We start from the raw sequence: 243,793 nt of genomic DNA, 5'->3' as shown, positions 1-243,793 counted from the left end.
GAACAGCTGTGCAAAAAATTGAGCTCTTCTCTTTAAGTTCTCCGAAGAGTAAAGAATATAAGTACAGTACTCAGAAAGCAGCAAAGATGGTGTACCACTACCTATTTCAAACTCACTTGAGATATAGTATCATACATATCTTGGGATGGTACTACTAAAGAAAACCTTCAATGTGTACTTATCTTTCAGAAACGTACTGTGAGAATTTTGGCTCTATATGGTCCACAAGATACATGCAGGAATGCCTTTACTGTGTTAAACATACTCACAGAAATATCCCTCTCTGCCGCTTAGGTTATCATGTATGCAGTATGACAGAATCTTCTCTGGAATGGACAGTTACGTACACGGACACAAGACACAAAATTCCAATGATTCAGTCTACCAGCACACAGACTGAGCCTGTTCAAGAAGAATTCCACATATGCTGGAGCGAGGCTCTAAAACTCTTCCACAACATGTAAAGGGAGGTGGTCCAAGACTGCTCAAAAGAAGACTTCAAGATTGGTTTTTAAAACATTGTTTTATAGTGTATAAGAGACTATGACAAGAAATCGCTAAAAACATGCAGCCTGTACTAATTATGTCCAAACTGTTTTGTAACTTTTTATTTATAATGCATTCTAATTTGTTTTAACTTTCCATGACAAAATTTCTGTTTTTTAAGACCATAAAATAAAGATGATTTTATTCTATTCCACTCAGATTTATCTTCATTAACAAATTTCTCGTAGATAAAAAAAAGTAAAATATTAAGGTTTTGTAGAAATTTACAAATTTTATTTTAGCTACATTAATAACTTAAAAATAATTATTTCAATAATTGAACATGATACAAAACATAAAAACTACCACAGTGCATGTCCATATGCCAATATAATTAAAACGTTTAGTAATGATTTGATGATAAAGATGATTCTTGATGGCTGGTGATTTTATGGCATAATTGTCAAAGAAGAAGAAAAGTGTATTTTGTTGCTTTAACTGACAATTTGATTTTTCGAACTGCACCTGAATCATGTTGATAAATTGACGTTTTGTACTATAACAAAGGCAAGAGTGAGCATCTTCACTATTTATAAATGCAATTGTTTGCAACGTGAAATGGTGTTCACTTATTAGGAATTCAATTTGTACTAGATGTAGCGTTACATTTTAAACTCTAAACCTCTTTTTAACATACAGTCTATTCATTACCAGGATTATTGACGACTGGAATTAACTTCACTCTGGTTTGATAATTAGGTTTACGGTTTCTTTAAAAATTGGATTATTTTCTGAGCAAAAATTACACATTTTTAATGGCAATTGCTATTCCAGTTTAGATCAAATAAATTTCAGATCATGTGAGTGATCCAATTCAAATCCAGATAACATTTTCTTTCATGAACTTCTTTTTCAACTTATGAACTGCATCTTAATACTCCATAGAATATTATCAACAACAATGAACCCATTTGTTTTGTTTTTATATTATTAAAAAAGGGTGCTTCATACAAATGAAATAAAATATTAAAACAACCAATTCACAAAAGTTACCAATAATTGATTACAAAAACTCAGAAATCTCTAGAAACAGATCTCTCTTTTTTAAAGACATCTGTATTAGTCAGTCATAAAACAAGTAATTAGCCTATTTTATTCTATTTCATAAAAACAACACTGGACTGGGCTGCTACATTTCATAACTCATATAAATTGAAATTTTGTCCTTTTTATGTTGTGATTTCATAACACTAAGTACTTAAGACTGTTTATCTAAACAAAGATAGTGATTATCAATATAAAAATAGCCTATACTAATTCGGGGCTATTGTTTTATTTGCTACCTTGCTTATTGAGTTGTTCCTAAACTCAGATGCAAAAATATTAACCCTTTGCGCTTGGATGGCCACCATCATTCCTTTGCTAGCTCGGTAATATTTATAATTTGTTTTGTTCCCTGAGCCTGGATTTCCAGCACAGCTGGAATGACAGTTAGCCATTACATTTTTCTTTATACCCTATTTTTTCAGATGCAGCAAAGGAATCAGAATGGCCAGCCAACCTGAGAGGACATTTCTTAAAAAAACTTTTTGAAAGCAATGGGTTGAATGTTAACACAAACAATACTTTCCAAAAGCTTACATACACTACTTATTTATTTACCAACATTTTAAAAGTAATATGAATCCTGCCTGATATTGAAATACATTTTCCTTTAGGTATACTACATAAAACTGCTTATATTGTTTTCAGTGCTAAAACAAACATTTAAGGTTACAATTAATTTCTGTGCTGGTGTTGCTAAACTTTGCCTTGATAAACAATACTCGAATTTTGAAACAATCGATATAATACAATTAACGTAAGATTTAACTTAAAGGAAACAATCCCTTTAAAAGGGATTTCTAATTCCATAAAGTGACTTATAAGACACTCTTTAACTTTATATCCATCGTTGAAATCCAAATAACAACAACTTCTCTTGGATCCTCGCTTCTTCATACTGCAGGTTTGCTAAATTCGGCTCAAAATGTTGCAATTTCTCGTGTATTCAGGATGTGACTTTGCGCTTTCCTGTTAACAGTAAAATTAAGAACAAATTATAAAGGATCGTTCAAGTTCAAGTTCAATAATACTAAATTAATAATTTGACAAAACAAATTCTTTCTATCTTTTCCATATAATCTAAAGAAATTTACCCAATCATATATTAGAGGCTGGGGGGAGTAGTGTCGCCGCATACGGTAGGAGGGTGGGGGAGTTTTATATAGGCGCAGGAGTAGATGCAGCGGAGGCATTCTTGTATTCGCATTACAATTAGTCATTTTACATTGTCTTGTGTGTTTGTATGTATGTGTATATATGCGTATACAATGTCTATAAAAATGCTTATTCCGGTTCTTTCAGACCTCAATTGTAAATTTGGAATACACCATGGCCACCTTATAGGCTTTTGGTGTCACAAACATTTTAAATTCTGATTTGAATTCTGTCTTATTAAATATTAATGCTACTACAGTCACTTGCATTCTCCATAGGTTTGGAACTCTAAAATTGTAAATAAGAAATGTATAAGAATCATCAATTGACTTATATAAATAATTAATTATTTAATCCGAGCAAAAAAAGTCAATTTAAATCAAAATCGTTAAATAGTTAGTTTATAATTTGATTTAGTTACTATGGATTAAATCAACCACAATTGTATAAAAGCTGACTACTGTAAACAATTAGAAAGTGAAACAATGCATTAGTCCATTCACATAGACTGACGTTATCTAATAGCCAAATAAAGTTGTAATAGATTTAAGTTGTTATTTGTGTAATAGTACTGTACAGTTATTTATGGATAATTAAGATACCAACGGACTGATAAAGGTACTCGTCCGAACTCACAGATCTTATAGTCTTTGTGGGGACTTTTCCACTGTATTGATATATTTTGTCAACTTATTGTAACTTATAGATATGTGAATAAGTTTAACTCAAAATTCAATTCAAACCTTAGCAATAGATTATATAGGACAAGCTAGCTGACCTGCTTCTATCGTAAAGTGTGCCACATGGCCACAGCCTTGCGCGGGCTCTGGGTCATATCCGTCCAGTGATCCTGACCTGCACCTTCCTCGTGGGGCCCCACTACGCAGCAACCCAACAACGGAGTGCTGCCCATCAGGTCACTGCCTCCTGCCCCGTCCATCACGCAGACCTGCAACATTGTCAACGAGAGTTATGAATGAACAGAGTTCACTCTTCTGGCATCAAGAATCAAGAAGTTTTATTGTCTTTAAACACAAACAGTGTAATTGACAGTAATAGGTTTATAATTATTTTGTTCATATGTACTAACAATTATAATTATATATTGTTTAACATACAATATAATCACAGATTAACAATAAAATGAGATTAAAAAATAACATTTTGTATTGTTTCCTTAGGACAAGAAGCTTATAAATTGCACTTAGCACCCTAAGACTTATTAGTTTTATATTTTATTAAGTTTTATTATTTTTTTTGTTTTTATTAAGGTTTTAGTCTTTTATCATTTTTTTTTGTAAAGTTATTAAATTTCTCTTTCTTATATTTTCTTAGCACTGCTTACTGCTTCCGGAGTGACAAGATATTCAGGATGGGAAAGGTTATGGAGTAGGGGCCGCCTCCTATCGAGATCTATAAGGAAGAATTAGGGCACTAGATTTCAAAGTCATGTCTTCCTGGAAGAAGGGGAGGCCAGCTCTGAACCAGCCTCTCCAGTCAAAGTAGGCAGGGGGTGGCATACCCTTGTTGAAGGCTAGCAAGAACCTCTGATACTTAGGGAACAAACCCCACCAACTCCAACAGTCATCTTCCCACAGTAAGACTAGACCTATCGAAATGCCCTTGAACCCAAAATCTTGACAGTTGCGGTTAGTGATTTGCCACTCCTGGACACCTATAAGGTTGCCCAGCTTTAAGTGACACATCGGTTTTTGCTGTACTCAGTGTGAGTTCAACTGGAAGGTATAAACCAGCCAGAAGTGATCCCTACTGGGGGGGGGGGGAAAATAATGGCCTAATTAAAATATATTTTAAACTCTGTTATACAGATAACACATTAAAAAAAGACAAGAAAGTGGTTTTAGATTAAAATTCTAATACTAAAATAAAATTCACAATAACAACAAAGACATATAATAGCTATTAAACTGAGACAAACACATAATTAAAATTCAGACGTTAAAAACTTATTGTACTTATATCACAGGCAAAAGATATGTCAATGGAGTAAAAAATATTATCCTTCAACCATCTATCTATTTCTTTTTTGAATTGTTTCAAGATCACATCCTATGCATTCTTAGGTAGTTTATTGAACAATTTAATCTTCATACATATACGATTGATTACTTCTGGTTTTTTCTAATCTTACTCATTAGTAAGATTCTATGTTAAGAAGATGATTTTTCCTAGTAAAATAATCATGCGTTTGTTTTCTTGTAAGAAGGGTATTTAAAGATTCCTTAACACCGATCAAGCAGCAATAAATATACAGGTTTGGAAGAGTCATTATTTAAATTCTTTGAAATTTATAAACTTTACTCTATCAGAAACATTCTTGATTCCTCTTAAAGCCTTTTTTGTCATGTGAAAGCATTTTGTGCACTAGAACAGTTGCCCCATAGAGTTATTCCATATCTCATACAAGATCAAGAGCAATGTAGTAACTCTTAACATTTTTCTTTTATACTTTGCCATTTACCAAGCCAAGAACGTAGCCAGGAAAACAACTTTGGGGGAGGGATCCAGACAACTGATATTTCCTGTAGTGGACAGAGAGTTATGCTCCATTTTGTTCCTTAAAAAGTTCTTTGTTTCTTCGTTGAGAATGATCTTTCAGCAGCACATGTCAGTAATACTGAATTATTTAAATAATAATAATCGTTTACTAAAAAAGTAATTGAAATATTAAAAATTTGGAGGACCCCTTCGACCCCCCTGCTGGCTACGACCTTGTACCTAGAAATGACAATCTAAATGTTACCATCTCTAACCACTCATTTTGTTTTTTGTTGAAGTTATTGTGAATGTGAACGAGCTCGGATAAATTTTGCTTTGAATCACAAGGGAAGCTGATTCTACTCATTCTGTTGTGGCAATGATATTTGGAATGTAATCTTGAGTAAAAGACGTTCTCTGTGTAACCCATAATCTCTTCCACAACTCACAAGCATTGGCTATGAGATGGGGAAGTAACTAAAGATGCTCATGAGAGTGTATGAAAGTGTACGTAAACTGGCAGTGAAAGAGAGTAAACATTTCATAAGACTTTGCCATATAACTGATACCCCTCTACAAAACATAAAGCTGGAAAGAAATTCTCCTAATCCAACCCTTTGAACTATTATTTCCTTTGAAATATTTGATGGTAGGTCCTTTTATTGGGGACAATTCTGAACATTTTGTAATTAGAGATTAAACCAAGTTAACATGTAAGTGTGACAGAAAATTACTTATTTTGTTCATGCTTGCACATGAAGACCTCTTCCTTTGTAACAAAGTGTTTCATCACATCATGTTTATGTGTAATGGACTAATTTTCTACCTTGTGATCTTCAGGGTAGAGTTAATTTTTAGAATGGTAGACTTTGACCAAAACACCAAACACAAGTTTATCCGATATTACACATTGTGTCTGTTGGAGAGTTTTTTAGTTCACAGAAGACCTTCGAAAAGGAAGTACTGTATTTATACATGACCTTCACTCTTTGTCTAGCGCCATCCACCTGATCATCTGTTTTGTGTGTCCTACAGAGCCATTACCAAATATATCCCTCTAAACAGATGATAAGATAGACAGATGATAGGATAGACCTTATCTGTGAAACCTTAGATAAGGAAATGCTCTAATAACTATTAGTTCATATAATTTATCAGTTTTATTATTTTGTACCAAGAATTTGAATTTACATCAAATTCAGAGTATAGTAAATTGTTATTTTTAGATTTGTATTATTCAACATGCTAATTCTAACTAAAATTCCCTGTTAAATATTTTTGTCTTTACCTCTTATAGCATATTTATAATAAAAAGTTAACTTTGAACTTAAAAAATATACATTTTACAGATGTCTTGGCGTTATAGGGAAATCAATGGATTTATTAGCGGCGTGCGAAGGGTTAATAACTAGTTGTTCTCTGGCACATAAGCAAAGAACTCTCAGACCAAAATAATTTGCTTCTTGTTCCACTCTGAAGGATTATTGTTGGACTTTAATACAACTAGGGATGTTGATGATGCTTGCCAAACTGAAGCACAAGCGTAACATTCAAGAATGTATCAACTAGCTCTGGACCAATCCAGCTGGTAAAGGTATTATTGTAAAATTATGTTTTGATAGGTCGGTATATTTGTATTGACTGTAAAGGAACAAAGAATAATGATTACCTCAATAGCTGAATTTGCTAGATTTGCGGATGAAATGTTGAATGTCAAAGCTTCATTCCAAACAGGGTTTGTGCTTGCCTTTCTTGTAGCAGTCTTCTTCTTCTTCACCCTTTTTCCACTGCTCAGTAGATAAACCTTGACAAATGGATCTGAAAATATATTTGCAACTTAAAATTTCCAACTGGGAATAAATTTAAAATCAAATAAATTTTATTATTTTATTATTTTTTTCTTTTACAGGTATATAATGTCTTTAGTGTGTTACAAGTAACAGGTTACTTTGTGCGCAAGTAATTAATATGTAATGTTACAAAATCATTCTTTACTACAGTGGTTGCACATTTCATGAATTTATTGATTGAGAGAAACAAATTGTATTTTCAGAATTTTTTTTAAAGATTGAACAAATCTTGTCTTATTTTGTCACAAGTAACAGGTTGCTCACACCGTACTGCAGTAATAATTATGGCAATAGAGATAATAAGTTATTATTCAGCTGTGGAACGAATAACCAGTTCCTCATTCAGTTACACGCTCTGTTCTTATTTCAAGAGAACGCATTTTTAAAGACATATATCATATAGGACATATAAAAAAAGCATATGTTAAAGACATAAATTCAACCAAACTATACTGGTGTGGAGAATGAGTAATTAATTCGTTTCATGCCGACTGATTCTACTGACCTTACTGACTTCCCATATGATTGGCAATAAGGTTATATCAGTTTCTTGAATATGTTTGTTCCCTTAAGACAAGAAGCTGATAAATTGCACTTAGTCCTATAAGAACCTTAGCGTTGCTTCCGGAATGACAGGAGGATATTCAGGATGGGTAAGGTTACAGAGTAGGGGCTGCCTCCTATCGAGATCCATGAGGAAGAATTAGGGCACTAAATCTCAAACTCATGTCTCCCCAGAAGAAGGGGAGGCCAGCTCTGAACCAGCCTCTCCAATCAAAACAGGCAGGGGGTGGCACAACCTTGTTGAGGCTAGCAAAAACCTCTGAGGTTAGAGAACGAACTCCAACAGTCATCTCCCGCAGTAGACTAGACCTATCGAATTACACTTGCAACCCAGAATCTAAAATTTGCGGTTAGTGATGTGCAATTCAATTCAATTCTTTATTCACACATTTGATTTGTACAATTTTACAAAAAATATACAAATATTGTGTTTTGTCAAGTAATATAATGGAGTAATGTATAATCAATGAAAAACAAGCAAGAACGAGATAGGTACCTTAACTCTCTAATTAAAAATTGAAAGGAAGTCAAAAATTAAACTCGAGGAACTCCTTAAGAGAATAAAACACTGAACTCTTTAGGAGGTTTCTCAGCGATCTCTTAAACCCAGAAAGGGAGGTTTCTGCTCTTATTTGTTTCGGTAACTTATTGAACAGCCGAATACCAAAGTAAAACGGACTCTTCTCAAACTTGGCCGTTCTGTGCTGTGGAAAGCATAGTTTAGTTTTATTTTTCGTATTGAAATCATATAAGTCTATTGTTTTAGGAATTTCATCAAGATTTTTATAAGTAAGAATGAGAACTTCGTATATATATATATATTGTAAATAAAAGTCGTTTGACAGGTATTTGGTCTTCCGATCATATGTTAGTTTGCTTATTTAAACGCATATGTGACAGATACGGCCAAATACAAAATAATTGAATCGGAAAAAGTAAGCGCTCTGTGGTGTAATGGTAGCACATTCACCCGGCAAGTGAGAGATCCGGGTTCGACTCCCGGCGGAGCAAGTAATTTTTGCGATTCAATGTTTATTGAAATTAAATAAGGCAATTGCCATTTATACAATTTAATGTAAATAAAAGTCGTTTGACAGGTATTTGGTCTTCCGATCATATGTTAGTTTGCTTATTTAAACGCATATGTGACAGATACGGCCAAATACAAAATAATTGAATCGGAAAAAAGTAAGCGCTCTGTGGTGTAATGGTAGCACATTCACCCGGCAAGTGAGAGATCCGGGTTCGACTCCCGGCGGAGCAAGTAATTTTTGCGATTCAATGTTTATTGAAATTAAATAAGGCAATTGCCATTTATACAATTTAATGTAAATAAAAGTCGTTTGACAGGTATTTGGTCTTCCGATCATATGTTAGTTTGCTTATTTAAACGCATATGTGACAGATACGGCCAAATACAAAATAATTGAATCGGAAAAAGTAAGCGCTCTGTGGTGTAATGGTAGCACATTCACCCGGCAAGTGAGAGATCCGGGTTCGACTCCCGGCGGAGCAAGTAATTTTTGCGATTCAATGTTTATTGAAATTAAATAAGGCAATTGCCATTTATACAATTTAATATAAATAAAAGTCGTTTGACAGGTATTTGGTCTTCCGATCATATGTTAGTTTGCTTATTTAAACGCATATGTGACAGATACGGCCAAATACAAAATAATTGAATCGGAAAAAAGTAAGCGCTCTGTGGTGTAATGGTAGCACATTCACCCGGCAAGTGAGAGATCCGGGTTCGACTCCCGGCGGAGCAAGTAATTTTTGCGATTCAATGTTTATTGAAATTAAATAAGGCAATTGCAATTTATACAATTTAATGTATATATATATATATGTAATGAATGCGCTGTAAAGATATTGAAATTTTTTAAATATTCTTTGCAAGAGTCGGATTTGTCGGATGTGCCGCACCTGGACATCCCTAAGGTTGCCCAGATTTAAGTGACACATTGGTTCTTGCTGTGCCCAGTGGTAGGTTCAACTGGAAGGTATAAACCAGCCAGAAGTGTTCCCTGCTGGGTGGTGTAACAGATTACTTGTATTGGAGACACATAATATCTCTACACAAGTAACTGTTCACTCATCACTCGTTCAGTTGAGAATTGTTTCTGATTTTATTGTTTTGATTGCAAAATAATCAATGACATTATCACAATTACCTGAGACTCAGTTAGTACTTATTAGTAGTACGAAGACCAACATATTTGAATTGTATGTACTTCAATTTCAAATATTCAAATTATGGTTTTATTGCAAGAGAACTTGAATTATGAGTTTTTAAGGATTCAAGGTTGATTTACAAGTATCTCAAAGAGGAGTATGTTTAGACTGAAACTCGTGTTTAGTGTTGAAGCGCTATCGCATGTTCTGAGTTTTGTTAAAACTTTTTAAAATTTTGGAGTAATTTCATTACACACACTTGAAACACTGAATTGAGTTCATAACAAAAATGTAGGGACTATTAGCTTTTTATACACCCTTAATAGAGTCAGCATTAAAACTATGTTGATTATGCAGAAAATTCACCATTGTTGAACATGATACCTTCATGTCCCTTATCATAATGAATATGAGTGTGTAAATTGCTGAAGACCTTTTATAGTCAGTGTTTACCTTTATCTATTTTCAGAAAAAAATTCCTTTAAATGGATTAATAATGGATTTGAGTCCAAAAAGGTCTCAAAGTTATAGCAGTTATAAACTTTTGATGCTGAGAGGGTAATCATTAAAAAAAATATGTCCAGTTGATAGACAGGGATATAACCAGGGGTGGTGCAGTTTTGGCCATCAGGGCTGATACATATTGAGTGGCAAAAGCCACAGTTAAGGTCTGTTGTGGGAGAAAAAGCAGCCAACTCTTTATTCTTTCTGAATCGGTTTGATTTAATGTGGCTAGGTGACTGTAAAGGGCCCCATACACCTGCGAGTCTGGCTCGCGAGCCTGGCTCACCGAGCCTAGCTCGCGAGCCGGACCCGCTGATTATTCACCATACACCTACGTATCTTGCTCGCCCAGTTGCAAACATGAGTTTTTTCGAAGAATGTTGCAGCTGCGGTTATAGTGTTAGATGAGCTAGGTGTATTTAAGAAGAAACGGAAGAAAAGGGTAATGTGGTCACTAAAGAATTGGTTACTAAATAGAAAGAGAATTAGCCACATGAATTTATTGAATTTTGTTAGGAATGATAGTCGCCAAGACTATCAGAACTATTTAAGGATGTCAGCTGAAAGTTGTGACATGTTATTGGACAAGATTAAACCGCTTATAACAAAAAAGACACTATACTGCGAAACGCTATATCACCAGAGGAACGCCTCACTGCTACTCTCCGTTTTCTGGCTACCGGACGGTCTACATAATAAATGCTATCGGCAAATTTCGATACTCTTCAATAAATGTTGTTAAAAAATCAGGGCTCATAAATAACTTGGAGTCAGCCATGTTAACTCAAAACAAACAAAACACCTTACCCTTGGCGGAACGAGTGGTGCGTAACGTTTGGCCTACAGTAGTGAAAACGGAATGAACAGATTTTTCGGTAGTGGGGGCACGAGTCCGATCCGTAATGCGCCATACACTGGTGAACTGATACTCGAGCCGAGCCGAGCCGAGCCGCACGGCAAGCAGTGGCGGATCCGGCTCGGCTCGCCTGAATTTGACTCGGCTCGGCTCTTTATTGTCCATACACTGACGGATTTGGTCCATTTCTAGGCGAGTCGAGCCAGGCTCGCGAGCCAGACTCGCAGGTGTATGGGGCCCTTAAGTGGGCTTGACTGGATATGGGGATAACCAGTAGTAAAATAATAGTTAAATGCAATAACACAGAGTTTTGTAAGAACTGTTTCAATATATGGTTGAGTTCTACTTAAAAAAGTAGCAGTTATTACAGAACCATCAAGATACAAACTTAGGTGGTACCACGAGTAAGCAAAAAAATATTGTTTTAATGTACCTTTCTTTGTTCACGGTAATCCTAAAGAATGCGTAAAGAATGCAAAGTATCAATCAAGAAGATTTACGTACTAAAGAAGATGAGCTCGAGGAATATGCAACCTGCATTTCCTGCAATGATTATTATTTAAAATCTGAAGATAAAGAACATTGAACATATTGCATGGGAGGATGAAAGTGAGAACACGAAAAATTTGGCTTTAAGAAGGAGGACTTAATTAATTTTGGTAGAAGCTCTGCATATAAGGAATGTCCTGGATAATAATTTGGTTTGGAAGACTTGGAATAGTGGATCCCATGCATTTTTCTTCTAGTTTATAAAGTATCACATCAGTTAGAGGACATCAACTTAATGGGAATAAACAATGGGATTTCCAAGATTTTCTACATCAATAATATGTTTTTATTTCTTTTTGTTTTCAAGCTATGTTTCAGTTTTCCTTTACCATTCCTGTCTACTCGTATGTTGTTGGTAATGAACAAAATAAGAATATTTGTAACTTTAAACCAAAACTTTATAACATTTGGAAGTAAGCCTTGCACATTAACCTCAAAAGCTTTGGATGTTATGTTCTTTCTTAGAGAAGGAACAATATCTATTTACACATTGTATATGGTCATGTATGAGTTTCTGTTTTATTTTTCAACAACAAAAAAGAAAGAATGGATAAGATGATGAACACGCAAATAAAGCAATGGAAAAAATCAACAAGGATGTATTACTAGTATTGAAGAATTCTAAGGGGTATGAGTGGAAAGTTGCCCTCAATTAGTGAATGTAACATTATCATTTAAGTCAACTATAATTTCACAGAAAATTATTGCAAACAGATTGTATGAGGAAGCAGTTTCATTTGAACGTTGCATTGTTTAGAGTATTACAAAATGATGACTAAAACGGATTATAGGAAGTTGTTTTCAGTGCCCTTGGTGAGTAAGACAAGAGAGTCAGAGATAAAGGCCTAATTAATTAGCTTGTATAAATTGTATGCACAGTAGCTTTTCATTCTCACCTTCTTCATATTGAAGTACTTCAAAATGTTTTGAATGTACATGTTATTTTTCAATGCATGTCAAAACTAATAATGCTAGAGGTTATGACTCCCCCCAAAAAAATTGCTGTCCCCAAAGACAGGCAACAAACACTGGTTGTTAATACAAAATGAAATTAAGTACAAGTAATTCCAATAGTCCAAGCCAACTGCAGTTAAGAACATTGGAGTACTCGTGGAGTAAAATTCGTAATTTTAATTGTTTCTTAAGTGATAGAAGTAGACATTTTTAAAGAAAAATGTCTTTATTGCTTATGGATATTTTATGATTATACATAATTTTATTGACACTCTATAAACCATTTCTGGCAAAATGTCCTATGCTCATGGTATATCACAATTAAAGAAAAATGGCATTGGGGTGAAAAACGTTAAATTCGGGTTTATCAATATCCAAACGTGTTTGAGTAGATCGCACAGACGTACAGTTTATAAGCACACCCCTGTTTACAACGTTCAGAGGGAATGCTTATGCTCTCTAACATGCATGAATTACCAATGGTTTCCTTGTTCTTAGGTCGGAAGAGATTCCTCGCTTTGAGCAAGACTACTGTGAGTCTCTCGGCAGACGGAAGGTAGCTTAGTGACAACAGCACCTCCTGGAGTTCCTCTGGAGGCTGCAACAATCACAGTTGCTCACTATTAATTTTGCAATTACTTAGCTAAATATTATATTATGCTTGCTCCGCCCTTGGGGGGAACAGTAGTAGTGCAGTAAGAGTATTGAAATGGCAAAAAAATGCATTACTGTTATGAAAAATGTTTAAAAAAGAGAGACCTGTATTCCAATTTTTAGAGAACTAAAAATAATGACTATTCCTAATATGTACATATTCTACTGTCTTATACTGTTAAGTGTAAAGGAAAAATTTGAAAAATGTATAAATAGACAGGATATTCATGATTATCCTACTAGAACAAACCATTGAACTCTTACCAATTAAATTATCCAAAACAAAATGCAGTCATTTTTTTATGAAACTTAAATAGTTTAATAATAGTTTTGAAGTCCTGGTTAAAAGTTAATATGTTCTATCGTGTTGATGAATTCCTAAATTGTGATACCACAACATTAATTTTTTTAATTTTGTCTCTCAATGTATTTTTGTATTCAGCTTTGCTATTGTTGAGTTTTAAAATGTTATCCATGTTAAATGTGTTAATAGTTATTTATTATTGTTAATTTATATACATCTATTGGTTGTTTGGTTATTGTTGTTATTAATTATATAGATCTGTATATTTACTGGTAGGCTGGATTGAGTAGGTAGAATCTTTGTTTCTTTTATTTTTAGTTTAGAATATTTCAGTAACTTGACGAAGTCTATTGCACTGTTGAATGTGTTTAAAGACCAATAAAGATCTTGAATCTTGAATCCACCAGTTATATAATGAACGAGAACTATCAGTTCAGAAAATATTACAATAATTTAAGAAAAGATAAACTGTATCCTTTTAGCAGATGTAAATATTGATCTAATAAAAATGTACTTACTTGGATAGGTAATTTATCAATTTACTGGATTTCGGGTTTATATAGTGTATTGACAAGCCTACTTGTACAATGGAAAACAGCAATATTCTTTTTGTGAGATACAGAAACCTTTGGGCAGTGAGGTTGACTATGCTTCACACTACTGATAGTGAGCACTACAGGATCTCACTGATAACAGCAGATACCTGGACACCACTTACTTGTTTGTCTATGATGTGTCAAGTGGGATAAATCTTGTTCGGTTGGGAATTAAAGCTGAGGAAACTCCCTCATTGCGCTTAGTCCTAAAAGGACATTTGCGTTAGCTTCCAGATAGGATTTTCAGGACAGGCAAGGTTGATGGTAGGGACTGTCTCCTGCCGAGATCCTTTCAAAAGGGATAGAAGGCTTAATACTAGGATCTTGCTCTAAGGAGACATACTTTAGAAGGAGAGGCTGGTTCTGTTCCAGTCTTTTCCAGCCAAAGCAGACAAGAGAAGGTACTTCCAAATGTTCAAGCTAATAACAGTCTTAATAATGATGGAGCTCCACACACTCCTAAGTCACCTCCACGGTAAACTAGACCTATTAATCCACCCTTTTACCCAATATTTCCTCATTTGCTATTAGTGATGTGGTGCTCCTGGATACCCATGGGGTTGCCCAGATGTAAGTGACATTTCGGTATTTCCTAGAGAACTTCTGTCAGATATAAACCAGTCAGAAGTGGACTAACCTGTAGGATAAACCTTACTACAAAAATTAAGAAGCAGCCGTTTCATTTTGATTTTGTAATCAATGAAGTACTAAGGCAGAATTTGACCAGGTTAAAAATACTACAAAGAAATTATTACAGATCAAAACTGTAAAAGTTATCAAAAGACTCAAAGGGTGTTTAATAATTTAATAATGAATTACTTGAAATATCCTCAAATAAACAATAATTTCCTACTGAAAACTTATTGCCACATGTTATTTCTATAACATCAGTTACATACTACGTAGAGATCACGATTTCAATAACTTCTTTGCTGATGTTGAACGGAACATGGCAAAGAAATCAATGCTATATGAATCTAGTATTGATAATGCAAATTACAGATAAGTCATAAGCTTTATAATACATCCAGTGATGGAAAGGGATCAAAGACAGTTTTACATTGGTATCTTGGCTTGTGTACTTCATTTCAGCATTCACTAAACTTATGTATAACGTGTGTATTTTAATAAATTTACACTGTACTGACAAAAATCACTTCAATCCTACTTTGATTAAAATATTATCAGTCCGTTTTATAAGGTTTGGATAGAATAGTAAAGGAGCCGACAGTTAAATGTCTTAATATAATGAGTGAATAAGTACAAAACAGAGATTAAATAAACCAAAAGACTTAATGTACCTGAATAAAAATATACGATTTGGTTCAGAATAATGTATATCTGTGTTATTATATACCCAAATATAGTTTTTATTTCTTCGTACAGCATCCTTCTCTGTGTGGGGATCTATAATTAATACTATACTGAAGTGCGCTATAGTTGATTATGGCATACTCCAGGGCAGCATAATAGGTTCGGTTTTATTAATAATTTCTATAAATTACCATTATCAGCCAATTGTGTTTTCAAAGGATACCTTAGTGCTTGTAATAGGGGATATTGATAGACATTTAAAATCTACTAATATTGAACAAAACTGTATTATTCTTCTTATGAAAAATCTCAATATCTCAGAATATGAAATTCATGCTAATATTACTCAGCAGCATTACTGACTACCTTTTTCACAACTTAATCATCATTAATGTGGCAATATTTTAACAATAGTGATTATTCTTTACATTTATTAAGAATATAACATAATTCAAACATTTGGGTATAGTTTTTACCATTGTATACAGCGAAAGGCAAATGTAGATTATTTTTTTTATGAAGAAAATCATATTATTATGTTAACAATACCACAATATTCACTAAATTGATTGTATTTTAAAAAAATGTTGAGGCCCATGTTCTGTAAGAGACTTTTGAACCAAATTATAAGAGCATAAAATGATCATGCAACGCAATGACGTAGCCAGAGAGGGGGTCCAAGGGAGCCTTAGCCGGACCTCCCCAAATTTTAAAATTTTTCAACTACTTTTTTAGTAAACAATTATTATTATTTAAATAATTTAGTGTTACTGACGTGTACTACTGAAAGATCATTATCAGCAAAGAAACAGGCCAAGAACTTTTTAAGGAACAAAATCCTTGCTCTTTGTCCACTACAAGAAAATATCAGTTGTCTCTGTCTCGACCCCCCCCCCCCAAATCTTTTCCTGGCTACGTTTTTGACATAATAGTATTTAATGATTCAGCTGAATTACCTTCTTGTGTTTAGTGATGTCACCCCAAACTTCCACGCTCGAGGTTACATCCAGGTCGAGCATGTTAACCCTCACCTCTCCCACAACATCGTTCCTTGAAAATCGATCATAGTCAAACACCTACAAACAAATATTCAGTTAAACATATGGTATCGTCAAAAGTATAGGGTTATCTTAATTTTTTTTAATGTTTAAACGTATATAAATGAAATGCTGCACATTAACTAAGGACATGAAAAGCTATTTTTCATTTTATCAGTACCTCTTCATGTTTTGAAAGTTGTTGAAAAATATTTATTTTACAGCCTCTTATTTGTTTTAAAACTTGCAGGTGAGTATAGTGATCACAGTTTAATACCTAATCAAATATAACTAATATGATTATGTGGGTATTATTTTTAAACAACTAAAAGAATATGTAACATACATACATCATTCAAGAACTGTATACTTAATATTTAATCACATTTTAAATCTAAACAATTGTTTCAGCCAATTTGTTGAACATCAGCTGAAAGTGCCAACAGGTGTTAAGTGGCAGTTAAATTTGATTTATAAAACACTAGCGGGCCCGGCGCGCTTTGCTGCGCATTTCAATAATTTTTTGCAAAAGTTGCCCGCGGCTTCGCACGCAATTTCCCGTTGAAAACAGTACACTATATTCACTTATTCTTTTTCTATCACATTCTAAACATTGCTGAGATAATTGATAGTCGTTCCATCGTGAGCCTCTTGGGCGTATTATGAAGGTATGTACCATATTCCTGCCTCTATCTAGCTGTTACCCACGGCTTCGCACGCAAATCTTAAGAACCGAAGTCCTTATATTACTTAGTAAATTTTTTTTTTTACTATAATAAATTTTAGATTAAATTAGTTATATCTCCGATGCCACGATTGAGCTTGCTTTGTTGTCTCGATCGAGAGAATATGTACACACGGAGTTTTGAGAACCATACTTCTTTAAAAAAAAACAACTAAGGTTGATTTTATAACATTCTTTATATTTGTAGCCAACGTAAGATAGTAATTATGATATCTGCATTGCTCTTCTGATCAAGAAAATGGTTTATATTAAATAAATATTGCAGTTGTGAATTTTTACGTACATGTGTTTTATTATGATAGTGGTCTATGTTTAACAGTGATTGCAGAAAGTTCAAACAGAAATTTATCTTCAAGCTTACTCTATGCTTTTAAAACTATAAGTGTAATATAGTGTTTGGCTGATTAAAAATTTGAAAAGACGTTAACATATGTTTGCTGCAATGCATTATCTTATGGGTATTTCTGTCAACCAGGAGGCGAGTTGAATCAATATTCATAGCATAGAAACCTTCTTCGTGGACAAATACATATACATACAAATTTTCGTAATGATCGGTCCAATAGTTTACGATTCCATAAAGGACAAACATACAAACATTCATTTTTATATATATAGATAAATACTGCCATTTTTCCTATCTTAAAATATTCCGGGTAAGTTTTTTAATCTTGCTCTTCATTTAAACCTTCCTCATATTTCAACAAATATTTTACCAAAAGAATTAGCCGAATTTGTCCAGCCGTTCTCAAGATTGGAGTTTAGCAACACATCTTGCGATTCATTTTTATTTATAAGAAGATGTACAGAGATTCACTTTTATTAGTTACGTATAAATCCTGGAAAATTTCAAATTTGGTCCCATATTAACCAATACATACCCAGCCTCTTGAGCAGCTCAAGTTGTTGGATAAAGCGAGTATTATTGTACTAGAATTGAAGTCTACTGATACTGTGGAAAGTGTACTAGTACAGTATACATAAAGTGAATAAGCATAATATGAATTTCTTATTAAAGTAGCTACAAAATGTACTAAAAAACTGCAAGAAAAGTCACTTTGTCCACAACAATATTTTAATTGGTTTTGTTCTTTTATTCTCCTTCTAATCAGAGAGTGTAGGTTGATAAAAGAATTTTCTACTGACAACAACAAAATTATAGGTTGTTGATTCAGAGAAAAACAAAATATTTATAGCCTGACAGCTGTTTCAATAGCGGTTTTTATTGTAACTGGTTGCGAATTAAATTGACAAAATTAAATTAAATTTGTTAGTGTTTATACAAAAGCAATATATATTTTACTTTCAGACGGTGGAAACCGGTTATTCGGTTTATTGATTGTTTGTGTTCTGAATCAGTTAGGAATGCAATGGACGAGGAATCCAATAAAGATTTTAAAGTAAACTGATAAGAAGTTTATTTATGAGTGACTACGTAGACAATAATTTTATCCAAAGAAAATTAATGTAGGTGTAGACGTCATTAAAATGTTGACGATCTATTATTTTGAATAGAAAAGAGACAGCAATCTTTGCTTTTCACCATTCTTAAAGTTTGTTTATGCTCTTCAAAATGAGGGGTCATTTGAGAGGTGTTTACATTTTAAATTTTTGACTTGCTTCCAAAATCCCGCATTTTTGGGGGACACAAAAATTTTCAAAATAATCAAATGAAACTTCCTTTCAACATTGCACCACTACCTAAAGGATATCTCCTTATATAAAGTCTAGACAATAGAGGGGAGGGGGAGTCCTGACTTTTTATCCACCCTGTATAATAGTCATACAAATTGAGTTTTATAATATCCAACATTATGTGTTACTTTATAGAACAAAATTACTGATATTTTAAATAAAGTTATTTCTGATATTTTGTAGCTAAATACCAACTTTTTATCACTTTATTATTACATCCTGAAATTTAAAAAAATAATATATGGTAATATTTGTTTGAAATTCTTCATCTAGAAAAATGAAAAGATGTAAAATCTAATTTCTACTTCCCACTTTTAAAATTCCAAGATTTTTGAGTTTGTACTGAGTGGTAAAACCATTACAATTGGTTCAATAACTTCCCCTAATGTCTGTGTTTCCTGATTTTAAACTGACTATATTATTACACAATAAAACATGTTCTAATGGATGAAAAATGTCCAATTTAATATTAGTGCTAAGAATCAAATTGCCAATCTCTTGAAAATCCAAAAGAATGTAACAAAATGTACCTGAAGAATTAAAGTTTTGTCTTTCAAATCTTCATGAGAGACAGGAAACTTGAAATGTTGGTCAAAGAACGGGTTTGGATCATTTCTGTGGATGGCAGTTTGACGTTTTCGGGAATCAACTTCTGGCGACATCGTGAGACGCACATAAGGGTCATTGAACCCTCCTTGGCCACTGCCTGCAAGATCATGGGCTGAAACAGATAAAATATTTGTCAACAAATTAACCTGACCTTCAAAGTCAAAATTAAACAAGCTCTCTAGGTTTTACTTACTTACTTTTCTCATCATCAGACAGGGGGACAGGTTATGTGTAACCTTCTGTTGTTAATCATTAGAGAAAATGTAGTTACTGTACTTAGATACCGATATTAAAAAATATCAGAATAAAAGCTATGAACACAAACCATACTACTACAATATTACAATGTTACTAATAGATCTTCTTGAGTGTGTACTTTTAATTGAAGGTTGCTGTTATATTGTGGTTTGATTGAAGTGATGGAATTTCTTCACATACTTATTCTTATACATGATGCTGTTCAACATGAAATCACCTGTGGTGGGAGAACAAGTTTTTATTTATAATTAGAACAAGTAATTTATTTTAGTTTGTTACTAAAGTTTTGGCTGGTTATAGAAGGTGATATATTTGGAAGCTGTGCATAATAATACCCAAGGAAAATTACCTAGAAAAATAAGTATATGTTTAGTTCATAAATCAAATTCAATAACAATATCGAGGTGAACTGGTACCCAAACTATTAAGTCCACAAAATTCACTTTCTTACAAAAATTGCTTTCCTACCACAGGTGTTTTCATGTTTTCATGTTGTACAGCATCATGTATAAAAAATATGTCTGCATAACAATTCAATAAAGTCAATAAATATCATAGCCGCAGAGAACTTTCAAACGCTTCAAAATTTTTACATTATTCTCTTCATATATAAAACAATGCTTACTTTATCTCGGAGGTAATTTATATAAAGTAAACCTTAGGAAAAAATGCTCACAATTATGAATCAAGTTGTAACAATATCAACCTACCTCAAGCTAAGACCGACAAAAGCCCAATGATGATGGCTATTAGACTATGTAATAAGTTCCCATTAGACATAAGGATGCTAAGTGATAAGGAATTTAAAGCTAAACTATATTATTTTCTTTGTAAAAGAACATTGTATTTGGTGGAATAGTACATCCCAACAGTGTGGATGAAGAAAAATTCATTGTTTTACAAAAGTAAGGAACATTGTATTAACGTGGCAGAATAAAATTCTTATTCTTAATTCACCTATTTAAATTTAAACTATTTTGCTTGCTTTAGCATGACTGGTTAACATGGCTTAAAAAATATATTTACTTTATTTAACAATTCACAATAAAGTGCAAGGAATATTGAAGATATTATATATTTATGAAGTAATCAGTGAAAGAACATTTATATTGATTTGATCATGCCAAAATTAATTTGTTCTATTTACCTTCAATGAGATGAACATGAAGATCCGATCGGTCAAAGTCATACTTCAGTCGAAGGTGAAGTCTTCCAAGAGAGGGCCCTCCTCTCTGTCCCTGCAGGAAGAGAGGACCCTCTCGTTTCTGATAGAGGTCAGGTTGTAGGGTGCCCAGGGGCGAGGCTGGAGGCTGTTCCTGTACTTGATTCCTCGGAGGTAGCAATAGAGGAGATAGACATCGAGCTCTGGGTGACTGGGGTATAGGGGATGAACAGACAGAGACGAGTGAAGACTGCGAAGGAGATGGAGTGCGAATCTCTCCCCCAGGAGAACCAGGGGCTCGAGAGTCAAATGAAGGAGATCTGTGAGGGGAAGGAGATCGTGGAGGAGGTTCACGTTCAGTGGTAGTAGCAACTCTTGCCAGAACGCCTCTGCCGTCTGGAGCAAATGTTCGGATCTGAGGAGAAGACCCTCGGTGGCTCTGGAACAAATGATTGACATAATTTACTATGATAACATCTTATGAGGAGAAGACCCTTGGTGGCTCTGGAAAAAATTATTGACATTATTTAGTATGATAACACTTCTTCTGAGGAGAAGACCCTTGGTGGCTCTGAAACAAATGATTGATACAATTTACTATGATAACACTTCTTTTGAGGAGAAGACCCTTGGTGGCTCTGAAACAAATGATTGACACAATTTACTATGATAACATCTTATGAGGAGAAGACCCTTGGTGGCTCTGGAAAAAATGATTGACATTATTTAGTATGATAACACTTCTTCTGAGGAGAAGACCCTTGGTGGCTCTGAAACAAATGATTGACACAATTTACTATGATAACATCTTATGAGGAGAAGACCCTTGGTGGCTCTGGAAAAAATGATTGACATTATTTAGTATGATAACACTTCTTCTGAGGAGAAGACCCTTGGTGGCTCTGAAACAAATGATTGACACAATTTACTATGATAACATCTTATGAGGAGAAGACCCTTGGTGGCTCTGGAAAAAATTATTGACATTATTTAGTATGATAACACTTCTTCTGAGGAGAAGACCCTTGGTGGCTCTGAAACAAATGATTGACACAATTTACTATGATAACACTTCTTTTGAGGAGAAGACCCTTGGTGGCTCTGAAACAAATGATTGACACAATTTACTATGATAACATCTTATGAGGAGAAGACCCTTGGTGGCTCTGGAAAAAATGATTGACATTATTTAGTATGATAACACTTCTTCTGAGGAGAAGACCCTTGGTGGCTCTGAAACAAATGATTGACACAATTTACTATGATAACACTTCTTTTGAGGAGAAGACCCTTGGTGGCTCTGAAACAAATGATTGACACAATTTACTATGATAACACTACTTCTGAGGAGAAGACTCTTGGTGGCTATGGAATGAATGCTGGACACCATTTACTATGATACCACTTCTTCTGAGGAGTAGACCATTGGTGGCTCTAAAATAAATTATTCACACATTTTACTATGATAACACTTCTTCTGAGGACAAGACCCTCGGTGGCTCTGGAACAAATGATTGACATAATTTACTATGATAACACTTCTGAAGAGAAGATCATCCATCGGTGGCTCTGGAACAAATGATGACACGATTTACTATGATAACGCTTCAGTGAACACAACATATTTATTATTGACCACAATTATTTTGCAAGGTTACCAACAAAATAAAACTTAAAAAACCTGTCATGTTTGTTTGTTAAAATGTCAGGAACAAAACAAAATAATGGAGATTAAATTGCTGAATTAACTATCCAACAAAATATATGAACATCTAATGAATGGCCATTTATCATCATTGAACAAATTTATGGGAAAGTACTAACTTGAAGTCATGATATTGTTAACATAGAATTGAAAGTTTATTAATTTATAACATAACTAACTGTTTTTTTTTTTTTTTTTTTTTTTTTTTTTTTGTTGTTGTTAGTATTGTATAAAATTGTCCTAATCACTTCTAAACCTACAGTAAGTAGTGCTCATAATCCTTGATGCTTTATAACATTAAATGTTAATTCAAGTTGTCTGCCATAACGGTCCATTAATATTGCTCAACTACTGTTTAACATTCAATCTCTCATAAACAATGTTTTACATACAGAGTGTTAAAGTCTTTAAACAATCCAGGATGTAATTTTACACATAAAAAAGAGCAAAAGCTATTATTAAACATATGTGCTAAGCCTTGCTGTTTGTTTGTGTTCTACCTGTATATGTATTTTTACATAAAAATGTATAACTTGAGACCCCCTTACAGTATGGTTATGAAACTTATGTATTTAGCTCCATTTCACCTTTTTTTATTGCAGCGTCTGATATCGTCTTAGACTTGACTCATGGAATCTGGAGTCATGTTTGTCTGGAGAGGTTCAAAGAAAATCAGTGATGAAGAAGCTCACAACAAATCTTTACATCGTTCCAATATCAGAGACACCCATAAATAGGTGAAGTGGCACTAACATTGTCTCATCAAGTGCACAATTAAGTGCACTACGATGTTTCTGACATGATCTCTAAGCACGATGGAGCAATCAAGTTTTTTACATACATAACGTAGCTAAGTTAAAAAGGGTTTATTTAATTTTAATGTTCAATTTAGCTTTGAGATTTTGGTGAAATGAAGTTTTAGGGTTCATTCAACACTAAAATTGAATTAACCCTTCCTACCTTAGCTACGTTAGTGGTTTTATTAATCATTAATATGCATTTACAAGGATAAAGTAGTCTATTAAAAAATATCTACTTATTTTAAATTACTGGAACAAAGATTTTTTATTTTAAAATACTTAATGCTACATTCCAATTCACATACTAAATACTTAATTATGAAAGTTATAAATAGTACAAAGGAGTGAATTAGTTCCACCTATTAGCTTTTATTATTTTCACCCACTGGAGATCAGCCATCCAAGTCAACACTCAAAGGCTGAAAATGTTCACACAGAAGATATCATCATTGGTCCTATAAGAGGTAACCTTATTTTTATTTTCTGTTATTTTCTTTATATAGGCCTAGCGAATATAATAAACCACTAATCGATAGAGGTGTGGGTTTTTTTTGTATAAATATCCACTTTTTGTTGGACATGTTATCCATTCTATTAGGTTGAAATTTATGTAAACAAATAATCATGAATACAGTGTCCAATGAAGTGGATCCTGTGATCGAATAGAATTAAAAATGAAGAGCGTATAATAAAATATCTTTTACTAAAATTGACAATTTTTGTTTATGTTACTACACTTTTGAAGATCTAGTGACTTTTTGTCCTATCTCTTATAGTTAAGCGACAAAACGTTCGCGTAGTTGAAATTCTGTGATCTTCAATTTAAAACTATGATCTCATAAGGTGTGCAATTGAGTGCTTTACGATGTTTTAGACACGATCCCAAAGCACGGTGGAGCAACTGAGTTTTCTACACATAACGTAGCTATGGCAGGAAGGATTTATTCAGTGTGAATGTTGATTATATATAGCTCCAGTTCCCGTAGGTCTCTTCATTTAGATTGCTCTTAATTTTTTAGTCTAGGTGTCTCTGATGTCAAAACTAGAGTTCGTTTTGAGCTTCTTCGTCGCCGACGTTTCTTGGATCTCTTCCGACGAAATGACTCCAGATTCCAGGAGTCAAGTCTGTGATAATGGCAGATTTCTGACACCTCACCAAGATGAAGGTGACATTCTGGATGGATGGAAATTACCTGCTTTGATATGCTGCTATCCAGGCTACTCTGAGAGGACACAGATGGAGTGCGAGACAGATGACCTTGGACCCCAGGATAGCTACGGGACTGATGGGTGAGAACTGCACCAGCAGACACTTCCAGAGGAGAGTGAAGAAGTTCAGTGTTGACCGAATGTGCTGCTACTGTTGTCACAGGTTGTACAACGTGCTGCTCCTTCGGCACGTTGAATACCTGCAACCAGATTGCAGATTATACAGATTGAAAATCAAGTCTCTCCTTCATATAAGAAAAAACAAAGAATTATGATGTGGTGTCAAAAACTTCTATGGTTGGTTTATAATAATGCTTAAGGTATTTTTACAAAAAGTATTTTTTTCAAATTCGTCGTGGGGACGTAAAGTGACTGCTTAGAATTAAGTTACGACGTTGATTTTAGGTGTCATTAAAACTGTAAACGTGTATATAATTATTGAAAAAAATCACTTTCGGACGGAAAATACACTTGAAAACTCTACTGATTAGAACTTCAACTAATTTGAACTTCAATGATTGAGGTAACGTGGGGTTTTCGATTGAGTTAGGACGACGAATTTTTGTTATCATTAAAATGTACACCGTACCTATATAATTATCGAGAAAAAAAAATCACTTCCGGTCGGTAAATACCGAAGAAAAGCTCTCTACAGATTCAAGTTTTGACAATTTTGGATTTCATTGTTGAGTGGTTGAGGTAAAAGTGGTACTTAGGATTATGTTAGGACGGTGATTTTAGGTATTTAATTCAACGCCGACTAATACATATATAATTATTCGAGAAAAAAACAAGGGGGCAATGTACCCAAAACATATGATTTTTAATTTCTGCCACTAATTAATCTTTTTGGTTCATTAAAGTGTCTCCCTAGGACAGGGTTTAAAGAAAAATATTATTAACTTAAACCCTCCCACCCATCTTCATGGGAAAGGGAGGGGGGTTTTTCAAGAAAATTAGAATTCTTGTTTTACACCATAGCTGCTTTTTGTATTGCACCTATTCCAAATTTTTAGATATTTTTTAAAGCTAATAAATAGCCTTACAAAGTGTAGTATGGAATTTTGTGTAGTTATCAAAATAGGTAAGTGACATTTTATTTTAAATTTTTTCAAAAAATTATAATTTTCTATAAAATGGAAAAAAATTAATTAGGAGTATAATTTAAAATATACTTGATCCCATACTACACTTTGTGCACTATATATTGAAGATCATATGTACAAAATATGAGGTCTCTAGGTCAATAAATAAAGACGTTTCGTTTGTTAAAACGTGTTGGAAAAAACACGGAAAAAAACAAACTTACGGGGAAAAAGGCAAAAAAACTTCATATGTTTTATTATATATGAAAAGTAAGATTATGTACATAATCATTGTTTTTGTGTTTTAGTGTAAACATATTTTACACTTAAAAGAGTCCAGCCCCATAGGTAACACTTCTTTTTTTAATTTCTTTTCTTCCTTTTTCATCTTTTTCAATTTAACTTGCTGACGGTATTTTTTTATACTTCAAGTTTTTCTTACTAATTTTTTTCTAGAATATTGATTTTTAGTTGATTGCTTCATGACTACTAAATCAAAACTAATAGTCTAAATCACTAAAATTGTTCAACAAAACACAACAAACACATGTCATTCACAATGTGAGGTTAGAGTACAGTAACTGGAACTAACAGCTGATCACTGACAACAGCTGATTTGCTTGAGTGATTACCACACATAAAAAAGCTGGGATCTTAGTAAGTTCTGAAGCTATGTCATTCTAATATACTGAATACAGCAATAAAATACATTAGTAATGAATAGTTATATGATATATTATGAATAGATATATGATATAAAGCTTGTCATTTATAATGGTCGCATGGAGGAGAAAAAATCAGCTCTACTCGCTAATAGATTTTATTTAAAAAAAAAACACACTTTTGGCAATGATAATGCAATAACCAATAATTGATTATTGTTTCCAAAACATTTTAGAAACTAAAAAAAAAATTAAAATTTTTTTTTAGAAAAATCAATTTTTTGGGTGCGTTGCCCCCTTAAATCACTTTTAAATTAGCGACTTTTTTCCTATGCAGTCCCACAGGGATCTATACTTGGACCAGTCTTGTTCCTTGTGTACATCAGCAGGCGGAACTCATCGCTTCCTGAGAGGGAAAAATGGTCCAGTATGTTGACGATACAAACGCTCTGCATTAAAGCTCCAACAAAACATGAATTAGAAATCATTTCCTTTTTAGAACTGAATTCATGTATTCAGTTTTTTTCTAAATTAAATCTCGAGGACCAACAACTTCAAATCAAATGCACTAAATTTCTGTTTGCGGCAAAGAGAGATTGAGGATCGCGCTGCTGTGATGGCGGACGATGTCTTCATAGAGGAAACTGAATTCACCAAGTTCCTCGGAATGTACCTTAATCGAAGTCTGGATTGAGACAATCACATTGAAAAGTACCTGCTCAAAGGTTTCTTCAGGCATTTATGCTCTACGGAACCTTTCCAATTTTTGCTCCCGGGATGTACTAAAAATGGCCTACTTCGGCCTTGTACACCCCCATCTAATGTACGAGTTGAGGCTATGGGGGGGCAGTTGTTCTAAATACAATTTGAGCGAGTATTTAGAAGTCAAAAGAAAGCTGTCCGCATCATTTCAAAATTGAAAATCCCGAAATTCATGCAGAGATGCCTTTTTAGGGAGCTTTGGATTTCTAACTTTGCCCTGTCTCTACATCCTCGATGTCGCCTGTACTGCCGATTTAAAGTGCGAGTTCGTCCGGGGCAGGGGACGTCTATCAATATGGCACAAGAGGCAGGGACAACCTTCGGTTACATCCGCACAGAACAGCCGCATTCAAAACGTTTGCCATCCGAGGTTGGTGTTAAGCTGATCAACAAGCTCCCTGAGGAAATCAAAAATTTGAATGAACCAACAAAATTTAAAGCTCGATTGAGACACTTTTTGGCGTTCGAGGGTGTTTTATTCAGTGGAAGAGTTTATGATGAGCCGCTGGGATGAAAATTTAAAGTAATTCGGTCATCCTCTATTTCTGGTGGTAAAATTTAGAAGATTTTAAAAACGTATGGCTGTAAGTATGTATCAGTCTTAGGAATGAGTGTGGACTGTGTATGAACGGGTATGAATGGGGGAAATTTAAAATAGATATACATATTTCGAAATAATTTAATTTGACGATTGTACGCAATTTTTTATTATTGTTGACACAATAAAAAGTATTATTATTATTCACCTCCGGTCGGAATATACCGAAGAAAAAGCTCTACTGATTCAGATTTTGGACGATTTTGGATTTCACTGGTTTGAGTCGTTGAGATAAAAAGTGGGGTACTTAGAATTATGTTAGAAACATTGATTTTAGGTATCAATTGATATCTTTATAATTATCAAAGAAAAATTGAAAAATCGCTTCCGGTCAGATAATACACCGGAAAAACTCTACTGATAAGAAGTTCCGACTACTTTGGATTTTCACTGACTGAGGTATTTTTTTATTTTCCTTAGTATAATTCCGATCGGAAGTGATTATTGTTGTTTTTTTCTCGATAATTATATATTTATTAGTCGGCGTTGAATTAATTATTCTCTAAATTCAATGTCCTAACATAATTACATTATAAGTTACTACTTTTACCTCAACCCACTCATCCAGGTGAAATCCAAAATCGTCAAAACGAATCAGTAGAGAGCTTTTCTTCGGTATTTACCGACCGGAAGTGTTTTTTTTCTCGATAATTATTATAGGTAGTCGAGTACAGTTTAATGATAACAAAAAAAATCGTCGTCCTAACTCAATAAATAATACCACGTTTACCTCAATAACCAAAGTCCGAAGTAGTTGAAGTTCTAATCATCAGAGTTTTTCAGGTGTATTTTATTTCCGACCAAGAAAGTGATTTTTCCGATAATTATATACTTCGTCTACAGTGTTAATGATACAAAAAATCGTCATTATAACTCATTCATAAATACCCCAATCAGTGAAATCCCAAAGTGGCCGAACTTCTAATCAGTAGAGTTTTTCCAGTGCATTTCCGACCGTTGCGTTAGTTTGATCTGTACCCGAGCAACGCTCGAAAATCGCCCTTCTTTTCTAAAGGGTTTTCGGCCGTCAGTGGCCCAATGTCCCCGAAGGGGGTATTTCAATTTTCTCCACAGAATATAGTTGAGTCAATTACGCTTGAGTGAAGCTCTGTTGTGTTCTTTTTCTTTCTTATCACTTTGGTGCCTTCTACCCGGCCAGAATCGAACTTCGTAAAGTTTCTGTAGCTATACAAGAAAATTTGTGGTACTAGAGTTGCTGTGAGAGTTTAATTTGCCTATAACATATTCCACTTTCTATAAGGCGTAGTTACTAAAGCTCCATGTTTTTGGTATTTACCTTTTACCAGTGAATTCATTGGCAAATAACACACAAAACGTCCCCGGATCCCCCGGTTTCGGACCCCCCCCCGAACGAAATTTCTGGCTACGCTACTGGCTTATTCAATTGAAGTTTCATATTGAAACCGAGTACTATTAAATACAGACCAATCCTTACGCATGAAATTTCAACGGCGCGTGGTCTGCATTTCTGCATTATGAATTCTTATCGCCTGCGATTGTTCTGGCGTTTCTATCGCTCTTCTAGCTGCCTGCAGCGCAGTTTGTCTTTCTGAACCAACTTGTGCCTGAACAGGCGTTTCGGCTGCTCTCAAAACACTTCGTCGCTGTGCTTGCTGCTATTTTCTCAGCTCTCCTTGAACCGCAGAGGCAGATTCTTGATTCCGTGCAATTTTTGCTGTACGGGCCCGCGACAAATTTTTGGATAGACAAAATTTTTGCTTCCGAGGCATTTTTAAAGAAGAACGGAGTAAAAATTGGAATCAGTGAGTTAGATCTAAAATATTGAAATGGCATCCAACCACAAAAATCACACTTAACTTAAAAAGTTCAAATAGTTTTACACTGCATATAATATAATGACAGAAGAAAACGACATCATTACTGGAATGCTAGATGGCGTTGAAGTAGCTCAATTTTGAGTTTTTTTTTACAATTTTTATTATTTTTCGTAAAAAGTATCCTATGGTAATACCTCCAAGAATATGTGTACAAAGTTTCATGATAATCGGTTAAGTAGTTTTCACGTGAAAGCGCAACAAACAAACTTACATTCGCATTTATAATATTAAGTAGGGATAACAATTTGTTTAATGTAGGTAATGAATAACTTTTCATAGATATTATGACCTGGCGTGTTCGCAGTGGGGAAATTATACCAGTCTACTGAGTTAGGCTTTGATGACGCTCAGCTGAATCTCATGAACAAACACGCTCCATGATAGATCTCATTCTTGTTTATGTAGACATGAAGTTTCAAGTAACATTTAAAGTCTACAAATAACATTCACAGGATATCTTGCGGATAGTGGCTACATGACGTGTTACTATATATCACACTTTAAAATGCCATATGACTCAATTGCTGCTACCAGCATGTTAGCTGTTATATAATAATCTCACTGGTAGCTAAAAGAATCAACTGTCATTTCCATTGCGTTATTAAACGTAACAGCTGCTTTAAAATATTAAAGAATAATTATTGTAAAAACATTGAGTTGGTAGTTTTCGACAATGTTTAGGTCAAGTAAATTTCTTGTTAGTATTGTTATGTTTGTGATTCTCTGCATGGAATAGTGTAAAAGATTAAATGAGCAATAATCATGTTACAATGTAGTATCATGAGGAATATTGTTCCAAACTCATGGAGGAAATGTTTCCAGTCAAGAACGTAACCAGGAAAAAATTGCTGGGGTCCAGACAACTGATATTTCCCCGTAGTGGACAGAGAGTAACGCCCCATTTTGTTCCTTAAAAAGTTCTTGATATGTTTCTTTGTTGACAACGGTCTTTCAACAGTACATGTCATTAATACTGAATTACTTAAATAATAATAAACATTTACTAAAAAGAGTAATTTAAACAATTGAAAATTGGTGGGGTCCGTATCCCTTGGAACCCCTCGCTGGCTACGTCCTTGTCTCCAGTGACTCTCAACACTGAGCTCTCATATATCCGTTATTAATGAAAATGTCAAAACAGTGTTAAGAAAATTAAAGTTTAAAAATTTCTTTTTCTATCAAGAATAATCATAAAGTATAGGTGTTCAATAAAAAAAGTTGATCACCATATTGAAAAATTGCGGCAGTTTTTTAAAGATTAGAATACGTATTTTTAAATGTAGTGCCAAAAGCAAGGAAAGGTCACCCCCTTCTAAAGTTTACTGTCGGACTTTTAAGTTTACAATGGCGGTCCATTTAAAAAAGCTACCCTGTATATAAAGTTACTTTATGCAAAGTCTACACACAGAAGAAAGCATAATTAAGAATAAGATACGTTTTTTTTTAATTAATCAATACACGTTATTTCAAAAGTAATTAGGTCAGCTTTATAACAATTTAAAGAAACGCCAAGGACATAGTCAACAAGTGGGTCCAAGGAGCCCGGATCCCCCAAATTTTCAGGAATTGGGGTGTACTCGGGCATCTATATTCTAGATACAGTATAGGATACTTTGGTTATGGTGATCAAATGTGATTCCATATTGAATGTGGTTTGTAATAAACGACAGACTTTGGAATTGGAGGGCAGTCAGGCCTCTGTACGCAAGATAGGCTAAAGGATACTTTGGTTCTGATGATGAAATATGACTATATATTGGATCTGGTTTGTAGTAGAGAAAAGAGATTTCGGAATTGAGGACAACTTTTAAATTATGTTTTAACGTGTAAAATGGACGTTGATGAACTTAAAACATAACTTGTTTTCAATACAGAATTATATCGGGGAAAATTATTGAGATTAAAAATGTACAATTCGAACAAAATTAATAAAGAACACTGAGGATCTGAGCGACTCAGTTGTCTACTACAGGCAAAGTAATCATCTTAAAAGGTATGATTCGCAGAGAATTCGTACTTGTACTAATTTATGGTTTTTATAATCTTCATCAATTTTCTAACCATTCAGAAAATATTAGTTACATTTATTTCAAACTAGCTGACCCAGCGAACTTTGTTCCGCCTTAAAGGCAATATCACATGATCACATTTTGTACTTTTTAAATTAGGATTATTGTAAATAAAAAAAATATAATTATTCAATGATTCTTTATTTGCCATTTATTGTAGCTCACCTTGTGATAAACCATTTTTTGTTTTTTTTTATTAGGCGCGAAAAAAAATAACGCGGAAGGTCTTCCGACCTGGTGAACATGCCACATATAATGGACCATGGGAAAAACATGGATGTTCGAGATTAAGACCACAAACTTTTAACGATTGGCCTTGTGACTTATTTACAGTCATGGCGAATGCCAAGACGGATCAGAAATTGAAGTCGTTTAAATTGAAATTGGCATGTCGGTTGGGATCATCGGGATACTCGGAATGACAACTTCCTCACCTTTGAATTTTCCTTTGAGTATTGTGGCGTAAATAAAATTGTTCATCAATTTACTTACCACCAAATGTGTTCCGTTGCACAGTTTTGGCTGGTTTAAGTTTTTAAGCATGATTACAACAACCAAACTTTAGTTGTAAATTGTGCTGTGGTAAGCCAGGTACATCCAAGGAGTTTAAAAAATTCAATTGGATAGTTGGTGGCATCACCTTCATTTGCTACACAGTCAATAGATTTGATAGAATGCAGTGTACCAATGATCTCATTCTGAATTATGTAGTTTTAAGTCATCTACATCTTTATTCTTAGCTACCAAAAATGCTCGCTCACTCAACCATTCATTATTTTTGAGGTTAGTAATGATGTTTGGGAATACTTTGTTAATGAGTTCGTCTTTCGATGAGACAAAGTTATAGAAATTCGGAGGAAATGAAATCAATCCGCTCGATTCGTCGAAAGGTACTCGACGATTACCGATAGTCAGCAATTGCTCAGAGAAATCTTCAGCAGATGTATCGTTCAACAATGCAACTCTCATGTTTGTTGTCAGCTGAAGTTTCTTAACATAGATTCGATGATTTGAGGCAAGCGTTTATCTCGTCGGCAGCAGTCGATCTGGGAATTACTGGCAATGTTTGGCGGAAATCGCCAGGCAGTAAAATCATTGAGCCTCCAAAACATCTCGAGTCATTACGTAGATCTTGCAATGTTTCGGTAGAGTGCTTCCAATGCACGTTTATGCGCGCGATTGTGCATTCGTCCCAGATGATGATCTTCGACTCTGATAAAACTTTAGCCATAGCGGAGTGCCATATTGCATGTTGGTTTTTCAATATATTCCAGATTTAACGGCAATTTTAATGCAGAATGTGTCGTACGACATCCTTTTAGTAATGTGGCTGCTATTCCAGAAGAAGCAACTGCAACCGCAGTGTTGGATTCTTGCACGAACAGTGGCTAAAATTACTGACATGAGGAATGTCTTACCAGTTCCACCAGGGGCATCCAGGAAATAGAAACCACCATTTCCATTCAGTTGCCTTCATTAATGTATCATAAACTTCCATTTGTTGGGGATTCATCAGGGGTACATTCGTTTTGAACTTCTAAATCTAATTCCTGGTGATCATATTTACGTTTCCGTTCCAATTCTCGATTAAATGCGTCATTCATTTCACAATTGGCACTGGGCATTCCTAACCTGACTAATAAACTACAGCATATGAGATAGCACATGTCTTCAATCAAAAGCAAGGCCCTATTATGTATCTCCTAATTCATTTCAAGATTGGGATTTCTTGAATTGACACGAATTGATGTAAAATATCTTCTGCCATATTATCCTTGTATTTGTGCCATAGGTTAGATGGGTTCGATGGAAAGCATGTCGAAATTGATGATAGCAAATAATGTAATCTGACTTGGAGATGCAGAGATAATTGCTTTCAATTGTAAAAAAAATTAAAATTTGAATTGTATTATCTGGATAGTAAAGTCTATGTTTAACAGTGATTGCAGAAACAGTTGAAACAAAATTTGCTGTTTCTCTTAGCTTACTCTATGCTTTCAAACTATAAGTGTAAAGAAATGTAAAATAGTAATTAAATGATATAAACATATGTTTCTTTTGTCGCATTATACATGTTTACAAAGAACAGCTGATTAAATTTGAAAAGGCTCTTTCACTTAATAACATATGTTTGCTGCAATGCATTTCTTACGGGTATTTCTGTAACTTTTAGAGACCAGTGGGGCGGAATCCTGAATCGGGAACGGGATAAAAAGTATCCTATGTTCTTATCCCAGTTCTTAGCTACCTCCCTACCAATTTTCAGCCAAATCGGATCAGGCGTTCTTGACTTATAAAATAGTGTAACTAACACGACTTTCTTTTATATATATAGATTGAGATTATAATTGTAATGATTATAACAAATTTAGAATAACTTATGCGGCTGTTTGAAAATATACAAAGTGGATTGGTTCTGAACCTAGTACAGATACAAACGCAAAGGAATACATGTTCGGTACTAGAGACAAGAATTTTGTAATGGCCTTTTCAAACAAATACATTGACAAAGTTCAAGTAACTACTAACTTACTTGGAGTACTTTTTGATTATCCTTTCTATCGAAGAGGAAAGTTAACTTTGTTCAAGACATTAAAAGTCTTAGTTCGTGCGACCATAAGTTTAGAAACCTAATTGTTTATGCACCAAGATTACAAAACTCCAAAACTACATCTAAAACACAAGATTAATTTATTATTCATATTTTGCTGGTCATTTGCATGCCAATAACTTGACACACCAAGTGGGACTAACGGGTTTCACTGAGGCTGCTTGCAAAAATTCCAAATGTATAGCTTATTTCATTCTTGATATTCCTGGGGACAGATAGACATACAGAAAAGAATGTTTACATCCCCCTGTAAATAAAAAAGAAATTGTTTCAGCACTCTAAGTGAAAGGATTCAATGACGCACAGCTGAATAAAATTACATTGCTGGATACAGTATGCACAATCATAAAATTCATTATTCTTTAAGTATAAATAAGGTCTCATACAAAATTTAAATGTCAACAAATAACATCTTTCTCGAGAGGTCTTACCAAGTGGTACTTTCAAATTTTTGTTTATTAATTGAGGGTTAATAGTGTTCAGATGGTAACAGTTTCGACTAGCCACTATGATGCGTTATCAATGAAAACAAACAGTTAAGTTAGGTTAAACGATTGGAAATCACCTGGTTTCTGGTGCAAGTAGGCTAATCAAATTACCACGGTTTATTCGGATGTGATAGTCACCTTTAGTAATGTCAGCTTCCCAGATTAAACACATTTAGGGATAAACTCCATGTCTCCTCTTGCGTTAGATTTTATTATAAAAAATAATTAATTGCCCGTTAAAATTTCTCAATGCCACATTTATGTACTTCTAAGCTGTTACCATACCAGTATTTCACTTACACGAGTGCTAAACATATGACTCGTCAATATACACGATAGGTCTACTTTGTGTGAATTTCCTTATTTGCTCAATAAATTATTCGATTCCCTTTGATTCAATGTCGTTCTGTTAAACGCTATAATATATTTGGATACATATATATTACAACAGGTTTCCATTTAAAGTCCAACGTATTATTTTATTATTGTTGGAAGACTTGAGAGGCTGCCTTCAAAGTTTAATCTTCTGAGATATAATTTTTCAAAATATATGGGTTAGGAAGTAATTGTTTAGTTTTATTACAATTACAAATTTTAATACTCCTGATAATTCAATAATTGAAATCATTAATATCTGGAATATTTAAACTGTTTTTATAAGTGGTGAAAAATAAGTCGTTTCGTTTCTTTTCAAAACCTGCTACCTCCCCCAATAGAAAATCCAAATGCTGCTGATACTCGTCACATATATTTCTTGATGAATTGAAGTTTTGGATTAATACACTTCACTTCGTATAAACTCACTCTCTCGCCAAATTATCTCACGAGTTTTACTGTAAATCTTTCTCAGAAATGTATCACCTTCGTCACAAACGTTTCCATGTTAGCGCAGAACACTTAAATAACACCACTGTGTAAAATTGCTTCACGAAAATACGCTTAAATGTATTAAATTTGTCAGTTCAAACTATTAGAAGTAAACTTTTACGTACAGCAACGAGATTGCGTCTGATACAATAAAAAATCGTATAATTATGATTAAATTTCCATACAACATACATTTTTACTTTGTTTTACATTCATTAAGGGCTACTTATTACTATTCAGATTTAAACATTTATAACCTCCTCGCAGCCAGCCAACCAGTGGTTTCTGGGATGGCCTCATGAGGCCTTGCAAAAACTTACCACCGATTATTATACAAGATTAGATTCTCGAATCCAAACCTTTCTTAAAGATTCGAGATTCAGGATCATCACATCACTAATGCCAAATAAACAATAAAAAAATGTTTCCCCCGCTGAAAAAACACATATTAACTTTATCTTCAGCACTAGGGAAAGGTTTAAAATAATAATAAATAATAACTATAAATATCAACGCAAAATGATTACTATGAGTTCACTATAATTAATATCCAAGGGACCTCAAAACTAACTTATCACTGGTTTATCATTTCATCGCATATTGTGTCAGATCGAAACCACTCCCCTACCACAATGAAGGGCGACACCACACATCAGACCATCGACCAACTCTAGAAGCCCAGTGCGCAAATATGTGATAACAGTGGAACATTAATTATTGTACTTAGGATGTCAGGTGTCACTTAAATTCAATTTTACATTAGTACCAAACAATAACAAGTTATGTTCTCGTTGGAATAGGAAATAGTTACCGAAATAACCTGGATGCAACCCTAGATATAACCGTAGACAAGAACATACTACAACTTTACTATTAGGAGTACGTTTTTACCTATGCTATAACTTATTTAATTCTGGTAACTTACGATCGGAAACCATGACATTGAAATTAAATAATTCAGTGGAGTTCAAAAATCAAAAGTGTACAACGCGGCTGCATACAAATTTTAAAGCTTGAGAGATAAAAAAAAAACAAAAGCGTTGATAACAGAGGAACACTGTCTGAATTCTGAATGACTCGTAAGTATCATTCTGTCCTGTTCTCTGTTCTGTTGTTTGAGTAGGCAAGAACTGCTGTTTCACAGACTTTCATTTTCGTATTAAAGTGCATATTCCAGTAATTAATTGCGTCAATTAAGTTGTTTCTCAATGGCCAGTAGTAATAAGAAAAACGAAACGACTGTAATAAAATTAAGTGGACTTAGCGCTTTTGGAATAAATCCTGAAACAGGTGGTAAAAAAGAACTAAAATCTAAAGATAAACTTAGTTTTGGTCAAGAAGTTTCAGTCAATAATCATGTAAAAGAAAATGAAACACATCCCAAACCTAAACGTCAAAGAGAAGTCATCATAGGAACAAGCACCCTTCAAAGTAGCCTCAAAGTTGTGACTCCCAGAACATATTTATTTGTGTCTAGACTTGATCCACAAACAACAGCAGATAGTCTTTTCAGTTTTCTAAAAAGTAAATTAAGTACAGATGTTTCAGTTGTACAATTAATTAGTAAACATCCTCACAATTATTCTTCTTTTAAGGTAGGAGTACCAAATTCTTCATTGCAAGATGCCCTTATTTCTGATAATTGGCCCCAAGGAGTGCTTGTTAAAAAGTTTTATTACTTAAGACCACAGCCATTTTTGAATATAAAATAAATTGCCAGTAGTTCATGGATGAAAATTGTGAGTTCATTCTATAAATTGAAATTAACATCTGTTATACCACATATTATAATCTAACTTACATGTATGAAGTGAGCAATAGATTGTAAAGCAGTATTTTTTTAAGATTAAATAGTAAAAATGGTGTGATGACAAAATGTTATCAGTGCCACTGTTAAGTTAGTAGGCCTAGTATTATATTCACTGTAGTGTAATCTTATAGTATGTATTTGTCTGTAGATTTACTTTTGTATTTCAATGTCCCAAGACGCTCTATAAATAAATAATGCAATTAGTATTATTGTTAACATTTTGTTGTAATAATATGATTTGGCAGGTGTTGTTGCACTATGTCTCAGGAGTTTGTAGCAACTCTGCTCTTTGTTTGCAGACAAGTTAATTTAACATCCTTTGGGTAGGGTACGATAAGCGGACCTGGTTTTTTATATCGTAATTGGCAAACGATATTACTCAATCATAACCATCGATATAATCAATCAATACTAATTAATTATTTTGAACAATTAACTTAAATGAGCTATATTAACAGCTGCAAACACTTTCAAATAATACATGTAAGGTAATATTTTAATTTTACATAAGTAACATTTGATTATTAAGAATGGCAGTCAATTTTAGAAAACTACACAACACTGCTTTGAAAGATGATAAGACATGTTTTCCGTGGTTTCAATATGTAGGACTCGTACCGAAAAACCCATTATGTGAAATTTTTGGAAAAGAAACAAATGTAACTGTGAAAGAAGCAAATGTGGTCGTCTTCAGTTTTCCTAATTTCGGTTATAATAATTTGTTTGATCACTGTTAATATTAAATTCACATTTTAGCTAATTTAAAACATGTGTTTGTTATTGGGGACTATAGTACTTTTATATCGATTGATAGTCTAGGATTTGAGATGCAAATATTAGGTATCTCTGATTACATTCTTCAATATAAAAAATGGGTTCGCTTATCATACCCTACCGGGCCCATCCTTTTAATGGATAGATTATTCCTCACAAAATAGTATTAGCCTACTTGTCAAATAATCATTTTGGTAATTGTAGACAACTGAAATGTCACCTTTATCTTGCCATTTGCGATATGTTGGTACTTAGACTGAATTGTAAATTAATAATAATAGTAAATATTAACAATATTCTGGCATTATCCAGAGGCCACTATTTTTAGAACAGTTTTTTCTTCCAGGAACCTAAATAAATACAATATTAGAATGACTATGTGACTTATTGTGAAAATTAATTGTTCTGATTGTTTCATGTTTTCTGCCTCCCAAAAGGATACAATGTCGGAGAGAAGTAAGTGACTATCCTTATCTTCTTCATAAGGATTACAATTACACAATACATAAGTAAGTTTAGATTGGGTTATCATAAATATGTTACCAGTAGTATCAAAGTTTAAGATAACTTTACCAAGCCTGAAATTCGTGATCTGAGCTTGAATTTGGGTACTATCTCGAGGGATGTTTTTCTTTTTTCACCAGAAGTGCAGGACATTGGTGCCCTCACTGATGGCCAGGGGCATTTCCGATCGGTACTATCATGTCTTCAATTCCAACCTCAGATCATGTCCCAGATCGTTGTACTTTACTGATGTCAGACCATGTTGCAAGTCATTCGGTGCCATACTGTACGTCTGGTAAAAAGAAATACATCCCTTGAGATAGTATCTAAATTTAAGGTCAAATCACATGAGCGCTTGTAAATGTTCATTTTAACATTTTATATTTATAATACGTACGTATGTATAGCCTAATAACAAACAGTAAGGGACAGAGTAGCTCTTCGCCGACATCACTTCCTCTCGATGCAGAAAACGAGCTAATCTTCATAATGACATGTAATTTTCACAGTAAGTAAAATAAAGTCTGTTCTTTCTAATTATGTAGTTTTTTAAGGACTCCTAGTAGGAAAAAACTGCAACAAAATAGTGGCCTCTGGATAATACTAAAGTAAATTAACTTTATGCGATACTTAACCCCTTTTCCTGGAAGAAAAATTTGCCTCAACTCTTCAAAATGTATTTTTCTAAAACTTAACTATATCAACCTCGAGCAACCAATTCTTCAAATGTAACATATTATTATTATAAATTTTGTAATTTTTCATGAAAAACTGTTATTGTTCTTAGTTTATGATGCATCAAAAACTATGTATAAAATACAATTTTATTTGTCGTAGTACTTTATTTTAAGCATAGGGTAGCGAAGGAAACACGATTTTTCCGGACATTTGCCATCGTTCAGTGATTTTTTGTTTCACTGAATGATGGCAAATGTCCGGTAAAATCCTGTTTCCTTCACATTACTTCCATCGTCAAAAATAAACTTCAAACATAGCCTAGCCTCTAAAAACACAATTTCAATATATACATTTTATCACAAATTCAAGGATGATTTTCAAAAATATATAGTTTATGACTTTAAAATATACATTTAGGCTACACTTTTTATGTAAACTTACCGTATATGACGTATGGTATGAAAATGTACAAACACACTATTTGTAATTTCCAAGAGAATAAAAAAAAAAACCATTACCTATATTTGTTTGAATGTATAATGTATTCTAGGCCTAAAACTAATGATATTTTGGAAATTAAATAAAATAAAACTAAAAAACTTGTAACATTCCTGTATTAAAAATATGCGTACAATATATAAAAATAAAAAAAAAGTTCTATACTGGGTTGCTGTTGGATCACTTATTACAACTTATTTATAAAACTAAGTGTTATTGGCTGAGCAGTAGTGAAGCCTATCAATCATGGGACTGACAAATTTTGTCTTTCCGTGCAATGTCTCGAAAACGAACTGACCTATACTCTTGAAATTTTGCATGAAGCTTTATTTATATATATATATATATATATATATATATATATATATATATATATATATACACAAGAATGGGGTTTATAATGGTGCATGTTCAACCATGGAATTGGGCTGCGTCATTAAAGCCCATCATTCAGAAGGCTTACAAACTGGGGGGGGGGAGATTTCTTAAGAAAGTAATAAGAATTCTTAAAGGCCTAGGACCCAAGGAAAGCTGTCGTGAAGGTTTCAAGGATCTTCACATCTTGACAGTTGTGGCCCTTTACATCCAGGAAGTGATTATGTTTGCCGACATGAATGAACTCCCTCGGGGAACAGATGTACACTAGTACAACACTTGACATGCTGACTACTACAACCTGCCAGCACACCATTTATCACTGTACGGGAGGAAGCCATCGTACATGGGACGCAAGCTCTACAACCTGCTGCCAACCGAGATAAAGGCTCAGAGGGGGAAGAAACTGAAGATGGCACTGAATAGATGGTTGTTGACCAGGCCATTCTACACGCTGGAAGAATATCTACAAGACACATGACCATCTTAGACATCAAGACTGCTCAATTCAACTTATTTATTTTGTAAATTTTAAACTTTAACATTGTATTATTGATGCCAATACATTTCTCTAAGAAATTGTAAATAAAGAGATTTTGACTTTGACTTTCTTTTCTGCATATGATGTCTGTCTGAAACATCTTGAGAATGACTTGAGCTATGGACTTGAAATTTTGCACAACACGTCAATGTAGCATTTTATGCAACATATGGTGTGGCGTAGTCGTACTTGTTAAGCTGATGAATATTGATTGATAACTAACTGAAGGATACTCCAAAAAAATATGCACTTAAACCCTAATAAAGTAAACAAATATTGTAGTGTAACTAACAAAGTCAGTTACATCTGTACGGTCAGGCAAGCTGTCTTCTGTTTCCTTAAACACTGACAAAAAACTAAAAATATAAAACCTAACAAAATCAGGTAACAATAATGTTTCATTCTTCCACTTCGCAAACATGAGTTTTATTACAATCGGATAATTCCCACTTCAAATAAAACAATTTATATTAAATCAATACATATTAAAGATACGTAAGCTTGCACGGATATCTGGGACTGCCACTTGAGCAAAAACCTACCATGCTGTTTAATCCTGCCACCTCTAGATTTAAAACTGCTGCACTTATTTTTTAAAATCTTACAAAACCAATGCATGCAACAGGCTTTATTAATATATACATGTTTTTACAGCAATATTTTGTTCTGGTTCCGTTATTTCTTCAGTTTTGCTTTTATTAACTTAAGAATATCGACATTTTATAGCATTAGGTAAAAAAAGTAACAATTGTAAAGAAAAATAAGGGAAAAGTTAGGCACCAACTTTTGGAAAAATAAGTACAAAAATCAATTATTAATGAATGTAAATAAGTTGTACTTATGGGCTTTTGAGATCTTTTTCTTACAATCTGTTTTGTAACGTTATCTGCACAAGCAATAAATATTCTATGGGTTCTGTGGACAATGCTGTATCACAGACTTATGGAGTGTGTGTTGGGCCAATAGGTACATGATGCTATAAAAACTAGGCAATAAAGAATAAATCATCAAATTGTATTAAGTAGTGTACAGAGAAGAGAAAACCCTAAGAAAACATACCTTTTCTACTTTGGCAATCTCCCACTGAATTAGAATTCTTGGAGTTAACATGTTAATGAAATCTTCAGACTCAAAATCACACTATCACATTATCTTGATGACAAAATACAGAATTAAGTCTGTTACTTTGAATAAGTAATGTAATAAAACATAAAGATTTGCTAAAAAAAATCTAAACAAGATTTGTACATTTAAATAACTTACACAATATCAAAAATTCATTGTTTAAATCTTGTTATTGCAATGTAAGGTAAGGTTTAAAAGAATAATAGTACTCTAAACATTTTCAATAATTTTATGTTACAAAACGTACAACATTACGTTTTGAGTATTGAAATCTGCCATTTTCGTTAGGTGTGAAGACGTTTCATGCGTAAAAAATACGTGAAAAAGGTTTAATAAATATCTCTGCTAAATCCATTGGCCAGCTTGGTTTGCCATTTATATATTTCAGAGAATTTATGCCATTTCAAGAATAAATTAATAATATTTCAGTTATCACAAAATCTACCTACTTCTTCCAACTGAGCCGGAAATATCTTTATTTAATTTTTACAAAATTATTCTATAAGTGAACAAATGTTGTGAACCTTGTGCTTTGCACGTCAGTAACCAAAGCTTACTTTATTTTCATTAATTTCCTGAATTATGTTCTTACGTTTTCATTGTGATGGAGTATACAATTTTAATGTTTTGAGGGATGGAAGAGAAATAATGAACACCTGGTACTGTTTATATTATTTGTTGGGAAAAATGAGATGAAACGAAAATTGAAGCAGGACTCAAAAGGATGGATAAGGCTTATAGCATCAACTCTGACCTTTACGATAACCCCTTCAGTGTGTGTGGTGCTGCTCTCCGTTACTCCCTCACCGAGAACATTTACTATCCATAAGCATCATTTTAGTTATCAAAATTATGCAAATATAGCACATTAAATATGAGCTACATTATTGTTTAAATTATGTTGTTGTCTGCTTTTTTAGTAGATACTGGAAATTATTTATTGTTATTTTTAGTGAACTCTTGTTATCGAGTTATACTTAAACAAAAATATCCTGTGTAATTCTCTGAGTCATGTATTGCCAAAATGATCGAATTCCTTTTCTTTCACCAAGTTTTGCGTAGCAGCTTGTTTTATCCTCTGACTGGTTAGTTGACTTTGGAGATAAAATGGAGATGAATCCAACATCCAAGCAACATAATTGATAGTTCAGGAGTGGTAGATATCTTTCCAGTGTTGAAAATGACTTTTTGATCACTCTTTATCCTTTTGAGTGCCACCCTATTATTTAAATTACATCCCAAAAATAGCCTGACTTTTTTTCAAATACATCCAAAAAATACCATAGTACTAGGATTTGCAAGAAGTGCAGTAAAATTTTATGTTTTTAAAGATGTTTGAAAAATATTGTAAAGCCTGGTTCTGCATCTGCGTTTAAAATTATAAAAATTCAAAATATAGGTTTTTAGCATATAATAAGGTATAAGTATTAACTAAATAAAATAAAATTAAAAACAATCATTTTTATGTTTGACGATGAAAAACACAAGCTCGTATTTGTACGTTATATAAAAATATTGAATATGTAGCCAAGGACGTAAAAAATGGTAAAAATAAACACAAACTGCACAAACTCACCAGTAGCCAACAGTAGTTGGCTGCCTAATTTTTAACATGGGTAAACACAAATGACTAAAGTTTAAAATGATAATAAAGTAAATAACACTGCAAAAACAATTTATTAAGTGGTAAAAAAAATCCTATTTCTACTTTCTCAGTATCATATAGCCAAGAATAATCTGACCCAGACCCAAATGACACCCATTGGTATCTTTCTTATTCTTCAAGGCCAGTATATAATGAAATGAAAAATGTCTTTCTTAGAGGTGAAGTTGGGATTAAAAAGTTCTCTGTTCTACTAAGCCTCCCTTATCTTACCTAAATGTATATTTTATATTCCTTTTTTTTAGAGGTTTTATGAAAAAAAACCGTTTATAACTAAGTTTTTGGTTTTTTTTTAAGTTTAACTTTTCCAATTAAAATGAAGTCTGTTTATTTTTAAACACTCCCATGACTCATTGCATTTCTTCCGTAGTTTTATAACAAAATCCAATTATTATTACTGCAATATTTTAACATTGATTCAATTGTTTGTACTGAGTGTGTAACTGAAGCAATCAGTAAATTGGTTATTTTTTTTTCTTAGTAAACAGGCTTAATTCATTGGTTTATTTGAATACTTTTTATTTGTTTTTTTTGTTTGGCATTTCTAGTACAAATCAGTAATAAACAAATTTATTGAGATCATTGCGCCCATAGATGATTAAATCCAGTACCAAGTAACTGTGTAGGACATGTACTGGCTTTGACATTTTTACTTCTAACACAGGGGCGACTTTGGGTAATTCTATAATTAGGTCACATCTGCAACATTAAAACAGCTCAACACAAGAACATTCATTGAAACCTGAGTGACAATGACATATCTCGTAGCGTCTATCACAGGATATATCAGGTTTATGTCATCCTTTCTTCAGGGTCAATGACATATCTCGTAGCTTGCATCACAGGTCATATCAGGTTTATGTCATCCTTCTTCAGGGTCAATGACATATCTCGAAGCCTCTATCACAGGATATATCAGGTTTATGTCATCCTTCTTTAGGGTCAATGACATATCTCGTAGCTTGCATCACAGGTCATATCAGGTTTATGTCATCCTTCTTCAGGGTCAATGACATATCTCGAAGCCTCTATCACAGGATATATCAGGTTTATGTCATCCTTCTTCAGGGTCAATAACATATCTCGTAGCTTGCATCACAGGTCATATCAGGTTTATGTCATCCTTCTTCAGGGTCAATGACATATCTCGAAGCCTCTATCACAGGATATATCAGGTTTATGTCATCCTTCTTTAGGGTCAATGACATATCTCGAAGCCTCTATCACAGGATATATGAGGTTTATGTCATACTTCTTCAGGGTCAATGACATATCTCGTAGCTTGCATCACAGGTCATATCAGGTTTATGTCATCCTTCTTCAGGGTCAATGACATATCTCGAAGCCTCTATCACAGGATATATCAGGTTTATGTCATCCTTCTTTAGGGTCAATGACATATCTCGAAGCCTCTATCACAGGATATATCAGGTTTATGTCATCCTTCTTTAGGGTCAATGACATATCTCGAAGCCTCTATCACAGGATATATCAAGTTTATGTCATCCTTCTTTAGGGTCAATGACATACCTCGAAGCCTCTATCACAGGATATATCAGGTTTATGTCATCCTTCTTCAGGGTCAATGACATATCTCGATGCCTCTATCACAGGATATATCAGGTTTATGTCATCCTTCTTCAGGGACAAACAACTGATTGTATACCGCTGTCCAACCTGCGTCAGATAAAGCTGCAGCCACAGTCTCGTAGATTGTACCATGACTTCAGTGGCCACTCTATATCAGTAGTCTTTGACAAATTGACTTGGTATTAGATATCTAAATATCACCTTTCTACTGGGTTTATTCATGTTTTGTGTGTGTTTTCACTTAGGACAAGAAAATGGAACCGTTCATTTCACTTAATCTATTGATCTTTGCACTGTTTCCGGATTGACAGAGTATTCATGATGAGTGAGGTGGCTTAGAGACCGCCTCCTGTATCCCATGCAGCATCTGGTTTCTGACACTGTCTCGGATAACTCCTGGATTCTGGAGTAATGTTAGTTTGAAGAGATCCAAAGAAAGTCGATGACAAATAAGCTCAAAACGAAACATTTACACTGTTTCGACATCAGAGATCCCTATAAATAGACAAAATGGTAGTCTCATCAGGTACACAATGGAGTGTACTACGATGTGATAGACGCAATCCCTACGCACGGTGGAGTAACCAAGTTTTCTACACATAACGTAGCTATTGTAGGGAAGGTTGATTCAATTTTGAGTTATGCTCCAGTTCACCTTCCTTTTATTGCAATGCCTGCTATTAAAATAATGTAAATGTTTCGTTTTGAGCTGCTTCGTTGTCGACTTTCTTTGGATCTCTTCAGACGAACATGACTCCAGATTCCAGGAGTCAAGTATGAGACCACTGAGACGGTGTCAGCTACCAGATGCAACAGAAGGAAGGTGAACAGGAGCTAAACTCAAAATTCAATTGAATCAACCCTTCCTACCATAGCAACATTATGGGCAGTATCTGTCATTTCACCTTGAAAGAAGGGGAGGTTAGCTGTTCCAGTGTCTTCCAGTCAAAGTGGGCAGGAGAAACTGTGGGAAGGCAATACTCCCTCATGCCTAAGCGTTACAAACTTAGAACATTAATAGAGCCCCATCTACTGCAACGGTCATCCTCCATAAAAATTAGATATCTCAACCAGCCCTTTTTACCATAATCATCTGCGGTTAGTCAAATGCCACTCTTGGACATCCATTGGGTTGTACAGATGTAAGTGGAATATTGGTTTTTGCTTTGCAAGAATAGTTTGTACTTGAGTTTCCTAAAAAAGAAACTGAAGTGAACCCTCCTTGGGAAGTTAGTCCTTGTTAGGAAGCAATTGATTGAAGGGTGTCGATGAGTTAAGTGAAACAAGGTATTTGTCTCACAGCTTGAAAACAAAAAGAAATAAAAACATATTTGGTGTAGAAAATGTTTGTTTCAATCAACTTTAAAACAATGTACAATACCATATCACGTATGTTGAAATGTTTTGACTTCATAAACATTTGTTTTCATTTAAAAAAATATTTTTATGAAGAAAATTTGTTGTTCAAAGTAATCCGTGAGATGTGATTAGAAAAATAAATCTAGTCTAATTAGTTCTCTGTGATAATTGTTAGTTTTGTATTGAACTTTAAGAAAATACAATATGTTTTGTAATATTTTACACTTTTTGTTTACCATTTTGTTTATCAACAATTTTATTGATTATTTAAAATCCTTTCTTTATCAATATTTATAAAACTTGAATAACTTTTAAAATGATCTCAACTCATTTGAGTTTCATTGATTGCTTGTCAGTTGGTTTTCACATCACATACACCCTTTTTCCTTCTCCATCATCTTGGATTGATCCGTTTTTGAGGTCACTCTAATCTGAACTTCCATGTCTTGAGGCAACAGTGACTGCAGAATAAATTAAATAAGAGATGGCTCAAATCAACAATTATAAGCAGGATATGTTTGAAAAGGTTCAAATTAAACTGACAATATCCAATTGGTGTATAAAGGAAATGTAAAGGTCAGAGTTGACAGTATCTCTTCATTTCTCTCTCCTGGTTCACTGAATAATTTTCTTTCTGTTTGTTTACTTTTACGTACACTCGGAAATAATTTTATAAATTTAACTAAAAGCTTAATTAACATTTAATTATCATATTGAAAGTATTATTACAATATAAAAAGGTTTTATAGTAAAATATCTTTCTGTTTATAAGAAATTTTAATGAGGATTTCTGTATACACATATATGTTTATATTTAACAATTTATATTTTAAGATCTATATTTAAGAACTGTAGATGTGGAAAATACATGACAAATTTCTTCATTGAAATGAACTACAGTAAAAAAGAGTCTTTATATTGAGAATGTTTGAAATATAAAAGGCATTTTTATTTCTTCCATAATTTAATTGTTTATTAAAAGCGCTATCGCCACTTAAGGCATCATCAGTTCTGGTGATGCCTTAACCAGCGAAAGTGATTTTAACAATAAATTAAATTGTGGAAGAAATAAAAATGTCATATTAAAACCTGGTGACTTCCAGTATACAACACAGAAAATGTTTGAAATACCATATTACACTCTAGTACTCTTAAAGAGCATTCTATCACATACAGGAAGACATCATATTGAATATAACCATTTTCAATTTATAAATAACCAATGAACCAAATCTAGGTGATAAAGGACACAACATAACTGAAGGTTAAGGTAAGTAATCAATTATATTATATTATTAAAACCATCCAGAGGCTTTCATTATGAAAGAATTTTATAATTGTTGGCTTACAATCAGATGTCAAGTGAGTAATCAAAGAAGCTGGTTTAACAGTAGCAATAGTCGGTTTTTAGTGGATCAACTATAAAACGTAATAAAATATTGATACATTTTATTATTTAGTAAATCAAGATCAAACAGTTTTAATATTATTAAATTTTAATTCACATAGAACAATACTAGATTGAGTAAATTTAACCAAAATAAAAATATGAAAATAAAACAAGAAATTTAATAATATAGCTTGTTAATAAAATGAATCTGTAGATAGAAAACTACATTTCTTATCATCCCCATTAAATGTGACAAGATTGTTCCATTACTTTCTATGAACTTTTGGATCTCTGTTTCTAAAAAGTCATGTTCCTTTCAGTTATAATCAATGCATACTGCTTCAGAATTGCACTGATCTATGGTTTGTTTAAATATATAGTTTCCTTGGCTAGACAATGGAAATTCCTAAAAGTAGCCAGGTAAAAAACCACAAATTGGCATGTTAAGTAAGCATTATTATACTTCTACCAGTATTTTCAAATATCAAAACATTTATACCATTAAAGACTAGTTGTAGAATGCATTGATTTAAGTATGAAACTTGTGAAGCCAATTTTGATGTAGTTAATAGCTTGTCTTGCTGCACATAATTGAATTTTCTGTAATACCAAGTAAACAAATAATCTCTTATTAACTTTTCATTTCTTATATTAGTAAAGTGTATTTCAAACAGAAGTTGGAAAATACATTTCAAAGGCTAGTCGTAGAATGCATTGAATTAAATATGAAAATTGTGAAGCGAATTTTGATATAATTAATAGCTTGTCTTGCTGCACATAATTTAATTTTCTGTAATACCAAGTAAACAAATAATCTCTTATTAACTTTTCATTTCTTATATTAGTAAAGTGTATTTCAAACAGAAGTTGGAAAATACATTTCAAAGGCTAGTCGTAGAATGCATTGAATTAAATGTGAATTGTGAAGCCAATTTTGATATAATTAATAGCTTGTCATCCTGCACATAATTTAATTTTCTGTAATATCAAAGTAAACAAGAAATCTCTTATTAACTTTTCATTTCTTATATTAGTAAAACTGTATTTCAAATGGAAGTTGGAATATTAAATTTACTTGAAACAACTTTTGCAAAGGGATAATAACATAAGGAATATACCACACCATACATGTGTTACTGATGTTTAAGCAAAATATTCTGTCAGACAAAAGATATTGTGTCAGCCTTCTGACTGATAGACTTCAGTGACATTCAGCCAAATCCTCCCATGAATGGACATGCACCATCATAGAACTTATTCAAGCCTGTGTATTAATTTATTCTATGTTTCATTCAAAATTAAAAGTCTACATTTGAGATATATTGGAGCTAATAGGTTCCCATTTCACATGATTCTGTACAGATTCTGTAAAAGTAATTTTGTTTAGCAATTTTCTCATTGCCATCATGGTTGCCCATCAGATCATGTAAATATGTTCGCTAACACTCAGCCAAATCCCATGGAGTGACATGCACCATCATCAACCTTAATATTGTCTATATAGAAATGAAGCTTTAAACAAAATGCTATGGTCAGTTTATCCTAGAGATGTCATGCAGATAGTGGCATACAGAAATAACAATTTCTAGCCCTTCGAATGATAAGACCCTGGTAATGCTCAGCCTGTAAGAAAGGAAGGATTGATGGATCAGGATTTGGTACCCACTACACCAACAAATTTTAATTCACACAACTGACGTACATGGGTGAACGAAATTATTAAACACCCCAAAACTACTATAGCTCTGTTGATCATCTTGTCCCAATTAGGAAAATTTAACTTGTGGTTATTTCTTGCAGAGTTGGGACATAAGACCCAAACTTATTATAAACTCTCTGCTCTGAAATTTCAAAATTCTAATCCAAGTGACTATGGCTCAGAGAGAATAAAGTGATGCACAATAAAAATAAGATGTTATTGATCTTAATATTTTACTTTTGAGACTGGGCCATCTCATTGACTAGTTGTCTCGGTACTTCCCCACTTCTACAGTTCACTTATAAGACTGATGAGTACTATGAGTACCAGCTGTTTGAATTTAGACTTTTAGAATGGTTTGAGACTATCAGGTGTATTGGAATAAATTACCTTGTTTCAAAAGAGATTTACAGTAATATCTTTCAAGCTCTGGAGCCGTGCAAGGTCATTCAGAAGTGAAAGCATGGGAGTTTGTCTTTAGACCTTCAGTTAGAGCAGTCTATGTCTATAACTAGTACCAAAATGTACATGGTTCATATTCCATGTTAAGTTGACTCTTTTAATTCCCATTTTTCATTTTTCTAGCAAATAATGACTCTTGTTAAAAACGGGTGTTATTAGCTTTTTTAACAATTGCCAATCAAATACCTGTGATAAAAATGAGAAAAGGGAAATTAGTATAAAAAGCTCAAATGTTATTAAGAATTCAAGGATGCTTTAGTTACTCAAGGATCCTTTGTTAAAGGCCACTTCTACACAACTTTGAAATTCACACCGAAGAAACGCTATTTTCTAGAGGTGTCATCTAGGGGAATAAACACGTCTTCTCCTAAAATTTATTAGTAGTTAAACCATCTTGGTTTCTTAACTTCAAGCTGTGGTAAGAGTGAAAAGACCACACTTAGCTGGCTTATAGGCAAGCCCTTCGCCACCGCATCCTGCTCCACCAGTTTTGACTGACAAGGACGTAGCCCAAGGAGTCCAGACCCCCCGTATTTAAAATGTTTTAAATTACTTTTTAAGTAAACCATTATTATTGTTTAAATAATTAAGTATTACTGACTTGTGTTGCTGAAAGATCGTTCTCAACAAAAAAAACAGATGAAGAACTTTTGAAAGAATAAAATGGGGCCTTACTCTCTGTGCACTACGGGAAATTTCAGTTGTGTGGACCTCCCAACATTTTTTCATGGCTACATTCTTGTTGACTGAGGTACTGTACTTCGAACTCCGGAAACAAGAGATCATCAGAAAACTGATTTTACTGTTCTCAGTATCTAAGCCCTTTTTATTGGGGTAAAGCCATCAAAACAATATTTACAGCGACATAACTTGCATTACCACACAAACTTCAATTAAAACTAATTAAATGCCATATGTCACAATTATAAATTTTGTGTTCCACTTTTATTTATGTGTTTTATAAAGGGCTTACCACAAATTGTCTCTGGCAATGATCAGAACAAAATCTGTAGTTATTGCAGATTACACAAACTTAAAATACAAGGAAGTTTAGCAATAAAATATAATCATTATTTTGGACAAATTTAAATAACATTTTTGCAGTTGTCAATTTCTAATTATCGTTCTTTTTAACTTTAATTTATTATTTTTAACTTTGTTTTATGCCGAATAATAAAGTATATACAACATATAAGTAAATAATAAAGTAAATAACAATGCAGGTCTATTCACAGTTGTGATTAACATTCCTACAGTTAAAGAAATATCCTAAACAAAATTCTTAAGGATAACTTCCTCAGTTGAAGCTAGGATTCACATGTTCATTGAAGCAAGACCAATTTCTAGCTACAAAAAGCTAATTGTTTAAAAGCTTAGCAATTTCTGAGTAGGGGGAAGCTTATTTCAGCTCTTTTGCAATATACTAAGCTTACTTCAGGTCTTTTGCAATATACTAAGCTCTCTTCAGGTCTTTTGCAATATACTAAGCTTACTTTAGGTATTTTGCAATGCGCTGGAGTATGTACTGGAGCAAAATTGAACTTCTAAAAATAATTTCGTTTTGATATAAATATTAATTGTTAAAAAAAAAAAAGTTCTGACAGATTTTAGTTTTGTATAAAAGAAGAGCTTTATTTAATGTAAAATCTTAGTAAATGGAGGGATTGTGTCAAAGAAGTATTTTAAAAATACTATATTGATTGTACCATTACAATACATGAAGGTATTATAGTGGTTGAATACAATATGTGTATATTTATGAAGATTTTATTTTACAATATTGTAAATAAAATTTAAACTTAATTGTACTGACTGTCTCTAAAGTAATGCCAACTGTTAAACAATTAGTTTAGGTACTAATGGTTAAGGGGCAGCTCAAAAATGGACTTATATCTGTTACTTTGGTGTCGTTGTCAAACTTCAAAATAAAAATTGTCAACAAGTTGTAACAAATTTTGAAATTGCAAACGTAGGAAAACAAATGTGCACCAACCAGGTTTATGCCATGAAGAACTAGGAAAATTATGTAAAAAGCAATAAATGCACATCTGACAAATAAGCTATGTTTACCTCAGGTGATGAAAATAGATTATCAGTATATAGATAGATGATTTTACAAATACTGAGATCCTTTTATTGAAATTTACCCCTATTCCAATGCTTTAGCTTCCCAATAAAATCTTTCTTTCTCTCTAAAAAAACTTAATTCTACAAACTGGTCATAACCAAGGATGTAGCCAGCAAGGGTATCCAAGGGGACCGGACCCCTCCAAAATTTAAATTACTTTTTTAGCAAACAATTATTATTATTTAAATAATTCAGTATTACTGACATGTACTGCTGAAAGACAGCTCTCAACGCAGAAATGGGTCAAGAACTTTTTAAGGAACAAAATGGGGCCTTACTCTCTGTCCACTACTGGAAAATATCAGTTGTCTGGATCCTGGATCCCCAAAATGTTTTCCTGGCTACGTTCTTGGTCATAACAATACATTTTGAAAACTTCTAAACATGAAAGTTAAATAATAAGTTGGTAAAAGAAATATGTATTGTTTCTTATTAACCTTTTCTATATGATACAGTTTCAACGTTTACATCTTCGAAACCAATGTAACCTCTTTTCATTTTATCTTGTAAAACAAGATAACAGTGTTAAACAGTAAAATTAACTTTCAGTAGAATAAATAAATACAATTTTACATTAATTGATTAATTACAGTAGAATATGTTCTTATATATAATTCTATATATTCTTAAAATAATTTTTATTTCCAATATTGACGTAAATGTTAAGCCTAATTTTTTCCAGGGCCCATAAAAGGTGTTTGCAACCTCACAATGAGGTGTCCACTCATTATACTTTAGAGATCCTCTTCTCTCCACCAGCCTTTGTCTCTCTAATTACCTATCTAATGAGGGAAGCTGGTTCACAAATGAGAGCTTAACTTTCTGAGTCGGCATGATTCAGTTTTACAACCATTGTTTAAGTGAATTTGTCAACCAACTAATAGTCAATTAGTAACAAATAATAAGCAGTTATTTACTTAAAGGAAAACTACTTGAAAAAATGTATTTTTAACAAGACATTGGAAACTTGCTTTTTTTAATTTAGAACTTGTAAAACCTTTTACCTTTTTTTAGGTTTTAGGCTATAATTTTACTGACCTAATTTTAATTCTGAGTGCTTTCTGAAAATTTACAAATATTTGGTTCAACGCTTATTGGTCAATATAAGTTAGGTACCACAAAAGTTCTTGAAATAAACACTGATGGTTTTTCAAGAAACTCTAGTAATGAATATAAATATCTTTATTAACAAATGGAAGATGGACACAACAATAAAATTATAATTGGGGATGTACATATGGGAAAAGTTTGAAAATAGACAAAAACAGTCATATGCTATTAATATCTTATACAGCCACAGAATCATGAATCTTTTACTCCCTCCAACTTGAGTCACATCTACAATTCTATTTGCTCAAACCTAAATAAGAACAATTTAAGTAAACTGTATTTCATGTTGAAATCTCTGACCACACTGTTCAGGTCTTAGAAGTTCATCATTCACTCTAAGAAGCTATCCAAACCAAAACATCACTTCATGCAGAACGTTCAACCTAAAGAACTTGAACCTACTTAAGGCTCAGTTGGTAAAGGAATAGTCCTTCCAGCTCAGAAGTAGTTAGATTTTGTTCATCAATTTGTTCTCATTGAATTTACATCTTCTAAATATCCAGAGAACTGACGATGATACAAAAAATGTGTTGGAACAAAAAGATTAGGAAATGTTATAAACATTCCTGAATACGTTTTATTTTTTCTCTAGGTTGTTCTCCAGGTGCATTTTTGTAAAAGTTTGAACGCCCACCATATTGTAACAAAATAGCATACCAAGCTGTCCAATGAACTTAGTTTATATATTTATAACATCAGTTTTTGTACCAAGTTTGAACTTGTTTTAGTATTTCTTTTGCCATTTCCTAGTGATCGAAAGAATCTTTTTAAATGTACATATAATCAATATCTTGGAAAAAGTTGTTAATTACAAAATATTTAGTACATTTTATAAGAATTCCAGAACACTTTTTATTCTTTCTCTAGGCTCATAAACAGCTGAGTTGTGAATTTTGCAAAAGTTTGAGTGGTCAATATCAAAACGAAATGGCTTACCTAGTTTGCCAACAAACTTACCTGACGTATTAATAAAATAAATTACTACCACGTTTCTACTCGATTGGGCTTTTTTAGGGGACAGTTATCATTTCCAAAAGCTGTGTTACACATATATAGATTTTGAACATTTGTGCTCTGTGGGTCATGTTTCATAAAGTTGCGTAGATACTTTCATTAAGTTCTGCCATGAGAACAATTGCAATTGGCTGATTGTATATCCAAAATCTTATTAAAATGGACAGAAGTGTGGACTGACTACTCACCAGAAATAGCACGCAAACACTTCTTAACAACTATCATTATGACTACGAATGAAAAGTACTGCCCTTTGAAACATTTTTGTCTATGAAGAGAACTACCTAATCTACTGCAGGTAAGAGTCTAAACACCTAAATTAGATATTTCTACAAGACCGTCATAGATATGAATTGACAGGACGGAAAAAGAAACCTAAAACACTTGTACAAAAGCTCTAGTCGACATAAAAAACCGGCCCTTCATCCAATGACACTTTCCCTCGGATATAAAACAAGGTAAGGGTGGAGGCCACACAGAAGGGGTGACTAATGACCTATATCCACTAACAGAGCTGTTAAAATAAAAATAAAGAGAGCACAATTCCAGATTCCTAGATATTTTTCTCCTTTTGCAGTCCATATTGGGGTGTCACTTGTTTGTAAATCATTACAAATTTTTAAAGTTAATTGAAAAGGAAGAGAGATACCGGACTAGTTAGTCCATTGCTAAAATTCTATAAAATGCAGATAATCCTACAGTAATTTCATTAGATAGACTTCCATAAATACAACAATCAATTATAAATTAAAAGAAATTTAAAACAATGTAGTAAATAATCCCATTAAGATCTTAAGTTTCCCTCTTTTGTAACAGAAAATCTTACTAGAAGCTGCTAAAAGGGAAGAACAATTGAATATCGTTATCCCAAATTCTTAATAAAATTATTAGTTTTCTTGTATTTTGAAATAAAAATTTATTTTTTTTAGTTTATGTTTAATATAAAAAAACCATTGTGAAATACACAAATAATTGGAAGTATTGTGAAACTATTAAAATGTGCATGTATATATCTTCAAATCTTAGTTTTTCAACATGTTGAAACTCTCTTCTTTTTAACCTCCACTTTAAGCTTTTTACCAAGAATTTGATATCCGTTGAGGTTTTGTATTGCTATATTTGCACTGAGGACGTTATCATATGATACAAAACCGAAACCTTTAGACTGTTTCATGACTTTGTCAATAAACACTTTTGCTGAGATGACTTTTCCGTATGGATTGAACAGCTGGGCCAATTTCTCATCGGTGAACTCAGGAGGTAAATGATAAATGAACAAATTGGCTCCATCTGGACCCTCTATATGTCTTCTTCCTATATTATCCAGGTTGGTACCAGGGTATCGGAATGCGTTCTCTATACTTCCTTGAGTAAATAACCCCAGACCAGCTGCTTTATTTATTAAATTGTTCCATGCTATAACTTCATTTATAGTCATGGAACCCAAATTCTGATTTAAAATCTGATTATTTAAAGAATTGTTCGTTAAACGCTGCAGTATCATTAACTGACTGAGGTCTGATGGCTGAGCAGTGGGGAAATTCAAATTGTTCAATACTGGAATCTGAGGGTATGTGTTGGTTGCTGCAGGGTTTTGAAATTGTTGGAGAATATTTTTTTGGACAACCAAAGGTGCTAATGAATCGGAGGGTAACTGTTGAAGGATAGTTGTGATCTGGCTGTGATCGCTTATCTCTTTTTGTAAAATCTGGAACCGTCTTATTTCTTTTTCTTTTTGAGTGTCTGCAAACTTGACTACGATCGGGGAAGAACACCCTTCGAAGATGTGGCAGTGGTGCATTGACTTGACAGCGTTCTGGGCACTCTGGCGAGACAGGTACGTAATGAAAGCACAACCCTTGCTCTGTCCGTTCGCGTCTCTCAAAACCGTACACTCCTCGATTGTTCCATAAGGTGAGAAAAGATTCCGCACCTCACTTTCAGTATACTTTTTCGACAACATGCCTACGAATAGTTTCCTATCATTTCTGTTATCAGTGTCCGCTGGTTTCATTTGGATTGGGTGGTGCATACCAGGCATGACTTTAATGTTGTGGAGAGCGTTCTGAGCGTTTAAGGCGGCACTCCGTGTAAAAAATGTTACAAAGCAGCAGCCTTTACTCTTCCCAGTGGTTTTATCTTTTAAAACTCGTATGTCATACACCTTGCCGTATTTCTCAAACATTTGAAGCAAGTCGTACTCTGTAAAATTTTGTGGAATTTGCCCAACGAACATTTTTATACTATCGACATCTGGTTTACAACTGGCTGAAGGAATCTTCGGTAAATCAAGACCAAAAATATCAATTGTACTCGTCTCATTTTCATATTTGAAAGGGCTTTCATTTTTTGGTACTTCAAAGTCCAACTGGTTTTCTATGAAAGAAACAGACTGATTGAACATATCTGGATTAGTGTTGTTATCTTCCATATTTACAAAATGATAATAGTAGACCTTACTTTGAAAAATAATTGCACAATCAAAGATTGTAATCAAAGTTTTAGTACCTACTCAGTACAATTTTAAGGCATCTTAAAATATTCATGTTATAGGTTAGATTGGGTAATTTACTAGTAAAGTAATCTTACTGGAGTTTTTGAAAATTTACTCGGAAAACAATGGAATGTAGGAATTTTGAGACGGTGTGTGGCATGTAGAAATGTAAAAAACAAAGACAAAACCCAAACAAACACAAACACTTCACAAAATTTTAAATCACATTCTAATATAAATAAACATCAGCTGTAAATTTATTTTTGACTTATTTATGATGTAGCATAGAGTAAGATTCTGGGTTATTACAAATTTAATTGACATGCATTTGGTCATCCTTTACTAATAGTGTTTTAAACATGAATAGTTAAAATTTATTAATTTTAAAAGATGTTCTACAAATTGTAAACAATTGTTGTTTTGTATTATCCTTTTGCTACTATTTTTGAAAGAGTTTTCTTACTGGGATCCTAAAAAAAAAAAATTATTTTCCAAGGGTCCAGACTCCCACACATTTGTATTTTTTCAATTAATTTTTTAGTAAACAATTATTATTTAAATAATTCAGTATTACTGACATGTACTGCTGAAAGATTATTCTCAACAAAGAATTGGGTCAAGAACTTTTAAAAGAATAAAATGGGTTCTTACTATTTGTCCACTTCTGAAAAACTATCAGTTGTCTGGACCCTCCCCCCACAAATATTTTTCTGGCTATTGTCTTGGTCGTACAATACATTTTGAAAATTTATAAACATGAAAGATTATCTAAATAGTAAGTTTAGGAAGGAATTTTACTCTGTTGAGGAGTTATGGTGGGATAAAAAGCACTTTTACATTATTTTAATTCTCCTTTCAAGAAATCCGAAACGTGCAAACATACAAATGTGTCGTAAAGTCTACACAATACATGTGGCATCCATAAATTAAGATGTTATTTTATATTTCTAATGTATATTATGAACATACGTTTGAAATACAAGTTTGCCATTTGTTTACTGCAATGAAGAATAATTATTATTCAATTTGAGGTCGTAAATAGCTTTTTCCAGAACAGAAAGAGAATAAACATCATTGACATAATGAAACATACAGTGAGTGACATATTCATCATAACAGAGGTCTGAATGAAACTTATAAACGTAAATTTCTATCGTTTGGACTTAAGGAGTACAAATACTTTTCGCATCTACAAGCGTTCAATGACTTAATTCTTGAGATTGAAGGTTATCGTGTTAGGCGAAATAAACCATTCCTGGAATTGCGTTCTCGGTGCATTAAAATGAATTGCTTTTGACTTAAGGGACAGGAGACTGGGGAAAATTCACATTGAGGAACAATGCGTTTTTAGGGATTTTAATGCAATTTTAAATCCTAAAATGACATATTTCGAAATCTAGGAAGCAAGTTAGTGGAGCACACTGACGTGTTTCGTTTTACAATAGTTTTAGGTCTAAAATAAAATATTCCAAAACCAAAGGACTTTTAAACCTACAGGATAAATGTTTACTTGTGGATCAAATATTCATATTCATAATAAAAATATCCAGTAATCAGAGGGTAACTGAACACACTCTGGACTGGTATGAATGGCTGTGGTGCTTGTGAAAGCCCATTCAGCGCTGAGTAATTATTGTGATGTCAATAGCACGCGGTTATACAATAATAGGGCGAGTGTTCCTACGTTTGAGCTTTTCACGTGTTTTATCGGTGTGATGTCCTTTGTATACAATGCCACTGTTCGTAATACAACATGGTAAGTGTATGAAGCATGAGGCTAGTATACAGATTTTATTTATTTCTGAAGTGAGAATAGAATTTATGAATGGCAATTTATACAATATTGATACTTTTAAAAACTCATTTATATTATACTAGCAGTTGTCCGCGGCTTCGTACAGAATTTCGTAGGCTTTTTGCGTGTAGGAGCACTTTTACTTCCGACACCAATGGTATGCCTTGTTGCTACGATCAACAAAATCGTCAAAAGAGTATATTTATAGTAATTGTAATTTATTCGGGACTCGAACCCGAACCTATCACTTGCCGGGCGAATGTGCTACCATTACACCACAGAGCCCTTACTTTTTTTAATCTTATTAAGCCTCAGCGTCAGCTATGCCGTCTTCGAAGTGCACTGGTTTTTTATTAAAGTAGAAAATACATTGGACCTCCCCGGGATTTGAACCCGTGATCTCTCGGTTAGAGATCCGAGACTATAACCATTAGTCTACAGAGGAGGACTCCCTTACTTTTTACGATTCAATTATTTTGTATTTGGCCGTATCTGTATGTCACACATATGCGTTTAAACAATCAAACTAACATATGATCGAAAGACCAAATACTACCTGTCAAACGACTTATTTACATTCATTAAATTTGTATAAATTGCAATAGCCAAATTGAATTTCAATAAACATTGAATCACAAAAAGTACTTGCTCCGCCGGGACTCGAACACGGATACCTCACTTGCCGAGCGAATGTGCTACCATTACACCACAGTCCTTACTTTTTACGATTCAATTAAATATATAAAAATGAATGTGGGTAGAAATATCGTAATATGTTTAGAGTGTAAACTGATACAGAGTAGATAAAAATGGAGAAAAGGGTTTGGGTACGTTCTTGAAGAAACACCTGCCGACAGGTGTAACACAGACTCTTTGTAACAAAAAAGATGAAACTGTTCCTCGTGACATTGTACCATACGACATCACAGAGGAAAAGAAGCCATGTTATGCCATTTAAGTGCACTAAAATTCAGAATATTGAAAAGGCAGCTCAAGAAAAACGGTAGAGTTGAGCTTAGAAAAATGGGCTTCGAAATATTGCCGCCAAGCAAACCCAGCACACAAATGAACACTCAAGAATCCGACTGAATCAACCTCAGTGATGTCGACCTCATCCAGAGCAACATCACACTTAGAAACTGTGATCGAAATTGAAGAATGGAGGTTTTGTCAGCTTTGAGGAATAAGACGTTACTAATGAACCAAGAATCGATTCAGTTTATTATGGAGTAATTGAAAGTCTAATACTATTGAAGAATCTGCCTGAACAATGATTTTAGTATATCAGCGTGTATTGTGTAACGCAAGCTTCAGGGACACAAGAACTGTAGTAGTTTACATGCAATGCAAAGAGAAGTGGCACCAAAATAGAACCTTCAGGAACACCCATCAAGTCTTCAACGAAATCTGACTTTGCCGTTACAAAAGAATTAGTACTTGAACACTCTGGTATCGATTTGAAAGATAACACTTAAACAGGACTTGTAGGGGACAGCCCCTAATGCCATAGAGTTCTAGCTTATATATAAGTGTCAGATGGTTTACTTTGGCGAATGTTTTACTAAGGTCACAAAAACACCATACACGTGACTTTGATTGTAAAATGAGAAAAAATATTTAGAAAATTGAGCAACGGTATCGGTGGTGGACTTCGTGAATTGAACAAATCTAAATTGAGTGTTTTGTTGGTATATTACACACAATTTTTTCAATATTTAATTTCTGAACACAAAATAAAACAGATGAAAGAAATAAAAAAAGAATAATAATACTTTTTTGTCTTTTATTGTAGAAAACAAATATAAATTTTGAGTTTTGATGCACGTATAAAACTTTTTTTGCTGATATAAACTAAAAAATAGTTTTGGGATTTTATTGGTTGGGGTTGCACTGAATGTTTCGTTTGCTAACAATAGAACTGATTTTCGTCATCACTGCTGGAACTGTCGGCAGCAATCCATGTTACACTTATCATAACTCCCTGTTACACCAAGGTACACTAAATGCCATTATTTCAACGTTTCCCTGACGGAGATCGTAATTGAACAGAAAGTCAAGACAAACGAATTCGTCCGTCCATCCGTTGGATGGACGTTTGCAGTGTGATGTAATACTAGTGATGGGAGATTCGAATACAGAATCGAATAGTATTCGAATACAGCCCGGGTATTCACATATTCGAATAGCCTACCTCAAAATGAATTCGAATACTTTTGAAAGTACAATTTCTCTGGAAGAATCGAATTAAAAATTACAGTATTCATTGGTTTGGACTAATGGTATTCAAATAAAGTATTCAAGAGCTGTATTCGTATTCATATACATGTATTCATTGGAGGATTTAGGTGAATTATATGAAAAGAATAATGAGGGGGAGATTCATAATTTGGAATAAGTAATTAAAACTGTTCAAACTTGACAAAATGTATAATTGTACAAATATTCCATTAATAAATACATTTGTAAACAATAAAGACAAAAATTAATGTTTATTTCATGTTGTTGTGTAAAAATAAAATAATATGATTGACGTTTTTGGCTTCAATCTATTTCCAGATCATTGTGACAAAACCTGCAGTAGAAAATAATGTTTCAGGCGGGACTGAAGTAGCAAGTAAACACATACATTTTTCTGGAGTACATAAATCATGGGTATGAAATGTTTGCAAGAGGCATAAAAATGTAAAGGATTTTCCCACCGTTTTGGCACGGCAATTCCAAATACCCAAGAAACAATGGATTACGGGAAGGAAGTACGTAAGACAAGTCTAGACTTATCTGTTAGAGAAAGCATTCGAATATTCAAGGGTGCATTTGAATACACTGTATTCGATTATTTTAAGTATTCGATTCTCCCATCACTAAGGTAGTACCCCGTGGACGTCCAAGACATAAAATCCATCCATTGGATGGATGGACAATCGACATGAGGTGGCCTTAAGCTTTAGAGACGGCTTCTTAGCCCAAACTTCGCCCGGTAAAATAAGACATTCTTCGACTTTTACTATGTAAACATTTATAATACATCAAAATACTGCACTGAAATGCTCTATGGTACTGATTTAGAACTACTATAACCATAGGTAATTGTGTATTCTTTACATGTTGTCAACACAAAATATTTAATTCGCTGGAAGCAAACAATGGATAAAAATCACATTCATAATTTCCATTTGAATATTAAAATCGTATCCAACTGAAAAATTGTAGTCTAAAACAAATTAATTTACTTAAAATATATTTATTTAAACTTGATTTGAGCGATGTAAATGGATCCTTAAGAACTCAATTAGAAAGCTCAATTAGAAAGTAAAGGCTCCTTCGCGACTACTAGGAATTTTGTAATTTAATCTTGGAAGTTGTACAGTATGCTCTCAAGAGAATCTCACGTTAACAAAGGTATTAGGTTACGAAGCAGCTCTCCAACTTTTGGTTACACCCAATTAAGTATTGCAAACCGGATAAGACAAGCTACTTGTTTACATTTTTTTCTACATTATGTCTGGACATCAAGGGGAGATGTGCGCCCTATACCAGCTCATGTTAATTTTCAAATATTTATGTTAATTTTTCTGCAGAACTATGATACCTAACGAATTGAAATTTTTAGCACTTCTAAAACATACTATTATACACAAGCCCTGCCACTTTTAAAGATTTCCAATCAATATTTTTGGCTTTAGAAATTTTTTAAGGATACTCAACATTTTTTTCAATTATTTGTTTTTAAAAAAATGTTTATTTTTTTTTATTTTGACCTAGACTTATGAAAGTGGCAGGGCTTGTATGAATAGGTACGTTATATATATGATATAAATTTCATGAAGATTGGACAACTAGTTCCTGAGAAAAAGGAACATTTATGTCAAAGAAGTAAATTTTCGGTAATTCACAAAACACTTCTATGTATACAAAAATATGATTGAAAAGTACCTTTTAAAACATTCCTGCTTCATAGTCTTGTTCCTTGGCCTTATCATCATCAATTAGTTTCTTCCTCACCATTCTTGCCCGTTTCCTAGCTTGCTTTGTCTCTTCTTCACCAGCTTTTTCGGCTTTCCTCACTCGGTCATCATCAATCTGACGTAGGGTATAAACACAGTTTTGGCATGGCTTTATACCTAGATCATTAAGCACTTTTATTCTGCCTTGACTTCCTTCATTAAAAGTAATAATACTGTCAAAAACACCAATTCTTAGTGTTTGCAGGTCTACAAAATTTAATTTAGGTATACGCGTCCACAACACAGAATTAAAACTTTCGTTTACATTCTGTGTTTGACCATGGAGACATTTTTTAAGCAGGTCTGGTGAAAATAATATTAAAATATTATTAAAATAATATTAAGTAATATTAAAAAGTGCAAGTTATGTATATTAAAATGCTCAAAACAATATCCTATCGTTCAGAACGTCTTCGATACGTCTGACCACGGATCCGTGCGCCCGACTAGCATGTTTATAATTTTTTTTTAGCATATAAATATAACCCAAATATATATGTATTATATATCAATGAACTCAGAAAAATCTATGCTTTAAGATAAAAATATAAAAAATATTGATTTTTTTTACAATATAGGCGTACATCTCCCCTTTTAACAGTATAATTGATTTAAATCAAGGACGGGTTTTTGGATTGTGGTATGAGTAATATACTATATAACTTATTATTAAGATGTCATGGATGCTATGTATCAGTCTTCTATTCTTCTTACATCCTCTTGTTCGATGATCACGGTTTTGAACTTGTAGTTGGTTCATGTTCATATAAGGGTAAAACAAGAACAGAATATTGATATATTATTATATGTAAATTTGAGTTGTATATTAATATTCAGTTATCATGTTTGGTATTACTGTTGGAACAAAATTGAGATGGGCAATATATCTGACAATTCCAAAATTATTACAAAATGCTATTTGCTGTTCACATTTTAGTTACATTTACATACAAACAGGTCAATTAATAATACTACTATTATAAACATGTTAGTTTTAGTGAGTGGGTGTTTGTTTTTGTATCAAGTAATCATGTAAAAACCATGGAACCGGTTGTACTGAGATTTTGTATAAACGTCATTGTTTTGAAATTACTATACCACTATGTTATTTAAATGTATGGAGCTGTTGAAAATGGCATAAAAGGCCGAAAAAGTTTTTTTCCGTTTAATACCCCGTAAGTAGTAACACATGTTAATTGTTGTTGTCGACGATTTGTCCACGAACGAACATGATGGTTCTAGTTGATAAATTACTTAATATTCAGATAAAAAATTAAGTATACAATGTTCGATCAGTATTTTATGAATAACATTATTAAAAGTGTTATCTGACTCTTGCCATTGTCTATTGAACAGTCTATAATAATATAATACCAATTTTAAAATCTGATGCAGCTTGAAACGTTGTGGATGCTTGCTGTTTAGAGAAAGCGAAACAAGTGTAATAAATATAAAATATGTATATAAATATGTTATACATGAAGCTATTAAAGATGTTATTTTCAGTAAACTCTGACAAGAAATACGAATTTTAAATTTTATTCATAACTAAAAGTTTCCCGCGGCTTCGCACGTTTTTCGTAAGCTTTGCCCGTGTATGTGTACATATATTTTTTAAGCCGATGTAGAGTTTGCCTTGTTGCCACGATAAAGAAAATTTGTGTATCTTTATAGCCATTGTATACTTACACGTATTTTATAATAAAGTGGTCTAACACTCAAGCTTTAAGTTGCACCAGAAATGTATCTTGAAGACAAATAATATAGATAATAACTTAGCGCCTTCAAATAGTGTTTGGTTATTTAGTATACGTAACTGTCTTGTAATTGTAGTTGATCGTATGCAGGCGCTTTGAAAACTATTATATTTAGCTGAGCCGCCTGGTGGCGAGTTACATCAATGGGTATAGCATATAAACTTTCACCGTGGAAAAATACATATACATACAAATCTTCACAATGATCGGTGAAATAGTTTACGATTCTATAAAGAGCATACAGACAAACATTCATTATTATTCACACGCACACGCACACGCACGCACGCACGCACGCACGCACGCACGCACACACACACACACACACACACACACACATTCACTTCGGGTGTATAATGCAAAATTGCTCAGTTATAACAATTATTGGACTTCTTAGTATAAATTTCCTTTAGTATTTCGGCTTTGCCATTTTCAAAAAGGTATAATAAAAGGTATAAAACAAAAATAACACAGCAAACAAAATTTACAAAAGTAAATAAATAAACAAATAAATAAATAAACATTTGCACAAATGTTTATTTATTTACTTGAGTAAATTTTGTTTGCTGTGTTATTTTTGTTTTATACCTTTTTGAAATCGGCAAACCGAAATATTAAAGGAAATTTATACTAAGAAGTCCAATAATTGTTTTAAACAAAGTATATTTAAACAATTATACTAACACAAGTATATTAAAACAAGTATATAACAAGTATATTTATGACCGTAAAACTAGTGGATTATGACTCTTAACAAAGGAGTTACATTTAATAAGAAAGTTATGGCTATTTAAACGAGATTCATTGATGCTCATTTCCCTAATTGAAGATATTTATTTAAATTAACATTGAAAGTAAAATTAATTAATTCAGCCATAATTTACCCTAGTCAAACACTGGAAGTTAAACTTGACAAATTTCCAGAAACTGTTCTTCTTCGATCTTGTATCTGCTACTAACTACAAGTATACCAACTACGTATTCTTACAACACAAATATCCCCAAAAACGATGTATTTACGATGGAGGTAAAAATACAATAGTTTCTAATTTTGTATCTTTATACTTCGTTAAGCACAAGGCTATAATAAGATACGGCTTCCCTGAAGGTAAAACATATGCGAGCTCCTTCATTACTGTAACGAAGTCTTCAGCTGCTGTAATGGCTTATTTGTGTTGTCCTTTGAGATTAGATGAAATCTTGTGCCGTGTTTGTTATTATTGAAAATTAGAATCTGTTAGTAATTTGTGTATTTCTTTTTATAAAATATTAATACTGTTTGCCCAACATATATTACAGTAAGTTTTATTACATCTTTTGGTTCATTAAACAGATTTTTTAAGGAGTAACCTAATTTATTATTGAAATTTCACATTATTAAAAAAATGAATAGTGTAGTGAATTGAAATCTGATGTGTAATATAATTGTGAAATAAAAGTACAAAATAAACACACAATTTTACTAAGAAGAGAATATATTAGTTTAGATAGAAGTTTGTTAATATATGAACGACTATTTTTCATTGTTTCAAATAAATTTGAAAGAAATAAAACTGTACAGGAGTCTGTAAAAGAAGAATATTCTAAAATAATTTCATGTAGAATTTAAACTAATAAAATATTACTGTCTTAGAAACCCTATACTCCATGGCTCTTATAGCTGGATTTCAATGGATTCAATGCTCCAAATATTTCCAGGAATTAAGTCAACAATATCTAGTTCATAAATCATCAAAACTTTTCTCCTAAACTTTTTAAAATTTAATTTTTACATTTTCCTAGTTTCATAATATTAATTTTATTCGGTTATAACCTTGATTGTCCTGGTACCAAAGATCAAAAGGGACACCTACGAATTTCCTGATTATTTAGCTATTGAGATATAGGAGCTACACCTCGTGTCGCCTAACAGACTTCGTTAAAGTTGGGTTGCATGCAAAATTTTGATTCTACCGCTTATATCATTCTTGAGATGTCATGCAGACAGACATACGTGTAGAAGAAAAAGACATTTTTACATTCCCCTCAACAGACTAAAGGAAGTTGTGTCAGCCTACTGATTGACATGCTTCAATGACGCTCAGCCAAATTCCACAGTTGGACATGCACCATCAAAGACCTCACACTTGTCTATGTAGAAAAGAAGTTTCATGCACAATGTTACCGTACGTCTAGAGATGAAATCTTCATCAAGATATCTTGCCACAGTTGGACGTGCACCATCAAAGACCTCACACTTGTCTATGTAGAAAAGAAGTTTCATGCACAATGTTACCGTACGTCTAGAGATGAAATCTTCATCAAGATATCTTGCCACAGTTGGACGTGCACCATCAAAGACCTCACACTTGTCTATGTAGAAAAGAAGTTTCATGCACAATGTTACCGTACGTCTAGAGATGAAATCTTCATCAAGATATCTTGCCACAGTTGGACATGCACCATCAAAGACCTCACACTTGTCTATGTAGAAAAGAAGTTTCATGCACAATGTTACCGTACGTCTAGAGATGAAATCTTCATCAAGATATCTTGCCACAGTTGGACATGCACCATCAAAGACCTCACACTTGTCTATGTAGAAAAGAAGTTTCATGCACAATGTTACCGTACGTCTAGAGATGAAATCTTCATCAAGATATCTTGCCACAGTTGGACATGCACCATCAAAGACCTCACACTTGTCTATGTAGAAAAGAAGTTTCATGCACAATGTTACCGTACGTCTAGAGATGAAATCTTCATCAAGATATCTTGCCACAGTTGGACATGCACCATCAAAGACCTCACACTTGTCTATGTAGAAAAGAAGTTTCATGCACAATGTTACCGTACGTCTAGAGATGAAATCTTCATCAAGATATCTTGCCACAGTTGGACGTGCACCATCAAAGACCTCACACTTGTCTATGTAGAAAAGAAGTTTCATGCACAATGTTACCGTACGTCTAGAGATGAAATCTTCATCAAGATATCTTGCCACAGTTGGACGTGCACCATCAAAGACCTCACACTTGTCTATGTAGAAAAGAAGTTTCATGCACAATGTTACCGTACGTCTAGAGATGAAATCTTCATCAAGATATCTTGCCACATGACATATTCACATTTTTATTCGTTAGTTTGGGATTCATAGCAGTGTTTAAATTGTCTGCACTATTTTTCCAAAGTATTACGAGTATTTTTATATGTGTTTGGGTACTTAGGCTAAATGTGTTAATACATCACATGTTAAACTCCCATATTCTTATATTCAGATTGCTTAAAAATTTATTTATTCTGTGATCGTCTCATTATCATCGTGATTACTTATAAGATTAATGTTAAAATTGATTCATTAAAGCTCAGCCAAAATTCTTTTGAGTAACTCGCTCCATTATAGGAACATGATATTCCTTATGTACAGATGAAAGCTTCATGCAAAATTAAAGTCTATAGACTATTTGATTTTGAGATACAATGCGAACAGAGATACATAAATACTTTTATACAGCTCCGTAAGATAGGCTTTACTAACGCTTAGTCAAATATATAATACTAGTTATCGCATTAAAATCTGTGGTTTAAATTGCATTTGATTGCTTCCTACATAGATTTCCAATTAAATACTCTTTTCTTTTAGAAATTTCTGTAAATAGCTTTACAGTATATGTTTAGCAATGTATATCATGCAAATCATTCTCTCAGACCATCACCTTCTCATGATCCTTTTCCACAATCCTGATTTTACAAAATCTTTTATAGAAGATAGGAATTAATAAAAATGTAACAACAAAAGATGAATAAAGTAATCTGCTCATTAATGTTTTTGCAAAAGAAATCAATGATAATTAGGTGATATTTATATACCAGGTTTCCAAAAAGTTTCACCCCCTATTAACTCTTGAACAGGAATAATCGTTATAAAACTAAAAATTATGGGTTTAGAGCACATGTGAAGACTTCGATCCCAACCCTAAATAGGGGATTGGGGGGGGGGGGGGGTAAGTTAATATTTGTAAATGTAAACTTCCATCGAGTGACATCTCATTTTAAAGGACCTTATAAAAGAATAATACTGCCAACCAAAGTTTCCATGTCAAGCCAGTAAAAGTGTTATATTTAACTAAATTAGTATTTCTGTGTTATTTAACTACTAATATAGATATTTTGTCATCAAAACGAGTTTTAGCGTGTTTTTTTAACTAAAACTTTGATAAGCCGCCATTTTATACTGGATTGAGACAGAGAATGGTTTGCAAAATCTTTCTTCCCTTAGAAGTGCCTTTAAAGTGTTTTCATTTGAAAATATAGGGTTGGAATTAAAATTTGTATAAAGCCAAAAATTGTTTTTGTTCTATAACAATCTCCCCACCCATGGATACTGGCAGAAAAAATTTCCGTTCAAAAGTTAATACGGGTTATAGGTGGGACTTTTGGGACACCTGATATGTGTCACGACAAATCTAAGAAAACTCACGGAAAGTCTAGTCAAGTTAGGGCCGAAAATTTGTTTTAATGTCTTCATTACTGGTGTTTGAGAGAGAAAACATGTGATTTGGTGCTTGGATAACACTAACTTCTGTTCTCGCCAATCTAGCTGCCGCACAGAGCATTGATAATGAGTATCTCCGCTGTATAAACTGATGGTATAAATAAGGCTTTGTCTTCCGTTACAATGTTTGCATACTAAAGTGAATTGCCTGTAATGTCTATACCCCCTAATTGTATTACTTAACATCAAGGACGTAGTCAGCGACGGGGTCAAAGTGGTCTGGACCCCCAAAACTTTCTTTAATTTTTTAGTAAACGATTATTATTACTTAAATAATTCAGTTTTATTGATATGTACTTGCTGAAAGATTGTTCTCAAAAAAGACACGGGTTAAGGACTTTTTAAGGAACAAAATGAGGCATTACTCTCTGTCCACTACGGGAAAATATCAGTGGTCTGGACCCCCCTCCCAAATTGTTTCCTGGCTACGATCTTGCTTAACATGATAATCTCACATATTATAAGAGTATCTACTACAACAGCTTCCGACGAATAATTAGTTGATGGCAAGTCCTTGTGGAAGGGTATTAATGATTGGCAGACCAGAAATCTTAACTCATATAACATTTTAGATACATTAAATATTAAAATATTAAACATATAATCTTATCTTACTATCCCAAAACTGATACATGTTCGTATGTGACATATATTATGTAACAGAAGACATAGAGAAGTACAGACGTTATAATTTTATATATTATTCATTATTTACCATTAAAAATATTTCTTTGTTTCCTTTAAGACTCATAATAACAGTAAAACAAAATTAGACTCACAAAAAATAAATTTGAAAGATAAATTACGTAATTCTATAGCACTCCTTAATGTAAAAACTGTATTGATCCAAGTAAGGTATTTCAATGCAATAAAACTTTGCGATGAGATGGAATTAATTAAATTTAAAACAGCTTTGCTTAATTATGATATATCACTTATTAATGAGACCTCTACCACGAATTAAATTAATAATATTCTTTTAGAGGTATATTCCTTTTAAAAATCGTATGAATTGCAAAATCACATTTGCAAACTAAAAGTTAAAAAGCTTACTAACCTTTTTACTTTTGCTATATTTCATCATCAAAACGAAACTTCTAAACATTTCTTGACACATTTTCAACAATCGAGCACTCTACTTGAGCAAAATGAAATCAGGGAGTAAACGCGAACATTAAGAGAGAAACGTTTAAATACAAAGTTTCGAGGAACTACAGAAAAGCGCTGTTTAGAACTGCCTGCGGGTGTGTGACAGCTACATCCATGTTCGCAAAGTGTTGTGTGAACGTATGTGTGTTTGTGTTTGTGAAACACAAATCGCTCTTTGAATGAGAGATAAACTATTTATTAACTTAATATTTGCACAAAATATCCCCCTTTTACTGTTGCGCACACAATTAAGCTGTTTCTAATCAATTTAGTTGCTTTGTAACCATTTATTCTCACGTAATTAAAAAACTATCGCCATAAAATTACGGTGAGTTCGATATTAGTCACTGTTGCAAAAGTTTTCTGAATATACAAGTTTTTGGCCTTTTTTTGGAATTTTGAGAGACGAAATATTAAATCCAAACTGTTAAGGTTTTAGAAAAAACAGGTACGTATGTAATATAGAGGTAATATACACAGGCACATCTTTTAATTACATCGTATAGCGAATCTCTAAAATACACAGATTTCAAAATAACGCTTTTATTACAAACAGTATTAAAATAATACTTATCTTTATTCATGGTTAATTTTATTAGTTATAGCATTACTAATAATTATATTATATAGAACACTTCACCCAAAAAGTGTTTTTGTAGCTGGAAACATCTTTTTTAAATGTTATATAATTTGTTTTTGATATCTTTGTAAAAGTTACTAAAACAATAGTTTTATCAGTGCATATGTTTGAGGTTAGGACGCTCCGTTCACCAAGCAGCAGTTGTTACAGTACACATTTTACATGGAATAGAGTAGTTATTTTATTTTTTATGTTGGCTAAACTGTTATTGAACCGTAATGTTGTCTGATTATTGTTTGCTCGATGCTTAGTAGTAAGATAAAAATAAGATAAACCTTCTGAAGAAGACTTGAGGATACTTAAGAGCACACTAAAATGTTGAGTGATTATTGTTTGTTTTGATGCTGAGTAATAAGATAAGACAAAAGAGAAATAAGATAAGAAAATTATACGAGCAACAGGAAAAGGCTGGAGGAGTATGGGGCAGGAATGTATTAATTTGGTAAGTAAAAACTATTTATTTCATGCTTTTCACTTTCCTGAAAAAGATAACCTAATATACCATGAAATCTTTTTCATCAGGTTCAATAACAGATATCATTATGCAATTTATGTGCTCTTTTACGACACTAGCCTACAACTACCGAAGCGTCTAAACAAGTACAGGGTTTAAAAAATAGAGACATATATATTGTCAAATTCCAAAATATCAAAACATTATTTTCGAAACTGTACAAACAACACATTTTTTTAAACAAAAATGAAGAATCACAGTTTTCACTTATGTGTACGCACTATTAAGAGGGGAAAAACAGTAAAATTATTTTGTAGATAACCAGAGAAAAAGTAGCATACGTTAATATCACGGAGATAAATACGTGTTCCCCTTAAGAACATATGAAAAATAATTTGTATGCTAATTCATGTATGCATTCTTGTAAGTCAGCTTTGAATAACAGATCTACGTTTTGCTGTCATGTTTGTATTTCGTGTAAAACCATATTACTATAGTCATAATTTCATTAATTTTCATAATTTAAATTAATTTGTGAAAACACAAAGATCATTTGTGTGCCAATGTATGCATTCTTGTGAGACTATTTTGAATAACGGATCTACTAGATCCAAATAAAGTAGTAAAAGAAGTTAAAAGTTTTGCTTTCATGTTTATTTAAAATATTTATCTATACAGCTCCTATAGATCGTTCCGTGCTCTTATAAATAATGAGAGCTATATTCTGTTTGCCAACTTTTTTAGGACTTCTGAAATATACCAGCTTCCTAATAACATTTTAAAACACTGTTATTTTTATAATAAGTCGTATTATATTAATTTTCTACTGTTATATATATATAACTTGTCCCGGCGGAGCAAGTACTTTTTGCGATTCAATGTTTATTGAAATTAAATAAGGCTATTGCCATTTATACAAATTTAATGTATATATATATATATATATATATATATATATATATATATAAATTTAGTATTAATTTCACGCGAATGAACATATAAATGAAATATATATTTACATATATATATTTACAAAAACAACATTTACTATTGGCCTCTGGCCAATTGTCGGTGGGTGCAGACCTATTTGTGACTTTTTCCTGTAGTTCAGTTTTAATAGTGTTTTGTTATTATTAAGAGCATGTTTTAGAGTGAGTGCACTGGATTTGACACACAACAAGGTTGTTGTGATTCCTAACTTATGCGTGTCACAACGCTCCGGTATGATTTTTTTAGTGTAACCTAGATTGCAGATATGTGTTAGGTAGCTATTCACCTAAGGAAGAGATCAGATTGCAGATCTCGAAACGTAGTGTTACTACTGATATGTTGTATTGTATCACTGAACGATGGCAAATGTCTGGAAAAATTCCTATTGCCTTAACAATCCTTCAATTGTAAAAAAAGACTTCAAACCAAGATCGGTATATTGTTTAATGAAAATAAACAGTGTATGCACAATTTGACAATCTGTAACTACTGGTAAAGACATTGTTGAAAATTAATTAAATTATAGATTAATTTAAAACTGCTCACCACTTTTCTAACATCATTTTCCTATCTTGACCCACTTAAAACACAATTAGTACACACAAATAATAGTTATATCACAGTCAAGCAATTAGCTGCAGAGACAAATTCACCACTTTAGGGGTCTTTATAATGGTTAGATAACGCCGATTTAACATTTATTTAAGTTTATGACGGTTGGTTGTAAGTGTGTCAAGCTAAAAAAAATATTTCCGAGAAAAATCATACATTTTATTTTGTTAACCCTTTTGATGCCATTATATTTTGACCTCCACCAAAACTAGCGCAGCTGACGATCGATTTCTCTTTTAGGGAAAAAGGCGAAACACAATGAAAATCGGCTCTTGGATTGTGTATTTTCAACCGATTCTTTGTATTGTAATGTTTACAAAACTATTTGCAATATTTATGTGTTAATTTAATATTGACCCACTTCAGTTAAATTATATAAAATATACGCAAGTATAAATAAAATATAACTTTACATAAAAATAAAATAACCAATTCAATCAAATATACTTAAACTCGTATTAGCATAACAAACAATAGAGTTTGAATTAATTTGTAATTACATTAATGCAGAAGGAAATTATTAATATTAAGGATAATTTAAATTGAAACGCCAAACTCTTCAGACGTCTCTCAAACTGGATTAAGAGAATTAGTAATGTAAACTTCCCATGTAATTGCCTCTACCACTCCCTGAAAATTACCTACATAATTACAGTCCCGCCGCATATGGCGTAGAGAATTACATCTTAATCTCTCATAAATTAACTATTTACCTCCGCCATGCTTCAAACTCGCCATGGTTCAATGTAGCAGATAAAATTGTGTGAGACTTAAAACAATTTCGAAGTAAAGCTTGTCGCCAAAGCCCAAGAGACTAGGTGTGACAGTACAGTAAGTGACGGGACACGGTTTCGTGAGGAAGAAACATTTCTAGAACATCCCTTACTCTTTTCCAAGAAAGCTCCTTCACAGTTTTTATAAGTAACACATTTATAATATTGATCTGGAAGAAACCTGGACATGAATAGAAATATGAACTGTGAGAAGTAAACTTCTCACTGTACAACAGTCTAAGCCTTAAAAAAATGCAATTTTCTACTTTAAACTACCAAATGCTGCAAGAGATAATTCTTAACCTTTGAAAACGTTAAAGATTATTCAAGCGCTTAAACGCTTAAACGTTTTGAGTGCATGATGTATCTGTAAAATCAGGACTAGATAATACTGAACAGTTTAAAATAAGATCTTTTGTTTAAACACTCATGTACTCGTTGAAAAAGTATTCCTTGAGAACGAAAACTCTCCTAGTTTGGGGAAAATGTTATTTTTACTGGAATAGGGAATGTAGAAAAAGTACACGATATTTGATGACAATTAAATTCAATTGAGATTTAAATATTAGCTATACCATCAGATAGTGAGTAATCTCGATGGAAAATGAAAATCACATGGAAAATTAGTAAAAGTGTTACTGATATTTTTGTAGCACTGAACGATGGAAAATTTCAGGAAAATACCCGTTCCTTCTTAATCCAACCATAGTAAAAAATAAACCAAATTTTTGATATGATTCTCCTTAAAAGAAACAGGTTTGGGTGTACTGTTCTTTGGGGATACATAGAAACTTCACCAGAGGATGCTTTCCATAGATTTAAAAATTACCCTTCTCTATCCCAAAATGGCGGGTAATCAACTTAAAACTTTTGATCGACCTAACACATCATGCAATACTTCATATTAAAGGTCTTTATGAGACAGCCATCGACTAAAAAAAGTAAATTTGTGAAACTTTATCAAAATGGATACAGGTTGGTAACAAAGGAAAATTCTGACTTCAACTGGATGATGTATATGGTGAAGTCAGCTAGACACCTCTGATTTTGATCACTATCCAACTGGTGTGAAGGTGTTTATCAAATCCCCAAAATGGTAAAAATATATTTTACAGTAACCCCATGGTGTACCCCAAAAGGTGAACCCTTTTGGATGGTTATTACCTTCCAATTGAATATACAGTACACCGAGTGCAGTAAAAACCGATGTGTGCAACTTACATCTGGAAACTCTATGGGTATCCAGAAGTAGCACATCACTAACAGCAAAATATATTGGTATGTAATTTTGCGGAGGATAATAGTTGGAGTGAGTGGAGCTTCCTTAGTGTTAAGGGCTGTTGCTAGCATGGACATGAAGAAGTCCTGTCCCTTACCCGAGTTAAAAAGAGAGGCTGGAACAGAGATGGCCTCCTTTTCTTCCAAGGTGATAACTGAAATAAAGCCCTCATAGGATCTCGCCAAGAGGCGACCTCCAACCTTATCCATCCTGAATATCCTGTCATTCTTGAAGTAACTGCAACGGTCCTTTTAGGGCTAAGAGCAACGAGTGATTTCTCAATGTCTTGTCCTAAATGAACAAAAACAATAAATAAAAATGCACAGTTTGACATTTTGCTTTAAAGGTCTTAATACAATAAAGAAAATTGTGAAAATTAGGTCTCATAATTGACTCCACCAGATATAGTGCCAAATTGAAGTAAGAATTTCCCTTTTCTTCTAGTGGTCATCCTATTTCCAGTTTTGGAGTTAGGTACCCTTACTCCCATTTTAGGGAGAGAAGGGATAGTTTTCCTTAGGCGATGTTCCATATGCCCAAAGGAGATTTTAAAATTCTACACCATCCAAAATTAAATTGGCGAATGAATCACAAAGTCTCTACATTTTTGGATCAAAACACATTTTTAGAATATATTAATAGTATATAACACTAAACAAAAATGTGTAACTTACCGGATCAGGTTCGCTGTCAGTGGATCCAGAACTGTCCTTCGCCCTTTCCTTTGTAAGTTTCGCCCAACACTCCAGTCTCTTGTGGGCAACCCATACCCCAGCGGGCCCTAGTCCACCTTTGGAGCCCATGCTTTCCACACACTGACTCACTGACACTTGTGTTCACATTTGTCCCTCACACTCCGATCGCTGCTTTGTGTTTATGTTGTCACTGGTCACTGTTTATTAATACGATAGTGAACTAAGAAGAGCTGTAAAGATAATTTTAAAAATATTGAATATTTTTAACTGAATGGAATGATATGGGGATTTAGCCTAAACATTCTTTTTTCTCTTTCCTTTGTTGTTTAGTAGCTTCATTTTTCTCTATTTTGTTGGAGTGAGAGATGTATTCAACACCGTCTTTTTACCTGTTGTTTTGTTATGTGTATTGTTGTTGTTATCCGATGTATATTTATTACTTCCTGATTTTTTATTATCTTTTGTTCTTAGAATACTTTTGCTGGTCTTTAATTAATTTATTACACTTATTGACCAATTTTTTCCATCAAGACATTTTGACTAAATTATAGCGGAACCACCCCCACAGGTTTGTTATTTTAGACTTTTATTGTTGTTAACTACTAAATGAACTTTACCTTCTCTTCTGGTTATTATGGATTATTTTGTTAGAAATGGATTTAATTTATTATTGATATGATTGCATCGGTTTTGTAAGTTTATTAATTTAAGTTTATTTACATCACAATACATTTTTAGTTAGTTTAATGGAAAACCAGTTGAAATAAATAAATATATGTAAATTTTTAGCGAATAATATTAGACAGCGTACTGTTTAATACATATATTTGTATTAAACTGTTGGCTTTAGGATAGTATTTTATACTCCAATAAAGTGTAAAACTAAGCGTAACAAGCTTTGCTGAGTTTGCTTGCAAAATTTAAAAGTCTATATCTTATTTCATTTCTCGAAATATCCTGCAGATAGACAGACCCCCGGCAGACAAAATAGAAATCGTTTCAGCCTACCCAGTGAAAGGCTCGAATGACGCTCAGGCAAATTCTATGGTCGGACATGTTCCATCATCAAATTTTCTTGTCTATATAGAAATGAAATTTCATGCAAAATTTAAAGTCTGCAGGTGAAATATTTCTCGACACACCTAGACACATGATACATTCACATTTTTATTCATTCAGAAAGGGTTCATTACAGTGGCAAAAGAGTAAATATTCCGGTAAGCTAGGGAGGGTACTGCAACGCAAGAGTGTTCTGAAATGGAATCTTGTCACCGATTTTAAACATTGGCCTTCCATTATATTATTTTTCTATTTACTTTGAATAAAAATGTCATATGATATATATATATATATATATATATATATATATATATATATATATATATATATATATATATATATACTATACAGGGTGTCAATTAAGTCTGGAACCGGCCTCTCAACTCTCAAATGATTACAGATAATGAAATACCACTTGCGTTTATCAATAGTATACTAAAAAATGTACATGTTTAAGTGATTTCCTGGTTTTCATCACATCAGGGGGACGTCCCACTGAGGAAGTCATGAAAATCTTAAATGCAAGCATAGGTCGAGTAGTACATCAAATTAAAGGGCTATGTGAGTGGAACACAACGCCACAAACCAGACCTCAAAAGGTTGACCCTAGCCAAAATGGCGGCAGTATATATATATATATATATATATATATATATATATATGTGTGTGTGTGTGTGTGTGCGTGTGTGCGTGTGCGTGTGTGTGTGTGTGTGTGTGTGTGTGTGTGTGTGTGTGTGTATGAGTTTGTTTTCGAGTTACGTGCGGACAGACAGACAGGCAAAAGGAAACGTGTCCAGTTTCTCGAGTAATAGGCTTCGCTAACGCTCAGCCAATAAGATTTCACATTTATGGGAGGAAACATGACCAATGATGGATACTGTTCTTTTTTTAATCAACACGATATTTACTTGAATGTTGATAGTGATACTGAATAAGTTATACCACACATTGATAGCTAAATGGCTGTTACATTGTAACACACATACGTTATTAACCAGACCTGTACTGGATTAATGTGAGAATGAAATTCCAACGAAGGAGTTTCCAATTTCGTTCATTATTATTACACCGCAAAGGCTTAAATTGAGTATTATCGATTAAATTTTGTTTCCAACAGCAGTGAAGCCAAATTATAGGAGATATTCACAAAATCTGGAATTCATCGATTAAATAACGCATCATAAATTAAACGAAAAGTACTACTTAGTAACTATTATATTTGATTGAAAGTTAATATCGTCTATAGAAAAAATTAGAATAATCAATATATTAATGCACATTTAAAACCCAATGCAATTTGAAATATACGAGTAATTATATTCTATTGATATCACAAATAAGACTTTTCTAAGCATTTATTTTCCAATATGCTTAAGAAAGCCCATCCAGATTACTAGAATTTAATAAAAGTAGTAATATCTTACAATGACATTGCGTGGGAAATCCATAATAGATTGTCCTTGCATATTTCATTGAACAGATATCCAGAACACCTTCCTTGAATGTGTTCTATCGCAGTCAAATAAAGGTTGTAGTTAAGTAGAGTGTCTCGTAGTAGAATATTCAAATAAACATTGTGGTTGCCAAATAATAATTGTCTTGTCTACTGGGACTGTCGTAGTCGAATAAAGGTTGTCGTAGTCAGAAATTGTTGTAATCGAATAAAGGCTGTCTTAACCAAGTAGAAATTGTTGTAAGCAAATAAAGGTTGTAGTTAAGTAGAGTGTCTCGTAGTAGAATATTCAAATAAACATTGTGGTAGTCAAATAATAATTGTCTTGTCTACTGGGACTGTCGCAGTCAAATAAAGGTTGTAGTTAAGTAGAGTGTCTCGTAGTAGAATATTCAAATAAACATTGTGGTTGCCAAATAATAATTGTCTTGTCTACTGGGACTGTCGTAGTCGAATAAAGGTTGTCGTAGTCAGAAATTGTTGTAATCGAATAAAGGCTGTTTTAATCAAGTAGAAATTGTTGTAAGCAAATAAAGGTTGCCGTAGTCACACATTGTTGTAGTTGAATACTACTATGCTAGTTGAATAATGATACTAATATAAACCCGGCCTTTACCAAGTATGATTACTGAACATCATCATGATCAACTACACGTCTATTTATTTATTTTAATTGCGAACGATACAAAAAAGTACTTTTACGAGATTAAAACCAAACTTATTAAAATATGGCTGTTCGAGGTATTGCCTGCTTACAAAACTGGGATAAACTGTATCCAATTTCGAAATCGTCCTTTACTTAAATGTACTATTTACGAATAAATATGAGATAAACGTAGTATTATCGAATACATCTTGTTCATATGTCGATAGTCTAAATTTAAAACAATTAAAATTGTTTTAATTTTATAGTTGTTTAAACATTTTAGCGATATAAGTTCTGCTGCGGCAGTGTAGTTTTTGTAATGAATTCATGTTTTATGTAAAAAGAGTGCGATCTTTGAGATTGGCATAGTATTACTACTCTAGCCAAACAAGTAAGACATATTTTTTGTGCTTACAAAACACCTCCTGGTGGCTAAATTGATGTTGTCTTTATATAGACTGGTTAGGTAGTTATATACACTGGGTAGGCTAGTTATATACACTGGGTAGGCTAGTTATATACACTGGTATGCTATGTACATGCACATCGACGCGTACAAAAGTCCTCGAAACTTTTTTTATACACTTTGTAACCAATAACGCTTGAAAATGTTCGAAATGCTGTTAACCTTGCAAAATTTCTATCGTCAATAACAAACTTTATACAAAGAAATTACTCCTTATATTGAATTGATAATTCTTGGAAATTAAACAAATAATCTTTTGGTAGCGTATTAATTAACATTACGGTAGTGTGATTCGATATCTTTACGAACTGGGACACATAGATGAGTTGAACAGAGTACAGGCTCACTTTGTGCAGATGCTTGGTGTTGTCTGGGTTTCACCTATTTGGAAACACTAATGCCACAACTGGAACAGCTTCTTTCGCTACAACCTCTCTATTATCGACGTGTCATCTTTGACATAATAATTCTCTTCACGCTCATTAATGGACTGGTGGATTGCCCTGATCTCCTGGTGTTGATAGATTTGATTGTGCCGAGGGAACGATATCCCCTTCAGTCGGAGATTCCTCCCTACATCCTATTCATACAACTGAGGAATGGCAAGACTTCAGAGGCTTTGGTGACAAGACGCCTTGAGTGTTTCCATGGGTGTTTTTTTTCATTCAAGAGAAGTGTTATGCAATTTGTCAATCATTTATGCATTGCACTTATGTATTTAGTTATATTATATGCTAGGTAAATGTTTAACTGGCGTTTGTTTGCTATTTCTCTTTTCTTATATTTTTGTACTGTTTTTAAATTGTTATGGTACTATTTCTTGTTATTGTTACAATTTATAATTCTGTAGGATTTTTAATTGTTATTGTTTGTTACTGTTATTTGCAGTTTGTTATCATATTTTTGTGACCTATTAATTGTACATTTATTTAATTTTTTATGTGCTTACTGCCTGCTATTGATTTATATGTACACGATCTAAACTTTGCATCTAACTTGCACCTTTATTGTAATACATGATTTGCACTGTTGGAATAAATAAATAAACACTAGTTCGTACATTAAATCAGCTTTAAATATATCCAAAGAGGTTTTTAACAAGTTGCAATATACGTCATGTAATGATGTTCCCATTTAAAATGATGTTACGTTGCAGGCTCTCGAAATGATTAAGGATTCAATACGCTGCTGTATGCGGTTTAGTTTATTTCATGCATCACTAAACACGTACCGGATAAACGGATAATACCGTCTCGTTATAAACATAGCTCACGGTGGAATACGAGTATATCCGGCCCATTGTGTTGGAACAAAGATGGGACGTCAGTAGACTATTATGATAATAAAGCCGCTCTTTTGTTACAAGTAAACAATAAGGGATAAAGCATTTTCAGATATTTTCACAGAGAGCCAGCAAACAACGGTATCAGGTAAAACGAATTCGTGAATTCTTTAACACCCGAGAGAACTTGAACAAATTATACTTTATTGTCTATAACGCCAACCCCTTTATAACAAAGTAACATTTATTACGCGTAATGCAACCTTGTTGACTGGTTAGAATTTAGTTAATTCCAGGCGTAAACATGTTTAGGTTTTGTTGTTATACTTTTACAATCTCTTTGACTGTTTTCTTTGGTAAATAATAGATAATCTTTGCAATATACTTTTAAAGGGCATATTGTTTTGCACTGCTTGCGAGAGGATTTTTGCTCCGTTCTTCACTGCATACTGCAAAAATATACTTTATATAATTCACCCTCCTTACAACATTTAGTTAATTATAGGCAAGTCGTTATATAATTATGAACACTTTTCTGGTCATTAAAATGGAAATCTAGGCTGGTAACAACTATTTTTTCCTATGACAGAGCAAGAACATTTATTTAGGCGCTAGAAACAACATGTGAACGGTTTCAGAATGTTTAAATAAACCAAATTCCAAATATTATATTTTTTTCCAAATAATTAGTTCTTTTACATTAAAAAAATATTTTTTCGGTCTTTAAGTTGTAGGGATATACTACTTGATCACTATAATTAAAATATTATGCTATAGATGTCCTTGGAGTGTTTTCGACCATTGAATATGTCGTTTCCAGATCAATTTCAAAAATGATCATTCCTAACCAATAGAATATTAGCACCCAACCAATGTGCACAAGGAGTTTAAGATCAGAATGAATACAACATTCCAAGTCTATTAGAATACGTTATATCCGATTAATTTGGATATGACACAAACAATAAATTAGAATACGTCGTTTTCGATTAATTTGTATGTGGTATTTCCAATTTATTAGAAGGATTTTCAAATAAAGTGGAACATAACGTTCCTTATCAATTTGGATATTATGTTTCCAGGAACAATTACATTGAATATGAAATTTCTGATTATTTAGAATACGGTGTTCTCAATCAATTTGAGTTAGATTTTTCTAACCAGATTGAATATAACATTCCCTATAAAATAGAATGCAGTGTTCCTAGCCAATTTGCTTACTCTTTTTGCGATGAGTTTGAATATTGCAAGTGGTTTTTCAATGTGCGAAGGTGGTTTCCCTAGTATTATTTACTACAACAGGAATTAACTAATTGTTTGGCGACAGAATCATAATTTGAAACTCTTGCGTTGAGGCATGCTTTTATGTGGTATAAAATCATGTTAAAAGCATGAAAAAAGCATAAGTCTCGTAGTTTCTGTTTACAGTTTTATAAAAACAAAAGATTTATAGCTCTCAGGTGGATTGAGCTGATCGTTGGAATCCCACTAATATTATAAATGCGAAAGTTTGAATGTTTTGATATTTGGATGTTTGGAGGTTTGTCCTCGAATCACTCTGAAACTGCTATACGGATTGTGCTGAAATTTGGAACAGGTATAGCTTTTGGTCTGAATTAACATTTAGAGTGCTTTTTACCACCCATAACACATTAATTTCACCAAATAAAGTCGAATTCAAATTGAAAAGAACGAAACGTAATAAAGTTTCATGATTCAAATTAAACTAGCACTAAACAGCTGTTGACAGCTATAATTAGACAAACATTCTGAAACATCTATTTACATTGCTAATGAAAATAAAAAGATAATGGCGGGCGACTTATTATGCCAAAACACCGGGGGTGAATTTAAACGACCAGAACAGACCCATATTGACCGCAGCAACTTTTTAGTTGTACGATACACTTTCGTCATTGGGATAAAAAGGCTAACTCTTATTGTACTGAAGCCATCGAAGAACTTCAATAAATTATCATGGAATGTGGGAGGGAAATACTAATCTTATAAAAACTGTTTCACTTTACGACTTCAGGATCCCAAACCTCTGTTCTTTAAACTGAAATCTAAATTGGATCAGGAGATTGAAATAGCTTTGAGTGACTATCGATTATCTCTAGACTGTTTATCATGTCATAGAAAAAGAATACATAGATATATTGTCCAGTTTTTCAACAGAAAATTGCGTGCGAAGCCGCGGGTTACTGCTAGTATCTACTATAAATAAAAGTTGTGAAGTTTTATGAGTTAATTTAAAAAATTAAAATAACTCTCAAAACACTTATAATTTTACAAATTTAATCAATACTGTAAATACTACTAAAGGACGAGGGGTATATTTGCCGAAGGAGCCCGGTGGTCAACTAACATTGGCCTAATAACCTTTGTTCTCTCTGACTTGAAGTGGCCATATACCTCGCAATTCTACTGGGTACGAGCATCTTCTCCTACTTTGTCTTCTTCGTAGTAAAGAAAAAATACCACGACATTTCGATACTCGGGTTTGTTTAAGCATAGTAGATATTCAACGCTGTATTGGATTATGTTACAATAATTGATATTTAGATTATATTGCAATGTAAAATTGTCCAATAATTTCAATTAGTATTTAAGTAATTATTAATGCTTAGAAGTACACTTACACTGTTTTGAATTTCATTATTGTTAAATAAAAGTCAAAGTAAAATTGAAAAGCCAAAGCTTGTAACAGTGTTAACTCAAAGCACGTTTTCAGAGGCTACTTAACCGGATTTTCGGAATATTCGTGCAGGAGAGACTTGAATCTACAGGGTGTCCCACGAGTAACCAGGCAAACGTCTCAGGTGGTTTCCTCTCATCAAAATAATGAAATAAGTTCATACAAATAGTCCAGAAACGAAAGAACGGAAGTAAAGCGAAACTGTTTTTGTGGCGTAAATATAGTAGTTAAATTAATCGGATTTTATGTAAAACGAACTAAAAAATTAATAAAATGCATCCCAGATGTGTAAGACCACCCATATATGAGATATGAGAGAAAAAATATGCCAATTCAGTCTCATAAAACGTGTTTTTTTAGATTTGAAGTAAATTAACTTCATTAAATGGTTAATAAACACGAAAAACCTTTTAACCAAAACTTGTAGAAAATTTAATTCTGAAGAGAATTATGTAACATAGGCCAATAATAAACAAAAACAAAGTTTAAAAAAATAATGTTTAATTATACCAATACATACGAACATTATATTGTATTGAGTTTTACAAATTCGAATCCAACATCATAGGGTTGTTAACTACATACGTCTGGCTCTTCAAAGTGCTAAGAACCTTAATTTATGGTCTCTCTGAGGTAAGCCTTAAACCCAAAACTGCATTAAGTTTCAACTGAAAAAATTAAAATTATTCTGGGACACCGGACAATTTATCAAGGACTTGTGTAACGAAAGTTGAGTTTTGCATCCACCCTCATTAGGATTAAGTTGGGATTACCACGAGAATAACCTGTAATGCTCTTTTCTGTTTAGATTTTGCTTGTGTAATTATCAGTGCTGCTCGCATAGGACTATTGCTTCATATTACGAGATGTTAACGGGGAAATCAATGCAGAGAAATAATACTAATTTGATTTAGCTCAATCAGATAATGGAACATGTTGTTTATACAGTAACTCTGTATCATTTAGATATTATGCGAGTTTGACAAAAACAAATATTGTTTATGTCGGTTTGTAAACACTAGAATATAGCAACATTCATCCATGCAATTCGAAACTTAGTTCTCAAATATTATATTTTAAATCTAGGTCTTATGCGAATAATAAAACTACACCCTTGTTGGTGCGAAACTCTTAAGAGCTTTAGTAACAAATGAATATATTTTAGGAATCGATTCACTCTTATGAAATAGAAATCTGTTATTATATAACTAAAGAAAACTTTGTCCTTAACAATTTAACTCAAATGTCAATATCGCTAGCTCCATGAAACATGATGATTGGCAATGGAAAGATTAATAAATATGAATGTTATTACATCCAATGCATGAATAAAAAAATTATACATCTTACGTAGTCAGTATATAATTGCTCTGTAAATTTAAACAGCCTTGTGAATCACTACATAAAACAAAAAAAAAGTGAATTTATTCATATTTATAATATTACATACAAATTTTATTTAACTTTCTAGTTCAACTTGGACTGTGTTGCAAGCATCAACTAGGTATCATCTCACGTCGGTAATGGGTAATGTGCATGGGTACAGAAATTTCTTAAAAAATTTCGGGCAATGGGGAAATTTAATTTTTCCTTACCCATAAACTTCGTACTCTAAATAATTTCATCTTTATTTATGGGTACATTATGTAGATGAGTAATAAGTGTTAAGATTTCTATAGACATATTTTATTCATCTAAAAACTAAAATAGTATATTTAATGTTATTAATTTAAAACCTATTAATGAATAAATGAAAGTAAAGGGACAAGAGCTTTCAGACTTTGGAATTATATAATTATTTTAGACTTAATTTTGATAAGGATTAAATTTAATTGATATATTTAGTATTAGTATATTTTTTTCAATATAAATGTATATATATACTAGCTATTCTAGCTATTCCCGCGGCTTGACACGCTTTTCGTAAGCTTTGCCCGTGTATGAAGACTTCTGGTTTAAGTAAATTATATTTCCAACGCCGATGTAGAGTTTGCCTTGCTGCTACGATCAAGAAAATTTGCCAAAAGTGTATGTTTATAGCCACTTGACACATGTATTTAATTATAAAGTGGTCTAACACTCAAGCTTTTAAGTTCAACCAGAAATTTATTTTAAAGACAAATATACATCATAACTTGGAGCCTTCAAATAGTGCTTGGCTATTTAACATACGTAATTGCAGTTTATAAAGTGCAGGCGCTTAGAAAACTTATCTTTTAAAGCGTCGCCTGGTGGTGAGTTACATTAATGGACATAGGATGTACACGTTCTTCGTGGGAAAATTCATATACATACAAATTTACATAAATATACATAATGATTGGTCAAATATTTTCTATCAATGTCTATCAGTGTCTATCAATGTCATATGTATATTCATCCTCTTATAATATATATAAAGTTTCTATTATTATAATATTTAATTAGGCCTCACAATAATTTTTTACCAAAGCAGAGTAGTTTTAAGTAATGTATAAGCAATATATATGTTCCCCAGGAGGGTTCATTTCTAACTGCTTTATACTCTCCAGTTGAACCCAAACTGGGCACAGCAAAAACCTATGTGTCACTTAAATCTGGGCAACCTTATGGGTGTCCAGGAGCGGCACATCACTAACCGTAAATGTCAAAATTCTGGGGTGCAAGGGTAATTCGATGGGTCCAGTCTACTGCGGGAGATGGCTGTTGGAGTTGATAAGAGTTCCATAAGAGTCAAAGGTTCTTGCCAGCTTAGACATAAGGGTGTGCCACCCCCTGCTTATTTTGACTGGAAAGACTGGTTCATTAGTAGTTTTACCAGATATAGCAATAACTTTAATAAGAATATTTTTAGTATTTAGTTATTTTATACATATTGAAAATTCTCGATACATGTTAATGTCAATGAGAAATAAATGATTTTGATTTTGATTGTTCAGAGCTGGCTTCCCATTCTTCCGAGGGGACATGACCGAGATTATGCTTTATATTCTTCTTCATGGATCTCGATAGGAGGCGGCCTCTACCTCAAACCGTACCCAACCAGAATATCCTGTCACTCCGCAAGCACCGCAAAGATCCTTTTAGGATTAGGTACAATTTTTAAACTTCTCGTTGTAAGAGAAAAAACGTAACATATATTTATTTCATTCCAGGACAAGGAGACGTAACTTCTGGCTATATAGGTATAATCATAGGTCATAAGTGATTTTAAGGTGCTGCATCCTGTCTCTACAACTGTTACAAGAGAGTATAGACTATAATGGGGGCATTATAAAATAGCTATACTTGACAAGAAATGTCAGAATAATTGTTGAACAGACATGCGAGTGACGATTTCTAATATTACAATACCTGAACATGGAAAACATTTTTCCAGCCACAAACTTTATTTCTATCGTACAGTTGCTATTATTTAAGGTGAGTTACTTTTTAAAATTGAGAGATTAGTTGGAATTTCGGCTGCAGTCAATGAAAGCAATCAGTGAGCCACTAGTAGACAAATACCAGTAGCTTTCAATATCAGTTTCATGTTTGGCTTCACCAACCAACCATGTGACAGTATATATTCATAGAAACTACACTAGTGATTTTAATTTTTGTAACTTTTACACTTAGTGTTCTTGAACATTTTTGAATAGATTTATTTTGATGTTTAGAGTTTTAGGGGGATATAAAAACCACTTTATGATGCAAAAGCAATCACCAAACTCGTATAAGAAAATTCTTTTATAGCAGTGTATTCCTTACAAGATTTCATGTGTTGCATGGTAAGGGGATATAAGCTTTAATATACTTAAATATAGAAGATCTTATGCGCAGCATCCGGAAGGATATTCAGGGCGATTAAGAACACCTCCAGTCGATATCCGGCTAAGCACATGAGATTGGGTTGTAACAACAGTCTCAGACATTCTGTGATCTTACAGGAAAAAGGGTTACCATCTACCCTTCGAAGCGGGTTGGGAAGACGTCTCCTCAAAGCTAGGCTTTGGTACTTAAGGAGATCCCTCCAATCTAATAATCTTCCTTCGTATGCGACTAAAAAATATCTTGATATTTGGTTACAGTTACTTCCCGACATCATTTGGGCTCCAATAGCATTTGCTTTAATTAGTATACAAATGCAGTTATCGTGGTATATTTTATTAAACGTTTGAAATCTACGTTTGGATTTTATCCTTAATTCATTCGGGATTGTACTACTAACGAACACCCACAAAAAAGAATCAGTAACTTTAATAAGGGAAACTCCTCTATCGAAAAACATAAATTTTTACGAGTACATAGTGCAAGTTGTATTTCACCTCCTGAATCACACAATGACAGAAAATATAAAGTGTATAATATTATTTTTCTGTTATGGATCCGAATTCATGCTGATAAGTGTTCACTCTTGCCCGATTTAATTTTAAATGTCTGTCAGCAAACTAGGTTGCGTTCTGAATAAAAATAAATGTTTTATTAATTAACAACTAACTTATACGGTTGTATTCACTATTATCATTTATATGATTAAAATTTTCAGGAGTATACATTGTGTTCCAAATTTTATGCATACTGAAGGGATCTTGGAATCTATAAGAGATACAGCAATTAATTATTATTATTTAGAATATAGAATATATTATACATTATTAATGATAATACGATAAATAACTTAATTGTTTTGTGTAATAGGAATGTAAATAATTTAAAGGTTCAGTTTTTAGGTAGCTTTTCATTTACAAAAACATTTGTATATAGCCCCTTCTTTTCATACAAAATTACGATGTTTAATTATTTTCATATGATATTTTATTTTTGTTTTTATTAGATTAAAAAAAAATGATATAATTCGAAACTAACATAATATTTTGCTAAATTGGTCACAAAAATGTCAGTAACAGTCATTTTTGGCTGACCTTGTCATATAATTTATATGTTTAACTCAACAGCTGATTCCAACAATATGTGCACTTAAATAACAGTCAGGTTTACCAACCCTACGAACAGTATAGTTAAAATTCCCTTCAAAAAACGATACAAAAACGGGGTTTTAAGAATTATTTGACGAAACCACAAAGAAAGTATAACATATATGGTATTTTTGAAATCAGTAAAAAATTTACTTTTTCATTAAGTAAAAGTGGGTAATTGCATTAAAAAATTTGACTTGAAACATACAGCTCATTCTTGCTGGTCGTGACGAAGCTTTTCATTATAATATTTAAAAATATAAGAAATTTCATGCAGATTTCACGTCAATAACGTTCCATTATAGGTACATGTGGCAGTTTGAAATTTCGAAAAAAAACAGTGTTTTGAGCGCAGCGAGTGAACGAAACAATCAATAATTAATTTAAACATTTTGATTTATTAATATTGTTATTACACACAACTTTCTCCATTTAATCTTTGCTGTACGTATTATAGTTTCTAAGATCCCTTCAGGTACATAACATTTGGAACACACTGTATATAGAGAGGATAATTCATAAATTCCCTCTCCATTTCCTATGAGAGCTATATTGTAGTGGACGATTTGGAACGTACCTTACGGAATCCGAGGGAAATGCTACATATCATATTCTTGTCAACACAATTCTATTAAAATACACGTCTGAAACCTTTAACGCTATTCAATATTTTTGATCTAAATTAGATTAGGTGTCAACGCCTATGTTTGTTCTTCATTCCATCATCTCCATGAAGTATACAGAAAAAATACATGATCATTAATGCACCTAATTATTTACAGATTTGATCTTATTTATTCATTTCTATTTTACCATCAGACTCTGAAAGCATGTGTCTAGTGGTCACAGCAGGATCAATGCCAATTAGGCTGGTAGGCTCAAATCAAAGCTAGCAATAACGATAATGGCTGACAGGGCAACGGGACGGTTGTTTGGGTTGCCGCATGCCGTAGATTGAGTGAGCATCACACAAGTTTGCTCTGCTCACATTGTGTTGTAAATCCAATATTATACAGTCTCCTCTCTCCATACTCTACATAGCTACCAGTGTATTGTAACGATAATGGCTGACGGGGCAACGGGACGGTTGTTTGGGTTGCCGCATGCCGTAGATTGAGTGAGCATCACACAAGTTTGCACTGCTCACATTGTGTTGTAAATCCAATATTATACAGTCTCCTCTCTTCATACTCTACATAGCCACCAGTGTATTGTAACGATAATGGCTGACGGGGCAACGGGACGGTTGCTTGGGTTGCCGCATGCCGTAGATTGAGTGAGCATCACACAAGTTTGCTCTGCTCACATTGTGTTGTAAATCCAATATTATACAGTCTCCTCTCTTCATACTCTACATAGCTACCAGTGTATTGTAACGATAATGGCTGACGGGGCAACGGGACGGTTGCTTGGGTTGCCGCATGCCGTAGATTGAGTGAGCATCACACAAGTTTGCTCTGCTCACATTGTGTTGTGAATCCAATATTATACAGTCTCCTCTCTCCATACTCTACATAGCTACCAGTGTATTGTAACGATAATGGCTGACGGGGCAACGGGACGGTTGCTTGGGTTGCCGCATGCCGTAGATTGAGTGAGCATCACACAAGTTTGCTCTGCTCACATTGTGTTGTGAATCCAATATTATACAGTCTCCTCTCTTCATACTCTACATAGCCACCAGTGTATTGTAACGATAATGGCTGACGGGGCAACGGGACGGTTGCTTGGGTTGCCGCATGCCGTAGATTGAGTGAGCATCACACAAGTTTGCTCTGCTCACATTGTGTTGTAAATCCAATATTATACAGTCTCCTCTCTTCATACTCTACATAGCCACCAGTGTATTGTAACGATAATGGCTGACGGGGCAACGGGACCGTTGTTTGGGTTGCCGCATGCCGTAGATTGAGTGAGCATCACACAAGTTTGCACTGCTCACATTGTGTTGTAAATCCAATATTATACAGTCTCCTCTCTTCATACTCTACATAGCCACCAGTGTATTGTAACGATAATGGCTGACGGGGCAACGGGACGGTTGTTTGGGTTGCCGCATGCCGTAGATTGAGTGAGCATCACACAAGTTTGCACTGCTCACATTGTGTTGTAAATCCAATATTATACAGTCTCCTCTCTTCATACTCTACATAGCTACCAGTGTATTGTAACGATAATGGCTGACAGGGCAACGTGACGGTTGTTTGGGTTGCCGCATGCCGTAGATTGAGTGAGCATCACACAAGTTTGCACTGCTCACATTGTGTTGTAAATCCAATATTATACAGTCTCCTCTCTTCATACTCTACATAGCTACCAGTGAATTGTAACGATAAAATGATATTTTCTCCGGCATCCAGCAGAATGTCAATAGAATTGATCTACAATAATAGTAGCTTAAGAATATAAGCGCTATTTTGTGTATATGGGAATAATTTGTCATTTAAATGTTAAGTAAGTAAATTAAAACAAAATTTTATTGTACTATTTTAAGTAAGTAAACTGAAACAAAACGTTATTAACGAAGCACTGAGTTCGAGACAGCGTAACAGTCCAGTAAAAGTACGTTAAACGATAAATATCAGAGTAGTATGAGGTGTTAGATATTATACATACTCTACTAAGTATGTAAGTACTATATAGCACTGTATGAGTTACTTTAACTTGTATCATTCGTAAAAGTATTCCATTAAACACTTAAATATCGAAATAAGGATTTAAGATTTTGGAAGTTACAATGATAAGGTGATTGATTTATTCCTAGCTGAACGACGTGGCTTCGCACGTAATTGTTAAAATGGTGTGGCGATTGAATATTTAAAGTACCCTCCTTTGAAAAGGGGGAAAAATGTTATCACTCAAAAAATACAAAACAGTATTTTAATAAATATGAAGGTTGCACATAGATATTCCAATCAGTTTGGAGTATATCCGGGCGTATCAGGAATTAATTTACACCTTGTATATTATTCCAATGCTCACATAAGATGTCAACATAATCGGTTCAGTTACTTTTGCGTTATGCACTGACAAACTTACAAGATTTTGCATTCATACCATTAGTACGGTGACTAATCTCTGATATTTCATAAAATAGTCAGCTAATAGTAATGAAATTTTAAATTTACACGTTCATCTGGGATAGACACAAAGGTATGGCAGAGGTTCAAATTTAAGCGACCACTTAAATCTTATAACATATTTACATAGAATTTTTTTTATTCTTTCTTGTTAACCATTAAGTGGCCAAAGAACTTGTATCGCATCCAGATGGTTGGGCACAAGTGGACCATACTCTGTTATGGTCCAAACACGGCTCAAATTCTAGTATGGACGTAGAGCGTTACTGCCATTCATGAAAACGTCTTCCATTTGAGTGAACCTCTACGTGCATATATAAAAAACCTCAATATGCAATATCATTATGAAATCCAACTCTTGGGTGACTATGAGTGATGGAAACACCTTCGATTGCAGTGATTATTGCATAGCTAAAATACACAACTCCCTATGGAATCAATGTACATCCACGCACCTTTATCTACAATGTGAAATTAAAATATGAACAACTACCACACTGGCTTACTAGAATTGACGAAAAATAGTCCCATTGTATAGAAAGGCACTCGGGACGAGCCATACACATTCTCTGGGGAATAGCAATTTGGATAAATTTGATGGATTGTTTATATAATTCACCAAACAATCTAAAATTTTAACAGGTCACTGTACACACCTTCTTGAAGGAGTATAGATCTGGACAATCGTTGGATTAAAGCCTTTTATTGAGGTAACCACACATAGTCAAAGAAATGAACTTCCTAATGGTATCTTGATCTGGACAATTGTTGGCGTGTTACTTCACTTCACAAAAGTCTTTTATTGAGGTAACCACACATATTCAAAGTACTGGACCCCTTCATGGAATCTAGATCTGGACAATTGTTGGCGTGTTACTTCACTTCACAAAAGCCTTTTATTGAGGTAACCACACATAGTCAAAGCACTGAACTTCCTCATGGTATCTTGATCTGGACAATTGTTGGCGTATTACTTCACTTCACAAAAGTCTTTTATTGAGGTAACCACACATAGTCAAAGCACTGAACTTCCTCATGGTATCTTGATCTGGACAATTGTTAGCGTGTTACTTCACTTCACAAAAGTCTTTTATTGAGGTAATCACACATAGTCAAAGTACTGGACCCCTTCATGGAATCTTGATCTGGATTATTGGCGTGTCACTATTGTCCATAACACTAGATTTGGACAATTGTTAGCGTGTTACTTCACTTCACAAAAGTCTTTTATTGAGGTAACCACACATAGTCAAAGCACTGAACTTCCTCATGGTATCTTGATCTGGACAATTGTTAGCGTGTTACTTCACTTCACAAAAGCCTTTTATTGAGGTAACCACACATAGTCAAAGCACTGAACTTCCTCATGGTATCTTGATCTGGACAATTGTTAGCGTGTTACTTCACTTCACAAAAGCCTTTTATTGAGGTAACCACACATAGTCAAAGCACTGAACTTCCTCATGGTATCTTGATCTGGACAATTGTTAGCGTGTTACTTCACTTCACAAAAGTCTTTTATTGAGGTAATCACACATAGTCAAAGCACTGAACTTCCTCATGGTATCTTGATCTGGACAATTGTTAGCGTGTTACTTCACTTCACAAAAGTCTTTTATTGAGATAATCACACATAGTCAAAGTACTGGGCCCCTTCATGGAATCTAGATCTGGACAATTGTTGGCGTGTCACTCTCGTCCATAACACTAGATCTGGACAATTGTTAGCGTGTTACTTCACTTCACAAAAGTCTTTTATTGAGGTAATCACACATAGTCAAAGTACTGGGCCCCTTCATGGAATCTAGATCTGGACAATTGTTGGCGTGTCACTCTCGTCCATAACACTAGATCTGGACAATTGTTAGCGTGTTACTTCACTTCACAAAAGCCTTTTATTGAGGTAACCACACATAGTCAAAGAAATGAACTTCCTAATGGTATCTTGATCTGGACAATTGTTGGCGTGTTACTTCACTTCACAAAAGTCTTTTATTGAGGTAACCACACATATTCAAAGTACTGGACCCCTTCATGGAATCTAGATCTGGACAATTGTTGGCGTGTTACTTCACTTCACAAAAGCCTTTTATTGAGGTAACCACACATAGTCAAAGCACTGAACTTCTTATGGTATCTTGATCTGGACAATTGTTGGCGTATTACTTCACTTCACAAAAGTCTTTTATTGAGGTAACCACACATAGTCAAAGCACTGAACTTCCTCATGGTATCTTGATCTGGACAATTGTTAGCGTGTTACTTCACTTCACAAAAAGTCTTTTATTGAGGTAATCACACATAGTCAAAGTACTGGACCCCTTCATGGAATCTTGATCTGGATTATTGGCGTGTCACTATTGTCCATAACACTAGATTTGGACAATTGTTAGCGTGTTACTTCACTTCACAAAAGTCTTTTATTGAGGTAACCACACATAGTCAAAGCACTGAACTTCCTCATGGTATCTTGATCTGGACAATTGTTAGCGTGTTACTTCACTTCACAAAAGCCTTTTATTGAGGTAACCACACATAGTCAAAGCACTGAACTTCCTCATGGTATCTTGATCTGGACAATTGTTAGCGTGTTACTTCACTTCACAAAAGTCTTTTTATTGAGGTAATCACACATAGTCAAAGCACTGAACTTCCTCATGGTATCTTGATCTGGACAATTGTTAGCGTGTGTTACTTCACTTCACAAAAGTCTTTTATTGAGGTAATCACACATAGTCAAAGTACTGGGCCCCTTCATGGAATCTAGATCTGGACAATTGTTGGCGTGTCACTCTCGTCCCATAACACTAGATCTGGGACAATTGTTAGCGTGTTACTTCACTTCACAAAAGTCTTTTATTGAGGTAACCACACATAGTCAAAGCACTGAACTTCCTCATGGTATCTTGATCTGGACAATTGTTAGCGTGTTACTTCACTTCACAAAAGCCTTTTTATTGAGGTAACCACACATAGTCAAAGCACTGAACTTCCTCATGGTATCTTGATCTGGACAATTGTTAGCGTGTTACTTCACTTCACAAAAGTCTTTTATTGAGGTAACCACACATAGTCAAAGCACTGAACTTCCTCATGGTATCTTGATCTGGACAATTGTTAGCGTGTTACCTCACTTCACAAAAGTCTTTTATTGAGGTAATCACACATAGTCAAAGTACTGGGCTCCTTCATGGAATCTTGATCTGTGATTAATTGGCGTGTCACTATTGTCCATAACACTAGATTTGGACAATTGTTAGCGTGTTACTTCACTTCACAAAAGTCTTTTATTGAGGTAACCACACATAGTCGAAGCACTGAACTTCCTCATGGTATCTTGATCTGGACAATTGTTAGCGTGTTACTTTCACTTCACAAAAGCCTTTTATTGAGGTAACCACACATTAGTCAAAGCACTGAACTTCCTCATGGTATCTTGATCTGGACAATTGTTAGCGTGTTACTTCACTTCACAAAAGTCTTTTATTGAGATAACCACACATAGTCAAAGCACTGAACTTCCTCATGGTATCTTGATCTGGACAATTGTTAGCGTGTTACTTCACTTCACAAAAGTCTTTTTTTGAGGTAACCACACATAGTCAAAGCACTGAAACTTCCTCATGGTATCTTGATCTGGACAATTGTTAGCGTGTTACTTCACTTCACAAAAGTCTTTTATTGAGGGTAACCACACATAGTCAAAGCACTGAACTTCCTCATGGTATCTTGATCTGGACAATTGTTAGCGTGTTACTTCACTTCACAAAAGTCTTTTATTGAGGTAACCACACACAGTCAAATCACTGAACTTCCTCATGAAATCTTGATCTGGACAATTGTTAGCGTGTTACTTCACTTCACAAAAGTCTTTTATTTGAGGTAACCACCACATAGTCAAAGTACTGGGCCCCTTCATGGAATCTAGATCTGGACAATTGTTGGCGTGTTACTTCACTTCACAAAAGTCTTTTATCGAGGTAACCACACATAGTCAAATCACTGAACTTCCTCATGAAATCTTGATCTGGACAATTGTTGGCGTGTTACTTCACTTCACAAAAGTCTTTTATCGAGGTAACCACACACAGTCAAATCACTGAACTTCCTCATGAAATCTTGATCTGGACAATTGTTAGCGTGTTACTTCACTTCACAAAAGTCTTTTTATTGAGGGTAACCACACACAGTCAAATCACTGAACTTCCTCATGAAATCTTGATCTGGACAATTGTTGGCGTGTTACTTCACTTCACAAAAGTCTTTTATCGAGGGTAAACACACACAGTCACAAATCACTGAACATCCTCATGAAATCTTGATCTGGACAATTGTTAGCGTGTTACTTCACTTCACAAAAGTCTTTTATTGAGGTAACCACACATAGTCAAAGTAACTGAACTTCTCCTCAATGAAATCTTGATCTGGACAATTGTTAGCGTGTTACTTCACTTCACAAAAGTCTTTTATTGAGGTAACCACACATAGTCAAAGTACTGGGCCCCTTCATGGAATCGAGATCTGGACAATTGTTGGCGTGTCACTCTCGTCCATAACACTAGATCTGGACAATTGTTGGCGTGTTACTTCACTTCACAAAAGTCTTTTATCGAGGTAACCACACACAGTCAAATCACTGAACTTCCTCATGAAATCTTGATCTGGACAATTGTTAGCGTGTTACTTCACTTCACAAAAGTCTTTTATTGAGGTAACCACACATAGTCAAAGTACTGGACCCCTTCATGGAATCTAGATCTGGACAATTGTTGGCGTGTTACTTCACTTCACAAAAGTCTTTTATCGAGGTTAACCACACACAGTCAAATCACTGAACTTCCTCATGAAATCTTGATCTGGACAATTGTTAGCGTGTTACTTCACTTCACAAAAGTCTTTTATTGAGGTAACCACACATAGTCAAAGTACTGGGCCCCTTCATGGAATCTAGATCTGGACAATTGTTGGCGTGTTACTTCACTTCACAAAAGTCTTTTATTGAGGTAACCACACATAGTCAAAGTACTGGACCCCTTCATGGAATCTAGATCTGGACAATTGTTGGCGTGTTACTTCACTTCACAAAAGTCTTTTATTGAGGTAACCACACATAGTCAAAGTACTGGGCCCCTTCATGGAATCTAGATCTGGACAATTGTTGGCGTGTTACTTCACTTCACAAAAGTCTTTTATCGAGGTAACCACACACAGTCAAATCACTGAACTTCCTCATGAAATCTTGATCTGGACAATTGTTAGCGTGTTACTTCACTTCACAAAAGTCTTTTATTGAGGTAACCACACATAGTCAAAGTACTGGGCCCCTTCATGGAATCTAGATCTGGACAATTGTTGGCGTGTCACTCTCGTCCATAACACTAGATATGGACAATTGTTGGCATGTTAATTATCTTTACAAAAGTCTTCTATTGAGGTTTCCCACACTCAGTCAAAGCATTGGACATCCTCATGGAATCTAGATCCGGAAAATGTTTCGAGTGTTACTGTACTTTATAAACGCTTTATATTGAAGTAAACAATAAACAGTCAAAGTACTGGACTTTCTCATAAAATTTTGATCAGGACAATTGTTAGAGTGTTACTGCACTTCATAAAAGCTATTGAGGTAACCACACATAGTCAAAGCACTGAACTTCCTCATGGTATCTTGATCTGGACAATTGTTAGCGTGTTACTTCACTTCACAAAAGCTTTATATTGAAGTGAACCATATATAGTCAAAGCACTTGACTTTCTCATGGAATTTTGATCAGGACAATTGTTAGAGTGTTAATGCACTTCATAAAAGCTTTATATTGAAGTGAACCATAGATAGTGAAAGCACTGAACTTTCTCATGGAATTTTGATCAGGACAATTGTTAGAGTGTTACTGCACTTCATAAAAGCTTTATATTGAAGTGAACCATATATAGTCAAAGCACTTGACTTTCTCATGGAATTTTGATCAGGACAATTGTTAGAGTGTTAATGCACTTCATAAAAGCTTTATATTGAAGTGAACCATAGATAGTGAAAGCACTGGACCTTCTCATGGAATTTTGATCAGGACCATTGTTGGAGTGTTACTGCACTTCATAAGAGCTTTATATTGAAGTGAACCATAGACATTCAAAGCACTGGACTTCGTCATGGAATCAGGACAATTGTTAGAGTAATATTGCACTTAACCTCTTTTGATGTGAGTTACACACATGAGACTTCCTCATGCAATCTACACCAGCCTTTCTATCGATATTCTTCGCTAATGCTCAGCCAATTATACGTCTCTTATCATGTTTTATAAAATGAGCTCAAATGTTTTGAATGCGTAGAACACATATTTATTAACCCAATAAAAGCCCAGAAATATCACTGTGTAGAAGTAACTATAACATAATATAGGAAATGATTTCCCATAGGACAAGGACACTCAGGTGTAATAGACAGTGTCAGTAATCAAATCAATAGTTTCCGGTCCAAACCAAACAATTAATTAATGTCTGTGCAACGGACATGGATATTATGGAATGACATTGATGGATTTGTGTACGAATGAATATTAGTAAGCTATTTGTGATGGAACTATAGGTAAAGAATTAAATATATTACTAACACAAATTATTGTTAGAAAAGCCTTAATAGGTAATTAGAGGTTAGTGTGTCCTAAATGGCACGTATGAGTAGGTGAAATTATTGAGGAAATTATTAGTGCTAAAACAGTTACAACAAGTTGACGGCATTATATTTTAATAAACAATATTTTTGAAATATAAATGAATTGTTACTAAACCAGTATTTGTTTTTATATGTGTCATTGAATGTGGGGTTAATAGAACCTAATTAATATAAAATAGTCTGTATAGTGTTAAACGAAATAGAGAGTGTTATTGATCTTGTTTATTGTAGTAAAAGAGCACATGTACGCAGTGGAATGTAACAATCGTGAACTAGACCCGCCATTCCAAAATTAGCGGGAAAATTATTAATGCTAGTTACGTCAAATTCAATTTTAACTGATTTCAGGCTACGAATTGTCTTATGATATTTTTAAAAAGGCTCACGAATGGAAAAATCTGCGCTGTTTATTTTCAAGTCAGAAATCAAAATTGAAATACATTGACACGGTTATCGCCTGTAACTGACCTTGTAGCCACTGTAGGTGAGACTGACTACAGGGTGTACCTAACAGCACAGGACACTCGCGCACGTTATCACCACAGCACAGGTGGAAGTGATAAGAAGAGGTCGTCCGGCGAGCAGCAGGGCGTGTGTGGGCTCAACAGGTCTAGAAGCCGAGCTGTGCACCGTCCCCTTCCCGCGCCGGCGCACCCCGCGTATTGACACAAGTAAGGTCGTGAATGTAAACACTCGCGGCATATCGATCCCGGATATCGTTTGTCCATCGGCGGTGTCCTGGTTAGGGAATCCTCAAGGAGAAGGTTATACATCCTGTAAAGTTTTTATAATTATCTTGTTTAAGAAAAGTTTTTATAATTATCTTGTTTAAGAAAAGTTTGAACAGGCGCTATTTTGAAATAACAAATAAAATAACAGAATTATTTTTTTTTAACTTCCTCTTCTATATATATCTATATATATAAAAATGAATGTTTGTGTGTTTGTCCTTTATGTAATCGTGAAATATTGGACCGATCATTACGAAAATTTGTATGTATATGTATTTTTCCACGGAGAAGGTTTATAAGCTATGCCCATTGATGTAACTCGCCACCAAGCGGCGCTGCAAAAGATAAAAGGTTTAAAAGCGCCTGCACACTATAAACTGCAATTACGAGACAGTTACGTATATAAATAGCCAAACACTATTTGAAGGCGCTAAGTTATTATGTATATTTGTCTTTAAGATACATTTCTGATTGAACTTAAAGTTTGAGTGTTAGACCACTTTATAATAAAGTACATGTACGTGCACAATGGCTATAAACATAAACAGATTTTCTTGATCGTGGCAACAAGGCAAAGTCTACATCGGCGTTATAAATATAATTTAATTAACCCAGAAGTTCACATACACGGGCAAAGCTTACGAAAAGCGTGCAAAGCCGCGGGAAACAGCTAGTATCTATTAAAATATATGTGCTAGATTTGGTTTATTTAGCTCAACTAGTTCTTAAGACTATAATATTTTTAGAAAAAATAGTGGGTTGCTGCTGAACAAGACATTTCTCGACATATGACAACATTCTTTGGAATGATGAGTACTATCAGCCAAAAAAGAGTACTATCTTTTTGTGAACACCCTGTGTATGTGTCACAAGTCAAGTTAAGTCACAAGTCTAAAAATCTTTATTCAATAATAAACAGAGTAATTTACAGTCCCCATGCACTTCAAGAGTGCGTGCGGTGAACATTAAAACATACAAAAATATAATTCCTTAATATCTGGCAGTCTTGTGATAGTTCTTAGTTACACAAATTCCATTTATACAACATTGAAACTTCCTTAAGGCCATTGACAATGTTAAATTTTAAGTCAGTGGCGAATCACTTTTAAATTTATGTTAAATTATTCATAACATTTTTAAAATTACATGTATAAACTACCTAAACAAAACAAGCAATAAAATATAAAGACAGTAACGTGCGATAGACTATATAAAAAAAAACAAGCAATAAAATGTAAATTGAATAACAAGCAATATCAATTAAATATAAATATAACAAGAATCAAACAATCAATAATGTATAACTTTACCAGACACTACATAACTGCAAATAAATAAATATATAAATAAAATACTGTACGCAAATAAATTTAACACTGAGATAATATGTGTGTTTGTATATACAACATCGTCACACGATATATATATATATATATATACGATATATATTAACGTATATATATATATATACGATATATATTACGTATATATATATATATATATATATACGATATATATTAACGTATATATATATATATATATATATATATATATATACGTTAATCTCCGAAACCACTGAATGGATTTCAATGAAATTTTGTAAATGTGTATTGTTTCGTCAGACTTAAAAGGATACTCCTTTGTTTGAAGGTTTATTTTTGACGATGAAAGGATTGTGAAGGAAGCAGGATTTTTTTCCGGAAATTTGCCATCGTTCAGTGAAACAAGAAATCAGTAACACGACGTTTTGAGATCTGCAATCTGATCTCTTCTTCAGGTAAAGAACTAACCTAATACATAATTACAAACTATGTTAAAATAAACTAATCTTACCAAAGCGTAGATGGTTAGTAGACGAATGAAGACGTATTGTGACCTGTATTCCGTAGTTCAGTTTTAACGATTAGTGTTGTGTATAGTTTTTTATTAAGTGCATGTTTATAGAGTTAGTGAAGTTGACAAACAACATGGTGGTTGTGATTCCTGACTTAGGCGTACCACAACGCTTTGGTAAGATTTGTTTGTTTTAACATAGTTTGTAATTATGTATTAGGTTAGTTCTTTAACTGAAGAAGAGATCAGATTGCAGATCTCGAAACGTAGTATTACTGATTTCTTGTTTCACTGAACGATGGCAAATGCCCGGAAAAAAATCCTGTTTCCTCAAAAGGATAGTTTTTATCTCGATTAATAAACGTAAATTATTTATTGCCAAATTAAGTTCTTTTTGTTAATATTGTTTGAATTCACTTCTAGAGCCTGTTAAATATAATAAATGTTCTGTGTAAACATAGTTTAATGACAGCATAACCATATTTTTATTCATTCAGCCAAAATTTTCTATTTGTACACATTTATAGTCTTGAAATCATAGAGAAGCTTGATATTAACAACGCTTCCTATATCAAAATTTTCTGCAACAGCTGTATAGCAATGAGTAAGAAACCCTCACTGGAGGAGAGAGCAACATACCGAGATTCCTGAAAAATTAAACGTTTGGCTTGGCATTGTGAGGGATCAGTTTGTTGGGCCCTTTTTTATTTATGGAAATTCCGAGGTATGCCAGGAAATGATACAAAATCAGGTTTACCCAGTTATCCAAGTAGCAATCAACAACTGTTGTGAAGTTTGGTTCCAGCAGGATGGAGCACCCCCACACTATGGCCTGCATGTCATATTTATTTTAACAAAATTTTTCCAATTCTCTGGATAGGCAGAAGAGGAAGTATCAAGTGGCCACCAAGATCACCAAATCTATCTTTATTTGACTATTTTGTTTGGGGTCACATATGCAACGTTTATCAAAGGAAATCCCAGTACATCAATGCCCTTATGGACGAATACGTATAGGAATGCGAAGCCGTGGGTAACTGCTATTAAAAATATATGTATGTGGCAAATACTTCCTCATTTATAGAAACATTTGAGTGTCACCTGGCCCGTGAGCAAAGTTGTAGAAAGAGATATCGTTTGAAAGATGCATACAAATAAAATTAACGTAATAAAAGTCATACTACAGAAATATATTCAAATCTGCACTTATATTGTCTATACTAGGACAAAGTAGTGTAGTTTGCCAATATATTCCTAGAGCCAAGAGGCAATTTGTAATTTATAAACGCACAACCTGTTTTTTTTTTTTAACATCGATAGAGGATTTGTTTCCAAAGAAAGAAATCTTCATCAGCCGCGCTAATTTTGGCGGAGGTCAAAATGAGAAGGTATTGAAAGGATTAAAATATATGATGTAATAATTTCCCCTCGGATTATATTTTTCTTAGATTGAAATACACTAAAAACGAATCTTCATACGCGGAAATAAATATTAAAACAGTGTTAGCAACCAACAATAAACAGATCCTTAAAGTAGCGACTTTCAGTTTCTCTATGTAGTTGTCTGACGGTGGTATAACTTATGTTTATGTGCCAATTAAATCCAATGCAAAATGGCGCTCTGTGTTTCCTCGACCATATAATGTATTGACCTTTTTCCTTGTCTTAGCCATGTTCACCCTCAGCGACACCAACCCATCTATCGTTCGCCTCATCGAAGGAAAAAGAGTATCTTTGTATCAGAACAAAGTCTACAAAAATGAAATATACTTTATAACAATAACTAAAATTGAACAAGGCTCGCAAAAGCAATAGGCTCATAACTTTTAATGAGCAAAGTTTCTTTCTTGAATTAGTAACAGATTCTGCTAATAATAAAGAAATCTTTTTTTCAATAACTGAGCTTTGAACTGAGTATTTCCACCAACACGAATAGAAATACGAGCTATAATTATAGAATGGTTGACTTAAAACAATTTAACTTCTTTGAACCACAGTTTTAATCACAATTTGTAATAACCGATTAAAATAATCATTGTCCATGTCATGATCCACATTTTCAAATCAAATCAAATTTATTCCCTTCACTAGCGTTACAACATAATGAAAACAAGAACAGATTTTTAAAATAGGAAAGAAAAACTTTAACTGTATATTAAAAATTAAAATTATTGACAACTTATATTAAAATGAAAGCCTACATAGGCAGTATAGCCTGTGTTTGGGTATGCGTTGTTAAAAGTTTGTCATAAAAGAAAGCAAAATAAAAAGTAAATGTAATTATGTGTGAAAGAGTAATTTGATATGAATGAGTTAGAGCCAAAATAATTATTATGTGGAATAAATCAACAGTAAGATAGACACTAATTAGATGATATCGGAATATATTCAGAAACCATCTACCAGCAGGAAAAAGGAAAAGCACTGGAAAAGACGTAATAAAATGTATTATAAGAAATACGCTTACTCAGAAGGGTTCAATTTTTCCAGTTGAAAAACCGACAAATGACACTTTTGTGGATGTCCAGAAGCATTACACCATTAAGGGTTGAAGTGGGATATTTGGGCTAAGGGATAACTTGATCAAAAGGTTAGTTTATTGCGTAGGATGATTGTTAGAGTAGGTGGGGCTCTCTTGGTATTAAAGTTTGCAAGCCTTGAGGGAGAAACATTTTTTGCTTTGACTGCTATAGTCTGATTCTGGGAAATCCAACCCTTCTTCCAAGTTGCAATGATATTTAGTGCTCACTATCCTTTCTCGAATTAGCAGCACCATGGGATCATTCCAAGAATCGGCTCCAATTCCTTGGGGAAAAGTACTAGTACAACATGGACCCATTTTTATTCAGTCGACTGGATTGCTTCATCCAGCAATGCTCCAGCAGATCTAGTAGTAATCTTAAGATTCAAGTGACTGAATCGGAGAACGATGGCATTACCATCTACAGTATACTTCGGGGAATGATGGTATTACCATCTACAGTATACTTCGGGGAATGATGGTATTAGCTTCTATAATCTTCTTTTGGAATTGATTTAGACTCAAAGATTGATTGTCCTGATAATACGCCATGATAACTGTGTGGCATGAAAATCACCCAACATTGAAAACCTTCCCAATCACTGATGTCAATAACGCACAGGATTTAGCCTCTTTTACAGGCGGAAGCGTAAAAAAGTTTCTAGTCAATAACATACAACTAATCGTGCGCTACGGTCTATCCGATAGGCCCATAAAATCGCCGCTTCTAAGTCTCTAATAGCTGTTAACAGAAATACTTTTTCTCTGTCTGCTTACAATTTAACAGTTTTCAAAGAGCTCTGATCGTAGTGTTTTCTAAATAATACTGTTGGACCCGTGTAGGATTGCATTGTTATATCTCAATGTTAATTTAAGGGCACACTTGCAAGATATACTCTACACAGTCTACTCAGTAGGAAAAATCTTTCTGAACCTACTCTGCAAGCTCCCACCTTCAATATTATTGGTTAAAAATTAATTCGTTTCTTTGTGAACATAAAACATATTTGCTGAATAGGATGAATAATAATAAAGGGATGTAATGTACATTAGTAGAAGGAGGGTTCTTGTTTGTGACGTTCTATTAAGGTGACGCAAAGTAGGCGTCTCAGACCAGTGTCAAAAGAAGGCAAAATCAACTATGGTTATAAATATTCACTTTTTGAAATATTTCAATAGATCGTTTTGTTTTCTATTAGGACAAGAATCTTAGAAAATTGCGCCTAGTTAAGGACCTTTGCGCTGCTTCCTGAATGACAGGATATTTTAGATGGGTAAGGTTGGGAGTGGGGCCGCCTAATGTTGGGATTCATGAGGAAAAGTGTAGGGCACTAATCTCAAGTCATGTCCCCTAGGAAGAAGGAGTAGCCACCTCTGAACCAGCCTCTCCAATCAAAGGAGGCAGAGCGTGGCTCACTCTTATGTCTAGGCTATCAAGAACCTTTGACTCTTAGGGAAAAAACACAATCAACTCCAACAGTCATCTCTCGCAGTAGACTAGACCTATAGAATTACCTTTGCGTCCCAGAATCTCGACATTTGCGGTTAGTGATGTGCAGCTTCTGGACATCCATAAGGTTGCCCAGATTTAAGTGACATCGGTTTTTGCTGTACCCAGTGTGGGATCAACTGGAAGGTATAAAAAAGCCAGAAGTGTACCCTCTTGGGGAGTCAGAAGGTGATGGAGTGAGATATGTGTGTTAAATTTTCGGAGACTGTGTGAGTTTTGATGTCTCAAACAATAAAGTAGCCCAGTAACTGGAAACAATACTATACATTGTCATTTACTCTCAGAGGCAGAGCGGATACCAAACTCTAATGGATTCTATATATAGTTTGTTAAATACTCCTAGCAAGTGGTAAGTAGATACATGGTTTCACACAGTCATATAACTCAGTTGCAAACACAAAACTGTTGTAGAAATCATGGATTCCTATTGACCAGGTCCCAAATTACAGGGTATTCCAGGAATTGTGGGTTCGCTTGATAGAGGAGAAATGATATTACAGTCCAGTGTCTCACTGGGATTGAAGTAATCTACGGGTAACCTGGTTCTAGTGGCCAGGTGACGTTACAAACCCTGATTCTGTGGCTTATAGTATAAGTAGTTTTTATTAGTTAGGTGAACATCAAAGCTGAGGATTATTGGAGGTCCTAATGGCCAAGATGCGGTATTGTCCATCTGGTCCTAGAGACTGGGTAATTCTAGAAAATGCATGGTTCCATCTACTTAAATTCACACACACACACACACACACACACACACACACACGCACGCACGCACGCACGCACGCACGCACGCACGCACGCACGCACGCACACTTAAATATATATACAGGGTGTTCACAAAAGTGTGTCACAAACTCATTTCAAGCAAAAAAGTCCTATGGAGGTTGAAAAATGTGTAGTTTAGCTGCTGGCCGATATTTTGTATATTTTATAAAAAAAACTCATATCTCTAGAACTATTTCAGCTATGGAAAACACATTTGGCACATAGGTTTGAATAATTAAGATGAAAATATAAATCAATTTTCCTATTTTCTGTAATATTCACAAAATGGCGTCTATTGAAAGTGTTTAAAGACACATAACAAAAACAACTCATTTAGTTATAAAAAATTTACAAGGCACCAACTATTTTACAAATTTTATTACAATTCCCACAGTATTGTTTCAACAAAACTTCAAAGTGGTCTTGATCGCTTTGATATAATATAATATTGTCATTATTACATAGATTGAAGCACCTTTGTCATGCCACAAAACGAAACTAATCCATGGTATCAAACATAACTTAAAATGACGCAGTTGAGTACACTGTTGTATGTTATCTTTGTACTGCACGCGTGGTTATGGAAACGAAACTTTGGTGATCAATACATTACATTTCTAATTATCCTTATGCTCGAATTAGAGTATGTTAGTTAATGGAAAATATCCCATTCAGAGAAGAAGAGTTCCGATCGTTCTAAGTAATGTAAATAAAGAGCTTAAGTGAATGAAATAATAGACTGGGGTGTGGATGGGACTATCATGAAGAGACTAAGGTGACAGGATGTCTGAGAAATCCTTTAAAAAGAAGATAAATAATAGTAATCTATTAGTATTTATGAGAAATGTTTAAAATGTCCAACAGTGAGCAGATATATATTGTATCTATTTACTTGCTGCTCAGGGATAAGCTGGACTCATGAATGAGTTCTGATGTATTGCATGCGAGGCAACCTAAAGTCTAAGGTTGAAAATATAGCCACCCAAGAAAATCATCAGACAATGGTCATACAATTATATATCAATATACTACACGTTAGACTCTTTCATTTATATTTTAATAATTGTTTACTCACATGAAAATGTCAGACGCTTGAATTTTTCATGTCTTTTATTTAAAAAATGTTGTTTTTGGAAAAGTGTCAACACTTATTAAGGAAAGTAATATTAGGCTATAATAATAATATTTTAAAGGATAAATTATAGTTTTTAAGAACACGCAAATTGTTTTCCACGCACTAAACTCATTGGACCAGTTTTGGCTCAAATAGAATTATACATTTAATGTTTCCCCTCCCTCCAAATTGAATTGGATAACCCCTAATTCTAATAAATCACAAAATTTTGTGTTTTATTTATACTTTTAGGAAATGCATTTTTAAACGATAACGATTAAATAATAAAATACTAGTGGACCCTACAAGTTTTTTTTATATAGAGACAGAGAAGTAAATTGAGATTAAAGACCAGTCTTCATTGTTCCACATAGCAAAGAACTAATAAGAATGAGTAAAAACCTAGTTTTATAAGTACGTAATTATTAAATTATTCAGTGAGCTCCATTGACATGCAAATATTCAATCAAAACGTAAGTGGTGTAGTAAGGTGGTTCAGTCAACATTCAAAATGGTATTTTGCCATAGGTGGCGAGTATCCTAAGTGGAATTAAGGTAGTGGAAGAATCATAGTGCAACAGCTGTCAACTGGATTTCATCCACAGTTAGTGAAATTTATAAATGGAAGAGCAATAGCGTACTATTCTATTGTAAGTGGAATTTGGTCCCCGTATACCGAGTATCCTCAGTGGAGTTTAGAAGTGGAAGATCAATAGTGAATCATTATGCAACGGGAATCAGTCCCCAGGTAGCGAGTATCCTCACTGGAATTTAAAGATGGAAACCAGCTGTCAACTAGAATATGTTTCACAGGTAGTGCAATTTAGAAATGGAAGAACAATAGCGTACCTTTCGGCAAGTAGAATTTGGTTCCCAGGTAGCGAGTATCCTCAGTGAATTTAGAAGTGGGAAGATCAATAGTGAATCATTATGCAACGGGAATCGAGTCCCCAGGTAGCGAGTATCCTCACTGGAATTTAAAGATGGAAGCCAGCTGTCAACTGGAATATATTCCACATGTAGTTAAAATTTAGAAATGGAAGAACAATAGCGTACCATTCTGTTGTAAGTGGAATTTGGTCCCGTATACCGAGTATCCTCAGTGGAGTTTAGAAGTGGAAGATCAATAGTGAATCATTATGCAACGGGAATCGGTCCCCAGGTAGCGAGTATCCTCACTGGAATTTAAAGATGGAAGCCAGCTGTCAACTGGAATATATTCCACATGTAGTGGCTACTCCTTCTTCCTAGGGGACATGACTTGAGATTAGTGCCCTACACTTTTCCTCATGAATCCCAACATTAGGCCGGCCCCACTCCAACCTTACCCATCTAAAATATCCTGTCATTCAGGAAGCAGCGCAAAGGTCCTTAACTAGGCGCAATTTTCTAAGATTCTTGTCCTAATAGAAAACAAAACGATCTATTGAAATATTTTCAAAAAGTGTATATTTATAACCATAGTTGATTTTGCCTTCTTTTGACACTGGTCTGAGACGCCTACTTTGCGTCACCTTAATAGAACGTCACAAACAAGAACCCTCCTTCTACTAATGTACATTACATCCCTTTATTATTATTCATCCTATTCAGCAAATATGTTTTATGTTCACAAAGAAACGAATGAATTTTTATAACCCAATAATATTAAAGGTGGGAGCTTGCAGAGTAGGTTCAGAAAGATTTTTCCTACTGAGTAGACTGTGTAGAGTATATCTTGCTAGTGTGCCCTTAAATTAACATTGAGATATAACAATGCAATCCTACACGGGTCCAACAGTATTATTTAGAAAACACTACGATCAGAGCTCTTTGAAAACTGTTAAATTGTAAGCAGACAGAGAAAAAGTATTTCTGTTAACAGCTATTAGAGACTTAGAAGCGGCGATTTTATGGGCATATCGGATAGACCGTAGCGCACGACCACGATTAGTTGTATGTTATTGACTAGAAACTTTTTTACGCTTCCGCCTGTAAAAGAGGCTAAATCCTGTGCGTTATTGACATCAGTGATTGGGAAGGTTTTCAATGTTGGGTGATTTTTCATGCCACACAGTTATCACGGCGTATTATCAGGACAATCAATCTTTGAGTCTAAATTAATTCCAAAAGAAGATTATGTATGCTGATGCCCATCGTTCTCCGATTCAGTCACTTGAATCTTAAGATTACTACTAGATCTGCTGGAGCATTGCTGGATGAAGCAATCCAGTCGACTGAATAAAAATGGGTCCATGTTGTACTAGTACTTTTCCCCAAGGAATTGGAGCCGATTTTCTTGGAATGATCCCATGGTGCTGCTAATTCGAGAAAGGATAGTGAGCACTAAATATCATTGCAACTTGGGAAGAAGGGTTGGATTTCCCAGAATCAGACTATAGCAGTCAAAGCAAAAATGTTTCTCCCTCAAGGCTTGCAAACTTTAATACCAAGAGAGCCCACCTACTCTAACATCATCCTACGCAATAAACTAAACCTTTTGATCAAGTTTATCCCTTAGCCCAAATATCCCACTTCAACCCTTAATGGTGTAATGTTTCTGGACATCCACAAAAGTGTCATTTGTCGGTTTTTCAGCTGGAAAAATTGAACCCTTCTGAGTAAGCGTATTTCTTATAATTACATTTTATTACGTCTTTTCCAGTGCTTTTTCTGCTGGTAGATGGTTTCTGAATATATTACGATATCATCTAATTAGTGTCTATCTTACTGTTGATTTATTCCACATAATAATTATTTTGGCTCTAACTCATTTCATATCAAATTACTCTTTCAACACATAATTACATTTACTTTTTATTTTGCTTTCTTTTATGACAAACTTTTAACAACGCATACCCAAACACAGGCTATACTGCCTATGTAGGCTTTCATTTTAATATAAAGTTGTCAATAATTTTAATTTTTTAATATACAGTTAAAGTTTTTCTTTCCTATTTTAAAAATCTGTTCTTGTTTTCATTATGTTGTAACGCTAGTGAAGGGAATAAATTTGATTTGATTTGAAAAATGCGGATCATGACATGGACAATGATTATTTTAATCGGTTATTTACAAATTGTGATTAAAACTGTGGTTCAAAGAAGTTAAATTGTTTTACGTCAACCATTCTATAATTATAGCTCGTATTTCTATTCGTGTTGGTGCAAATACTCAGTTCAAAGCTCAGTTATTGAAAAAAAGGATTTCTTTATTATTAGCAGAATCTGTTACTAATTCAACTAAGAAAGTTTGCTCATTAAAAGTTTATGAGCCTATTGCTTTTGTGAGACTTGTTCAATTTTAGTTATTGTTATAAAGTATATTTCATTTTTTGTAGACTTTGTTCTGACACAAAGATACTCTTTTTCCTTCGATGAGGCGTACGATGGATGGGTTGGTGTCGCCGAGGGTGTGAACATGGCTAAGGCAAGGAAAAAGGTCAATACAGCAGATGAAACATTTTGCATTGGATTTAATTGGCACATAAACAGAAGTTATACCACCGTCAGGCAACTAGATAGAGAAACTGAAAGTCGCCACTTTAAGGATTTGTGTATTGTCAGCTAACACTGTTTTAATATTTATTTCCACGTATGACGAATGGTTTTTGGTGTATTTCAATCTAGGAAAAATATAATCTGAGGGGAAATTATTAATTCATAATTTTAATCCTTTCAGTACCTTCTCATGTTGACCTCCGCCAAAACTAGCACGGCAGACGAAGATTTCTTTTCTTGGAAACAATCCTCTATCGATGTTAGGAAAAACCAGGTTTGTGCGTTTATAAAGTACAAATTGCCTCTTGACTCTAGGTCTATATTGGCAAACTACCTTACTTTGTCATAGTATGTAAAGACAATATATGTGCAGAATTGAATATATTTCTGTAGTATGACTTTTATTACGTTAATTTTATTTGTGGGCATCTTTCACACGATATCTCTTTCTACAACTTTGCTCACGGGCCAGGTGACACTCAAATGTTTCTATAAATGAGGAAGTATTTGCCACATACATATATTTTTTAATAGCAGTTACCCACGGCTTCGCATTCCTATACGTATTCGTCCATAAGGGCATTGATGTACTGGGATTTCCTTTGATAAACGTTGCATATGTGACCCCAAACAAAAATAGTCAAATAAAGATAGATTTGGTGATCTTGGTGGCCACTTGATACTTCCTCTTCTGCCTATCCAGAGAATTGGAAAAATTTTGTTAAAATAAATATGACATGCAGGCCATAGTGTGGGGGTGCTCCATCCTGCTGGAACCAAATTTCACAACAGTTGTTGATTGCTACTTGGATAACTGGGTAAACCTGATTTTGTATCATTTCCTGGCATACCTCGGACAGGATGTCTGAGAAATCCTTTAAAAAGAAGATAAATAATAGTAATCTATTAGTATTTATGAGAAATGTTTAAAATGTCCAACAGTGAGCAGATATATTGTATCTATTTACTTGCTGCTCAGGGATAAACTGGACTCATGAATGAGTTCTGATGTATTGCATGCGAGGCAACCTAAAGTCTAAGGTTGAAAATATAGCCACCCAAGAAAATCATCAGACAATGGTCATACAATTATATATCAATATACTACACGTTAGACTCTTTCATTTATATTTTAATAATTGTTTACTCACATGAAAATGTCAGACGCTTGAATTTTTCATGTCTTTTATTTAAAAAATGTTGTTTTTGGAAAAGTGTCAACACTTATTAAGGAAAGTAATATTAGGCTATAATAATAATATTTTAAAGGATAAATTATAGTTTTTAAGGATTTTAAGAACACGCAAATTGTTTTCCACGCACTAAACTCATTGGACCAGTTTTGGCTCAAATAGAATTATACATTTAATGTTTTCCCCTCCCTCCAAATTGAATTGGATAACCCCTAATTCTAATAAATCACAAAATTTGTGTTTTATTTATACTTTTAGGAAATGCATTTTTAAACGATAACGATTAAATAATAAAATACTAGTGGACCCTACAAGTTTTTTTTATATAGAGACAGAGAAGTAAATTGAGATTAAAGACCAGTCTTCATTGTTCCACATAGCAAAGAACTAATAAGAATGAGTAAAAACCTAGTTTTATAAGTACGTAATTATTAAATTATTCAGTGAGCTCCATTGACATGCAAATATTCAATCAAAACGTAAGTGGTGTAGTAGGTGGTCAGTCAACATTCAAAATGGTATTTTGCCATAGGTGGCGAGTATCCTAAGTGGAATTAAGGTAGTGGAAGAATCATAGTGCAACAGCTGTCAACTGGATTTCATCCACAGTTAGTGAAATTTATAAATGGAAGAGCAATAGCGTACTATTCTATTGTAAGTGGAATTTGGTCCCCGTATACCGAGTATCCTCAGTGGAGTTTAGAAGTGGAAGATCAATAGTGAATCATTATGCAACGGGAATCGGTCCCCAGGTAGCGAGTGTCTTCACTGGAATTTAAAATGGAAGCCAGCTGTCAACTGGAATATATTCCACATGTAGTAAAATTTAGAAATGGAAGAACAATAGCGTACCATTCTGTTGTAAGTGGAATTTGGTCCCCGTATACCGAGTATCCTCAGTGGAGTTTAGAAGTGGAAGATCAATAGTGAATCATTATGCAACGGGAATCGGTCCCCAGGTAGCGAGTGTCTTCACTGGAATTTAAAATGGAAGCCAGCTGTCAACTGGAATATATTCCACATGTAGTAAAATTTAGAAATGGAAGAACAATAGCGTACCATTTCTGTTGTAAGTGGAATTTGGTCCCCGTATACCGAGTATCCTCAGTGGAGTTTAGAAGTGGAAGATCAATAGTGAATCATTATGCAACGGGAATCGGTCCCCAGGTAGCGAGTATCCTCACTGGAATTTAAAGATGGAAGCCAGCTGTCAACTGGAATATATTCCACATGTAGTAAAATTTAGAAATGGAAGAACAATAGCGTACCATTCTGTTGTAAGTGGAATTTGGTCCCCGTATACCGAGTATCCTCAGTGGAGTTTAGAAGTGGAAGATCAATAGTGAATCATTATGCAACGGGAATCGGTCCCCAGGTAGCGAGTGTCTTCACTGGAATTTAAAATGGAAGCCAGCTGTCAACTGGAATATATTCCACATGTAGTAAAATTTAGAAATGGAAGAACAATAGCGTACCATTCTGTTGTAAGTGGAATTTGGTCCCCGTATACCGAGTATCCTCAGTGGAGTTTAGAAGTGGAAGATCAATAGTGAATCATTATGCAACGGGAATCGGTCCCCAGGTAGCGAGTGTCTTCACTGGAATTTAAAATGGAAGCCAGCTGTCAACTGGAATATATTCCACATGTAGTAAAATTTAGAAATGGAAGAACAATAGCGTACCATTCTGTTGTAAGTGGAATTTGGTCCCCGTATACCGAGTATCCTCAGTGGAGTTTAGAAGTGGAAGATCAATAGTGAATCATTATGCAACGGGAATCGGTCCCCAGGTAGCGAGTGTCTTCACTGGAATTTAAAATGGAAGCCAGCTGTCAACTGGAATATATTCCACATGTAGTAAAATTTAGAAATGGAAGAACAATAGCGTACCATTCTGTTGTAAGTGGAATTTGGTCCCCGTATACCGAGTATCCTCAGTGGAGTTTAGAAGTGGAAGATCAATAGTGAATCATTATGCAACGGGAATCGGTCCCCAGGTAGCGAGTGTCTTCACTGGAATTTAAAATGGAAGCCAGCTGTCAACTGGAATATATTCCACATGTAGTAAAATTTAGAAATGGAAGAACAATAGCGTACCATTCTGTTGTAAGTGGAATTTGGTCCCCGTATACCGAGTATCCTCAGTGGAGTTTAGAAGTGGAAGATCAATAGTGAATCATTATGCAACGGGAATCGGTCCCCAGGTAGCGAGTGTCTTCACTGGAATTTAAAATGGAAGCCAGCTGTCAACTTGAATATATTCCACATGTAGTAAAATTTAGAAATGGAAGAACAATAGCGTACCATTCTGTTGTAAGTGGAATTTGGTCCCCGTATACCGAGTATCCTCAGTGGAGTTTAGAAGTGGAAGATCAATAGTGAATCATTATGCAACGGGAATCGGTCCCCAGGTAGCCAGTATCCTCACTGGAATTTAGAAGTGGAAACTAGCTGTCAAATGGAAATTGTTCCACTGGTAGTGAAATTTAGAAATAGAACAACAATAGCGTACCTTTCAGAAAGTAGAAGTTGGTTCACAGGTAGCGAGTATTCTCAGTGGAATTTAGAAGTGGAAGATCAATAGTGTATCATTAGGCAACTGGAATTGGTCCTTGGGTAGCCAATATCCTTAGTGGAATTTAGAAGTGGAAGATCAAGAGCGTAGCGGTCTGGAATTGGATTCCTGGTTAGTGAAATTTAGAAATCGAAGAACAATCACGCCAGTATCTAGTTAGCATTAACTTGTGTTTTCCGTTAAAATGTGCTACATTTACATGTTAAATGTTACTGACAACTTCAGCAGAGTCTTGGAGCTTTTGAATCATTAACACTTCATACATGTAAATGTTCAAATGGAAAGTAAATGTAAAAAATCTTGCAATAGTGGGGGTGTTCACTTTTTTATTTTTCTCTGTCACTTGTTCTTTAAACTTTACACTTGTCTGTAGGAACCATAGAATTTTTCATTAGTTTGTAGGAAAAATGGTCCAAAACACCTTTGCTTTATGAGTTCCGAATTTTCAATGATTTCTTCCTAAACTATTGCTATGGTTACAATATTGTGCAAATTGTTGAGAATTTTTTAAATTTCAGCTCAGAATCATTTATATTACCTAATTAAATAATTTCAACATTTATCATAAACTACGTATTAGTGTTGTCGTGTTATCAACACAGAGAGGACTAAAAAGTGCAGGTTTGGTGATGTGAACGTTTATCTTCTGTAATTTCCAAGTTATTGTTTTGAAAAATCAAGAGTCTAGAAATAAATTTAATGTTTATAGTATTGCGATATGAACGGCTTTATTTACCAACTATTTGGCTGAAAATTGATTGATTTATTTCACCTATATGGCAAAAAACCATTTAACAAATAAAATATAATAATGACTGAAACATAAGCCTAAAGATGTAAGTTGGAACAATCACTAACTAACTCAATGACTAAGTAAGTATGCAAGTGTACTAAATACTTCTAGTTAATATTAGCGGTTAAATTAAACAAGTAAAAAACGATTAAGGGCATTATAAAAAAAAACTGTTTTAGCAAAAAGTAAGGTTTTATAAAATAAGGTTTTTAGGATTAAGAATTTCTAAGAAAATAACTAAATGGCATGGCAGTATTATTAATCTACATATAATTTTCAAAAGTAACATGCGTCAATTCTGGGGTTAAAACTATCTCACATCCTCATATGAGGTTAAGTGGTAGAGAGGACTTTATAGTCCTAACTTCGCCTCTAATAAAGTCATTTTTCGTTTCATTTCATTTCATATAATAATATGTGCTCCACACAAAACTTGAGTATATTTGTAAAGATTTAATCTACCAACATTTTCTGAATAAACTGGTTTAAGGGTCAATATTTATCAAATTAATATTCTTTAGTATAACTAAAGATTAGGTAAACCATAACAAATTTAGAGTACCATGTTTAGAACTGAAAAATAATCTGCATTTCTCAGCCTGCATTTATATTCAATTATATCTCTGTAACTTTTACTTCTTATATACAATATTTTTGAAACTTTATATACATACATATCTTATTAGAAGAACCTTTAGTAAACAAAAAATTGGGAAAGATTGATCTTACCTATATTTTTTTAAAAAATAATTCTAAACATTTTTTCTGAATTGTTATAAGAGGTTTTAAGTTTGTTTGGCACGTACCACCCCAGCATCCAGTACCATAATATAACCTACAAAGAAAAGTATAGAATTTGTTATACATTTTGGTAACACATATTCCGCAAAAAATAAGAGTTCGGAGTTAATTTATTTTTTTTTCCCAATAAAAATTAATTCCATGTCAATTTTTTATCTATCATTAAAACCAAATAGACTTATATACTTAATACTTAGATTTGTACTTAATAGACTTAACACTAAAAACCTCAGCACACCTTGTAGTACATACTCTGCCATTCCATATAAACTATAAACATTTATAAATTACTCCATTTTGGGATTTTTACTCATCCCTTAGGCTAAAATTTGGTCTTGTCAGGACTTATTGTTATATAGTATCATATTTTTTTTTGAAAATGTTTATTAATTTTTTTACATGTTTCATTGTCAATCGATGGTTTATTCCAGTTAAATTGCAGTGTTTAATCTGAATTTACTCTTTGCTTTTGTTTAAAATTTTTTTACAAATTTTGTAAAATGTGTTAAAAGCTAGGGATACATTACATTCACTATACACACTACTCCAGTTTGTTAGTCTTATCAAGTAATTTATCTATACGCAATAATTAATGCGATAAGAAGTAGTTGGTATTTCAGCTTTGTTTACCTCCTCCCCCCTCCTACCCCTCCCTGGATCCAAACAGCTGATCGATAGTAATCAGTTACATCTAGGTTAATGCCCTTTGCATCTGCAGTTATTTTATTTTTGTGTTAGTTCTGACAAAAGTATGGTCTATAAATGTTTGTGAGTTTCTTGTCGGTACATTATGTAGTGACTCAAACCCATTATTAGCCAAGGTAAGTTTATATTCATCTACTAACTTACTATCCTGCAATAAATAGATATTCATGTCATCCATAATTACAACATTGTTACTTGATTTTATATTAGTGAGTGATAAATACGATTTCAATTAATTTACTCAACTACCCTCAGGACTTTGTTGCACTCTGTAAATGCCAAACAATAAGCATAATTGAATGTTCAAACTAATGTGAAAATTATATTATACAGAATAGACTAAGTTGGTTTGAATTTGGCCATTAATGCGATTTATTGTAAAAGGCTAAATAATTTTATTGCCACTCGATATCTGCAGTACATTCTCGAAACTGTAGAAATTGCTCGTTTCAATGTAATATTACGTCAAATGTTCGTGTACAAAACCTAATAAATAAATAATAATAACATACCTAATAAATAATAATAATATTATATAAATAATAATACATTCATGTAATAAAAACCTCGTTTGGATTATCGCATTAAATTACGCTAATTACTAATAGCAAGCATTTAATTTGTATGTACAAGAAAGCAAATAGATAAAATATCGTTGCTTTCAAAACGCATTCCAAGAATTTCTGGATAATCGTCGATATCACTGTGTCGAGTAAGTTATTCGTGTATTCAATATTGGAACGAAATATTTTAAGAATAACATGGATTTTTTGCAATGAGTTTTCTTTATAAGGATTTTCGGAATTAAAAAGGCCAGTGGAGAGGAACACTTCCTTAGTGCGCCTCTAGGGCACAAGATAAACCTATTAACCAAATATCATGTTCATATCTCTAAACGCATTTGACGAATCACTCGGTCAGTCGTTATACAGGGTGTAAAAAAGGTTGGGCCTATTTAGTAGTAGTACGTCAAAACAAGCGTGTAACAGGCTTCGCTCAGGTTGCAAACAAATTTCAACTCTAATCTCATTTCATTCTCGAGATGACCTGCGGACAGATAGACAGACAGACAATCATAACAAAATGACACAAAAATTATGGATCATAAAACTCATTCTTGCAACAATGAAATTTCATGCAAATGTGTATCTACATATCATATCTTTTTCGACATTGTTTGTTAGACTCATTCACATTTTCGTTTATTAAATCGTTTTATATCAGTGCTGGGAATAACAAAATTTTAAACTACACACTAAGTCACATTAAACTGATGTATGCGTTGGGATAATTAGTCTGTACGTGTTAATGCCACAGGTTTGAACCTCTTATGGGCGTATTGAGTTTCTTTACGAATTTATTTATTTTCTGCTATTTACTCGTTGCCATTAAGGTTTCCCATAAGACCAATGAAAAATATTCACTAACGCTCAGCCAAATCCCATGATGTGAAATGTACTACCATCTATATCAGTTTTCCTCATATATAATTGAAGCTTCATGTACAATTTAATGTCTATAAATCCGTTTTTTTAAATATCGTGTGGACAGACAAATCAACAGACAGAAGTGAAACTTTTCCGCCCCTACGATGTCAATTAATCAATCAACGTAAGTTGAAAGCTTGCGTCCGTTGTTTATGCCGGAAGCTAGATAATTTATGGTGAGAATTAACACAAGAAGAATATTAAACATGTCGGACTAACCAGGTTTATAACTTATTTATTGATACTTATCATGAAAGGAGGCAACTGGAGTGTGCCATGGGTTATGTGTACGATAAAAGGACATAAAACGGGCATACGTTATTAGCCAACCATCGGCAATGCCTTCTGGTTTCATTACAAAAGCATTCTTTATTTTGAACATCTTGTAATGTTTAACATAAATATTTTATAAAATACAAGAAATAATAGCAGACATTTAATTACTGTAGGTTACATATGATGCAAAAGTACAAATTAAACAATAATGTCGTTTTTGTTCGGTATTAAAACAAACCATCTTGTTATTTTTCAGACGATAGTTTAATGACTCATTGAGCTATCTTAAATATTAATTCATGTGCCTTGTCTTTGAGGCATTATAAACATATGAGCCATTTTACAGAATTCATAAAAATATGCATATTTTAGTCATCCTCGTGATTTGTTCCATTTTCTCCGGTCATGACTTCATGAACCCAAAATCGCCCTAATCCTAATAAACACATCAATAATACACGTTATTACCAAACTTAAAAATTTGTTTGTGTTTTTTGTTTCAATAGATTGTGGGAAATTATTGTCACTATGGTGAAATGTGTTTGTCTTGACCTGAGCAATAACGTGGTATACCTTTGTCCAGAGAGTTATGAGACACTCTGTATAACTTATAGTTAAGTGCTTTATCGAATAATGTTTCTTTGTGAAAGAAAAGTCCAATAGGAAACTGTTGAATTCAGGTGTGAATAACTATATTTACATCATTATTGTATGCGGTATTTTGACAGTTATGTTTACCCAGGCCCGTGCTAAGACCGGTTGTTTTGGATTGTTTTACCGGGGCACAAGGCCCTTAGGGGGTGACGAGGGCGCGGTGGCTGGACGTGGCCAGGTCAAATATCTTTTCTGGGGCCTGCCAAAGATATTTACGTCCATTTGTTTACCTCAAAATATGGGAAGGAAATCATTGTTGTTTCTGGTCCTAACATATAACCACTAAGTCGCCAATGCCAAAGCAATTTGCAGTAGTTAGTAATCCATAAAAATGTGCCTAACTCTTTTATATTTTAATACATTTCATAATTTTGTAATTACACTCTCTTATATAGTTAAATAAATTAAGTTTTGTTACAATTTATCAAGAATATTAGTTCCTTAGTTTCCTAATCTATGTTTCCCATCAGGATGCACGTATAGTAAACCATCCTGTTACGATTGTTCGTTGGTTATAGCCTGAAATTTAGCCATTTAATAAGACTTTTAAAACATGAGCTACACCTTGTCATTGTTTTTAAATATAAGTTATGTGAAACAATAATATTCAAGTTTAAATAACTTTAATAAATCCAGCCCTTCCGAAATGAAGAAGAATAATTATATGCTCTTAGTTATTGCTTTGAAATTATACATACAGAATAACATGTCATCAATAACTGAGTTAATTAATTAAGCGACGAGGGTTCCAGAATAATGTAATCACTATTATTCATAGTGGCTCAGCACCAGCATGTGTCCTGGGGCTCTACGTATCTTGTTGTTCCAATTAATTGTTCAGTTCAAACTAATCAGCTTTGTCGTTAAACAATACGCTAATACTAGTTTAAGTGCCTGGGGTAATGATAACGTTTAAAATTAATCCTCTATGTTTTACAATCGCGTTAACTACATGTGTGTTTTAATCGTGACAGCTTAGGATAATGGTTTAAAAATCTCAACAGAGCAAATTAATAATCCGGTGAGAATATCAGCGTGCATGAATCATTCGGATAAATCATATTGCACTCATTGGCTGAGCGTCAGCGAAGCCTATCACTTCAGAGGTTGGCTAAAATTAATTTCTGTCTGTCTGTCCATCTGCACGATATCTCGAAAAAGAACTTATCTATAGATATGAAATTGTGCACGAAGGAGGTTTGCCAAAAAGGTCTTTTATTGTGTAAAGGCAAGTCTGAGTTTGATGACGGTGTATGTTCACGGGATATGGCTGAGCGTTAGCGAATATGTTTTCATTGGCCTAAGGGTGTCCATGATACCAACTAGGAAATAGGAGAATAGATAAAATTGTAATTAAGCTGATTAAATTATATGAGATTTTACTATGATAAATTTGTATTATTGCAGTAAAAAGGAGTAGAAAGTCAGTACTAAAGGTTATTAAAAAGATTTGATTTCAGCGCAATCTTCCGTTATATTACCCTCCATAGCTCATCGGAACTTTTGTTATTTAAATATAGTTGTGAAACCTTTCTGAAATACTATTTACTATTTTTATAGTTCATTTAGGATTACTAGTTATTAGGAGTTGGGCAAAGTAAAGTCCTTTTGACAACAATACCAAATATGTTTTTGCCTTGTAGATTGATGGTCCTAATCTGATAAATTTATTAAACCCTCCCCATTATATCATGTGGCTAAATGTCTCGAGGAACATTCATCCGTAGACTTCAAGTGTTGCACGAAACTTTCATTTATACATAGAAAAGAATGAGTGCTAGTAGGCGTCATTTTATTGTCAATCTATTTTCAGCATGGTCATTTGTTTCTCGAGAATGGAATGAGTTCTAAATGAGATCTCCAACCATTTAGTTTATTGTTAAACTACTACATAATCACTTAGGATCTTACACCCCACACAGTTCAGATGAGAAGCAAGGACGTAGTCACCGAGGGGGTCCAAGTGGGCCGGACCCCCCAATTTTTCAAATTTTCAATTACTTATTTAGAAAACGATTATTATTATTTAAATAATTCAGTATTGCTGACATGTACTGCCGAAAGATCGTCCTCAACAAATAAACGGGTCAAGATTTTTTTAAGGAACAAAATGGGCTTTAATCTATCTCAACTACGGGAAAAAACAGTCATATGGACCACCCAAAATGTTTTCCTGGCTACGTTCTTGATGAGAAGGAATTAATTTTAAAAGACACAAAAACAATGAATGTGCTAACTGAAGCAGCTGGGTTCTGTACTTAATTGGAGATTTAGGGACACGACTCAAACAATGTTTCTTCAATTTAAACTAATGCGCATGTAAGTAGCGTTTATATACTCAATGGCATATTGAACTTATTCAGGTAGAATAGGGGGGTTCCTGTACTAACACTATTCATTTGTAGGTGGTCCATTTTCTAAATTTATATTGGTGAATTCTATGCTAAGGTTATTGTTTACTTTGTCCTGGAGGATAAAGAAGGTTTTTAGTCAGTAGTTCACGTCTCTTGTGAGAGTTCTACACTCCAGGCCGGCCACCTGTGTGCATTAATGCATTTAACTTACCCTAAGAAAATAAAATAAAAAAGATATTTAATATGTAAAAACATTATTATAAGCATACAATTAAAACTGTCCGGAATAACCGGTCTTAGTACGAGACTGGGGAAACACAATTTTAACTGTAAAAATTCCACACACAATAATGGTGTCAATATAGTTATTCACAGCTAAATTCAACAATTTCGTATTCAACTTTTGTTTGACAAATAAAAATTATTCAATAAACAACTTAAGTTATTCAGAGTGTCTGGACAAAGGTATACCACTTTAATGCCACCTGTGTGCATTAATGCATTTACCTTACCCTAAGAAAATAAAATAAAAAAGATATTTAATATGTAAAACATTATTATAAGCATACAAAGTAAAACTGTTAGGAATAACCGGTCTTAGTACGAGACTGGGGAAACACAATTTTAACTGTAAAAATTCCACACACAATAATGGTGTCAATATAGTTATTCACAGCGAAATTCAACAATTTCGTATTCAACTTTTGTTTGAAAAATAAAAATTATTCAATAAACAACTGAATAAACAAGTTATTCAGAGTGTCTGGACAAAGGTATACCACTTTATTCCTCAATTCAAGACAAACATATTTCACCGTATGATCATGGGTATCCGATGCTTAGTTTCCCATATTTATGTGTGTATTAATGCATTTGCCTTACCCTAAGAAAAAAAAAATTAAAAAGACATTTAATGTGTCAACAATTATTATAAGCATACCTATATGTATTTCTTCTCACAATCGTTAAGTTTCTAACGAACTAAAGTATTTTATTATGAAGTGCACTAAAATTCGAGCTTTAAATTCAACCATAGATAATTTATTTTAAACACAAATATACATCTTAACTTAGCGCCTTCACATAGTGTTTGGCTGTATAACATTCGTAAATGTCTTGTGTTTGCAGTTTATAACATGCAGGTGCTTTGAATATTGTGATCTAAATTTGTAGCGAACATCGTGTGTTTTTGTAAATGCTTTACAATTATCCAATATATCAATAATACTATTATTAAACTGCCATAGTAAGTTTATCTAATGCGGAAAGTCACATAAATCTGAAAAAAAGTTCTGAACATAAAATAAAACCCAATTCATTAATTAATTTACAAATCTCCGAAATTGAACAGGATCACGGCTTCAATTCTAATTCAGATGTGTTAAGAGGTTCTGATCTGTTATTGGATTTTAATAAGTTGAACAACTTATCACAGTTTCTTTCTTACCACACTCTTGTCATAATATCGATTTGTTACGCTTTCCAGCATTTCTATTCTAAATTATTTTGAGAAAATCAGTTCTCTCTGTTTAAAGCAAGGTACGGACGATCTGCAACAGTTTAATGTTTCCTGTAATTTTATGAAATAGAATTGCCATCGCTTTAGACTCTCCCTAGAAGATTGGTCAGAGTTCAGATAAAATCAGATTGTTTTATCTTTAGAATCATAGAATTAGTACGTGACAACAAAAGAGACATATTTTTTATTGTTAGTTCACATGTGATTACTAGTTATTTTAAATAAATATAAAAAGTGAAGCTGGACTAAGTAGTCCTTTTGAAAATAGATTGTAGATTATTCTTTCGTTGTAGGTACATATGAAGATGGAGTTGAGGACGGAGTTGGTGGATGACGTATTCGAGTAATTTAATAGACATAAGTCTACGAATATCTTAGAACTTGTAGTAGACGATGGTTCGATTTTTATTGGGGAAAGAAACCATCACTTTACCCTTGGTTAAATCTTTACTAATTAGTATTAGTAAAATATTTTTTGGAACTTTCCATAAAATTTAGTATAATCATTCACCCAATCAAGGCTACTTTTTACAGTATAAAATAAACAAGGATTAATTTGTTTTCAATACAAAGACAATTGTAATGTTGACTACAGAAATAAATACTGATACTAAGGTATATTTATGAAAATCATTTTTAAGTACTCGTAATGCTTCAATTTTACGAGATAAAATGTATAAGATAAAATGATATTTTAATTTCATCAGATAAAATGTTAGAAGTTAAGTTGTTTTTGTGCAAAATCCGAATAATGAAACCTGAACTAACTTAACTAATGGTGGAGTATATAATTACACTCGGTAAGTAAAGACGTCCTCATATGATGTAAGAGGATGTGAATAGGATTAAAGAGGAACCCAATAGAGTGCGCCCAGCTGAGAGCATTTCACCACAACTTCCGTTCTTTTTGCGGTATTGTAAACACAATGTAGATTAGAGTATAATGTCTAATTAGGCCTTTATTGTGAATTGTGTTACTGGCAATTGTGCCTATCGTTACAAATTCGCCCTTGGACCTGTTTTTGCTCTTCACGAAATTTCTAATATTGTTCGTGAGTTAGAGTAGTCAAGTTGACAAAGTAGAATGTTGAAGTATGTTTACAAGTATGTTCGTGTTTGACTGTAGTTAAACCTAACCAGTGAAATCTGGTTTGGTTTTGTAACGTTTTGGCACAGAGCTGTAAACGATTTCTAGACGAAGCTTAATTTTGTAACAAACAAAACAACAATCAATCATGAACTCCAGGTTGACCGCGGACAGCTGACTGAGAGGCATCGATTCTGAGTTAACACTGTCAGAGAGCTGTTGTATGGTTGCCATGGTTACCGCACAGCGTGACCTAGTTTCCACCGTTCCCACCCTTCAGATCTCCTTGAACATCAACTGTAGCTGATGTACTCGCACACACTTCCGAGTCAATCTTAATGAGTGATATTTGGATTTGAGAAATAACTGGTACCTTCGTGTATTGAACGTTTTGGCACTGAGCTGTAAACGATTTCTAGACGAAGCTTAATTTTGTAACAAACAAAACAACAATCAATCATGAACTCCAAGTTGACCGCGGACAGCTGACTGAGAGGCATCGATTCTGAGTTAACACTGTCAGAGAGCTGTTGTATGGTTGCCATGGTTACCGCACAGCGTGACCTAGTTTCCACCGTTCCCACCCTTCAGATCTCCTTGAACATCAACTGTAGCTGATGTACTCGCACACACTTCCGAGTCAATCTTAATGAGTGTTATTTGGATTTGAGAAATAGCTGGTACCTTCGTGTATTGAACGTTTTGGCACTGAGCTGTAAACGATATCTAGACGAAGCTTAATTTTGTAACAAACAAAATAACAATCAATCATGAACTCCAAGTTGACCGCGAACAGCTGACTGAGAGGCATCGATTCTGAGTTAACACTGTCAGAGAGCTGTTGTATGGTTGCCATGGTTACCGCACAGCGTGACCTAGTTTCCACCGTTCCCACCCTTCAGATCTCCTTGAACATCAACTGTAGCTGATGTACTCGCACACACTTCCGAGTCAACCTTAATGAGTGTTATTTGGATTTGAGAAATAACTGGTACCTTCGTGTATTGAACAAAACGCAAAATTCGAGGGCAAGATTCTTTTGGAAACTTTTCAATGATGTAGAAGATATAGATGAAAAGCACGGTTTAAAAAGAGATTGAGAGAATTTAGTTCAGGGATGATTTTACTCAAACAGGTTGTACTTGACCTTAATTTCACTTTAAGATGTTATTTGTAGGATGTGTGAAATGTGTTCTATTTTTTTCTCTTAATGTTATATTGTTTATATTTAAAATTAGCTTTAAATTTTACTATTTTTGACACATATTATATGATGTATATTATTGCTATTGAATTCCTTATCTGATGCTTGTGCTCTATAAGGTGATACGTGTTTATAAGATTGTGCAGCCTAAATGCACTGTAGCATATTCTTAACCAGGACAACTTGGTCTAATTAGACACGTATACCAGCAATACTGTTGTTACACAGTCTGAGATATCTACAGACCTTCTGTGTAAGCATTCACATATATATAAAGAACATTTTAACCAAAAATCGTAATATTTTATACAAGTATTCGGCCACAACCCTTGTAGCTTTAGTTATTACTATGTACACGTCTCACTTGTCTCACCGCTAGTAATTAGCCCAAAAAGACCACAAAGTATCTGAACGCAAATCCGAATTTCAGTTTGATAATGGATGAAACTAAGTACTCCTTCAAGATGAATTTTTTAATTTAAGGAGAGGCCGATTCCCTTTTAAGCCTTATCCTGTTCGTCCTCATGGGCCACTAGCTTGTACCAGGATCTTATCAAACAGAATCTAATCAAACTGAACCTATATATAAATGAATTTTTGTCCGATCATTATGAAAATTTATGTCTATATGTAATTTTCCAAGTTGAAGGTTTATATGCTATGCCCATTGATGTAACTCACCACCAGACGAAGCTGCAAAATATAAAAGTTATCAAAGCGCCTGCACGTTATAAACTGCAATTACGAGACAATTACGTATATTAAATAGCCTAACACGATTTGAATGTGCTAAGTTTTTATGTATATTTCTCTTTAAATACATTTCTGGTTTAACAGCTTAAGTGTTAGATCACTTTATAATAAAGTACATGTACGTGTACAATGGCTATAAACATACACTTTTGGCAGATTTTCTTGATCGCGGCAACATGGTAAACTTGCTTCGGCAGTATATATACTAAAATTGGAACGAACGATACTCTACATCGGCATTGGAAATATTATGCACTTTAACCAGAAATGCTCATACATGGGCAAAGCTTACGAAAAGCGTGCGAAGCCGCTGGAAACAGCTAGTAAAGAATAAAGGGGATTGTCGATACAGTACAAGGTCGATGGTACAGATAAAAAGTGCAACGTTCACAGACAGGATTTGAACCTGCGCTAGCTCTAACTCAGTCGTCTTAGACCTCTCGGCCATCGGCATTTCCAATTAATTAACTAAGGCTTTTATTTACCGAGTCATATTTTTAAAACTAAATAACTGCATGAATTATTCTAGTAACAATAGTAATTATTAACCTTTAAGCTTTGTTGATACTTTTAACAAGACTGTGAATTTGTTAGTTTTTGGGAATTGACGTTTCATAATTGTTTTCTAAATGTAAGGTAAACAACAAGCTACTGAATGTGTATTACTAAATATAATACCAAACATATTCCTTAGGTTAGTTATTTATCTGAAGAAGAGATCAGATTGCGGATCTAAACGTAGTGTTACTGTTTGTATCACTGAACGATGGGAAATGTCCGGAAAAATCCTGTTTCCTTTAAATATAATAATTTGAAAATTTTCCGGAAGATCAAGTTGTATGATAATTTTCATAATGTTTCATGCTAGAGTTTTATACTTATTTATGTACTGTGGAATTGCTCTATACTAAATTGTCTTTGCTTCTGTCAATCTGAATCTAATATGGATAGAAAGCCAATCTTCCAAATACGAACATGTCATGGTCTTAGAAAGAGACAAGTTTTTATATAGCACTCTTTTAGTAAAATATTTTAATCACTTACATTTCAAGATCGGAACTTGTTGTAGCCGTTAAGATTTGGACAGTGAGTGAAGATGGAGAAGGAAATGTATTGCTCGCAGCTTGTAGATCGTTTATCACCGCACAACAACAACCCTTCAGCAGAGACCTCGATCCCTAATCCATCAACTTCCAATACCAGACATTATTTCTGGTACTCATTAAATCCATAAACCTTTCCGAATGCATGTACCGGGTATCTTAAAAGTCCCACCCCCTTATTAGTTTTCTTATGAATAGAGATGGAGTGATTTACTGTAGAGTCCACTTTGACACAATAATTGGACTGGACGTGTCTCACATACTAACTGGTAAGCAATAAGAGATGACATTGCAAAACCACCTATTGGTAATCCCAGGATTTCCTTATGGGCTTCGATAAAAAAAACAAAATTTAATATATGCTATATTATTCATTGTTGTTGACGTTTGCTGATTCTTGTAATAACTTGTTGTATGGTTTAGTGTCGTAAAACTTTCAAAATAACTAGTGAGTGAATGTTTTATATACCTTACAATAAATTTAAATGTAATTTAAAATGTAGGGGTTTTATAAAAGATTCAAACTTTAATTGGCCACCAAATTTTATAGAGACCTCTAGTTTGCACCATCCTTCTTATTTATATAGTAGCTTTAAAATTAGGTATGATTTGTTAGTAGTTCCTATTTAAAAATTTGGACTTACACCCAAAATACCCCATTTTGGGGTGGAAGGGAGTTCAAACTTTAATTGGCCACCAAATTGAATAGATTAACATTAGAGACCTGTAGTTTGCGCCTTCTTCTTAATATAATAGCTTTAAAATGAGGTGTGACTTGTTAGTGGTTTATATTTAAAAATTAGACTTACCCGCAAAATATCCCAATTTGGGTGGGGGGAATCAAATCTTCATACATAAAAAACTCCTACCAGGAGTCTCCCCCCCAACTCCTGGGAGTTATATGTTTGAAGGTAGGAGTCAGGAGAGGCACAGGAGTACTGAGATGGAGGTAAACTAATGTTGACAGCCAAACTAACCAGTCTGTGAGGAAGATGTTCAAAATGTACTTAGTACTTAGTTAGTGTAGTGTTGCACCGCTTCCACGTGGAGATCACTTCGGAAGGTGATTTGGAGGTACACTTGTACCGAATAGACGAAACACATGGGGTTGGAGATCTCTGAGGTCGTAGTAATAAATAGTCTACTCGATTTGCAAAGTTTACTTACTTTACAAAGTTTCACTGTGGCAAATAAAACTCAAAAGCACCACTTTAAGATGTTAAAATCAAATAATGCACTGACAAGTTGCTGCCAAATTAGAGTAATACTGGACTAAAATGACATCTTCGGGGTGGGTCTAATGGTTCCAATATCTGCCAATGAACTTAATAAATTACTAAAACATTTAAATTGACGCGCAGCGTCAGCATCTTGCCTTGAAAAAGCAAGCCAGAAAAAGTGAAGATTAGTAGACTAGAAGTCTAAAACATGAATAATGGAAGTACTCGAAGTTTTACTCATAGTTAAAGAGCACTCATAAATTCGTCTAAACACAAAAAAAGATAACGATGGTATCGAGACAACTTATAATCACGACAACGTGGTCTTGTCAGAATAACTATTATCTGTATTAATCTTTCAAATTAAAAACATCATCAAAGATATTACTTTCCTATTTACAATTTTACTTCATATTACATTCAAATTAGATGTATCGCAGGAAAAAAGGACTAATTTATAGTACGAAAATATAAATTTACTTACGAACAAGGCGCGCGAGGTGTTGCTCGGCAGCAAGACGTTCGAGAGTGAAAAGATTTATTACGCGTGCCAATTAGGTTATTAATCATCGAAGAATTTAGTTCCCTGAACATCAGCTGGAACCCAATAACGAGTAACAGGATTACGAATGTACTATAGAAAATTAAATTAAATAACGGTACAAATTCACCATTCACGTGTTGTAACTGTTGGACACGGAGCCCCTGGATTCTACCTGTTTTGAGGAGACACGCAATAACATAAATACGAAGCAAGCAATTATGAGGGGATGAACCGACCATGAGTGTAAGCATTACACAAGTCCGTAATATTTGAACACAAATTCTACCTGTTGATTCCAAAATGGACGTTCATCCATTTGCTATCTTTTTCCTATAGGTTTGATTAGTTTGGAAACAAGTCTAAAGTACCGCTGACAAAACTACCTAAAAAAGGAGCTAGTATAATAAACGCCCTTTCCTTATGTTCATGGTTCAGACTGTTTTGTTTGCCGAGCATTAACGAAGCTCATTACTTAAACGGACCAGAAAAATGTAATTTTTACCTATATGTCCGTCCACAGCGTATATCGAGAGCAAACTGATATAAAGAGTTGATATCGTTCACAAAGAGTAATTTTTATAAAAGGAACATGGACTTCGATAATGGTGCATGTCCCTCTGGGATTGGGTTGAGGGTTAGCAAACATGACTACATCGGTCTTATGGGTACCAGGATGGGAACGACAAATTACAGAATAAATAAATTTGTAAACAAACTGAGTAGAACTGTATTTATGATATTTTAACACGCGGCATGGGGACACATGTAGTCTAACAGAATGAACTATAAACTTTGCACACAGCCTAAGCGAAAATAGTTATGCAACAGATGGTGTGCCTTACTCCTAGCTTTTTTTATATTATAAAGTACTAGCTGTTTCCCACGTATTCGCACGCTTTTTGTAAACTTTGCCCGTGCATGAGCACTTCTGGTTCAAGTGAATTATATTACCAACGCCGATGTAGAGTTTGCCGAATAAGAAAATCTGTCAAAAGTGTACTTTTATAGCCATTGCATGTACACGTAGATGTACTTTATTCTAAATTGGTCTAACACTCAAGACACTTTAACTGCCAAACGTTTTCATACATACTTCCATATTAGGCCTATGTGTTTTACATTAACTATTTCACCAGGCCATATATATCATTATGATACATTACAAGGCTAACCACTAGGCCGTGTGTGTCATATTGATGGACACAACATTCTAGTGTTGCTTGCCTTGTGTATCAAACTGCTGCATATCTACCATAAGACACCATGCATAATTAAATTCACTTGGCCTGGTAGAAGAGGCATACACAATTGGTTTGCAAAAATTCATGCATAAGTTGGCAGAACTGTAAAGCATATATGACAACTAATTTTTCTTCCTGTCTACTGTTATAAATTGTTGTTTGTATTTTGATTTAGAAGCCAGACATTCAGGTTAGGTTAGGTTAGTCCATATTGTCTTTACTTTCATAATGGCTAACTCGGACCAGATCAGGGAATTGTTTGATCAATTACAGGAAAATGACAGTGAAAGTGATAAAAGTAGTGAACTTAGTTTCTTTGGGGATATGAGTGATCCAGATGATCCTGAATATGTTATTTCCAGTGAGAGTAGTGATAGTGATTTGGATAGTCGTCCTGCGAAGAGAAAATGTGTGTCACAAGACGTCATGATTTTGATCGACAACCTTCCACATGCCAACCTGTACCACCACATGCTACCGAAGTGAACGAGCTTGATGCTACATGCGACTCAATTCCTACAACCCTTCATTTTGGAACTCGTAAATGACTACCTAATGAGTTGAATGTTTTGTGGAATGATGTATCAGGTAATCTAAGTGAATTTTCTTGTACTGTTTCTGGCGGCATAAAACATCATATTATCGAACAGCTGCGGGGAGCCCCAAGTGAGCTCGATTGCTACAATATCTTTGTAGATGATTCAGTTATTGAACTTATAGTTTTAGAGACAAACCGATATGCTGATCAATCAATTGTAAAGGTTATTTTAGAAGAATATGTTAGTCGACATTCAAGACTACAAGTTTGGGAAAACACAAATAAGGAGGAAATCCGTACATTTCTGGGTTTACTCTTATGGTTTGGACTGGACAAAAAACATCACTGCAAAAGTATTGGTCAAGAAACCCATTGTATGAGAATAAAATTAGTAAAGCTATGTCCCGAAATCGTTTTGAGCTGCTGCTACGTGATTTTCACTTGTCAGATAATGAATATTCTGAAACTAATTTGCCTAAGTTGCACAAAATTCAGGTTCTTATTGATAAATTGAACAGTACATTTCAAAATGCATACACTCCCTATGAGAGTGTTTGTATCGACGAAACAATGATTCCATACCGTGGCAGAACTGTTCAAACTTTGCTTACAAGGTGGAATGTAAAACTATATGCTGGTAAGGAAAACTCTACTTCAGGGAAACTGTCTACTAATGTTGTCATGGAACTAATGGCACCATTACTTAACTCGGGAAGAACTCTTGTGTACTCAAGTGTAGAATTGGCTTACAAGCTAAATAAAAAAGAAACCCACCTTATAGACACCTTAAACAAAAAAAGGAAATACAACCCTCAACCGATTGTCTCTGCTAAGCTCTCAAGAGGAGAAATGGTTACACTGCAGAGTGATAAGAATTGTATTGTAGGCAAATGGAAAGATAAGAGAGATGTGCTATTTCTTACAACAAAGGCTGTCCCTATCTTGACTGAAGTGCCATCTCGACGGGGGCCCATCAAGAAACCATCAACGATATTGGAGTATAACACCGGCAAGTCTTACATTGATGTTTCAGACCAATTAGCGTCCTACGCCACAACAGTTCCCAAAGGTGTGAAGTGGTATCGAAAAGCGGCAATAGAGCTCCTTACTAATACAGCAGTAGTAAATGCCCATGCGTTGTACAAGATAATAACTAACAACTCTAAAGTTCAAATCACAGAATTTCGCGAGAAGTTAGCAACATCGATGATTTTTGGAGAGGTACTACAAACTGGTAATAATACTCCGAGAAATCCCAATGTTCGTAAGCATGAGTTACTGGTACTTACTTACTTACTTACTGCCGGGGCGTAACAAATCTCAGTCGATTCTTTGCCTCGTCTATGAGCCTCTTCCACGCCACCCTGTCTTCCGCCAGATCCACAGACCCTCCACACCGGGTCACATCTTCGACCACTTGATCGCACCATCTTATCTTTGGCCTACCCAAAGGGCGCCTTCCTGCCGGTACCGCCTGGTAGACCTCTTTTAACCTTGTGCCCTCCTGTCTCCGATGTACATGTCCTAGCCAGCTAATTCTCTTTGCCTTCACCAAAGCCACAATATCAGGATCTTGGTATACATTGCGTAATTCTCTATTTTTTCTTATTCGCCACACCCCTTCATCACATATTGGTCCAAATATTTTTCGGAGAACTTTATTCTCAAAAACAATCAACCGCCCCTCATTTTTCTTCGTTAATGCCCATGTTTCACTTCCATACATTAGGACTGGTTGAATGATTGTTTTATAAATTCTTACTTTGGAGCATTGTGACAACAATCTTGACGTAAAGAGTTTTGTACACGCCCCAAGACACCTATTTGCATTAGCTAATTTGCTTTGTATCTCTATATCCTCCACGTTTTTGCTGTTTATTGTTACATCCAAATATTTAAAACTTTCTACACAGCCAATCGAGTAGTTGTCAATGCTTAAGTTTGTTCTCACATTTCCAGCATGTCTTCCAAAATGAATAATTTTAGTTTTATCATCATTTAGCTCTAAGCCTACTGTTTGACATTCTTTAATAAAACTTTTTGTTAGTGTGGAGAGGTCATCCAAACTTTCTGACAAGATCACTACATCATCCGCAAATGCCATTACGTTCTGGTCCACTCCTAATTTAACCCCTCTTTGTAGTCTTTTAACTTTTTGTAATGCCTCTTCCACAGCCAGGTTGAAGAGAGTGGGAGAAATCCCATCTCCCTGTCTTACTCCAGTGTTGATAAGGAAGTTTTCCGACATTTCTCCATCTATTCTTATTTTGGCCTTTGAGTCACTTATACACATTTTTGACAGTCTTATCAGTTTTTGCGGGATTCCATGAACTTGAAGAACGCAAAAGAAGTCGGTGTACTTTGTGTTACACTATACTGACGGAACGCTTTTGCAGAGCAACTGCGGCTAAACAAGCAAAACAAGTGTACACTATGTGTGGTGGTTGTCCTGGAATTAATTTTATGTGTTTAGCATGTTTTAATGATAAACATACATCGACTCTGGAAAGCTAAGATCCATCGAAAACACTTGACAAGTTTATAACATGATTATTATAGATATTTCAGAGTGACATTTTCAATATTACTTTCGGAAGCTTATTTTTTAGTTTCTAAACAAGTATTACCTAAAGAAATTTTTCGATAAAATGTTATTTTAATTTTCCTAATGATTACACATTATAATTTTATTACCTGATAATTGAAATGTTTTGTCATCCTAACTAATAATTTTCCTTATGCATTTCTTTAGGTTTCTTCCATTTCCTTACATATCTTTTTATGTACAGGGCCATGTGTATCACTTTGATACACATTATGCAAATAACTTATTTATACAATTTGAGCCAGCTTTTCAGCTATCTACTAAATTAGAAAGGATGTTCTTATGTACGAGTATTATTCATAAAAACAGTAATGGTCTGGTGTGGTATTCACAGCAGTTTAACTTGGCAAGAGGGAAAATTTCTTTGTGTATCAGACTGATACACATGACCTGAGAGGAAATTGTTCTGTGTATCATATTAATACACATGGCAGCTAAAGTGTTAAGTTCAAGCAAAAATGTATTTTAAAGAAAAATATACATAATAACTTACCGCCTTCAAACAGTGTTTGGCTATTTGACGTACGTAACTGCCCCGTGATTGCAGTTTTTAATGTTCAGGCGCTTTGAAAACTTTTGTCTTTTGCAGCGCTGCTTGGTGGCTAGTTATATCAATGTGTATAGCATATAAAGCTTTTCCGTGGAAAAATGCATATACGTAAGAATTTTCATAACATTAATTTAATATATATATATATATATATATATATATATTAATAACGTACATACTTTCAATTTTAACTGAATATATATTGTCAAAGAATACTAAATACAATCATGTCAGGTTTGGTTGAAACCGATGTGTAATTATTTTTGAAAAAATGTATTCACTTCCATTGCTATGGTGTATCGTAATATTGTAAAAACTGTGTACAGACACAGTATAAAAAGGTTACGAGACACAAAGGACATTAGTGATACATATCGACATATTAACAAACGTATGCGTTTAAAAGTGGTTTGAAATTACTTATTGTTTATGAAAGAGTTTATTCTTTGCTACATGTTGAGTAGTTAAAGAGAAACAAACGAAATGGCCACCACAATGAAACCTTTTATAAGGCTCTTCAGGAAATTATCCAATCCAAGGGTAAGCGCTTTTCTTTTATCAAGCTTAGTTTGAGCAATTACGTCAATTTGTAACTTCGATGGCTGCGTACTACCAAAGGACGGTATTGTTACGTTGTATTGTTAATTTTAGTACTTTAAATACGAATTTACGTATTTGAAAATCACGTCCGTTTAATATTTTCATCTACTATGAATTTCAACAGATGATCTTAGGACAAGAATTTATAAAACATTTTAAAGTGGGTGCATTTTATTCACCCTTCGTGTACTCGAAACAGAACTGATGATGAAGGACTATATCTGTACACAAGTAACCTTAACCTTGTAGATAGTATATAAGTGGCATCAGTTTTTACAATGAATTAATGTAAATGTAAATGTATTAATGTAAATTAATGTATGTATGTATGTATATATATATATATATATATATATATATATATATATATATATATATATATATATACATATAATCTCTCATTGCCGTATTAACTTACATTGAATTTACCACTACAGAAAGTCTGACTGCTTGTTTAAATATTCTAGAGTAAAGAATTTTTGTTATAAGGAAATCAAATTATATCGGCATTTTGAAAACTCTTCTCATAAATTTATTTGTTGTTTCGATCGAGATATTTGCCGATTTTCTTACTGCTACAAAAGAACAATATACGAATGGTAGAAATAAATATTATATTAACATCTACTTTAAATTTCAACTGATGACGAAAAAGAATGTGTAATATATATATATATATATATATATATATATATATATATATATATATATATATATTCACTATTCGTGTACTCGAAATAGAACTGGCAATGACGGACAATCTCTGTACACAAGGAACCTTAACTTGGCAGATAATACACAAGTGACAAGATGTAATGTAATGTGAGAAATATAACATTGCCGTATTAATTTATATTCAATTTGCCAAAAGAGAAAGTCTGACTGCTTGTTTATAAATCCTGAGAGAAAGGAATTTTTCTCATAAGGATATTAAATAATTTTGGAATCTAAAGCTCTTTTATTATTATGATTAATTAGAATTATTAGTTATTTCTTAATATTTACCGATTTCTTTACTGCTACAAAAGAACAAATATACGAATGGAATAAACAAATATTCTATGAAGAGGAATGAAAAGGCATCAGTAAACGTTTGAGCCGTAATAGAAGCAGGATTTTCCTCTAGTTCTAATAACAGCATTTACAAATGAAATGTGTTAGATTTGCGAAGGACAGGTAAAAGAGAAAGCGGTTGAAGAAAGAAAAGGGAGACTACCCCACGCAACAAGTGTCTACTACGTCAGTAGTAAGTGGTGACGAAAACGTATTGATTTGTAGCTAAGGTCAGAGAGAACTTCCTTTAATCGCCACCAACCGCCGCGCCCTTCTCCCTACAACCCCCCCCCCCCCGTAACATCGGGGCAAGTGAGCAAAACTGCCACCCTTAATTAATTGATCACTTACAAGACGGACGGACGTTCGAGATAATTGGCTGGTTTCATAACAGGGACACACTTTCTCTCGGATTGTCATTTACGTTTGATAGCTACTAAGCGTAACACGTTTTATTTCCATAACTAATTAATTGTTCTTAATTAAGTCGATTATGAAATATTCAAATTATAAGGATTTACTTAAAATCAGACCTACATCAAATTGGTTTTTATTGTATATATAACGTAATAGTGATGAACAACATGTTTGGCTTATGAGGAAAGCAATTCATTAAATATAAAATTCAAAGTTCGGTACATAAAGGGTAATAAATATCACGGTGATGAATACATACAAACCATTTGGAATAAAGCTAGCAAACTAATGAAATGCTATTAGAATTCCTACAGTATTAAAAGAAGGGTTTTAAAATTGAATCAGTTTTGACAATGAACTTGGAATGAAATGAAATAATAACCACTTTATGTGATAATTTGTGTAAGCAAGAACGTAGCCAGGCACAATTTTGGGGTGAGGGTCAAGACAACTGATATTTTCCCGTAGTAGACAGAGTAAGGCCCCATTTTGTTCCTTAAAAATTTCTTGATTCGTTTCTTTGTTGAGAACGATCTTTCAGCAGTACATGTCAGTAATACTGAATTATTTAGATAATAATAATCTTTTACTAAAAAAAGTAATTAAAAACATTGAAAATTGGAGGGGGGGGGTCTGGACCCCTCGGACCTCCTTGCTGGCTACGCCCTTGTGTGTCAGTGTGTTATGACCCAAGTTTGTGTTTTTTTACTCATGTACCTAAGGTTATTATCAGAAAATGAAGGCAATGGGAATGTGCTTCTGGTTACAAAAACAAAAAATACAAAACATTATATAGAATTTAAAAAATGTATGTCACAGGATGTTTTAAGTTTCCTTTTAAAAGAAAGGTTATTGCGTTCATGTTAAAATATACTGCGAGAAACGTGTTATATGTTACGCAAATGGTGCATAAGTAACGTGTACAAGAGTCCGTACAACCCACAAAATCCACTTTCAAAAAACAAATGACCGAATTTCATATAAGACTGTATGACAATAGACATGCTGGGTATTTCAGAGTTGTCTCCTTGAAACAATTTTGCCATTTGACTTCAGTTGGCTTAAACGTTTAAATGATACAGGGATACTGAAAATACCAGTATTGACCTATTTCATTCAAATTAGACTCTTGAAAGTAGTAATAAATCAATTTCTACTAATGAATCAGTACAGTCAATAAAAGAGTCAATAAAGTTAAATATTGCAAGAGTTTAGTACAAAATTATTTTTTATGTTGTTTTCGTTAGCGAAAGACAAAGGCAACACGGGAACTTTGATGGTCATCACTGAGGACATAAGCGGCATATTGCAAAAAAAAAAAAAAAAAAAAAATAGTTTACAACGTCAAATAAGTAAAACCCCTAAAAGTTAATGCCACATTACACCACATGTCCATCACTGAGGATATAAGAGGCATATTGCAAAAAAAAAAAATTATAAAAAAATAGTTTACAACGTCAAATAAGTAAAACCCCTAAAAGTAAATGCCACATTACACCACATTGTTTCTACAATTCACATTAATTTCTGATTTAGGATCTTGTGTTTACAGAGACTCCTGAAATGTTACAGGTGCATGTTCCAGTAACTGGTACTGCTAAACGAGACCGAATACTTTGTACCAGGAACGGCTGTAAACATATAAAGTATCTGTATCGCAAAAGTACCTGTACTAGGGTACTTTAGGTTTGCGGTAACTTGTAACTGACTGGACAAACGAGTATCCGGTAAAAATTATCTGTTACAGTAGTCCCGACGTGATCTGTTGTCACAGTAGTGAGTGAGTTGTCATTCGCTGTCACTACGAGAAAACACCGCCCTGGGCGGTCTGGCGATTTGCGCGTTAAAACGAGCAAATGCCGGTTACGGTTAATTAAAAAAATCCCAATTTAATCTGTTAAAAATTAAAAGTTTTAATTAGTTTTTCACAAAATTACATTGTAATGACTAAGAGCTCCATAATTCGAGCAATGCTGGATTTTTTGTATCATTTGGTCAAGAATAAAAGTTAAAATGGTAACTTAATAGGAACTTTATTTTCACACTATTATACTTTTTTTACTAAAATTTCATACTTAATTACAGTGCACTTGTATCTATCTTGTTAAACATTTAGTTTTAATAGGCTCACTAGTTTCCGAGTTATGAATGTTCAAAATTGCTGTTTGATTGAAAGGGCCATAGTGAGCATGATTGTTTGTTCTAATCACATATAAAAACTGAAAGTTACTATTAGTAACACAGTTTTATAACTTATAACTTTGTAGATAACAAAGTTTTATATGCCGAAATGCAGAAATAAACGAGCTAAATTGTAATACAACTCCTGTTATTGTAGATCTATTAGTTACATTACAGTCAACTTTCAAAATCGGATATCTATGCTTTTTGATTCGAGAGTAAAAATCAAGATTTAGCTTTGGTCTTGATTTGTGAATTTCACTTAACTATTTTGTTCAATATTTGATTAACGTTGTAGTGAAAGCTTGTACAAGCTTCATGGTGACTGGATGTAGATTGGTTTTATTGTAAACTTTATACCATCTGACCCGATATTTAGCTTTCTTTAATTAGTTCAGAAGTACTGTAACGAATTTTGGATCTAATATTTAATAAATTTCTCTGGAGGCTTCTCTACCCCCTAAAGATCTGAAGGGCTTTCTATACCCTCGACCCCCCGTTGTTTCGGACACCCCCTAAAGAAGATTTCTGGGTACGCTACTGTAACCAAGTATATAGATTAGGAGATAAAACTCAACCTGAACCGTGACACACTCCTTGGTAGCCCTTCGTACTTTTGTCAAAATTAACATCACATAAGTAAACATAATTACGCAGAAAAGTTATTAGTACAGTCGGCACAATAAGCAAAATTTGTTTAAAACACGATATTAACCAAATTTAAAAATGAGTGTTTTATTGTAGATACTTAGGTCTGAATGTATAGTGATTCCTTAAGTAATCACTGTTATCAATTTTTTTTTCATTGGTTCTGAACAAGAATAGGTAGACAGCTGTTAATTATTTCGATTTCCTTGGTTGGTATTATAATACTGATATAGTCTATTCATTTGCTTGCACTATAATAGAACTCTAGGAGAAACGTCCAGCACTAGCTTTACACATTGAGCGTACAATGAGGAATGGCGGCAATGGCGCTATCTGTTGTCAATACGAGAAACTAAACTCACTGAGCGCTGCAGCGGACAAACTTGTAACTACTAGGAGTGGAATGTTCGTTTACAGAACGTTGTACATCTTTTAGTCACACTACAAATTTAATGTTCATTCATACATGGTTATACGCTATGTCACTTGCAGTACGTAAACTACAATATTTATTATTTTTACTGTTTTGAAGTTTAGTATTTTCAGTTTTATTTTAAGTGTGCTATATTTACTTCATCTTGTTAGAAATCATTATAGAATTATGTAACTATAAACAGTTCTTAAATATTGGTTAGGATGATTTTCCTTATGTGTCAATAAAGGAAATATGGTTATCAAATACTGTACTTGGTTACTAAGACATTTAAAAATACTTAGATTTAAACATATTTAAGGGTCCTATTTTTTATTGGATTTGGATTACTTTTGTTTAATAGGGGAGAGTGGGGTAATGGCAGTCACCTAAGGGAGAATGAGTATAAAACTATTTCTTTTACAATTGAAACACAATCAAGTGAAATCACTTCATCATAGTATATTTTACTTATTGTACACTTTAAATTAAACTCTAACTAAATCTTAGTTACTGGTATTAAATAAAATATTAGAAAAACTGCTATGAGCGGTATTACCCCTACCTTGGGGGTAATGGCAATCGGCAATTTCATGATGTATAACAAAGTGTTGTAAAGTAAGAAATATGATTATATTCAATTAACATAAACACGTAAAGCTGAAATATTGTTGTTTATATTGAATTACATGAACTCACATTTGATAAATTATTTAAAATGAATTAAGATTATCGTCATATAGTAATATGAAGTCAATAATTTAACAAACATATTTTCACTGTTAAATGTTCTTATTATTTTAAGATCACTGTGATTAAATTCAATGAATATGTTTACATTGAGTTATGAGCTTTTAGAAGTTTGAAGGTAATGTTCCTTTCTGGAGCACATGTCACATAAATACCCCTCAGGAGTGTCCCATCCAGAGCATTCTTGATGTTCCCCATAATGCACAAGAAGTGCACCGATACCACATTTCTCCGTCCTTTCCGGCATCTTCACAATAGAAACAGATATCTCTATTCATACTAGTTAAAAGTAACTCACTTTCTGAGTCGTCTTCACAAATATTTTCCTCATCAATAGAGGTGTCTGAGTCTGATTCAAAGAGTTTCTTGCGCATTTTTCTTTTGGTTCACTTGTTGTTTTAGGTATTGCCGTCTTATTTTTTTTTTAATGTCTTTATTACATTCTTTCGTTTTTCGCTTATTATTTTTACTCTTTTCTTCTTTATTTTTTTAATTTATTCTTTGTCTTGGCTTCTTTTTCTTCTCGCTTTCTTTTTTTCTCTTCAAGCTGGATTTTCATTGGTGTCGATGTCAATATTTCAGAATGTTGTTTTTGGTCTAGCTCCTTTTGATGGATCACCAGCCCAACTACTGCATCCTGGTAACGGAGAAATTTCTTGGATGGAAACTTTAATTGTTGGCTGTTCCTGAACAGTTGCATTTTGTTCAATAATTGAGACTTCACCTCGGTCTACATCTGAGTTGGTTTCATTTGCAGTAGGTTTCAGGGGAACATCCACACACATGGGGATTAGGTCTTTATCTTGTTTTCTTCTGGAGAATATCCTCTACTAAAAAATCTTCATCAGTGAAAACCCCCGGATTAAGAGGACAAAATCCCAGTGTTTGTAAATCCACTTGTTGCTTTTGCAATTGTAGCCACTGCCGAATAAGCCTTATTAAAGATCTCTGCTACATCGTAAGGGGTTATTTTTTACTAAATTTCTTGTCTTCATGAACAAATCACATTCTCTTTTGTAAGCAGCTTTCAAAGGGGAGTAAAATACTACATCTAAAGGTTGAAGCCCTATGTGAAGTATGGGGCGGTAGTGAGACCATAACAATCCCCTTGTCTCTACAAATGCCATAGGCTTCAGCTGAGAAATGAGTAGAATGGTTGTCGAGAATCAGCAGTATTTTGTTGTCATTACTAGCATGAGTAAATTGGGCAAAATGTTTCAACCAAACAACGAACAGTTCTTCATTGATCCAGCCTGTCTTAGAGCATGTGTAGATCGATCCAGGGAGTCCATTTTTTTCTAAGAGTGGAGACATACGAGCGCTGTGAAATATGAACATTGGTGGAACATAAATCCCACCTGAACTCATTGCACACACTACTGTGATGTTCTTGCCCCTTTCCCAACTTGTTATGGAACCCACACGCTTTTGACCTCGTTCTGCCAGTATTAGACCAGGGTCCTGCACAGTGGTGATCCCTGTTTCGTCTACGTTCCAAAAGTTTGTTTCTTTAAACTTGTAATTTATCAATTGCCTGTTCTAATTTGAAAAAAACCCGATTTACTTCCTCTTTGTTAAACCCCACAGCTCTTCCAATTGCTTGTGGCTTCAGGTCTTCGCACACTAATGTTGTTTCTTGCCATGAACCCATACATCCAATCCAGACCAGCCGTTTTTGTTTCTTTCTCAAATATATGACTTATAATTGGTTTTTTCTGCATACTCAAATGCGATTTGTCTTAACTTCAATGCCAGTGATTACCGTAGAAAATCTTCGATAATGTTTTTACGTGATCAGCTAGAGCTGACTCATGTGCAGGAGGGAAGACACACTTTCCTGCCTAAGCTTTGGATTAGAATCAGTTCCACTCTTCATTCTGTCTTGCAACGTGCTAAATAGTATTTTAAATTGATCTGCTGCCTTTCTGATCGATAATTCTCCTGTTATAGCTGATTTTGCATTCTTTAAAGTCCTCTGCAGTCCATTTAGCTTTATCTGTTTTTCTTATGTATTTTCTGGGCATCTGAAACATAAAATAAAAATATGGGTACTACTGGGGGGAATGCCGGTCAGACGAAAAAGGTGACTGCCATTACCCCGAGCATGGTGACCACCATTACCCCAACAACGTGTTTTTATTCAAAGGCTAAAAAACTAAATGTCAGTGCTTAGAACTATAATGAAACTCTACGTAAATACAACAATAAGGCTTACCTTGTTATTGCGTGATCAGGTCTCTTTCCATGAAAATTAAACAATAAGAATTGGTAGCGGTTTGAACTATAAACTTTCTTATAAGACGAAACGTCAAAAGTCTTCTAACCACAACGGGCACAAGGCGACTGGCAAGATGGCGAGCATTTCAGTAGTAGTTCCAAAAACTGTCGTGAGGTGGCAGCACTAATCAGTTCGAAGCTGCGTTATACACTTGACGAGAAATCAAAGTGACCGCCATTACCCGCTGACCGTTCATTACCCCACTCTCCTAGTGGTTAATATAGGTGAGACATATTTAATTAACGCATGAGTACAATAATGGAAAATGAAGCTAAGATGATCGTTGGAGTATTTAATTAAAGGAAATAAAATGTTCAACATTTAACATGGTCGGTGATATGAAGTTTTTCTTGATAAACTGATTTACGTCATTGTTGATTTATGTTTAAAGTAATTTTGTTTGTACTAAATTAATAGGTTCGTTAAAAATAATTAAAAATGGAACAAAGATATTACAAATTTAATACACTTGCATGCTGTTTTATGAAGTTATGGCAATATTTGTTCTGAATTACTTGTAATGCGAATTAAATAATTAACCCAGAAACCGGCAACGATCGCTGCAGCATTAAAAGTAATTCTATTATTATTTTATTATTATAAGGAAATTTGTTATTCTTTAAATAATTAAGTATTACTGACATTTGCTGAAAGATCGTTCTCAACAAAGAAACGGGTCAAGAACCTTTTAAAGAACCTTCCAAGGTGGCCTCTCTGTCCACTACGGAAAAATATCAGATGTCTGAACCCCCTCCCCCAACAGTTTTTTCTAGCTACGTTCTTACCGATCAGCTAGGGAGGATACTACAACGCGCTGAAATCAAATCTGATCACCGACTTTTAACATTTACTTTTCACTCTTTCATTGACTTGTTTTCGTTTTACAAGTATTCACATCTCACAAGATTGTACTCAGTTTGTTTACAAATTTATGTATTCTGGCTGTTTCTTCTATGGTTACCCATAAGACCAATGAAAACATATCCGCTAACGCTCAGTGAAATTCCGTGGCGTGAAATCTACTATCAGTGAACTCAGCGTTGCTTATGTAGAAATGAAGCTTCGTGCAAAATTTCAAGTCTATAGACAAGTTAGTTTTCGAAATATCGTGTGGAAAGGCAGATGGATATCACTCGTACAACAGACTGAAAGACGTCCATACAGAAATGGATATTTTCCAGCCTTTCGAGTGATAAGCTTCGATAAGTCTCAGCAAATTACGTTATAATATATTACAAGAGATCCATATGGAGTTCGGTAGACTACGCTTCAGTAAGAATAGTGACAATATCTAGAATTTCCATTTAATTATCGTGGAGTGTTTCTGTCATTAAAACTCTTAAAATATCAAATAATCATATATATTTTTATTCCTTTATATTACACACACCAATTGTTTTTTTTGTTTGTTTTTTTACTCAATTATCATCCATTTGATATTCTTGACCTGGCATATTTAACCGTAAGGATTTCAGAGTACATTGCAGTTGGAGTTTACAATCGTAAATATTATCTCTGACTAAAGTAAGAAGTATTGGGGGCTACAAGTTAAGACCGAAAAGCACTTTGGCAGCCTATTTTTCTCTTTTTGAGCTCATATTTTTTTTATTTATTTGTATAATACTATTTACCCACCTTCACCACACAGTTTATAAAACGTTGTAGAGAGACTTGCGATAACGTGCGATGCTTCACTATGTCTGTTATATACAGGGTGTTTTATGTGTGATATTTTTTAAGCATCTCAATTTGATTTTGAGAGAACGGCTTATCGTCTCATAGTGAACTAAGAAGTTTTTACCAAATAAACTCTTGAGAATAATTGTATGATTATTTTATGGCTTTTAAAGTACAGAATGTGCTTCCGTAGGTCTGAAATACGATTCTCGAGATTTTAAAATAAAAAAAAAAACATTTTATATTAATTTAAATAATGCAAACCAGACATTTTTGTGAAAACGAAACTTAATGAACATTTTTTATTTTTAAACTGACGTTCAATTTTGAAAACAATTCAAACTGAGCCACAAAACTAAAAGCAACAGTTTTACATTAATACAAAAAAGACAAAAGTTCAAAGTAACTATTGGAAAAATTGTGAAAAACAGAAATTAAAATTCGTTGAATGTGAGAAATATAATATAGGTCATAAAGTTTGACATTATAAATAAAGATTAAGGGAACATAATCATGCTTACGACAGGCAGAGGCATTAGAAAACACTGTGAATCGTGGAGATTCACTCAGTCCAGATGCAATATAATGTAAAAGTTTTTGGGATGAAACTGTCCGCATCCAATTTCAAGTGTTTGCAAACTTCTCGGAAAAAGAACTTTCGGTTTAAGATTCGCAGTCTTTTCCTTAACAATTCTTTATTGGAAGTGATATAATTCTTGTAAATTATATACGTTTATATTCTTAGTACGTTTATAATTATATTCTTCTGGTTTCAGAGCCGGCTATTTCAGTATTCTCCCATAAGAACAACGGAAAAATTTACTTTTAAAATTTATAACACTTGTACGCCCTTAGTTTTAGTAGTAAAACCGTGGGAGATGTCTGATTTAGACACACTAAACGCTTTAGTTCTTGTTGTAATGTGTATACTCTTTAAATATTAAAATGACAAACAAGTACAAAAAAGTTTGGGATATTTTATTAATAAACAATAGACGTGTCAAAACAAAAATAAAAAAGCGTTTAATGCATATTAATCATATCTTTAAAATGACAAATCGTTATTCTACCACTAAAAATAAGATCGTAAAATTTCTTAATAAAACAAGATCTTTAATTTAAAAACTATTATTATTGGGGCTCAAATTAAGATCGCCCCCAGTAAAGACAGCTCTTAAGAGTTAGGATCAGAATTTGACCTCAACTCCATCACGCTCTCTGGAACCGCTTTTGTCTGCTACGGCCTTGGTGGAACTGACGAATTGCTCTTCAAAGCATTAACGCACGCAACATTCATCATTCAAATGCTTAAATAGTCCTCCAATTTACACTCTTATGACTCGAGTAGAGTCAGATATCCATGGGCATTCAATTGTAACTTTAGCTTAGACATAACTCGTTAAGCTTTACTACGAGATACGATTGAGATTGATATACAAATGCTTTTTCTACTTCTAGAAGAGATAGATGCTAAATGTTTGCCAATGGCGTAGTGTAGCAGGTAAAGCGGTTAACGCAAGATAACCAGATCAAGCAACGTCGAGCGTGGCTGCTGCTTGGACTGGATAGGTGACCGCTGAGCGATCCTGTCTTTGCAAGCAGCCCGCTTGCACAACCATTGGTGGTAGTTCGGAAGTCACCTATAAGCCGTGGGTAAGGTTAAGTGTTAGAGAGGGCTTCATAGTTTTAACTTTGCCTAGTAAAATAAAACATATTATTTACTCTTGTTTAGATGCAACAATACGCCCAGAAATGATTTTAAATGTAAATTATGTAAGGCTAGCCTTAGTATATATCTTCTTGAAATATGGTTTAACCAAGCGAGATATCGGTATACCGTTCTCTATGAGAGAGGTGTTGCTTTATGGGTGAATACGTTGTGTGCTCGACCTAATATGAATAACATTGAGAAGGACATGGGTTTAAAATCACTTTATTCCGCACCTACGGTAGCTATGGTAGGAAGGCTTGATTCAATTTGAATGTTGAGTTTAGCTCCAGTTCACCTTCCTTTTATTCGATTTGAGGTTCGTTTTTAACTTCTCTTTGGATCTCTTCCAAGAGAAATGACTCACGAAAATGACTCCAGATTCCAGGAGTCAAATCTGAGACAGCGTCAGTTACCAGACGCTAAAGGTGAACTGGAGCTAAACTCAACATTCAAACTTTATTCCGATCGGATGACGTAATGAAGTCACAAGAGACTTGCACAACTATTGGTGGTTAATAATCAACCTGGAAGTAAAACAAATTAGCGAAGTTCAGTGATTACCAAGGAATACTTCCCACACGATTAAGAATCTCGATATCAGTAAATGGTAGGTAGCTGACTTACCTTCTGAGTAGTGACGTAGGCCTGCTGCCCCGCCGGTTTGTTGGTGCGGTAGTAGTACGTGGCAGGGCCGGCGGTCCAACTGCCCTTGTAGTTCCACTCCTTGCCCCAACGTCGCGACGCGTAGTACCGGTACACGACGATAGTCATCGCCACCAGCAGCGCCAGGCCCGTGCCCGTGGCAGCTCCGAGCACTGCCGACGACGTCATCGTATAATACACCTGAAACAGGACCGGAAGTTGAAGGCAGTTCTGCAAAGTGGAGGTGATAAAGAAAGTCTAGCAAGCATTTGGGAAATTCAAGGGTGGTCTATATCTTTTTGAGGAAGGAAAGATATATTGACCTTTCGCCAAAGTCTCTACAGTAGGAGCCACGAAAGAGTGCAGCTGCCGATGACCAAGAAATGAACAGGCCCGCGCGACGTTGCCACTCACACCGAACAGCCGCCCAGCACGGGGCTCTGCGGTTCTAGTGGGGAAAGGTTTGGCAACGTCGCTCAGTCCTCATTGGCTGCTCCAAGGTCACGCAACAGGTAGGCTCCTCCCTCAACTGCACTCTCTGGTGGTCTCTACTGTAGAATACTTACAAGTTTAACCCTCAGTACGCTATAGGCGGACTAACTGGAGTGTTTAAATTCTCTCTAATCATCCTGTAATATTATTATTTAACGCACCAAGGGTTAATTTAGATATACTGTTACTTTTCAAATCTGTCATTACGTTAGGCTGTAGCTATTTAATTCTCATGTATAATCTTGACGGTGAAAAACACTAATTTCGTCGAATCCAAAAATTGATGGTTTCCAACGATTTTGATAGTTATAATTAGTAACAATCGAGTTTATCACTTGTCGATTCTTTATAAACATAAAATTACAGTTATAAAAATTGACAGATCAAAATAAGTGTTTAAATAGTTTTTCAGCTAATGTTTCCAAACGTACATTCCGAACTAAAATAATAATGCATACCAACTTTTAAAACTTGTTAATATAATTGTTCAAAGCTTATGACACTACATTGTTGTTATACTATATGGTACTGTACAAAAAACATTGATTTAATTTGAATGATTTTACAAATCGTGTAAACATGAAGTAGTTGCACATTTTGAGATAGTTTTCCTTCATTGGGCTTTATTTCAAATAGTAGAAAACAGTTTACAATTAATGCATGTTTATTTTAGAACACTTAAATTCAATCATCCTACACAGTAATTTAGCAATCTTGCTTGTATATTCTCTCTTGTCAAATTTAGTACTTTAGATTTTCACACAAAATATTGAGGACCGAAGATATTTTGTACATGTTTAAAAACACTAAATACAACGTATACCCTATTTAAATTCTGGTACATTTATAACTAATTTAACTAAACAGATCTTGTATAAGCTTAGTATTTATTTTACAATGCACCATAAACACAGTATAATTATGTCTAGTTTACAGTTCATTATAAACAGCATAATTATGTTTAGTTTATAATTCATTACAAACACAGCGTAATTATGTTTAGTTTATAATTCATTACAAACACAGCGTAATTAGGTTAAGTTTAAAATTAATGATAAACTGAGCATAATTATGTTTAGTTACATTCATCATAACCCTAGGGACAGATAAAATATTTTGTACAATAATTGTTTTACAATATTGTCGATATGGAAGATACAATTTGCTGTACAGTGCTGCTTCTGGTGGCGTCTCCTGTAACTAGTTGGAAATGTAGCTGAATTGAGAACTGTGAAACAAAAGTGAACTTCACTGACAACTGTTTAAGAGTATTATTGTTTTCAAAACCCTTTCTTGTTGCATTTTTTGTAAATATTCTAAATCTGAATTATTGTAATTTATTATTGGTACTGACTTTTATTAAGTTTTCCGTTTAATATAACGCAGACAATTACAATAATGTTTTATTAATGAAGACAGTAAAGTTTATAATTATCCAGCAGTATAGGAAAGCAATATTTATTTTATAACAATGTATAAATACATTTACAACAAATCAATAAATCAGTATTGCGAACAAGTGAATTTTAATGTATCGACCAAATAAGCGTAACTTATAAGCCCATATGGAAACCGCAAGAACAAAAAACTTGTAGAGTCGTATGTTTTTTATATTTTGGAAGAGGAACTACTCGGCAGAAGCTTATAGAATATGAAAATATCAACAGCTTATAGTAAGGTTCTGGGATGCATGTTACAAAGTTATTAAATAACAAATTACATATTTGATATTAAAATTGATTTCTTGAAAATTGCTTATAAAGCTGTAGAATATAATATAAAATAACCATATGTAAAACAGGAGGACCGCAAAAAATGTAAAGACAGTTTCTGGGAGAAATATTTTTTTTTAAGATTAACAAACTATTCTTTGAAAATTAGTCTGCTTATATATATAGGCCATTAATATCTTCATATAGACCTTAATCTTTCACAATATAAAATATAAAAATACTAATCGCACAACGTTTTGAACATTACCATATTACAAAGATTCAGCACCCTGCCATCTTTTGAAATACGGAGAAACAATCGTTATTATAATACTCTATTTAATGTTAAATGATCATGAGACACATCGGATATACCAGAATAACAAATGTGTTATTTGCTGATTTATGTGTCTGCCGTTATCTAGCCATTTTGTAATGTGTAAGAACAACGTATATTATGACTGTATCGAAATAACAGGTGTTGTGTCAGAAGCACTCGTTCCATAGAAGAATCCAGCAACCAAGAACGTAGCCAGGAAAACATTTTTTAATTTTTTTTTTTGGGGGGGGGGGGGGTCCAGACAACTGATGTTTACCCGTAATGGAGAGTAAAGCCCCATTTTGTTTCTTAAAAAGTTCTTAACCCGTTTCTTTGTTGAGAACGATCTATCATCAGCACATATCAGTAATACTGAATTATTTAATTAATAGAAGTTTACTTAAAGAATATTTTTGACAAAAATTGAATTTTCGGGAGGGGGTTCAGAGCCCTTGGACCCTTCGCTGGCTACGTCCTTGCAAGCAACATACAAGTATGTTCCCGTGACCTTTTCTTTAGTGACCTGCAGAATGGCCATTACCCCATGCAATCCACTGGCTTAAAAACGATTGCTTAAAAAAAAATCATCCCTCATTTTGTTTTGGAATGTGACTTAAAATGTGTTTGAAATAACAAAGAACGAATATGATTCAAGAAACACGCAAAAAAACATTTGTGAGGTCTGATTTGCCATGAAGTGTAATTGTTTTGCATATTTATAGAATCTTCAAAGCTGCGTAATACCATAACTACATAACACGCAAAGAAAAATTCAAAGTACACCATAATGAAGTGAACCGTCAAGTTAGGTGCGTAATTTCTTGGTAAATATTTTTCAAGGAGAACGAAAACCAATCCGAGGGCAGAGCCGGAGGGGGTCCTGATTAAACGAAGTTAATTAAATGAAGAATCAACCACGAATTGAACGGTACCCGTCAAGTCTGGTTACATTACTTTGCTCAACAAGACTACTGCCTCACTCTCTCTTCCTCCCCCCACCCTCTCACTCTTAAAACGTCCTCTTTATATCGATATTCGATTGCAACTACTTAAATGTAATGAAATGGAACTTTAGCGTATCAAACTATTGCAGGTCAGGGTGAATATAAAAGCTCTTACTACATGATAAACTTACTTAATTTATTTATAAAGAAAGATAGTTTGTTAAAGAAACCACCTTATTATGATATAACACGTGAAAATATATAAAACATTTGGTTAAAGCATTTGATTATTTATATATAAAGACTCACTTATTTTTTTATTTATTTTGTATATTATTGTCATGAAATTTAAATAAATTGGCGTAACTGTGAAAAGTAAATGTCCTAATATAAAAACACATTTAATCAAGCTAAGGCAATTTTTTAAATGTGGCAAAGTAACTTGCTAAGAAGCGGCTATTAAGGTTGGAATTGTCTTGAGAGTTTTGACCGAAGGGTTTGTTTGTTCAAGGAAGAATTGTTTGAGTTCATAGAGAAAAAAGATCAAAGAGTTCTGTGTTCGAAATAGATATTTTAACAAGAACGCCATGGAGGGAAGTGGTCTGTTTCATAACCTCATTGTAACGATGAGCGAGCAAATTCAAGAGATTAAAGAAAAATAAACTGTTAATAAGAGATTTTAGGGCCTAAGTGACTCAATTGAAAGAACAATTGTTGATGAAAAAGGATCAAAGATACATATAAAATGGTCAAAAGTTGAACTGATGATTTAATGGAGAAGTCAATAAAAATGTAGGTAGCCGAGAATGAAGTTAAAATGCATAGCTAATACACATAAAAACAATTGCTAAAACTAAAATTTATGATACAAATTTTTTAAAAAGTAAGAAGAAATTTTTGTAACAATAACTCTCTGCATATTGGCACGTTCAAATTTTCCAAGTAACTCAAAGGTAGTTCGGGAAACCTACTCAAACATTACTAGAAATCGGCGAAAGTCTCAAAATGTTTCGTTATTAATTAAAACAGTAACTTTATTAAACCACGTGCATCTTGCTAAGAAAGTAGATGTCCTATAACAGAGACACTACATTTTATAATTACACATTTTGTACACTAATTAAAAGTTATGACCGATACAACTGTATAAGATCCACAAACTGCTGATTGATTTTGAATCCTATGGCACGGTAGAAGAGTGGGAGTGTTTTTTATGAGAGCTTCAGCTCCACAAGAGGCTGAAGCTGTAAATTGAATTTCGTGACGGTTAAATTAATTATACCACTGTCTAATGCAGAGTTGAAGTCACTAATTGAAATTCAACTACTATAAATACGCCAGCCACTGCTATGTTCTAACATCAAACGTACCAACCTAAAATGTTTACAATGAACTGTTCATGTTTAAAGAAATATTTAAATACGTTTTGAGAGGACACACTATAGTGAAAAGTCCGGCTGTATTGATAGAACATAGATGATAGTGATTCTTGGATGACATTAAATTGTAATGACAAGGCTATTTCCCAGTACGTCAATCAATATAAATGTAAATGTAGTCTGCATATGAACAAAGATTTTAAACGACTTAATATAAATTAATCTGGATAAGTCCTCCTTAAATATTTGCTAGTCTCTAAATGTGTTCCTCAAGATTCCAAAACTTTCACAGTAATTTTTGTTATCTTAGTCGGTTGATACAGTTCAATAAATTGAAGACAAAAGTTTTGGGATGAAATAAATGTAATTACCATACAATATTTTTAATTGTCCTTTCTATCGTAGCTCTTTTGTTGCCTTACTTAAATTTCTTACCATGTGTTTCAGGGTATTCTTAACTTTAAGACCTTTAAGACCTCTAACACCTTTAAGACCTTATAACACCTTGATCACCAACGAACCACCTAATGTCTCTTTTGAGTATAAGTTTAATTCATTGGTAAAATAACTTAGCAGATCTAGGTTGATATACAGGAGTATTGATATATCTGTTTAAGTGAAAATACTTCATAAACTATAACCATACTTAATACGTACTGTGGAACCGCAATTTGAAGATTTATCAGTGAGACGGACCGATTGACCTTTTAACTTTTGACCCCAAAATTAATAAAGTAAAGTAAAGATGATTTTACCAGGTAAAGTTAGGGTTAAAATGCCCTACAATTTACATAGGAACCCAAAAAAACTAAAGGTGACTTACGAATTCCAAGGACAGAATCGCTCAGCTTTGCAACACATCCATGCAGCAGCTACGATCAACGTTGCTTGATTCGGTGTTTTGCAATATCCGTTGTACCGCTACGGTGCGCCATTGGCAAGAGAGAGTTTCTCCTTGGACTAAAAGAAAGTTATATGTCAAGTTTAAAGTCTCTAAGTTTCGAGATCTGCAATCTGATCTCTTACTAACCTAACACTTAACTACAATGTAGGTCTATCAAGGGATTTTCTTATTAGTGAACAGACTACTTTTTGACTCATATTGTATTCAGTTACTTGTAATAGTAGAATCAATATAATAAAAATCAGGAGAATACTAACCCTACAAGCAGTATTAGAAGCTCCGTCTGACGTATTAACAATAACGCAACAGTAAAAAGCTTGAACATTAATTAGTGCAACGTTGAAATGTCTAAAAACATATAAAGATTATTTCTATTAATTACTTTACTTAATTACCTTTACTTCAGTATGTTTCAATGTTTATAAAGTGTACTCACGAAGATTGAAGTTGACTACCGTACTCATGTACTAGTACTGTATCTTCAGTAACTTCTGTTCAAGAGGCTTTCCTACCACCAAGCTTTAGTATCGTTTGCCTTATTTAGTAATGTATCAAAAATTGTTGTAACTTTACAAATTATTTAATAATGTATATATCATTGTTTTATTTATTTTGTAAATTCATCGTATAACAATGAAAATTTCATTACTAGCATTTATTGATGTGATTTTAAAGATATTTATGTCTTCAAACAATGTTTCAGAATAATGAAAACAAAGTCCTTTTCTACAATAAGACCATGGGAAAGAGTGAGAAAAGGTAGATTTAAATTTAATTCCGACAGCAAAGTTCTTTTACCTCGAGAAAGACTTTATTATTCCAAAGGAGTTGACAAAGAATGCAAATGAAGACAGACGGTTGATGCATTTAATGCATAGTAATATTAAGTGACTGACTGGCAGAATCTAGCAGATGTATTTTTGCCAGGATGAAACAAAGGAAGAGAACCTTCTAGATTCAATTATCATAGTTTAGTATATTTTCTCACCACTCTCTAAACATTTTTCTTTCACGTCTTTAACAAATAAAACTGATTCTAGTTACAGTTTTTATGTTAAAGGGATTAAATAAAATATACTATCAGCATTTTTACTGTGGAACACCACAGTAATATTATTGACCTAAATCAAGTACTACTTTTAATTTTCACGAGATGAGGAACGTTTGAATTTGTAATATTATTAAACATTTTAGTAAATTTGAATTGGAGTGAATAAATTAAAAAGTTGTTATATTTATTTTATTACTATAACGGGGTTAAACCCTGTTGCTACTATATTTGTTGAGTACTGCAATACGTATCTTGAAGCCCATATAATTGTATATTTTAGGTTAAAATTGTCATATAACATTTCATGGCTCTTAGAACAGTCGTTTAAAAATACTTGTCTGAAGTAGTGTACAAAATATTTAAACTGAGAAACTCGTTTCTGGTATCATGTTCTTGCTCTCTTATGGACACCTTACCACTGGTATTGATGTTTTAAAAACCCCCTTGATCTTGTGTTCTTTATACCCTTGCAATTTGACCAGATTGTACTGGATCGTAGTCATTACATTCATAAACATTATGTACAGAGTTGATGAGAGTATCGATTGTAAAACCCAACAAACTAATAATTTGTAAGATGGCAGCACGATTTGAATTGTAGACCACTTCTTGGGTCTTATACGCATTGATACTGAGGCATTGTTATATTCAAAGCCAGTAATCGACTGAAATGTGGATTCAGACATTTTTTTGCTGACGGGTTGTCACGTTACGACAGAACAGTTCCCTTTAAAACAATGACATTGGTCATAACGGGAAACATAAGAGGACCGAATATCAAACCTTGAGGAACGCCATACATAACCAGATAAGTTTGGGATATGGGTCAATTTAATGGAGGATTCTGTACTCTGTTACTTAAATACGGCTGGAATTCCTGCAAAATCTTACTCCGCACTTGTACCAAATGTGCTATTATGATTTATATAGGGTTGAATGGTTTATCTAAACAACCACGCATTGATTGAAGATCAGTTATATTTTAAGGATTTTGAATATTTATGGCCCATAGTATACGACCTAGTTCTAGTTCTACCCCATAAGAGCAATGTAAACTTAAAGCACTTTTAGGCCTAGTGTTGACTGGTCGTATAGTTATGGGAGATATCTCATTTTAAAGGCACGGTAAATAAGCCTACGCATCGAAATATTTTTTTTTTTTTTGTAGAGTGCATAGTTTTTTAGTGTTAAAACAATGAAAAATTAATTAAGTTTTAGATTTATTCTAAATGACCAAACAAATATAAAAAATTCTAAAACGTATTAGGATGATTATTAGTTATATCTATAACATGAGACATTTCCTATCATTCTATGTTTATAAATAAGGTCTTGGACAATTTTCAACATGGATATTCTTTAGCTCAAATAAATATGGCCGTCAGAATATCTGACTCTCAATTCAGCAATGCAAACGGCAACTCTCTTACAATTCTCGCTCTAAAGACAAGACAAATGTATATTTATTTGGAATAAAATTCAATTGACACTATAATAAATACTGAACGAGTGGTTTAATTTTGACGAAATTGTGATTTTATTTCTGATCTTGGTTTATATCCTGGCAGTTTAAAAACTTACAAAATAATTAAAAGATCGATTTAATAGAAAACGTTTTTGTAAAAATTTCGCTCTTTTATTTAAGTGGGCGACCACTTTAAATTAAATTGATAATAGAACTGGCAATTTTATGTAGCGTACCAATCAAAATGCAGTAGGACACTAAAGAAATTTAAATTGTGAGTGTAATACAATACAAAATATTGGAAGCAGATGAGATTGGATCCTGGTTGTATGTGAGTAGAATATAATTGGAAAAACAATTATCTCAAAGGATAAACATCTCAAATTTGTCGTGTATTATTTATTTGTATCATAAAAGCAGTAACTGAAACCCATAAATTATCTCACTCTGCGACAATGTCGTATGCGCTATGAATTAGTACAAGGGTGATAGATATTCATTCATCCGATGTATAGTGGTAAACAACAGTAGGTGTGATGCATATGTAACTTTCATTTAGTCCCACAGACTCAGATCTACGTTGCGTTGCAGTTGAAAATCGATTCTGAGAACACATACCCCGCTTCAGGGCGGTCAGGTTTTTGCTTTGATAGCAAAACGTACGAAATTACTATGCAATAATTTGTTTACTTCTAAAACAAACATCTGTACGAATATTGCTGTGTCCCTTATTTCAAGAGCGTGGAAACTAATTCCGTTTATTTGTACAAAGAGAAAATGTTCATATGTAAATAGTAGGGAATACTAATGGGTAAATGTACTTTTGTATTGTTATTAATTTATTGGAATAGATAACTACTAAGCTAGCTTTATATTGTGAGTAACAAAGCGAAGTATTAATCTTATTCATAAAGTTGTACTTTGCTGCAAAGCCAATATCTCAAAAACGAATTGTAATAATGGAATTTTAACTTTACATGGGTTTTGTGAGGTTCATTACTGAATTCTCAGTATCACGACTCAGAAGAGAAGAGTATAGTTTCAAGTCTTTGGTCTTGAACTCTAGACTGGAACATTTGCATGAAAATTATACCTAGGGAACTTGGAGTTTAACGATGATGATGTATCTATATAATTTGACGTTAGTGGTGTAAAACATTTTGCAGAATACGAAGAAAAATAATTAATTTACATAATTAAAAATTTTCATATTTCGGTATCAGACAGGGACCTACCATCTTTGATCTATTTGTCTATTTACTATCTTCCGCAAGATATGTCGAGAGCAAATTGAACTACATAGTTGAAATTTTGTATGAAAATTCATTAGTAGGATAACAAGATTTCAAACATTTGCGCTAAACAATTACGAATAGATAAAAGAATAAGACACTGAGTTCAAGGATTGGAGTCTATCCGAATTTTTGGAGCAAAACATTAATAAATAGTGAGTCAAAAAATAATAAAAAAAAAATAAAACAGGAAATAACCGAGAATAGAGAGACTGAACGATGGTGTATGTTCTTTTATAGGATTTGGCTGAGAGAATCAGAACTTTTCGTCAAGATATACAGAAAACCAATTGTGCTTTAAAATGAAAGTCTTGAATATTGTACTGTCCCTCAAGAAGAGATTAAATTCCTCCTCTGGCTGTCTGTCAGTGTTCTGCAAAATATCTCGAGAACAAATTCAAGGTCATGTTCAAATATCTTTATTCAATAGTTAAGAATACCAATATGAAAATAGTGCGTGTAGAAACATATTCTTATTAATTAAATACTTTTAACAGTTCATGGCATTTAGCAGAATAGGCATATTTGAGTAATTTTTACTTTTTACTTGGTGTAACAGTTAGTACTTACAAACTATAAAAAACTACAATAATATACTACAAACATAAAACGGAGACTAGAAAATGCAACAAGACAAACATTTACTGGCTGTATGAACCTCTACTATAATGTACTCGATTTGTGTTCGCAAAAAGATTAAGCTGGGTATAAATAATTTATGAATACTCAACAATATTCAGTTCAGTAATAATTTTATAACATTACTTAGATACGTTTCAATCTATACAACGCCACATTATAACGTTTACAGCACACATATTGCTACATTTTAAATTTAGGTTTGATTCTTATTCAATACCTTAGTACTTAATAAAAATATTGTAACCGAATAATAAGCATTTATTCTAAATTTTTCATTATTAACTGTGGATATTCAAACAAATTATATTAAGCAGATCGAGTTAATATACTAACATGCTTTGTTGGAGATTTATATATTTATTCATAAACATTGACAAACTATACATATATAACTAATTAAATGTAAACAAATTATTTTCACCAAACTTGTAAAAAAACATGGTACATTCTTTTAATAGTATAGATTGTTCGTACATAATTTCTTTGAATAAGTTTATATAACATATAACAGGAAGTATAATAACTATAAATTTGAAATGTTTTATTAAAATTAATTTATATACACGCTAGGCAGATTTTATGATAGTGAGTAATTCGACATGGGATTTGGTTAAGCGTCTGCGAGGCCTTTCATTCTTGGAGCTGGAAAACACTTAATTTCTGTCTATTCACACGATATCTCGAAAACAAACCGACTCGAAATCGTGTTTGAGGCTAAATTTTTATATGAGAAACACTGAGTTTGATGATAGTGCATGTTACTCAATGGGATTTAGCAAAGAGTTAGAGAATATTTGTAAATTGGTCTTACACGTTAACCATGATAGCAACAGAAAAATAACAGAACACAAACTCAATACACCCATGAAAGTTTCAAACATGATTATGTTATGTTGTATTTAAACATGTAATTATCATAACACGTACAAAATCATCTTATAGTGACTTGTTGTGCAGACCTTTATTATTTAAACTATAATATGAAATCAACTATCATAAATAAAAATCTGAATGTATCATGTGCTAAGATTTGCCGAGAAGTATTCCATGAATGTGGGCATAAATTTTGCATGAAACTTCATTTTTAATAGAATGGGCTCGTCATGTCATTTTGGTGTCACATTCAATTTTCTAAGCTGTCTGCAGGACATATCTAAAATGAAATGAGTTATATATTCGAAATTTTGCACGCAACCTCGGCAAAGTCTGATACGATACGTGGTTTGGCTTACTTATGCCTTGACTTGCCACATGTACACTCACATTTTTGTTCTTTAACAAGTTGCTGCGACAGACGCTTTAGTCTACATTATGAGAATAATTAATTATCTTTACTCAGTATAGAGAATAATGTAACTACATGTCCGTTAATTTCTTCAGGTTGCAATTCGCCGTTGCAATACCACAGTTCTGGATATTCCATGTCGTCGTCTGAGTCTCCTTCGTTTTAATTATGTTAATTAATTACTTTTTGTAGTGACAAAGTTTAAGTCACTTTTAACAGAACATCTAACATTTTATCAAAATTTGTAGTATTCTTAAAGTAAGGTTATAGGTCAAAAACATATTAGGCACTGTAGAAATGTGTAAAAAGATGTATGTGATTTCGTCTACAGTAAAACTTTAATGAGTAAATGTGAATATATAATAATTTGAATATAGTAAACACATAAAAAGAAAACACGTATTAACTTAATTTACACTATAAATTTTATCATGATGAAACGATTAATTTACATTACTACATGTTCAGATGCACTTGCACACAAGTGCGTGTGAGCGCTGGCGTAAAATCGATTTTTTCAACTAAAATAAAGATAGTACGTATCAAAAAGAACATTGCAACTGAAAACAAAGGGAATATCTTTTGTTCATGATAGTACCATTCTGTATAATATAGCCCAGTTTGGCTATTAGCCCAGAAGAGCAAAGAGAGACTCCATATTCGATGGCTATCGAGCTGATTTAAAATATCAAATCGTTATGACTAATAAATTTGATATGGCAAAATGTTTTGAAATATACTTCACAATATGAAATAATCAGATGAGTATCAAGGCTCCTTCTCAAAGTTAATTTGAGTGTTGCTAAAAATATGTTTATAGCTGCAAATTTTACACTGGTGGAGTTACGAATATATTTGGAAAATGAATGAAAGCAAAGGAAAACTACGCTGCATCATCACTGCCAGGCATACACGGTCCGGGAGTCGGGGCGAGTGCAGTGAGGCGGACTCAAAGAGAGGCGCACTGGCGACTGCTCCATTAGCATCTAAATATCCTCTCTGCTTCCGAGAGGACTTTAGAAACACTTCCTCGAGCCTTACCAGCGAAACAGCAGCGGCTTAGAAGTGTGGACAATCCCAACTGTTAAGCCGTTTATAAACGTTCTTTAGAGAGGCGAAGGATAAATGCTTTGTTATTCTTGTTAGTTTTACTGATTAAAGCTAAAATATTACAAGATATACATAAATTTTAACTGTTATAAAAATATACCGATTTTTGAGGACTGTAGAACAGCCCATACGAACTTTGCCAATTTGAATGAATATAATTATACCATGAAAAAGGTAGTTTACATGTGAATTCTATTTAACTGATATTTATTCTGTATTTTATTATAAACTATCCGTTTCCCGTGGCTCCGCTCGCTTTACGTAAGCTTTACCCGTGTATGTGCTCTTCTGGTTCATTATATTTCCAACGGCAATGTAGAGTTTGACTTTTTGCCACAATCAATAAAATCTGTGTATATTTGTAGCCATTGTACACGTACATGTACTTTATTATAAAGTGGTTTAAAAGTCAAGCTTTAAGTTCAACCATAAACTTATCTGAAAGACAAATATACGTGATAAATTAACGCCTTTAAATAGTGTTTGCTAAGTAATATAAGTAACTGTAAGGTAACTGCTGTTTTGTAATGTGCAGGCGCTTTGAAAACTTATCTTTTACATCGTCGTCTGGTGGTGAGTTACATTAACGGGCATAGCGTATAAACCTTCTCCGTGGAAAAATAAATATACATAAAAATTTTCATAATGATCGATCAAATAGTTTAAGGTTCTATAAAGAACATTAAGACAAACATTCATATATACACATATATATATATATATATATATATATATATATGTATATATTGTATATATATATATATATATATATATATATATATATATATATGAATCATGATTCATGTTTGTATATATATATATATATATACAAACATGAAATTTGTATAAATGGCAATAGCCTTATTTAATTTCAATAAACATTGAATCACAAAAAGTACTTGCTCCGCCGGGCCTCGAACCCGGATCTCTCATTTGCCGGGTGAATGAGCTACCATTACACCACAGATCCCTTTAAGATTAAATTATTGTATATTTCGTAGCTGTATATACTTCTTTTAATAAGCCGACTGAGATGAATCACACATATAAATTGAGCAAAGGAACTCTTCGATTCAGGAGAATTACGAGTTAGAGAAAGATATCCTAAAATTATGGCTTTGTGGACAAAACATCTTAACATTATTGCATGTTATTGGCAAATCAGGCCATGCTTTGTAAATGCCACACTGTTACGAATATTTACATCTAGGCATTATCCAACATTACACACATTGAGTTTTAGGTAACCATAAACTTTTACCTTGAAGGGATACACCTTGCCGGTTAATTGTTCAGTAACTGAAACAACAACAGAAATACTTTTATTGCAAAATTTCAATAATAGGTATTAAATAACAGTTTAATTAAAATTCACCCAGTAAACCTACTGAATGCAGCTCATAAACAAATAGACAAACACTAATTTGTTTTACTGCACATGTCCCTGTTATGTATTAAAAAAGAGAGATTTATATGGGAAACAAAAATTAAATTCGAGAAAACACAAACGCGTTCCCGTATCTAAAGTTGTAATAACCGAAGTTCCAATGAATAGTTCGATACGGAAATAGAACACCGTGGAACAGCTGGAGTTAGAACTGGAAAGATCAATCTTATTCCACTTGTAACTCATCTAAGTAGCACCCGTAGGATGGAATGTTCATCAAAGTTGCAAATCGCTTTGCAAATCAAGTAGTTTCCTAATTGGTTTGAATTTGCAACAACAGTTATTTTAGTATTTATTGCTTCATTTAACTTTTGTTTATTTTAGAGTTAATACAAAAACCTCGTTCAAAATCTTAACTAGTCTTTAGTAACAGTATTGGATTTTTTTAACTTAGCTATAATAATTTTATAAACATATTCAGGCTAATATTCTAGAATAATAGCTACATGTGAAATCTACCTTCATTCAACTGTAGATTCCGTCATTATTCACACTTTTTTCGATTCTGATGATATATTATTTATTTATTTACTATAGAAATATATTTTGTGAAAGGTATTATAAGTAATTATAAAATATTTTCTATACAGTTATAAAATTGTAACATTTTGAATTCTAAATATCGGAGTATTAAACTTTATATATTTATGTAGTAGACTATTACTTGCACTATACAACGATATTTTGAGTTATTAACTTTTATAAAAAAGTTATACCAAAAAAATCATGGGTATAAAATAAATAGTTTATAATTTTATCAATATTGGAAACTTTGATTTAAAAATGTATTCATGGGCGTTTAATAAGCAATGTACAACGTATTTATTTATGTAGTTCTGTATCAAAATACTAAATTCATTTCCTTTACTATTCCTAACTCTGTTAATGATCAAATCTGACACAATTCTCTTAAATTTCAATTATGTACAGTCTACAAATATAGGTATATTAGTAAGGATGACGCCGTGGTTCCTGGCCAGCTAGAGTTGTAGAATGATATCAGAAGAGAGTTTGTGTAATCCGTTTTCATTAAGGAATGACTTTGTAACAAGTTCAGTAACAATGGATGTAACTATTTGATAGGTCAAGGCTGTGGGTTTAATCTTGAACAAAGTTAATCCTTAGCGTGACATTGTCTGCGAAGATGAAGATTGCCATTAATCAATAATAATGGTGGTTGGTATTGAACAGTAATCCTGATTTCTGACCAGTTAGGGTTGTTGAATGATATCAGAAGAGAGTTTGTGTAATACGTTTTCATTAAGGAATGACTTTCTAACAAGTCCAGTAACAATGGATGTAACTATTCGATAGGTCAAGGCTGTGGGTTTAATCTTGAACAAAGTTAATCCTTAGCGTGACATTGTCTGCGAAGATGAAGATTGCCTTTAATCAATAATAATGGTGGTTGGTATTGAACAGTAATCCTGATTTCTGACCAGTTAGGGTTGTTGAATGATATCAGAAGAGAGTTTGTGTAATACGTTTTCATTAAGGAATGACTTTCTAACAAGTCCAGTAACAATGGATGTAACTATTCGATAGGTCAAGGCTGTGGGTTTAATCTTGAACAAAGTTAATCCTTAGCGTGACATTGTCTGAGAGGATGAAGATTGCCTTTAATCAATAATGATGGTGGTTGGTATTGAACAGTAATCCTGGTTCCTGACCAGCTAGAGTTGTAGAATGATATCAGAAAAGAGGGTTTGTGTAATACGTTTTCATTAAGGAATGACTTTGTAACAAGTTCAGTAACAATGGATGTAACTATTCGATAGGTCAAGGCTGTGGGTTTAATCTTGAACAAAGTTAATCCTTAGCGTGACATTGTCTGAGAGGATGAAGATTGCCTTTAATCAATAATGATGGTGGTTGGTATTGAACAGTAATCCTGGTTTCTTACCAGTTAGGGTTGTAGAATGATATCAGAACAGAGAGTTTGTGTAATACGTTTTCATTAAGGAATGACTTTGTAACAAGTCCAGTAACAATGGATAGGTCAAGGCTGTGTTACTTCTACAAGCTGAGCGCAAACATTAGAGCAATACTAAAAGCTTTGCTCTTAATGGCAGTTTTGTTGTCAGTTAGGTCATAAGGGGAAACATAAAAAAGTTATAGAAACATACAGCACACACTAACAAATAGTAATAAATTAAATAATTATCTTCAGTAATGTAATTGAAGGCTGCGTTATTGTATTAAACATTAATATATTATATTAAATAATATAGTATGCCTATTGATTTAATTTGCAATAACTTATTATACAGGGTGTCCCGTAACTCTCTGGACAAAGGTATACCACGTTATTGCTCAGGTCAAGATAAACATATTTCACCATATGAACATGGGTGTCTGATGTTTAGTTTCCCATCTGTCTGTCTGTATGTATTCTTTATAAAACATAATATATTAAAAACTAATGAGTTCAATTCTACCAAATTCGGTTCAAATTTTTATTATAACAAGACCAATTACAGAAAATCATGAAATTATTCTTAGGACATTCAAAATGGCGGTCATAAAAACTTTTAAACTTTTAATACCTTAAAAACGACTAGTTTTTCTCAAGATCCAAAAGTTTTTAGAGGAGAGTGTCAAATATAATGACAGCAACATGCTTTAAATCGAGTAATAAATAACTGATTTAGAGCAAATTTAATATGACAAGACATGGCCCCCATCGAGGTTCTCGGTGAATTACCAATACTACCAAAACTAAATAAACGGCAGCTCTCAATGTGGACCATGTCTTGTCACAGTAAATATGCTCTAAGTCAATGATTAATTATTCGATTTAAATATTTTTTGTGACAGACTTGTGACAATATACTTTAAGAACTATCATTCTTGAAGTTCTTGAGAAAACTTATGGTTTTTAAGATTTTAATAGTTTTATGGCCATCATTTTGAAAATACTAAAGGTAATTTCATGATATATTTTTCTATAACGGTCTTCTTATCATAAAATATTTGAGCCATATTTGGTATAATTAAATTTTTTGGTTTTTTAGATATTAATTTTTGTATAAAAACACATACAGACAGATGGGAAACTAAGCATCGGAGACCCATGTTCATTATGGTGAAATATGTTTGTCTTGACCTGAGCAATAACGTGGTATACCTTTGTCCAGAGAGTTACGGGGCACTCTGTATAATAAATTGTTGCAAATTAACTTCAATATATATATTGAAGGCTGCTTATTTTATGTTATATTATATTATTTTTATTTATAACAGAAGAAGTTGGTTAAGGATATTCAATCGCATATTGATATTACTTAATTTCGAGTAAGGATAGGATGGTTAAAAGCATTGGATTGCTTTAATCGTCCTTTGTTTCGTCCCCCACCCCAGAGGTGGCTTCAAAACATCCTCGTGACATTGCACTAGACAAACTCAAACTCAAATAAATATCATTTTCAAGACACATCCAAAGTTTGTACTTGCATAATGGATGAGAATTGACAGCACCATTTCTGGATTTTCCTGATGCAGTCAACTCGTGGATCTTGGTCGTGGCTATTAAATAATTTATGAATAAAATGCATCATAAATTAAATGCAACCACAAAAAATTAGAGATTTCGATGTAAAAAACCAAAAAGGTGGTATCGAAGACTTTATCAGTGGTGCAAGTGTAAACGTGACCTCATTAAACGTCATAAAGCTGTGTACGATAACCTCAAACTGGTTAGAATGCTGCACAATAGCCGTCGTTTAACACTGATACCGTAACTCAGATATGCTCTGCTGAATAGGTAACAGGATCACAGAAGGTAATGGAATCAGAAGAGGTAACAAAACCACAAAAGGTGTGCAGATAGAAGTAACTCAGATATGATCTGCTGAATAGGTAACAGGATCACAGAAGGTAATGGAATCAGAAGAGGTAACAAAACCACAAAAGGTGTGCAGATAGAAGTAACTCAGATATGCTCTGCTGAATAGGTAACAGGATCACAGAAGGTAATGGAATCAGAAGAGGTAACAAAACCACAAAAGGTGTGCAGATAGAAGTAACTCAGATATGCTATGCTGAATAGGTAACAGGATCACAGAAGGTAATGGAATCAGAAGAGGTAACCAAACCACAAAAGGTGAACAGATATAAGTAACTCAGATATGCTCTGCTGAATAGGTAACAGGATCACAGAAGGTTATGGAATCAGAAGAGGTAACAAAACCACAAAAGGTGTGCAGATAGAAGTAACTCAGATATGCTCTGCTGAATAGGTAACAGGATCACAGAAGGTAATGGAATCAGAAGAGGTAACAAAACCACAAAAGGTGAACAGATAGAAGTAACTCAGATATGCTCTGCTGAATAGGTAACAGGATCACAGAAGGTTATGGAATCAGAAGAGGTAACAAAACCACAAAAGGTGAACAGATAGAAGTAACTCAGATATGCTATGCTGAATAGGTAACAGGATCACAGAAGGTAATGGAATCAGAAGAGATAACAAAACCACAAAAGGTGTGCAGATAGAAGTAACTCAGATATGCTATGCTGAATAGGTAACAGGATCACAGAAGGTAATGGAATCAGAAGAGATAACAAAACCACAAAAGGTGTGCAGATAGAAGTAACTCAGATATGCTATGCTAAATAGGTAACAGGATCACAGAAGGTAATGGAATCAGAAGAGATAACAAAACCACAAAAGGTGTGCAGATAGAAGTAACTCAGATATGCTATGCTAAATAGGTAACAGGATCACAGAAGATAATTGAATCAGAGGAGGTAAAAAGACTGCCAAAGTGGAACATATAGAAGTCAAAACCAGCAAAAGATAATGGAAATAAATTTACAAATGTTGGCTCGAGGTAACGTCTAAATAGTTTTTGGCTTATAAAACTCCGAGAATGGTATTAAGAGGCGAGAAACTATTAGCATTGACACTCAGTGGGTTAATTGAAATCATTGCTGTAAAAATACAGTCAGAAATAAGATAGCTAAGCTCTCAGACCGCCTTTTCTCAGAAGTAAAAGTCAGACGATAATAAGGTAGTATTTTGTCCTACACAACTGTGTGTCACAGGGGTTGATCGTCTTATAGCGTAAGTTTCACACTAAATTGGGGTATCGTATCTGTCATACTTGCTAAAAATCACTATTGGAGTTTTTGGAGACAGATATATAATATTTTATAAGTGGAAAGAGCTCCTGAAGCTATGCAGGATCAGGTAGTTCGTCTGATAAAAAAATAATTAAAAATGTGTTTTCGGATTTTGTAGAATTTATTAAAGCAATGATATACTTAAGCGTAAGTACTTTTTGAATTAAAATATGAAAGTAAAACTTGGTTTGTGCAATTAGGAATAAATTATGAGTAAGTTTAGATTTACTGAATACATGAGTACAGCAAGTCAAGTTGAAAACACACGATTGCTCGTCAAGTGAGGCCATGGTTTACAATTAAACTCTAAGGGTCTATGCAATTAAAACTTTTCCAGCATCATTATAAAATATTCGTGTTAAATATAACAGCTTAGTTATATCTGTGAGTTTGTAAATACAAGTGTAAATGAAGAGAGAGCTATAAACACAAATTATTTGGCTGAAATGACAAACATTTTATTCGCTTTATTTTGTTGGTTTATTGTGGTATAAATATTATTTACTCGTTGAAAAGTTGATTTTAAGTTGATTTCCAACAACTAAAGACCGATTTCTTTACTACGAAAAATGTATATATAAAATTCACTAACAACTAGGTTGAGTGCCTACAAAATGCAAATAGGCTATGTGCTACTAGACTCTTCTATTATTATACATTTTTATGAATTATTTTGTCCTGCAAAACACATTATTTGTATTTATTTCATAATAGATGTAGAGCTAATAGGAGTTTCCTTAAAATAAAAATACTGAAAAGCCTAAATAAAGTTTACCGACGTGTTATCCGCATTTTTAGAATGTTTATGGAGGCTGAAGATAGGTTATAATGAGTATTTAATGGTACATACTCTGAAATTTATAGCAACTGTATTTACTAAACTATAAAGAGAAAGATCAAAAGAAAGCAATAATGATGTACTGAAGCGATTTGGAATAAAAAAATATTCTTCTTACAATTATTTTGCACGTTTATTGTAATAAAAATGGGAAAATGTAATATTATCTGCAAAAATATGGGTTTCAAGTGAAAATAACTGTACAAACAATTATTAGTATTTATAAGATACAAAATTATTCTTTGATTTTAATTTAATGTTATTTATCCTCAAAGTATGGATGAGATACAAAACTTGTGTACTTTGCAAGATTATACTTATTTTAAACAAGGTTTTTAAGTTTCATCACTCATGCAGACATGATACTACATATTCCCTAGTAGTACATATACTAGTATACTAGTACCTACATATTCCCTGAGATATTCAACTCAAACTGTTTTAGAAGTTTTGGTTCAACTGTTTTGATTTATTTAAGATTTAAAAATTAAATATACCTCTGACGTTAGCTGTTAATAATGTCAGGAGAACTCCAAATGAAAATATAATTATTGAAATGGTAAAAAAACTAGTAGTTTATAATTTCATTATTAATTTAACAGTTTCTCAAATTTGCAAAACTGTTGGTTTTGTCGAGTTGTATTAATAAAGAATAGCTTATCGAGATCAAATTGTTGGACAAGTCTTTTATTAGCGAACAATCTGCTGTTATCTCGGTTGTCTATATGGTTTCTTATAACAATTCTGAATTTGTAAGTAACAAATATTTAAATTTAGGCTGGCCAACCGTCGTGATTATACACAAACAATCTTTAAACATTCTATAAAATTCTACCAAGGACTTAACCGATTTAAACGTACCTCACTGGTACACAGAATGTTAAGAAATAATATGAATCCCCTGTGAATAATTCATACCCAGGAACACCATTTTATAAAGGGGAGCTCCTTTACGCCATAAACGCTTCAGACGCGACTCTGTGAAATGACTGGGGATTAAACACAATATATCTTGTCTCCGTCACTGACACCCGGACTTGTCTGGGTTTTCAGTTTATTATCGTTTAACTTGTTTTATAAAAATGTTTATTTGGTGTAAACAACTAAACGCTTATTTATCTCTGACCATTATATATTTCATGTCCAAATCTTTCGAAGACGCCAAAAATTCGGAGTATAAAGTCAATCGTTCAAAAAAGATTCAAATCCTAATTTGAAATTTATTAACTTATTCTTGTATTATTACGATAAAATGATTAATAAATATGATTACTCTATAAAATTTACACTACTTTCAGTCAAAGTATGTTTAAGTATTAATCTACATATTTTAAAACCTACATTTTTTAAATATGAATTATATCAAACATGTGCAATAACTAGCATTTCTGAATTAGGACTTTGTTTTTTAATACTGAGAGCTTATAATCCTCTAAAAATTAAAAATATTATTTTGTGCAAATAATACGGGTAGTTTACAAAATATACTAACATTTTAACAAATTAGTACATTTTGTTACAGAAAACCTATATAACTGTAGATGAGTTTCAAACTCAAAAGTTTTGCTTATAAGAATTATAGCCTACAGTTTACATTAGATATTCCTTTTAGGCTATAATTTACAATAGATATTGCTTATAGCCTATAGTTTACAATAGATATTGCTATTTAATAATGGGTGGAAAGAAAATCCCGATTGGTCCTATTGCACTGCTATTTACCTAAATGTCTACATACTAAAAAAATGCTACTAACAAATGCCGTACTACAAAATATAGGTGTAATCAAAGCGTAATCCAGGTGAAGAGGTATAGCTGATGTCGAACAATTAAACAAAATTGTTTTCAGCTTCTTCGTCGCCGAATTTTTTCGGCTTTCTTCAGACGGTCATCACTTGACGACATTTTAAAACTTTACTAAGCACAACACGTATAAATACAAACAGGTTTATGTAAATATAGTAATTGTATCAATAAAAATAATCGTATTATATCGTTATTTTCACTCTGCTTAATATGAAGAATTATTTATTGTGATAAGTGCAGGACAGTGGATTAATAAAAATAATATTATTGGTGCTGAGTTTGAAATCCCTATGTGTTCACGTGTTATGAATATATTGAATATATTTGCGCGATGTTGTATTGGAGAACGTGATTTCCATTTTAATCGGAATTGTAATATTTATATTTCTTTCTGGGTAGTTAAATACATGTCCCATGCTAGTTTTTTTTTTTTAGTTTTGCACCCTTCTAATGTTAATTCTATTTCTTGTTAACTTAAATGTTGAATGTCTATTTTTTTCAATTTTCAAAATTTTTAATGTCAATGATCAAGGACTTAAAACATGTTACGAGTTTATCGTGTAATTCATTATCCATAGCGTAACAAAATAGGGTACCTGAAGAGTGAATTTTCACTCATAGACATACTCACTCCTCAGTGTTACCAATTTAAATATAGTTACAGTTAAAAACCCACGACGAGATACGCTTTTCAAACATCTTAGTCATGATTGTGTTGCTATATCTTTCATCACGAGTATAATTTTAAATGTTTTTTAGTGACATTCCCAATTATTTTTATGAGTTGATTTGTTGTTTGAGAGTGGAATGGACTTATTTGGAAATTTAATGGTCTGAAGTTAATTGTTTAACACTGGCATTTAAAGCATTTAAAAGCTGGCCATTTGTGTTTTATTAATTTTGTTAAGATATCTATGAATATATTGCGCAAAATTATTCTGAACTGGACCTTTTTAAGGACTTTTTTGTATTTTTTTTGGAATTAGTTTAAAATTGAAACTAAAGGTAAACATTTATTACATTGTAAACGCATGTATCTCAACATCTTTTGTAAGCCACCTTAAGTTTACCTTAGTTTGTTTTATAATAAATATAAACAATAAGTAATTTGCGCATTTGGAACATTCACACATTTTTAAAATTTATGTTATAGTGATATAATTTTCACATAGTTATATCATTTTAATTAGATTTTCTTTTTAACCATCTAATATTTTTAAATTAGGCTCATTTTGTCAACGTTTTTAGGATCTTTGGAATTATTTTCATATGTTAAAAATTGTATTTGGTGCTTGTGAGAATTCTGATTGTTGTACTTTAACAGAAAATTATTTGTTTAATCAACACATTTTCATCCCTATAGTGATTTATAGAATCCTTCAAGGAGTTCTATCGAAGAAGGAAAGACATTGACGTTGCCTAGTATTTATGTACTCGAGACAAAAATGTTCTATTGCACGTAAAACGAGGGCTTCTGGAGGACAGTGATGTTCATGAATATAAAACAAGGGCCTCAGAAAGTACTGAGTTGCTCATCATAGAGTTTGCCCACCCTTTAGTATCTCCCCGCTCAGATGTGGGTCAGATTTATAAACTGAATATGTGAAGAAAGTGAATCCTAAATCAGTAGCAAAACTTAAAATCTATTTATATTGAACATATTATCTATTTATTTAAAGGTTATTGACGATCGATGAGCTGAAAGAATAATAAAGTTTCGGACATTTGCTATCATAATACGTTGCAAAAATAGACAATTACGTTTCAAGGATTGATATCTACCTTCTTCCTCAAGTCTGATAAAACCCGAACACAAAAGACTAAACACGTACAAAAAAACTCAAATCTAAAATTGTCGCCATGAACTTGCCACACACTAAACTAATGACAAAGAGTCTCGTATCAAACACAATAGACAAGTGTTTTAACGTTTTTTTCTAGAGTAAATGTATGAAGGGAACGCTTACAAATAAATGTATTTTAAAATTTTCACTGATTTTAAGCAGATAAATTCACTTCTAACGATGACAAAACTCATAGACAAACATTACTATTTTAAAAACCATGTAATTAGATTATGTGAAAGTGTATAATTATTTGGTTAAATAACACATACATTAAATTAACATTTAACTAATTGAAAATGTTATGATTCCTAATTCTCGTTCTTACTTAGATTAAAGATTCCTATCCATATTCTGTCCAAATTCTTATTCTTCATTTTGTGTTGAAGTATGGCATGAAATTAAATAGCCAGAATGAAAATTCCGTGCTCAAAACTCATTAACCAAATATTTACAAACAATTCCTCCCAATTTAAGTTTAACTGAAGTTAATGTAAGTGCTGCACAAGATAAAATTAAAGAAACAATTAAAACTGATGTTCAAAATAATAAGTAATATGACTATTTCGTGTTTGACAAGCTTATATAAGATGTACAGGATCTCATCAAGATGCAACAACAATATTAACAATACTGATTATAGCTGGTAGTATCAACGCTACCAGCGTGATCTTATGTCATTACTGCTATTATTAAACACTGCAATATATGCAAATTCTAAAGCATCTTGAAACTTTTTATAGTTTTTGTAGCGTTAATTATTGATATATAATGAATTTTTTGCTAAAATAAATGTTTTTTTTCGGTTCACATCGAAACGAAACATTGCTTAAACAATTAAATTTTGAAACGGTTAAATATTTCGTCCTTGGCAAGCTTATTTATTATGGTATCTCAGGATCTCACCGAGATGCAGATGCAATATTACGATACTGATTATATCGGTAGTATCACCGTTGATCTTCACTGCAATTATTAAACACGTCTTGAATATATGCAAATTCTAAAAAATCTTGAAACTTTTTATAGTAATGGTTAATTATTTATATATAATTCATAATTTTGTAAAATTAATGTTTTACGGCTCACAAAAAAACCCAAACATTGTTTAAACAAATGATACCGAAATATTTTAGGAATTTAACTGGGTAAGTAGTATTTCGCCGTGGTGTCATTACCAGTAGACTTTGATAATAATCACACAGGCTTTGTAAGAATTAGAACTGAGAAATTTTAAATCTCTTTTGAAATCGTGTCTTGACAGCTCGTCAACCCGACCATGTCTGTGAAATCTTTTACATTTAGGTATTAAATGTTAGGAACCAAACACCAAAGATTTGAAAGAAGGCTAAGAACCGATTGACGTTTATACTTAAACTCATAATTTCAAGACATATCTTTATTTAACTTCAATATTATTTTTTAATTTATATTGAAATCAAGTCGCTATCCGTCCAAGTGTGCGATAATTCATAATAGAGGAACTTAAAACTTCGTATATGTATTTATCTTAATCCAACTAAGAAGCCTATTGTATGTGTGGTCATAAACAAAGGACAGTCCCGCCTTTCCTCAGACTGCCTGTTCGCAAATCCATCAGTGCGATGGATAGGAAGATTCCTGAGACTTGAAACTTAGTACAAAAGTTTCTCTTTGTCAAAGAAAGATGTCTATTGATATTGAGACCAAAATGTCAAAGAGCAGTCCGCCCGTTTGTCTGTACGTCCGAAACCCCTAATGTGCAACAATTCTTGGTTGTAGGGATTTGAATCTTTGTACTTATTCTACTTTCGGTGATAGAGAGATTTCTAATAATATTGAGAAAAAGACTTCAGAGAGCATTCCATCCGATTGTCTGACTAGGAGAGACTTGAACTTGGTACAAAAATTTCTCTTTGCCATGGAAGAAAGCAGTGAATTTAGGGTAAAAATGTAAGGCAAAAATTAAATTTATTCTGTGTCTGTCCGTCAAACCGACTCTCTGTGCTATAATGGGTGACAGAAAGGTTATAGGGACCTGAAACTTGGTATATAGGTTCATCGTGATACCATATTGATTTAAGGTCGATAACCGTTGTATCGAGATTTTCCAGTTACAAACTGATTATATTTTAGAATGAAAAAATAGTAATTTATGACATTTGTATCTATTGTAAGGTCCGCCTAGACATACACATGAAGGTAATTTAAAGATTTAAAAATATTCCAATGCGACTATTGAGATTAGCTCCGCTTCACCTTCCTCTCAGGTGGAGCATCTGAAATCTGATGGTCTCGCAGACTTCACTCCTGAAATCTGGAGTCATGTTCCTCTGAAGGATCCAAAAATAGTCGGTGACGAAGAACGAAGGATATCAAAGCAAACTCTTTGAACTGTTTCGACATCAGAGACACGTAGACTACTTAATGTACTGAAATACAGGTGGATAGGCATTCTCATTGTCCCATTAGGTGCATAATTGTAATATTTAAGTAAAAAATAATTGTCTTAGTTTGAAAGTATAAATATTGAAAAAAATACCTTCTTGGTGGTACTTTTGCAATCGCGTTGTAGTGTAGTATAATCAAAAGGCGATTAATATACGACATAAATATACTTAATAATGCCTTAAGGAGTAATTTTTTAAATTATGTAGTTGCTAGGATTTATTGCTGAGGATCAAGCGATCAATTTTAATTTAATAAATTTGGAAAACATTTCAAATATGTAATACACATAATATTAGAGAAAGTTGCAATAAAGTATTAGTTAATGCATCCTTATATTGAATGTGTTCGTCGCTCAGGGTTAAACTCTTCTAACTTTATATATTAAAGAAAGTTTAGACCGGTTCTAACGGAGCAAAGTGGAGATATATAACAACATCCATCGTGTTAAGTGATGTTGTCGCCTCTACGCTCATGTTATGAGTTCCTGGACCTCTAGAGTTAGATCCCTTCAAAGAATTTACGCATTCAATAATATTGCGATATCTTTAAAACCCTCTCATGTTTGTTCGTATAACTTCGTATTCATCCATTTATGAAGGACTGTTATCTTGAAGGATTATGAATTGGAAACTAAAATCCCAAGTTAAACTAAAAACTCATTAACACAACTCCTCTTGTATCTTTTATAATCTCTTGTATCGCCTTAAAATATTATTGAAACACATATTTGAAAATATATTATAAATTTATATGTTAACTGAAAAAAACAGTAACCGACTTTTCTAACTGATCAAATGAGAATTCGATCACGCTCAGCCTACAACCAATGTGACATTCCAAGATTTAGTATAGCTATAAATGTAGATATTATATTATTTTGCTCACGTCCAACATTTTATAAGGAAGATTAGAACTGTGCTAGTCCTCTTGAAAATTGGCATGGTTCATTTTCAAAATTATCTTTTATATTTGGATTTTGAAAGTCCCAAACATAATTTTACAGTTCACAACAGAATATTTAAAGGGGTTAGGTTTTGTTACGGAGGAAAAGTTGCGTATATAAACAATCCAGGGGGAGATTTTAATGCTACAGAATACACCACAGAATTGAATTACGTAATTTTAAAATGACATAAAAAATAAATTAAATAACGGAGTATTCGTGGAAAAAAACAGAACGTATGAAAGAACAAATAAGTTATCGCACAGACGAAGAAACAGGCGATCAGAGTTCCAATAAAGATTTGACCCCAAAATCAATAAAGTTCTTCTTCGGACCTAAGAGAACATTTATTCCAAGTTTAAAGCGTTTAAGAACATTTATATTAAGAGTTTATCACCCACGCAGCAGAGAAATGGATTCAAATTTGAATTTTTGAACCCAAAATGAATAAAGTTCTTCATTGGAAAAAGTTTTAATTTTCTGTTTCAATTCAAACCGTGTATTAAATAGTCACATGTGAGAAGACGGACATCTGGACAGACTGACGGGCTGTATTTTTAAACTCTCGAACCTAAGATCAACATAGTTGTTTCTTGAATCACGAAGAAACTATATACAAAGTTTCAAGTCTCTACGACCTTTCTGTCGGGAGTTATGGCACAGACAGATGGACGGCAATATAAACAGACAACGGCAATTGTTTAATACAAACAAAAAGGAATAAGTTTAATAAATACTTGCCTTAAAATTATTAGTTTACGTACAACTGACCATCGAGTGTTAGCCTCCTTTCAAATCTTGTTCAGTCCCAACCATTTAATATCTAAATATAAACCGCTATTACCTTAAAATAAAGCTATGCAATGTACATAACTCATTTAGTTTAACTAATGTTTGAAGTATATATTGTTTAATTTTTGTGAATATATCCATTTATTTTCTCAATCGAACGAGATCTCCGAACCACCACCACCATCACCATCCTACCATACGATTAGCTCACCAACTTCATAAGCAAGCTTGTGAAGTTCACATAACCAACTTATCGTGCGAAGATAAAATTTGGCACTACATTGCAAACAATATAAACAAGAATAAATTGTTTTACATTTTCCAAACAATCTCTGACGCTGGCGTACTGTCGCCTAGAATTGTTCCCTCAGGCAACTCTGTGTACCTAACAAACTTTCATTTCCCTCTGGAAAACCCAGCAAACTTTCTGGTATTATTCGAAATCCACTGCTTAAATAAATGGACGACTTTCAATTATGTAATTGGATGAATTAAGATTTTACTTAAATGCCATTTAATGAAATCTGTATTAACTAAGACTAATCAAGATTGATTATTGATTTTTACTCTGATAAAAATAACTGAATAAGAGGAGTAACAAATGTGACTGAATACTGACCATAAATGCAAAGAAAGGTTCCGAAGTAGGCAAATAAGTTTTCAATAAATTATAGCAAAATAAGCAAACTTTTATCCAGCCTTTGGTCGTATTGAAATTATTTTATGTATTTCACAAGGATACCATTCTTATAGGCATTGGCCTGCTAGAGCTTGATAAATAAAATCGTAGGTCGAGTAGTACATCAAATTAAAGGTATTTTAATTGCAAAATTAAGGTGATAATCCGATTTCAAAGTTCGAAACATTGAAAAATACAAAACACGCATCATTTTAAATATTTTAGTTACTGGGTTAAATTAACACACTGAAATATATTGAATTTAGATATTTTTAGTGTGTTAGACGTAAGTATTTTGAAGTGAAACAGTAAAACCGACCAAGCAGCTTTGAGTGCCTTATTCAAGGCAATAGATAAAAATTTGGCACTTAAAAAAAAGTGCTTCCGTTTTTAGGGTCACAGTTTCACCAAAACGCTTAAGCCATATGGTACTTATTTTTAGGTATCCTCAAGCTATGAGTATGTTTCAATTTAACAATGTTGTAATCGGTTAACAGGGGCCCCGGATGAGTATGAAATTTTGTTTTTACATTGTAATTTATTAAAAATATGACCCATACTGACTTCTCATCACTCTGTAAAATCTTAGAAGCTGATATACTTTAGAAATTAAATGATCGGCCCATACAATTTTGGAACTCGCCTAAGGCTCTCAGAAAATGTAACCATGGTTGCTTCTGCACAATAATCAAACCCGCCGAGAGATAGGAGGCAATCGAAGGTAACGAACGGAGAAAATCGGGAACCAATCTCCGGTTCCGGTCCATCCACATTACTGCAGCTCTCAGTTATTCTCCGATCATCATCAACGGTTTGATAGTTTCACGTAACATTGAACGATATAATTAGTGTTATGTACCAGCTATGGAATTCACGTTCATTTTCCACATATTTCCATTAGTTATTTTTTCCTATGTCTGTTTTACCTGCAAGACATCAAAACCGTGATCATTGATGTTTAAAATACCTATTATTTTATTTATTTATTGTGTTATAAGTACAAAGACGTGCTACATGCTGAGAGTTCTGAGTTTGTGCATTTATATTCTAAAAGTTCTGTGGTCTTTCTGGGTAGAGTACGATAAGCGGACCTGGTTTTTATATCGATGTTTACAATCGATATTACTTAATCTAACTTTCGATATAACCAACCGATACTGATTTTTGAACAGTAACTAATTTTATCAACTATAAACACTTTTTCATATATTAAACGTATTTTCTTTTGTAGATAATAACAGACAGTGGAGGGCCGTGAAACGAAGTTTAAAAAGTTACAGATCATCTCTGTGAGTATTAGTACAGTAGAGAAGTACGGTTTTCTATAGATCATACCTCAACAACCTCTCGAAAGCGGTTAATCATTGATACCCAGGAGAAAACATATAAATAATTACGCATATTTCGTATTATTGTACATTTTTTATGCTATTATCATTTCATTATTATTTATGAGTTTAATTCTATTTTCAGTTCTAATTATTTGTTTGGTAGTTAGAGCTCATTTATTATTTATAAGACTATCCCTTTGTGCATTATGTTAATTATAAAAAAAACACATTTTTGCTATTACTATAGATATGGTGATATAATTTATAAACGCGTATTCGATAAATAAATATTAAGTATCGATGACTGAACTCTTCGCTATAGAACCGGGTCCGCTTATCGTACTCTGATTATAGATATGATGATATAATTTATAAACGCGTATTCGATAAAGGAATATTAAATATCGATGATTCAACTAATCGATATAAAGCCGGATCCGCTTATCGTACTCTACTCATCTTTTTGTCTGGCCTATGTATTTCTTGTTACAAATTATTTTATACTGTACAGTATAACAGTTTTTGGAACCCCTCGAGCTATTAATAATTGTGCTTCATGAGACTTTGTCTGAAAGTTTTCTGTGTTTCTGTAGTTTTTTAATTTTCTCCATATTCACGTAAAGCACATAGACGACTGATATAAAGCCAAATTATTTCTATAATTTTCTGACTCATGAGTGACCCTTCCCTTTCGCTTGCACTTCTTTATACCTGACTGAGGATACCCATTCTATCTAAGATCTGATTCTGCTTTCCTGATTTCTTCTCTTAAGAGCCTGCTGTGGAGAAACAACTTTCAGTCTTTCCTCATAGTACCAATCTCAAATATTATGCAATTTTTACGCCCTTATATTTGTTTGTAGAGTTTTTGAGATGCTTCATCTTAAAGATACAATTAAACATTCAGTTTGTTTTGCTAGGTGAGTGAAAAAGTACAAATACATTTGAGTTCTTTTGATAAATGATGTTATAATAATATCGAAAATACTAATAAAACATTTGGATGCAAGTTAATAATGTCTTCATATGAAGTACAAATAAGGTCGTAAAAATCCAAGAGATTTAACAATCTCTTATTCCACAAGTGTTTGAGATTTCATGGTGGCTTTTGTCCAAGACTTTGCCATCAAAATTTTACATTTAAATTTCTTAAGCCACCTCTGTGGTAGATACACATGAAATATTTAGTCACTATAGAGAATTTTCTGAAACAAGTAACTGTACGTAACTTTTTTCTAATGTAAAACAATTAAGTGTTTCGGAATTAAAAGAAGAGGTAGATAACAAAAAAGGTAATTTATTTTATCTGGAAGAAAATGTGTTCTGCTGCTAAACGTTTCTTTAGGCCTTAATGACAGAGGCAATCAATAAAAGCTTAGTCAACTTTCTTAGTTTTTTGCAGTACAAAATATAATGTAATGGAGATGGTACGTTTTACTATAACAGTAAGTTTGAAATTCATATAACCTATTTAACTTTGATATCTTTTAATTATGTCATGTTGTGCAGAACCTGCCACTAGAGGTTGTTATAAAAAAGTGGTAACGGAAGTCATAAATTTTAGCAATATCCAGTCATCAACATTTAGTAGTGATATAACATTACAATACTGTTTGTAACAAATACTGACAATAACATTTAGAACATATTAGAAAAACTCAATGACATATTGTGTTAAGACTAGTTTTGTGCCATATGGAACCTTCTACCACTTTATTTTAAGAACTAAAAACATGATAAGGTTATAAACAGTAACGCTGTGAGGAAGCTACAATAAAGATCTGTTGAAGAATCAGAGTCAAATAATGATGGAGTATGGGATTTGTGCGTGGGAGCTGACTATTCATGGCAGAAACGGTAATTTTACTTCAATATTATACGTAAATAGTTGGCAATAAGTACGTAATACAAATAGCTGTGAAACGCATATAAAATGCACTGTAGTAAGTAGTGATGAACCGATGTGCCACTTCAATCTGGGCCACCTTTTGGATGTCCAGTAGCGACACATCACTAACTGCAAATGTTGAGATTCTGGGGTTCATGGGCAATTCGATAGGTCTAATCTACTGTGGAAGATGACTGTTGGAGTTGATGGGGTTTGTTCCCTTACCGCAGAGGTTCTTTTTAACCTCAACAAGGGTGTGCCACCCCCTGCCTTCTTTGACTGTAGAGGCTCGTTCAGAGCTGGCCTCCCCTTCTTCCAGGATGACTTTGAGATCTAGTGCCCTAATTCTTCCTCATGGATCTCGATAGGAGGCGGCCCCTACTCCATAACCTTACCCATCCTGAATATCCTATCACTCCGGAAGCAGCGCAAAGGTTCTTACAGGACTAAGTGCAATTTATAAGCTTCTTGTCCTAAGAGAACCAAAAAAAAAAAGTAGTGATGAACTATTATTTCTCTTAAATACTTTAAAAACTGCTGTAGCACAAAATATACAGAGTTAAAGTGAACTTGCAGTTAGAAAATATACACTCAGTGTGCCAAAAATGCATTATAATGTCCACAGACAATAATTCAATTTTAAGACATTATGCAAATAGATCCACATATTCTTTACTTTAATACTAATAGGTGTATCTGGCGTGAATGTAATTAATCTACCAGTATATTTGATGAAACAAAATACCATCACACAGAAGTTTCATTACAAAACTTATCATGACTAAAATAAATATGTTAATATATTGACTTGGTACATATACATCGTTTTGAAGATTCTGTATGGGGCTAAGCTTAAAATCTCAGTGACTTTATAAAAATATCAAAGTCCTTTTGATCTCAGAATTGCTCTTTTGGGACATACTAGATTGGTATTTCTGGTGCGGTTTACGTATTCAATATATAAAAAACAAGAATCCAGACAACTGTACATGTGAAGGTGACGCAATTTTATATTACACATTGATTTTAGCAATAATATGCACACATATAACCACTATATGTAACAACTACCCTATACTCTACTTTTTAAAAACTTCTCCTAAGGGTTCGATTCTGAAAGATTGTGGTTACAGCAAGTTCCAAATGTATTACTTACATCTTTATTGATACATCCCATGGATGTCCAGAAGTGGAACACTAACCTCCAAATGGCAAGACATTGGGGTAAACGGTTAATTGATACAAGGATGTCCAGAAGTGGAACACTAACCTCCAAATGGCAAGACGTTGGGGTAAACGGTTAATTGATACATTGATGTCTAGAAGTGGAACACTAACCTCCAAATGGCAAGACGTTGGGGTAAACAGTTAATTGATACATTGATGTCCAGAAGTGGAACACTAACCTCCAAATGGCAAGACGTTGGGGTAAACGGTTAATTGATACATTGATGTCCAGAAGTGGAACACTAACCTCCAAATGGCAAGACTTTGGGGTAAAGGGTTATTTGATACGTCTAATTTACTGAGGAGGTTAACTATTGAGGTGGATACCGCTCCCTTAAAGTGTGTAAACCTAATATGAGGGAGTGCCGTTCCCTTTACGCTAGAGGCTGAAGAGAGCGTCAACCTCTTTGAAGGTTGGTTGAGATAGTTTGCGCTATACCTGATCTTAAAGTATATGTAACATATAATCTCGACAGGATTTCCCAATTCACAAACTGCCTATCCTTAATATCCTGTCACTTTGGAAGCAGCGTGAATAACCTTTGAGAACTAGATGGAATGATGCATTTCCACTGCTTCTTTCCTTGAGATTGTCTAATCCAAAATGGGTTTGGAAAATTGTTTTAAATTAAATTAATAACTTCAAAAAAATTTTTACTTAAACCAGAAAAATGTGAAAACTCCAATGTATTCATCAATGTATCTAGTTTCAGAAATATGTAATAGTATCCAGGTTTTTTGAAGAAAACGAAATTAAATATTTTGAAAAACCACAAATATTACACAAAAGGCTAAACGGCAAAATGTACGAAAAATAATTTTTACAGTCAATGATTTCAAAATATACTAAAATTTAGATAATTATATGATCTACCAAATAATAAATGAATTACTTACCCAAATTTATTTTTACTTTTGAAAGAGGTGTTGAGAGTGACATGTTAAATCAAAAGTTTTTCTCCTGTCCATTTTGATATAGCAATATTTTGCTAATTATTAATATATATTATTTTACAATACAATACAATAAATAGGTACTAATTTTGAACTTTTGCTGAAATATTGGCTTAGTTTTGGGTTTCAGAAAGCATAAAATGAAACCAAGGAGTCGCTGACAAAGCCCAGGTTGTGTGACAGATCAAAAATTGTTGTAACCTCAAACAACCTATAACAGCAAATATTCTGAACATTGTTGGAGTGAAAGGCTAAAACAAAGATACAACAATAAACCAACATAATTAACGATACCTGTCATATATCACTAATATTATAGATTCCAAACAACATATCACATATAAAACTTTGAGATTACAAACAAAACACTACTTATCCATTTAAAAAGATCCATAATAAACTTCTTTATAAGTAATTAACACTATCTCGTGAAATAAATACCATTTATGATTAAATAAAAACATACAGTCACTGGATTCAAAAATAGTTTTATGAAGACAGTCTTTGTTGACGTTTGGTTGACAAGTTTTATGACGTCCCTGGGACATCACTGTTGCCGAAACATCAAAACCAATTTCAGCATTTAAATAAGCATCCTTTTTTTAAAGTTTGTTTTTGACGATGGAAGGATTGTGAAGGAAACAAGATTTTTCCGGACATTTGTCATCGTTCAGTGAAACAAAAGATCAGTAACACTACATTTCGAGATTTACAATCTGATCTCTTCTTCAGGTAAATAACTAACCTAACGCATAATAAAATTACAAACTAGGTTAAAATAGACAAATAATACCAGAGCGCTAAGTTTTAGTTTTTATTAAGTGCATGTTCTAGAGTTAGTGAAGTTGACACACAACATGGTGGTTGTGATTCCTGACATAGGCGTGTCACAACGCTCTGGTATGATTTGTTTATTTTAACCTAGTTTGTAATTATGTGTTAGGTTAGTTATTTACCTGAAGAAGAGATCAGATTGCAGATCTCGAAACGTAGTGTTACTGATTTTTTGTTTCACTAAATCAGCATTTCAAGCAAAGTTTGAAATTATACATAAATAGTGTTGGTAATGTTGACTTATGTACTATATGAACTATCAACCCTAGTGCGCGTCAACTTTTAAATAGTTATATTATATTGTCGAACGCCACTGTACAATTGATTCGGATCGGCATTATACTGTCGAACGCCGCTACTAAATTGATTCGGATCAGCATTATAATACCAACTGCCAGTATATTATCATTCCTAATAAAATTAAATATAAACATGTATTAAATTTATAAAACATTACATTTTACTAATAAAAAATAATTTATAGGTAAAATAACAACCACTTTTATAGTACATACAAAACAACGCAAAAGATTGTTTTAACAGGATCATCACATTGAACATAAAAGAATATAAAAAATAATCGTATTTTAACTAAATTTAAAAATAATAAAATTGACAAACAAGCGTGTTTGTATTAAAATAAATAACCTGATTAATCTTATTTATTATACAAATTGCTTGTTCTCTTTCCTTGGAGGCTTTACATCAATCCTTGTACAAGCAGGACTAATGAATGGCGTCCTTCTGTCTGTGATATTTTTAGATATTCGTTAACGTGGGCTGCAATCTTCTATAACAAGTTGCTTTGGATTCATATTTTTATTTTTAAATATCTGTTGCAAACAATTCATATTTCTAATTAGATAGGTCTATATTTAAAAATCTTATTTTATGACCAATCCTCTTTTAACCTTACTGTGGTATTGTGAAACTTTGTATTCTATAAACAGCTATTTTACCAGATGATTTTAATTTTGTATTACCAAAGGGTATCTATCCTATGTTTAAGTTATATAATGCACAGTAAAAAAAATCAAACGAAAAGATTTTCACAGTTCATATAAAAGTAAATTTCATTTAACATATTGTTAAGCTTATTGTGGACGTATTTATATTATAATAAAAAAAAATAAAAAGGAGCGAGTAGTGGGAAAACAAAGAAGTTTGCTAAACACCTATATGTTTTTTCATTTTTATTTTTAGTTGTAAAGCGTTGCAAAATGAACAAGAACAAGAAAATATACTAATACTGCACATTTAATGATAATTAAATGTGCCGAGATGATAAATCTAGTAGACTAAATTCAAAATAATAAGATTGAAAATGGAAAATTGTTGTCGCTTCGTTTTTGCACGAGATTCATAAACAATTAAAATGATGACAACGAGGGCAGAAACATGTTTCCGATATTCCAGTTTAAAATTAAAATAAAAAAGATGGAAAAAGAAATAACTAAGGGGGTTGAGATAGTGTACAGCTGTTTTTATCTTGGTAGTGCCTCTAAGATATGAATTTTGTAAATTTGGTCTGTAGGTTTCTAAGTAGCGTTTCATCAGCAAACTTGAACTTACTAACTATTAACTAAAAGTTCTTGTTTGATTTTAATTGTATCATCTGTTCTAAAATACTTGACTACCGTAAGAACAACTTCAAGTGTTTCATATTTGATATACATACGCGTACATATGACTTCTGTTTCATAGCAAGACAATTAAACCTGCGCAAAAATTAGAATGTGGTCTAAAAAGAAAAGATAATTTAATTACAAGAAAACATTCATTTACAGAAAAACCAAAATAGAATTCGGGGCACAGAAAATCGTATAAAAATACGCCAGAACGAACAATTTATTTACTATAAATATAGTACACATTTACATCACAAGATAAATATTAACTAGAGACTATAGATTGAAATAGAATATGGATCTGCTTGGATATGGGTCCGTCATCCATATGACGTATCCATATACTCAATATTCCTGCGATATCTTGCTAATATCCCATCCCTGTAGATTGTAATTTAAATAATTGGATTGTAGCATGAATGATACAATCCAATTATTCAAACTGACACAACGTGTGACGTAGTATATGACGGTTAACAGTGTCAAGGAACAACTAGCATGGTTGCTCCTGGGATACGTACACGCAGTGATCCTGTCCGGCCATGGTTAGGGATTACTTTAAAATATCAAATGTACATAAAAATGTCCACATACCATAGACGAGGCAAACATTATCACAGTTGAGAGACTCTTATTGCCATAAATATTATTAACCTAAATATTTAGAAAAATATCATTTAATGTTCGGAAAGTAACCATTTCATCCACAAGTCGTAAACATGTGAATGATTTATGTCTTTTAAATACTTTATTCTCTTTGGATCTAAAAAGGATTAAAACTCCATTGGTCAGAGCGACAAACAAAACTTGTTGAGGGTATTTTATACCGAACTTATCTAAGCCGTTAGTGGTAAAAGAGATATAATATGTCTTCACCAAAAGTGTTATCACAAGTTTAGGTTCATAAATTGAAATATACGCTTTATTAAAAACACTGTCCTCCACGATGAGGTTATGAAACTTCTCCAAGGAACGAGACACTCGTTACGTCTTTATGGATGCTCTTGCTCCCTGACCTAAGTTAACACTCTTTACGATTAAATATTGCGTTTTACGGTGCATAATAAAAGATAATAAACTGTGAATTAGTTACTGGTTCAATTATTGCAAATCCCAGTAAGGTTTAGCTCATCGTAAACGGTGTTGGAACAGAAACTATTAAACGTTATCTTGGAGTTTTTATGGAACGGCGTCCTGTGGCAATCCCCAAGCTATGAATGCTTAAAGCGGTCTTCTGCTTGTTCATTTCCTGACAACGTTCCAAAACACACTTAGCGCGTCATATTATATAACTTCTTAACTATGAGGCAAATAAAAAGGATGTAATACATATTTAAATACATTGGTGTATTGCATTTAATATCATACATGTTATAGTCTATATTTTCAAAACCTATATAGTTAATAAGTAATAAAACTATAATAAAATACAATTTAATAATAGGTATTCCAATACGAGATGTAAACTTAAAACAGTTCATCAACACTTCTTAACTATACTTGAAAGAAAATAAAAATTGACAAACTATAAAACTATTCGGAAACTCTATAAAACGTATGTTTTATAAACAGCATTAAGAAGTAATAAAAATCTGCTTTCATTTAATGAAATTATGAAATAAATTTGAATAAAACGCAAGAAAAACGGGTTCAAAGTATGATATAAAATATGGTATATTTTGATAAATCACTCAATAATGTCCTAAAGGCCATATTCAGTGATTTCGACTTAGGATTTAATCATTCTCAACAATTTTATTTCCACAATGACTATATGCAAGCAGAACGCGTGAGCAGTTTTCCACCTGATAAAGTCAAATCCTCTCTAAAGCACTTATAGAACCGCCGCGAACAGCTACTATTGTAACACAACAATACAATATTTTCCACGATAGAATAACGAATAACTCACTCATTCACCCAATTCAAGACCAGAATACAATACAGACTGGAGTCCCGATATCGTGACGTCACAAGCACCGCTTCATTCATTAGGAAAAAAGCGCGCACTTGGCCTCATAATTGATAATATTTTATAAATATTATTTTAAGTCCGTAAATAGTTTCCATTTTAAAGTTTTTGGGGCTCATATAAATTCTATGGCAATTCAAAAATAAGAAAAGAACAAATAATGTTCAGTCTTTCGTGATAAATTTGCCGCCAAACGTTATAGAGGAAAGTTCAGTCTTCAGCGACTAATTTGATTTCTTTTACAGGCCGACAGGTAACAGCGCTGAACGCCCAGATTAGGAGAAATGGCGCCTCTATGTAAGGAACTGTCATTTTGATAGGATTAGCTAATGGGTGAACAATGGAGCGATTTTCCTTCGTTAAGGTGCGATCGTGACTCGAGTCACTGCTTCTTTTTCTTCTACTTTCTATGTGCACAGTTATTTCATGATTATTCTAAACCGGTCAGAGAAAATTACAATCCATTGCTGTTTAAATGACCTCATTTGGAAAAAAAACAAAATAAGAGTATATTTCATATAGGGCTAGAATTACCTTGATCTGTACGTTAAGACTTATCGGTTTTGGTTTAAACAAAGCCTTTTGAATCATTCACTTTGTGAAATAGTTGTGTTTATTTTCTGGAATATAATTTTGTATATAATTATAAACCTTTAACACTTTTTAAACTTTTATTTTCATACTATGTACATTTTGAATTCTGGGAATTCATCTTCAGGTACTAAGGTTAAGTTAAATTATGAAAATAAATAATTAAAACCAAATTGTCATGTGTTTTTTTCACTACCTTGGTGGCTAAATTTGTTGTATTTAATTTTATGTGTGATCAATGTATATTGTTTAAAAGTCTATCGAATAATAAATGTTTTGTTAGAAAATCCTTGTCATTTAATAATATATTATGATTAATTTTGGCACTTTTGTAATTTTCAAAATATTCTTAAGTAGATAATAGGCGACTTTTCTTGCTTGTGTGTAAAATTTCAAGATTAATTTTGTATCTTCAGATTATTAAAATAGCCATCTTTTAATCGATGGAAAACATTAAACACATTAAAGTGGTTTCAAATAGTTTGAGACATAACTTTGTAATCCATACCATAGCTGAGAATTGCGTATACATTTGTTCCACAAAGGTAAAATATCAGGTGTGAATCAAACGCCGTGATATGTTGAGATTCTGAAGGTCACTGTAGGGAAAGTCTAATGCCGGGAGTAGAAAAACTCCTTGTTAGAGAACAACTGGAAATAACATAATTTATAACGTTAATGGCCAGATGTGGTTCTGAGGTAGGAGACCAAACAGTCTTTATTAGAGTTTACACCTAGAACGAATATATGTGCAAAGTATTTCTGCACCTAATTTAGAAAATTTTGTAAAGTAATCATAGGATAATTAAATGTAATTATAATTCGCTGTTTTCTGCAGATTTTTCTTGGTTGGATAGAGACAAATTTTTGGAAAGCGTATTACATTATCAACTAAAAGTAAATAACAATAATAATTTTTATTTCTTACAAAAGTATATAAACATCTACACAAGCAATTTTTTTAAGTATCTATAAAAACAAAACAATTCCACATTTTTACCTACAAATATACATGGTACAAATTCGAGTACACAGAAAATGAAATAAACCCAATACAGCTATTAAAGAACGAATATATGTGGAAAGTATTCCTGCACCTAATTTATTAAATCATTTAAAGTAATCATAGGATAATTAAATGTAATTATGATTCGCTGTTTTTTTCAGATTTTTCTTGGTTGGATAGAGACAATTTTTGGAAAGCGTATTACATTATCAACTAAAAGTAAATAACAATAATAATTTTTATTTCTTACAAAAGTATGTAAAACATCTACACAAGAAATTTTTTTAAGTATCTATAAAAACAAAACAATTCCACATTTTTACCTACAAATATACATGGTACAAATTCGAGTACACAGAAAATTGAAATAAACCCAATACAGCTATTAAAGAACTGTACACGTGTGGGAGTGCTATATCTATCACCCAACAAGAATGTTATGAAAACTGAGAGTAAAATGATTGTTAAAAAGAAAAGAATGAGAGCTTTTATTCTAGTAGAACCATGTCTGTTGGCAAATTGTCACACATATAAGTTTGGTACAGATGGATGAGTGAACGAACATTTTTATAATTATTTATTTATTTGGATAAGAAATAATATGACCAGTATCGTTACTACCATTAGTTTCATGAAGGCTGTCTTAAGATCGTTCGATAGACGGGTGTTGCTGTTCGGTGTCATTTGTGTTTCCAAACTCTGGATTACATCAACAGTCATCAAGTTTTAAGCTTCTCTGTTAGTCAGTTCTAATGACAGAGTTTCAGAGGGTTCAGTCTCTATTATTCAAAGAGTCAATCCCTTGTAAGAAGTTTACTTTCTGTAGTGAATACGTCAATAAAACGTTTTTGAACGGCTGGGCAAATTATTACTTATGATAAAACATATTAATTAACTGACTCTTCGAATATTTATTATTCCAAGAAAATTACAAAAATACTAGTATTTAAGTATTATTAAAAGCATACTCAATACAATTTAAGAACAAGGAATCATTTAAAAGATAACCAGGAGGGTAGCTCCTGTAGTAAACCCGGAAATATACTCAATGGTTAATCTGGAATCACACTTAACCTGCGGACCAACGGCTTAAAGGAGACTTCCGAACCACCACCAATGGCCCGGCAGGCGGGCTGCATGCAAGGACAGGATCGCTTAGCGGTCACCCATCCAAGCAACTGCCACGCTCAACGTTGCCTGGATCTTGCGGTAACGCCGTACCAGCTACACTGCGCCATTAGCAAAATAATGGTCACTGCACATTGTGAAAAGGTCACAATGAGAGGTTATTGAAATAGATAAAAATGTGAAACTATAAATATTTTCATACTTATTTGTGTCTAGCCACACTATAAAAGTATAAAACTAAATGTAATATAACAACAGTACATAAACTCTAAATCTCAGTCAGCAAACGCAATAAAGATCGGATTTACGTCTCTTAGCCTCTTTTGCTGACGCTAATACAACTGTTGTTACCCTGGTAGACTATTGTAAAATTTAAAAGAGTATGACGTTGAACAAAATTATCTTTAGGTGAAATAAAGGTAATTTCAAATGTTGTATTATCAAATGAAATATTAATTTACGATCTTTTGAGAATTCCTTTTATAAAAAGTAGGACATTCACTTTATACTCCGTTGTTCACCTCAGGGATTGAACAACACTCCATTTTCATTCAATATCAAGTTTCAAATCTACTGTTTATTTTTTATATTTTATATTTTTTGTTTATATTTAAATGTTTTATAACAATTTTACAATGCTCAAAACAAATCTATTTTAATTTGTAATAAGGTAATATTAATGTATGACGATCATAAATAATAAATACAGTGTTTTAAACCCATAATGGAACAGAATTGTAAAATATAATAAAATATGTTGTTCAAGGAATGCGTATATAAAGTAATTTATAAAATGATAGTGAATAAAATGAACATTAATAAACATTAAATAACAATAAAACATGTATATCTTCCGACTGTTTTGGAAGAAAAGCATGTTTCTAGTTAGGCTACAATCTCAAAATATCATTTTAAAATGCATTTAGATTTGACGTTTAACGAATACTGTATGTAATAATAATATACTATTTCAAAAAGGTGTACAAAAGCCTCACCGAGATTTTAGTACTTTGTACAAAAATGTGGATTATAATACATGGAATGTACTTTTATACTTTATTTTATACGACAGTCTTGAACATAATGAAATAGCGACAAATGTGTAAATATAAGTTAAACATGTGTTAAAAGTAAAACCACTAAGTTATTGGCGGCATAATAGTAGAAATACGTTCTTTTTACCAATACGAAATGTAACCATTTCAAAACTATTAGTTGGCTAATACTTGCTAACGAGCTTATCCAGGCATTACAACTACAAAAGTTTAGTTACTTTAGTTTGAATAATACAAAATTATATCTATTATAATGTTTATAAACGTGCATTGATACAGATGTAAATATTTTATCAGGTTTTTAAATTTTTTACATGTACAGTATATACATATCAGAATTAAATGACAAATATTCAGTTTTTGAATTGTACCGTTATTTAGTTTTACTTCCTTTGACACATATTTTCGCAACCCAGTTACTTGTTACTGGTTAGTATAAGTTACATCCGATGTTCTTGGAACTAAATTCTTGGCAGATTGATAACCTAATTGGTACGCGTATTAATTATTTATCTCGGGAACTTTGTAGCTGCCGAACCTCGCTACCGAAGCAACACCTCGCGCGCCTAGTCCGTAAGTAAATTATCTAATTTTAATGTAATGTAAAGTAAAATTATAACCTGTAAAGTAACTTATCTTGCATGTGTTTTATTTGCCAGATCGACTTGGATAATGTTTGTGGCGATGTCCTTCTGACGATACCACGTTGTCGTGATTATAAGTTGTCTCGATAAATGGCTAATACCGTTGCAATTTTGTTTTAGGCAAGTTGCAGTTCGCTCTTCGAGCTCACTTCTTGAGTTGGAGCCCAATTACTTCAAGTTTTAGACTTCCAGTCTACTAATCTTCCCCTTTTCCGACTACAGCTGCATTGTCGAGCCAAGAATGCTGACGCCCGCGTTTGTGAGACAAGTTCATCGTAAAGGGAAGTTATTTTTAAAGTTTTACTAATTATTAATTTCGAAGGTACAATCCATAGAACATTGGAACATTTAGGCCCATCCCATGGTATCATATTTTAGTTCATTCATACTCTATTTGGCAGCAAGGTGGCAATACTTTATTTTATTTTACCAACTAGAAGTGGTGCTTTTATGTTTATTTGCCAGTATTAAACATATACGTAAACTTAGAATTTCGAGTATTCATTACTACGACCTCAGCGGTATCCAACCCCATGTGTATTGACCATTCGGTACAGAATAGAGGAGATTATTTTCGTGATGAGAGTGATAAAGGGGAAAATTCTATGAAACAGTTCTTTGACCACAATAAATCTATAAAAACTCAGAATTACTGTTACTTTATTAAGCTTAAACTGTGGACAACTAAGTCCCACCTCAGCAGACTGCAATAAAACTTCGTAATTTATTAAATGCTCAAATTTTAAATTGGAGTCTGGTTCTGATGCATTGTGGGAGGTGGTTTAGATATGCAACACCCTTAATAAATGAAACCACTGTACCCTGGGGTTAGCATCCCAGCCACCCTCCATTTGTCTGGTTCTTGTTCTCATTTAGTTAGCACAAATCATGTCTCTTCAACATAAATGTATTATTTCAAATATAAATATTTACTGCTTTGAACTAAACAAGTTAAAACGGCCAATTTCGAATAAAATTATTTTAGCAAAAAGTTGTGTGCAATTTTATTGGATTGGTTGTATTTTCAGAAATAAGCATGAAAGTTATATTGTATTGAAAATGAAATCCTATAAAGCACTCTCCACGTTTAATTGCTCTTTGTTTGTTTTAATTCACTCTAAGACAGCACGTTTCAAATCCCATTCCATACTGTTACAGTTTTAAAGTGCAATACAATGAACAACTCTTTTTCGAATAAAAAAGGAAGATATTTTCATTGATTATGTGTAAAAAAACTTATTATTGTCCGTCCAAGCTTTTATTTGTCGTAGCTTTATCAAAACCTTGCTAAAAATGTAAATGTTAAACCATACAACACTAATGTTCTGTATAATATGTGGCAGTAAGATATTCCATCGTTAATTCCCAGATTGGAGAATGATACTTCAAACAATACATTAAAAGATATACCACCAAAAAACATGAAATTTTCAGTAAAAAGAGAACAAATTAATACGTCCAAATAATTTGATTTATACTGCATTTTACACTATTTTAGGTAGAAAACTGATGAATACACAGGGTTCTCAAAGCCGACGTAACTGAAGTACGCAATATGACGTTGTTAGATGTTAAAACTCTATGAAACGTCTTAGCTTCGCTAAACATGACACATCATTATTACCTACATTCAAGGTAAGAATCTCTTATGGAGTTTGTTATTGCATTATCCCCGAGTTATTTTCGTTATTTTTAAAATTACTTCATATAATGTAGCAAAATATTTAATTACTGTCTTATACTATCTTATAAAAATCAAAATCCTTAGTTTGAATGTTAAAAACAAATTCGAAAATAATCTTAAGTAATTAGTCATAAATTATTTTGGAATTTTTCGATTTAAGTGAGCTTGGATCACGTAAATGGAATGCCTGTGTGACAAGAACGCTTTGATGCTATGTCGGTTAAAGCTCCAGACAACCCATATTGGGTGTAGAATTTGGCCTAGACACTGGATTTATGTCGATTTCATGGTAAGGAATACTTAAACTGAGAAATGGGTTTCTAAACAGCTCATTTAATTTTGAGTTACTTTAAGGACGGCCTGGTTTTCTGTAACATTCCAAGGAATGTGGTTGGAATTTGGTGTAATAATAGTTTACCACCACTTTTGGACCAGCAACAGATCAAATTTTCCTGTACCTTCAGAATCAGGCGCACATTAAGGTAAAAGGTTTCGAAAGAGATTTTGAATGTTCTAAACAAGAGATGGGAGCAACACAAAAATTTCTAACGTGTTTTTACATCGAAACTACATTTAGTTTTGGAAATTAAAAATGTTGTACAAATGTAACACAGGAAGTGATGAAATTTATATCCAATATAACAATTTGAAAGTGAGCCAGATATTTATAAAGCTATTAACTTGTACATCACATTTTAGTTTAATTTGTGTTGCAACGGCTGTTGGAAAGAGCACACGCATTTAGTTGCCTAAACCACATTTGCGCTTTAGTTCATTAAGAATCATAGGAAGACAAAGCAATCAGCAGATGATAACGAACAATGTCAGCAACTGGGGTGAGGATGCAGCACTATCAATCACTGTGCCGTGCCGTTGGCGTTCGATTGTTTGGCTCAGAATTGATCGCTTCTGTTGCCATTGACATTGTCTTCCTCACCAGTGCTAACCTCGTGTACACCATGTGATAATTTGTAAAGCGAAAGTATCTTTTGTTTAGAGTTTTCAAAAAAAGTCAGCTGTTAATTGTTGCGTATAAGGTAGCTGAGTTGCTGTAGAAAATATCTGGTTTTACTAAGTGTTTTTGGAAGTACTTTTTAAAATCCTTAAATTTAATACTCAGTAAATTTGTAGTTGTATCAAAAACCAGATTATCATGATTGTGATAATCAAATTAATGTTTTTTAATAAATATTAATCCATGCCTGATATTTAAGTACAGGAATTCTTAAAATGTTGAACATTAGTGCGTATTGGATTTTAAAGAAATTATAAATACATGTTATTGCATAGGAAATTTGTTTTTAGGAATACAATATAAAAAACTGATTACAAATAAAACATGACGCTGTAGGGTCTGCCGCACCAGACACTTGCTTCTTACCTCAGGCATAGGGAAATGTAGGCTACATTCATGCCCATTCAAGCATAATTCAAATGAAGGATGGTGTTCCTCAGGGATCTAACCTTAAGCCTTTACTTTTCTTAGGCTATGTCAATAGGTTGAATCATGTTATCCAAAATGGAAACTTAATTCGGTACGCTGATAAGAGTACAGTATCACAACCAGAATTTGAAACTAAATCTTTGCTTGAGTTTAATTTAACCTTTCAGTACTTTACAGACATAGCTTTGGAAACGAATCATTCAGAAAACAATATCACTAATTATGGCTTAAGACAGCAGAAAAATTGTTGGTTTTGTTGATGATGTCCTTTTAGACGGGATTAAAACAGAAATAAATCTTGGGAAGTATCTTGATCGAGGTAACCTGGCACAGTCATGTTTACATCGTATGTTATAGAGCTGCTTCAGGCATTTATATATTACATACTCTTTCAATTGTTTGCATCCATCAAGAAGTATTGCAGATGGCCGATTACGGCCTTATCCTTCCACTTATAACGTACGGAATAAGACTCCGGGAAGCTGTGCAAAAGCGTAATACAAAGTCCGAAAATCACTAACCTTGGAATTAAATAAAGGTATTCTACACCTTGGATTAAAAAATCACATTAATTTAAAAAAATGCAAAGGTCGTATATGATACATCCATAACTTAAAAAATATAACTGTTATGCCATAACGTTATTCTCAAAATAAAAGAAAACACAAATAAATACCATTTTTAACCTTTGTGGATAACTTATAAAATTAAAAATAGTCTGACGCAAGTCATAAATGAATAACAAAATATCTCTCCGTGAAACTATTTCTTGGGTAAACAGTTTAAAAATGTTATATTTTTATCTAAACCCGTTTTTTTTATAAGGGATTGATTCTAAAATAGCCTGAATTGCCTTCTTTAAATGCCTGTAATTTCACGTAAAGTAGTAAAAAATGTTATACTATTTGGAATTTAAAGAAGAAATCCTAATGGGCTTTGAAGTTAGCATTGAAAAATTCCTAAATCGATTTCATTACATTAAACGCAGTTAAACACGCACACTAAATCACTATCATGTTTTAACTTACGAGCAGAAAGCAATTTGTTTTATTTTAGCCTTTCTCAAACAAGGATATTCACACCATTATTGCAATAATTCTCAAACTAGATATTTTTTTCTAATCTTTAGCATAAACTTGGTTTGGTAGAGTAAGCACTCTTTCCCATGCAAAACTACTTTCATTGAAATACTGCATTATAACTGCACTTTCTTGATATATGCAGTTGGGGTAAAAACTATAAACTTAAGCCTATAACGCAGAGTGCTGGGTTTGTCAGTTCTTGGCTACTAGGTTTATGTTGGAAAAACAATAAAGAATAAAAAATTATAATCTTGAATGACCCATACTTCTAATACATTGTGAATCATCAATCACTGATTTCTTAACTCTGGTGCAAATATTCGTAATAAAAAATATTCAATACTATATTGCGAGGTAAATAACAAGAATAAATTGTTTTAAATTTTCCAACGAATCTCTCAGCCTGGCGTACTGTCGCCTAGAATTGTTCCCTCAGGTAGCTCTGTGTACCTCACAAACTTCAATTTCCCTCTGGAGAAGCAAACAAACTTTCTGTTATGTACTTTATTCAAAGTCTATTCCTTTAAATAAACAGACCAGTTTCAATTACTTAATAGGGTAAAGTAAGAATAAACTTAAATGCCTTTTCGTAAAACATGAATTAACTGACAACTTAACTACGTGCAATCAAGTTTTACTCTGATAAACAAACACAAGGAGTACTAAATTTTTGAATTCATATGAACCAATTATATAAAGGAATTTTCCGGGCCGGACTGATATAAAACTTATCAGTTTAACTTCCCAAACTTAAGATAAATTTCCCAAATAAAAAGTAGAAAATGTTTTTTACTAACTTAATTTAATTTATTAAAACTTAATTTATTAAAACTTAATTTATTATTTAAAAATAATAAATTATAACAGAGTAAATAAATGTTACATTCAGCTTCTAGCCGTATTAAAATATTATTTTACGTATGTTGCAATGATATCCTGTTTATGGAGTTCGTCCTTTTAAAGCACATACATTTTTATAAATAGAAGCTTAGGTCGAGTTTAAATTAAACTGAAGACATCATTGCAAAACTTCACGAAAATTTGAGCTTTAAAAGTTTGCTCTATTAGAAAATAATGAACTCGAATAATGAAAAATATTTGCTTGGATAATGTTATGCATGTCTAGATTTTGTGTTTAAAATGTGTGGCAAAAGTATTTATAAAAATAATGTCAATACATTAATTTTCTACAAACAAAAAATCTTACATTACATGTAATAGAAATGTAATTTTCTTAATTAAGTAATAAAAAAACCCCATTTCCAGAAGGTATGACTCATATATGTTAAATATATAATATAACTCAGGTATAAACATATACGTAAAAAAATCAAATTTTTACCTACAGCAGTTTTTATTTCAGCCTTATTAAAACTACCTAGTTTTTTAATTTAAATGTGTTTAAAAAATATTCAAGACACTTATCTTAAAGAGGTATGAATGTTAAACAAAAAAATATTTTATAAACACAAAATCGATTGCACCACCTTAAAAAAGTAAACATACAAATATTTTAACTTTATATTAGACAATGGTGAGCTCGAAAAATGAAAAATATTTGTTGGCATAAATTTATGTATATCTACATTTTCTGTTTAAAATGTTGCAACCGTGTATTTATAAAAATAATTTTTAATAAATTTAATCCTACAAACAAAAAATCTTACATTACATGTAATAAAAATGTATTTGTCTTAATTAATAAGTAAAAACCCCTTTTTCCTGAAGGTATGACTCATATGTTAAATATAATATAAACTAGTTATAAACATATACGTAAAAAATTTCAAATTTTTACCTACAGCAGTTTTTATTTCAGCCTTATTAAAACTGCCTAGTTTTTTTACTTTAAATGTGTATAAAAATATTTAAGGCAGTTAACTTAAAGAGGTATGAATGTAAAATAAAGAAATATTTTATAAACACAAAATCGATTGCACCACCTTAAAAAAGTAAACATACAAATATTTTAACTTTATATTAGATAATGGTGAGCTCGAAAAATGAAAAATATTTGTTGGCATAAATTTATGTATATCTACATTTTGTGTTTAAAATGTTGCAACCGTGTATTTATAAAAATAATTTTAATAAATTTAATCCTACAAACAAAACATCTTACATTACATGTAATAAAAATGTAATTTTCTTAAGTAATAAGTGAAGAACCCCATTTCCTGAAGGTATGACTCATATATGTTAAATATAATATAACCTAGGTATAAACATATACGTAAAAAATTCAAATTTTTACCTACAGCAGTTTTTATTTCAGCCTTATTAAAACTGCCTACTTTTTTTCTTTAAGTGTATAAAAATATTAAAGGCAGTTAGTATGAATGTAAAATAAAGAAATATTTTACTAACACAAAATTGATTGCGCCACCTTAAAGTAAACATACCAAAATATAACGATTTTGAATGATTTTGAGATTTTTGATTTGTATATGGGCTATTGTGAATTTTAACAGTTTATGAAATCATATAAATACATCTTACATTGAATTGAAGGCTTTAGCACATACAACATGGAGCAATATAAATTACTAACAGTGCTTTAGTTAAATTATGTGCAAAGAAACGGCTTTGATATTAAAATAAATTGCTTGATGAATCGCATTACAAAGAGCTTGTTCTTTTACTTAGAGACTTCACTTTACGTCAATCGTTGTACGAGTAGGACTAATGAATGACGTCTTTCTGTCTGTGATATTTTTAGATATTCGTTAATGTGGGCTGCAACCTTACTTAGCAAGTTGTTTTGGATTCTGATTTCTATTTGTAAATATCTGCTTTAAAAACTTCAAATTTCTAACCAACTCTGCTTCATAATTTAAAAATAAACACAGTTTTAAAATATTTTTTGCATTTTACTGTGTTATTATGTCACATTTATTCAGATTATTTTAATTTAATTAGTTTGAGTTAATTTATGTGTTTAAGCGAAAAGTGATTGACTGTGTTAAACTCATTTGCAATATTGTTGTACTAATTTTAGACCTATTCATATTGCTGTTTTTTAAACCACTTTTTATTCAAAACGCATATGCTTTAAAAAATTTACAATCTTTTCAATTTTAAAATTAAGTAAAAAAGAAAATTACAAAACACTTAATGAAAATTACCGAGATAATACATCTGGGTGCGTCTAATAAAAAGTGGGTTGGGTTCAAAATAAAAATTTGTTTTTAATCTGTTATACATGAAACTCATACGCAAGTGTCATATTGATAATGAGGTCGGAAATCAGTACCTGGAATTCTAGTGACACATTTTAAATGTAAAAAATAAAAATGAAGGAAACCGTCACTAAAAGAAAAAAGTTTAACGGGGTTGAGACGGCAATAAGCTGTTTTAATCTTGATTGTGCTATGTCATTTATAAATTCCGTCTTAAGGATTTCAGTTAGTGTTTAATTACTAATTTGAGGTCATTTATTGCCTTAAATATACTACATTTTGATCTAAATATCTAGAGATAATTATCTTATCTTAAATGATCTTACGTTAGTAAAGTAACCTCTTAATCCACAAGTCGTAAAGAATGTGAATGATTTACATGTCCCAAATACTTGATTCTCTTTGGATTTTAAAAAGATTAAAATCTGGAGATTTTTTTTACGATAGGAAAATGCATTATGCACCGTCAGGGACAGATGTTCGCCCTGGTGTGTGGGACTCTCACCCAGTAAAAACCTACCGGTCCAGGCATTGGAAACCCTCTCGGGAACGCATCTCTGCAACTACTTCACTACTTCAAGAGGGTGCCATCGTTCGCCCAATGGGCATTACTTCATGAAAATCTGGAGGTTAGGGTCACTCCGTAGTAATATAGATACAAGATGTCGTCAACAAAGGTTTTATCACAAGAGTTTAGTTTAATACATTGAAATATACGTTTTATTAAAAACACTGTCCTCCACGATGGGGTTATGAAACTTTTTCCAAGGGACGAGACACTCGTTACGTCTTTATGGCTGCTCTTGTTCCCTGACCTAACTTAACACTCTTTATGGATTAAATGTTGAGTTTTACTGTGCTTAGTAAAAATAATAAATTTGGAATTAGTTACAGATGAAATTGTATTAATACAAATCCCAGTAGGGTTTAGCTCCTCGTAAAGGGAGTTGGAACATAAATGTATAACTATTAAACGTTATCTCGGAGTTTTTATGTAACAGCGTCCTGTGGCAATCCCCAAGCTATGAATGCTTAAGCGGTCTTCTGCTTGTTCATTTCCTGACAACCATTCACAACATCCTTAGCGCGTAGTGTTATTTAACTTAGTAACTGTGAGGTAAATATAATAATAAAATATTTGAATAAAAAAATTTACTTTATTTTAAATGTATATATGTTTTAATCTACAGATAAGCTTAATGTATGTTGTGATCTATCTATTGAAGCTTAATTTGAGCCATAGGTTTGTTTAAGACAATTTAACAGCTTTTTATAATTAAGACACTCTAAAAATGGTCCCAAACAAAAACTTTGTTTGGAAATGTCTTAAAAACTGTGCTCAACAGCTACTTTTGTTTAATGTAATGTATGCTTAAAAAAGAAATTAATATTAGCTTTGCTTCGAAATATCTCTTAAACAAGGCTTTCTACTAACAGCTCTTTTGGAGTTCACATATCTTTAGGCGACACATGCAGAAAGAAGAATGGACTGTATATATTTCACACAATAACAGTTATTGTACAAATAACATCTCGGTTGTGGCATTTGTTAACAGACATTACAACACCAAAATCCTGAACGTAGCTGTAATGTATTCAAATATTATTCAATATTTATACGTGTATTATATTCATAGCACGTCTTCTGTTAAGACCGATTATACTCGTAGTTTTCGTTTTAATGTTACATGAGCTCACAGCAATTCTAACGGAGTTCAAAAACGTTAAAAAGAATGGGATATAATATGGAGCCTAGGTTGGAGAGATACTCGTATAACTGGTAACATTTGTCGAGACAGGTTACGGAGGAATATTTAGTTATTGGGACTAATTTGATTTCTTTACAGACCAACAGGTAACAGTTCTGAAAACTCAGATTAGAAGACAGGTGGCCCTTTATAAGATCGCTATTTCGATAGGATTAGCTCATGGGTGAACAATGGAGATTTTTGTTCACCGTAAAGAACAATCGTGACTCCTGTCACTGCTTTTCTCTTCTTCTTTCTAGCCTACATTATTTCCCTAATGTTTTAATCCTTTTTTACAGCAAATTTTTTTTAAAATAAATTAAATTAGATATACATATCCCGTTCGAGATAAAATTAGATTTCTTACACGGCTGGAATTATCTTGGTCTTTTGGTTCAAACCTAAAAGGTTTAAGTTTAAAAATCCATGGTATTTTATAAAGTGGTCGCTTTGATGATACTTTATTTCTCCAAATGTTATTGTATTTCCAGAAAACAAAAAGTACCAGCCTTTTCCAACAGAAACTGACATTTCCAAGAGACAAACGCAAATTATTTCCAATTGTAACCTAATCATTTTAATGGGTCGCAGCCAAGAAATTGCGATATTCAGTGTGCGTTTTTTCACAAATATAAATATTAGGTGTAAATGTAAATCGCGATATGTTTAAAATTTAAAAGCTACTATTGTGAAGGCTTGAAAGTAAACTATTATTTGATAACAGCTTCAAAATAACATAATTTTTTTATGTCATTTGCCAGCTGGCCAGTGTCCTGTGGTACGAGACCAGAACGAATGTATGTGAAAAATAGATATAGCTTCTAATATAGTAAATTCGTTATGTAAGTCAAATGGAATTACGTAATGACTTGCTCAGTTTCCCATGAATGATAAAAGGAGACTGATGTTTGTGTGCAAATTGTCATATAAATGCACCCAGTACACAGTAGGATGAGTGCGAGAAACCTTCAATTATTTATTAACTTTTGACAAGTAAAGATGAGATCAGTATTTCAGGAATACAGTTTAAATCAGAAAACCATTAGTCCTGGATCTCGTTGGCGAGGCGGCGGTAAGATTGTGTGGTAGACGGGGATGCTGTTCAGTGTTCAGTTACGAAACTCTTGAATACGTCAATAGTCATCAAGTTTTAAGCTTCTATATAAGTCTGTGCTAATGTCTGAGTTTCACAGAGTTGAGTTTCTATTATTCAATGTTTCAAGCCCTTGTATGAATTATATTTACTCTGGTAAAATACGTTTACTTATGAAGTAAGAAAAATAATTATTTATTATAAAACTTAGAAAGTAACTTACTAAGAGTACTGTATTGGATTTGAAATCTAATTAGAATAGTTATCATTTCAACCTAATAAAATATAAGAGTCAGTTTAAATATTAATTAAAGTTTAGTTTTAAATGAAAAATATGATTTTCATGAAAAGAAGGCTTTAAATTTATGAATAAGGAACAATGTTTAGATAAATATTCAGAGTCGCTATACACTGAAATATGCTCATTTATTCATCTGGAAACAATGTTACAATAGAAAATTGCTCTATCACTCGTCTCCGAAAGTGTAATACCATACCATAGTCAATAGTTAACATATTTTTTGTTAATTTGGCGCTAACAATGTTCTATAAAATAGAAATTCATAATCAGCAGCACAAGTGTTGGGAAGATCGAAATGAGGGGAAAGTAAACTAAGTAACTAAGTAAACACGGCTTATTAACCCTTTATTTTCGCTTGTCATATGTTTGGTTCGACATACTATAAAATGATTATTTTTATATGTGAAAATTTAGGTAGTTAAGGATTCAAAGGACCACTTTTATTATTGATCACGTAAGAGCCGTGATAAAACTTTGCACGAGTACCACCTTTTTCAACCTTGAGATTGCTTGAGAATGGCTTTAGAGCTTATCCAAGTATACAGATAAGTTATATTCCCACTAACTTTGATAAATTTTAATAATTTTAATTCAATTTTAATAAATTTAAAGTGATGGATATTATATGTATAAAAAATTTCTATAAATCCAAATTTTGAAAGGGCTTTTATTAGGGGGTGAAAATTTTCGCCACGAGAGTAACTGAAATAAAAAGTTTTCTATAAAATCTGTCCATAATCACAACGAATATACCAACTCTCACAACCAATTGTACTGTATTAAGCCTAAACTATGGAAAACTACATCCCGTCACAATAGACTGCAATAAAACTTTGTAATTTAAATCCGAAAGTTTTAAATTAGAGCCTGATTCTGTTGCATTGTAGGAGATGGTTGAGAAATGCAACCCCCTAAATAAATGAAACCACTTTACCCTGGGGTTAGCATTCCAACCGCCCTCAATTTGTCTTGTTCATTTTCTCATTGCGTCAGAATAAAACAGTAATGTTCCTTCAACCTTATTTAAAATAAAAATGTTCAATATTCCAAACTAAAGAAGTAAAAAATTCTAGATTTCCAATAACCGTATATTTTGCAGATAATAATTTTAGTCACACAACTATTTTTAGATTGTAAAAATTTAGCAAGGAAAGGAAAGTTATATTCTTTGGAAAATGCACTCAATAAATGAGTCTTCCACATTTTAATATGCCGTGGAATTATATTATGCTGATATTATTATTATGTATTTCCACGGGATTGTATGAAGCTTTCACTTTCTCTAAGACAAATCTATCCATCTATATTTATATTTTAACATTTCTCTTGCCTAATCAAAGTCGTACTAACAAAGGTTTACTAAACTTTTGCTAGTTAAACAATAAAAAAGAAACCTTTATAATGTTTAATCTAAGATAAAACTGTTTAGTCAAGCTTTAATTTTATGTTGCATTATCAAAATCCTGATCCAAACTGTGATTGTTCAACAATAAAACACAACTGTGTCGTCTGTTACTACACGGTGCCCGTGATTTATATTTCAAACCATCTGTAATGATAATTTGGGAACAAATATAATATAGTTATTTTAGAAAGTTGATATTTTAAAAGAATTGTGGGCTATATATTTTTACTATTACACTATTTAGCAGATATTGGTAGAAGACCAACACAGAGGTTCATATATCCGATGCGATTTAAGTCCTGAAGCTGATTCATATAAAAGCACTATCAAAAACCTCAGATTTGTAAAATATTTGACACTTTGATATAGCTCCAAGGCAGAAAAAAGGCTCTTGAGAAGTTTGTTATTGCGTTATCTCCATGTTTCCACACTCTAATACTAATTTTTCGAATGCTGTGTGTGATCTTTTAATCATTATTGATTTCATTTGTGTTAATTTTTCAAATATTTATGTTCGTACTTGTTTGATACTACTCAGTGGAAAGCTTTGATGCTCCCTTAGTTATGTTTAAAACAACTTATTGTGTGGCTAAACTCTACTTTGTGTTACTTTTTCAAATTAAAATGTTAAATCGAACGTTAAAAAAATTATTTATACGTTAACAGTAAGTACTTCTACTTAGTCATCAATTATGTTGGGATTGTTCTATTTCAAAGTGGGTTAGTGACGTTGCAAATGGAATGCCTGTGTGACATGGACGCTTTGATCCTGGCTAAAGTTCTAGGTAACCTATATTGGGGGTAGGCTTTGTCCTAGAAATTAATGGCACTGCATTTTCGTAGTTTTTTAAACTAGCTAATTAATTTAAAGTTTCTTCTAGGTTTCATCAAGACGATATTTAAATGAAAATGGTCGAAATAAAACATCTCTTGTGGTTTATTTATCATATTTTCTAGAATCAAAAGGTTCAAACTTTCCGTATACCTCGCTGTTAGAGCAAACAACAAAAAATGGCCACGAAATGCAGTACCATCCCTAAATTTAATGCGAGTTGTAGGTTGCTTTAACAATATTGCCCATCTCAATAAACGACCTAATCAGCATAAAGCGACGTTTACAGTCGCAATAAGTTACAGCGCTGAGAATATTAGTGCTGGTAAACTCTAAATCTAATGATAAAGATTATTTACTCGCTGTAAAAATGGTATGATTCAGTATGAGAATGAATAATAAATACGCAATGAAGAAGGTTTCAAAGGTGTTCAATAAATTGAAGCTACATTTTATTCTTACAAAATTATGTTTTAGTGCAAATATAACACAGGAACAGATAAAATGTATGTTCAGTATAAACAAGTTGGTAGAGAAGCAGGTACTTACAAAACCATTAACTTTTACCTCTAGTTTAATTTAGTTTATGTATAAACGGTGGTTGAAAAGAACTTATATAGTTGCCAAAACAACAAATGCGCTTCAGTTCATTAAGAACCATAGGATGACAAAGCAATCAGCAGATGATAACGAACAATGTCAGCAACTGGAGTGAGGATGCAGCACTATCAATCACTGTGTTGTTGGCGTTCGATTGTATGGCATCAGAATTGATTGCTTCTGCTGCCACTGACATTGTCTTCCTCAGCAGTACTAACCTCAGTACACCATGGGATCATTTGTAAAACCAGAGTATCTTTTATAGAGTTGTTTTAATCAGCTGTTTATTGTTGTGTTTAAGGAAGCTGGACTACAGGAGTATTGAGTGTTTCCCGAATCAGTTTATAGAATACACAGTGACTTTGTAATCATACCATAACCTGGCGTAGAGCATTACGGTAATCATTAGATTAATATTGTTTAAATATTTGTTTATTATTTAAAACCCTTGCTCCTGTTCTTGGAATTCTCACAATATTAAAACAAATCCGTAGTGGACTTAATAAAAAATTATAAATGTTTTTGTATAGCATACCTATTTTTAAATTTAACATAAATGAACTAGTTCTGAATCTAACCTGCTGTGAAGCATGAACATTTGTTGTACCAGTTGGAAGGATGTGGCTGTGGGGTCTGCCCCGCCAGAGGCTTACATCTTACCAAAATCACAGGGGCAAGCCTGTTCAAGCAAAATTCAATTATTTAGGAGTCCATCAGGGATCTATCCTTGGGCATTTACTGTTATTAGTACGCATGTGTTAACAAGTTCGATGATTCTATTCAAAATGGACACTTCATTCAGAACGCTGGTGACAGTACAGTTTCAATAGCAGCATAACAAGGAGTTGAAATCTTATATTTTGTTGCGTTTAATTCAAGATATCAGTATGTTACAGATAAAAGTTAGGAAAATAATCATTCAGAAAACAATATAATAAATTATTGCTTATGAAAGCAGTAACGTGCAATTTCGGTAGTCTTTTTGTTCATGATGTCCTGTCAGAGCGGTGTGACTGAAAAAAAAAATAGCATGTAATTTGATCGAGGTGACCTGACAAGATCGTTCAGCGGTCACTCATCCAAGCAGGAACCACACTCACTCGACGTGCTTGACTCGGTTATCTTGCGATAACCGCCGTACCCGCTACACTTTTGCAGAGTGTTTATTTCAAATTTCAAATTAAAAGTTCATTTTTTTTCAGAAAAACATTTATTACATTCCAGTATATCTAACCCTCAACATTGCTAATCGAGGGAGACAATTGTATTTAAAAAAAGTTTTGATTATATTAAACATACTTTACGTGCATATTGTTTTACATAAATACAATTATAATAAATACTATACAATTATTAGAATTAAAATTGAACATTCTATATTTTATAGAGTGGACATTCATTCTCAAAACCATTGTGAGTGACCTTTGCCTGCCTATACATTGAAAAAGAAAGTTGATTATGGGATTATCAGTGCTGGGTTGTTTAATTGTGATGATATGTCCAAAAGATTGGAAAACTAACGTGATTGTTCATAAAACTTGACAGGAAGATATTGTTATGTCTTGTATTTTGTTTCTTCTTGAATATATTCTTTGTGAAATGAACAGGAAAAGAGAGGTGGCCCAGTTCCTCAGAGCAGGTGGTGGAGTGAGGTACTTTGTTCGGGTGAGCGCTGATTTCAGATTACATTGTGAGTGCGTTACTCTAAATTTTCGGATTACTGAATATTAAGACGCTTTCTTTTTGTTATTAAAAAAGTTATCGTACTAAACTGAAAAACTCGTCCCTTGTTTATTAAGAAATGAATAGTTTTTCGACCATTTTTATGTCTGATTTTTGTTTTGAAGGTGTTGCAGTTCTCTCGGTAACGAATTTACTAGGTTCGGTATTCTAAATTCGGCTATTATTTTGCCATAGTTATTTTCATGAGGTTGAACCAAAAAATTTCTGTATCTTAAATTGTAAAATACATATGATAAAATTCTAAATTCATCCTTGAAATAATGTCTTCTTAAATTGGTAAATTCACCTGAAGATTTAAATGAAATTATGCCTAGCATTTCCATATCATCAAACAAAGTTTTTGTTGTATGTTAAAGGGTTGTATGTTTTTGTTTTTATATTTATTAAAGGGCTTATAATGTATTCAGAACCTAAATAGTACAAATTGATTTCATAATAAAACCAACTTTTTACCAAAGAAAAGTAAATAATTCTCTTTGTAAAAACTGGAAGATTAAAGAATGGTGTTAGTGATCGATGTGTCAAAGATTAGCTACTATATTGTTTTTGTACTTGATCTCTGCTGTTTAAACGCCATACTCTTCATTTAGTTAGAATTATAAAACTCTTATTGGCTAGTGAAATGCGGCAGCCGATGTTATTGGTATATTATTGAAACGTAAGTTTGACTTCTATTGAGATTGACTAACTCATTGGCGTTACGTAGTCTACTGTTATATAATTATACTGTTATATAATTATATATAATAATGTTATATACTGTTATATTATATAATTTAGTCTTCAGCTTCACCTTCCGTGTACTCAGCTTGCGCGATGTTACTGTCGAGTCTACATGAATAATCTGAAAAGCAGAATCTACGCTATAATCTCCTGGGCTTATTAACATTCAAACCTTACCTTGAACATTTTTTACCAAACATATGATTTTAAAGTGGCAATATCATCGTAAGGAGCTTTAAAACTGTTTTATTTTATAAAACAATCAGGCTAATAAGGAGAACATGTTAAATTACGAAAAAGATAGATATTGATTTATTCAATGTAAAATCATAAATAATCTTGTTCAAATTTCATTACTTGTTTAAATGCATAATTTGTATGTAAAGTTTACAATAATACAGTAATCGTAGTTTATTAATTTATATTATATCTATCAAGACACTAGATTTTAAATAATGTTGGAATATGGAATCAATGTAGTGTATGATAAATACAAAACACCTTGTGTGGCCTATTACTATGTAAATTTAAAGTTTAAGAGAATTTTGATTCGTCAATGCAGTTATTTACATATACACGCTCCATGAAATCATAACAAGGCCACACTTTACAGTAATGGACAATTTTTTAACTCTTTTTACAAAAATCAGCAATCATAAAAAACTATAATGTTGGAAAATAATAAATTTATTGTATACAAGTTGCATTTAATTACGATATTAGTTACAAATACAAAAGGATTGACAGAATCAGTCAGACACGCAAACTGATCATATTAAACATTTTTCAACTATACAAGTTTAAAATAATTTAGAAAACTGTTACGTCACTTCCTTATTCTCATACCAAAATAAAAACTAAAAGAATACATACAATTTATAATACTTATGAAAAGATTGAAAATATAAAAGTGCAATGAAAATTTGTATATAGAATTGAATGATCCATAAAATGTGCTAGTAGTTAAAAAAAAGTTATATGAAAAATTCAGTTTGAGGTCTTTTCGGAACCGATTTTACATTTTCCCAATTGTATTGGATTATTGGCAAAGCCTCAAGATATAGCCAAGTTATATATATATGTAGCCAAGTTCTAAATGAAGTCTCCTAGAGTACCTGAACGTACCATACTTTTCTGGTAGAGCCCATGTAAGAATGGGATAGGTGTGCCGAAGTATACACGTAAACAAAATGAAAAAGAAGTAATTTATCTTGAAATGAAGCCGCAAAACTCTAGTACCTACCCCCGAAGTAGCTGGATTACAACACTATTTTAGGTTACAAGATAGTAATATATACTTTTATGTAAACCTTTAAGGTGGTGGTTGATTCCAGGTATAGTCATTTTTATGTTAAATGTAAAGTTCCTCCCAGTTGAATTCTGAGATAACCTCCTTAAATGAAACATAACTCGGATTTTATTACAACTTCACGTAAAATTACAGGGATTTTAAGTAAAAACTTAAACTACTTTGAAGCCATGCCTAAATAAAAACAGCTGAATATAAAAATGTGAATTGTTTAGATAATGTATATGAGTAGATAATACCCCAGGGAGTGATATTCTTTTTATTTTAAAGATCGTACCACATTCTTAAATTATATTATAACTATTGTGTAGTGGTATAGAGCGTGAATCATGTATTTTTGTGTGTACATCTTGCATTTTTAAGCAGTGACTGAAAAAATGTTCACTATTAAAACAGAGTAAAAGAATCAAACATTTATTTTATCACACATTTTTAAATGAATATACATATTTTTACTTCATCTTTAATTATACTCAGTTCCGTACCCAGCAAGTGGTGAGTGGATACATTCTTAGACAAATCTTAACATCATGTATACAATGTTAAATACAATAGTCTAAGAGCCCGCGACGTCCAGGCATTCGTTATTTCATAATAACGGCATCGCACATGCAGCTTTCTATCGTTGTTTAATGTAGAAACGTATAAAAATTGATCTTTACACTATTACGAATTTAAACTGTGATTTCACTCACCTTTACTACCTGTTACCTGTCGAAGCCACCGCGACCCAGGCTCCATACTCAAGGTACGTTTATACCTGTATAGTACTCGTATACTGACAAGTTGTCAGCTTTTATGAAATAACGAATGCCTGGGCGTCGCGGTCTCTTGCTCTACAAGTATGATGAGTATAAAGATGTTCTCAATGTTTCTATGTTAATGCAAAATAGAATTTAAGACTTCCTCGCGAAGTAGCAAAAAATTATTGATCCGATAGAAGTGGAACTTTGAAATAGTAACTTTTGCTCTGTTTGTTATTGAAAATATTAAAATGACTTATTTGTCTAAATAGTTTTATATTTTAATAAACTTAAACTGATGTATGTTTTTATTTATTTTTAATAGTCTCAGACTCCAGATTTCTTCCACATCCAAAGGCTTCATAAAATATTTCCCGCCAGTAGCTGTTATAGCAGTCGTATTCTCCTTACAGCGACGTAGCATCACTTTATATGAGTTTCTATGATGATTCAAAAAGCACTGCTCAAGATGCAGTACTTGATATTTTATTGTATACTGATTGAGATTTTAAAATTATTGTTTTAAATAGTCACTTGAGTTTTTGGGTATCAAAAGACCTCGTAATAAATTGATTGGTAAATACACGATTTAGTGTTTGAAGAAAGAAATAAAATAAATTCAAACATTCTAGCAGTAAAGAAGACACCGTATCATTGAAAAATAAAATAAGGGAAGTGTGTTTACACTCTTACATCACAGGTGTCTTAACTGCGTGGGAGGTGTAGAGTTGTTTCAAAGATTAAAGGGTTCTTTACAACTCAGTCTCCAGCTCGTCTGTCTCACTGTTCAAGATCCTGGCTGTAAGTAATACTTACTCCTTAGTCCTGGAGGTTTCTAGTAGGCATCCTTATTTCCTGCAGGTCTGCTGTTAAGGTGTCGCTTAGCACCAAACACACCACATTTACCGGTGACCCCTCACCTTTCTATCTTTGGGTAAACTGTCTTTCTTCGAGTGAAAATTGATACTTAAAGAATGTTGTAATAATTGCAGATAAATCCTTTAGAACGTTATCATTGTAGAATCCAAAATTTAAAAAAACCTTACTTCAACTTGCATTACCAATTAAAAATTGGTAGAAAATATTGAAAGGCGGCGGGACTGACCGACAGAAATGACTACTTAATTTAACGTGCTGTGAATATGTATCTTGTAAAAGCACGTCTCATAATTAATAAATGATTATTTTTTATTTATATATTTTAAAATTATATGAGACACTAAATTCTTTAGCATAGCAAAGTTTTATTACTTTATACTATTTTTATACATGTATATATAGTATTTTTTACATTTCATATATTAAAATGGCCGCTGACTGCTAAATATTACAGTACTAAATATTTATACATTTTCCTTACTAACGAATTACTTCATTTTAATTGTCATTATATTCTAAAAATGAAATTATGGTTTTATGATAACTGAAATAGTAAATAGCTATTATGGAATAAAATGTTGCTAAATATCTCGTAAACGCAGCATCTACTGTTGTTCCACGTATAGCATTTCTGGCATATATATAGTCTATATTATTGTTTGGCATTGTTAAACTTAATTTATGATTTAAAAACTCAATTATTAATCCTGTCGTTTTATTCAGCAAAATTTGTATTGAAACCTGTATTTACGTAATTTTCTTTTTAAGAGGATGTAAGGTAAGGCCCAATTTCGCTGGGTAAAGGTTATAATTATTATAATCAACAGAAAGATTAATTTTCTTCCAGGGTTAAATTACACTACGGCTTTGTTAGCTAGTAACCATCTAACCAATTTATTTTCAATCCTTTAAACATACCTCCATGCCCACTAAAAGAAATACGCTCACTTAAAAAATTAGTACACTTTTACCTACGATAAAATATATGAAAAATCATCCTATTACCCGGCAAAATGCAATTTTATATACACAAATTTAAACTATAGTATAACGTTTTTCATACAATTTTGGTGGCTTCGTAATTATACAACTATAATTCCGCAAGTACTATTCGTTATGCACCTATTATAGGAGTTAATCACACTGACAGGCTGTTTGGCTGATAAATTGAGGTCTGATTAAGCAATCAGATGTCAGCACTAACAGCTTGAGCAATAACTGATTGAGTCACCTGCAATAGTGCAGAATTAGTCTCAATTTACTAATGATGATCGGATGATATGAATGACGATGATGATGATTACGAGCGTGATTTTCTCTCTTGATCAAGTAGTATTTCTGTTTGTATTCTTACTTTGGTTTCTTCGTACCTAATTAAGAGGAATACCATGTCAAGTCGTGGTCGAATTAAAGAGCGACATATAATTCAATGGGCCTTAAAACGAATAATTTATGACTGATCGATAGAATTATTTGTTTGAAATGCTTTTATAAAAATTGTTTTTCATTATGGAAATGGGGAGATTTATTATTAAAAAATAAATGAACGAGTTTGGATTATTACTAAAACTTACGTGAAGTTTGTTATTGTATTCAAAGCGTTGGTTTTCTGAAAAAAAAAAACAAAAACATTTGACTAAATTCATGAGCTAATAATTCATAGCCGCAATTCTTACTAAAATATCAATAAATATCAAAGTAATAAAATATCAAATAACCATAAATATTTCTTAAGTCTTGAACTCTAAAGCAAGTTATCTCCAGCTCTTACGTCTACCAATGTGTTGTTGTTGGCCTCATTCCTTTAATATCCTGTGTTCTTTCCTGACTATTCCAGAAACCCATTCAGGTCAACAACATAGTGCTGGAAGTGCTCTACAACAATTTAGTCTATTATTCTCTCTATCCCAAGATAAAGCAATAATTTTGAGCCTTTTAAGGACACAAATAATTTAAAAGTTTGTTGATGTAGTATGTTTTGTAGGGTAAAACATTTAATGCTTATTTTTTTTTACTTTGACAGTTCAGAATTTGACTTTGCAGAGAATACACTTTGCATCCAAATTCTGTTCCGTAAAATGTAGATGACGCTACTATAGTAATTATATTGTTTAGAGTTTAATCCACCGCAGTCTTATCGTAATTATCTAAATTGAAATAATTAAATTTGAAATATTGGGTCTTTATATTAATGGCAGAGTTTACACTGCTATAGCTTGCTTAACTCAAATGCGCTTGTACATTATTGTAACCATTATGACTAAAGACCACACACAATACCTGAGTTTCCAATAATGACACTCTGGTATAATGCATGGTATTCATACAAAATGAATTAGTTCTTAGCAATAAAAAATATTTTTTATTTTATAATATTAAATTTTTGTAAAGTTGGCTGGGTTCAAGGTGGGTATGGTAAGTAAATTATTTTAAGATTAATTATTGTTGGTTTCTTGAATAGGGAATATCCATGCACTTGAAACTGGTTTTTATTTACGGAAATAACGGTATCTCGAAGCTCTGAGATTTCTTAGCCTATGGGAGTTCCGACTTCTAGAAGTCTGTACAAGTGTCCACTATGGGAGCTATCGGCAAATAAAGCTTTTTGTTTATCATGGTAGATTATAAAATTTAGGAACTACAGAACTCTTAAAGCTTCACATGTCTTGAAGTGTTTGGTTTTTGGAACATTGAAAATGTACGGTTTATGGGGGAGCCTGGCTTTTAATATTATAGACAAACTATGGACGTTTTCTGATCGTAATAGGTTCAGACATGTCGAAGTTCTGAGAATAAAAAACTTGCAAACTTTGAGAATCTCCCACCCTCTAAAATCTTCCCATATCCGGCTAGAAGATTCTGGCCTGTGTTAACCAAACCACCCTGGAAACCTCCCGCTTATCGGTGTTCTGATCCCATGCGTCTCTGACAGTTCCTAAATTCTAAAAGCACTCAATATTTGAAATCTCTAGGGCTATGCATGCTTCGCGACAGTGTAATACAATTGGAAAGTGGATTAATTGTGAAGGTAACTTAATTGCTAGATCGGCTTCTGGTTACCATAGCAACGGGCCACTGAAAGGATAATAGAATTTTGGACATTTGCCATCGTTACATGCTACAAAATGTATAACGCTTTTAACATATAACGGTGAAAAATGTCAAAAACTCAATTATCATTTCAAGCTTTCCATCGCCAATAACAAGCTTTAAGCAGAGAACTGGCTACTGTACCTGCATGTACTAAATAATCGTCATGGACTAACACTGAAGAAATAGTAATTTAGTTAAAAATACATACTTTCAAGTAATATCCAGGCTACATGTAATAACTTTTTTATACAGCTAGAGGCTAAGATTTTTATATATTAGACCACTGATTAAAATTGATTTAAAATTCATGGACGTATAGAAAGGGTGATTTATTTTTGTGGAGACCCATTACAACCATATAGTTTTACTGCAAGCGAAATAACTTTATTGTTTGATATTAAGACAATACAGATTTTCAACAAATAATAATATTGTTCAAATACTAATGGCAGTAAGTCTTAAGTTGATTCTTGCTGTTAGACGTGCGGTAAACACACATTATATATACATTCACCCGGCAAGTGAGAGATCCGGGTTCGACTCCCGGCGGAGCAAGTACTTTTTGTGATTCAATGTTTATTGAAATTAAATAAGGCTATTGCCATTTATACAGTTTAATGTAAATAAAAGTCGTTTGACAGGTATTTGGTCTTCCGATGATATTTTAGTTTGCTTATTTAAACGCATATGTGACAGATACGGCCAAATACAAAATAATTGAATCGGAAAAAGTAAGCGCTCTGTGGTGTAATGGTAGCACATTCACCCGGCAAGTGAGAGATCCGGGTTCAACTCCCGGCGGAGCAAGTACTTTTTGTGATTCAATGTTTTTTGAAATTTTATATATATATATATATATATATATATATATATATATATATATATATAAATAAAACAATTATTGGACTTCTTGGTATAAAATTTCCTTTAATATTTTGACCTTTGCGGTTGTCAAAAAGGTATAATACAAAATAATAACAACACAGCAATTATATAAGGTATATATTTTAAAGATAGTAGTTGTAATATATTTAAATGACGAGTTTAGTAAAAATATATGGTTTCAAATTACATTCAGGATAGTTGTATGAAAAGTGGTTTTATCTGTGTGATTGTACCTGGTTGGTTTAAAAAGAAGGCTACAACTACTATCTTTAAAATTATCTAAGATTAAAATATTTTCCTTACAATGTCTATGTCAATATTTGGTTTAAAACTATGCATATGTCAGACTTTCAAAGAGTTTACACTTTCCAGTGTCTTGCGTTAGACAATTCAACCGGCCGAAAGTATAGGGTTTCTGATATTTCATTTTGAATATACGAGTATAACTATGATTAAATTAATTTATTATTATTAAATTAAATTATTTGGCAATAAATTCCAAATCCGTTGAATCAATGCTATCGTTATACTATTCGTGATAAATACTAAACTAGCAACGTTTTGTTGTAAGGTAATGCATAACTACTAAACACAACATTTATCACATTCATATAAACAAGCACATAAGAGATAGGTAATGTTGGAAACTGCTCAAAGTTATTGAGAGATGAATTGTTATTGTTAACATTTATCACCCAGACAGCTTTATGTGCCAGATGAGATCTTACAAGAAAGAGCACTTTGTTAGTGATGCTTCTGCTAGTATGGGCCATATTATTCATAATGGTGTCCTTCCATTGTCTCATTGCTAATAGAAGTACGTTTTGCTACGTTTTAAAAATAGCTTTATTAAAAATGGCCAGTGTTGTTATCTTAGAAAGATGTTGCGATGGTATGTGTCGGGATCAATTTAAGTTGTAGTGAGACAGGATTGTTAAGACTGGAAATAAATTAAAATGTAAAAGTAGAATGGACCCTATAAAATTTAAAAGTGATTGTTTGGTTTAATTAATAATTGATTTCTTACGTTGTTTGATTATCCGAACGATACATAATTTTATTTCGAAATTGTAGACCTTTAAACACTATATCAATTTTATCAAAATTAATAAACTTTCCTAATCTCAATTATCAAGTTAAAACTAATAATTATTAATTAGAATTAGAAAATGAAGTGTGAGGTGTGAATTGGAAGAAACCGATGTTCTGGACTAATCGTTAAAGTTGTTACTTAAAAAATAAATTCAGGTTTTGAAATGATTGTATATTGTATAACGATGGAATGATTTTAAATATGGTTATTCTTACAAAATCAATATTTTCTAACCAATATTTTGAAACCTTCCTCCGGTTTGAAAAAAACTTTTAACTCAGTTCACTCAGATTAGCTTAAAATTATTGAGATAAAACAATAGTTATGTGCATAGTTAAAAATCATAAGATTAAATAAAAAAATATCGAAAGAATTGTGACACACAAAATCTAACCTGTCAGTTCGTTTCACAATATATAACAGGCAAAGTTGGCGATAAAGTCATGAGAATGCTCACACATCTCGCTGTGATATATGTCGTTTGTTTCCTATGGTACTTTAAGTGACACTATACATTATTCTCGGAACTTACGTCACTATATCACCTCCTAAGTAGTGTTATCAGCTGTGTTGCCTGCTCAAGAATAGTCTAGACACCAAAAGGATAATTTATTACGAATAATAAAAAATGTAAAATAGTTTTTAAATATTCATACAATTTAATATAAGTTCAACTTTGCAAGGTGCAAATCGTTGTGTCAAATATCGAAACGCTACAAAAATCACATAATCGTTATATTTGTTCTAATTTTAATAAAATAGGTATCTAATCACTGATATCTTAGGGTTTCTATCCATTCAAGAGTGTTTTAATTTGGCAGCTGTAGATTTCTGTTTAATCATGAATCTGGTAATTAAATTAATACATTGAGTTTGAATAAACCTATCTTATTGGTAAAAGTTTAAGTTAGTTATTTTTATTGTAAATGGGGAAAAAGTTTGAAAACATATGATTTGCTTGAGTTAAATAGTAATAAATAAAATGTCGACGGATGATGGGCTGAGCTTTAGCGAAGCCTTTCAGACGTGAGGCTGGAAACATTGTAATTTCTGTCTGTCGACACGTTATCTCAAAACAGTACTGTCCTATAAATGTACATGTCTTTGCGGTACATTGTACACTAACTAATTAAATGAGTTAAAATGCATATTTTTGAGATTGTACTATAGATAATATTAAGTAACAGCGATTCTCAAGGAAATAAAAGATTATACCAGGTTTTTATAGATTTAATTGTATATATCTGGTGTTCTGTTGTTACTAAAACAAAAACACATATTTACGTCTCTTTTCATATATTTTCTTCACACATTAAACAAGCAATTTTCAAAAATAAATCGCAATAAATATTCAATACAGAGAAAACAATGAAAATATACATATAAACCAAAAACAAAGACACCTACAAAACCTATCGCCTTTTAATTTGCAGGGTGCCTTTATTAACGGACAATTATGCACCAGAAATGTATTGTGGTAATTTACATGACATGAATTCTAGATCTCGGCATAATGGCAACCTTACCGGGATTGGAAAACTAAGTATTACATTACTATTTGAGTGCCTATTGATATTGGGAAGCAATTAGACCGATAAGTTTCCCAGCGCGAGCTCTCTAGTGAAGATTTCGTGATCTTTCTTTAATTACAAAACCGTCCATTGAAAAAAATAATGCGTTCTTGCTCACATATTCTCCATAAGTACTGGGTACATGGCAATTTAAGTGAAAGCCGAAGAGGAAGACTAGTGGACTGTTGAGAACGGTGTAGTGGAAGGTAAGTTCTTACCATATACTTGGCAATTTAAGCCATCAATGATCACAGCACTTATGAAAAGTGACGTAAAATTTCTTTTTCTTGGTTAGGGCAAAACAGTGATAGTAAAACGAGAAAGGAGTGCAGAGTTAAGCGGTGTTTATGTTAGTTTCTTTAACTTATTTTATTGTAGTTCGAATTTAAAAACATTACTATAATGCCGTTCGAACCTCTGAGGAATTAAAGGGCATAACGAGATATACATGAGATGGGACGTCCAAGCGTATTCTTGACTGCAAGCTGGAAGAAGGACTAAATATTGTCCTTCACCGGAATGAAAGGACAAGGCCTCCACTTACGCCGCATGCTCCACCAGGTTTACAGTTGTAAGAAGACCCGAAATTCAAATAAACAAAACAAAATAACACGCCAAAATGTAACAGATTGGTCTAAATTTCAATATACACTACTAGGAAGACAGAAAATATTCAAGATTTACCACGGAAAAGAATTTGACGGCTCGGATTAAATATTCTTTGCTGTCCACTCAGTTCAATGGTAAACTCTGGAAATATATTTGGCTTCCTTGTCCCAGCATAATCTATAAAAAGGTAATAATAATTAATAACTTTGTCTTTAACACATAAAACAAATTTCAGAAGATCTTCCGAGAAATAAAACTAAGAAACGAAACATTCTCAGTACATAGAAGCGTCGCTGACCCGAATTGATTATGGTCTCCTCCCTGAGGCGCTCGGGCAATATAGTATGGAGATGCTACCGACTATCGACTATCGACTATCGAATATCGACTACTGACGAATAAAAATCGATAGGCAGCGAAATAGGCTGCCCTATTGTACTACAATATTACGCTATGCATATGTTTTTATTTAAATCAGTAGTTCATTAAAAAAATGCAATTTAATATATTTAGCCATATAATAGCGTTGTCAGTATTTGCATGTAGTGAAATCTATTAAAGTAAAGTTAATAACTCGTTGTTAAAGTTACGGGTAGCTTTACAATTTTTAATCTACCAAAGATACAACCGTATGTATTTCCCAGCATTCAAATGTGTGGTAGATAACAGATGACTAATGGGCAATAGATCATGCCAACTGCCAGCCAATCTAAGCTGGTGCTGCGTTGCCATGGCAACGTACATTGTACCCTGGTCTCTAAAAATATACCGGCCAGAGGGTGAGTTGTTTATCAGGGAGAAGAGGCCTAGTTACAAGTAATCCCTTTGCGTGATTGATGGTGGTGGAATGAATTCGGGTCGTTTGTCCGGAATACTGTTCATCGCAATACGGAGCTTCCAAACATTGTGTGGGGACTCGATAAATCCACCAAAACCCGAAATTAATCACATGCAATCAGCTATTTATAAAATACAGAAGTTTGTTTTACCGTCCGTTATCAATATCTAAAATTTACTGCTAGAAGGCATTATTGTTCAAAAGTAGTTTTGTAACTAAAGAAAGATTACAAAATCTTCACTAGAGAGCTCTCGCTGGAGAACCCCGTTTGTCTAATTGCTTTCCAGTAAGAATAAGTGCTCCAATAGTAATGTAATATTTGAATTTCCAATCCCGGTAAGGTTGCTATTATGCCAAGGTGTTAGACTCATGTCATTTAAATTGGCACAGTTCATTTCTGGTACGTATTCGTCCATTCCTGCACAAAGGGCACCCTGCTACTTAAAGCCAATAGTTTTTGTAAAAGGTGCCTTTGTTTTTGGTTTATATCTCTATTGCCGTTATTTTCTCTGTATTTATTATTTTACGCTATTCATTTATTTTGAATAATTTTGAAAATGGATTGTTGAAAAGACATGAAAAGAGACGTAAGTATGTGTTTTTGTTTGAGTGTAAACAGTACGCTAGGACGCTAGGTACACAATTATTTCTATAAAAATTGCTATAATCTTCGATTTAATTGAGAATTAGTGATAATTAATCTTGGAGCAAGTACTTTTTTGCGATTCAATGTTTATTGAAATTATATATATATATATATATATATATATATATATATATAGTACAATATGAAAAATGCATTTTAACTAATTTTACTAGTTAGTATAAAATCTACACAGATATTTAATATGTACATCATGTTACACTTGAACAGAAGGACAATGTGGTAAACCATTGCTCCGGGTGTTTCTTCTCGAAAAATCTGTATTTTAAACATTACATGTAAGGAGTAAGTTATAACATTTAGTAGTAAGGACTGGTCTGGTAAAATAACTAAATGTAACTTTTACAAATGTATACATCACATTTTAAATTTATAAGTAAGATCCGTGAATTGAAAATGGGCAATTGCTACTTTCCTTGTGATTAGGGAATGCTAATACATTGTTAACGCCGATAGTAAAATAATGAGTGGGAGGGCTTCTCTCACAAAACCCACAGCAGTCCACACATGGCTCGCTCTCGGGACCGCACTCTCCAGTGATTTAAGAACGAGTCTAATTAGTCCTTAGAGCATTGTTCCACCCGGCTGAGCAACTTAAACACCACATTATCTTTCTGCTAGTTTCTTGGTTTAATCCACATATTAAATACATTGAGCTGGGACTGCCGATTGGGGGCCATGTTCTGTTTGCTTTATTCTTCCCACATCTAACAATATTGAGCCGTCCTCAGTAACTACGAGTTCCAAGTAAATGAGTTTTTAACCAGATTATTGTTTAAAGTGTAACGTGTGGTGAAATTTGTATCAGGAGTAAAGTAAAGAAAAAATGTCTTATTTCACTAGGAAAAGTTTTGTCAAACACTTAAACTGGGAACCAGGGGTTTATGGGTGACTTCCGAACCATCAACAACGGCCTGACAGGCGGGTTGCTAGCAAGGACTGGAAATTGTATGAATTTACAATCCAAAAACGTGCATACAGAAACACTTTTCAATTACGAAATTGTCAGATCTTGAGATGGGCTAAAACATTTGGAATTTTAAGTCTCGAGATCATAAATGATTATTGTAGGACGATTTCGGTTTTCATAATCGTGATGAGCAGTTTTGGTCTACATCGTGTAATGACATGAGTTTATACATGATTTTTCATGAACGTTATATCATATGTACTGTAAAATTTTATTTGAAACGTAACATGATTAAATGGTAAGACGGATTGCATCTCAATAGATTAGAAAAACACTGCGCATTAACGTGGATATATGAAATAAGACTTTGCCGATAAAGGATAAATGGAAGACTAAATCAGTAAAATAAAGAGAGCGGGAAGCAAGCGTGAGAAGTTTCACAAATGTGGTTTGGAGCTGCAGTCTTCAGTTCTAACACAAACGTTATTGTTGTTTACTGGGAAGCGTAGCTGTTCTTTCAATATGATGTTCCGTTCTAAGCTGGAATCTTTCCTTTCTTACATGTTCCTCCAGTTTTTATCTCATTTCAGAGCTTGTAATTATGTATCTTAAGGTTCTGTTTTGTTAGAGTAGAAGGCAACTATTTTTGTTTAACATGCGTAATTAGTTAATTAAGAGTTAAAACACTCATACTAGACTTCGCCTCAAAAATTTCAAGTCAATCGCTCATTTCACTAGGCAATAATGTTTTACTGTAGCTGTATGTTAAAATGTAATATGATTGTAGTCAGGGTGACTAGAATTTTATTTATTCTACGATTTTCTCTTTGCCATCATAGCTATCAATAAGAATAATGTAAAAATGTTCTTTGTTTAAAGTTTGTTATATACAATGGAAGCTTTGAAAGGATAACATGATTTCGGAAATTTGCCATCTTTATATGTTCCGAAAGGTATAACAACAAGTTTAGAGGATTGGAATCTACGTTTGAACCCTTTTCTTTCCTTTATTTTCTTCTTTCTGTTCTTTAGTTTTAAATTTATTAATAACTCCCCCACCTGACGAAGAGAATTGATTCTAATCCTCGAAACGTTGTGCTATGCCTTTTGTAACATATAACGATGGTAAATGTGAACATTTTGTAGCAACGCTCTGCCACTTCCAATGAATTTACCTGTATCATGTGTCATTAAACAAAGTGTTTCTTACGTAGAAATAAAGCATCATACAAAATTTGAAAGATCATACAAACTCTAAAGATCAGTTCGTTCTCTAGATTTCGTGTGAACAGACAGAAGAAAAAATATTTTCAGTCACTCTAGTGCCATACTTTACTAACGTCCAAATAATTGGCAGTGTAAGAAAACTAAACTGACTGTACTTGTCTACAATTTATAAAACTTACTGTTCTCTTATTTTCATGATATTTTTGTGCTAAACGATGGTTGTATTTTATTTATTGTACAAGAATAAATTCTGTTGTATTTAGAATGGCTGTCCTGTTGTAGTCAAACAACACATGTGTACATTATCACGCCAATTATGCACGAGCTGTGACCTGAATCACCAATGTAGTTCAACATCACTTTTGGTTTATCATACGTTCACATATCTATTCACATTCCCTCACTGTATGATATTTACATTACTCTTCAACATTGTTACAATCACCATTTTGAACAACCAGTTTTATTGCTAATGTCATGTCATTCATAAAGGACATTAGGTACGACTATGCTCCAGTAGCTTACATTCACGCCCAGAAAAGTAAAGCTTTGGACAAATGTTTCTCTTAAAACATGTTATTGCTTTCTTAAATTCTTTTGTGATTGCGTGTAAACATTTTGTCTAATGAAAGTATTTCAATTTCATATTAAATTTTGTAATTATCTTTTGGAGTTGTAAACTCGTGAAATATAATTATTAAATTGGATTTGCGCGATTAGTTCACAATAACTATTTGGAATTTTATGTCATTTACGGCCGTTGATTTGAAGCAGGAATTTGAAAATAAAACTGCTATTGTAGGTACACACAAAGAATTCATACAAGATTTCCACCAGTTTTCAGGAGTGACATCTATTTATTCCACAATAGAAAAAAGTATGTAAGACTACTCATGATACATAAAAACGGATCAAAACACATAAAATAATCACGCAGAGCATCAAAACGTATCACGGATAGCAACACGTTCAAGAATATTAAAAAACAGTCCAAGGTACATAAAACGTTCTATATTACACAAAACCGATGTATAGTATATTATAATGTTCCAAAGTACACAGAGACGTTTTATAGGTCACCACCCCATTTGTCAAAATGTTGAACGGATCGTAAAAAATTCCATGTTATAAAAATGTTTAGAACTGAATATGAAAACTACATAGCTAACCCCATAAAGTATATATTTTGGAATCAAACACCCCCCCTCCACAAAAAAAAAAACAAACAAACTAAAAACTATTCTGAGCTGACTACAGATGTTGTTCAAAGTTTCATATTACATCTCTCGCCCATAGTATAATGGTACATATTCCGAACCTCTCTGTTCTCTATTAAATTCAACATAAACGACTGTTTTCTCATTTTGTGATTCTAAATTGAAGGAAATTTTAAGTACGCGTTTATGAACGAATACAAGTTTTGATCTATCGTACATTTATTTAATTGAAGATTAAATGAAATTAAAACGTTTCGTAGAAAATATTTATCGTATTACACTACATTGAAATAAAGCACCAAAAAAGGGCATAGTTGTATGATCGATCGTGATCTTTGTACGTTTTGAAGATGTCTAATTCGATAGTAAGTAAGAATTTTCCTTCTTTCCCACTTTCCAAATTAACTGTGTTGATGATGTGTAGATGAGTCATTTAGAAATTACTTATACTTCTAATATGAGAGACTTACTGTTAAATTTCGACCTTGTTTTGCTCCAAAATCTCGCAGTGTTTGTTACCAATAGTGATATATGCAGATTGGCTCTCAGCCACGAGCCCGATACATCACACGGGAGATATTGGAGGACGGTAATATGCGAGGTAATGAGATACGAGAACACGATCTCAGCCTGGCTATTTGATATTCATGTTCGATCATTTATATTTATTTAAACAGGGCACTGATGACATTGATTCAGTAATGTTTAGCTGTATCATCTTAACGTTTTATAAATACAGATTGATTTGTGTTGGTCAAAGTTATTTTATGAATACGAATTTTAAATTGTTGATGGCCAACGATTGGGTTAAGCGTTGAGGCGAGAGACGGAAGCGGTAATTTTACCCTGGTAACAACAATTCGGTTGCCGAGTCATTAGAGCGAAGGTCACGTTACCTTCTCTCTAACATTGATTGATAACATCGGATAGCGTGACTTCTCTCACAGTCACTTCTCAGTAATTCCGTAAAGTCATTAGAGCGAAGGTCACGTTACCTCCTCTCTAACATTGATTGATAACATCGGATAGCGTGACTTCTCTCACAGTCACTTCTCAGTAATTCCGTAAAGTCTTTAGAGCGAAGGTCACGTTACGTTGTCTCTCTAATATTGATTGATAACGTCGGATAGCGTGACTTCTCTCACAGTCACTTCTCAGTGATTCCTTACTCTTAGCTGCAAAGATTACAAGATAAACTCTTATTTGATTTAATAATGTATGCGTAGACACTAGTACCATTATATTCAGCACTGTTGTTGTTAAGCTCATCGGTTATTCATAGGCTAGGTTTATAAACGAGAAACGTGTTTAAAGATTAAAGTTATCTTACTCTTGTTTCTAAATGAAAGTTTATCTCGGAAAATGGATGGCCAAATTAATGTTATCACTTTAAAAGTTTGTTCGCATGTTGCTTACATAGAGGATACCAACACTTAATACACATCAATTCCTTTTAATAATTTTATGTAAGAGACAGATAACATAAAATTCCCTAAATAAAATTAACTAACCAGCTATATCTATTCCAAATTAGTATGTGTTATTTGATAAAAATGATGATAATAATAGTTCACTTCACTGATTAAATATAAAAATACACTAAAAACTGTTTGTCCCTCGTTACACATATAATGAAGGACAAAAATGTATTCTTTGTTTAATTTTGTTATTGGTTATGGAAGGTTTGAAAGGAAAATACGATACCGGACATTTGCCAACGTTATATGTTACAAAATGTATAATACTAAGTTTCCCACTTTCGCCTGTGCTGGTGTGACGTGTTATTGTAGGCTTTACTTCTCATGCTTGTGACTTGTACATCCTGTGCTGTTGGAACGCCTGGACCGGACTCCAAAATGCTCTTATATGATTTGTTTATTTTAACCTACATTGTAGTTATGTGCTAGGTTAGTAAGTTATTCATCTGAGGAAGAGATCAGATTGCAGATTTCTGTTTAACAGAGTGTTATACTTTCTGTAACATATAACGATGGTAAATGTCCGAAATCGTACTATCCTTTCAAAAATGTATTATTCCCATTTACAACATCGACATAACTGGTTTTATGCCTCCTTATTTTGACAAAATTGGTTTCTGAAATAGACGGAATGATAATTTTAATGTTAATGAAAAAAGTAGCCAATGAAAATAAAAATCAATAACCGAACAAATGTATCTATTTAAATTTAACTCAGTTAATAGGGTAGTATGATGTAATAAATCGGTTTATCCACTGTGCTCTGGTGCTGCCCATACGTTTTTGTGGGATATGACTCAGTTAAGATGTGAAAATATATAGGACTGGCTTTGCATCTCCTACGATTATTAAGGATTTATTCTGAAACAGCTGTAACTTATCTTGCAACTGTTCTCAAATGTAAATATGTAAGAAATGAGTACAGGTATCCATAACTACTAAAATATTTAAAAAAATACATTAAAATTATAAATTTTTGTGATATATTCATATTTTTGTTTTGGAAATTTTGCTATTGTCATAAAACTTACAACAATATGATTTAGTACGTGCGATTATATTTTATGGTAATACATTTCAGCATACATAAAAAAATATGTTATTTCATAAAATATTAATTTTCCGTGCATACCTTTGATATTTCTGTCTTGAAATTGAAGGGTTTAACTTAGTTGACCAACTTAGTAATCGACCAATTATAGTAAGAGGGAGTTCAGCTTAATCTGGAGAACCGAACCGCAAGTGGCATAATTCAATTGACCTAGTTCAAAGTACTTGAACTAATTGTAAGTTTGGTTCCACACTTAATTATACGATGGACTTATAAATACATCGCAACTTATGAATATACACATAAGTACATCAGCACTGCTTTTATACCAGTTTATTTGCACAAAATGTGATTTTAATGAAGAAAAAATTCATTTGAAATAATAAAGTAAATAAGTGTATTGATTTCTATCTAGTATGACAAATTACAAATATTGTACTTGAAAAAATGCATGAATTTCTTTTAATAATATATTATTTTAAGCTCTTTCGCGCCTTATATTACGCTTGAGCTAATGGCCTTTACGATTATCTTATGAAAAGATATAACTAGGAGATTCAGTTCTATATAAAAAGTGGAACAGACTTTTATGCAGATTTACATTGTTTTGGGTTAGTTGTAGACTGATTTCTTGCACTATATGCAAAATGTGAAGTGAATTTAGAAAAAAAATATTAAATTTTACACAATTTGAAGACATGAGATAGATTATTCGGTGATGTTAATAGGGTTGCGGTTAAATCGTGGAATTGTCACGGGTGTGCATGTTTGACGATGATGATACAAATGCACATTTATCCTGAATATTATGATGCAAACTTAATGCTTTTAATGCATTTATAGTAATAATTTATATATTCACAACTTATCAAAGACAGTAATGAATAAAACATAAACTATTTACTTAGGTTAACATTGTGTTTGGGTTTGAATCAGGTTGTTGTAGTTTCTAATTTTAGCTGTTTTTATCTATCACATATGTACTAACATGGGCCCGTTTTAACATAAATTCAATTAATCTTTTTTAATAATTCTTAATTATTATTTGAACCTTACACGGGTTCGATGATTATACTAAGCATTGCAAAAAAACAGCTCATATGTCCATTGCAATTTTTTATTTCTGTAAACTGGATTTAAATACGGTTCATACAGATTTAAGCTCAATTTTAATTAAGGGTTACTGCTGACCAAAAGTTTCTAATGGGGTAAGTTCTATGATTATATTTCAGTTTTATAGCGAAGGTTGGCTCATATTTTAAAAATTTCTTTGTTAACACTAAGTGATAATAATCCAGTTAAATAACGTCTTATCAGTAACTTTCCTGAAAGAGTTGTAAAACAAAACTATATCTTCTCATAAACTTATGATATTAATGAACGGTCTAAGTTTCATCTACATAATTAAAAAATATGGTTAGATGCTCTTCTATTACTGCTCGCGAGGGATTTGGTTCTTTTCTTACACTCTATAAAGAGTACTTGATCATGTCAAAATATACTTTTATATTTATATTTTATGTAAGGTTTTATTCCGTGACGTGATTATGAACATCTCTCTTCATGGTTGGAAAGAATATTTGTTGCATGGTTGCAACAGACCGTCATAACTCATGATAAAATCAATCTTCCTTGGAAGAAAATATACCTTGATTTATTACGCATCAACTATACGTTTTTCCCTTTTATCCGAACGTATATTTGCAAAAATATACATATATACGTAACAGTACATGTATACGTACAGTGTGAGTTTAAAGTATTGATATTCTTCTCTCTGTTTAGGTTTTTTATAGATAAAGATAGAGGGATTGAACTTTTCACTTGGGGGGGGGGGGGGAGAGAGGGCTGAAAATGTTTAAATGTAAAAATCATAGAGATTTCTATCTCAATCCAGTACAAAATGGCAGCTCATTGAAATTAATTACGTTAACTTTGTACCAAGTTACATTTTAAGTTTAAAAATTTACTGATTTTAAAAATCTTTTGAAACTATAAATAATTATTTAGGATCTTTAAAGCTAAATATTAAATAATTTTTCTACTTCGTAAAGAATTATAATAAACGGTTTAAATAATTGATAATTTTTATCAATTTTGTACTTGTAATTTGTTGTTGACTTACATATGTTTTTATTTCAATAATAATTATGCATCTAAATTTTTAATACGACTGTAACACAATACTTTTCATCGCATATATACTTTAGAAAGGTAGTTTTTTAAAATAATTTGTTACAACTATTTTGTGTGTATCTGCACTAGAGTAACGTTTCAAAACTCATTGCACTATAAAAAATATACGAGCAAATAGAATGCAGACTTTACATTATAGATATATAAAGTGTGTCCAGGAAAGTAAAATGTAAGTGGTAAACAAATTGGCACGTGAATATCTACACTATTCTATCTCAGGCGCGATAAATGATGGAGAGCGGTCAGTATCATTATGAGCTCAATGTGGCAGACAGTGAAGGAGCGCCTGACCGCCATTTCAAAACCCTCTCCATGATGCGTCCTTCACAACAAGCCTGAGCTCTTGAACATCACTATCAGTTCAGAAAACATTAGTTGCATGTACGGCTGTTTTAAAGTTAATAAAGATAGGCTATAGTAATTTTATGTGTTCCGCGTGCAACACATACGTAATACAAAACTAAAAAAGGAAAGACAAAAATTCACACCATATGTTTGTTTTATTAACCTAATTTCTGAAAACAATTATTAACATAATTTTTTAAAACACTCGTTTTAAGAAATTAGGTTAATAAAATAAAAAAAGTTTTACCGTACGTCAGATATATAGATTAACTTTTCTCTCAAAATATAATCTATGCTGATCAATACGCAGTTATAAAAAGATAAAGTCGAATTCTTAAATGACATTCATGTAGAAGATCAGGAATATTTAATGCTAATCTTACAGAAGATCGTCATGAATCTTTAAGTCAGTCATGTAGAAGATCACCAGGAATCTTTAATGTCATTCATGCAGATCACAAGGAATCTTTAATGCCATTCAAGCAAAAGATCACCAAGAATCTTTAATACCATTCATACCGAAGATCACTAGTAATCTTAAATGCTAATCATGTGGTAGATCACTAAGAATCTTCAATGATATTCATACAGAAGGTCATCGGGAATCTTTAATGCCTAGCCATGAAAAAGCACCAACAGCATGTTTTGACCTTGAGGAAGCCTTTAATACAATGAACCTTAGTCTTTTTTACTTTGTAAACTGGTCTATAGTGCCTAGGTCTTAATTTTTGGTTTTTTTTTGGACACTAAAAGGAATGAGTGCGTGCAGGTAATATACAAAAACAAAAGTCTGTAAGTAATGAGGTCAGAGTGGGTCTCTAGTTCTTTTTGAACGACCGACCTTGGCACTATTTCCTTTTAACATATAAATAAATCTTTTATATGATATTCGTTCACTCGTTCTCTCAGTAATGTATGAATTAATTTACACAAACTTCATTCACGAGTTTTAACTAATACTAAAATGGGGATTCTCTCGCATTATCATATTGTGTGTTGTTTTTGGTGTTATAATATAAATAAAGTAACTTCAGATGAAATTATCAAGACCTGAAGTTATCAGGTTTGAAATGGATTTACCAGAGCGCTTCACTGTTTCTGATGGTTATCCATTTTGTTTAAAGAAGGAAACTTTCACATAATTATCAAATTAATTTTGGTAATATATTCTCAACTATGAATTAATGTTAACGGGAAGCTACGTCCGAGACCCTTTAGTAAAAGCATTTGTATTTTAGGAAAGAAAAAAATTAATCATTATAAATTAAGATTGTGAAATTATTAAATTACAGGGCTCAAAATTATGCCTCGAGCCCAATCTTCTTTCCTGCCTATTGTTTATTTGTTACATCTGAATATCTGAATATTGGTATAATTAGTTCTATATTTATAATCTTAACAATAAAAAAATTGTGTACACCGATGTTTTTCCATTGTAATAGAATACTAATGTAGTATATTTGTACTGGCAATAATTATATCATCAACATATTCAAGTATTAATCTTCCGGAGGTATTCTAATCGAAGAATACTATTTCGAGTGTCATTTATGTTTCAAATAAGTTTACGTGTACATAGTCAATTTGTTTGGGATTAGAAAGTAATATTTGCAAGAAACTTAATGTAAAACATGTAAAAAACTTAAGAAAGTTACTCGTATTATTGCTATGAAGTGTGGCAAATGGTGAGGAGGGCTATCACTTGAAAGACTAGAAAAACGTCATTGTTAATTGGCCGTCTGTCTCTTCATACGATATCTCGAGGACAAGCTGACTTATAGAATTAAAATTTTCATGAGGCATATGTAGGTCATGTGTAGGAATGCCACATTTCCGATAATGGTGCATGTTGCTGGATTGGATTTGGCTGAGCGTTAATGAACAACACTCGTGTTATATGTAACCCTGATGGCCACAAAATAGTCGCAATGTGAATAAATTTGTAAAGAAAGTTAAATTGAGTTTAATCATTTAACATTTTATAACTATCATAATTAAATGAGTCAGAAAACTTGAAATGTTATACTTCAAGTTAAATAAATAATCGCGTATGGTATAAATCAATAAAATACTATACTTATTGTAAGAACTATAATATATCTGCACATTAATTTTCTATGTAGTATTGATATAATTTTTTAATAGTTTGGAAATTGATATGACTGAAATAAGGTATTCTGTGAAAGACTATAATATTTTCAACAGAAATACTTTAAAATTTATTTCTTTACATTACCACAAATAATAAAAATTTTCCAATTCGTATCAAAGTACCAAGTTTGATACTGGACTATTCACTTATTTGATAAAAGGACCACGGGGGCAGTCTGTTTCGCATTATGCAAATTGTGCCAGTATCACATCAGTATCTGCATTGATAAATGGTTTTTTTAATCATGTTTGTCTGTCAGTGTTATTGGTTGTTTTATTTCGTTAACCAGTACAGATAGTTTCGTTTAGGAACCAGTCTTATTCGAGATAATGTGTGGATCGACGGACATGTAGACAGACAGACAGTTAGACAGACAGACAGTTAGACAGACAGACAGACAGACTAATAAAAGTTTCCAGGCCCACGAATGATAAGCTTCGCTAAAGCTCAGTCAATAATCGTTATGACATCCCTCACAGCAATATTAGTGTTATCACTGTTATGATATTTCCGCTTATATTGCTGCAGTCTCTCACATCAATTTTAGTGTCACTGTTATGCTATTTTCACTCATAGTGATAGCAATATCTTACAACAGTATTATTGTTATCATTGTTTAGTAATACTAAGCAGCATGAATTTACATTAGTTTGCACTTTTGACATAAATTTTGAAGTAGCATCCTCTAATAAATACATTGGTTACATGTATATATATATATATATATATATATATATATTTTATTATTATTATTTTGAATATTATAATTACAAAAAGTCATTATTTATAGGATTGTTATGGGTTTTTATTGAAACAAAATTCTACGTAGTCTTATAAAATGCGATCACATCCCTGAAATATATAGACTCCCCAAGTAGGGAAGACATCAAATACCACGAGTAACTCATTTTCTTGATACACATTAATCGCAAATAAATATTAATAAATTTAACGGAATCAGGAAAAGTCGACAGAAGAAATCTCCATACTATTAAAATAGTTTAATAAAGCCCTATTTCATGTTTCCAACTGGGAAAGCAGTCGGCTCATAGATTATCCTCGAATTCAGTGTTCAAATGTAGCTCCTTATCTATTTTAAATATAACTATCCTCAGCCTTTCAAATATCTAGAAACTTTATACTATTTATGCCGGGAACGACACAATAAATAGTGGAAAGCTACCTTCTGATGGCTTGTCAGATTCTGACTGGAAGGATATACATGGATATAATATACAAGAGAATACCCTCGCCTCCCCGTGGAATATATTGATTTCTGGTCTTACGATATATGCTGTGTCTAGATTCTCGCTCTTACTCCATTTTTCCAGAAACAGTTTGGGAACAAAATCAAACCTTTACAGTACTCATTGAATTTAACACAAAGAGTAGAAGAAACCCTGCTAACCAAGAGTTATAATACAGATTACTTGGTCCTCCCCTTTCACCTTTCTAGGCGCTATTTTTTAGACATAGGCTGATCCAAATCTTATTAGGATGCTAGCAAGTGTTCTTGCCTGCTTGTCCTTTACAGGAATTAGAAACACGGAATCTATTCTTACAAGTTTCCTTATCTTCAAAGATGACTTAAAAACTTGAAATATTAAGTTCAAATTCTAAAAAGGCAGAATTAACTTGTTTCGATTTGAACAATATGTGTATTGATTTTAATTTTAACAAACATTTTGCAGACGCCCCTCTTTGCCAAATTAAAATGATTTGAGTACCTAGAATTTCTGTTTGATTTCTGCCATACTTTTAAAGCCTTCTTCAACAGACTACAGCCTTAGATATAGATTAAAAAATAGAGTAAAGACATTTGTGATCGATCTCAATAGTAATCTGTACTTAGTCTTCATATTTTATGATGGAACATATTATTTACTTGTATGAATTCAGTGTTACAGATGTGGAACTTATCATGATTTTATCAACAGCTTTACTTTACTGGCTACCAATACATAGAGGCTTTTGTAAGTGTAAAAATAATATTGTTTTAATTTTATATTTTTTGCTACAATGATGGTAGCCCCCGAATTGCCCATGTCGCAAAATATAGTGATTGCGAGAGCCAATAACAAACAGTGGATTGTAAATAGTAAATCACTGACATCTGCAAGCTCTCACAGAAGGCAGAAGGTTGGTAACCCTGCGTGGAACGGCAGCCTCGTAACTATTTAACCGCTTGTACGTTGCAGCTAGGAAATCAGTTTTATTTTAATTCATATCTTACCATGATGACGCACAACAAGGTATTTTGTTGTGAATATTGGGATAAAAGTAATTGTACTTAATCTACTTTCACAAGTGACATTATCATTTTTAATGTACTAATTCCCTTAAGAACAAATCTGTTTTTTCTATTCTGCCAAACAAAGTACCTAATGTATTCTTGTTTACAGTTCTACAGATTTGTTTTATATTAGTATTTTTCACTTCGTTACCTTGGTTACTCAATTTTTTATAAATATTGATAAATAGTAAGCCATTTTTTAAATGTTAGCACAACAATATTTGTATTACTGTAGCTGTGTGACTTCTCGTATATTTTTAAATCAAAACTACTCGAATGAACCCTTAAAATAACGTTTTATTATTAAAATTACAGATTTAATTTCACTCGTTATGCCCAATGTTGTGCTAAACACCGGAGATATAAATGTTGTAAACGGTCCACAACCGTCAGTTCCGATTGTGTAAATTTGATACGAGAGTTCCGGTTTTGTAATTATTGTAAAACGAAGTGATGCTATGGCACTGTACACAAAGTATAAAATAGCTGACTAATACCAGACAATACTTGTAGTCTCCTGTTTCCCGGAAAGCACAAAACAAAACGCCAGTGTTTACAGGAAACAGTGTTTACGGTTGAAAATGTTTCAGTGAATTTTGTCAAATATATTCTATCGAATACTGAACAGATTAATTCAATGCGGAAAAACTTACATTATTAGATTTAATAATTTTGCTCATGCGAACTATAAATGTTCACATAGTTAAATAAATACGATAATTAAGATAGTCGCATCTTAAACTAAAATTTAATTATATACATTTAACGCAATTCAGAAGACTTTATATCATGTGTTAGATTTATACTATCAAAATGATTTTGTATTATAAGTTTAGAAGAAGCGTGTACGAAAATTCTTTCTATTACATTTGATCAGTTTTCTAGAATAAAAAGATATATATATATATATATATATATATAATTTCAATAAACATTGAATCGCAAAAAGTACTTGCTCCGCCGGGAGTCGAACCCGGATCTCTCACTTGCCGGGTGAATGTGCTACCATTACACCACAGAGCGCTTACTTTTTCCGATTCAATTATTTTGTATTTGGCCGTATCTGTCACATATGTGTTTAAATAAGCAAACTAACATATGATCGGAAGACCAAATACCTGTCAAACGACTTTTATTTACATTAAATTGTATAAATGGCAATAGCCTTATTTAATTTCAATAAACATTGAATCGCAAAAAGTACTTGCTCCGCCGGGAGTCGAACCCGGATCTCTCACTTGCCGGGTGAATGTGCTACCATCACACCACAGAGCGCTTACTTTTTCCGATTCAATTATTTTGTATTTGGCCGTATCTGTCACATATGTGTTTAAATAAGCAAACTAACATACAGTATGATCGGAAGACCAAATACCTGTCAAACGACTTTTATTTACATTAAATTGTATAAATGGCAATAGCCTTATTTAATTTCAATAAACATTGAATCGCAAAAAGTACTTGCTCCGCCGGGAGTCGAACCCGGATCTCTCACTTGCCGGGTGAATGTGCTACCATTACACCACAGAGCGCTTACTTTTTCCGATTCAATTATTTTGTATTTGGCCGTATATGTCACATATGTGTTTAAATAAGCAAACTAACATACAGTATGATCGGAAGACCAAATACCTGTCAAACGACTTTTATTTACATTAAATTGTATAAATGGCAATAGCCTTATTTAATTTCAATAAACATTGAATCGCAAAAAGTACTTGCTCCGCCGGGAGTCGAACCCGGATCTCTCACTTGCCGGGTGAATGTGCTACCATTACACCACAGAGCGCTTACTTTTTCCGATTCAATTATTTTGTATTTGGCCGTATCTGTCACATATGTGTTTAAAATAAGCAAACTAACATACAGTATGATCGGAAGACCAAATACCTGTCAAACGACTTTTATTTACATTAAATTGTATAAATGGCAATAGCCTTATTTAATTTCAATAAACATTGAATCGCAAAAAGTACTTGTTCCGCCGGGAGTCGAACCCGGATCTCTCACTTGCCGGGTGAATGTGCTACCATTACACCACAGAGCGCTTACTTTTTCCGATTCAATTATTTTGTATTTGGCCGTATCTGTCACATATGTGTTTAAATAAGCAAACTAACATATGATCGGAAGACCAAATACCTGTCAAACGACTTTTATTTACATATATATATATATATATAATTGTATAGATGGCAATAGCCTTATTTAATTTCAATAAACATTGAATCACAAAAAGTACTTGATCCGCCGGGAGTCGATCAAGTGAGAGATCCGGGTTCGACTCCCGGTGGAGCAAGTACTTTTTGTGATTCAATGTTTATTGAAATTATATATATATATATATATATAGTTTATTGAAATAAATTAAATTCGGCTATTGCCATTTATACAAATTTAATGAATGTAAACAGAAGTCATTTGACAGGTATTTGGTCTTCCGATCATATGTTAGTTTGGTTATTTAAACACATATGTGAAAGAAACGGCCAAATACAAAATAATTGAATCGTAAAAAGTGAGGGCTCTGTGGTGTAATGGTAGCACATTCACCCGGCAAGTGAGAGATCCGGGTTCGAGTCCCGGCGGAGCAAGTACTTTTTGCGATTCAATGTTTATTGAAATAAATTAAATTCGGCTATTGCCATTTATACAAATTTAATGAATATATATATATATATATATATATATATATATATATATATATATATATATATATATATAAGTAGATAGTAATATGGGGTTCCTGGCGCACTTTCGGAGCCGACCGAAAAGCAATGTAAAATACTGTTCAATGTACCATAAAGGAAGCTGAGAAATAACACAGCAAATCTCAATGAAAAATTAACCGAATCTACAGTCGTTCGTCTCCAAAAGCGATCGGTACATTACTATCTACTCTGTGGAATGAAAAATTAACCAAATCTACAGCTGTTTGCTTCTACTTTCTTAAGCTGTGCTTTGTAAAATGTTGTCAAATCTGCTACGAATAAAGGATTTATCTTAATAAAATTTAATCAATTTTAAAACATTTTTACTAAAAACATACTGTACTTTAATAAAAAACTTTTCTACTAAATAAACAACATGAACTCACCAAGCTCTCTTCAGTTTCTAGCATTAAAACAGTGCAACAAAGATGAATTCAACGAATTACCAAAACATTTTAAAGAACAGTTGATACTTTCCTTAAATGATACAGAATTCAAAGAACTTGTAAAGTCTTTTGCAGAAAAAAACGTCTAATGGAGTGTTTTACTATCGGCAAAAAACTAAAAAAGTAAGGGATTACATATTTAATATAATTACGAAAGATATTGAAAAGAAAGTAAAAAATAAACAAACAGAGAGTTTTCATCGTTTTTTTATGACATTTTTCCCATATTATACGTTCTTTCAAGATAATCAAGACTTAATTGATGAATTTCTTAGGAATTTTTGTGAGTATCAAGATTTATCAACACAATTCATTAAAGAGCATTATAGAATTTTTCTTATAGAATATAGCCACATTTTGTGTGAAACAAAAGGTATTACTGTAGATAATATTCCATGTGATTCCTATGAAGAAAGACACCAACTATGGTTATCAAAACAGTACTATGACGTGGGGAGGGACTGCAAGTTTTAGAGTTAAGACTTTATTCTACAAAGTTAAGTTCAGAAGTAAACTTCCTAACCGACCAAACCGAATTCGCGGACATATATACTCAGCAACACAATACAACAGCCCATCGAGAAGTAAACATTTAAGAAATTAATTTAAAATATAATTTGAAAATTACAAGTAACAAAATGTACGCATATTTAAAATAGGTAAAATTATCTAACATTTTGAAAAAGAAAATGTTATAATAGTAAACGGGAACACAATTTTTTATTCTTAAAAGCAAATCTGCATTACCGACATTTTAGTTCCGAAAGAATGCGCTGTGTGTATCAATGACAGTCGAGGTGTGCTACTACCAAGGAACTATACTACTGGAACGCGCACTGCCCATAAGCCACATGTTTGTGTTTTCCGGTCGCACACAGCTGTGCGTTTCAGGTGTATCCATGGACTTTGCAGGCGCTTAAAGTGGGCAAGAACTCACCGAGTTGTGCGGCGATCAACGGGACGATACGGCATCACGTATTTTCATGCCGAAACAAAAATCATTGTTGTTATTTGGACTAAAGATGGACTAAAGACAGCCACATTTCTTTTTACAAGTAAGTTCTTACTGTATCAACCATGTCAATATTTATTTGCAGCTTCCTAAATAGTAATTCTCACCAATATTATTTTCTGTACTACCAACTTATTAACTGGGTTACCCAAATAATTAAAAGTACGGTAAGACTGTTAATGAGTAAAATTAGCCTATTAATCTATCGTTTTTTTAATCATGAACAATAATTATATAGTTGAGTAAAACATGCTTATCACTCCATTATTTCATCCGCATTGATCCAAGATATCAATGTTGGTCGTTATAGCACTTATAAATGTATAAACTTATAAATCATTGCTAAAAAACAATATCTACAACTGACCTACTCAACTTTATAATTATTGGATCTTTGTGATTTTCAGCTACCTGTATTTTATTATTTTTTAATTTGTTTGTTTTAGCTTTCCATTGAATGACAATTTATTAAAAAAGTGGATTACTGTGACACAGAGAAAAAACTTTTAAGCCAACAAAAACATACTGTTTTATACAGTAAAAAATTTTACAGAACATGATTACCATTTAATTTTTCCTGACACATTAAGAAAATGTCTAAAAAGTGCAGCAGTTCCAACATTTTTTTTATTTTCCATCTCATATGCAACAGCCATTGGAGTTTGTACATTTTATGTAGTTTACTTTGAAATAAAATACTGTCAATAAAAAAGTAGTTTTTTCCACCTGGGAAATATTTTAATGTCTGTAATCTTCGTTTCCGATTTTAAAAGTAAAATACAAAGTAAAAAAATCTGATTTTTTAACTAAAAATAAAAATCCACGGTAAAAACCAGTTATTTTGTAGTAATAAATAAATTGTGGTATCTAACAATATTATTTTCTAGAAGGCGTTTAGATCATTACTATAATGCTAGCCATATGGGCGGTGTGAGTTCTTCCCCATTTCCAGCGCCTGCAGACTCGGAACGCAGGCCAGGATTTCGGCTCGGTTTCTCCGGCCCAGAGCGCGTTCCATTAGTATAATTCGTTGGCTACTACAGACCGACCATCACGATAATCGCTTCGCATGCGTCATATCCGTAGTGATATCACGCCGTGAGAGGCGCAATCGTTGGTTTACAAGCACCATTTAGTTAAATAAATTTTTCTATCTAAATGGAGCGCGATAAAATATCATGTCCGTTCTGCAAAATAGAAATTTTAAGAAAAAACTATGATCGCCATTATAATTCTAAAAGTCATGAAAAAAACAAGCAAATTTACAATAATGAACTAAATTATTTAAGACAGTGGGCTAGAGAAAATAAAATTGCCGATCACGAAAACATGTTTAATATTGAGAAATTACGTGAATTAAAGAGAAATTTCAAAGTTGAAAAGAAAAATCTCGACCTATTTAATGATGAAAAACTTCATTCAATAGCTGAAAAGTTGGCTATCGGTACTAACGATAAAACCAAGTCTGAAATGATCGAAGAAATTGATAAAACTCTTAAAGTAAAATCCGAAAATATCATTGATGTAGAAGTTTTATCCTCAATACACGGTCTTTTCAAGCAATACATTTTAAACAAACTTGAACGACAATTCCATGTCAATTTACAAATATCTTTCAATTATGCGGTCAGAAATTAAAAGTTTAATCGAGAAATTTCAAGAAAATGTTAAAAATATGAAGGGCTATCTCTCTTTGGAATGTGAATACGAACGAACTTTAGTGAATGGTGAACCGCAAAACATGTCTAATGTATTTTACTATCAAAGCAGACGAAATCTTTGACGTAAACGACTTTATTACTAAGCAATTTAATAAATTAACACATCGAGAACAAACGAATAATCCAAATAAAGGTTCCGGATGGACATTTAAAAGTTGTAAACAACTAGTTTTGAGCCTTAACAAACACGAAATGATGAATGCAGGATCGTACATCGATTTACCAAAGAATATCAAAGATAAAAAAGCTTGTATAAATATAAAAAATAGAGATGATTTTTGCTTTATTTACTCAATAAGATGTGCTATTGAAAAACCAGAAAGAGACTGTGAACGTGTAAAGCAATACGAAAAATTTGTGAATGACGAAATATTTTTCAGGTTTTGAGTATCCAATGTCTCTGAAAGATATACAAATATTTGAAAAACGGAAGCTACAATTCCAAGTATAAGTATCCAACAATGTCTATCAATGTCTACAGTTTTGATGAAAATATTAGCATTGTTCCGTTACAAATTTCTGAAAAATATGACGCTGAAACAAACATTGATTTATTGTATGTTAAACAAGATGATAAATCTCATTATGTTTTGATAACCGATTTAAATAAGCTTGTTTCTTCGCAGTTGTCTAAACATAAAGAAAGAAAATTTTTGTGTAGAAGATCGTTTTAAGGAGCCATTTTTACAAATCTGGAGATTTAACAGATCATTTAGAAATTTGTAAAAATCATGAAGTTTGTAAGCCAATTATGCCATTTCCAGGTCAAACAACTAAATTTACTAATTATCAAAAGAAATTTAACCATCCGTACGTAATTTATATGGACTTTGAGAGCATATTAGAAAAAATTCCGACATGCAAGAACAATCCACAAAGATCGACTACAACCAAGATTCAGAGGCACATTCCTTATGGTTTTACTCTATATTTAGTGTCGAATGTGACCAATCGCATGTACAAAACGATATGTTATCGTGCCAAAAATGAAGAAGATTTGAAAAACGTCCCGACAAAATTGTTTGAAGAACTCAATAAATTATCGAAATACATAGCGAAAAAATATAATTCTAAGAACATGAAACCTATGAAATTGACAGAAGAAGAAGAAATTTCGTATCAAAATTCAAACGTTTGTCATATCTGTGAATGGTCTGCTTATGATGTTGGGTCAATTCAGTATGGTTTTACTCCTGATAGTTGGAAAGATAAGAGTTATAATAAAGTGAGAGATCATTGTCATTTAACCGGCAAGTTTCGAGGCGCAGCTCATGCATGTTGCAATCTAAATTTGAAATTTCCTCAGAATATTCCCGTTTTCTGCCACAATATGTCAAATTACGATACTCATTTGTACATAAAAGAATTGGCTAAACAATATGGAAATGTTGATTTGATTGCAAACACCGATGAAAAATATATAAATTATTCTGTAAATTCTGGATATGGCTATGAATTCGAAGGTGATAAGCCAAGAAAATTCATCAAGTTTTCGTTTGTAGACACGTTCAGATTCATGGCCTCGTCTGTAGAAAAGTTAGCTAAAAATCTAAAGAGAGAAGACTTCAAACATACAAATCATTTTATACAAGATGGACTGAATGAGATAATAGAAAGACAGCCAAATGACGACGACGAGATTTTTAAAATTCTATCTGGAAAAGGAATATTTCCCTATGAATTTATCGACAGTATTGAAAAAACTTGATTACACAGAAGAATTGAGAATTCAAGATTTCTATTCACTTTTGACAGATGAGAGCATATCTAAAAAGATTTTCAACACTACTTAAATGTTTGGAACAAATTAAAAGAGAAAAATCTTGGAAATTACTCTGATTTGTACAACATTCAAGATGTTTTATTGCTTGCTGATATATTCGAAAATTTCAGAAACATTTGCCTTAATTGTTATAAACTCGATCCGGCACACTATCTAACAGCTCCCAGTCTCGCATGGGACGCAATGTTAAAATTAACGAAAATTGAGCTTCAACTGATACACGATTACGATATGTATTTAATGATTGAAAAAGGTATTCGTGGAGGTATTTCTCAATGTATTAAGCGATATGTGAAAGCAAATAACAAATATTTGAAAGATTTCGATAAGACAAAGCCCGAAAACTATTTGTTATACGTTGATGCTAATAACCTTTATGGGTATGGCCTAATGCAAAAACTGCCGTTTAGTGATATCAAGTGGATGGATCCAAAAACTTACACAACTGCAGAATGGAAAGAAACAATTTTGGAACTCACTGGCGACGAAGATTATGGCTATATTCTCGAAGTTGATCTTGGATATCCAACGAATTTACACGAACATCACAAGGATTTACCTCTTGCTCCAGAACATTTTAAAAACAAACTTTGCACAACTCTACTGGATAAAACTGAATACGTTGTTCATTCGAGAAATTTGAAGTTCTATTTGGAACAAGGTATGATTTTGAAACATGTGAATAGAGTTATTGCATTCGATCAGAAGCCTTTTATGAAAGAATACATTGATTTTAACACAAACATGAGAACCAAAGCTACAAGCGACTTTGAAAAGGACTTTTATAAGCTGATGAACAACTCAGTGTTTGGAAAATCTATGGAAAATGTGAGAAACAGATGTGATATTAAGCTTGGAAATGAAGAATTTTCAATGAAACAAGCTAAGAAAACAAATTTCAAATGCTTTAACATCTTTGACGACAACTGTATAGCGAGTCACATGTACAAACAAAAGGTTAAATTTAACAAACCGATTTACATAGGATTTTCAGTTCTCGACCTCTCAAAATTGCTAATGTACGAGTTTTATTACAACAAATTAAAGAAGTTTGATCCAGATTTGAATCTGTGTTACATGGATACAGACAGTTATTTTCTAGAATTGAAACGAGATCCTTTTAAAATTATTAAAGAAAATATAGATGACTTTGATACAAGTGATTATCCAAAAGATCATGAATGTTTCACTACTAAAAATAAGAAGGTAATAGGGAAATTCAAAGATGAGTTAAATAGCGAAGTTTTAGAAGAATTTTGTGGTTTAAGGTCTAAGATGTACTCGTACAAATATCTAGATAAAAACCCAGTTAGGTGTAAAGGAATTAAGAGAAGCGTTGTAAATAAAACAATAAATATCGAAAACTTGAAGAGATGTTTGTTCGAAGATAAAGAAGAATTTAGGGAGATGACAGTCATCAAAAGTTATAAACATGAGTTGTACACTGTTACCATAAACAAGCTGGCACTGAACGCTAAAGATGGTAAGAGAATTGTCCTAGAAAATAAGATCGATACAGTACCGTATGGCTATGAAGCAAAATCTGATATATTAGACGAATTAAATAAACTTGGAAACTTTGATATGTAAATGGAAGATGATTTAATTCACTGTCACAAGTGTAAAAAGAAAACGAAAAATATAGATTCAAAAATCGTTCAAACTCAAAATGGATTGTATAGAATTGCTGCAAAATGTTCAAAATGTAAGACAAACAAGAGTAAGTTTATAAAGAATCCAAATCCAAAACCTGTTAAGCAAGAATTGAAGACTAAAGATGAGATAGAGATTGAAGCTCGAGAAATTCATGCACCGGTACGAAAGAAGTTTGAAAAGAGAAAAATTATAACATTAGGAATTGACGATTTATGGGCAGCAGATTTAGTAATAATGTCTAACTATTCAGATCAAAATGATGGATTTAAGTATATGTTAAATGTTATTGATACTTTCTCAAAATATGCTTGGTCAAGAGCTATCAAAAGAAAAAACGGCAAGGATATTTCAAAAGCTTTCGAAGATATAGTAAAAGATGCCATAAGGATCAATCACAAACCTCCTAACCTACTTCATACAGATAAGGGTTTAGAGTTTAAAAATAAAGAATTTAACGATGTTTTGAGAAAATACAACATTAAGATTTATCATACTGAAAACGAAGAGAAATCAAGTATTGTAGAGAGATATAACAGAACTCAAAACGAAAGGATGAAAGTTATTTTTGAGATTAATAAAAACTTTAAATGGATCGATATTCTTCAAAAAATAGTCACAAATTACAATGATACGGTTCACAGCACAATCAAAATGAAGCCTAAAGACGTAGATAAGGATGCAGAAAAGGAGTTATTAGAGACCGTTTTTCAAGTATGTTCCACCAGAAATTCACACAAAAACTAAATTTAAAGTCAATGATCATGTAAGAATTGTTAGTAAAAAACAAACATTTTCGAACAAATATAAGAACAATTGGTCAAGAGAAATCTTTGTGATTTATCAAATTAATAACACAGATCCTGTAACTTATAGTATAAAAGATTTAAATAATGCAGAAATAACCGGAAAGTTTTATGAATATGAATTGAAGAAGTCAAAACTGTAATATAAATTTTCTATATATAAATGGCGCATCAAAAGAAATGTACAAAGTGCAAAGAATTTAAAGATTTAAATGAATTTTATAAAGATAAAAATAGGAAAGATGGAATGCATTATAATTGCAAAGATTGTGAAAGGGAATATCATAAAGAATTATATGATAAAATAGAAAAATTAACTTTGGAAGATAAAGAATGTCTTAAATGTAAAGAAACTAAAAAAATTTCAGAGTTTAATAGTGATCACTATAGTAGAGATAAGAAAGACTCATATTGTAAAGATTGTGTAAAGAAGAATCTTCATAGATTATATTATGAAGATACTCAATGTGAATGTGGAAGAACTATAAAATGGTTAAATAATTATCAAAAACATTTACAAACCAAATATCATAAGTTAAGAGTTTAACATTTTCATCGTGTAATAATTTTTTCTATATAAATGGAGTCTCAAAAGAAATGTACAAAGTGTCAAGAAGAGAATAGAAAAGACTGTTATTGTAAGGAATTATACGTTAAAATGGACAAATTAACTTTAGAAGAAAAAAATTGTTACTTTTGTAAAGAAATTAAAAATATTTCTGAATTTAATAACTGGCAGTATAGTAAAGATAGAAAAGATGCTTTTTGCAAAGATTGTGCTAAAAAAATTTTCAGCGAAAGTTATAAAAACGAAATGCCTTGTGAATATGAAAAAAAAGATTTTACAATGGTTACCTAGTTATGCTAAACATTTACAAACAAAATATAATAAATCGAGAGTTTTTAGTAAAATTTAGAAACATTTTCATCGTGTAATTTAGATATTCTATAAATCAGTCGAGATTCTGCCATATTTGTAGTAAAATGATTTCCGTTGTATAAAATATTCAAAGATTCTTTCATTTGGTTATACAGATTGATAGAATTTGGTTCGTCATCAATGAACAAAATCTCTAATTCAGGATAATTTATTTTTAGATGTTTTAATCGGTTTGGTATTTCTCGTTTCTGAGCTCTGATAACGTAATAAGGATATTCCCACATGTGATTCTTCTTAATTAATACAAAAACATGGTGCTTTTTCTTATCAAAATTTTTACATATCATATCTCTCTTCATTAATTCCATTCGCAATTCTTGATTCTCTATTTTCAAGGATTTCATTTGACCTGAAATTTGTAAACTGTTTTATTTCATCTTTTAACTGCTTATTTTCGTTTTTGAGTTTGTACTCACCATATTTTCTAATGGAAGGTAATACTTCTTTCGTAACCCAATTTTTAAACAATTTCGCTTCTGGTTTATGCGATCTCAAAATTAAAGAATAAAGTCCAGATTCATTAACGAAAACAGTGTTATTTTGGAAGTTTGAAGGTAAGCTATTTATAGCCCCCCTTATATTTAGATTAAAATAGAAGTTTTTTATCATCTTCGTCAACGTTTATTCTGATCGTTTGCATAGTATTTTCATATTCTAGAATTTTTGCTACGTCTTTAGCCTTAAACCAGATCACATTGTTTTCGTCAACAATCGTAAAGATATGTTTGTTATTGAATTTTAGTTGATTATTGAGTAGGTCTACAACTGACTCCATTTAGATAGAAATAAAATTTAACTAGTAATTTTTATTTCGAGAATAAAGTCCAGATTCATTGATAAAAACAGGGTCAGGATGAAGATTTTGAAAGGGTCTATGGCATAGACTCTTGTAATTTATACATTCAAAAGTTGTTTTCTTGAAAATTTGAAGGTAAGAACGATTCGTTCCCCCCTTGATTCATCATTCTTTCGACAATCTTAAATATATTGTTGTTTTACTCTCATTATTTAATAAATTTCCCTCAGAGTCTTGAACAGTTAAGACGATTTTTTGAATTCTTTTCATATTTTTTCTAATTGGAATATAATCGATTTTCATTCGGTTTTTCACTGATTTTTGATCCATAAGCAACATTTGGGAAAAATGTGTACAAAATTTCAGATTCTTTGTGTAAATGTTCGGTATGATTTTCAAAACTAGGTTCAACGAGATTACAGTGCACTTCAATTACATCAAACGGTCTAAATTTTGGCGTTTTATTTCCTAAATATACCTGATTTGGCTCAATAGTTTCTTGAACAAACCCTAAACAATTCTACAATAATTGCTGAAAACATTATTCTTACTGGTGATTTTATTTGAATTTTATTAGAGAGATAATTTTTTTGCATTTCAAACTTGTTTTCGTCAAAGTTTAAAGATTTATCTGATTGTTTGAATGTTTTCAGATAATTTTTAAGGGAATTTTTTATTTGATCGAAAGTATAATATCCTTTGTTTAAACCATAGTATTTTGTTATGTTCTTCTCACTAAATCCTATGCAATAAGGAGAACTTTCACTAATATTTATTACAAAATTGTCAGAATAAAAACCGCTTAAACCGATAAAATAATTTGATTCTTCCTCTAAGTGTATAGGATGTTCCAAGTTTAAAACTAATTTAGAGCTTTCTGAAGTCAACTTGAACAGCTTCATTTTCGCAAGCGTTGCTTCAAGATGAAAATCTTCTATTTAAATGGAGAAAATTTTTTAAAGCAAAAAGATCAGATAAAACTTCAAACGTTTGAAGAAAATAAGAAAGATCAACCAATCAGATTGTTAATTGTTGGTTCAAGTGGATGTGGAAAAAACAACTTTATTATTGAATTTCATCTACAATAGGTTGATTCCTTATTCCAATTTGTACGTCTTTAGTAAATCTTTAGAACAAGACGCCTATAAAAAATTACAAGAAAGATTTGAAAATATTGAGAAAAACTTAAACAAAAAAATATCACATTTTTATAATGCTTCTGAGGACATAGTTCCGTTAAGCGAATGTAAACCCAATTCGTTAATCGTTTTTGCTGATTGTATTTTGGAAAATCAGGACGTTATTAAGGAATATTTCGTAATGTCTCGTCACAAAAACATATCTTGTATCTATCTTTCCCAATGCTTTTCAAAGGTTGATAAACAAGTTATAAGAAATAACCTGAATATGTTGTGTATTTTTAAGCAAGATGATCACTATTCGAGAAAGATTTATAACAATTATGTGGGATCTGATATGAGTTTTAAACCACTTTATTGAGTTATGTGATAAAATTTGGAAGGAAGACTACGGATTTTTAACTATTAATCTAACTTTGAAGCCTAAAAATGGCAAATATTTGAATAAATTTTCCAATATAAACGTGTGATAATCTAGTTGTTTTCATGTTTCACGTTCATGTTTCACGTTCACGTTTTACGTTCCACGTTTCGTGTTCTCGTTTCGTGTTCACGTTTCCACGTTCCACGTTCACGTTTTACGTTCCGTGTTCACGTTTCGTGTTCTCGTTTTCACGTTTCGTGTTCACGTTTCCACGTTCCACGTTCACGTTTTACGTTCCGTGTTCACGTTTTTACGTTCCGTGTTCACGTTTCGTGTTCACGTTTTTACGTTCCACGTTCACGTTTCAAAATTTTCCTAAATAAATGGCGAACGTAACTTCTGAAGAAGCAAAAAAACTTGATCAAATAGAAAAGAAATTAATCAAAGAATTTAAAGAACAGATTCGAATTGATGAAAAAGAACAAGAATTTATTCAAAAAATTAATCAACCTGTAACATCTGCAATAAAAAATGTTGAGGGCAAAATTGAAAATGTTTTAAGCGATAATCAAAATTTGATGAATTTGGTTCCAGTTGTACGACAATTTGCTGATATTTCGATACCAGAATCTGAGTTTGAATTGCCAAAATTACCATCTTCAACACCATTTAGACCTCGAATCATTGAAGACTCTACCATAGTTGAACCAATAAGTCCTGGAACAACGGATATAATAATTGGTGAAATTGGTAAAAAATTTCTTCCTAGAGCAAAGGATGATAAATTTGGTTTGTATTGGGACAGAAAAAAGAAAAGTTTTATGATTGGAAATTTGCCCGTGAATTTTGAGCATAATGATATCATTATTAATGAAAAAAACATATGAAGGAACTCAAGGTTTATGGAGATTATTAACAGGCACTGATGTTCCAAAAGATAATTTTATATTCTGAAGAAGATTTGAAAAAGTATACAGAAATTTTATGGGAATCTGACTCAATTTACAAAAATAATGATCCATCAACTAAGAAACCAAAGTCAAGTAAGGGTAAAAAAATATCTCAATTTGATTAAACCAATTTGAGAAAAACGAATCGAAGGATCAGGTGTAAGAAAATACAATGATAATAAGATTGAGTACAGATATATCGACGATTTGACAAAACTCGATGGAATTATTAATTATATTTATGCTCAAGAGAAGGCTGGAAACAACAATTTTTTGAACGAAAAGAAAGCGATTAAAGATTTTATTTCGAACAAACTTGATGAAATGATTGAAAAACCTGATGGAATTAAATATTTAAAACGAGTTTTGCCGGCAATAAGTTCATCTATGATTGAGGGTAGTGGACTTTTGAATGATTTTATCAACAATTTACCTTTTGAATTACACGTACCAACTTATCAGTATCTGGGGCCTGGCAAAAAACTCGAAAAAAGACTAAAAAGAGGAGATACTGGTATAAATAAATTAGATCAAGCTGCTATGGAAACACGATATTTTTTATGCAAAACATAGAGACACAAATTCCAGACATATCGCAGATAAAGTTTTGCAAGATAAGGCAATGGATAGATTTTTATCAAAAGATGCTAGTTTAGGTGAAAGATTTGTTGCGCTTCCAACAGCTGGAGCAATGTTTTTGAAGAGAAAACTAGGAATGGGAATCGAAGAGAACTTGAAATTTTAACTATATAAATGGAGGTAAATGTAAATTTCAGCAAAAATCAGAAAGAAAAAATAAAATCCGCTTTTAAGAAGAAAAATACCCGT

The 243,793-nt window shown here is 32.8% G+C and overlaps 2 protein-coding genes across 2 annotated transcripts; both read right to left on the bottom strand.

Annotated features, from left to right (window-relative positions):
* Positions 1 to 1,605: 1,605 nt before the first annotated feature.
* LOC124361902 (synaptotagmin-5) lies at positions 1,606 to 159,392 on the bottom strand. Its single transcript, XM_046815957.1, has 10 exons — positions 159,358 to 159,392; positions 145,484 to 145,702; positions 24,769 to 24,984; positions 21,056 to 21,509; positions 19,572 to 19,762; positions 16,521 to 16,640; positions 13,174 to 13,294; positions 6,914 to 7,062; positions 3,524 to 3,694; positions 1,606 to 2,559 (listed from the first exon to the last, which is right to left on the bottom strand). The coding sequence occupies exons 2-9, from the start codon at positions 145,688 to 145,690 to the stop codon at positions 3,530 to 3,532; spliced, it is 1,623 nt and encodes a 540-aa protein (XP_046671913.1). The 5' UTR covers positions 145,691 to 145,702; positions 159,358 to 159,392; the 3' UTR covers positions 1,606 to 2,559; positions 3,524 to 3,529.
* On the bottom strand, positions 55,421 to 57,237 carry LOC124361903 (CUGBP Elav-like family member 1). Its single transcript, XM_046815959.1, has one exon. It carries the CDS (start codon positions 56,934 to 56,936, stop codon positions 55,536 to 55,538), a length of 1,401 nt encoding a protein of 466 aa, XP_046671915.1. The 5' UTR covers positions 56,937 to 57,237; the 3' UTR covers positions 55,421 to 55,535.
* Positions 159,393 to 243,793: the final 84,401 nt, after the last annotated feature.

This window comes from Homalodisca vitripennis, chromosome 5 (genome assembly GCF_021130785.1).
Source record: "Homalodisca vitripennis isolate AUS2020 chromosome 5, UT_GWSS_2.1, whole genome shotgun sequence".
Lineage (NCBI taxonomy): Eukaryota > Metazoa > Arthropoda > Insecta > Hemiptera > Cicadellidae > Homalodisca > Homalodisca vitripennis.
The sequence above is the reverse complement of the archived record's forward strand: the minus strand, read 5'-3'. Positions and strand labels throughout refer to the sequence as shown.

Excerpts from the sequence above, each read along its gene's own strand:
- LOC124361903 (XM_046815959.1), bottom strand. The coding sequence starts at position 56,936 with ATGGAAGATAACAACACTAATCCAGATATGTTCAATCAGTCTGTTTCT.
- LOC124361902 (XM_046815957.1), bottom strand. The coding sequence starts at position 145,690 with ATGACGTCGTCGGCAGTGCTCGGAGCTGCCACGGGCACGGGCCTGGCG. Across the intron at positions 19,763-21,055 it reads TCATGTTCATCTCATTGAAG|CCCATGATCTTGCAGGCAGT; the intron begins GTAAATAGAACA and ends TATCTGTTTCAG. Across the intron at positions 13,295-16,520 it reads ACATCACTAAACACAAGAAG|CCTCCAGAGGAACTCCAGGA; the intron begins GTAATTCAGCTG and ends TGATTGTTGCAG.